Here is a 288,358-nt window from a genome sequence, read left to right on the forward strand (position 1 = left end):
AAAAGGGAGAATTTGATATTTTCTGTAGAACAAGTGAGTTTAGGTTGTATCAATATCCTTCCTTGTTCAATAGAACTTCAGTTTATTTATCTTGGTTATGTCAAAATTGCTGGATTGAGAATTCATCTGCTGAAGTATCATTCAATTCACTGTCCTCTGTGGAGTATTTTCCTTTTCACATGTCTAAATTGATTATCAGTAGAATAAAGTCCTGTTTTGTCAGGAGGAAGGGAGGGCTTACTTGGTTGTTCTTTATGGCATCTCCCTCATGTGGAGCTGCAGGAGAAGGCATTCACCAATGCACCAATGCATTCACCAATGCACCAAGGCGTTCACCAATGTTTTCGTGAGCTTGACGTTTGTTGGCAGACGCGCCCCTTGAAGTAGGCAACAGTGTCTCTGTCTTTGATAATGAGTCACCTATTCCTTGGTGACAATCTGCTTCCCAAGTAGTCAAGAACCCTCTAATGCACTCCTTCCTAAAATCTCTATTACTTCAGCAAAGCTTCCTTTGTCAAGTGGCTTTATTTTAATTTTAAAACATTTACCTGACACTTTCAAGAGTAACCTCAGTTCCAAAGCCCTATTGTGTGAGAGGACAGAAGAATTCACAACAAGACGGCTTCCCTGATGGCAAGGCAGACACACCGGGAACAGGCCGCTCAGCCCTTTGGCTTCCAGAGGTGATGTCTCACCACACAGCGTCCTCAGGGTGGCAGGGATTTGGGATGGGTCTCCAGCCACATCTTGGGCGCAGGCCTCCATGCCACGGTCTGTGCCTCCTGCAGGCCTTCCATGTGGCCACAGGTACCGTCTGTCCTGGGCCCTTACCTATGCCCTCTCTCAGCTCTGTTAACATCCTTGCCTCCCGAGTCTGGCGTCTGGCCTGGGCTGTCTCTGCTTTCTCCAGCTGGGGCACCAGACCCAGGTGTGGAAGAGAGTGTGGCTGGGCCCCTGCCACCATCGGGAACACGGTGCCGCTCACTTTCACGTGCTACAAACCACCTGGAGAAGTCTGCATTCTAACCTATCTTCCTCCTCTCCTCTCCCTTTCTCCCTCCCTCCCTCCCTCCCTCCTTCCCCTCCTGCTCTCTCTCTTTCTTTTTCCCGTTCTCCCTTCCTCCCTCCCTCTCTCATTCCCCCTCTCTTTTTGTCTCTTCCTTTCTTTCTACTTTCTTTTCCCCTTCCTTCCTTTCGTTCCTCTTGTTACTAAGACTCCTGTGCCTAATTAAGGTTATGTGATTTCTGTCTCGTCTATAAACTTGAGTTATACTTCGGAACCTCTCCTTCTACACCCAGACCAGGATTCAGGGGAAAAGATGTGTGGTGGTGGTAGTGCTGTGCTGAAACTCATTTTGTCATTCAAATGGCAGCCTTTTTAAAATGTCCTTCAATTCAAAAATGGCTGCCTAGATTCACTATGGATACTTGTTTATAGCGTGTCAAATAAGACTCTGAAGATAATTTTCTTTATATCACTTGTCTTTACTTCCTTTTGAAAAACAAGGCTCAGTTTTTTGTTTTTGTTTTTTTAAATTCACTCTTGAGAAAAAAATAACGTTCCTACTAAATTCTGGTGACATGACTGCTGTTGGTTCTCAGAATCCCCATCAGTAGTTGTCACTGATGATAAAACTTATGTACAAAATAGCTTGCCCATTATGCAGGGATGGGGAAAAATTGTTTTCCATAATTAATTTTAAAAAATCCCGAATAAAGAGGATATAAGTTTTGTTAAAAAACAGAATTGAACCGAGAAAGTCTGAAGATCTAATTGGCCTTATTCAATGATTCATGAATCAGGCAGCACCCCATATAGCAAATACAGGCGTACCTCAGAAAGTATTTCGTGTTTGGTTCCAGACCACCACAACAAAGCGAATATCGCAATAAAGCAAATCATGAATTTTTGTTTCCCAGGGCATATAAAAGTTTTTTATACTTTACTGTAGTCTATTAAGTATACAATAGCATTATATCTAAAAAACAATGTCCATACCTTAATTAAAAAATACTTTATTGCTAAAAAATGCTAACCATCATCTGAGCATTCAGTGAATTGCAATCCTTTTGCAAAAGTAACATTAAAGATCACTGATCACCATAACAAATACAGTAAAAATGAAAAAGTTGGAAATAATTTGAGAATTACCAAAATGTGGCACAGAGACAAGAAGTGAGCAAATGTGTTGAAAAAATGGCACTGACAGACTTGCTCAATGCAAGGTTGCCACAAACCTTCAATATGTAAAAAAATGCAGTATCTGCGAAGTGGAAGTGCACTAAATCGAGGCAAGCCTGTCGAGAGACGCTCAGAGAGGCTGTACAAAATGGAAGGTTTTTATGGGCAGAAGGAGGGTGGGGCAAGAAGGTATTAGCAAAAGAAAAGAAAGGGTTGTTTCAGGCCTGGCCTCCTTCTTTGGGAGGAAAGGAACAGCAGGGGTCTTTATCCTGCAGATTACCCCAGCAGTGTTGACCAGGAAATTTCAGATTGACTGTCATTGCTGGGAGGGATTCAAACTGCAATTAAGTCTCAGTCTGGTAGCCTTGGGGGCAAATGACTCCATTTTGGGCCTTCTGCTGCTCTTTCTTTTTTCCTTTTTTAAAAAAACAGTTTCTAGTCCTTAATTTTGGAACTGAGGACACTGCAGTCATTATTTTGTATGGCATGTGCTCTTTAAATTATACTGGCTTCTGTATTCTTTCCTACTATCTTTTTTTTTTTTTAACTCTTGTAGCAGCAGCTGGTCTCACACACTTACCAAAGACACTGGGTTTCCTCCCTGTGTTGTCATGTCAGATGTGGTCAATGAGATCCTGTTTCTGCAGGAACAAGTACAGCTTCCTGCATGCTGCAGAAGCAGAAGCTGCCTCTGAGAATTAATAAATTCCATACAGAAGAGTATTCTAAAAATTATCATTATAAATTAACTTTACGAGAGAGGAAGCTCTCAGGACAGCTAAACACTGTTGATACCACTCCATGTGCACTTCCAGTTTCCCAACCTTTGCCAAAAGACCTTCAGCAGATCAAGAAGATGCTGGTAATGTTGCTGAGCCTGGCACCCCATTATACCCTTCAGGTACTGTTTAGCTGAAAGGAACACCTTAAATCTGTGAGGCTGACTCCTGTTAATTTCAAAGATGGGCAGATGCTTGCTTGGGTTTGGGTGGTCAGTAGAGGCAGTGGGATGGGCCTGGACCCTTAGAGGAACTCATATTCAGCAAAGAGAAACAGTAGGTCAAAACTGCACACTGCACTTTGTTACCCTCTCTCCTTAAAAAGGACCCATTTATCATGCTGTCAGTTTCTAGTTCTGCCAACATTATTTCTATCACTTCCCTGGCATCTAAAAATCATTTAAATACGAATATAGCACTAGCACTACTAAGCATTTACTATGAGCCGAGGGCAGTTATTTAATTCTTTCAACAACTCCTTGAAGAAATTATTATCTCCACCTTGCAGACAAGGAAACTAAGACTCGAAGAAGTTAAGAAACTTGCTAAAAGTCCAGGAGAACATCAAGAAGTGGATGTGGACGTGGTCTGCCCTGAGTTCAGGCAATGAGGAGGTGCACTGGCTGCTGAGATTTAAATATAATAATAAAACTGACTAAAAGTCAGACTCCCTTTTTTTTTAGCATTTAAAAAATCTGTGGTAAAATGTACGTAACATAAATTTACCATCTTAACTATTTTTAAGTGTACAGCTCAGCGGCACTAAGTACATTTATATTTTTGTGCCACCATCACCAGCATCCAATCCCAGAACTCTTTCCATCTTGCAAAACTGAAAATCTGAACGAACTAAACAATAACTCCTCATTCCCCCCTCCTTTCAGTCCCTGGTAACCACCGGTCTACTTTTTCTCTCAATAGCTTTGACAACTCTAAGTACCACATACAAGTGGAATCACACGGTCCTTTTGTGACTGGCTTATTTCACGTAGCAGAATGTGTTCAAGGTTTATCCATGTTGTAGTATATGTCAGAATTTCCTCCTTTTTTAAAAGGCTGAATGATATCCCATTGTATGTATATAGCGCATTTTGTTTATCTATTCATCCATCAATGTACTCTTGGGTTGCTTCCACTTTTTGGCTATTATGAATACTTTCCTATGAACGTGTGTGTGTGTGTGTGTGTCTGCATGCATGTGTACACGTGCATGCATGTGTTTAAATCATTATATACCAGCAATTCTAGATAATGTCAGGGATAAAATATTCCTTCCAGAAAAAAATCTTTTGCTGGCCACATTTTAAGCAATTGTTGTGGGTATTATGGAATTTTAATAATAGAGTATATGCCTCAAAACTAGCACTTTTTTTTTTTAAACTAGCACACTTTAAAACTTACTTTTCCTTTAATAAACACTGGATTCTACATGGAAGTGATCTGAGAACAAGAGTTATAGAGTCTTCCTCTATCTATTTAGAGAAATTAGTGATGGGTTGAAATTGTTTGAGCTTGCTTTGAGTGCAGTTCATATCTTGAACCCCTGTGGAACTACCTATTCCTGTGTTTAAATACTAAATTTAAAATAAACAATGATAGCACATGATTGTAAATACAAAGAACAGAACTTGAGTCACTTTAATGCTGTCTGTCATTCTATGCGAACAGTTTGGAGTTTTTGTTTTTCTTTAAAATTTAAAGTAATAAAACAACTGCCAACTCTGAGGTATAATCTGTTCACTTATTAAATATTTGGCTTAATTTGGATATTGTTAGCTTCGAAATGTACTTTTAAAAAACTATTAATTGTTTAAAAACTAAAGAATTAATCAAGAAAATAATGACCATTTACCAATTATCACATAAATATTACTGAAAAAGCTTTGTTGTACAGCAGAGAGGATGTTAAAAATAACGGTTTACTCAGGTTGTCAAATATTCTAGGTACATCAAAGTCACAAGCTTATTATAAGTAGCAGGGCACGTGTTCAAATCCAGATTTGTCTAATTCTAAGCTTTTTACCCCTACTCTAGGCTATTATTAGTAAGCATGTCCATTTTCTAAAGATAGTCTACTATCTAGCAGTACCACGTAATGGTTAAAACACCTACTACAGAGCAAGTACAATGTCATGGTGAACATGGCACTCTCCCTCTCCTCTCAGTGGAAAGGAAAAACTGTGTAATAGGTGGAGTGTTTTTTAAAAATTAACTGGTATTTTGGTTTTTATACTGTTTTTGTTTTGAGTGTGGAGCAATGCGAATCAAGATCTTTTTCTATTTCTACCTAGATGGAGAGCCCTGCATTGTGCTTGTAAAGCCCAGTTACCTTTTACCCATCCTATCCTATGTGGTTGTAAGGGTGGCCCTGAGTTTGCCAGCGAACCAGTACCCAACTGGTTGGCACACGCCTTATCTGCTTCTAGTGGACTGAGGAGGAATATTCTGGTTTGACTCAGGGCAGAGGAAAGAGACTTAAGTGGGAACGACAGGAATGCTTAGCTCTGTGTGTGTGTGTCTGTGTGTGTGCGCGTGTGCGCACACGCGCACGCACATGGGGGAGACGGGGAGTAGAGGTCTCCCTAGATGTAAATAAATGTAAGGAGTTTGAGGGCTGCTCTCTATGGTGGGGTGTATAAGGTGGGGTGAACTCTGCCTTAGTGGGGAGTCAATCCAGACTGGCCAATCCATGCTGAGGCTTTGAGTGGCTAGGAGGGCTCTGTGTCCTCCTGCCACCAGTGGAGAGGGCTGCTGGGGTGAGGGGTGGTCCCTGAGTTCACCAGACAACCAGCACCCAACCGGTCAACTGCAGCATCATACGGCTAGAGAACCAGTTTTCTGGTATTGCACGAATTCAGACATCTTGGCTGACTTCACGGGAGGGTGGGACACGGAGGAAGCTCAGAAACTGAAGTTTTCTGATTCAAGAGGATGCGAATGAGGAGCACATTTAGTTTTGATTTTAGTAATAATGGAATGTGACATTTCTTGCACCTGAGTAGTGAAGAGTAAAATTCCTTGCTACACAAATAAGCAAGCAAGGGCACAGAGGGAAGAGCAATGCTGGGTGAGGCAGAGTGCACAGGGAGCACCTGGGAGGGGCAGGGAAAGCCTCCTGGGAAGAGAGGTCCAAGCCGAGAATGAGGAGCATTAGCTGGGAGAAGGGGTATTGGGACGCACCAGAGGAAAGGGACGAGGAAGAGTGCTCCAGGCAGAGGGAATAAAGGCACAAAGGCCAGATGGGAGAAAGAGCAGGAGTCCCTGAACAGGTAGGGTGGCTGGAGAAGAAGTTATAGGGGGAGGGTTGGCACCAGGTGAGATAAGCTGGGGACAGATCAGGAAGAGCCCACTCTGGGAAACTGGGGATTTATCCTGAAGGCAATGGGGAAAACAACTGTTGTGTTTTATGCAGAGGCATGAAGGGATGAGATGTAGGCTTTGGGAAGATCACCCTGGTGGCCAAGGGGAAAACAGACTGTAGTAGGGCAAGACCAGTCAAAGGGAGGTAAGTCAGGAGGCCATATCTGATGTTCTGTGAAGCCTCATCAGAAATCTATGAAACCCTTGAGGCACCCCAAATCTGCATTTTTCACGAATCCCATGATAAATTCATTCTCCATAGGCACCTCAGATTTTATGTTTCCTAGGGCTGCTGTAACAAAGTATCACAAAGGGTGATTTAAGACAAAAGAAATTTATTCTCTCACAGTTCTGGAAGCTGGAAGTCTAAGATTAAGATGTTGGCAGAAGGCTTCCCTGGTGGTACAGTGGTTAAGAATCCGCCTGCCAATGCAGGGGACATGGTTTCGAGCCCTGGTCCGGGAAGATCCCACATGCCACGGAGCAACTAAGCCCGCGCGCCACAACTACTGAGCCTGCATTCTAGAGCCCACAAGCCACAATTACTGAGTCTGCCTGCTACAACTACTGAAGCCCGCGCACCTAGAGCCCGTGCTCCACAACAAGAGAAGCCACCGCAATGAGAAGCCCGTGCACCGCAACGAAGAGGAGCCCCCGCTCGCCGCAACTAGAGAAAACCCGCGCGCAGCAACGAAGACCCAATGCAGCCAAAAATAAATAAATAAATTAAAAAAAAAAAAAAAAAAAGATGTTGGCAGAGCCATGTTCTCTCCAGGGCTCTGGGGGAGAATGTGGTCCATGCCCAGCTGCCAGTATTGCCCACAATCCTCAGCATTCCTTGGCTTGTAGATGCATCACTCCAGTCTCCACCTCTGTCATCACATGACTCTCTCCTGTGTGTCTCTGTGTCTTCATACTGTCTTCCCTCTGTATGCCTGTCTGTTCTCCTCTTCTTATTAGGACATCAGTTAGATTGGATTCAGAGCACACCCTACTCCAATATGATCTCATCTTAACTAATTCTATCTGTAAAGATGCTTTTTCCAGATAAGGTCATACTCTGAGATTCTGGGAAAGACATGAATTTCGAAGGGACACTCTTCCAATACAGGTTTCGTGTGAGCACATCAAAGCTGATCACTGCTGGCTCTGAACCCAGAGGCTCCGGGCTGCTGTCCCGATAGTTACTTTCCTTTACAGAGTTAACCTCAATGCAAAGAGGGACTAGCGTATTCCAGAAATACGTTTCCTTTGATAGTTATGCATAGATTATTGTACAGATTCACTTGGCTTTTTCATATCTGGAAAGGCTGTTATTCAAGTTCCAGGGAGTAGAAAGACTGAAACAAGCATCAGCCCTGCTTAAGTATATTTTCCATTGAGACAACATATATTTTCAACTCAACATAACATTTACTCCATGAAAACAGAAGCCAAATAAATTGTTCTTTAAGGCATAATGCTATGCAAACATCCATGTTGATTTTATTAAACACTAAAGGGAAAGTTTGAGTAATTGTTTTAGGGGCAATAATTTTATTTTAATTTTGAGGCTAACGTCTGTGTATAATTTGGAAACTTATCAGAAAATTGAGAGTGAAATCTTGTATTTTGTCACCAAAAGTTAGTTTTAGCTGTTTACCAAAATGATAAAACCAGGACATTAAGAAACAGAGTTAAATTCTTATTATATCATATTGCATATGTATTTAGTATAAAATAGTGACACAGTATGATTGTCAGAACTATGTCTCTCTTTCTGCAGAAGGAATACATCTCTAATATATTGTAAGATGAGTACTTTAACATTTTCCTTGCTTTCAGTCTGGAGTAGAGCACTTAAGCTTTATTGTTTCTCTGTAAATTCAGACCATGTAGTCTACAATGATCAAAACTACTTTAAAGGGCTTCCCTGGTGGCGCAGTGGTTGAGAATCTGCCTGCCAGTGCAGGGGACACGGGTTCGAGCCCTGGTCTGGGAAGATCCCACATGCCACGGAGCAACTAGGCCCGTGAGCCACAACTACTGAGCATACGTGTGTGGAGCCTGTGCTCCGCAACAAGAGAGGCCGCGATAGTGAGAGCCCCGTGCACCGCGATGAAGAGTGGCCCCCGCTTGCCGCAACTAGAGAAAGCCCTCGCACGGAAACAAAGACCCAACACAGCCAAAATAAATAAATAAATAAATAAATTAATTAAAAAAAAAAAAAAAACTACTTTAAAGACTACACATAGAGAATAGAATTCAAGGAGCCTAGGTCTGTTTTTCTGGTCTGTGGAGAGAGCTCCTTTTGGGTCCTGAATCCATCATGAAACATATTGCTTATTTCGTCTAATGAGAAGTTATATTTTGTCAGACTGCCATTAAAGCTCTTTTCTAATTTGTTCATAAAAGTTTTGAACTGGAAGGGCAGAACAACGGCCCTATACACTTCTCTTCAGGTTTACATCACCCTTTGGTAAGCACCATCAGCCACATGCAAATCCACCTCACTGTACCATCACCAAGCCTAACCTAGTTTTCCCAAATGCCTAATGGTGTGGTATGGGAGACTGCCAGGTGCCTTGCTAAACCCACTAACGTTATGCCTACTTACCTCTTTCTTTATCTGACTTGTTAGTAACTAGGTGTCGGAGTAACTATGCCAAAAAAGCAATGAGGTTAATCGTAGCTGATTTGTTAGTGAACCCGTTGTATAGCTCTCAGTGGTCACATCTTTATTAGGAAAAAAAATATTTTACAGTTTTTGAATCTTGCCCAGGATTAACATTACCAATACATAGTTTCCAGATATAATAATAACCCCAATCATTGCCATTTTATTGAGTGGCTACTCTGTGCCAGGCATTGTATTAAGTGCTTTATTTACGTTATTTCATTAAATTTCTATTACAAGCCTAGGAGGTAGATTTTACTCCCAGATGGAGAATGAGGGCCAGGGCTATTTAATTGCTTTTCCAGATCCACATGGCTTGTATGAGACAGCCAGTATCAACTGCACATCTGTCTCTTTTATAAGCCCATGCTCATAACTACAGCTCTGATCACCTGATGATATCCTGCACAAATCAATAATGCACTTCCCAAATGTTTGTGTTATCTGCTAAGCGTCTCCCTTCTCTAGGAACCATGTCTTATTTCTCTTTTTACCCCCAGTGTTTAGCACAGTACTTGTTACCTAAGAAGGTTCTCAATAAAGTTTTGTTAAGTAAACGCATGAAAAAAGGTCTTCCTATGTCTGAAAATTAGGAGGCCTCTTGCCTTATCCAACACCTATCTTCTTGCCTAGGAATTACAGATAGTGGCACAATTATCTCTGTGTTTCTGGCAGTCAGGGGTTCTCATAATATCCTCTCTATCCAAGGCTTAAAGAGAGCCTTTGTCTTAGTTTTTTTAATATGATGATCATCACCTGTGCAGAGAACACACCGCAAAATGGAAAATGGCCCTTTTCTTTCAGGGCCATTAACTTTTCACCAACTGCCAGATATGAACTTACGCCTACTATATTCTTTGTCTCTAAACACAATTTACTTCTCTTATTGCCTTTAATCTTATTCTTTATGAAATGGATGGCCATCTTTAAATCCATAATATATTCAGGTAATGCACTTAAAACTTTGAACACTGAACACTTCAAGGCCTAAAGGCTCATTCTTTTACTTATTCATGAAATCCCATTTCAAATATAATTTTAATAATGTCATAATACTGGGAGAAGAATAAGTTAATAAATGTTCCCTAATACTTTAAGAATTTTGAATTATGTGTATATACATAGCAATCTCAAAAATGGAGAAAAAAGCAAAAATGATGGTTTTATTCTTTAAAATAGACATATACTCTATTTTGGCTTTGACTAACATCTACCAATTTCTTCCTCCTTGCCTATTCTCTCTCTCTCTCTCTCTCCCTCACACACACACACACATACACACACACACACACACAGAAGAATACATGCTCAGCCAGTATGCTTTGATAGCTATCTCTTGCCAGCCAGGAATACTGTGTTTTGGGTCAGTACTTTGGAATGGGCTTGACATTCAACTTAATGTGGTCCCTAACTTATTAGTCCCCAGGGAGGGAACTGGTTGGCAGAAACCAAGACCTTCCCTACTCAAGGGTTGAATACATCAAACAGATGAACTTAGCAAATGCCAGAAACAACAATGAACTCAGGAGAGCCATTTGCTGAGATACCCAGATAGGAAGGAATAAAGCTGGAGCTTCTCCAAGTCATAGCGGAACCAGTTAAAGGTCAGATGTGGGGTGGAAGTGGAGGGAGAAATGGATAAAGGAGATCAACTGTATGGTGATGATAGGAAACTAAATTTTTCGTGGTGAGCACACTGTAGTGTAGACAGAAGGAGAAACATAATGTTGTACACATGAAACGTAAAAAAAAAAGCCAGATGTGAATCTGGGTTAAAGAGAATACCATGGCAAACAAATGGAAAGAGAGGTCTGTCCACTGATCTCATCAGGAAGGTTTGTCCATTTTTTATCTCCCTTTGTCTATGCTGTATATCTCATAAAGTGGTAGAAATTCATTGCCTCCTTTAAGTGCTGTTTATACAGCTATTCAATTCATTTAGTTAATTCACTCATTAACCACCATTATCAGGAACATTACTAGATGTTAAGGATGCAAAAATGAGTTAAGTCAATATATTTTCAGAGTAGCAAGCGAACCAATCATGCCCATCAGTACACCTGTTCTCCATCATAACATAAAACAAAGCAATTAGAAAGCTTTAGCTCTAAATCAATGTTACAGGTAACAGGAAAAGGGATACATTATTATGTGGTATGCACGCTTATCAAAGTGCTTATAAATGTAGCATTAAGTATTTTAAACATATGATGTGTATATCTCAAGCCTTACCAAGATATGATTACAAAATAAAGGCACCTGTATGTCCCAGACCTTACCATGATGTACTATTTGATACATCTAAAGTCACACTTTCAATAATAAATTATTATGCATTGAGTGCTCAATTGTGAAATTACTGCTTTTCAGTGTCTCATCTACTTTTCCTCTTTCTCCCCTTCTATATTCACACATACACACACATGCACATATTCACTTTATTACTACTATTAATTTTTTGATTAAACCATTTGAGAAAAAGTTGCAGACATCATGACCTTTCACTTCTAAATACCTGATCTTATCTCCTAAATACCTAAATACGTCCTAAGGACAAGAACATTCTCTTACATAACCACACTCACTAATCGAATTCAGGAAATTTAACAGAGATATATTACTATTATCCAATACGCATCCCATATTCAAATTTTACCAATTATCCCAATAATTAAATGTCCTCTATGGCATTTATTTCTTGGATCCAGGAGTCAATTCAGGATCACACATTTTATCTGGTTGTCATGTCTCTTGTCTCCTTTACTCTAGAATAGTTTCTCAGCCTCTCTGTGCCTTTCATGAAATTCACATTCTTGAGTAAGGCTAGCTGTTTGTGGAACATCCTTCAGTTTGGTTTCTCTCATTCTTTTCCCACATTATCTTTCAGAGTTTCCCAGGGCACTGCCTCATGTGTGATCTGGAGCCGGTCCTTCTGGGTCTTCTGTCTGTCTGGCTGACTTCACTGCCCTCCACGTGGCTGCCACCGCTGCTCTTGAACTTCAGGAGAAGGCCTGGTTGTCTACTGCTGGCACCACCACTCAGATCCTCTCAGATCTCCGAGAAAGTGTGCTGCGGGCCTATGGCCTCTCACTCCAAACCCTGGATGGATGCTCCTTAATTCCTCACAGCACACCTAAGGCCAGGCTAGAGCTTTTTAACAAAACTTCATTCAATGCTTGAGGGTAACACAAGCATAACACAGAGAATAATGTCAAACTGCTACTGAAAATTTACTACTCTTAGAGCCCACAAAACATGACCTCAGAGTGGTTAAATAAAGTAGCTCCTGCCTCCAAATGGAAGGCTCGACTCACTCTACCACAAATGCTCCCATAATGTCCCTTCTAGGGAGTCCAGACCCAGCAAGGCACCTGGGCCTAGAGAGAGAAAAATGCTGTCCCCAATGCCCTCACTTCCTGATTTAGGAGGATTGTCTTCCCAGGATGAGTAATACTGAGGAGAATCATCCCCTTACAGGGAACCACACTTTTAAGTATTAGGCTCACCTACCTCAGCAGGTCCCATCCTCCCAGACCACATTTACTAATATTAGGCTGTCTAGTTTATGTAACGCCACATGTGGGCCACCAAGAATCCAGCCTGGAAGCATTACCACAAGCCAAATACAATTCCTTTACAGCCTTTCCTCCAGCGGGTGAAGAGTAGAATGGTCCTTCACACACCCCTACTACAGCCGGGTTTTCATTCCTGATCTCCCGTAAACAAATGCTTGGGCAAGAATCCACATCACCCAAGAACAACCAGCAATTTTCAGACATAAGAAATTCTAAATGTAGATTGAGAAAAAAATTATAACTCTGCGGGAGCAAAACTGAGCTTAAGATACACCCAATTTACGTTACTAAACAGACTGTTCAAAGCATTTGCATTTGGGTTACTTCATCGCGTTTTGTCCTTCTTTAAGAAAAACAGTGAGGACTTACTTGCCCTCATATCTACAAAATTGAAAGGCCCAATGAAGTTACGTTTACAAAAACTGATTTAGCAGTTTGGCCCCAAAGGTAAATTCCAGTCTCTACCCAAGAGATTGAAACTGCTTATAATTTCAAGACTGGAAGGTTTTCTAGCCTCAACTATTTTTACTATTTTAAGGCAGATTTCCAGCTTCTTGAAATACGCCCTACCTTTCCAGCTTTGTTACCTAAAGTCCCCTCTCAGCATCTTGTGCTCCTGCCAAAAAAAGGTACTTTGCTGATCTCTGATTCTACCCCCTACACTTCCAGACTCTTGCCTTTGTGGGCCTCCTATCTTTAATGCTTTCCCCATCATCCCAATCTCTCAAAATTTTACTTAGCCTTCAAAGACCTACTCTAATGCCATCTCCTGATCTTCCCAACTGGATGTGATTGATCTGTCCTCTTAAAATCCCACAGCACAATACTTGCACCTTCTTCTTTCTTACAGCAGTTATGTTCTACCTTATGTTGCAGTTACTAGGTTCATGTCTTATCTGTTCCACTAGGCTTTCTCGAGGCCGGTGACAGAGCCCTGCTCACCTTGGAATCTCTCCCATCATCTCTCATGGTACTTTGTAAATACTAGGCATTCAAAATATTTATAGAGTTGAATTGAACTAAAACCTAGTGAATACAATATCTCACGGGAAATTGATAGCTCTGACCTAAATTACATCACATGGCAAATCTGAAAATATTAGTTCAAGAATGAAAGATGAAATGTTTCAATCTGTTGTTAATTTGCCAACCACAACTTTGGCTAAACATTAACAAAGACAGGCATTGCAAAAAAAGCCCCCTTTCAGTCAAAACTAATGGGCATATGATGATACAGAGTAGAACAACTGGATATTAATGATTCCTGGGTTGTACAGCTTGAGATTTATGAGAAAATCTCATACAATCTCTGCTAAATGAGAAATAAATTGCTTCTGCTCTCTCTACTATTTTGTTGGCTATACTAAAAGGAAAATAAAAAGTAGAACACAAGAATGTAATATTCAAAAAGACACATGCACCCCAATGTTCACTGCAGCACTATTTACAATAGGAAGGACATGGAAGCAACCTAAATGTCCATCAACAGAGGAATGGATAAAGAAGATGTGGTACATATATACAATGGAATATTACTCAGCCATAAAAAGGAATGAAATTGGGTCATTTGTAGAGACACGGATGGACCTAGAGACTGTCATACAGAGTGCAGTAAGTCAGAAAGAGAAAAACAAATATTGTATATTAACGTATATATGTGGAATCTGAAAAAACTGGTATAGACGATCTTATTTACAAAACAGAAATAGAGACACAGACATAGAGAACAAACGTATGGATACCAAGGGGGAAAGGGGAGGGGGTGGGATGAATTGGGAGATTGGGACTGACATATATACACTATTAATACTATGTATAAAATAGATAACTAATGAGAACCTACTGTATAGCACAGGGAACTCTACTCAATGCTCTGTGGTGACCTAAATGAGAAGGAAATCCAAAAAAGAGGGGATATATGTATATGTATAGCTGATTCACTTTGCTGTACAGTATAAACTAACGCAACATTGTAAAGCAACTATACTCCAATTAAAAAAAAAAAAAAGAATGATGCTATCAGTGCAGACACATTTGGGAAAAAAAAGAATGTAATAGACTAAACAAAGATCTTTAGTGACACATTTCTGGTGATATTTTGGTCATTGTAACACTGTTATCAAATATAGTCACTGAAGGCTGATTATAATGGACTGCTGATCAGCTATCTCGATCACAATGTAATGAGACGGAAAAAATATTATATAACAAGTGTACATGGGTTCTTCTTGGGGAAGGCTCACCTTTCTTATGAATACAGCCTCTGGAAGCCTGTATTCATAAGAAATAGTACTTCCCTGCAGGGTATAGGCGCTCTGAAGTCTTCTGAGGAAAGAAGAGAGTAAAAAAGATTTATTTGCAATTGGGGTGAGGCACAGGGAGAAGGGAGAGAAAGGAAAAGAAGGGAAATGAACATGAGCAAAAGCCATGTTGGCTGGAATACTATGAACTAAGCAAGGTGACTCTTCTCAGTGACCTCATGCACATGCAGGAAATTTTACAAAATCACAAAAGCTTGAGGCAACTGTACTTCTTATGAAAACCAGTAAAGTGGTCAAATTCTGCATCATGGCTTTTGTGGGAAATAAAATAGAGACAGTAAGTTCTGGTGCCGGGGCCTGAGTCAGAGGAGGTCCGGAGGCCTTAAGTGGTGAGAGTCCCCAGAAATCCTGGGGACTTCCCCACCCCCTGAAAATTAGAGGTTTCAAAAAAATTTCCCCCAGAGCACAGAAATAGAGAGGCTCTTAGATAAAATCAGCATTACAGCAACTTTAGTGGTCACAGGCTTATAATCTAATATTCTAGGGATATTAACCCATGACTTATTTACATAAACACTACCTCCATTTATAAGAAAGGCAAATAATGCTTGAGGCAGTATAATATAGCATTTACGAGCACAGACTCTGGAGCCAAATGCCCGAGTCTGATTCTTGGTTCCACTTTTTACTAGCTATGTGATCCTGGGTATCCTCTGTGCTTCAGCTTCTTCATTTGAAAAATGCTCACATCTGTGAGCAAAGGGTTTAACAAAACCTATTATCCCTCTGTGAGACTTAAACATTGGTTGACTATCCAGCTCTGTTCTTGTGGTAATCTGGGAAAAGTAGAAATGTCAACCATGTTACTAGACATCGTTGTTTATGGTAAAAATGAACCCTGAGTGGCAAATTGCATCTGGACTGGGAGGAATTAGAAAAAAATCTATAAATGCCCAATGGGCATTATGGGGATGCCATGCTTTGGGCTTCCCTGAGTACGGTGACCCTTAAAACTAGGCTTGTATCTTTCAGGATCCTTGTAGTTATGCCTATAAAAATCCTACAGGAAATATTAACATATGATCCAGGAATCATGTTCCTTGGTATTTACCCAAATAAGTCGAAAACTTAGGTCCACACAAAAACCTATACACAAATGTTTACAGGAGCTTTTATTCGTAATTGCCAAAACTTGGAAGCAACCAAGATGTCCTTCAATAGATGAATGGGTAGACAAACTGCGGTACATCCATACAATGAAATATTATTCAGCAATAAAAAGAAATGAGCTATCAGGGACTTCCTTGGTGGCACAGTGGTTAAGAATCCGCCTGCTAATACAGGGGACACGGGTTCGAGCCCTGGTCTGGGAAGATCCCACATGCCACGGAGCAACTAAGCCCATGCGCCACAACTACTGAGCCCATGTGCCACAACTACTGAAGCCCACATGTCTAGAGCCTGTGCTCCGCAACAAGTGAGGGCACTGCAATGAGAAGCCCGTGCACTGCAACGAAGAGTAGCCCCCGCTCGCTGCAACTAGAGAAAGCCCGCGTGCAGCAACAAAGACCCAATGCAGCCAAAAATAAACAAACAAACAAACAAATTAATTAATTATTTTTTAAAAAGAAATGAGCTATCAAACCAGGAAAAGACATAGAGGGATGTTAAAAACATATTGCTAAATGAAAGACCAAAAAGGCTACATATTGTATGATTGCAACTACATTACACTATGGAAAAGGCAAAAACTATGGAGAGAGTAAAAAGATCAGTGGTTGCCAGGGGTCTGAGGACAGAAGAGGATGAAGAGGTAGAATACACGGGGGTTTTAAGACAGTAAAACTATTCTGTATGATGCTATCATGGTGGATATGTGACATTACACATTTGTCAAAACCCACAGAATGTACACCAAGAGTGAACCCTAATAATATACTAGGATGTTAATTAATAACAATATATCTTCATTCATTCATCAAGTGTAACAAATGTATCACACTAATAAAAGATGTTAATAATAAGGGAAACTGTGTATCGAGGGCTGAGGGAGTATATGGGAACTCTCTGTACTTTCCTCTCAATTTTTCTGAAACCTAAAACTGCTCTAAAATATAATGTCTATTAATTAAAAGGGGGGAAAAACCCTACAGGAGGTATTGGCTCTGGTGAAGAATGAGGCTTCTAAGCCAGGCAGATCCTACACTTATCCCATGTGGGTCCTATTTCCTGCCCCCAGGCTGTTGCACTGTTTCAAGAATTGCCACTGAAGAGAAACGTCTGAAGTGCCCTGCTGATGAGCTTTGGTTCCTCTCCTATATCCTGAATAGGCTGGTGGTCCGTTGTCACTTGGTGAGTCTGAGAGTTTGGTTGAGCCTAAGAAGATCTCTTGGCGGGCTATGCACTATCTCATAGAATTGTTGTGAGAATTAAATGAGCTAACATCAGCAAAATACTCAGAACAGGGCTTGAGACATGTAAATGCTATAGAATTTTTAGTTATAATTGTTATAGGGATGAGTGGCTATAGTTTACCATTTTAATAATTATATCCCCCGAAATTATGAGTGACATGCCATCTGCAATGTCAGATCAACACATAGTGTATATATGGATGTATCCATAGACATAGATATATCCACAGATACAGATATAACATATGTTCTCATTATATAATGCCTTGTGTGTAACTTGGTGTTTGCTTTGTATTCTTTTATGAAATGGTCAGTCAGGTGCAGCCAGAAGAGAAGACACAGGAAAGACTCAGGAAAACCAAAACAAACAAACAAACAAACAAAAAAAACAAAGCTTATTAAACTCACAGGTTCTAGAGACAGGAGGCACAGACCACTTGGGCCACATGAGAAAATATGGGAATGTTTCAGAGATTACAGCATGGAACCCATGTCAAGACTACATCTTTAAAAAGTCCTGTCCTCAGCACAGCTAGGTTCCCCTAAAAATGAAATTAACTGATCCCTGACCTGTTCTGGAGAATTTATCTGCCTGAAATCTATGCTTTCATTGCTATTGTATCCCAAGGACCTAACATAATGCCTAGCACATATTAACTTATTCATTTATATCCACACTTATGGAGGGCCTACAATGTGCCAAGCTAGGCTAGTAGCAGTTAAAAAAATCCTAATTGAAAGTATGAACCCTGTACTGAATACATCCTATGTGCCACCTCAGATTTCCCTGGCCTCACCCAGCTCTTGGGTCCTCTGCCCCTTGCTTCTCCTCAGCTGGTTTTGCAGCAATTAGCTCCCTGCCTGAGTTCTGCTCAGTTCCAGACTGTTCTACTGCCTGAGGCCAATGCCCAGAGTCTTTGGTGCCTCCCACTACTTCCTCACATGCACTCGGATGAAACACCATGTCACAGGTTACATAAAGCTGGCTTCACGTACTGAACAGGACAGGCAACATCACAGGGGTTTGGGGGAGTTAACTCCATGGGCACATACTTTGATCGGTGGTGATGGCAGATAAATTTCTTCTCTGCCCCTCCCTACAACGGACTGTTCCACGGTATGGTGTTCCAGTACAGTGTAAAGGAAATGGCCCCTTTATAGTAAAGGTCCTCTGTGTCTCTTCATGAAGGAGTGACACCATCCTGTTTGCTTCTAGCCTCACTTCCTTTCTCCCTCATTTTTGCAGCCTTGACATTGCGCCTCCCAATGAAGCATTAGCAATTAAGTGTTGCTCTAGGCTCTGTTTTCTAGTGAACCTGGGCTGAACCTCGCCCTTAACAATCCCAGTTACCAACCCTCCTGCTCACCGTACGTGGGTCCTCTCCTGGTCCTTTTCATTCAGTTCACATTCCAATTTCACTCAGCTCAGCACCACGACTCTCCTGATTCAATCCTGACTTTGGCTCTGTGTACTCACACCCATCTTAGTCCCCTTGGTGTCTTTTTTTTTTACAAATTTATAAAAATCTTTATTTGAATTCTGAATGTCTTCCCATCTCAAGTAATAGAGATCTTTTTTTTTTTAATTTTTTTAATTTTTTTAATTTTTTAAAATTTTTTTAAATTTTTTTATTTTTTTAATTTTTTTTAATTTTTTAAATTTTTTCCCTTGGTGTCTTGTGTTTGCTCTTCTGGCCTCCATGCCTCCTTCTTACTATATTATTTTAACAATATTTTAGTTTTTATTTTATTTTATTTTTTTGGCTGTACCGCACGGCTTGTGGGATCTTAGTTCCTCAACCAGGGATTGAACCCAGGCCCTCAGCAGTGAAAACATGGAGTCCTAACCACTGGACCGCCAGGGAATTCCTAATATTTTTATTTTTATTTGGGCAATTTCTCTTACCCTTTGTGCAGGTGGTCCAGGTGGAGCTAAACTTCTTTCCTACACCGCCCAGGTCTTGGCCAACCAGTGTATTCCCCTAGTCACAGGGATTAGTTTGGAGATAGGCATATGACTAAATCAGTACAAACAGAGCCAGTCCTGAGATCTCTGTTGGAATTACTGAGAAAAGAAGCTCTTTCTCCTCTTAGAAAGAGACAGGAAGCGAGCCTGGACACGAGTCAGTCTGAGAATGAAGCCAGACCTGAGGGAGAAAGAAAGAGGCTGGCTTTTGGTGGGGAGGTTTGAACTACTGAATTCATTCACGCCTGAAGTTTTTTGTCCTGAAACCTTTCAGTTTTTTAAGTGAATAAATTGTATTTTTGCCTTCCTGTTCCTGCAACTGAAGGTAGACAAACTAATAGAGTTCTCTTTCTCTATAAATCCTAGCCTCTTGGGCATTTATATAAAAACCTGGGGTACCCAAAGTGATACAATAGCAGGGCGCCCTAGAACCTTGTGGTCTCTATAACTTTCCACTACAGCATTGTGGGATGAGCTTAGATGAGTCACCGCGTAGAGGCACGGATTGAGTTACTGGTCCTGAGGGCAGACACTCCACACCTCTACACCCGGTACTCAAGTAGCTATTCTACAGCACACTCTGTCCTGGCACATCTTGCCTCTTCCCTTTCCCGCCTGACCCGTGTTTCTGTCTGAGTGCTTTGCCAGCAATCTGATGCAACTTCTTAAATTCTTAAAACTGCAGGGGAATTTTATGGCCATTCAGGCACATAGTTCTTAAGTAGAGCAGAGCAGGTGGAATTTCTGGCACCCTACCAAACTGGAAGGACAAAAGCGGGTCTCTTGCCGCAGGATGCAGAGGCAACTCTAGGAGGAACTTCCCAGCCTGACCATCCTGTGTCTTCCAAGGTCGGCTCCTGTTTATCAGTTCTACTTGACTCACGTTCCTGTCTCTCCTAACTCTTGGTTAATCCCACCTCTCCTCTTAATATGGTTTTACTTCTACACTTTGGCACACACTCTTACATTGCCCTGGGTAGTGTTTCTTCAGCATCCCTTGATGCTTTGGACTCTCTTCCTTCAAGTTGTCCCTGTAAGAAGGCCAGTCTTATAAATTCTGTTCCAATCTGATGCATGGGACCCAGACACTGGTGAAGTCTAATTACTGTGAAACAGAGCTACTTAGTTTACTCTGACTCAAGCTCACGGTGTACCAGTGTGTCCTCGACCAGCACCAAAGGACAACTTAGGAATTCTTCCCCTCCCTTGCCAGGGTTCCAGTCGACCTCTAGAGTTTATGCATCCTGCTCTGTTCTCAGCAGGCTGTCCTCATGCCGTGATCAGATGTGTATTGGGCAAGGTCTAATGCACATGCAGGGGATTTCTTGTTTACATGATGAGTGAATGGCTGACGGATGAGATCGTGAAGCACAGACTGAAAAATATTCCCACTCATGTAATGGGGCAATTTTCTCTGATATATTAACCCATTTAGTGCAGCACACTTTCTGGATATTTTCTTGGTGTCCCTTGCAGAAGCCATACCTCCAGTCTACTGGACAGAAACACCCTGGCCAACCAAGTGAATTTTCACATAACTATGATGGTAGAATTCAGGTGTAAGACACATGGAACAAACAATAGCAGTGAAACATATTGAGTATCTTCTATATGCAAGGCCCAAGCGAGGTGCCAGTGGTTCAGACAGTAAAACACTGAATTAAAACATTATTACAAATTGTGAAATGTGCTTTGAACGAAAAGAGCAGGAGGCAGAGACAGAATAATAGGGGAGGGTGACCATTCAGGGAAGGCCTTTCTGAGGAGGTAATGTGAGGTAGGACAAGAAAAATGAGGAGACAGTAATCATGCAAACAGTTGAAGGAAGGGAGAGTGTCACAGCCAGAAGGAACAGCATATGCAAACTCCCTGAGGTAGGTATGTTAAAGAGACAGAAAGAAAACCAGGGTTGCTGATGAACAGTGAGCAAGGGGCAGAACAGTACAAGATGGGAAGTGAGGTATGGTCAGTGGCAGGACGGAAGGCCGTAGAGAGCTTGCATATAATTCTGTGTGAAAAAAAAAGCCACTGAAATGGGAGAATAACATGAAATAATTGAAATTCCAGGTCATCCTTGCTTCAAAGTGCATGAAGAATTGGTTGTAGGATGCAGAAAAGAAAGCAAGCGGGGGAAGCAGTGAGGAGGCTGCTGCTGAGTGCAGTGGCCTTCGGGAGGAACCGAGGCCTTCTCCACCTACCTGGTGGTTGAATCAACACGACTTCCTGTTGGATTCTATCTGAGAAGTGAGACAAAGAGGAAGCGAGTATGACTTAGATTTCTTGCTTGAAAGACTGGCCCATGATGGTGTCATTAACTAAGATGGGGAAATCTGAGGGGAAAATGCACTCGTGAGAGTGAGCGGAAATCCATTCAGGTTTTGGAATTAAGCTTCAGCTGTGTGTGAGACAGACAGAAGGAGAAGTCCAGTGGGAAGCCAGAATACACACCTGGAACCTGGAAGGGGAGGTCTGATCTGGAGGCAGGGATTTGGGGGTCATCAGCATACAGATGGCATTTAAAGCCATGGGATACACAGAGATCTGTTGCATTTCTATATACTAACAATGGAAGATCAGAAAGAGAAATTAAAGAAACAATCTCATTTACCATTGCATCAAAAAGAATAAAACACCTAGGAATAAACCTACCTAAGGAGGCAAAAAAATCTGTACTCCAAAAACTATAAGACACTGATGAAAGAAATCAAAGATGACACAAACAGATGGAAAGATACACCATGTTCTTGGATTGGAAGAATCAATATTGTCAAAATGACTATACTACCCAAGGCAATCTACAGATTCAGTGCAATCCCTACCAAATTACCAATGGCATTTTTCACAGAATTAGAACAAAAAAAATCTTAAAATTTGTATGGAGACACAAAAAACCCTGAATAGCCAAAGCCATCTTCAGGAAAAAACAAAACAAAACAAAAACAAAAAAAAACGGAGCTGGAGGAATCAGGCTCCCTGACTTCAGACAATACTACAAAGCCACAGTCATCAAAACAGTATGGTACTGGCACAAAAACAGAAATATAGATCAATGGAACAGGACAGGAAGCCCAGAGATAAACCCACACACTTATGGTCAATTAATCTACAACAAAGGAGGCAGGAAAATACAATGGAGAAAAGACAGTCTCTTTAATAAATGGTGCTGGGAAAACTGGACAGCTACAGGTTAAAAAATGAAATCAGAACTTTCTTTAACACCATAGACGAAAATAAACTCAAAATGGATTAAAGACCTAAATGTAGACTGGATACTATAAAACTCTTAAAGGAAAACGTAGGGAGAACACTCTTTGACATAAATTGCAGCAATATCTTTTTCAATCTTTCTCCCAGAGTAATGGAAATAAAAACAAAAATAAACAAATGGGACCTAATTAAACTCAAAAGCTTTTGCACAGCAAAGGAAACCATAAACAAAACGAAAAGACAACACACAAAATGGGAGAAAATATTTGCAAATGATGTGACCGACAAGGGATTAATCACCAAAATTTACAAACAGCTCATGTGGCTCAATATCAAAAAAACAAACAACCAAGTCAAAAACTGAGCAGAAGACCTAAACAGACATTTCTCCAAAGAAGACATACAGATGGCCAAGAAGCACATGAAAAGATGCTCAACATCACTAAATATTAGAGAAATGCAAATCAAATCTATGAGATATCACCTCACACCAGTTAGAATGGGCATCATCAGAAAATCTACAAACAACAAATGCTGGAGAGCATGTGGAGAAAAGGGAACCCTCCTACACTGTTGGTGGGAATGTAAATTGGTGCAGCTACTATGGAGAACAGTATGGAGGTTCTTTAAGAAACTAAAAATAGAGCTACCATATGATCCAGCAATCCCACTCCTGGGCATATATCCAGAGAAAAACATACATGCACCCCAATGTTCACTGCAGCACTGTTTACAATAGCCAAGGCATGGAAGCAACCTAAATGTCCATTGAAAGATGAATGGATAAAGAAGATGTGGTACATATATACAATGGAACATTACTCAGCCATTAAAAAGAATGAAATAATGCCATTTGCAGCAATATGGATAGACCTGGAGATTATCTAAGTGAAGTAAGTCAGAGAGAAAGACAAATATCATATGATATTGCTTATATGTGGAATCAAAGAAAATGATACAAATGAACTTATTTACAAAACAGAAACAGACTCACTGACTTAGAGAATGAACTTATGGTTACCAGAGGGGAAGGGTCGGGGGGAGGGGTAGATTGGGAGTTTGGGATTGACATGTACACACTGCTATATTTAAAAGAGATAACCAACAAGAACCTACTGTATAGCACAGGGAACTCTGCTCAGTATTCTGTAATAACCTAAATGGGAAAAGAATTTGAAAAAGAATAGAAACATGTATATGTATAACCACTTTGCTATACACCTGAAACTAATACAACATTGTTAATCAACTGTACTCCAATACAAAATAAAAATTAAAAAAAAAAGAAAGCCATGGGAACAGATGAGGTCCCCAGGAGAGTGTGTGTGGTAGGAAAATAGGAGGGAGAGGTTCCTTGGCCCCAGTCCCTCCCCTCAAGTCTTCTCCACAATTCCGAGTCCTTCCTTCTTTAGACTCCATAAGCAAAAGATACGGTGCCCTTCTTCCCTCTCACTAAGGAGCCTAATGGCCTCTGAACAAGTGAGCCAGTTCTGGTCATCCTCTCAGACAGCCCAGGCCTTAAGCCTGTCCCCATACTTCTGTCTTCTACCCTTTCAGATAAGTCTCCTCTCCCAACTCCTAAGGTGGACAAATGGTCTTCATGCTCAGAAAAGAAACAAAGGAAGGAAGAAACCTCAAACAACACTACCATCACCACCCAGCCAAGCAACTAAACCAACTAATAAACTACAGCATGAGCTCTCAGAAAGGAGATTACCCCACTGGCCAAGTCTTGAGGGACTGTTTGCTGTACCTCTGTTAGCCTTGGGGTGAATCATGCTACCAGATTGCTCTGCTTTGCCCTGGCAGTCAGTTTTTCAGTGTGTAGCATGGGTCACACGCAAGGCTGAAACAAGATAACTTGACTGGCTCTGGCCCAACCATGACCACTCAGGATGAGCATATGTTCCGTTGAAAGTGGGTCATGAAGCCAACATGCACCTGTAAAGACATCACGTATCTTTCTGTGTGGTGTGTGAGCTCCAAACACTTCACTGTATAATTATCTGTTCTTTATATGTGAAATGGTCAGGATCTTCTCTTACCTCTCTGTGAATACTCCCTACTCCTGGCAGATTCACCCTCTTACCCTTTCCCACCAATAGCTCCCAGACTGAGCCAGGAACGAATTCCTGTACCAGAAAGAAGCAAACAGGAAGTGTCCTGGTTGTAGCTGTAGATTACCCGCAACACTGAGGTTTCCTTTCGGTGTTTTGCACCTCTACTTTGTTCATTCTGCCCTGCCCCTTTCCTTCCGGTGCAGTGTCAGGCCGCTTTCCTGGCCTTTCTCTGCAGTGCATAAAGCCACTTGTTTCTTACCTTCCTAACTGGTTCTTATCTCACTACTTTCCCTGACCAGTCATCACTGTGCTGCTCAGACTGGTGGTCTGATTCACAGCTTTGCCCTGATGCTTCATTTGTGCATGCATCCAGGCCCCTGGCGCCTTATCAAGTTGCGAAGCTGCCGTGCAGCCCAGATCCACGGCCTCTGCATGTTCTTTGCTCTGCCAGCCCCAGCTTCCTGCCTGTCTTTCTGTTAAGCCAGCACCCCTAGAGTGCCTCTGCTGACATGTAATGCACGCATGCACACTGCTTTTTGTTTCATGACTGCTCTAAATACGTGCATGCTGGTGCTGTGCATCATTATTTATATATTTCAGGACATTTTGGCTCAGCAGTATCTACTCCATCTCTGATTGCTTCCCACCAAGAGGGTCTGCCTCCTGCAGCTTTGCCCAGGTGGTCTGCATTGATGTGTATCACTACACCTAAGCAGGGTTGACACTGATTCTTAGAAGTGTTTCTTATTCCTGTCCTAGGAACACTGCTTCATGTTAGCTCATCATCCAGAGCTTCTTGGGAAATCTGCATTCAGCCAGCACGTGCAAAGAGTGAGGCAATGGTGGGAATAATAAACTGATGGGTTCCAGCCTTCATTGATGTTTAATATTAAGTCTGTCTCGTAAGTGGCGTTAATGAAATTGCCTAAGGGAAGGAGGTGTGATTGTCCTTAGTGCTGGAGACTGATTGTGTGTCCCCTGAGTGCATTTGGTTTGATAATATTTCCATTCCCCTAAAAAAGTTAGCATGCACATGTGATCTGTTTTGGACAAAGAAATATGAGAAGTTATATGTGTTATTCTAGGTGGAAACTTTAAGAACTAGTTTGCACGTTGGTACATTTCCTTTTGTTCTATTGACTTACCATCTAATTATCAGCACCGTCTAATAGAAATATAATGCAAGCCATATAGGTAAATTTAAATTTTTTAGTAGTCACGTTAAAAAAGTAAAAAGTGGGATTTCCCTGGTGGTCCAGTGGTAAAGAATCAGCCTTACAATGCAGGGGACTTGGGTTCGATCCCTGGTCAGGGAACTAAGATCCCACATGCCATGGGGCAACTAAGCCCGTGCGCCACAACTACTGAGCTCGCATGCCTCAACTAGAGAGCCCGCGTGCCGCAAACTACAGAGCCCATGTGCCCTGGAGCCCACGTGCCACAACTAGAGAAGAGAAAACCTGCAAGCCACAACTAGAGAGAAGCCTGTGCACCACAACGAAGAGCTCACGTGCTGCGATGAAAGATCCCGTGTGCCGCAACTAAGACCCCATGCAGCCAAAAATAAATAAAATAAATAAGTAATAAATAAATCTTTAAAAAAATGGTAAGAAGAAAAAACTAAAATTAATTTTAATGACATAGTTCATTTAACCCAATATATGAGAAATATCATTTCTATAGGTAATCAATATCAACAATTATTCATGAGAATTTTGCATTTCTTTTCCATATTAAGTCTTTGAAATCTGGTGTGTACTTTACACTTACATCTCATTTCAGACTAGCCACATTTCAAGACTCAGCCAGAGATGGCTAGTGACTACCATGTTGGATAGACTAGGCCGTGGCCTGTTAGGATGTATCTATATATCCCACCAACTTTTAAATTTAACCACCAAAAAACCATGAGCCAGAACTTTAAAAGTCTGTGACTTTCAAGACTTAAAAAGATCCTTGGGTTCCCATCTTTGGATGGGTAGGAGGCTAGACCCCAAGGAAGGCATATTCTCCAATGTTCACTTCAGATGTGGTCAAGGAGGATATTAGAACAGAGGGTCAAAGTACATTCTCTGCTCCTGAGTTGCTCCTTACAACACTTATGCAGTGGGATTTCAGAGTTCAAAATGACTGCTGAATGTATATCATACTGTCCCAAATTTTAGTGGAGAGAGACTATTAGAGCATGAAGAGAAAATACTAGAGCAACTGAGGGATGGTAGAAATACTGAAAACAAAGGGAATGAGAAATTATGGATAAGCAATTAGATTCTCTTTGGGATTATTTAAGGAATAAATTTGGAATTACATTTAAGTACACTGGCTACTGGGCTGATTCCCAGAATATAACCCCTTACAGGTGTTGCTCTCAATGTGGCCATGACGCTACGTGAATTACCGTGAAACAAATCAAACCTGGTGTCAGTCATCATTAGGAACTGCCATATCCATCCTCCAGACACCAAACAGGTTGATCACTATAAATGTAAATGAGACTGTTCTATTCCCCCACTGAAATGCTCCAAAGGCTTCCCACTCCCTCTAAGATGAAATTTAAGCTCGTTTAACGTGGTATCCAAGGCTCTTCATTATGTGGCTCCAATTTTCTTCTGCAGCCTCATTTCTTGCCACTCACTTCCTTTTGTTTTACACTTCAGGAACACCAAAATATTTTGAGTTCCTTGCTCATACCATGATGCTTCCCTTTATTCATATTTTGCTAGAATCCCCTCCCTTCCTTTTTGCCTGGTTAACACCTACTAGTTGCTTAATTCAAGTGCCATCTCAACGAAGTCAGTGCTGTCTTCCAGGATGATTAAATGTTCTCATTTGATCCACCCCAAGACCTTGCATATCTGTCATTAAACTTATCACTTTGCATTAAAATTATTTATTTATGCATAGCTTGTTCTTCAGGGCTTGGCGGATGCTCACTAAGTGTTTCTGGAATAAATATTTCTGAAAGACAGAGCCAGGGACCACAGAGAATGGATGCGGGGATCCTTCCCAGAGAGCAGGGTTATCAGGGGTTTAAAAATGTTTCTCAAGTAAGTGGCAGTTGAACAGTTTGTTGCTGAAATAGCAGAATCTGACTGCAGTTTATAGTTCTTCCTTGCATGGCAGTGGCATTTCTATGCCCACAATGGGTCATAATCTCCAGAACTTTATATTTTTTACTTGATAGGCCACTGAAATTCTGATGGTATAAGCTAGTCACCTTTTCCTTGCCAGCGTATCAGAGAAGAATCCCAAATGCCTCATCTTTTACCATGGCTTGCTGACTTCCTAGCATGGAGACAGAGCTAAGACAGAGATTAGAATCCAATGTAGCAGTTTCTGTGGCAGAGGGAGCTACTTATGTGGTCATTGTGATCATGTCTTGTCTCATTGTGCAACCACAGCTAAGGCCGTAATGGCCCTCGACACAGCTACGACATTTAGAGTATATTTTTGGACTATAACATGAAATAACAGACACTTGGTAAGCAACTTTTTATCAAATGCCAAGATTATTAGAAATTTGTGGGACTGTCTGCCAAGGAAACTACCTCTACTGCTTCTTTTCATCTTAAAACTTGTATTGCCTCTTCCTTGTGACTACCTTGGAATCTTACTACGCGTTTACATGACCCCCTGACCACAGTGAATTGATTTAAGAGGGGACCAATTATAAAACTCCTCAACTGGAGTTTAAAAATCAACATATTTGATTGCTACAGAGACTGTCACCTGACCTAAGATTGACAAATAAAATCCGAGACCGTTGGGCTTGGTAAAAGAAAGGTCGAAAGTTGTACGATGCAAGACTTGTAAGATGAATGTAACCAATTTGCAAAGAGAAAAGAAATGAAAGATATAGCTCCTGGTAGATCTGAGGAATACTTCCAGCTATTCCTTTGAACCAACTACTCTTCCCACAGTTTTATCACACTTTCTTTGATATAGTGAGGCAACGAATTCCCATTTTTGCTTGCACTTATGTGAATTGGATTTCTGTCAATTGTAGTCAGAAAAATGTGTCAGGCATTGTGCTATGTACTAGCGACTTAAAAATATACTAGGGTCCTTATCCCCAGGAGCCCACGTTCTAGAGAAACAATAGTTTTAAGTCAACTGATTACTTTTTTTTTTTTAAAGATTTAATTTTATTTATTTTTGGCTGTGTTAGGTCTTTGTTGCTGCGAGCGGGCTTCCTCTAGTTGTGGCGAGCGGGGGCTACTCTTCATTGTGGTGCGCGGGGTTCTCATTGCGGTGGCTTCTCTTGTTGCGGCGCACGGGCTCTAGGTGCGCAGGCCTCAGTACTTGTGGTGTGCGGACTCAGTAGTTGTGGCTTGCGGGCTCTAGAGCACAGGCTCAGTAGTTGTGGCTCACGGGCTCTAGAGCACAGGCTCAGTAGTTGTGGCGCACAGGCTTAGTTGCTCCGTGGCATGTGGGATCTTCCCGGACCAGGGCTCAAACCCATGTCCCCTGCATTGGCAGGTGGACTCTCAACCACTGTGCCACCAGGGAAGTCTCCAACTGATTTCTTTTATACAGAGTATCTCATCTATTATTTTAGCAACTCTGTGAAATAGATATTATCATTGTAGTAGACTCTCTTGTTTTTCACGATACATGTAGAGATCTTGGGAATCCCAAAGTTGAAGATATAGAAGTAGACTCTGCATTATGTATTTTAAATTAACAAATGGAATATTGAATTTGATGGTATATGCATTCCTATTATAGTATTAGAGACACAATCAATTAAGCATTCTTCTATTTTTTTATCCAAAACTTTTGTTAAGAGCTACATCTTTTTTTATTGAATGTTTTTCCCTACAAAAATAAATTTTAAATAAACCATGAAAATAATCGCTTATGTGACATCAAGAAGAAAACAAAGCTCTATTGAGTTGTCTGCAGATGTTGGTAAGCTGACTAAGTGCAGCAGCCTCACAGTAAGCGTAACTTAAATGGATACCTCAGCCAAATGACAAATTATTTCATGTTACGAACCTTCAGGATGATTCTAATATAAATGTAGCCATGAATCTTAAATTATGGAATATTCATATCCTACTGTATTTATAAATGAAGAAACAGAGAATCAGGGAAGGAAAGTGACACCAAGATAATAATACACCAGTTAAGGAGGCTAGACTTGGGATTCAATCATATTGGCTTATCTTCTGGTTCGGAATTCCCTGCCCTGTTGAAGTAAGGAGAACAAAAGATTCACCTCTTTGGTGGATTAAAGATGGTCACAAAATCTTTGGCACTTCTCCCACTGAAAGTGGAGTCTATGTTTCCTCCACTTGAACCTAGGTGGGTGCTGTGACTGCTCTAAAGGACAGAATATGGTGCAGATGACACTCTGACAGTTTTTGGGCCCAGGCCTTAGGAGATTGATGGCTTCCACTTCCTGTCATTTGGAACACTCACTCTTGGAAGCCATCCTCCAGGTAGAAGTGTGGCTACCCTGACAGCACCATGTTGTGAGAAGTCAAAGCCCTGTGAAGAGGACCTGGAGAATGAGACACCATGTGGCACAAGACAGAGACCAAGGAGCACTGAGATGCTAGACATGAGTGAGACATATGAGCCATCTTGGAAGTGGATACCCAGCCCCAGTGACCCCAGCTGACAACAAACAGATCAGACACACGAGTTGCCCAGCTGAGGTCATCCACATTCTGAACCTCCAAATTTTGAGCAAATAAAATATTTGTTTGGGATACTTAATTTTGTGGTAGTTTGTAATGCAGCAATAGAAAACAGGAACAGATATAGGTGCTCTCATTACAAAAACCGAAAACATGTGGCATTGATTTGGGGACTGGACAGTGGGCAGAGATTGAAAAAGAGTGTTAATGGAGAAGGACAGGAGGTTATTATTGAGTTCTAGCAAGAGGGCAACCTCTATTTTTTGGTTGTAGAAGGTTTAATGAAACTGTCACCTGACATATTTTGGAAAATATAAAATGTACCTAATAAACTAGCGGATCTCAATAAGTAGATTTCCAGGCAGAATGTTGAGTGCCAAATACTTCTTGTACCTGCACACAGTAAAGTATAGACAGGGAGAAATTAGCTAAAGATGTTATTCAGTTTTTTAGCAGAATTTAGAGGAAATATATAGAACCCAGGACTTGTTGGCTTCAAAACAGCACTATTTCTGATCTGCTTTCCAGCTAAGAAAATACTTTTAAAGCAAGAAATAGCCTCCAGGTAAAAGTAAAAACCAGGGCAGTAAAACAAAGTAAAAGAAAGACTCAGGGTAAAGATGAAGTCAAAGCTGCAAGCATAAATCCCTTTGATAAGATCTCAGAAACATTTAAGTTGATGCCCTATCAGCTAGACAAAAGATTTTAAGAGTGTGCCTTATCATCCTTCTCTATTAAACAATAGATTCTAGTAATCTTAAGGCTACTGTACCACCCTTAAGCAGATTTCCAAAAGGCCAAAGGCAGAGAAGAGCCTATCTCAAAAGGATTTGTGGGTAAGACTTTGATCTAACAGAATGGATTATAGTTTGATATACAGGAATCCCACAATGTTTTTAAAGGAATTAAACCACCTTGGAGTGAAAGGGTCAGAGACAATATCAAATTAAAAAGAGGGCTTTGGACCCCTAAACTAATACAGGAAGGACTCAGGCTGAGAAACTTACTCAGCAGAAAACATAGGCTATTTTTTATGGAAAATGAAGACTGTCTTAGAGGGCAGAACCAAGAGCCCAAAGGTCAAAAGCCAAGAACCACAGAGAATCATACCAAGGCTGCAGGTCTAGAGCTTCATCAAGAAACTGGCAACATGTGCCTACCTGGATGTCATATTGTTATGGAACAGTGACTGCTTTGTGTCCCATCTTCCCCATTTTTGAAAGGGCATGTCTACACATGACTGCCCCAGCATTGTGTGTGTGTGTGTGTGTGTGTGTGTATGCGCATGCGTGTCTGTGCGCACACGTGTGTGTGTGTGTATGCAGGTAACTTACTTTCTTATTCAGAGGAGGACTTCAGATTGAGAGGATATATACCTGAGGAACCAAATATAAGGAGGCTTATCTGCACCTCTCCCTGAGATCTGCAATTTAAACCTAACGACATAATGGGGTGAGACTTCTGGGGACTGTGGAAGGGGGATAGTGCATTTTGCATGTGGGAAGAATATAATACTTTGTGACCACAGAGCAGACTGTGGCCACAAATTCTTTGACGCTCCTCCCACTGATGAGTGGGGAGTCTGGGTCCCTCCCCTTGAATCTGGTTAGATTCTGTGACTGTTCTGGTCAGTTGAATATGGCTAAAGTGAAGTTGCACCAGTTTCTGAATCCAGGTTTTAGAAAATAGGCAACATTTTTTTTTTTTTAATTTTTATTGGAGTATAGTTGACTTACAATGTTGTGTTGGTTTCAGGTCTATGAAATTGGCAACTTTTACTTTCTGTTTCTTTGAAGTCAGCCACTACTTGAGAGGTATGACTATCCTGATACCACCATGCTGTGAGAAGCCCAACCATGTTGGAGAGGCCTTGGAGGATAAAACATCATGTGTGGGGAGAGAGAGGCCATAGAGAACTGATGTGCCACATATGAGTGAAAGAGTCATCTTAGAAGTAGATCATCCAGTCTCAGCCACCACAGATACCTCATGGATCAGAAATAAACCCTTCTAGAATTCATAATATATAAACATCATGAGCAAAATAAACTGGTTGTTTTAAGTCACTAAGTTTAGGGTAGTTTATTACACAGCCATAGGTAACCAGAACAACTTCTATTTTGAATTCACTATTTAATCAAAAGCACTTGCTCTCCCCATTCATAGAATTTGTTAGTTATATTTATAAAATTTGAATCTGACATTATGATTTCTGTTGATAGATGTGGCAGAAGTGATAATGTCTTAGCTCTGAGCCTGGGCCTCAAGAGGCTTATGTGCTTCTGCTCTTTCTCTTGGAAAGTTTAGAAGTTGAAGAAATGAGTCATCCCAACTGACCCCCTCCCCCCCCAGTTGACTGTATACTTATGAGCAGCCCAGCTGAGATCATCTGAGCCCAGCCTGGACCAGAAGAACCCACCCAGCTGGACCCAGCCTAAATTGCCAATGTGAAGAATCATGAACTAAAAAATGGTTGTTGTTTTAAATTGTAAGTTTTGAAGTGGTTTGTTACATAGCAATAGCTAACTGGTATATTAACCTTCTATTTGATTTATTGTCAACCAAGAACAAGGTGGAGAGAAGTATTGGTAGTCCCGTCCAGTTTTACGTAATTTATTTATTTTTGTTTCTTTATAAACGTGAAGATGAAACCAATAAACTAACTTTTAGTATTTCTCAGTGGCAGAAACAATGAAAATATAGCAACACTGTAACATTCCTGCCCAAAATTCAAAAGCTGAAACCAATTATAAGAAAAATCAGGCAAACTCCAATTGAGGGACATTCTTCAAAAGTGTCAAGGTCATGAAAGACAAGGAAACATCAAGAGACTATTACAGTTTGAAGGAGACTAAAGAGACATGACAAAAAAAATATAACACATGATTCTGGACTGGATGCTTTTACTATAAATAGCAATTTGGGGACAACGGACAAAATTTGGGTGGAGTCTTATGGCTTAGATGGTAGCAGCGCATCAGTGTTAATTTACCAATTTTGATCTTTCTTTGCAGGGGGGTGTTAAGTGGGAAATGTCTTTGTTTATAGGAATTCTGTACTAAAGTATTTGGAGGTTTTGGGGCATCATGTAGACAACTTACTCTCAATGGTTCAGTTTTTAAAAAAATTAAACAAGAAAAGAAAAAAATATTATAGAAAAGAGAAATAATGGTAGGGCAGTTCTGGTCCTGCAAGATAATAAAGAACAGGGATCTCCCAGTTAAGTCAATAATTTGTTCTTGATGATCAGACTTACTGCCCAAAAAGTGCTGACTGAGAGCCTATTTCCCACTATTTTAATGGGAAAAATTAAATGGTTGGTACATTAACATAAAACACCCAACTAATTTTCCTAACATAAAACCAGAACAAAGTAAAATACGTGTATATCAGAGACATTAGGTTAGTATATACTATGTTTAAAACATCACTTTCTCACCAAACTGTATGGTTATTAACACACTTTTGCTTTGTACGTAATATCCCAGATGTAATCCCCATTGCTGTCACTTAGTGTGCTTTTCAGAACAGTCTACACATTATTATATCGATATGACTCTATTCTACTAATTTTATTTCACTCAAGACTTATTATGTATTTTTATTATTATTTATTAACTCAAGTCTTAATCTATCCATAGTTTTGCTTAAAATGCGGTACTGAGTTTTATGGAAAAATATCAAAGTTTCCTATGTAACCAGTGGTGAAAAAAATATTGTACCAAAAATAAGTATGTTCAATGATGTCTGTGTAGTACAGTCCAAGAGGCATTCTAATGAAAGAAAATGTTACCTCTGGAGACATATGGGTTGTGCCTGTATATTATAAAGCTACAATAATTTCAGCTGTAAGTCTTAAACTGATAGCTCAATAAAACAGAACAGACTGACCCTCAAATGTAAGAATTACTTCTGTGCCATACAACATTATAAATATTCAGCAAATAAATAAGAGTATTAGCTAACTATTGAGAAAACAGCTTAGAGCAATACATCATTATGGACACTAATTCCATATAAAGAGTTAAACAGAAAATCTGAAAGAAAATGGAATTGAATTTGTCCATTTTATGCATGGAGAAGGGTTTCCTAAGTTTAAAAGCAACTCCTTCTTTAAAAGAAGTCAATGAAGGGAAAATACACATATTTGGTTAGAGTAAAAAATTTAAAATATGGGTGTATGAGTTTAAAAGAAAAACAAATATTTATAGCAAATAGCAGACCAAAATATTAAATAGTATGAGCTCTCACAAATACATAAGAAAAACATTAAGACACAGAGAGATGTGGGAAAGATCACAAAAAGACAGTTTGTTTATCAGAGAAGAAATACAAGTAGTGAACCAAATTATGAAGAAAAGAACTCTGCTGGGGACTATCATAGCCATCAATTAAATCAGAGAAGTCATTAAAAATATCACAAAATCCAAAGGCAAGAAGGGTGTGTGATAAACTAACTGGGTACTCTGCACATAACTAGTGTCTGTATAAAAGAACAGAACCCTTTGGGAAAGTAATTTGACACGCTGACCCAAGAGTTATAAATATTAATACTTTTTGATTCACTGTATTTTTGGAATTCGCTATTCTTTTCGCACAGAGATGATCATTACAAAGTTGTTTATAAAATCAGAAGAAAATGTGTGTGTTGGAGCTGGCGGTGGGGGGCAAAAGGAACAGCTACTGGCTAAGTAAGCTATGGTGCCAACCCTTTATATAATAGTTTGAAGTTGTTAAAAATGACTCTAAAAATGAACAAAAGTGAAGACACAACCTTTCAAAAAAAGTAGAACACAAAGTTGTATACCTGGTATAATCACCCAACTTCGTCACGTAAGAACCAATGCATACAAATAAGTGGTGAGGTTATAACCAGGATATTAACAGTGGATGTAAGAAGTGATGAGATGATAAAAGATTAAAAAAAAAAACAACTTTTCTCTGTTTTTCCAAATTAAAAAAGAACATACATTGCTTTTATACTTAAAAAATAGAGTATAGAGAAGAGATGATGTTTTGCTGCTTGCAGTCGAGTAGAAAAGTTTTCTTATGCAACTATTTAACAAGCATCACCAAAAGTCCAAGAAACAACCATACAGATGCCGGTGACTGCACCCTGGAAAGCATAATTGGATCATAGACCACTGTAAAAAGCCACTATCCTATAAGGAGCTGATGACAACTCTAAATAAGGCTGAGGTCATGTACCAACCTGCCCAAGGAGACTTTCCATATAGTCACAGCTGCTGTAATACTTTACGAGGCTTCATAAACACATCAAATGCACTGGCCAGGAAATAAGCCTGGTAGTTAGGTATTTTTGTTGATGTTCAACATAAAGTGTGTCTGTGTTTTTCAGCTTTTCATAAGGTTAAGGTCACTGTGTGTTTCCATTATAAAATTGCTTTTGGAAGAAAAAACCCAGCAGTCCCACCGTACAGCGCGTTTTTCACGTAGGAGCAATCAGTAGAAGGATTCAGTTTTCATTTTTCAAATATCATATAAAAAGTTCAAACTGGACTCGTGCTGGTAGTATTTTAAATCAAGGAAGGGCATTGGTGATATCATTTTACTTGTAGTTTTGCTGCTTCTTAGACTGGAGGATGTTTAAAGTGAACGTAATACAGTAGGGGGTAATCTTCCATTTAGCTTGACAATTCTATCAGCAAAACGCCAGGGGAGAAGGACTATCGTGTTCTCTTTGAATTGCGTTTTTGCAACCTGAGATTCAAGTTCGGGTTTCTTGACACACCCCTGGGCAATGAATCTGAATTAATTATTGTCTCCAATTTCCTCCACCTAGCCCCTAAGACAAGCGCAAACAAGCCAGCAATGGTTACCCTCATGGCCACTAGAGATTCTATCAAAGGAAAGTGCAGATCAGTACAGTGTTCTGCTGATAAGAATTTGTCCGTTGAGAAAGATCGAAGGCAGAATCAGGATGGCACAAATTGAAAGCTATTGGATACACTTAATATCTTCTAGTTTAATTCACACCTTCCAGGTATGGATTAAAACACATCACAAAGAGCTTTGCTGTAATGATTGAAGGAGGTGATTTCTTTCTTTCTTTCTTTTTGTACTCTACGAGAAATTCGCCGGGCACTGTCTACAATGCAGAAGGCAGGCCTCATGCCAGGTTGTATGTGTGCTAGTTGGTTTGCCTCCCATTCTTATGAAGAAAACAGTTTTTTTTAATGACAAGTCTGAGATTTGTCCTCCTTAACTAATGACTCATGAAAACAAAAAAGCAGATTCAGGCTTTTTTGAAGTTTCTGCTTCTCTGAAGATTTCAAAGGATTGGTACCCACCCTCAAAATGTCTTGTATCCTGTGATATAGTTCCCAATAAATAGTGAGTGGATTACCAAAGGAATTTCATCACTTTGTCCTCTGAAAACTGTGCACTTGCTCTCAGATTGTCTTTTTTGCCTTGGCTGTAATTCTCCATAAAATCTATTAATGAAGCACTCCAAAGGCCGGAGTTCTATTGCCACAAACCAATGAATACCTAGGCCACCAGAAGCTGGGAAGAGGAAAGGAAAGATCCTCTACTTAGAGGCTTTGGAGGGAACACAGCCTTGCTGACACTTTGATTTTAACTTCTAGCCTCCAGAACTGAGAGAATAAATTTCTGCTGTTTTAACCCACCCAATCTATGGTACTTTGTTACAGCATCCCTGGGAAACTAATAAAGCAACGGAGGTATGCCATGCTTGGGTGAGTATCATTCAGTATCATGTATGAGATACCTCTTCTGCAGAAAGAAAATGGAGATAAGGAAAAAAAACTATTTTTTCAAAGCTGTATAGGAGTTTGGGGTTGTTGACCATGAAATTTTGTGACTGGCTAGACATCTGCAAAGTTCATCAGCAAGTTCCCTAATGTTCACTGAAGGTCCTGATGTCTCACCCATGTAATCCATGTCTTGATAAGGTTGATTAAGATGGCATAAATGACCAGGGTGACCAAGTCACTCAGGCAGTGATTAGAGGCCTGAGCCAGGAGTCTGCCTCCAAGAATTGATCCCAGAAAATCAAGATTGGGCCCTTGTAGGGTAAATGATCCCTATCTTAGCTCTGGTCTAAGGATTCTCAGTTGGAAGTGGGATCCAGGTGTGGCCTTGGGATTCCTGGCTGTCCCTGTGTTGTGAGGCTGTGTCCTGGGCATGGCAGGTGTCAGGACAAAGTGCAGGATCGACAGACTGGTTCTGCTTTGAGGTTGAGGCCGGAAAGGCCTGAGTGGACTGATACCGACCGCTGAGAGCAGGCTTGTGCCGAGAAGGATTCTCACGCTACACCTGGGCCCAGTGGACAGAGCCGTGACTGATGGACTCTCATTCGTGAACTTATACGAGGACATGGGAATGGGGAATGTCTGAGCCTCGGCCATGGATTTGGCGACCTGGGGCTAAGGCATGCCTCCTACAGGCTGAAGTAGTTGAAAACGGAAGACTGAGAATTACTGTTCCAAAACTGAATAATCCAAGATGGTTAGCAGTTTGTTTACGATTTAGATCTTAAGAGTCCTGGTCTAGGAAAGATTCACGCCCCCCTCAGTCCCCTGGGACCTCGGAGTAGTCAGAGTGCTGAGGGAAAGGACTCTCTCTAGCACAGTAACTGAGGTAGTTTTACTAAAAGGACTCTGCAAAGATGCGGGCAGGGTTTAGAGAGAGCAGCAAAGGACACGGCTTACTTTAGGTCGGTCAGAGCAGGAAGCCATTTCTTTTTTTTTTTTTTAATGAAAGCTTATTTATTTATTTATTTATTTTTATTTTTGGCTGTGTTGGGTCTTCGTTTCTGTGCGAGGGCTTTCTCTAGTTGCAGCGAGCGGGGGCCACTCTTCATCGCGGTGCGCGGGCCTCTCACTGTCGCGGCCTCTCTTGTTGCGGAGCACAAGCTCCAGACGCGCAGGCTCAGTAGTTGTGGCTCACGGGCCTAGTTGCTCCGCGGCATGTGGGATCTTCCCAGACCAGGGCTCGAACCCGCGTCCCCTGCATTGGCAGGCGGATTCTCAACCACTGAGCCACCAGGGAAGCCCAGGAAGCCATTTCTACACTGCGGTGGGAAGGGGCGAGGGAAGGGAGACTGCTGTGCGGACAGGCTCCTGATGGGGGCTGTGCGTTCTGGAAAAGCTTGCGGACAAACTGCGGGGGCCTGGATAGAGCAGAAGCAGGCGAATAAGAACCCAGTCTCCCCCTCCTCCTTCCCTCTCCCTCCTGCTAGTGACCCCACTGGAAGCGGGAGGGGGATGCAGTCCCCACAGCCAGCCTCTGGGGGCGCAGAGCAGGGTGTGGACATGCGTAGAAAGGCTGCTGAGAAAGTGGAGGTTAGCCACCCAGACATATTTAGTCAGAATCCTTCTGACTGCAGGTGACAGGACCCTATCCTGATCTAACTGAGACCAAACAGGAGTCTCAGAGGAAAACGTACAAGCTTGTTTGAACCTCAGGAAAGCTGAACCACGATTTAAGCACCGCCATCTTGAGTTCTCATCCCCGCCTTTTTCTCTGTTTCAGCTTTTTATTCTCTTACGTCTGTTTCGTCCATCAGCAGCTTCTACCCTTGTACCTTCAACACCGAAGACAGACTAAATCCCTATGTTCAGTGTGAGAAACGTCAGGACTGGTTTGAGGTTCACACCCACTGACGGGTCCTAACAAAGAAGTTGTTTCCAGGGCTTCAGGGTGCTGTGACTGGCTGACCCCATTAGATCCTCTACTTAGAGGCTTGGGTTGGAGACAGAAAGAAGTCCCCAGAAAAGGGTGCCAGTCCCAGAAAGAGGAAAGGGTCCTGTGCCGAAAAGAAGAACAGGTGCCACTGCAGGGAGGACATGGAAGCAGGGCTGAGGATGGGGAAATCGAGGAGGGGGACGGACATTCCAAGCTACTTGCCATGACAGGGGCTCAGGCTGAGACCTGTGGAGAAAGGGCAGGAGTGGGCTTTACCCAGAAACTGGGGCCTTCACTCAAATCATTCTCCCTCCTGCTCATGGGGCAGACACCTCACTGACTACATTTCAGGCGGCCAAAAAGTGTGACATTCTCAGCCTGGTGTATGACCTGAGTCTGGCTTTCCTATTCAGTCTTTGTGGCTCCCACGCACACTGTGGCTTGGGTGCATCTCCATCTGTCACAATCCTACTCATCATTCAAGACCCTGCTCGAATCTCACCACCTCCATCAGAACATCCCCCTTCCCACCTGCAGAAAGGAAGCTTTCCATCCACTGGTCTTCTGTCACTATCAGAAAGCTATTTAAATATTTATCAAGGGCAGCTTTCCATCAGACTTCTTTATCTACTTCAGCCTCCCGAACCAGATACCCGGGGCCTGTGCATTTGAAAGAACCCTGGGAGCGGTGGAAGGAGTGGGGATTTGGCGCCTGTTTTGTGCCCTCCCTCCTACTTTACATTCTCCCAGTTGCTTTCTCCTTCCTCTCATTCTTCCTTTCTGCTCTTGGTTCTTCATTTGTTGGTTATAAATATAGTCACTCTTCTTAGACACATTGGGATATACTGAGGATTAGAGTTTGGCTTTTAAAAGCATGTGCCTACAGGGAGATCAACTCGATGCTTTGTGACGACCTAGAGGGGTGGGATAGGGAGGGTGGGAGGGAGGCTCAAGAGAGAGGAGATATGGGGATATATGTATATGTTTAGCTGATTTACTTTGTTGTACAGCAGAAACTAACACACCATTGTAAAGCAATTATACTCCAATAAAGATGTGGGGAAAAAAAGCATGTGCCTGCAACACTAGCTCCTGACTCTGCCATGGCTAAGCATGCGATGAGGGTTGTAAAGCAAATGTGACTGTATTTCCTTTTAGAAACTGACGTGCCTCATAAATGCCAGAGTTGAAATTCTTTAGGGGATGCTATTTTTATGAGAACTCTGACAAAAGTATTGATTATGAAGTCAAATTGGTCAGATGTGCAAAGGCATCAAACATCACTTGCCTGTAGGAAGGGAGCGCTTGATCTGACCTCTGCAGCTGTTGCTACATTATAACTCTTTTGTTCAGATATTTTACCTCAAAATCGGTTTACACTTTACTGTTAAGAGACAGAAGTGAAACTGTTCATTGAGTGGATTGAGTGTTGATGGGCTTCCCTTCTTTCTTTTTTGGTGTTAACCACAGGTGTCTTCAACTGTACACAGGCTTTCTAAATGACCCTTTTGGTTTCTATAGTTACTACTTTGTGGACTAAAGTTCAACAGTTTATGGGTTGGACAATTTGACTTGGTAACCCCCTAAGCACATTAAAAAAACAAAAAACAAAAAAATTTAATATCCCTGTGAAAGGGATCTGCTGCAATTCAGGTAAACAAGAAGTTGAGTTTTATGACTACTAGGTAACAGCACATCTGTGCCAGGCCATAGTAATCAATCAAATAAAATGTAGCTTCTAAAAGTTATCAAATAAAGCCACCATTTTTTTTTATCAGAAGAGGTAAAGGAGAGGACTTAAACCTTTCTGTTACTTCCAGATGTCAAACAAGCAATCCTACCTCCTTCATCTTTTTTCTATCAAACTAAAGAAGGAGGAAGAGACAGAGAGGGAGACAGAAAGAGAAAGAGAGAGAAGGAAAAAATTTAACTTCTCAAGAATAGGTGCTATGTTTCTTAGATGAAAATCTTTAATTTAGCCGAATAAACTAAGAAACTGTAGCACTATTCCTCTTTTGGCACTAAGCCCCCATCATGACATTTCATTGAATCCACATTTCTACACTAATTACTATAAATTTTCTAGCAGTAAAACAGAACAGTAGTACAACAAATGTGATGACATTCAAAGTGTTCCACTGTGACACATGACTGACCCAAGTTGCAAGGGAGGTTGGGAAAGAGGATATTTAGTGTTTCCAGCTTCTATAGTGGAAGATGACCAGAGGAAAAAGGAAGTTAGGAATGACAACCGAGTTAGTCAACCAAGTGAAAGAAATGGCTTGGGCACTGGCGAGGGGGTGGGATGTACAGGGTATGTTGAAGAAAGGTCAAGTAGATGGCATTTCACTGGAGCTGAGGGTAGGTGAGAATTAAGAGATGAGATTAGGGAGATAGCTTGGCATCAGGACCTTACCCACCAAATCAAGGAGTTTGGGATTTATCCCTTTAGCAATAGAGACTCACTGGAAATTTGTGAGTAGAAAAGTGACATGATTAAAGCAGTGATTGATCACCAATAATCTGGCCAGAGCACAGAATGTACTGAAAGAGGGTGAGCCTGAAGGAGGGGGCAAGGAGACCACTGCAGTGGTCCCTCCATGAAGTAATAGGACATAAGTCGGAATGGTGGCAGTGGTATTGATTAAAAAATACAACTATGGAAGAGATTATAATGTATGAATGATCAGGGCTTGTTGACTAATAGAGGACCAAGAAGAGGGAGTATCAAAGATGATTTCACAGCTTTAAGCCTGGGTAACTGGCAAAATACATAATAGAAGCAGGAAATCAAGAAGGGAGCTGGTTTTAGGAAGAAGTTGATTAGTTCAAGGTTGTTGTTTTTCTTTTTTTAATTTTTATTTTTTGGCTGTGCCGCGCAGCATGTGGGAATCTTACTTCCCGACCAGGGATCAAACCCGCGCCCCCTGCAGTGGAAGCACGGAGTCTTAACCCCTGGACCACCAGGGAAGTCCCTGATTAGTTCAAGTTTAGATGTTGAGTGTGAGGTAGAGGCAGCAGGACGTGCAATGGAAACATATAACAGGCAGATAACACGTAGCCCACAAGATGTTGGACATTAAGAATAATGCTGCCTCTGGTGCTGCTTCCCAGGATCTATATATTTGGCACAGGAAGTGTGATGGTGTTTCTTAGAGGACAGTTTATAGAGTAGAGGGAGGCAAATAATTCTATATATAGTCTGTACTTGGTACAAGTAAAGCCTGAAAACTCTGAGGTTAGTAATAATAGCCCCCAGCACAAGAAATGGACATTCCATGGCCAGTAGGATGAAATATCCAGAAGTATATCCCAAAACCTGGGAAAAGAGCATCTGGGCTGTATAAAAGCTGAGACAATCCCCAAAACCACACTGACTAAGTGTTGTCACCAATTTCTGAGTAAGAAAGAACTAGAGAGTATTCAGAATCATCTGTATGTTTATATCCAACTTACTTGTTTAGTAAACTTTAGGTGTAGTTCTCTTTCTAAAGGGTGCTGTCATTCCAACAGATTCCTTTGTCAGGTCCCTGACTTTTTTATTTTTTTAAATAAATTTATTTATTTATTTATTTATTTATTTTTGGCTGTGTTGGGTCTTCGTTTCTGTGCAAGGGCTTTCTCCAGTTGCGGCGAGCGGGGGCCACTCTTCATCGCGGTGCGCGGGCCTCTCACTGTCGCGGCCTCTCCCGTTGCGGAGCACAGGCTCCAGACGCGCAGCCTCAGTAGTTGTGGCTCACGGGCCTAGCCGCTCCGCGGCATGTGGGATCTTCCCGGACTGGGGTACGAACCCGTGTCCCCTGCATTGGCAGGCGGATTCCTAACCACTGCGCCACCAGGGAAGCCCAGGTCCCTGACTTAAAGATCCTCTCTATCAATTGTTACAGAAAGATAACTAATCTGGGTAGACAGGAACTAACCAACACAGTTGAGATGCTGTGCCGGAATTGACAAAATCAGGACAGCCATTTCAGAATGCTTTCTTTGCAAGGCCTGTTTTGGTCTGATCACGCCTGTTGCTACAGAGTTGATGCTGTCTGAAGCATAAGTTGAGCAAATGGTGATCTCCGTGCATCCAGTCATTCACCTTGAGATTAAGAGGACTTGATTTTCAGAGGTAGAGGGAATAAATGTGTTTATCAAATTCTCTGCATGGAGTAGGAATACCTTTTTTTTAGAAAAAAAAGTTAACAAGAAAAACTCAACCCAGAAAATTAAAATATTGTTCAAAAAAGTTTTTGAAGGAGCTGTAACAAGGTGATTGCAATCGTCCTTATAATAGTATAGCTTTGAGTATTTGACCTTCTTTCCATGGTTTTCATCATGTCAGAGTTTATCTGTACACTGGAATGCTAAGGCAACCAAGAAACACACAGTAGGACTTGAACACCTAAACTAATTTTATGAATGCCAGCTACCAGATTTCCTTTACCTTGTGTTATATAAAGCCCAGAGACAGCATTTACATTCTACTTTGGTTTATATTTTGAACACTGTTTTCACTTTATAGAGAATGATGGTTATGAATGTATACTAGATATAACTGTATATGCAGTTACATGATGTACTGTTTATGTAAAAGATGTAAGATGTGTGCATCCATGTATGGGGAAGAAAGTGTGTGTCTGTTTTAAAAATGTAAATAGGGCAACAGCTACCAAAGAAAAAACATCTCAAAGAACAAACAATAACAAGAAACAATCTTGATTATATGTGAATTAAAATTAAAGGCTAAGTTTTCTGGATTTTTTTCCAGAAAAAAACAGACATGTAAAAAAGTCTAATTGACATCAGAGATTTATTGAAAATGCCATTGTTTTTGCTCTGGCACTTTCTACAATGAGCGTCCTTGTCAGTCAGGGGCCTGGGGAAGCAGGGACGTCTGGGAAAGAGGGCGCAGATGTGAGAGTAATAACGGTGACAGGGGCTGGTCAGGAGACTCATGGGGGTTTGGAGGACACCAGTGCTGGGAAGCAGATGGGTCCACTTAAGGTAATCAGTCAGAAACCGGGCAATTCAACTCCATAAACATGCATGAACTCAAACTCTGGTGAACAATGCAGTCAAACCCCTGCCTTCACCATTTCAACTTGTAGCCTGGGCACAACAGAAAAATTGAGGTCTTGTTCCTCGGCCTTGACAAAAATGCTTGGAAACCCTCCATGTCAAACCTTGAGTCCTGATAGGCCATTTCGGCTCGTTTCTTGCTTTGGGCGCTTGGCTGTAACTGACTGAGATGCTTGGCCAGGACTCCTGCCCCCTGGTGCTCAAACCCTTTGCCTGGTGGGTCACTGACTCCATGGCCCCCAAGGCTCCTCACCTGATTTCTCCTTTCTCCTCTCAGGGACTGGAACCTGTTTGCCTACAAGACCTTCCTGAGCCTCTACCGTCTGGTCTTTGCCTCCCCGCTCAGCCCTCCCCATCCCTCTTCCTAGTTGATCCCGATCCTGGCTCCTAAGCCTTTCCATACTGAATCATGAAAAGGAAGATCTCCAGGAGTGCAAGCTCTTCAACACTGTAAGCTTGGTCAAAGCTGGAATGTGCCTGTGAAGTTCAGTGCTGCTTGCCCAGCGGCCAACAGTGCCCACACGTGCTTGGCACACAAGAGACATGAACAGAAGAATAAAAAATGAAAGTAAGCTGAAAATGTATTATTTATCCTGAGTAGGAAACTGAGAAAGATTTTTAATATGGATTGAAACAAAACGTGTTTCTGCTTAATCATCAGCTTATTAGAACATTTTAAAAATGAAAAAGTTTATCTATTTATAATTAAGTGAGATTTAAATCCTAAGTATAATATTTCACGCCGGCCTCTTCAATGTCTCTCAAACACATCAAGCAGCCTCCCACTCTAAGGCCTTTGTATGTGCTATTCCCTCTGCCTGGAATTTTCTTCCCTCAGTCACGGCAAGGCTCATGAGTTTTCTTCTTCCACGTCTCTGCTCAAATGTCACCACAGCAGAGAGGCCTTTTCCTGACTCCCCATACGAAATAACACCACCCCATCAACTCTAGATCCTTTGCCTTGCTTCATTTTCTCCTCACCTGACATCTTGCATTCATGGGTCCATTTCTGTCTCCTCCCGCTGGAACTGTATAAGCTTCACGAGGGAACACCTTTCTTTTCTTCACTACTGTATCCTCACTCCCTGGAATGGTGCCTGGTATAAGGCAGGTGCTCAGTAACTGTTTCAATGAATGAATGACTGAAGGCAGACACTGAAATATGCACTTTTAAATCGGATGCTTGAAACTACGATCTTGATCAGTACTTCATTTCAATGGAGTAACCGTTATTGTTGGAACATATAAGAAATTATGAAAGCAAACAGCCTATTGCATTTAATTTTACTGCATTTAACTACCGACTAAACTTATGTTTATAAACTTCTGATACTGGAGTACATTTTCCTCTTATTTACCCTTTTGATCCCCATTAACCTATTCTAAAATATGTTACTGCTTACTCAGTAATATTTTATCTGCCGGGTAAATAAGACAGACAGGGCTTCCCTGGCGGCGCAGCAGTTAAGAATCCGCCTGCCAATGCAGGAGACATGGGTTCCAGCCCTCTTCCCAGAAGATCCCACATGCTGCGGCGCAACTAAGCCTGTGCGCCACAACTACTGAGCCTGAGCTCTAGAGCCCGCGAGCCACAACTACTGAAGCCCGAGCGCCTAGAGCCCATGCTCCGCAACAAGAGAAGCCACTGCAATGAGAAGCCCGCGCATCACAACGAAGAGTAGCCCCCGCTCGCCACAACTAGAGAAAGCCCGCGCGCAGCAACGAAGACCCAACACAGCCAAAAATAAACACACAAACAAATAAATAAGACAGAACGTCTGTCTCCTAGACCCACATAATGAATCATAAAAGTACAGAGCCACGTTACGTATAGCAAAAGCAGACCTCTTCAAGCACACTCATGTTTAATCTTTATTATTATTATTAATTAATTAATTTTTTTATACAGCAGGTTCTTATTAGTTATCTATTTTATACATATTAGTGTATACATGTCAATCCCAATCTCCCAATTCATCACACCACCACCCCCACCCACCGCTTTCCCCGCTTGGTGTCCATACGTTCGTTCTCTACATCTGTGTCTCTATTTCTGCCTTGCAGACCGGTTCATCTGCACCATTTTTCTAGGTTCCACATATGTGCGTTAATATACGATATTTGTTTTTCTCTTTCTGACTTACTTCACTCTGTATGACAGTCTCTAGATTCATCCACGTCTCTACAAATGACCCAATTTCATTCCTTTTTATGGCTGAGTAATATTCCATTGTATATATGTACCATGTCTTCTTTATCCATTTGTCTGTTGATGGGCATTTAGGTTGCTTCCATGACCTGGCTATTGTAAATAGTGCTGCAATGAACACTGGGGTGCATGTGTCTTTTTGAATTATGGTTTTCTCAGGGTATATGCCCAGTAGTGGGATTGCTGGGTCATATGGTAGTTCTATTTTGAGTTTTTCAAGGACCCTCCATACTGTTCTCCATAGTGGCTGTATCAATTTACATTCCCACCAGCAGAGCAACAGGGGTCCCTTTTCTCCACACCCTCTCCAGCATTTGTTGTTTGTAGAGTTTCTGATGATGCCCATTCTAACTGGTGTAAGGTGATACCTCATTGTAGTTTTGATTTGCATTTCTCTAATAATTAGTGATGTTGAGCAGCTTTTCATGTGCTTCTTGGCCATCTGTATGTCCTCTTTGGAGAAATGTCTATTTAGGTCTTCTGCCCATTTTTTGATTGGGCTGTTTGTTTTTTTAATATTGAGCTGCATGAGCTGTTTATATATTTTGGAGATTAATCCTTTGTCTGTTGACTCATTTGCAAATATTTTTTCCCACTCTGAGGGTTGTCTTTTCATCTTGTTTGTCGTTTCCTTTGATTTGCAAAAGATTTTAAGTTTCATTAGGTCCCATTTGTTTATTTTTGTTTTTATTTCCATTACTCGAGGAGGTGGACCAAAAAAGATCTTGCTGTGATTGATGTCAAAGAGTGTTCTTCCTATGTTTTCCTCTATGAGTTTTATAGTGTCCGGTCTTACATTTAGGTCTCTAATCCATTTTGAGTTTATTTTTGTGTATGGTGTTAGGGAGTGTTCTAATTTCATTCTTTTACATGTAGCTGTCCAGTTTTCCCAGCACCACTTATGGAAGAGACGGTCTTTTCTCCATTGTATATCCTTGCCTCTTTTGTCATAGATTAGTTGACCATAGGTGCATGGGTTTATCTCTGGGCTTTCTATCCTGGGCCATTGATCTATATTTCTGTTTTTGTGCCAGTACCATATTGTCTTGATTACTGCAGCTTTGTAGTATAGTCTGAAGTCAGGGAGTCTGATTCCTCCAGCTCCGTTTTTCTTCCTCAAGATTGCTTTTGCTATTCGGGGTCTTTTGTGTCTCCATATAAATTTTAAGATTTTTTGTTTTAGTTCTGTAAAAAATGCCACTGGTAATTTGACAGGGATTGCATTGAATCTGTAGATTGCTTTGGGCAGTATAGTCATTTTCACAATACTGATTCCTCCAATCCAAGAACATGGTATATCTCTCCATCTGTTTGTGTCATCTTTGATTTCGTTCATCAGTGTCATATAGTTTTCTGAGTACAGGTCTTTTACCTCTTTAGGTAGCTTTATTCCTAGGTATTTTATTCCTTTTGTTGCAATGGTAATGGGATTGTTTCCTTAATTTCTCTTTCCGATCTTTTGTCATTAGGGTATAGGAATGCAAGAGATTACTGTGCATTAATTTTGTATCCGGTAACTTTACCAGATTCATTGATTAGCTCTAGTAGTTTTCTGGTGGTATCTTTAGGATTCTCTATGTATAGTATCATGTCATCTGCAAACAGTGACAGTTTTACTTCTTTTCCAATTTGTATTCCTTTTATTTCTTTTTCTTCTCTGATTGCCATGGCTAGGACTTCCAAAACTATGTTGAATAATAGTGGCGAGAGTGGACATCCTTGTCTTTTTCCTCATCTTAGAGGAAATGCTTTCAGCTTTTCACCATTGAAAATGATGCTTGCTGTGGGTTTGTCATATGTGGCCTTTATTATGTTGAGGTAGGTTCCCTCTGCCCACTGTCTGGAGAGTTTTGATCATAAATGGGTGTTGAATTTTGTCAAAAGCTTTTTCTGCATCTATTGAGATGATCATATGGCTTTTATTCTTTTATTTGTTAATATGGTGTATCACATTGATTGATTTGTGTATATTGAAAAATCCTTGCATCCCTGGGATAAATCCAACTTGATCCTGGTGTATGATCCTTTTAATGTGTTGTTAGATTCTGTTTGCTAGTATTTTGTTGAGGATTTTTGCATCTATATTCACCAGTGACATTGGTCTGTAATTTTCTTTTTTTGTAGTACCTTTGTCTGGTTTTGGTATCAGGGTGATGGTGGCCTCATAGAATAAGTTTGGGAGTGTTCCTTCCTCTGCAATTTTTTGGAAGAGTTTGAGAAGAATGGGTGTTAGCTCTCTCTAAATATTTGAGAGAATTCACCTGTGAAGCCATCTGGTCCTGGACTTTTGTGTGTTGGAAGATTTTTAATCACAGTTTCAATTACATTACTTGTGATTGGTCTGTTCATATTTTCTATTTCTTTCTGGTTCAGTCTTCGAAGGTTATACCTTTCTAAGAATTTGTCCATTTCTTCCAGGTTGTCCATTTTATTGGCATAGAGTTGCCTGTAGTAGTCTCTTAGGATGCTTTGTATTTCTGCAGTGTCTGTTGTAACTTCTCCTCTTTCATTTCTAATTTTATTGATTAGACTCCTCTCCCTCTTTTTCTTGATGAGTCTGGCTAATGGTTTATCAATTTTGTTTATCTTCTCAAAGAACCAGCTTTTAGTTTTATTGATCTTTGCTATGGTTTTCTTTGTTTCTATTTCATTTATTTCTGCTCTGATCTTGATGATTTCTTTCCTTCTGCTAACTTTGGGTTTTGTTTGTTCTTCTTTCTCTAGTTCCTTTAGGTGTAAGGTTAGATTGTTTATTTGAGATGTTTGTTGTTTCTTGAGGTAGGCTTGTATTGCTATAAACTTCCCTCTTAGAACTACTTTTGCTGCATCCCATAGGTTTTGGATCGTCGTGTTTTCATTGTCATTTGTCTCTAGGTATTTTTTGATTTCCTCTTTGATTTCTTCAGTGATCTCTTGGTTATTTAGTAACGTATTGTTTAGCCTCCATGTATTTGTGTTTTTTACGTTGTTTTCCCTGTAATTGATTTCTAATCTCATAGCGTTATGGTCAGAAAAGATGCTTGATATGATTTCAATTTTCTTAAATTTACTGAGGCTTGATTTGTGACCCAAGATGTGATCTCTCCTGGAGAATGTTCCATGTGCACTTGAGGAGAAAGTGTAATCTGCTGTTTTTGGATGGAATGTCCTATAAATATCAATTAAATCTATCTGGTCTATTTTGTCATTTAAAGCTTGTGTTTCCTTATTAATTTTCTGTTTGGATGATCTGTGCATTGGTGTAAGTGAGGTGTTAAAGTCCCCCACTATTATTGTGTTACTGTTATTGTGTTATTGTATTAAACTGCTGTTAGCACTTGCCTTATGTAATGAGGTGTTCCTATGTTGGGTGCATATATATTTATGATTGTTATATCTTCTTCTTGGATTGATCCCGTGATCATTATGTAGTGTCCTTCCTTGTCTCTTGTAACATTCTTTATTTTAAGGTCTATTTTATCTGATATGAGCATTGCTACTCCAGCTTTCTTTTGATTTCCATTTGCATGGAATATCTTTTTCCATCCCCTCACTTTCAGTCTGTATGTGTTACTAGGTCTGAAGTGGGTCTCTTGTAGACAGCATATATATGGGTCTTGTTTTTGTATCCATTCAGTGAGCCTGTGTCTTTTGGTTGCAGCATTTAATCCATTCACGTTTAAGGTAATTATCGATATGTCTGTTCCTATTACCATTTTCTTAATTGTTTGGGGTTTGTTTTTGTAGGTCCTTTTCTTCTCTTATGTTTCCCACTTAGAGAAGGTCCTTTAGCATTTGTCGTAGAGCTGGTTTGGTGGTGCTGAATTCTCTTCGCTTTTGCTTGTCTATAAAGCTTTTGATTTCTCCCTTGAATCTGAATGGATCCTTGCCGGGTAGAGTACTCTTGGTTGTAGGTTCTTCCCTTTCATCACTTTAAATATGTCATGCCACTCCCTTCTGGCTTGTAGCGTTTCTGCTGAGAAATCAGCTGTTAACCTTATGGGAGTTCCCTTGTATGTTATTTGCCTTTTTTCCCTTGTTGCTTTCAATAATTTTTCTTTGTCTTTAATTTTTGCCAATGTGATTGCTATGTGTCTTGGCATGTTTCTCCTTGGGTTTATCCTACCTGGGACTCTCTGTGCTTCCTGGACTTGGGTGGCTATTTCCTTTCCCATGTTAGGGAAGTTTTCGACTATAATTTCTTCAAATATTTTCTCGGGTCCTTTCTCTCTCTCTTCTCCTTCTGGGACCCCTATAATGAGAATGTTGTTGTGTTTAATATTGTCCCAGAGGTCTCTTAGGCTGTCTTCATTTCTTTTCATTCTTTTTTCTTTATTCTGTTCTGCAGCAGTGAATTCCACCATTCTGTCTTCCAGGTCACTTATCCGTTCTTCTGCCTCAGTTATTCTGCTACTGATTCCTTCTAGTGTATTTTTCATTTCAGTTATTGTATTGTTCTTCTCTGTTTGTTTGTTCTTTAATTCTTCTAGGTCTTTGTTAAACATTTCTTGCATCTTCTCGATCTTTGCCTCCATTCTTTTTCCGAGGTCCTGGATCATCTTCACTATCATTATTCTGAATTCTTTTTCTGGAAGGTTGCCTGTCTCCAGTTCATTTAGTTGTTTTTCTGGGGTTTTATCTTATTCCTTCATCTGGTACATAGCCCTCTGCCTTTTCATCTTGTCTATCATTCTGTGAATGTGGTTTTTGTTGCACAGGCTGCAGGATTGTAGTTCTTCTTGCTTCTGCTGTCTGCCCTCTGGTGGATGAGGCTATCTAAGAGGCTTGAGCAAGTTTCCTGATGGGAGGGACTGGTGGTGGGTAGAGCTGGCTGTTGCTCTGGTGGGCAGAGCTCAGTAAAACTTTAATCCGCTTGTCTGCTGATGGGTGGGGCTGGGTTCCCTCCCTGTTGGTTGTTTGGCCTGAGGCGACTGAACACTGGAGCCTACCCGGGCTCTTTGGTGGGGCTAATGGCGGACTCCAGGACAGCTCATGCCAAGGAGTACCTCCCAGAACTTCCGCTGCCAGTGTCCTTGTCCTCACGGTGAAACAAAGCCACCCCCCCGCCTCTGCAGGAGACCCTCCAACACTAGCAGGTAGGTCTGGTTCAGTCTCCTATGGGGTCACTGCTCCTTCCCCTGGGTCCCGATGCGCACACTACTTTGTTTGTGCCCTCCAAGAGTGGAGTCTCCGTTTCTCCCAGTCCTGTCGAAGTCCTGCAATCAAATTGCACTAGCCTTCAAAGTCTGATTCTCTAGGAATTCCTCCTCCCGTTGCCAGACCCGCAGGTTGGGAAGCCTGACGTGGGGCTCAGAACCTTCACTCCAGTGGGGGGACTTCTGTGGTATAAGTGTTCTCTAGTTTGTGAGTTACCCACCCAGTGGTTATGGGATTTGATTTTATTGTGATTGTGCCCCTCCTACCATCTCATTGTGGCTTCTCCTTTGTCTTTGGATGTGGGGTATCTTTTTTGGTGAGTTCCAGTGTCTTTCTGTCGATGATTTTTCAGCAGTTAGTCGTGATTCCGGCGCTCTCCCAAGGGGGAGTGAGAGCACGTCCTTCTACTCTGCCATCTTGATCCAATCTCCCCTTAATCTTTAAGTGGATCCTCTAAGCAGGGCTTTTGACAACCTGGTAGCCAAAGCGCATTTATGAATTAATGCTTTTAAAGCCACCTACTACTCAATCATGGATAACTCTATTGAAAAGTTTTTTTCTCCTGTCTAATGGGAAGTTCCAAGATGATACCATGGAAAAATATACATCAAATGTGGGCATGTGTCATGATACATTTTAGATATCAGATCCTAAAGTTTGGCTTCCCTGTTAAGTCAGAGCACCCAGAAAAGTATACATACACTTGTCATCAAAATGGATATAAAAGGATTATAAACAAGGATCAGAATAATTGAGGCTGTGGAGGGTCAGTGGTGATCCAGAATGTCCAAAGAAAATTGTGTGGGGCACTGAACAGTAGTTGGATTCTTAGTTTTTTTTTTTTAAGCCTCCCAAGCAAGATTTAAACTTTATTCTTTAGTTACTGAAACATAAGGCAGAATCTCCTGCTGTTCTTACTCACGTCTGAACTGTTACTAAAGCTTTACAGTGAAGCCCCAAGGCCTCTCCCTCTCTCACCAGAAGCTGGATTTAGCAAATAAGATCCCTGGTCTGGAATCAGAAAACCACTCCCCTGGTCTTAGGAAAGTTACTCAACTTCTCTGAGTCTCAGTCTTCTCGCCTTTTAAATAGAGATAATAATAATATGTATATCATAGGTCATTGTAAATATTATTATTTTTTTTAATAAATTTATTTATTTATTTTTGGCTGCATTGGGTCTTCATTGTTGTGCATGGGCTTTCTCTTGTTGCAGAGCACAGGCTCTAGGTGCATGGGCTTCAGTAGCTGTGGCTAGTGGGCTCTAGAGCACAGGCTCAGTAGTTGTGGCACATGGGCTTAGTTGCTCCGCGGCATGTGGGATCTTCCCAGACCAGGGCTCGAACCCGTGTTCCCTGCATTAGCAGGCGGATTCTTAACCACTGCGCCACCAGGGAAGTCCCCATTGTAAATATTAAATGACATAATACATAAAAGTGCTACGATGAAGACCTGTGATTTAGTATGCACTCAATGAATTAATATTAATGATTACTTCTTCCACATTCTTTTTGTACATTAACTTTTTCTCTCTTTTCCTTTTCCTTTGTTTTTCCCTTACCACAGAGCCCAACTGTAATTATTATTTGCAAGTATTTATTGAGCATCCATCAATTACCATTAAACAAAAGAAGAGTCAATACGTTTGTCAGGATTTACTAAGCAATTATCAGAAGCAACGGGCTGGGAGAGACTGTGTACTTGGTCCCTGCCCTGTGGGTACACAATCACACAGCAATGCAGGCGGCTTGTTCTTCCATAGCTTGGGGCAACATTGCTGTAGAATTGCTGATGATGGCTAACCTTGACAGAGCAAAGACCTGCAGTGTTTGGATTCTTAGGAAGCCCATTCCCATCTGGGAGCCAGAGGCTCCTCGGTAAGTGTTTCCTGGGATGGGGGGTGGGAGGGGGCTCCTTTCTCTGCCTCCTAGAGTCCCTGAGCTCCGGAGAACAGGCTCTGTGAACTCTGGGGCAATGACTCTCTCAGGGCTGCTTCTGAGAAGTGGGCCTATCTAGAAAAAGACTGTGTGAACCAGAGACATTGGGCTCAACTCTAGCTGGACAGCAAGCCGTGGAAGCAGTTTCATGGAACCCCCTCTGCTCTTTTCCTGCTCACACCTTTGTTCTACCTGATCTGCTCCCCACCCCTTACCACACCCTTCACAGGACTAGCACTCCCAGCCTTCACATTTCTACTTCATCCACTCTGACATGTTGACAATTGCCTGAAAGAGCCTTGTCTTCTCTCCTTCATTTATTACAGGCAGGGCTGCTTCCTCTGCCTTTAATATTCTTCTTGGCCCAGCTCCTATTTGTCTTCAAGACTCAGACCAGGTGCCACCTCTGGGCAGTCTTCCTTCATCCCCATCCTACACCAAGGTGCTCCTCTGTGCGCCCCTGGGGTTTCAGTGCTTGTAGCCATCGTGGTCCTCAGCAGTGAGTGGGTAGCTGCCACGACTGCCTACTCTTCTGAAGGTGCTTTGAGAGGAGAGACCAGGTTTGCTTGTTTAATCTCTGCATCCCTAACACAGCACAGTGTCTGATGCTTAGCAAGTCCTCAGACAATGTCAGTGGAACAAATTAATTAGAATCTCCGTTACGTTTCTCCCTACACACTCCACCTGCAAGTGAGCTGCTGTCTGCTCTCCCTAAATAGTTCAATAAATTCATGCTGATAAAGTGTGCACTTTCACCCAACTCCTTGAGTACTGGAAAGACTAATGCCTATTTGGCAATGAAAGTTTTGTAAGAAGCCTTGGAGGAAAGGGATGATGCATGTCTGAAAATTCAGTAATGACTCTGATCTGTGGTTACTGCCGCATCTCTCCTGGATTCCACTTATAAAGAACTCAGGGCCTCTGAACTACTTAGGAAAGTGGTACAATTTTTTTAATGACTAGAAGTGACCCTGTATCACCCTACATTCTTGTCAGATGAAATAAAAGAGATATTGTGAATGAGCAAACTAAACAAAACAACCACCGATTTGATTCACATACTCTCCAGCCTCCAGCTGGGGAGAAACAACTTGTTTGTTAGTTTTTAAAAATACTGTGGACTTCCAAATGTTTCTTTTTTCTTTCCTGAGATATGTCCAGACATCACATGCTACATTGCCATAGGCAGCAATTACAGAAATGAATCCCAAAGAAGAATATTCGCAGGGTATCAGTGGCTGTTCGACTTGACTTCTGAGAAATCCATAGGGAGGTCCTCAGCTGAGTAATAGTGAGGATTTATTGAACACAAAACACTTCCCCGCAAACAACTAGCCCTATTGTATCCTTTAATTTTCTTCAAAATAAACTCTTCCACCTACCTTTGCTTCAGGGTGCCCTTGGTATTGATGGCTGTCGTTCCATGAGTGACAACGGGTAGAACTGGGGGACTCCAACTCCAACCTACTTTCCAACAATATCACCAGCTAGAATTTGTGAAATAAATGTAGAAAAAATGGCTTTAAAAGCTTGAATTTTTGTGGAAACCTTCAAAGATGAGCATAAAAATATGCAGTGAAAACAGAATGGTTGAAATAATTCTTGTATCCCTGGGATACCTCCAAGAAAATGCCCTAGGACTTCCCTGGCGGCACAGTGGTTAAGAATCCTCCTGTCAGTGCAGGGGACACGGGTTCGAGCCCTGGTCTGGGAAGATCCCACATGCCACGGAGCAACTAAGCCCATGCGCCACAACTGCTGAGCCTGTGCTCTAGAGCCTGCGAGCCACAACTACTGAAGCCCGAGCGCCTACAGCCTGTGCTCCGCAACAAGAGAAGACACTGCAATGAGAAGTCCGCGCACCGCAACAAGGAGTAGCCCCCGCTCGTCACAACTAGAGAAAGCCCACGTGCAGCAACAAAGACCCAACGCAGCCAAAAATAAATAAATGAATAAATAAATTTATTTAAAAAAAAAAAAAGAAAATGCCCTAAAAATGTCACCATAAAGAGATAAACATTATCACTATCAGCAAAGAAAATTTACATAAAATTTTCTAAAATATAAGAAGGGCTTTGACCAGCTAAGAGGTGGTGTAATTATTGTAAACAACAGGTATGGGCTGTAGTAACAGACCAAGATCAAATACTGTTCCCTCACTTAGCAGCTGCATAACTTTGGGCAAATTACTTAACTCCATGAAGCCTATCTTTTCTATCTTTAATTTGGATTCCTGACTGCCTCATAAACTTATTGTTAATTCACTTGCGCAATTATTAAGTGATTATTTATTGAGCTATTACTAGAAACCAGACACCATGCTGGGTGCTAGAGATTCAGTAATAAGATACAATGTTTTCCCTCAAGGATTTCATTGTCTAGGAGCAGAGACAGTTGAATAAATAAAATAATTGCAATACATTGTGATACCTGCCTTAATACCGGTAAGTTCAAGGTAGTACAAAGGAGAAAATGATGAGTCCATGTAGGGCCATCAAGGAAGGCTTCGAAAAAGAGATGAAGTTTAAGTATCCTCTAAGGTTTAACAGAAGAGCTGAGGTAGGGAATAGAAAGACATTGAATGCAAACACAACGGAATGCTCAATGGCATGATGTGAGAAACTTTGAAACTTCAAGAGTTTAGGAAGCATCAAGTGGCTCAGCATGTCGATACATTTAAGTATCAGGAGAGGACTGGTGACCATCCGGATGAGAGGGCTTAGCGAAGGAAGGATGACACCCAGGTTTCTGTAGTGGGTGACTAAGTTGAGGTTGATGTCTTACTGAGGGACCTAAGAGGAGGGACATTAAGAAGAAGGGATGATGAAGAGAAAGAGGCAACTTTGGGACAAGGTGACTGTGAGGGTTCTGTGAAATGTCTGGATGAAATGTCTTGTAAGCAGTTTAATGTACTGGTCTGGAGCTCAGAAGAGAGAACTGACCTGGAAATTCAGGTCTGGAGCCCAGAGCCTCATATGTAAGAGCAGATGGGCACTTGGATCTTTTCTCCCACACAGGCTGGCCTCAAGGAAAATGAGGAAGTCTGAGCTGTGGGGCTGGTGTCCAAGGGGGACTCCGTGCTTCAGTTCGCAGTCTTGGGGGGAGGAGTTGTAAGCTTGAGAAACCCTGTGGTCCATCTTTAGAGCAAAACTGCCGTCATAATCTGCCAAAACCCACAAGTAGCGTCAAAATTATTCGTTATTCGCTTTCACTTCTTTAACATTTTGAACACAGACCATAGCAATACCTCTTAAAAGCCTCGTCTCTTTCCCATTTATGTCCCTCTCATCACAAACTGCTCCTCCAACCCTCATACATGTCCTGAAAAGCCTTCCCCGACCCCAGTCTCCACATCTCCTGTTCCTATCTCCCTCCCACTTCCCCAAAGATGAGTCTGGTAAGGCAAGAGAGGCTTCTCTGGGGGGTGAGGGAGGAGAAGAAATAAAACCTGCAAAGTCAGGATCCTTTTAGAGGCCAGGAAGAGGGGAAAGGTTGGAAGGACTCATGCATTAATAATTTTGTTCTTGTTACAGTAGACTCAAAAACCAGGCTGATCATCTAAATAAGTCATGCATGCAAAGAGGCTTAGCAGAGAGCAAGGATCCTGTTCCAGGAAGTGGGATGGAAACCAAACAGGAGAAGAAGGTTCTAAGCAGTGGATGAATGGTGTTGTCTAGAGAAATTCCCTAGGCTGCAGGGAATTGCTGCAGCAACTTGTATAGGTTCTAGTGATCTCTGACACCAGGAGAAAGGAGCCATTAAAGGTCCTGGTGAGGCCTGGACATCACTGGAAGAAGTATAGAATGAGAAGAAAATAAGAGTCAGGACAGAAGCTTAGGGAGCAGATTGTAGGAGAAAGTCAATGAAGTGTTCTGGTGAGAATCTGTCAGGAGGTGGAAGAGAACCAGGAGTGTGTGGTGTCCTGGAAATTAGGAAGCAGTTTTTAAGGAGACAGTGTCAAGTGTGTGTCCCATAATCATCAAGTTTGATGAGGAATGGAAAGTATCCACTGGAATTGGCAATTGGGAGGTCACTGGTAACCTTAGCAAAAGCATCTTTAGTGAAATGGTGGAAGCAAAAGGCAAACTGCAGTGTGTTCATAGAGAGGGAAAGATGAGAAACTCGAGACACGAGGACAACTGTCCTGGGAAGCCTGTCTGAGGACAGGAGGCAAGACAGCAGCTAGAGGAGTTTGTCCCCTCCTCTCTTCTTCCCCCCTCCCTCCCTCCCTTCCTTCCTGACGGGCAAGACTTGGACCTCTTTAAAGGCTCTTGGGTAGGATCTTATGAAAAAGAGTCTAAAGTCCAGAAAGGAAATGACAGAGAAGGAGGGTGGGTGAGGGGAGAACAGATGGAGGGATTCACCTTGAATGAGAAGAAGGAATGCCCCTTCTTCTGAGAGTGGAGGAAGGAAGGAAAGTGGCAGATACAGGAAGGTTTTAGTGGGAAAGCAGGAGGTGATCAGCCAGGAAGCTGAGGGAGTTTCTGTCTGCTAGCCTTCAAGTTCTCTGCAAGGCAGTTGGCAAGGTCATCTGCTGAGAGTAAGGTATGGAGGCAGGAGCTGGGTAGAGGGACATAGTGAGAGGTTTGGAACAGTGACAGCAGGGAATGGGATAGGGGAGAGAAGATACATGGCAAAAGGCTCGAGTGTGTGGGACCACACGTTAGAGACATCTAGTATATTTGAGACTTATAGTATATTTTTCCCCAGCTGCACCTGGATGAGGTGCAGAGATGCTATCATGAGATGTGTTCAGGGACAGCAGGTTGAGACAGGTGAGGCCTTCGATAAATATCTGCTCCCCCACGACGAAGTACAGGTTGGTAGTATAGAAAAACATGCAGTTGTGACTTTCCAATGGGAAAAAAATGTTTTCATTTGGTCATGTTAATGGCAAGGCCATGAAGGTCTTCTAAGATGGTTGGTTTCAAGTTTGGAGAGATAAACTGTAATATCAGGTGGTGCCACTTGGTTACTGGACCTGGGGTTGTGACTGCTCTTATCCTGAGAACACAAAAGGGGTAATCAACTCCCTTTTTGCCCTGCTCAAGTCATGGGAGACAAAAGAATCCCAACAAGTCCAACTCTATTGCCCTTGCAGACAACCTTCAACATTCTAGAAAGCAGTAGGACAGTGACTTCTGGGGAATATGCTCACGAAGTGTCTACATACAAGGCCATTTCTTACGATTATTTCATGAAGGCAGAAATATTTCTTTTTTAGAAAAGAGATTTGAATTCAGATGAGGCAGGCTAAACGTAACAGAGCAAGAGCCAGAATCAACCAATTTGTCCTCTTTTCCCTGGCTAAGAAAGTGAACCAAACTTCCAGCAGATACAAGTCAAAGCAGGAGAGGGACATGGGGGTGAATCAGACACACCCCCCAGAAGGTACTGAAAGGACTTAAAAGTAGGGCTGAGGCTTCCTTGAAGAAGAAGAAATTCTACCTGTGGATAGCAGCTTCACTCTGTGCCCCAAACCCCAGGCTACCCTTCCTTATGGATTTCAGATTCTCCTAGTCAGCTCCCATAATCCTGTAAACCGATCGCAACAAATCTCTCTTTTTTAAATTGAAGTACAGTTTCAGGTGTATAGCATAGTGGTTCAGTATTTTTACAGACTATACTCCATTAAAATTTATTACAAGATAATGGCTATAATTCCCTGTGCTATACAACATATCCTTGTTGCTTATCTATTTTATACATAGTAGTTTATATCTCTTAATCCCATACCCCTAATTTGCCCCTCCCCCCTTCCCTCTCCCCTTTGGTAAGTAGTTTGTTCTCTGTATCTGTGAGTCTGTTTCTGTTTTGTGTATACATTCATTTGTATTATTTTTTAGATTCCACATATAAGTGATATCACAGAGTATTTGTCTTTCTCTGTCTGACTTATTTCACTAAGCATAATCTTCTCTAGGTCAATCCGCATTGCTGCAAATGGCAGAAATTCATTCTTTTTTATGGCTGAGTTCCATATATTAGATATATATATATATATATATATATGCATGCCACATCTTCTTTATCCATTCATCTGTTGATGGGCATTTGATTTGCTTCCATATCTTGGCTACTGTAAATAATGCTGCTCTGAACACTGGGGTGCATGTATCTTTTCGAACTAGTGTTTTCATTTTCTTTGGATATATACCCAGGAGTGGAATTGCTGGATCATATGGTAGTTCTAGTTTTAGTCTATTGAGGAACCTCCATACTGTTCTCCATAGTGGTTGCACTAATTTACGTTCCCACCAACAGTGTACGACGGTTCCCTTTTCTCCACATCCTCACCAACACTTGTGATTTGTAGACTTTTTGATGATGGCCATTCTGACAGGTGTGAGGTGATAGCTCATTGTAGTTTTGATTTGCATTTCTCTAATAAACATATTTCTTGATATCTCTCTCCTACTGGTTTTGTTTCTCAAGAGCAACCCTGGCTGATGCAGTACGTCCTTCAGATGGGTTGTGAAGATTACATGAAGTAGTGTGTTACTGTATAAGAAGCACCTGACACAGTGCCAGGAACAACAAAACGGAGTTGCAAAATGCCAGTTACTATCGTGACGGCTTGGAAAACACAAAGCTGAGTCTAGCTGACTCCCAACTTGACTCTTCACCCACTAACTTGGTAGTTACTGGTCTGGCCTCTATCACTAATTCAAGGTAACCTTGAGCAAGCCACAGCCTCTAAGGGTCCTGGTTTCCTTTCTGTAAAATGAGGGACTGTGAACCAAATGATTTTTGTACAAACTCTTTCAGCTTTGATGTTCTCTGGGTTAGTTTTGACCCAATTTATTAGATTTTTATTAGGTCGCTCTACTTCTTCCAGCCACCAGACAAGATCTTTTTCATTACTGTTACATTCAAGGCTGCTTCTATACAAATGACCCTCTAATTACTGGGTGGTTTATGGCCTGAGAATGCAAACTAAGTTTAATATTAACCTGAGCAAAGCATTTCTGTTATTTTAGTCAGTGATTATACAGTTCCTGTTCTATCCCAGAATACAGGCCACATGGGATGTAAAAAAGCATTCAATCTGGTCCCTGCCCTCAAGGAGCATAGGGGGACATCTAAAAATCCAATACTACTATGAGGGAGTATATAATCAAGTCTAAGAACCACAGGCTTTGAGAGAAAGGGGACAATAAGATCACTCTGAGCTGGAATGATCACAAAGGCTTAGTAAAAGAGGCAGGGATTTAGATAGATGAAATGTCTATGCAAGAGATGAGAAAGAAGTTAAATCTTCTGCTCTTGCTGTTTGTCATGTATTCCAAAATTGAATGTGTGAGATTTGGGGAGCTCTTTATATTGTTGCTTGCCTTTGTTGCCGCAGATGATAGAAAGGTGGCTGCTTCATAACTTCAGGCTTTCTCTGCTGTTCTCCCTGGCATGTCCTGTGCAAGGATGAATGGGCAGCAGGTGTACCACCCTGCATGGATTTACCTGCAGACACCATGGCAACCCCCATCATCCATGTATTTGGGGACCCCCCTACGGGAGATTAAGTCCCATTAAGGTGGAGTCCATGCTTCTCTTGTCTACTGCATGAATATTTATGGACTAAATCACTACAATCACTGCTCTCCAGAATGTAGGAGACATAAAGGGAAAGGTTTCCTATCTGAAACTTTCAATGGCGTTAAAACTCTAAAAATAGTGATTCTTATACTTTGGAAATTCTTTGATTTTCAATGTCAGCCCAATCTGAATCCCTGCTCCCACTCCCTGCAAAATGTTGCTTAAACCCTACTGGCAGGGCTTCTTATCCAAAGAGCCATTGACAGAACTACTGCCAAAAACTTGCTGGAGCGGAACAAAAAAACCAGTGGGTGTGGATAGAATTAACGTTATGCTTGAATGACAAGCAAACACCAGAAGAATTAATTTTACAAGCTCACCTTTGAGATCAGATAACAGCAGCTTGACTTTTTAAAGACAATACTCATTTTTATCAGTTTAATAAATAGCTCTTAGCAACACTGACAGTTATCTTTAATGGACAGAAACAGAGAAGCCTTATTAACAGTTACATTTAAATTGTTCACTAATCTTACTTCAGTTTATTGCCTCTTTCATGATGATCTTTTGCTAAATGAGTCTAAAAAAATACTTGGTGATGTGTGTAAACAAGCCAGAAATTCACAAGACTGTGGTCTAATGAAAGCAAATAAACAGGGTTTACAAAATAATTCAGAACACTGAAAGAGGCAGTGTTTGGGGCGTAAATACAGATTTTTACAAACAAGATGTTAATAATCATAGGTCAATATTCATATAAGGATTGCTATAAAGATTGGAAGTGGAAAAAAATGTCCTCTGGATTCAGAAATGTCTCCTAGTCAATTGCAAAATAATTCTGTACATAGGTTATTAACATTTATAATCCAACAGATTTTTGCAAATGTTTACTGACCTCCAACTACGTGCAATGAATAGTTCTCAAAACATACTGCATCCCATCAAGGCAATCAGTCATTGCATTTTTACCCAGGGCTGGACTAGGGGTAGTCCGGGTCATGTAGTGTACATACGATGTTCTTGCCTGTCCCGCCTCTACGTATTCCCCCCTCTTCTGTTAACAACACCTGAATTTTCCTTTGGGGAACCACTCTCCCCCATTCCACACTATGTGTTTCTATGGGATTGATCCCATCCTCCCAGCTCCAACGGTATTCAGGTGATCATGACCTGCTCAGTTGTCCTTTGGCCACAGTAATTGATTTAGAGGTGGGCATAAATATAGACTGAAATAGACATGAGTTGGTGATATAAGCCAGGCTAACAAGACTAAATTCTGGGCTTCTGTTGGAAACACTTGTGCAAGAGAAGCTTTCTTCCCACAGATTGCAAGCTGTAAGGGTGATGAGCTAAGACCCTGCCTAGAAAGACACCAACACAGAAGATGAAGAGGGAGACCAAGTGCTGTTGGGTATTTTCCACTTGCCCCCAGATCTCTCTCCTGCTCTCTACCAGCTGACTAAATGGACTCGATCTACCTCTCTTCCCCTTTGGCTTCGAGGTGGGAATGCTGTCAGGAGATCAGAGACATTAGATCATTTATTTCCCAGTCCCTTTCTATGGGGTCCCCTCAGATTAACTGTCTCTCTGCTGAAGGCTATGGCTTCTGTCAGAGGACCTGTTCATATAGCTCACTGTCTTCAGGTTCCAGGATCCATACTTGCTTTACTCCTTTAGGCCTAGAGATGGTAACGATGTCCCACTATTAACTGTTACTTGCTCTGGTACTTCAATACCCCTTGTAATTTCCCTAAACCCTGCTCTCATCTTTGTAAGTAGTCCTCTTTTTAAAACCTGCACACAACACCACCAAGGGGTGGGCAAAACCCCTAAGCCACTCTCTGGCCCGACCCCTGGACACACCCCTACCCTCACCCCATATAAGGAACAAGCTTGCTCCCCGCTCAGGGAGTGAGCAAGCAAGAGAACCTGTTGTTTGTTCTCGCTCCCTGCTGCTGCAGCTGGGGCCCCAGTAAAGCCTTGCCTGAAAAAAAAAAAACCACCTAATTGGATGGAGCCATCTATTCCTGCCAGGACCCCGACAAATCAAATGACATTATTTGAGTTCTGGATTCAGACATACTTAAAGATAATGACACTCCTGACTTCTCAGTTACTTGAGCCAATAAATTCCCTTTTTCCTTAAGGCTGTTTGAACTGAGTTTTCTGATGCTTGCAACAGAGGGTCCTAAGACAGTTTGTTAGGTTCTTTTGATTGCACAGACTTACACAAGACTCTTAAAAAAGGGGAGGTGGCATTATTATGGACGGAATTGGGCCCCCTCAAAATTATATGCTGAAGTCCTAACCCCCAGTACCTCAGAATGTGATTGTATTTGGAGATAGGGTCTTTAAAGAGGTAATTAGGTTAAAATGAAGTCATTACATGGGCCCTAACCCAATCTGACTGGTATCCTTATAAAAAGAGGAGATTAGAACACAGACATGCACAGAAGGAGAACACTGTGAAGACACAGGGAGAAGACAGCTATCTATGAGCCAAGGAGAAACTAACCCTGCCAACACCTTGGTATCAGACTTCTAGCCTCCAGAATTGTGACAAAATAAATACCTGTTGTTTAAGCCACTTAGCCTGTGGTCCTTTGTTATAGCAGCCCTAGCAAACTAACACTGACACCTATAAACTACAACTGGGAAAGACATTTCTAGAGGCCAATGACTCTCTCCAGCTCTCTGAGCCAACATGGTCTCTTAGCTAAGTTATCTGTGTCCCTCTGTAAATTGGTTCCATTTACCTTTATTACTCACTGGCCAACCTTTCCATATTCCCCACAATCCAAAGGAACCTAAACTAATTGGCTTGGCTAACTACCATTGATACTACTGGAGCGAGACCTCTGCACTGATCTACCTCATGGTATTTCTGGCCAGCAGTGGGTAAACTGCTTTTGGATCATATGCCTTCATCTGGTTCCACCGGCGGCTGCCATGTGTAGGGGACAAGTACATGCTGGTTCCCTGCATAGAAAGTGGTGGGAGGGTCAGTTTCAGGGAGAAAGAGAAGCTGGATACAGCTGGTATTTGACAAGTCCAGCATTTGGTCTCCTGGGCTACTGGCATTAATAATTACAGGAAAACATGAATACCAACACATACTGCTCATATTTGGCTTCAATTTTTACTGTAGTAGCCAGTTTCTCATTTGAGTTACTCACAAGACCCACTTTCTTGACCTTGAGTTTTATAAGATACCCTAGAATCCTTACAATAACCACACTGCTTTGCTTGACCTCGTTTGATGTGTTTATTACTTGAAAACAAAAAAAGCCTTGATTAAAATAATTGCCAAAGAGAACAGTAATTCTGTCCAGGGAAGAGGGATCTGTTAATGAGTAAACACGACTTTTATGGATTATTCCTGACATGCTATCAACTTCGTGACTATGCTTTGATCTCTTCACTTCCTCGTGCACAGAAATGGAAGGAATACTAAAGGACGTCTTCCACCTCCCAGTAATGCTGCCAGAGAATCTTAAGAAGGTGCCTACCTCAAACAGGAATTGTTTTCTTCTAGTTTCTGGAACCCTAAAGAAGAGAATTTTTTCAAATTTCCTGAAATGTTAACTTTTTCCCCGTCTCCACTGACTTCCCAGCAGCTCTTTCTTTACTTACTTCCCAATACCACAGACACAGAATCAAATGGGCACAGGCGTAAGTGTCACAATTTGTGGCGCTGACACCATGTACCCGGCAGTGTGATCCCATCCCTGTCAGTAGTCATTTCCCCCTTGGGGGAGGTCAGGAGTGGTGCGTGGCAGCTGGGCTGGGGTGTGGGGGAGCTTGTGGGGCCCTGAGGCTCTCAGGCCTCCTCCTGCCCAGGAGGTCCATCCAGCAGGGTGACCAGGGCCATTTCCCTGGCATCCAGGGGCCTGCAGGTGTGGGAGTCTGAGTGCATGGGAGAAACTTGATCCTTTACCAAAGCTGAATATTTGGGGACAGGTTGGGGGGCGTGGCACACGTGGAAAGCCATCTTTTATTTACTAGAAACAAAATGTAAAAACATTGGAAGATTTAAGCTGAGAGAGCCGCAAGATCAAATTTTCACCCTGGAGAGATTACTCTGGATCACTTTGAATGGAGAGCGTTTGGAGATGGGCAGGCTGGAGGTAAAGCCGGGCTCAAAGGCTGTTGTAGGAAGCCAGGCTAGAGGTGACGATAGCCTAGAAGAACTGGAGCCAGTGGGGGTGAAGAGAGGAGGGCACTGAGAAAAATGTAGGGATTACAAGTGTGGCTAGGCCTGCTGTCCAATACCCCAGGAGGGACATGTGCAAAGGTACATCTGCGGGGCCAGGATCCTTGGCTTTGGTGTTGAGGAACTGGATGCCATGGCCAGGACCAAAGCAGAGCCCCTCTGCCCTCAGTCCTCCTCTCTGCCCAAGGCCAGGAAAGGACTTAGAGACCTGGCAGCACATTGTAAATTCCTTAAAAACGCAAAAGGATCATCCCATTCAGAAAAGAGTGGTAAAAGAGGATTCTCATATGCAGCAGAGGTAGCAGGGTTGGGAAGAGAAATCTCTGGGTCATGTGGAGATGGACACAACTGGTGAAGGGCAAGACAGCAGCCCTTGGGGAGTGCCGAGGAGCATGTAGGTATAGAGCTGAAAAGTCTCTGTACTCCCCTCAGAAATTAGATACTGACGCAGCCCAGCTCTGGCTGGTCTTTTAGGGAAAGGAGCTATTTAAGAGGGAGGAAAACGGGGATTAAAGCTTTGAGTGGCAGTAGATGTAAAAAAATCTTTTCCTAACCATATTTTTACCCCTCGCCTTCCAACTCCCCTCCATTTTAGGGACCACCTGAACGATGAATACTGGAGGCCAGACTTTTGTCCGGTGAGGTAGAGTATATTATTGTCATGTAACTATTTGCTCTCTCCTCTCCTCCCTCCATTGACATTAGGGCTGACGGTGTGACTTGCTTTGGTCAATAAAATGTGAGCAGAGACTTAAACTGTGCTTGTGTGGTTTAGCTTAGCCTTTTGCCTTCCTGCCCTTTGCCATAAAAAGAGCCTTTTCCTTCTGCTTAGGCCCTAGAGCAGGGGCAGAGAAGCAGACCTGGACCACCTACAGGTCGGAGCAGAACCACTGCAGGCAACCTAAGATCCATAAGCCAGATGCCTTTGTTTTATAAGTCATGGAGATCTGGGGGTTGTTTATTACACAGCATTATTGCAGTAAAAGCCGACTAACATAGAAATTAGTCCTTGAAAATGTGATGCTGCTGAGATAAAAGCGTAAAATATGTGTCTTTGGTCTTGGGACTAAACAGCAGACAGCAAGAAAGTGTTGGAAACTGGAAAAATGATGATCCATCTTATGAAGCAGTAAATATTTGGTAAAACTGTCACCTGAGATAACCTGAAGGCAGAAAATATAACTCATGAATGCGTGGTTTGGGGTGAAGAGATTTCAAGATACACTGTTACTAGCATGAGTTGGTTGTTGCTTTTCATAAGGTCTTTCAAGAAGGCACTGACCTGCTTGCAAGCAGGAATGAAAGAGTGAAGAGTGACTCCATAAATTCCAAGACTTGTAAATTTTAAAATAGAACTGTTTCCCACCTTCAAATAGAACAAGGAAAATTGAGAAATGTTTAAAGCCACAAAGGCTGATTAAGATACTAATAAGACCCAGTCTCAGGACAAAGAGCAAATAAAAGTCACCATCGTACTCTCTGTAAAACCTTTGAATGGATTAAGGTGGCACCCAATAAATTCTTCCATCTGGACAAAATAACTTGTAGAAAAGAAATAAGGACTAGGTTTCACAAAACTTGATAAACTCAAACTATCTGTAATTAAGTCTAGAGAGAGGGAGGCATGACTTGAAAATGATGTGGATATGGCTGTTGCCTCACGGAGCTAACTTGAATCCACACACAAAAAATTTTAATAGTTTCTGAGAGACATTTAAGTCCCAAAGCAGCCTTGCCGGGATTAAAAAAGACTGTGATTTTTTGTTTTTTTTTCCTAAATGAGATTGTGACTCTTTGAGCCATAATGAAAGATCTTAGGATAATAATAATGTACCAATATTGGTTCATTAATTGTGACAAATGTACCATATTACTGTAAGATGTTACTAATAAGAGAAACATGGTGTTGGGTATATGGGAACTCTCTGTACTCTCTCAGCAACTTTTGTGTAAATCTAAAACTATTCTCAATTAAGATTTTATTTTTTAAAAAAAAAAGACCTTAGGGTCCCCAACATTCTACAGGCACATAGTAGGATGAGGAAGCTGCTCAGCTGCCGGGGAGGACACATACCTCTTCAGATGTGACCAAAAGGGGTAATGGAAAACTACCTCCGCCAAGGTGGAGCCAAGAGCCATGAGAACAATGGCGAGAAGAGCTATTCCCGGGAAGAGAATTGGAGCCCGAGCAAGGAGCATTCCCCACCTCCAGGTTGGGAACTCGGCAATGTTTGCCCAGTGAGATTTTAGAATTGCTACAGATCTGTGACTGCTTCCCCTTCTGCAATGGGCTATTTATTTTCGGAAGCCTGTCTCTGTTCCACTATGGTATGTGGTGTCCCAAATAATCTAGGATTATGGTATCCCAGAATGAAAGACCCATAGAACCTACCTGAACCTGACTCACAGCTCAGAGCACGGCTGCCACAGCTGCCCAGCCAACCTGTAGGCAAGATGTAAAAGTTTTGTTATCGTAAACCACTGAGAATTTTTTGGTACACGGCAAAACTTGATTAATACATCTGGCAAAGGTTCCCAAAGAACTGAGGAATGGCTCTAGATGGGATGTGAGCCTACTAAAGGTGAGAGAGTAGGTGGAGGAGAAAGTTGTAGTGCTTCTCTAGACAAGGATCAGCTCTATTTCCAAAATCAGGTTAGAGTATTCCAAACATCACATCCACAAGATATATCAGAAATGTCCTCAAATGACTAGAGTACAGAATCTTATATCAAACTTTAATAATTAGTGATACTATTAAAACCCAGACAATAACTATAGTTCCAAACAAGGTCCTATTACAAAGAAATTCCTTGGGAATGAGACTGAGATAAACAATGCTAATGAATCTTAGAACCTCTTAGATAATTTTTTTGTTTTTGTTTTCATTTATTTATTTATCTATCTATTTATTTATATTTTTAGAACCTGTTAGATAATTTTTATGAAGAACACACAAATCTTTATAACAAAATCTCAACTGCATTTTTCTAATAAGTATCTTGAAGGCAATTATTAAAATAGACATCTGAGATAAAAATTAACTTCTCTATTTATATAAAAACATTAAAAATTCACTTGTTCATTTTTTGAGCCATAAACTTGTACCCATTAAGATGAATATAGGAAGAATTAAAACTCTTTTATTGCAAAATTATTTGAGTCTGCCAACAATGGATAAATTAATAATAATTTTGACATTTATTTTGCTCCAGTGCAAACTTTATATATTTAATTTCATGCTAAGCAATATTTGATACAACAAAATACCAACATAAAATAATTCAGATTTATCCATGGAGTTTGTTTTAATGGGAACTGACCTATGTTTAATGACTGCAAACCACTTTAACAGGTTTTACTTGTTTATATAAGAGACATTTTTAAAAAGACATTTATTTTTCACTTTTCCTGGCATTAACTAGGGACAATCTTGCCACAATTATACTTTACAAAACTACAAGGAAGGAACACTCAACTTGATGTTCATGTGAAATATAATTACCCACTTTTCTTCCTTTACAACATGTACTCCATAGACAGGATGACAAGCCAAGAGGTACATAATACACTGCCTGTCATTAATAACAAGTATGCGCTTCTGAAATTATTTTACAATAGCACTTATTCAGAATACCCTTTACTTGCTTTTTGGACTACTATGGATATTATAGCACTTTAACAAGTATCACCTGTTTCAAATCAAAGATGTAAATAGGAATTTATTAAATAAATGAATAGACCAGGTACAATCATAAACAAGTATTGTAAATTTTAACATATACAAAGTTTCATCTCTGCCCATGACTCTTAACGTGGTTACACGGGCAGGCTCTGGGTCCCTATGCCAGGATTGCAGAGAGATGCAGCTCCTCCACATTGCCCTAAAGAAATATCACACGTTTTCCAAGGCTCTTCAAAGCCCACCTACTGAATGAAGTCTTTCTTGAGTCTCCCGAGCATATGTGAGCTCTCCTTCCTTTAAATCCATACCATATCTGGTTTACCCCTCCATAATAATGATAAAGCTAATAACAGCCCAAATCCCACTGACTTATCCTTGAGAACTTCCAATATGCTTCATCCATGCTAAACTCTACATTCGCCATCCATCTCATTTCTTCTTTGCAGCACTCCTACAAAGCAGGTATCATTATTCCCACTTTATAGATGAGGAAACTGGGCAAAGATTTGAACTCAGGATTTAACTGAGTTTTTGTTGTTGTTAACAATCTCTGATTTTAATGATAGTCAATCTCAAGGGAACGTCATAACCTTCGCCATGTGATCCTTGACTTAAACAGAATCTCATGTGTTTGGCCCAGCTACCTTAGATCCCTCTTACCCCAGAATTCCAGTGTATTTTCTCCCCTTAGTTTCTTGGCTCTTTTCAGCCCCACCACCCAGCATACTGCACCAGCCTCAAACCCAAACAGGGTGCTCTTGGCTGAGTACTAGCTTGAGTTACTTCTCTCTCTCATTTCTAGCTGATGCTACTCATGATCACAGTATCATCTGAGGAGGAAGGTGTAAGCTGGAGGTAGAATATGCTACCACAGCATTTTGTTTGTTTAAAAAAATGTTAGGCCCCGGTCCCCTCCATTTTTCCCCTCTTATATCCAAATTCTGACACCACTGGCCTGTAGCAGTCTGTAAGAGGCATGAGTTCAAGGTGCCATATGCTTATCTGGTGCCTGTCTGTGGACCAAATAGAGGAAGAGTATGCTGGAGAGAGCACTGACCAGGAAGATGACATCAAACCAACAGTGACAGAAGTTGAACTGCAGCTCTCCAAGAACTTAGGTGCCTATGGTGCGGTACTCCAGAGGCATGCTCATTCGGATCAGCAGCACAGAGGAGACGAAGTACATGCCCATTATCTGTGCTAATAGCAGGACAATGACATTGGAGGACTTACTGCTGGATATGGCATAGAAGAACTTGGTAAGAGTGATCAGCACTCCTCTAATAGACGTGACAATGATTATTCCAATCAGAATGAAGGAAATGTGTTGGGACCGGAAGTTCACATCAAATTGGATCCCCAGATAATTCACAGTGATCTCAATGCCTCTTGTGACTGGATCAGTTTTCCCAACTCGGTCAAAAACGATATTAATGGTTGCCATGAAAATTTTCCAAACACAGTAAATAGAGAAAAAGTAACCCAGAAAATTAAAATATTTCCCCTTGAAAGTTTTGGAGTATTCTATTCTCTCCTTGGTAGCATAGAGATCAGCTGTTTCCAGAAAAAGCTGCCTGCTTAGTTCTTCCAAAGCATCCACTTCCTGTTGAATAAGAGTAAGATTTTCACTTCCTGGTACTGAAGTGGTAACACTCTTTATCATTCCCCAGAATCCTGATGGTTTGTTATGCACCTCCCCCTTCTGGAACATAGTAGCTTCAAGGACAGGATTCAACTCCAAAAATGGTGATCTTAACAACTCAGCTGGAATACTTGGTTTGCATTTGAATTGTATGTGATTTCTGTCTCCCTATTCAGTTGGGGAGTTCTTTGGGCAGGTACCATATGTGACCGGCTCTGTATCACTTTATATCCCTTCATAGTGTCTTGCATAGTAAGAAGTAAAAACAAATACTGGATTTTCTATATTCCAAAAAGCAGCTACTCTTTCCACATTTAAATGTCTCTTAAATTGAAACACACGTTCAACTGGTGTCTTGATTTACATGGTAGTCTTTTCCTTCTTTTTTCTCCTAAAAAGCTGTTATTAGCCCTTAGGTGATTCCTATCGATATAATCTTAGGATCAAGTAGTAGTTAAACTTGGATAGAAGTTTAACTACCAGAGAAAAGATTAGGTCACTGTGGAGGTAAGTTCCTTTAGATTTCTGAATGCCACCTGAGTATTAAGCAGAGCAGAAATTCAGAGGGGAATCCATTTGAAAGTGAAAGGGAAGGTAATCAGAGGTAGCTCATTAGAAATAAAACGTTGTGAGTTCAGTGGGTTTCAAGGGAACATGCAGATTATACTAAGATCTCATGAGGAGGGGGAAACTGCTGAACGTTTATATCTCTGTGATGCCCAAACTGAGGTAAGACAGAAACACAGACGGGGGGTAACCAGGAGTCCGTGTCCATCTGACTCTGACTGCACACACTCTCCTACCAGATGTCCTGGCAATGGCATTAGAATGAGAAAAATCATGTGAAAATACTGTAAACAGTCTTTCAGGCAGGGACATGAGTAGCTTGTCTACTAGCTTGAAGGAAGTCCTAGGAGAGTTTGGGAGTGACGTCATGAAGGCAGTCATTATGTATAACACAATATCAAGCCTGGGTACTTTTGTATCCTCCCTGTCTTGCTTTGGACATTGGTACTGTGGCTTGAAAGGTAACATAGTAGATTATTCTTTCCATTAGCTTGGTTTGGAAAAGGAGGAAAGTGAACTGAAAGTAGCTGTGTTGGGGAAAGGGGTCTGGGTTTAAGGGAGGGTTTGTGTTTTTATAAATAGAAGAGACTTGAGAATGTTTTTATGCTGAGAAGAGAGAGTCAGCAGAGAGAGAGAGAGAGAAAGAGAGAGGTAAAAATTAGCTAAAGGGGATAATTAAAGGAGCAAGTTCCTTAAAGTAGCCCCTGAGAGCCTGAATAGGGCTCAGGGAACAAAGAGAGGTATTAGCGTTGGTCTGGAGGAGGGATGCGTTTTCAACTGAGCTGAAGGAAGGGTTAAGAGAGGGTACAGATGTGGACGCGTTCAGAGTGGTGTGGGGCTCGAGCTGGGAGAAATAACACGATGACTTCTCAGTTCTTTGCAGAGGAGATAAGTCTCACTGCTAAGAGTGAGAGGGAAATAGGTCAGACAGAGGGCTTCAGGAGATCGAAGAAGGCTGACAATGACTGTTCAGTGGACAGTGGAAGAGCTGCCTTGTGTTGAGGGCATGACTGAGGTTGCAGACCATTTGTAGTGGGAGCACTCTGCATGGTGTTATGAGTTTCTTCAGCTGGGATAACTATTTGGGGTAAAGAAAGGGGAGAAGGGACTTCCCTGGTGGCACAGTGGTTAAGAATCCGCCTGCCAATGCAAGGGACACGGGTTTGAGCCCTGGTCCGGGAAGATCCCACATGCCGAGGAGCAACTAAGCCCATGCGCCACAACTACTGAGCCTGCGCTCTAGAGCCCGTGCTCTGCAACAAGGGCAGCCACTGCAATGAGAAGCCCGCGCACCGCAATGAAGAGCAGCCCCCGCTCGCTGCAGCTAGAGAAAGCCCACGTGCAGCAGCGAAGACCCAATGCAGCCATAAATAAATAAATAAATTTATTAAAAAAAAAAAAAAGAAAGGGGAGAAGAGGCAGATTTACCAAGGGTTGAGCTGTTGCTGGAAGAGTTCAACAGGACACTGGAGCAAAGCATCTGAGGTGTGCACAAGAGGGTGGTTGATGGGATGATGGCATCCTAAGCTCAACAGGGTAAATTGGGAAAATTGATATGGTCAGTGGAATGTAGGCTTCTGTGAGTTTCAAAGAGCAGTTTAATAGGAAGTGGTTGGTTTGGAACGACAGGAGGAGATGATCAGAGAGAGACTGGAATTAAAAAATTTAGAACTGGGTGATAACAAGATCTGGGGGACTCCACGGATGTGAGTGGAGCCAGCAAAGTTGAGCTGAAGAACCCTGAAGTTGAGGAGGATGGAGTGTTGGATTGGATCATCCATAAGATAATGGAAGCCACCTGTGACAATGTCAGGCATGCAAGTGTTGAGGATTTTTCCTTAAAACAAAACAAAAATTTAACTGTAGTATAACAGAATCTACCTTTATTTTAAAAATAATAGACTTCAGTTTTTTTGATCAGTGTTAGGTTTATAGAAAAATTAAGCAGAAAGTATAGGCATTCCCATATAATCTTTAACTATCCTGTTATATGTGTGGTTTAATCATATGTTCTCATAAAGCCTTTGGAGTGGATTACAAATAAATGCATATCCTGATTGCATTTTATAGCACTAAGAATTTGACTTGATTAGAATTCTGAGCTGTACTCAGAAATTCCTTCTCACCTCTCTCATCTTACTTATCAAAAAAGTACCCATCCTTTCAGTCATTTCATATGCCTTCCACTTCACGAAGCTTTCCCTGACTGCCGGACCTAGATGTTGGTTCTCTCTCCTTTAATATCTCATGGCGCTTTGATAGTAATTCTCTTATGATACTTATACATTGCTTTCTGGTAGAATAATTTTTTGCTATTTAACTTATGCACCATTAGGCTCTAAGCTCTGAGGACAATGTCTTTGTTCGACTCATCCCCTGTAGCACCTGGCACGGTGCCTTGTGTACCATAGGTTTGAAATTAACATTTGTGGAAGTGGATGAATTATGAAGTAGAAATCCCAACTTTACGAAGGAGGTAAACTAGGATGTAAATATTCTTTCTTTCAACAAAGGGATTGACTTCATGTTTTTGCTAAATAATTCGTTCCCTTAATGCATTTAATATATAATTTACAAAATTTCAAGTGAACTAGAAACAGTTCAGTTCCAAAATTTTAACTGACCTAGGAACAATTTCTTGGCACAAAGTACATGTGTGTAACCACTAACTTTGGATTATTTGAAGCAAATCTTGCTCTCATGTTTTTGTTAACAGAAAGAGTTGATACCAAAGGTCTTTGTTCAGACCTTTTACAGCCTCTTGTTTATTTGTGCTTCTCCTGGGAACTCTAGCTCAGCTTTTAAGCCCAAACATACTACCTTTTCCAATGTAGGAGAAGGTGTAAGTAATATAACTCATGTTAGGATGATCCAGTATGGGGGAGAGAGCACACAACCTCTGGGGTCAGATGTTCCTCAGGTTCAATCTTGTCTCCACTCACTACTATGAAGCTCAAGGAAAATTTTACTTCTCTGAACTATGTCCTTACAGATTAAATGGCGATGATAATACACCTACCTCACAAGAGAGTGGTGAGGACAAAATATAATGTACGTCAAGTACCTAATCACAAAGCTCAATAAATGATATGTTCCCTTACTCCTGAGACATGATTGTGTCTGCTTCTGTCATGGGTGTAAGAAGTAGAAAAATTTTCTGAAAAGGTGGCTTGCTGGGAAAATTAGACCAATATCAGCTCCAGTCTTTGGGAATGTAGATCTTCACAGTGTATCTTATGTTTGGTTTAAAGCATTTCCAAAAGACCGAGTCATGGGACTTCCCTGGTGGTGCAGTGGATAAGACTCCATGCTCCCAATGCAGGGGGCCCGGGTTCGATCCCTGGTCAGGGAACTAGATCCCACATGCATGCTGCAACTAAGAGTTCGCATGCCACAACTAAGGAGCCCAGAGCCACAACTAAGACCCAGTGCAACCAAATAAATAAGTATTTAAGAAAAAAAAAAAAAGACCAGGTCGTTATGTCCAAATGGAATAATTTGGACATACATGTGTACATGTAATGTAACAAATACATTACAAAGCAAAATATAAAATTTTAAAAATTTCCTAAGATGGTTGCATTATTGGTCCTGTATATAACTTTCTGTTCTTCAGAGAGGAGCCACCTAGCAAAGGCAGTCCTATAAGGATCACCTTACAGGATCTAAACTGAGGAGTCCCTGAGACTTTAATTATGATACGGTAGAAAATGTCTCTGCTAATGTCTTGAGCATTGTATTTCTTGGATCTGTGATCACTTATTATTTTAACCTTTCAAAGCCAGTAATTTTAAAGCATTTGACTCAACTACAGTACTTTTATTAGTCTGGAAATGTTTTATTGCAGCTTGGTTGACATTTTCTTTTACTAATGTCATTAGCACTACGTAAAAATGAATTATGTTGGGGTGTACAGTACTATCTTTGTTTAGAGAAAATATGATGATGTTTATGAGCACATGAGGTGGGTCTCCTGGGGGTAAACATTAACAACATATATCTTTCTCATCCTCCAGGCACGCTTACATTGCTAATAAGTATAAGTAGTTTGGCTTGGAAAAAGGCCTGGATTTAGATTTACTTTTTCAAGATTATGTTGAATTCTCATAACATCCTTTAAAGAAAAGTCCAGCTTCAGAGTCACTAAGGCTTAATTAAAATCTCTAGCACACAGTCTGGTCACATCCCTTACCTATTTTGTAGCTTTAGCTCCTGGTAACTGTTGTATGCTAACACTGGTGTTCAACAGGTCATCGAAATCAAATTAATGCAGGCATCTTTGAAGTCACAGATCAGTTGTGTTCATCTACAACATTTTTATGTATAACAGGTACAAAATAAAGGAAAAGTGATTTTGTTTAACTTTGGAGAATCCTGAATGGATGGATGAAAACTGCAAGCATTTTAGTGGGAAAATAAAAATTATTTGTGGAAAAAAATTCTAATTAAACAAAATAAAAAAAACAAAGAACAAAATTCCTTGGTATACAAATCCTTTTCTGAGTCTTTAAGATGTAAAGACTCAAGGTCCCAAACCGCAATTCCTAGGTCTTTGAAAGTGCCGTTAGAACTTCCTACTTTCTTGGGCAGAGCACAGGGGTTCTCAAAGTGCAGTCCTGACCGTCAGCCCCTTCATCATCTGGGAACTTAAAAATATAAAGCCTTGGGCCTCCCTCAGGCCCCAGAACCAGAATCTTTAGGGTAGGGCCAGTGATCCGTGTTTTTGTAAGCCCTCAAGACCCTCTGATGTTCTGCTCTAAAATGTGGGAGCCTCTGACCTACAGCAATTCTTCCTAAACATTTCTGTGCAGCAGAAGCCCTGGGAGGGTTTGCCTAAACACAGGTCCCTAACCCAGCCCCTGAGATACAGTGGCACTAAATTCTGGGAGTTGTACAGGAACCTGCATTAATTTTTTTTAAGATTCTGGTGTAGGTGATCTATAAAGCACAATTTGAGAAATTCTGGCTTGAAGTGGATTTAAGTGTTGACAAAATTAATATTTTTTTTTCCCACAAAATTCCCCTCCACGACTGAGCAAAAACCTTTGAACTCTGATTTCCAAGCGTCTATAACATTCACTTAGCCTGAAAATGCCTGCTCATGAAGGTATCCCCTCACTGCAGGCTTCCCTCATCCCACTGTTAGAGGGACGGAAACCTCTGTGGGCCCCGGCTGTGAGGCTTTGCCCACCTCTTCCACAGGTGTGATGTTTCATCACAGAAGCCTATGCTACAGGAGAAGGGATGTAACCCATACATCTGCAGAACGTAAAGTATTAAGTATATGCTCAGCCAAGATAAAACACAAGTGAGGACCTAATTTTTTAAATTATTATTATTAATTTTTCTTCTGGGATGATAGCTGGAGAAAGATCACCTTGGGAAAAGGGAGCTCCACCTTTGCATAGCCTGCCACGAGAACAGTCTGTTCTAAGCAAGGTGACCTTTAAAAGAAGTTTGGGGAATTTTTATTTAATCCACAGACACTACTAAAAATATTAATGAAATTAGGAAAATTGTTGGTTCATTTTATGTTTCTTCTAATGTATCCCTGCTTGCTCTATAGGTCTTTCCACTTTGTGTGGTAGGAAGAATATGGTAATGAATATTTTTGCTACCAAAAAAAAAAAGAAAAAGAAAAAGAAAGATGCATGTTGTATACTGGCCTCACTAGCTTATTTAGCTAGTTGTGATATAAAAATCTATTATAACATTTCTGTTTCAACTGAGAAAAAACTGATACTCATTCATTATATTTACAAGTGTATTCCTTTCAACATTTTTATGTTTTATTTTCTACTGTATTAGATTTTTTTAATAGCAAAAGTAATAATGCTTGTTAAAGAAGTCAAACACTACAGAGATGTATATATGAATATAAATGTCCCATATCTCCCTCCAAATTTATCTCCTAAGTATTTGTATTTCAAATAGCTTTTTTTTTTTAAATTTAAGAACAATACATTTCCATTCTAAAACATTTAGAAAAGGTAGCCAAGCAAAAGAAGTGAATCATACACAGTCTCCCATTCTCATATAACCACTGTGAATATTTTGGTTTAGCTCTTTCAATTTTCCCAATACGTGTATTTATTAAAAATGGTCCCTACTTTTTTGCAACTGATCTTTTTTGCTCCCTACTATCTGTGGGCATTCTTCTATATCATTAATATGGAGAATCTTGTATTTCCTAAAGCATGATATGTAACATGTGCCACAGTTGATGCATGAAATGATTTTTTGGTGCTACATGAACACATTTTAAACATTTTTAATGGTTACATTTTTTTGTTTGTAACTGAAAAATATTAACTAGTACATTGAGCCTGTAATTTTGCAGATACTGTTGCTTATAACAAGGCTAAAGAAGGTAGAACTTGATAATCGACTTTATGAGGAATGTGTGGATTACCTTAGTAATGTGTGACCCTTAGTCATGCCCATGAATGTTTCAGATAACTTCTTGGACTTGATGAGTGTGGGAGTGATGTGCTCACCCCATCAGTTCCAGTGGTCCCTTTCAATGACAAAGTTTTAACTCACCTTGTCCAATCCCAAAATGACAGTCAGTGATAGCCTAACTATCTACGTAATTTAATAAAAATCAATATAATGTCCTACCCTAGATAAAAAGAAAAAACAAGAGAGAATAATTTGTATAAAAGAATATACATTTCAGTGAATTAAGTGGTTGGTCTTAATGATGGATGTACTACCATGATGGACATAATGAGAGATTCACTGAGCATGTGAAGCTGGGAGTGCAGATAGATACAGGTGAGTTTCATGGTGACTCAAACCCTGTGAGCAGCATGGCCATTGGTGATACTGATTTTCCAAAATTGTGAACAACTTTTGGTAAAATTCTGCACACAATAAACAACGGTCTTCCCTGATGTACAAAGTAGCTGCATTTCTGGAAAAATCAGCATATATTAAAGCTGGGCAAAAATTTTGCATTTACATGTGAAATGGATTTAGGTCTGGATTAGGTAATTATGAATATAGTACTCTTTAGGTCTGGCTCAGTAGACTTTTCACCAGCTTGGAGTTTCTGAAAGACATCTGAAGTCACTTGGAACTACCGGTCAATTCCTGGTCACGTGAGAACACGCCTGGCATCACAGCTGTCTAACACCCCCGGCTCCTCCCCAACAAAGGCAGCAGTGCTTCCAACCCCCAATTAACAGCAACAACCAAAAAATTTTAGACTTCTAAAATGCTCCCCAGGCACAGTTTCTGAGAACTGTGAGTGAAAACTGCACAGAGAGCTCGTGCAATTACTAGCACCGGCCCTCTGACTACTGTGACAGCTGACTGTCAATGTGACAGCTGTGCTCTTTTCTGAGGTACAGCAAAGGCCACTTTTGGAAGTTAACGGTTATTTAGTATGCAAGGTATGTATAAATATGCATAACTGCGATTTGGAATCAGACCTGTACTTCGTTTTTCTTACTGGGCCTGCTGTACATCAGTGAGAAAAGAGATTTTTAGTGCAGAAAGATTAGGTGTGTGACAGAAATAAAGGGTATTAATTGTGATTTGGTTAAATCAGTTGGTGGTTTTTTTTTGTTTTTTTTTTTTTGCTAGGTTTTAGGACCAAATCAATGCATTAATAGCCTTACTATGTTTTCTTTATATTTGTTTTTATGACTATCTGATACTGAAGGTAATTATACTGTACTTCCACTTATGTAGCGATAAAAAGTTACCTTTAAATATTCTTATCTCAGTAAAATATGTGAGTTAATTTAAAGGAAGATGTTAAGTAGATATTAGCGCAGATGGCAATATTCCAAAGATAGCACATGAATGATTAAAGATTGGGAAAACCTCACCTACAACACTGTTTTCATGAGTTAAACATAATCCTTTTTACCACTTTTCTAGTGTTGAGCTTTTAATTTTTCTGTTATAAACAATGCTTCAAAGAACCTCCTTTTTTTTGGCCAGGCTGTGCGGCTTGTGGGATTCTTAGTTCCCTGACCAGGGACTGAACCTGCACCCTCGGCAGTGAAAGCACAGAGTCCTAACAACTGGACCGCCAGGGAACTCCCTCAAAGAACCTCTTGTAGCTAAATATTGTTCATATCCGTGATGATTCCCTTACGAGAATTCACAGATGTGAAACTGTCTGGTGGAAGGGCAATGATTATATTATTTTAAAGTTTGAAATTAACAATTTCTCTAAGTTTTTATGAAGACATTTAGGAGGTTAGCAAAGTGGTATTTATGACCCATGGGAATACTTTCTTCCTTGTTACTCAAAGGACTGCTTAATGCAATTGCCTTCAGGTGTGTTCAGGGACCAACGCACGATTCTTCCCACCCTTTGGGGAAGCGGGTGGTGGGCAAAATGCTTGGTTGGAAGATCTGGTTTGTAGTTAATGTTACCCTTTCCATTTAATTAGCTTTGTGATCTTGTGCAAGTCATAACCTCTCTAAGCTATAATTTTCTTACCCATAAAATTGTCCTAAAAATAATACACTATTTACCTCACTGAGCTGTGAAGATTAAGTGAAATGATATATGTGAAAGTGGCTTGTAAATGCTAAAGCACGATATAAAATGTTAGTTGTTGGTATTATATAAGTGCAATATATATTCCCCTCTTGAGAGATTCCAAAAGCACAATTCTCTGGCTTCACAGATACAAGTTGTCTCATGCAATGCAGATAATTTTAAAATACCACATGGGGACAGTATCTAGAAAAAGTGAAGGGTATGAAAGAGGAAAGAACTAAATTCCAGTGAGAAACTATTTCTTTACTGCTTGTCCCTTCCCGTGCCCTCCTCAGCAAACACTAGAACCTGATTTGGCACTGCAGCAACACTAATCTTGGGCTTTCGAGCTTTGTTCCTTACCATCAAATCTCATTGAAAACATCGGTTACCCAGAAGTCACATTACTTGTTAATCTAGGATTGGTCTGGTAGCTCAGGATTTCTGAGTTCAGGCTAGGACGAGAATTTGCTATTTCTGGCACCTATAGATTGTTGGAAAAACTAATGATTTTCATGAGACTCTGTTCTCTTTCCATAATGCAAGTTATTCGAATGGTCTCTTTTTGTGGATGGATTCAGGTAAGAACCATCCCATGAGCTGCTTATCAGATGCTGACAAAATCCAGAGAGTGGAGCCCGGGGTGAATACAGTGTGTGCAGAAGGGTGAGGGACGACACCGAAGGCACCTGGGCTTGAGATTTAACTCTGCCACTCAACCCCCCCGTCTCAGTTTCCCAGCTGCAAAATAAGGGAGTCAGACCGGAATTTAGACACGAGGTCTCCCATGTCTCTGCCCGCAGTAAGATTCTATAATTCTGTGGGCCAGTTTAGAAATTGGGGGTGGACCTTCCCAACCTCCTGCCATGGGCAGGAGAGGAAGCGTTGCAGCTGGAGGGTCTCAGCTGGGCCTTTGGGAGGAGCAAGGATTCTACTCTGTGACATCACAATATCCAGCCCAGGCTCAACCCTGGCTGAGAAGGAGAAGGTAACAGGAGGTTTGGCTACTGATGTATGAGAGGTGGGACGCTACCTGATGGAGCTAGAAGGAATCAGCCAGCCATGACTCCGGTTCAGGTACGTGACATCTGCTGAGCTCAGAACAGAAATTACTGTGTCTAAAGGAACAAGAGGAGAGGACCACAAGATGGGCGTGTCTCCAGGCTTAGGGATAACAGCATAAGCACAGAGACTATGCACCAGTTACTTTAGGGTAATGTAAAGAATCCAAATGAGCAGACGAAAGGCCACAGGTGGTCCCACCAGAAACAGAGCTGGGGCACATGCTCCCAACAGCCAGACTTACTGCCATGAAGCCAGACCACAGGACATTTCCAAGACTGTCAGCTCCTCACTGGCCTCTCCCCAACCACCGGGGAGTGCAAAAGAGGCACAGGAGGGTGCCTCAAGAGGTCAGTGTAAAATTACTTTCTACAATCGTCTACAATTGTTGCCTAATGATGTTTATCTAGGTGTTTTTCTTTTAATAGCTTCTCCCCAGAACGATAGGGAAGAGTAAGCTAAATAAAAACTAAGTTAACTGAAAGAGGTATTGTAATAGAAGATAGTATAAAAATGCAAACAAAAGTAATAAAATAAAAGAAGAGAAAAAAACTTATTAATGGGTTAGCAACCGATACTGATTCTAAAGTCTGGTTTTGAAATTTCAAGGCTTAAAAGGCAAAAGGCCACCCCCTATACACAGTGAAAGAGAAGGGCCTTCTGGTTGAGAAGTAAGTAAAACAGTTCAGTGGAAACCATCTCCAGCCCTCCCCCTAAAGAACTCACACCAGTGAAATCATCGCTGCGGATGCGGACAGTTCTGTTTTCTTTACCTTGCCTTAGGGTTTTGGCTTCTAAAATATTTGTTTCTTCCTGGAGTCTCAAGGCCCTGAGAGGCTCTGAATGACGGCAACTAGCCGTTCTGTTTACCAGTAGGGCGGAGCGCGGGGGTGGGTGCCAGGCCCTGACTCATCGGCACCGGCCTCCCTGAGCACACTGCGACCCCAGAGCCAAGTACAGGACTGCTCAGGCAGGCACGCTGAGATTCGCCTGCAAGATCCAAGTTTACTGCCATGCTCCCCCGTGGAAGCAGCAGTCCAGTGTTCTCACAGGTAGATCAGCTGCCCACAGAGGACCCCAAGGGCAATAGACAAGGTGGGGAAGACCCAGTGTCTATCCACAAGACACAATTTTAACACTCTTTGGCCTCCAACCCATTGGGAATAAATATATCTCAGCCGCAAGGCCAAAACTCACTCTATAAAAGTAGTAATAATCCAAGGCATGTAAATAAATTCAGAGGTTCAGATAAAAACAAAATGTACCTGCACATTGACTCTAGCACATATTCAGCTTCCGTCTAGAGAAGCTACTATGATTTTCACAATTAGATTATGACCCAACCTCTGAAGTCCTTGGAAATTAAAAGCTCATTGGTCCAGTTTTTAGACTTTATTCATTTTATAGTCATCGAAAACTATGTTTAGGTTTAACCTAAAATAATACCCACAAAACACAGACTGTCCTAACTTGTCTACATATATATTTATTGACTATAATGTTCTCTGACCATTGTGTTAGTCACATACCACAGGCGTTTAGACTTGGAGGAGAACTAAGAGACCATTGCAACGTCCTCATTTCCAGAGGAGGAAACCAGCACAGACAGGTTAAGTGTCTTGACTTAGGCCATTGTGCTAGTTAGTGCTAGCTTGAGACTAAAGCTTAAGTCCTCTCTCTCTTAGCCTGGTGACCTCTTCAGTCCTCCCTGCCTCTAATTCACCCTGAAGGAATTTATTGGTTCATACTTGAACTATTTTAATTTCCAAGTCAGAATATTCTAAGATAAGGAAATCTCATTTTATCACCTTGGTGTGGTTATTGGTAAATTCAGGTACTCTAGGTAGGTGACACTATTCACCAAAGCTCTCCCAGCCATCACAGCTCCAAACAAAACAAGCTTTGATCAAGGTCAAGAGAAAGCACCCAAGACCCCATCCAAAAGGCTGAGAATACAATGAAAATGAATCCAGGGAAACTGACAGGCTACTCTGCCTTGACGCCTGATTAGCAGTAGTCCATTAAAAAAAAAATTTAAAAAGGCACTTATACAACTAATGAACTTTTTGCTTTATAATAAATATACAGACTTCCTATGGCCTTTTCTAGTTTAGGTAGATCCCTTTGTTTATGTGTTTGCGTGTGTATACTCTGTAAATGCACATATGAGTAAACACTTCATCTGGCAGGTGTGAGGCTTTACACCATCTGTGGTAAGTGACCTATCTTTATTACATAATTTGTCTCCTATATGAGCCTTTCCTGACTTAAACCACGAATTAACATTTTATTTAGAGTTATCAATAATTTAGGAGCAGTCTTAAGTTTGTCAGGTTTTGTTTTATGTAGAGCTGTCTAGGTCTTGCATCTCTAATTCATCTGTAAGTTTGAGCCCAGGCACCCCCTGGATACAGATACTCAGAGCTTTTTCCAACTGAATTCATTGCAAATGTATTAACATTAGCCTGAAGTCCCCAAATCTGAAAGAAAATGAAGAATTGTTGGATATAAGCATAGACCTCATTTGCATAGTCATCAGCTCCAAAGGTCTGATTAATATTTTCTAGGACATTAGATTGTTTTTTAATCCACTGAAATGTGTATATCCTATAAGGATCTTCCATACGTTTCTGGTTTTCCAAACAGATTGTCTTTAATAAAAGAGAATTATGAAATGATTACCAACAGGAAAGAACATTCCATCATGGCATAGGGCTTAAACAAAGCTGTGGTAATATCTTTCAGCTTCCATATTAATTTCGAAAGTTGTGTAATATATTGAGTAATCTTGCACATACTACCGCATAAAACCGCAGGAGAAGGCTGACTACGAAAAACGGAGGGATAAAAGGAGCTTTAGTTTCAGATTCTTCATTGTGGGTTTTGAATTCTCAACTCTCTCCAGTAAGCTGAAACACAGGTAGGCCAAGTGTACTTCTGAAATGTTTTCCACCTGAGAAGATGCATCCTGACAAGCCTTACTAACAGCCATGGGAGGAAAAAGAAAAGTAAAAGCCACCTCGCCAGAGATCCTGAGACATTTGATCCTCTCTCTTGCAGCCACCACCTGGGGTGCCTTGGCAAACAGCTACACCTGGATCTCTGACACATGCCGGACACGCCCCTTCATCTCGGCCCAGCCCCCATGCCCACTTTCCTAAGAATTGTGCAATGAGCCCTTTGTGACCGGAGGTCTGTGAAGTCTGGAAAGGAATGTGGCCCAGAGCCAACAGGCGTTGCTGCCACCAGGGCCAAGAAGGATCTCTCCTGCTGTTTACCTCACACTTGGGGGAACCTCAGAAGGGGAAGGGTATGCTCTAAAAGGAGAGGGAATCTAGCCCTTGGCAGGAGTGTGAAGAAGCACCCCAGGGCCTTTCGCCCTTGTCTCTGCAGACCTCCAGAGGCATGCTCTGTGCTGCTCCCAAGACTCGGATCCACTTTTGAGCCATTTCCTTTCCTACTTATAACTGTGCCCCCTACTGAAAGCTGTGAGTGTTAGGTCCCATTGTTCCAGTGCCCCTGTGTAGAGTGAAGGGTGATCGTAATGGGAGGTTCCACTAAATAGTGGTGTTGATAGTAGAGTGCCAGGCGCTGGTGGCAGGACAGCTGGAGAGGGCGCTGTGATCAGAGGCCTATTGGTACTCGTCAAGCGATAACACAAAACCAGCTTCCTATGTCTTCTCTCCACCTCCCCGACAAACAACATCCTGCATCATGACAAGTGCACAAGCTGGCCACTGGCAATACTGGAGGTTGCCTCACCTCTTCTGCCCAGGGAATTATGTCAGGGCTGAGCCATGAATACCCTTCTTTTAATTTGCCCAACATGATGATGGCCACACAAGTGGACCTCTAACTAAAAAGAACTAAAAGGAAGTGAAAGACTTAACTCTCAGTCTTGCCATTTGACCACTGTCTAGTACAACTTAGTATAACTAACTGTAAAAGACAAGTTCTATACTTATTTTACCAATACCGCTTATAAACAAAAGGTGGTCCAAGAAAAACAGACTTTTTAGACAGTTGAGAAGACCCCTTGGCAGTTAGAACACCAGTATTCTTCTCCTTTCAAGCATATTTAGAAGGCAAAGTCATTTTTATTAGTAGAGGGGAAAGCACTCCTTTCATGTTAGAATGTTCTTTGTATGTTAGGAACTGACTCATATAACCAACATATTACCTCTTGTATCCTGTCCTTTCAAGACAGTGATTATCTTTCTCCTTTCGACCCCAAATGAATTCAGTGTCAGTTTCAATCGAATTTGTAGTTTTTGAAAACTTAAGATGTACCAGGCACTGTGGCAATAACAAAATAAAATGTTTGGCATAAACTGGGCTCTTTAAGAATTAAGGATTTAGGTGAGGAGACAAGATATACACGTGTGAAGAGTTCAGATGCAAAGGAGGAACTGCATAACTATGTGAAAAACGTTCCCGTGGACTTCAAAGGGCCCCAGGGGCTCAGTGCTGGGCAGAAGCAAAGTTGTCTCCAGTGTTCTGGTTGCTCATCACGGCAGAATTAGGACTTGAGAGGAATCTTGAAGAGAAACAGAATAGTGACTGACGCAAGCTTGAGGAGGAAAACAATTTTCTGGTGCAAATTTTGGCCCCAGCACAATGGGTCTTGTCCCACTCACAGACCTTATCTCCTTTCTCCTTGTTCTTTTACAACTCCTTCTTTGCATGCAATGCAAACAATTCACATGGCTTCTTTGGGACCGGGAAAACTGGAGTCATAGTAACATGCTGCCAGGAAGGATGAAGCCCATCCTAACAGGTGGTTTCTGTGAAAGGCCCTACATGCTATAACCAGGGTTGTGTCTGATTTTAATTATGGATGTGTGGGCTTCCTGACCTTACACCCTAAGTCAACATGTTCTAAATCTAATTCATTATCTTCCTCCAAATCTGATCTCCTTTTGTGAGTCCTGTCTCCGCCAATGACCTCACCATATTCCCAGCTATTCTGGCTAGAATCTCGAGTTCTCCGTGATTCCCAGTTCTCTCCTCCCTGGCACTTGGTCATCAGGCCCAGGAGGTTATAGCTCCACATCTCTTTTGAATCCATCACTTCCTGCCAGTTCTGCCCGCTGCTGCCCTGGGCCAGGCTCTCATCATGTTTCCCTAGGATCACTCATCTCCCCAACTTCATTCCTCTGCACTCTGTTGGTCACATCTTTCTAAAATAAATACTAGAGTTTGTCACTTGCCAGTTTTAAAACAGTTCAAGTTTCCCCATTGTTTAAAAAAATGAGGACTGAACTCCTTATCTTGGCTTTCAAGGTCCCTCACCTTCTCTAGCCTCGTTTGGCCGCTCCTCTCCTCTGCCACCCGTTCACCCAGCACTCCCCACCAGATGCACCAGACGCATCCCTCTCCTTCCCATTCTCCAGCCTGCCCAGCACTTTCCTGCTGCTATGGTCTTTCTCACGCAGGTCTCTTCTGACAGTTGAACTCCTGCAGGATTCCTCCTCAAAGGGGTGACCACTTTCTTCCTCCATCCTTTATGATCTTCTCATGACACTCTTATTATTTATGACCCTTTATGCTGAAGGAGTGAAGCAGGTGTGGTTGAAAGAGCAGTGAGAAGGGAGTAGAAGAGTGTTTTAAGACAGGGCCTAGCATGTCAAAGACTCGGAGGAAACAGAACACGGTGTTCAAGGAACTGACCAGCGCACAGCAGTTGGTGGAAACAGAGTCTGAGTTGAGAGGAAGGAGTTGGGAGGACATGGCACTGGAGAAAGATGCAGAGGCTGGCCCTGATAAGGAGTTGGGATTTTAGCTTACGATCAGTGGGCCACTTTAAAGGGTTATAAGCAGGGGAGTGATAGGACACTACTTGCATTTTAAAGTTGTTTTTTTTTTCCCTGCAGTTGCATTTTTAATTAATTAATTTATTAATTTATTTATTTTTGGCTGTGTTGGGTCTTCGTTTCTGTGCGAGGGCTTTCCCCAGTTGCGGCAAGAGGGGGCCACTCTTCATCACGGTGCACGGGCCTCTCACTATCGTGGCCTCTCTTGTTGCGGAGCACAGGCTCCAGACGCGCAGGCTCAGTAGTTGTGGCTCACGGGCCCAGATGCTCCGCGGCATGTGGGATCTTCCCAGACCAGGGCTCGAACCCGCATTCCCTGCATTGGCAGGCAGATTCTCAACCACTGCGCCACCAGGGAAGCCCTACTTGCATTTTAAAAGAATGTAGTGTCCAGAGAACAGATGGGAGTGGAGAGAGACTGGAGAAGGGACTATCAGTTAGGAGTCTGGCCAGGTAAACCAAGGAGGTGATGAACTTGGTCTAGATTAGTGACAGTGGGAAGAGAGGAAGGCAGTAGACTTCAGGGAGCTTTAGAAAGGAGAACTGATGAGGCCTGGCTGATTGACCAGACATGGATCAAATGGAGAAGAAGTGAAGGAAGACGGCCAGAAAGGCCCAGAAATGATACTGTACTAGTTGCAGTATCACTTAACGACAATGCCTCACATGAAGGAGACTGGACTTTATCCTGTAGGAAACAGGAGGCAACAAGGATTTCTTGGCTTAGGTAAACCTACATTTCTGAAAGAGAAAACTGGAAGTGGTGTGGAGGATGGCCAGAAAGGGGAACGCTGACCGCAGACGGACCAGAAGGCAACGCCACTGACGTGGGGTGTTAAATGCTGGCAGTACACAGCTGCTCGAAGCAGTGACCCCTCTCAGCACTGGTGATTCTGCCCCAAACATAGTTTAATAATAAAAAAAAAAAGAGCGTTTTAATCAAAAAGTTATATTAAACAGTGTAAAATGTTATGCTATGAAAAACAATTCTCCCTCCCACCTCAGTCCCCAGTACTTTTCCTCCATGGAGCTTCTGCAAGTTTTACATCTCTCCAGAAATGTTCTCTGCATACACAAATGTGTCTGAGTATGTATTATGCACATGCTCTCTGTGTATGTATGTATATATCCACACACATAGATCCACTTTTAAAAATGAGATTACTATACATATGCCTTACTTTTTTTAAACTGAGAAACTGTATTTTGTTAAACCATTTTTATATCAGCTTGTGGAGCTCTGCTTCATTCTCTTCAATGTCTACAATGGCTATGCTCCTACAGTGATCTCACAAACCCCCCTATTGATTAATACTGAAGTCAAACTTGGATTTAAAGTCCTCTTGCCTGTCTTTTTCCTTGTCCACCACCCTCAGCTCGTGATGTGCTGGCTGCTTTAAACCACTCATGGTCACTGGGGCACTCTCCCCTTCCACCTTTTCACACAGCTCTTTTCAAATCTGAAGTAAGAGAACTCCCTCTGCAGCCACACGAATTTAGCACACCCTTAATTTTCTTTCATCATGGAGTCATCTGTGATGGTAGCATCAACTTGGCTTATCAGATTCATATTCCTTGAGCAAAAGATCGAACAATCCTCTCTAAATTTGTGAAATGTACTTTGAAAATCCTGTGTTTATACAGCCGCACCAAGGGCATCATAAACTCTAAAATGTCAGAGCCCCATTGCCAATCAGAGTTAAGCTCAGAGTAACAGGGATTTTTCTTCTCAGAGATGACATTTTCAACAAGGCTGGTCAAGAGCTCTTCAGACACTTTGCTTTTAGAGGACACTGCAGTTGATACAGGCCTTGGATCTCATTCATTTGCAAGAGTCCCCAGGGCACATAGGTATTCAATAAATCTTGATGAATAGACATCTGTGCCTAGAAGTATTGTTCCTGATAGTCTTCCTTCCCATTTTTCTCAAAGAATTGTTGGGCATTTTATCCTCTATTTCCCTTCATAATGTAAACTGTAATCAGACCCTTTCTTCCTCCCCAACTTGGATTTCAGTGGAAAGCCTTAATTAGGAGACAGGTCTCCTGCCTGCCAGGTCATTGATGGCCCTCAAAGGCTTCCTGGCATTCCTTACAGGGTGTCTATTGTCTGGTCATCACCGGAAAACCGAAAAATGTCCTTTGACACCATCCCGAACTAGCTGTCTGCTTCCTACATTTTCCTTTCTCAGCCATAGCCTGTACAAGAGGAGATTAAAATACTCCCTGGAGCCCTGTGACCTTTATTCCCACCTGGAACAAAGTCACTGAACACTGAGTTTCCTCTGACTGCATCTTTCCTCTCCTTATGAATCTTTTTTTTTTTTTAATTATTATTTATTTATTTATTTATTTTTGGCTGTGTTGGGTCTTCGTTTCTGTGCGAGGGCTTTCCCCAGTTGCGGCAAGAGGGGGCCACTCTTCATCACGGTGCACGGGCCTCTCACTATCGTGGCCTCTCTTGTTGCGGAGCACAGGCTCCAGACGTGCAGGCTCAGTAGTTGTGGCTCATGGGCCCAGTTGCTCCACGGCATGTGGGATCTTCCCAGACCAGGGCACGAACCCGTGTCCCCTGCATCGGCAGGGAGATTCTCAACCACTGCGCCACCAGGGAAGCCCCCCTTATGAATCATTTTAAGGCCCCTCATGTCATCAGGAAGCAGCACATCTCCAGCCTGACCAGCCAAAGTGGACTTGGTCCATCTTCCTTGGCCACCACTGTCCTCTCCCCCGTGCCTCGAATCTTGCTGTGACAGTTTTCTCTGAGTCCCTGCTTGTCTTTGTGCTGGGGTCCTTAACTACCTCTGCAAGCTGCAGAGAGAGGAAGCCATTGAGGGCTTTCTTTACCCTCTTTAGATGAAAGTCAAGTTTGCATTTCAATGATTTCATCTTAGTTAAGATTCCTCAGTACCAATATTATATTAGTATAAATTATATAATTTTTTAATTTTAGAAAGCCATACAGAAAATAATTATCAATACAAATCTAAAATGTCTTTCCCAGAGTTTAAGGTAATAATATTGTCAAAATTACATATATAATTTAATAAATAATGAACATAAAATATATATACATATATAATATATACTATAATACATAATGTGTGTGTAGTATCTTGATATACACATACACACATGTTGTTATAAGTGCTTGTTTTAGATGATCAAATTACATCTTCTGAATAGCACATGAATAACAAGTGCTATTTAAACCCTACTGGCATTTCCCCTGTCTCTTAAACAACATAAATTTACTCAGCTTTATGTACAGGCAACATTTCTTGCCAAATTCTGAAATAACAGAAATAGAAATCATAAAAACAACCTTTTTTTTGGGGGGGGGGCACCTGCTGTATTAGGGTTATCCAGTTAAACAGAACCAATAGGAAAGATATCTATCTATATATCTGTATATTATTTATTATAAGGACTTGGCTCATGCAATTACAGAGGCTGACAAGTCCCAAGACCCACATTCAGCATTTTGGAGACCCAGGAGTCCAGATACCAGCAGGCTAGAGACCCAGGAAATGCCAAAGTTTCAGTTAAAGTCTGAAGGCAGGAAAAAAGCTGATGTCCCAGTCCAAGGCATTCTGGCAGGAGGAAATTTCCTCTCACTTGCAGGAGGGTCAGCCCTTTTGTTTTATTCATGTCTTCAACTGATTGGATCGGCCCACCCACATAAGGAGGGCAATCTGTTTTCCTCAGTCTATTTTTTTTTTTTTAACATCTTTATTGGAGTATAATTGCTTTACAATGGTGTGTTAGTTTCTGCTTTATAACAAAGTGAATCAGTTATACATATACATATGTTCCCATATCTCTTCCCTCTTGCATCTCCCTCCCTCCCACCCTCCCTATCCCACCCCTCTAGGTGGTCAAAAAGCACAGAGCTGATCTCCCTGTGCTATGTGGTTGCTTCCCACTAGCTAGCTATTTTACGTTTGGTAGTGTGTATATGTCCATGCCACTCTCTCACTTTGTCACAGCTTACCCTTCCCCCTCCCCATATCCTCAAGTCCACTCTCTAGTATGTCTGTGTCTTTATTCCCGTCTTACCACTAGGTTCTTCATGACCTTTTTTTTTTTTTCCTTAGATTCCATATATATGTGTTAGCATATGGTATTTGTTTTTCTCTTTCTGACTTACTTCATTCTGTATGACAGACTCTAGGTCCATCCACCTCACACTACAAATAACTCAATTTCGTTTCTTTTTATGGCTGAGTAATATTCCATTGTATACATGTGCCACATCTTTATTCATTCATCCGACGATGGACACTTAGGTTGCTTCCATGTCCTGGCTATTGTAAATAGAGCTGCAATGAACATTTTGGTACATGACTCTTTTTGAATTATGGTTTTCTCAGGGTACATGCCCAGTAGTGGGATTGCTGGGTCGTATGGTAGTTCTATTTTTAGTTTTTTAAGGAACCTCCATACTGTTCTCCATAGTGGCTGTATGAATTTACATCCCCACCAACAGTGCAAGAGTGTTCTCTTTTCTCCACACCCTCTCCAGCATTTATTGTTTGCAGATTTTCTGATGATGGCCATTCTGACCAGGGTGAGGTGATACCTCAATATAGTTTTCATTTGCATTTCTCTAATGATTAGTGATGTTGAGCATTGTTTCATGTGTTTGTTGGCAATCTGTATATCTTCTTTGGAGAAATGTCTATTTAGGTCTTCTGCCCATTTTTGGATTGGGTTGTTTGTTTTTTTGTTATTGAGCTGCATGAGCTGCTTGTAAATCTTGGAGATTAATCCTTTGTCAGTTGCTTCGTTTGCAAATATTTTCTCCCATTCTGAGGGTTGTCTTTTGGTCTTGTTTATGGTTTCCTTTGCTGTGCACAAGCTTTTAAGTTTCATTAGGTCCCATTTGTTTATTTTTGTTTTTACTTCCATTTCTCTAGGAGCTGGGTCAAAAAGGATCTTGCTGTGATTTATGTCATAGAGTGTTCTGCCTATGTTTTCCTCTAATTCCTCAGTCTACTGATTCAAATGTTAATCTCATCCAAAAACACCCTCACAGACACATTCAGAATAATGTTTGACCAAATATCTAGACAATCCATGGCCCAGTCAAGTTGACACATAAAATTAACCATCATACCTATCATGTCACCAATAGGCTCAGGAATTTTCTCATTTATTTGCCACAAAGACCCATATGGAAAGTAGTCTTATTCCCATTTGCTCAACAGATGTTTATTCAATAAATGTTTGTACATTTTAGAGATGAGGAACCTGAGGCTCAGAGAGCTGAAGTAACTTGTCTAAGGTGGCACAGCTAGTAAATGGCAGAACCAGCATTCTAACCTAGGTCTAAATGACTCCATCTGAATTCTTAACCTGTGTGGCCACTGCCTCTCAGTGCTGGGGCTGCATTCCCCATGGTCCTGAGGCTTGGGGTGGGACAGGTCTGAAGGTATTCGCTATTGGTTGAAGCTCTGGGCAGCAGTGGGGAGGGGGCCATTTTTGTCTTCATAGGTCTGAACATGTCAGACTTGAGTGCGACGTGGAGCTGCTAGGAGGGCTCCGCTTTCCTTTACCTCTGAGGTCCTCCACAGAACATTAACAGATGCTATTCTTCACTGAAACGTTCATGCTTGTGCTTTGCACGGATAATATTATTTAATGTTCACCATGACCCTGTGCTCTCCCCACCACCCCCCTCTGCTGTGGTAGGGAGAGGGTTGACAGGTCACCATGGGCTGCCAAGGGCTGGGACTGAGACATCTCTCTTCAACTACTGTCCTCAGAACCACCAAGAGTACCCTCCATTGCCTTAAATGTCCCCGTGGGCCAATCCAATCCTGTTCTACCCCTCCCCCAAATCTGCCCATAAAGCCAGCATGAATCAATAATTCTACAGGTGTGTGCCATCTGCTGACTCACCTACGGAACAGGCCTGGGCTTTCCCTTCATTTGCTTTGCTCCTCGTGGCCTGACATGTTGCTGCCCCTCACTTTCTACCTTCACCAGCACTTCCAGGAAATGTTGTCCAGTGGTAAACTTACCGGGAGCCCCCAAATCAACCGCGTTTAAAGGAGACTCCTCTGGCCCCTCTCCCTGTAGCACTGGGCTGCCTCCTGGGAATCCCTTTGTCGTGACAACATAAGCAGTCCGTTCAGTGCTGCCGAGCTAGCTAGGCCACGGCAAACCTCTTGGCCCAGAGAGGAGGGATTTGAGACTCAGGGGGCGTCTGTCTGACCCAAGTTCACAGTTAAGAGCCAAGTCATCCGTCTCCCAGTCCAGTGCTCTGGTGTTGCCCGCAGATACCAGTTCTGATGGGCTGGGGGCAGGGCAGTCCCAACCGGCGGCGGCAGGCTGAGGAACAGCGTATCTCCAAGGCGGTGTCTGAGGGGCAGATACGCAGGCTGCACCAGATGACAAGCGACACGACATCAGCACCCCTTTTGCATGTCTGCCTCCATATACAATAATGTACAATGATGTAGGTGCAGCACAAACAAAGCAAGGTATTGCTAGAGAAACTGCGATAGGGTGGACCCTTCTCATTAACAGAAGCAGATTCCCTTTGGTCTCACGCTTCACCAGAAGGCCCTGGAAAGAGCTGAGACTCCTATCTGCCTGGAATTGCAGTGAATGACTCACTCTGGCCCCCATTCCCAATAGAAGTGGCTTTGGATTATATCATGTGTTCACAGAAACTCAGCTCGACTGTAAGTTTGTGTCGATCCACCCAGAGGATTCTCCATGGCAGGTCAACAGGCATGCATTCGGGCTCTATGGGATGATGTCTCTAGATTAGATCCCTGGTCTGGCTCCCTACATCTCATTGCTGGTGTTGTTTCCAGAGCCTGTGAACCTGATGACAGGAGCCGAGGGCAACTGGGCTTGTGTCAGCCAAGGCTCGGAGAACACCATCAGATAAATACTTACACAGAGAAACAATCATTGCTGGGAACAACTCTCAAAGTAAAATAAAACTGCTTATTGTTTTCAAGATGACTTAAAAAAAATGTAAACATAAAGGGTAAATGAACTTCAAGCGCTTTGAGAGCAACAGAGCCATTGTTGAGAAGGCAGCACACTCTAGAGGTGGAGACAGAATGTGGAAGGTACTCAGAGACATGGGTGCTCGTCCTGGCTGCCAAGGATTCCTTGGTGCCCTTGGACAAATATCCACTTCAGTGCTTGACTTGGGATTCTTGGAACTGGGAGACCTGTGCTCCTACCCAGGCTCTGTTAATAACTGTCTGACGTTAACATGAAACTCCTCTGAGGCTCAGAGGAGTTTCTTGGTTTATAAAATGGGAGTAAGAACACTTTCCCTGCCTACCTGTCCCAGCTGCTGTGTAGGTCAAATGAACCTACGTGAACATACTTTGTTAACAACAGAGTACTCTATCTTTTTTCCTGTGTAGGACATAATGTCTTTTGATGGAAGTGAGGTAGGAGTTTAGGAGGAGAGTGGTGGAGAATGGTGCAAGGATTAGGGTTCCCCTGGGACATGCAGAGGGTATGGGGCAGGGTTGCAGCTGGGACTGGAGACCATGGGTCTGTGGTGGCAACACCTGCCTTACCAGTGGCTGTACAATTGAATGTTGGCTGCGGTGGTGGAAGGAATTAGGAGTATGGGCATGGGAATACTATAATTACAGTGGTGATGTCGGAGTCTAAGCTGAACAGGGAAAGGGTTGAAGAAAGGAATGAGGCTGATAGATTTGGGGAGCTGGGAAATATTAGTGAGATGTAAGTACCATGAACACAGGGGCGTTAGCTGGTGAGGTAGGCAGTGGTGGGTGAGGCTGGAGTTAAAGGTTTGCGAGCTGGAGGACATCCAGGTATCTGAATAGGGCAAGGAGCCATAAGGGAGAGGGTGCTGTCTGGGAGGACCCCATGGGAGCTGAAGGGCCCCAAGTCAGTGACAGGACTTGGGGTGGAGAGAGTGAGAGCTGAGTGCCAGGGTCCTGAGAGAATCTGGGTGAGTTGAGAGACGCGGGGATGGCCATGGGGAGAACAGGACCTGTGGATGGTAGGGACACCAAAGGTCGGGGGCAGAGTGTCTGGAAGGGCTGGGAGGAGAATGCTGATGCTGCTTTGGGGTAAGGGAGGCCCGGAAAACAGAATGGCTAAAGGCGTGCTCAGATTTAAAATTTGATATGCAGTATACACAAGTCAGTCATTTTATGTACAGATAATAAAAAGTTGTAGGGGCACCTTGGCCTCAATATGTAAACATATAAAACAAATTATAATGGACAACTCCTTTCAGCCATTGACATTTTAAAATATAATAGGCTCAACAGCATGCAGGAGCCGGTTAGTACCAGTGGATGAGGGCCATGCGTTGCTAAATTTTCCGGAATTTTTGCAAGCCAGGTATTATGTTGGTAGATTGAAGTAGGCCCAGGAGGGAATAGTTACACCATGGAAATCTGCAAACACTACATACTAGGGCTTTTTCTCCCCTGGAAATCTGGTTGTTAAACATTTTCCAGCATACCACTGAATAGGCCTAAATATAACCTCCAAATCTGCCCAACTTTACGGTCCTGTTGTGAGTTTAACTGTGACACTAAAAGAGATATGTCCTAATCCCCAGTACCTGTGAATGTGACCTTATTGAAAATAGGGTTTCTGCATATGTAATTAAGATGTAAGTTAAGATGAGGGCATCCTGGAGTAGGGTGGGTCCTCAATCCAATATGACTGTAGTCTATCAGAGGAGCTGCAGAGACAGACACACACACAGGAAAACACCATGTGAAGGCAGACACAGGGGGACCGCCATGGTGACAGAGGCAGGGACTGAGGTATGCCAAGGATTGCCAGCAACACCGGAAGCTAAGAGGATGTCGTGAAATATGTTCCCTCAGAGCTACCAGAAGGAGCCCACCTAGCCAACAACACCTTGATTTCAGACTTCCGACCTCCAGAACTGTGAGATAATAGGCTTACATTGTTGTAAGTCACCCAGTTTGTGCTACCTTGTTCAGCATTGCTAGAAAACTATACACCTGCCACGCCGTCAAGTTTGGGCACAAGGCAAGTGGAAGTTCCCCAGTGTGAGTTGTGAAGGGAAGGTCCCTATTCCCTGTGCTCTGGCTCCCAGGGAACCTTCTCTCCTACGTCCTCCAGACGTATGTTCTGTGCAGTCATCTGCTACTCCTTGTTAGCTGCCTTGTATTGTGGATTATGCTTTTAAGTGTAGACGTGTTGCCTCCTCTTCTAGGTGGTAACCAGAAATTGTAAACTCAGACGCCTCGTGCGTGGGTCAAGGTTGCTGAGTGTGACGCTGGGGGAGCCACTGCGGGCTGGAATGTGCATCTGCCTTTAAATAAAACACTTACCCCACCCTGCTGGCCAAGGAAAACCTGACTAAGACCTGCCATCTGGGGACCTATGCAATGTGCCAGAGACAGAGGGAACGTCTCTTGGCCTTTGCCTTCCCCGGCAGCAGCCAGCAGGCATTGATTCACTGTTTGTGAATTTGCCGCCTGTATCTCGTGGGTCTTCTGTCCTGGCCCAGCAAGTGGGTCTGAGACCTCAGAATTTCAACAATTGCCCTAAAGTGTCCCCCTTCAGACAGAAACTTCAAAACAGATTTTTATAGGGTTATGATTTAAATCCCCTAGCTGACTAGCTACTCCACACTACTGCAAAACTTCAGCTTCAGAAGAATGTGGCAGAAGGGTGGCGTCCCCTCTAGACACGGCTTGCCCCACCCTGATGTTTCCATGAGTTTTTCTTGGTGACTCTCACAATCTCAGGTGGCTGAGGGAGAGGCGTCAGGGATACTGAAAAGAAAGGGTGATTTGGGGTGAGGAACCTTTTGAAGTTGAAACGCCTATTTATAGTTCATTACTTTTTGAACACCAGAGGGCGATACAGGCATACAGATATAGCTGCTCTGCCTTGCTTTTTTAATGTGAGACCAAATGCTGAATATTGCTCATTTGACTCTTTTGCTCAGGTCTCTAAGAAAGTTACAGAGAAGGCTTTTGAGACCATTTTCCGGATGTCCAAGCCCTGGGGCTGGTACACCCACCGAAGGGTGCTGGGTAGAGTTACAGCTTCCTTCACTCACCCTCCCACCCCGTCCTGAGACTGTCTAGTTCTGGTCAGCTCTTTGGGAGGGTTTGGACTGTGTCCCAGGTAAGAGCTAACTTGTGCAGGGACCCAGCTTGTTACTTCCAGGGCCATTCATTTAAAACTGGTTTCGTGAGTTCTACTTAGTACCTGGCCCTGAGAGAACTGAAAAGCCTGAGAGAGGAGCCCCCGTGAGGAGGGATGAGGGATTGCAGAGGTCCTAATGGTTATCACCTGGGCGGTTCGTGGGGCTTTGGTGACGGTGGCCAGCTGACCAGGCTGCGTGTCTGTGGTCTTGGACCAGCTCCCCCCAGTGACCTCCGATTGTGAGGACAGTTTGGCAGAATGTTCATGGTTTCTGGAGCATTATGGAAAGCTGTGCATGCCTCACGGGAGAGTCTGGCAGGAGCAGCAGTAGAGCAGTTGGGGTGCCCATGGCCGGCCTGACTGGTAGTGAGGGCCCTGGGAAGGGGCAACTGGGCTCAGCTCTGGAGTCTGAGGCCTGTGAGGAGAGCTTAAGCTGCACAAGTGCCCATCTAGGTGGGCAGCAGGGAGACCAGCATCGGGGCCCATCTAATTCTGCAGGCCTAGAAACCATGGGGGTGTGTGTGTGCAGCTGTGGAAAAATCTGCACCTGACTACATAACTCATTCAGAAAGGAGCCTGTCTACCTTCACCCACTGGGAGAGGCGGCTCAGCTTTAGCTGTTCAGTTCTGGGCACCTTCCAAAGGCATTCAGCAGAGACAGAGACTGTTCTTAGCAATGACATGTTGTCAATAATAAAGCACCACTTACTACACAAGATAGAAGAAGGCTTTGCAGACCAAAAAGCTGTGCTAATGGGTTGATTACAATTTAGTGGGCTCTAGTTGTTCATCTGAAAGAGAAAACTTCAGCAAAATGAGGGGAAAATGTGTATCTACAATAGAGGGCACAAAGTCATTGCCATTATCCCAATGAGTAAGTTGAAATGTACCACTGGAAAATCCAGCGTGGACACTAGAAATCTGTGCAAGGCCATGATCTGTTTGGCGCACAACAGGGGACTGCGCTGCCTCCCAGTCCTGTGATTGTTGCAGGGGCCTGGCCACGTGCACTCAAAAGAGACGATTCTCCGCCATTTGTGATTCTATTTCTCAATTCAGCCTTTTAAATGAACAAGGATTTAAAGGAACAGATTTGGAAGCAGAGCACTTAGATTGGACCCCAGTTCCAGCTTTCTGCCCCTCATTATTGATGTTCATGCTTGGGTGAAGTGATTGGACCCCAGTTCCAGCTTTCTGCCCCTCATTATTGATGTTCATGCTTGGGGGAAGTGATATGACCACAGGTAGTCAATTATCTCTTTCTTAAAATGGACACTGAGTATCAGACAATGTATTTCACTTGTGAAAAAACTTATTAGGAAAATACCAAGGGTGGTTTAAGTGCAGTTATTAATCTCTAGAGGGAATCCTTTAGTATTTCCTTCCCTTTCAAACACATGTCTATTACCTGGGCTGGGTGAGGCTTCATTTGAAAGTGGGCTTTATTAGAGTTAAAGATATGTCTTCGGCTTCCCTGGTGGTGCAATGGTTAAGAATCTGCCTGCCGGGCTTCCCTGGTGGCGCAGTGGTTGAGAATCTGCCTGCCAATGCAGGGGACACGGGTTCGAGCCCTGGTCTGGGAAGATCCCACATGCCGCGGAGCAACTAAGCCCGTGAGCCACAACTACTGAGCCTGTGCGTCTGGAGCCCGTGCAACGGGAGAGGCCACAACAGTGAGAGGCCCGCACACTGCGATGAGGAGTGGCCCCTGCTCGCCGCAACTGGAGAAAGCCCTCACGCAGAAACAAAGACCCAACACAGCCAAAAATAAATAAATAAATAAATAATAAATAAATTAAAAAAAAAAAAAATCTTTCCATTTAAAAAAAAAAAAATGTCTTTAGGTCAGTCCTATTAAACTACCACTTAAATGCCCCCAAAAATAGGAATGACAACTATTTTGGTTTCTAGGTACTCTGCTGGTTTTGTAGTCTGTTTAGCCACATTTAGATGACAATTTGTAGAACAATCACTGTATTGGAAACCTTACTGAAAAGAAATTTTGCCTTGAGCAAAAGTTTATGTCTTTGTTTTTATCTTCTATCTTTTTTAGCTAATTAACATAAGAGACATCTTGAGCTAAGGTGAATGGGGAACAACCATCGGCAAAATCAAGGATCAACGTTGTGCTTACAGACACTTTGTCAAATAAACACTCCTGTTGGACTTGAAGTCTCCTTGGTTTATCACAGCAATTGCTTACTGTAAGTAAGCAACAAGGTGTTTAAATTTCACATCTGTGAAGTACATGTTATGTTTCCTAGCAGCGGACAAGACACAGTCAATATATTTTCAGTAATACAGGTCTCAGATTCAGAGCTTTACTTAACCAAATAAATACTGTCCTTGACACTGAACTACATACTGGACCTCATTAATGGACGTGCTTATTGGTAGTTCCTTGTTTAAAGCCATTACTACAATTTTTTTCTTGAGCTTTAAAATATACTCCATCTGGCTCATTCACAGATTGATAAGCAAGGGAATATAGCAGGCAACAACCCCCTGGAATTAGACTGTGAACTCCTGAAGCAAAGCTCTCTGGTGAGTTACAGCTTGGGCTGTGAAATCAGTCAGCCTGGTTTCAAAGCCTGGGTCCACGGCTTACTAGCTGGTGACCTTGGGCAATTCATTCAGCCTCTCCAATCTTATATTCCTCCTCTGTAAAATAAGGATATGAAAGTACCCACCTTATAATTCTGTAGGGTTCCAATGAGAAAATCTAGTTAACATGCTAGTTACTATCATCACCAGCACCATCATCACCACCTCTGAAACCCTCACAACCCCCAGTATAATGCCTTGCACTATATTCATCGCATAGCTCATTCTACCTACTGATGAATTACAGATTTGGGATGAAATCTACCAGGATTGCCCATTCAAATTATTAAAATACTTCCAGCATACTCTGTTTCAATTTTAGGGGGCAGAGAGAGAGAGCACCATCTTAACAATTGCTCAAACCCCAACCCTAGAAAATAATCATTAGATTTGTGTTTATAAAAGTACCTAGTATCGTTCTTGGCACACCTATACTAGATATTTGATAAAATGTCTGAGAGGTAAAAAGGGTTCATATTTTATTACTCTTTTACAGAGAAGACACAGGTTTAAAGTGACTTGCCCAGAGTCTACAGGAATGTTGTTTTTGGATACTCCTTCTTGATTTAAACTATGCAAAGCCAAATTTTATTTTCTGTTGAATCACACAGATGCCATTATCTTTGCTAAGTGTTTTCTTAGGAAATCCAGGCAATGGAAAATTCCTCTAGAGAGCTGCTTGGTCGACAAGTGCAAAATGTTACTTAACTAAAGCTGTCAGGTCCAGTGAATAAGGAAACTAGTCAGCACTGGCTCTTAATGCGGGCAGCTCTATAGAACCACCTGGAGCCCTAAAAGTGCCTGAGCCAGGCCCACTCTGCAAGATTTTGCTTTGGGATAAATCTGAGAGATGTTGCTTTTGGACAACATGGGTGGGGTCTAGACATCAGAATACTTAAAATCTTTCCAAGTGATTCTAGAAAGAGCTCCTATCTAGTTCTTCCCCCGTAGTCTTCTATGATTCTTTTTAAAACTGAAGTATAGTTGATTTACAATATTATATTAATTTCAGGTATATAGCATAGTGATACAGTGTTTTTATAGATTACACTCCATTTAAAGTTATTACAAATAATGGCCATATTTCCTTGTACTGTACAATGTCCTTGTTGTTATTTATTTTATACATAGTAGTTTGTATCTCTTAATTCCTTCCCCCTATCTTGCCCCATCCTCCCTTTCCTCTCCCTACTGGTAACCACTAGTTTGTTCTCTATATCTGTGAGTCTGTTGCTGTTTTGTTATATACATTTGTTTTATTTTGTTAGATTCCACATACAAGTGATAACACTTGTCTTTCTCTGTCTGACTTATTTCACTAAGCATAACACCCTCTAGGTCCATCCATGTTGCTGCAAGTGGTAGAATTTCATTCTTTTTTTACAGCTGAGTAATATTCCATTGTGTGTGTGTGTGCGTGTGTCTGTGTGTGTGTGTGTGTGTGTATCTTGGCTATTATGAATAATGCTGCTCTGACAGTGGGGTGCATGTATTTTTTTAGAATTAGTGTTTTTGTTTTCTTTGGATATATACCTAGCAGTGGAATTGCTGGATCATATGGTAGTTCTGTTCTTAGTTTTTTGAGGAACTTCTGTACTGTTTTCCATAGTGGCTGCACCAATTTACATTCCCACCAACAATGTAGGAGGGCTCCCTTTTCTCCACATCCTTACCAAAATTTCTTATTTGTAGGCTTTTTGATGATAGCCAGTTGCACAAGTGTGAGGTGATATCTCACTGTGGTTTTAATCTGCATTTCTCTGATGATTAGCGATGTTGAGCATTTTTTCAAGTGTCTGTTGCCCATCTGTATATCTTCTTTGGAAAAATGTCTATTCAGTTCTTCTACCCATATTTTTCATTGGGTTGTTTGTTTTTTGATGTTCAGTTCTATGAGCTGTTTATATATTTTGGATATTAACCCCTTGTTAGTCACACCATTTGCAAATATTCTCTCCCATTCTGTAGGTTGTCTTTTTGTTTTGTCAATGATTTCCTTTGCTGTGCAAAAGATTTTAAGTTTAATTAGGTCCCATTTGTTTATTTTTCCTTCTGTCTCTTTTGCCTTAAGAGACAGATCCAAAAAGATATTGCTGCGATTTATGTCAAGGAGTGTTCTGCCTATATTTTCCTCTAGGAGTTTTATAGTATTTGGTCTTACATTTAGGTCTTTAATCCATTTTGAGTTTATTTTTGTGTATGATGTCAGAGAATGTTCTAATTTCATTCTTTTATATGTAGCTGTCCAGTTTTCCCAACACCACTTATTGAAGAGACTGTCTTTTCTCCATTGTATATTCTTGCCTCCTTTGTCATAGACCATAAGTTCGTGAGTTTATTTCTTGGCTCTCTATTCTGTCCCATTGATCAATATATTTGTTTTTGTGCCAGTACCATGCTGTTTTGCTTACTGTAGCTTTATCGTACAGTCTGAAGTCAGGGAGCTTGATACCTCCAGCTTTGTTCTTTTTTCTCAAGATTGCTTTGGCAATTCAGGGTCATCTGTAGTTTCATATAACTCAGGATTATTTGTTCTACTTCCGTGAAAAATGTTATTGGTATTTTGATAGAGAGTGCATTGTATCTGTAGATTGCTTTAGGTAGTATGGCCATTTTAACAATATTAATTCTTCCAACCCAAGAACATGCGAGGATAGCTTTCCATTTTCTTTGTATCATCTTCAATTTCCTTCATCAGTGTTTTACAGTTTTCAGAGTATAGCTCTTTCATCTATTTGGCTAAGTTTATCCCTAGGTATTTTATTCTTTTTGATGTGATTTTAAACAGGATTGTTTTCTCTTTCTGATAGTTCATTATTAATATTTAGAAAAGCAACAGATTTATGTATATCTTGTATTCTGCAACTTTACTAATTCATTTATTAGTTTTAAGAGATTTTTGGTGGAGACTTTAGGGTTTTATAGAAATAGTATCATGTCATCTGCAAATAGTCACAATATTAGTTCTTCCCTTCCAATGTGGATGCCTTTTATTTCTTTTTCTTGTCTGATGGCTGTGGCTAGCATTTCCAATAATATGATAAACAGAAGTGGCAAGAGTGGACATCCTTGTCTTGTTCCTGACTTTAGAGGAAAGGCTTTCAGCTTTTCACTGTTGAATATGATGTCAGCCATGGGTTTGTCATAAATGGTCTTTATTATGTTGAGATATGTTTCCTCTATACCCATTTTGATGAGAGTTTTTATCATGAATTGATGTTGAATTTTGTCAAATGCTTTTTCTGCATCTATTGAGATGATCGCATGATTTTTTTACCCTTCCTTTTCTTAATGTGGTGTATCACACTGACTGGTTTGCGAATATTGGACCATCCTTGCATCCCTGGAATAAATCCCACTTGATCATGGTGTATGATCCTTTTTATTTATTGTTGAATTCAGCTTACCAATATTTTGTTAAGGATTCTTGCATCTACATTCATCAGAGATATTGGTTTGTAATTTTCTTTTTTTGTAGTGTCTTTGTCTGGTTTTGGTATCAGGGTAATGGTGGCCTAGTAGAATGAATTTGGGAGTGCTCTTCATCCTCTTCATTTTTTTGGAATAGTTTGAGCAGGACAGGTATTAGCTCTTCTTTATATATTTTGTAAAATTCCCCTGTGAAGCTCTCTGGTCCTGGACTTTTGTTTCCCGGGAGTTTTCAAATTACAAATTCAATTTCGCTACTAGTGATCAGTCTGTTCAGATTGTCCATTTCTTTCTGATTCAGTCTTAGAGAGTTGTATGTTTCTAGAATTTGTCTATTTCTTCTAGGTTTTCCAATTTGTTGAAATATAACTGTTCACAGTATTCTCCTATGATATTTTGTATCCCTATGATATCTGTTGCTATATTTTTCCTCTTTCATTTCTTATTTTGTTTATTTGGGTCCTCTCTCTTTTCTTGATGAGCCTGGCTAAAGGTTTATCAATTTTGTTTATCTTTTCAAAACAAAACAAAACAAAACAACTTGGTTTCACTGATCTTTTCTATTGTTTTTTTTATCTCTATTTTATTTCCTCTCTGATCTTTAGTATTTCCTTCCTTCTGCTAACTTTGGGCTTTGTTTTTCTTTTTCGAATTCCTTTAGATGGTAAGTTAGGTTGTTTGAGATGTTTCTAGTTTCTTGAGGTAGGCCTGTATCACTATAAACTTCCTGCTTATAAATGCTTTTGTTGCATTCCATAGATTTTGGAAAGTTGTGTTTCCATTTTCATTTGTCTCGAGGTATTTTCTGATTTATTTCCTCTTTGCTGTCTTCATTGACTCACTTGTTTTTTTTAGTAGCATGTTGTTTAGTCTCCATGCTTTTCCCATTTTTTGTCTTGCAATTGATTGCTAGTTTCATACTGCTGTGGTCAGAAAAACTGCTCGATATAATTTCTTTTTTTTTTTTTTTTTTTATAGGGAGCATTTTCTTTTTTCTAATTTTATTTATTTATTTTATTTATGGCTGTGTTGGGTCTTCGTTTCTGTGCGAGGGCTTTCTCTAGTTGTGGCAAGCGGGGGCCACTCTTCATCACGGTGCGCGGGCCTCTCACTATCGCGGCCTCTCTTGTTGCGGAGCACAGGCTCCAGACTCGCAGGCTCAGTAATTGTGGCTCACGGGCCCAGTTGCTCCGTGGCATGTGGGATCTTCCCAGACCAGGGCTCGAACTCGTGTCCCCTGCATTGGCAGGCAGATTCTCAACCACTGCGCCACCAGGGAAGCCCCTCGATATAATTTCTATCCTCTAAAATCTGTTGAGACTTATTTGGTGGCCTAGCATGTGATCCATCATGGAGAGTGTTCCACATGCAGTTGAAAAGAATGTGTATTCTCCTGTTTTTAGATGGAATGTTTTATAGATATCTATTAAATCCAACTGGTCTAATGTCATTTAAGACCACTGTTTCCTTACTGATTTTCTGCCTGGATGATCTGTGCATTGATGCAAGTGGGGTGTTAAAGTCCCCTACTATTATTGTATTTTTGTCAGTTTCTCCTTTTATGTCTGTTAATATTTTCTTTATATATTTAGCTGCTTCTGTATTAGGTACATATATGTTGATGAATGTTATATTCTCTTCTTGTATTGATCCCTTTATCATTATATAATGCTCCTCTTTATCTTTTGTTATAGACTTTCTTTTAAAGTCTGTTTTTTTTCTGATATGAGTATTGCTACCTCTGCTTTCTTATCATTTCCATTTGTATGAAATATCTTTTTCCACCCTCTCACTTTCAGTCTGTGTGTGTCTTTATTTCTGAAGTGAGTCTCTTGTAAGATGGATCTTGTTTTTTTGTTTATTTTTCAATCAGCCACCCTATGTCTTTTGATTGAAACATTTAGTCCATTGACATTCAAAATGATTATGGATAGGTATGTACTTATTGCCATTCTGCTGCTTCTTTCTGGTTGTTTTGATAGTTCTTCTCTGTTCTTTTCTTCTTTTAGCTTCTTCTTTTGTTGTTTAATAATTTTCTTTAGTGGTATGCTTGTTTTCCTTTCTCTCTAGTTTTTGTATATCTATGTAGGTTTTCAATTTGTGGTTACCATGTCCCTTAGCCTTCTATGATTCTATGTTTTCTTCATATTTACAGATTTAGGCACATTAAAATTCCATCCCCTTTGTAACCTCTTTTTAAAAGGGACATTTTTTAACTTTGGAAAATTAGGCGACATAATAGGAATTAACCAATTTGCATTCTGAAACATAAACACTTGATTTTATAGAAGAATAGCCAGAATTGTTCTGTAATTTTGTTTGAGGTGTTGCTGGAGTGGTCACCAACAGCCTCTTAATTTTATACAGTCAAGGCAATAACTTATCTTTTTCCTTTCTAAATTCATTTAACAGAATGAAGCTTACCCAGATGACTCGTGCCATGAAACTTATAAAGTGGGTGGCCTGAATTCCATATATAACAATAATAATAATAATAATAATGTAGAAGGGTAATAATAGTAACAGTGATAGCAATAATAATGCCTTTGTTCACTGCATTGGGTTGTTTAGATTAGGATTTATTTGTTGGAACTATGTGCCCTTGGACATCACATGTTCAAAATGAGTGGTGCTTGCACCTGCTGATATATGAAGTTTACATTAAACACTATGTACCCTAATGTTTATGATTCTTAGATTATTTTGGTCAAATATTCAAATTCATCTAGTACCTGCTGCAGATTCTATGCTGATGTATTGGTACTAGTCATTTATTATAATAACCCTAACCCCATGTGATAATTCAGAGAGGTATATAAAAGGTCTCTAGGAGCACCTAAGGGAATAGTGAAGACCCCATAAATAGAATACACAGGGAAAATTTGCATGCAATGCCCCCACCCCCAAACACACACACACACACACAGACTTCTCTCTCCAATTTTCTAGAAAGGCCACATTGGTTCAATCTTGGAATATTTTCTAGGTTCCCCTCTTCAAACTTCAATGAGTACACTGGCAATGCTTTTACAGTACATTTGGTGCATTTTGCATCAAGGAGTTATTTATGTGCTTACCATGAGTTATGTCCTTTTACAAATATCATTTGAAGCTCACCATTTCCAGAAAGCCTCACCTGTTTAAGTGGAATATGATTCCATTAATCTCTGGCTGTATCTTTAGATTATATATCAGAAGCCATATGTGTATAGGCATGTGCTGACATCCTATGTATTAGAGCACACATCAGCATGAATCTTTTATTTCTTCAATTTAAGTGCCCAGGGCCATTGAATATACTCTTCCACCTGCCTAGAATATATTTGCTTCTACAAACAATCCCTTCATCTAGGTCTTTTCAGATATCTGCTTGGTTATTTTTGTTCAGGGAAACTTTTTCTGATCTTCCCCTGCTCCACTGATTTACATAGTCTTACATCTCTCCAAAGTCTTACTTTTATACTTATTTGAGTGATCATTTGATTAATATCTGTCTCTATTGGTAGGTTGTAACTCTGTAAACCACAAACCCAGAGTCTGTGTTTGGTTTTGTTTACCAGGATATTTCTAGCATTTAGCCCAATGCCTAGACCTAGTAGGTAACCAACTGTTGAATGACTAGATGAATAAGAAACTATGTTTTCTCTCTGAGAAACAGCTGTAGTTTTACTTCACCTAAGAGTTTTGCAATACTTAAAAAAATTATAAACTCATGGTTTAGTCAATATTAAAAAATTAAAAAGTAATGATTTAAGAAGAGAGTGGTTAATTGTGTAAAAATAATGGATTTTACTAAAACTATTTATTAAACTGAATTTGAGGCTTTAAACCTCAATTTTAAAAAACATCACCCATAATCTCACCATATTAATATAGCAACTATTTTCATTTCATCAAAGGACACTGCCCTTCTAATTAAACTTAAGAGCTTTTGCACAGCAAAGGAAACCTAAGCAAAACGAAAAGACAACCTACGGGTTGGGAGAAAACATTTGTAAACAATGCTACCGACAAGGGCTTAATTTCCAAAATATACAAAAAGCTCATACAACTTAATATCAAAAAACAAACAACCCAATCACAAAATGGGCAGAAGACCTAAATATACGTTTCTCCAAAGAAGACATTCAGATGGCCAACAGGCAAATGAAAAGATGTTCAATATTGCCAATTACTAGAGAAATGCAAATCAAAACTATAATGAGGTATCACCTCACACCAGTCAGAATGGCCATCATTAAAAATCTACAAACAATAAATGCTGGAGAGGGTGTGGAGAAAAGGGAACCCTCCTACACTGTAGGTGGGAATGTAAATTGGTGCAGCCACTATGGAGAACAGTACAGAGGTTCCTTAAAAAACTAAAAATAAAGTTACCATACGAGCCTGCAATCCCACTCCTGGGCATATATCCAAAGAAAACTCTAATTTGAAAAGATACATGCACCCCAATGTTCATAGCAGCGCTATTTACAATAGCCAAGACATGGAAACAACCTAAATGTCCATTGACAGATGAATGGATAAAGAAGATATAGCATATATCTATATATATACATATATAGATATATATATAATGGAATATTACTCAGCCATAAAAATGAATGAAATAATGTCATTTGCAGCAACATGGATGGACCTAGAGATGATCATATTAAGTGAAGTAAGTCAAACAGCGAGAGACAAATATTATATGATATCACTTATATGTGGAATCTAAAAAACTGATACAAACAAACTTATTTACGAAATGGAAATAGACTCACACAGAAAACAAACTTATGGTTACCAAAGGGGATAGCAGGGTGGGTGGGGGAGAGATAAATTAGGAGTTTGGGATTAACATATACACACTACTATATATAAAACAGATAGACAACAAGGACCTACTGTATAGCATAGGAAACTATACTCAGTATCTTGTAATAACCTATAATGGAAAAGAATCTGAAAGAGAATACATACATGCATATATGTATGTATATATATATATACACACATAAATATATAACTGAATCACTATGCTGTACACTTGAAACTAACACAACACTGTAAATTAACTATACTTCAATTTTTAAAAAAAAGGACATTGTCCTTAAGCTGAAGTGATGATGGAACTTGGGTATTTAGCTTTAAATGTCTTTAGTTCCCCCCACCCCTGCCCCATTTATCTGCATGATGGTGGGCTGCTTTCTAAACTCTGGCTGGAAATCAGGATCTACGAGAAATAGCCTTTGTATCTGAAAAAAAACATTGATATCTAGAGGTGAGAGTGCTCTGAAATGTTTATACAAAACAGCACTAGGATTTGCTACCTGTCATACTAAGCAGCAAACTTAAACACTACCTTCAACTTCAGGAGCCAGACCACATTTTGCAAAATTCAGGAGTAATACCTGTTTCATTTGACTTAAGACTTTTTCAGTCTGTAGGATCTTACTCAAAATCATAGGGAACTATTCTCTCTTGTGACCTTCTATTTTATATGAGACTTTGAGCATTGTTTTAACAAGAAATCCCTAATTTTTTTTTTGTCTGTGCCATTTGGCATGCGGGATCTTAGTTCCCTGACCAGGGATTGAACCCATGCCCCCTGCAACGGAAGCGTGGAGTCTTAACCACTGGACTGCCAGGGAAGTCCCAAGAAATCCCTAATTCTTAAAACCACCTCAGTCACCACTGTGACTCAGTGCCTCTTAACTAAGATTAGGGTAAAATGTTCAGATATGAAAACAGTTGAATTAATGTAGTGAGAAATTACAGTTTCACCCTTATTAATATTATATGGTCCTTCCAGTAATTTTAAAGCAATTGATTAGTACTAGCCTTAGACCAAAGGAAAATAAAATTAAAAAGAACCCACTTTGACTCTGAATAGCTAAAGCAACCTTGAGAAAGAACAACAAAGCTGGAGGCATCACACTCCCTGATTTCAAACTATATTATTAATATAAATGCTATAGTAATCAAAACAGTATGGTATTGGCATAAAAACAGACACACAGATCAATGGAACAGAACACAGAGCCCAGAAATAAAGCCATGCTCATATGGTCAATTAATCTATGACAAAGAAGCCAAGAATATACACTGGGGAAAGGACAGTCTCTTCAATAAATGTGTTGGGAAAACTGGACAACCACATGCAAAAGAATGAAACTGGACCGTTATCTTACACTGTACACAAAAATCAACTCAAAATGGATTAAAAACTTGAAGGTAAGACCTGAAACCATAAAAGTCCTAGAAGAAAATGTAGGTGGTAAGCACCTTGACATCGGTGTTGGCGATGATATTTTGGATTTGACGTCAAAAGCAAAGGCAACTAAAGCACAAATAAACAAGTGGGAATATGTCAAACTAAAAACCTTCTGCACAGCAAAGGACACCATCAACAAAGTGAAAAGGCAACCTACCAAATGGGGGAAAGTATTTGCAAATCATATATCCGATAACGGATTAATAACTAAAATATATCAAGAATTCATACAAATCAACAGCAAAAAAGCAAGCAACCCAAATAAAAAATGGATAGAGGATCTGAATAGGTATTTTTCCAAAGAAGACATGCAGATGGCCAACAGGTACATGAAAAGGCGCTCAGCAACACTAATCATTAGGGAAATGCAAGTCACAACCACAGTAAGATATCACTTCACCCCTTTCCAAATGGCTATCATCAAAAAGTCTACAAATAACAAGTGCTGACGAAGATGTGGAGAAAATGGAGCCTCTTGCGCACTGTTTGTAAGAATGTAAATTGGTGCATCGACTATGGAAAACAGTATCGAGGTTCCTCAAAAAATTGAAAACAGAACTACCATATATTTTAGCAATTTCTCTTCTGGGTATTTATCCAAAGAAAACGTTAACTCGAATAGATACCCGCACCCCCATGTTCATTGCAGCATTATTTGCAATAGCCAAGATATGGAAACAATCTAAGTGTATATCAATGGATGAATGGTTTAAGAAAATGCGGTATATATCACTTAGCCATAAAAAAGAAGGAAATCTTGCCATTTATGACAACATGGATGGACCTTGAGGGTATCATGCTAAGTGAAATAATTCAGACAAACACTATATAATCTCACTTACATGTGGAATTAAAAAAAAACTAACAAACCTGAGCTCACAGATACAGAGAACAGATTGGTGGGTGCCATAAGCAGAGGGGGGTGAGGGGGGGTGTGTGGTCGTGGTAATGGGTGGGTGAAATGGGTGAAGGGGGTCAAAAGGTACAAACTTCTAGCTATAAAATAAGTCATGGAGATGTCATGTACAGCATGATGACTATAGTTAATAATACCGTATGGCATATTTGAAAGTTGCTAAGAGAGTAGATCTTAAAAGTTTTCATCACAAGAAAAAAAATTTGTAACTATGTATGGTGATGGATGTTACCTAGACTTACCATGGTGATCTTTTAGCAATATATACAAATATTGAATCATTACATTGTACATCTGAAATGAATTAAATATGTCAACTATATCTCAATAAAAAATAAAATAAAAGAACCCACTTTGCATGTCAGGAGATAGCACATTTTCTTGATTTAAAGTTCTGGTGGAAACCTGGAAGCAATTCCATAGCAGCATCTGGCTGAGCCAAGCACCAGTTGACTAATGATCAAATTAGAGGTAGCATGTATTTTGGTATCACTGGATGCCTTGTAATGGCAACCTTTGTGGTCATGCATGTTTTATTTTCTCTTTGTTATGTTTTCCAGAGGGATAACCAATTGGCTGATAGAGTAACAAATCAAAAGTAACTCGACGCCATTGACCCGCTTAAGCTCGCATGGGAATGACGGAAAGGAGCAGCCGTTTACTCTGAAAGAGCGGAACAGGTATGAAACAATTCCTTGTTGCTGCCTTTATTTCTTTGCACATCTATTTCCAGACCAGTTGAAAACAGCAAGTTATTCCTGTTTGAAAACACAGAATCGGAGTTATAGGAACAGGTACTGTGGGTTATTTGTAACATTCCCAAGTTGTCTCATCTTCAGGTTGCTGTTTATAGAAGTACCAGTGCAGTCAAGAGGTAATTATTTTTCAATAGCAAACTGTAATCACACTAGGGAGAATTATTACTTTAAAACATAGGTTAGCACTTTGGATGTGTGTTTAGCTTTAAGATACAACGCCCTTTGAATAAGGAGATCTTGCTCCAATAAACAGATTTCTATAGAGGAATTATAGAAGTAATTAAAAAATGGTAAAACATGTTGGTTCCTCCAATCACAGCCATCAGAAGTGTTTTTGCTGTTTAATGATCTAATCTCCCCTGCTCACATTCATTTTCTCAGCCGTGAAGGGACCCTGCCAAGAAAGGCATAGTTTGATTTTTTTTCCATTTTCAGAATTCACGTAATAGACAGAGGTGAAGCTTCTTTTACTCTGAAGGAAACATTTCATGTCAACATGAAAAATTTAGAACAGCATTTGTAGGGCTCCTGGAATTAGAACCTTTAAAATATGTGTTTATTTTGAATTGGATGTCTGTCACCATTGGAGTGCTGAACGTTCTTTCAATTATATCTTTATCAAGAGACAGGTAAGCTGTATGTGGTTTGGTAGTGACTTTAGTGGTCAGTGGTTTAAGAAATTATGATGTTAATGGATTGTAATGCAGCTAGAAAGTAATTTAAGTTCAGATGATTGTCATGTACTTATGATCAAAATTAAATTACTTAATAACTTTGCATAAGTTTTTTCTCAATAGGATAGTATAGATGAGAGACTATGAATAAATAATAAAGACTTGAGTTTTGCATAGGAATATTAGCATTCAAAAGGCTACAGGGAAAGAACTCATAAAGATTATATTTTATATAAGGAATTAAACAAGGGTATGACTTCATTATTTAAGTTTAAGGAGAGTTTTTAGGAGATGTTTTGACTATTGCTCTGTAGTCAGTATGTTCTTGGAATAATGTCTTTATTTTCACACAATAAACAACTAAGGGTTTCAATGTATTACTCTATTGAATTTGACACTAAATGTCATCTGCATTAATAATATATGAAGAGTCTGGTTTCCAGCTCAGCAAGGGCACAGAAAAATAGCAGGTTGTTGCTTGACACACAGAAAGCAACCCTGCAGTCTCTGGGTTCCATTATGTTTCAGTTTATAGAGTCAGCCAACTACTAACAACACTGACCAGCTATTGACCAACTATCTTTTTCTTGTGTTCCAATATTGATGTAATTTTTTTTAAGTACCTCAATTAAGAGACGTTGATGTTGCCGTCTAAAAAGAAATATTTTGATCTTTTGGGAATAGCGCAAAGAAGATGAAACAGAAAATAAACAAATTCCAAACTCTGTAACAACCCATTCTGAATATTATTCAATCCACAACATAAAGAAAGTCAGCTACTGGATTTCACTTAGCAGGAATAGATTACAGTGTGATTAGATTTCTAAATAAAGGATGATATGAAAAAATACATAAACTAAAGGAATAGCCAGTTACCATGTCTTCTTGGGCGTGAGTTTCTATGTACAGAACTATTGAGAGATGGAATCTGCCTTCTTTTTCCACTGGGGAGAGGAGTATGTAAAGGGACGGCTGTGGGGTGGGGAAGGGTGAATCCCAGATTGTTTCCAGGACTACTCCAGCCCCCAAGTGACCCCCCTCTCTTGTTCCTCACCTGGAATAACTTTAGGGGGCAGTCAAGGCATGTTTGTGCCTTGTTGAAATTGATTTTAGGACAATCTGTTGATTTATGCAAGCCATGGCCTCTCTCTTATTTCATGAGATAGATGATGAAGAGTGAATACATTTTACTCCCTCAAACTGAAACTGTTTCTTCTGAATATAGAGAAAAATAAAGGTAACTATTTTTCACACTTTTATTTCTTCTTAGTTCTCTTGACTAGCTCTCTACAAACTTTCTTTCTGAAAATGTCTTGACCCAGATTTATCACTGCTTCTTTTATCCATACTAGTAATGTCTATACACTATATCTGAATCTGTTTGGTTTGAATACCTTAGTGTATGTATATATATACATATATATATATGTGTGCGTGTGTATATATATATGTGTGTGTGTGTGTGTGTATATATATATACACACACACACATATATATATACCATTGTTATGTCCCTGAAGTATTCATCCTCAAGTACCTGCAAGCCACTTTCAATTTAAAGGTAGAGTAGGTTGCAGTGATTTAAGAAAAATCCACAGTGGACAAGCCTGGCTTAAAGGTGTTCAGGGAACCGCTACTGATGTTTAATTGAGGTACATGACACTAAGGAGTACTGGTTGACAGTGACCAGAATCTATTTATAGCTAAGACATGCTCAAAAGAAAACAATGTATATACATTTGTGTACAGGGAGGAATTTTACTGGCTCAACCCAAAGAAGGGATGATGGACAAACTGTGGGAGGGGATGAGTTGCAAGTGTACCTGAAAACAACTGGAACCAGGGGACTGAACCCCACTGAGGCTCTCTCTCCATCTCCTGCCACTGCTCCTCTTCTGCAGGTCTGTTTCAGTCTCTCTCATTTCAGGCCAGCCAACAATACCCAAACTTTACATTTTACAAGTTTTACCATCTGAGAGATTGTTCTACATCCAAAACAAAAAAAAATCTTAGGGAAGGACTCTGGTTGACCTGGTTGACTTGGCTTGGGTAAGGTACCCACTCCTGGTCTATTCAACTGAGATCAGGTAAGACTGAGGCAGGTCTCACGAGACGCCTATGTTGCAGTGCAGAAGGAGGAGAAAGGAGAGCTAATAGGCTAATAGTAAAGTTGTCTGCTACAATGATCTCTGGTCAGAATGCCCCAAAAGGCATTTGTTAAGTTGGCTTAGATGACCTCTAACTCCATATTCTATGGTCCTAGGATTTGAATCATTATGTTGATATATTCTTAGTTAGTGACTTTGGGGATCTTGCTACCCAGCGAGATCTTAAAATCTCCGAGACAAGTATGATGACTGTGGTCCTATTCCTTGTCTACCAAGCCACACAGAAATCCCTACTTTCCAAATCCCATTCATTCATGGCATTTAGTGTGACTAGTGAGAAACCTACCTACCAGTCGCCTCCATTCCTGGGAACAGCTAGGTGGAAGTGTAGGGCAGAGCATCGGTATCCTGAGCACACGTGTGTGGTGGCAGCAGGAGAGGGGACAGAAAAGAAGTAGGGAGGGTGTCAGTTACTTGGGCAATTTTTCCTTCAATTGTGAATATTCAGTTGGGCTGTGGTTCCAAGATAGGGCTGAGCTGCAGCACTGGAACCCAGGGATGAATGACCCAGCCCCAGGTCTTGAATTACTTACTTGCTAGGGAAATTGTGATGGGTACGTGAGAGAAGTAAGGCAGAGCAGTAGTGAAAATAAGTGCTACGATTTACTGAGTGGCTGCCACTCAGTATGGACATCTGCTAGATTTTGTTTTGTGGCAAGCAAAATTAGGATTCCTCTTCCTCTTGTCCTTGTGTGAACCAGACATTTGGGACTAGGGCCCCTCTGGCCTCCAGAAGCTCCACTTTCATGGAAGGCTAACTGAGGAGGGGACAACACAGTCATGCCAAAAGAGGAGCCTTTGTCCTTGTGTTGTCCTCTGTTAAGTCAGGTTTTTTCCCCAGTGTCTTCAGGGCTGCAGGAGTTTTGCTTGGGGTCTGACTTTCTCCAGCACTGGCTTCCTTTTCTCCCCTCAAGAAGCTAAATGCTCACAAAAACATTTTGAAGTTCTTCACATTGTCCTTCTTAATCGAATTACTTAGGACCACAAGCACTCACTGTGCCATGTTGCGGTCTCAGGGGCCTCTAAGACCACCCTGACCCACCAAATGACATCCAGAAGGCTCTGCTCTTGCCTGTGTTGGTTCAGTCATTAGTCTGGTGGAAGCAGAGCTCAAAGGTTGGCTTCAACCAAGCCCATCTACCACTGGCATGTGCCCATTTGAGTCTGCTGCTGCCACTGTTGTCACCAGGGATTCCTTGTGTTGAACATGAGTAACGCCACAGCCCTGATGCCATCTCCTGAGCCCTGGTATATACATTCATTCACATTCATTCACTCTTACAGCACTTGCTGCACAAAGCCCAAAGCCCCGAGATAGACAGTAATTTTCAAGGAACTTCTGGTCAGAGGACCTTGCAATCTAAGTAATTTTATTTATTTTTTCTTGTTTTGTTTTTGTGATAAAACACAACATAAAGTTTACTTTTTTAACTGTACAATTCAATGACATGAAGTAAAATCACAGTGATATTTAACCATCACCATTATCTACTTCCAGAACTTTTTCATCATCCCAAACAGAAATTTGTACCCATTAAGCAATAACTCCCCAGTCCCCACTTCCCCCTCACCCCCCCACCTCTGGTAGTCTGTATTCTACTTTCTGTCTCTATGAATATGCCTATTCAAGGTACTCATGTAACAGGGATCACATACAATATTTGTCCTTTTGTGACTGGCTTATTTCACTTAGATAATGTTTTCTAGGTTCATCTTATTGTAGCATATATCAGAATTCCATTTCTTTTTATAGCTGAGTAATATTTCATTGTATGTACATACCACATTTTCATTTATCTGGCTTTTATGAATAATGCTGCTATGAACATTGGTATTTGTTTCTGTTTTTTAATATATTAACTTATTTAATTCTTCAACAGCTCTATGAGTTTAGGCACTTTTTTGTCTCCAATTTATAGATAGGGATGGTCATGCAGCTGGTCATGGCAAGGCCAATATTCCAACCCAGAGGGTCTGACTACAGGGCACTCCCTGACTTACACACTGTGCCTCCTTTAATTAAAATAGTTCTTTGAAGTTACTATGTCCTGGGTACATCATACGCATTAGTTCTAAATCCTTAAGGTATCCTTATGATGTGGGCTTTATCATCCTCATATTACAAGTGAAGACATTAAGGCTTGGCGAGGCTGAGTGTGGACGCAGGAATGCCCCCAGTGCGCTTGCTTCTCCGTGCTTCCCCCCTAGAGCCAGAACACAGCAGGAAGATGGCTCCTTGGGACTTGGGACAGCACAGCCCTTTCTGTGCTGTGCTATCTCGTGTGCAAAACCCATGAGCATTGCTGGGGGACCTGGTATCCCACAGCTGCAGAGAAGTTCTAACCAGGCTCCTAGATGAGACCAGGATTTTTTTTTTTTTTTTTTTTTTTGATACTCACAGAAAGTTGTTTTTTTGCATTTTGTTTGCTTTGTTTTTTTAAAAAAAAACTCATACTCTAACAATGGCTAGGCCAATAGAGTCAAAGTAAAATAAATGATTATTTCCATTGCTGGCGAAATTTGGAAAAGATACAAAAAAGGAGTTATGCAAATTCTGTCCAAGAAAATCTATATATGCCTGACTTGGGAGGACTGATTTTTAACAATTATGAGTTAGCTGGGTATTTAGATAACATGTTGCTTCTATTTACCCATGTGGACAAAGCCATATTCCATTTGCATGGCTGCCTGTAGCCTTTAAAACCCTGACTGACTTGAAGCTCTAGTGTTGGCTTTCCTAACCTTTTTCTCCCCTCCTTTTGCAGCTAACACAAAGATGTACTTCAGATTGTCATTTTACAAAAGGTCAGAAATGAACTATCTTCCCTTGAGAGAGTAGGATCCAGTATGCATAACCCTCACGGCTATTTCCCTTCTGGTTTTGCAGCTTGAGAAAATGGCATGTAACACACCTAACCAAAGACAGCGGACTATGTCAACATCTGGAGAAGCTCTATATGAAATTCTTGGTCTGCATAAGGGAGCATCAAATGAAGAAATTAAGAAAACCTACAGGTACAGAGGAAGTTCAATGATGATATTTCCTGTACTGCTAGTGATAGTTATTTTGTGATTGGCGAGTGCCTCCAATTAAAGACATAAGCTTCCTGCTGAGACCTGGTAATCAAGAGTTTTGGAACTCATGTTCCATTCCCTATTCTACAGCATAAGCAGTTGGGAATGGATGGCATCACACTGATTTTATGAAAGAACTCTCTTGCGATGCTGGGCCTTAGGAAAGGGTAGCCTGTGTTCTAGACCTGCATTGTTAGAGAGAGAGAGACATACAGACAAACACTGCAAATGACCAGGAGTTGTGATTTAACCCACATGAGATAGCATCACCAAATGTGGTAGAGGGATTTAAAAAAATAAATAAAGGGGAGCTTCTTTGTAATTGCTGTATTGTGCTATGCTTTTCAAGTCTTCAGTTTTGATCTTTCAGATCTGACCTAATTCCAAGTTAGCTACTTTTGGGAAAAACTGAAATATCTTTTTCTTCAAAGCACCAAGGAATTTTAAAAAGGATTAAGTACAAAAATAATTTACTTATTGTGCAAAATTTGGAAATCACTAAAAATGAAGATAATAACATTTATCCATAATTCTACCTCTAGTGATAATTATCATTGATATTTTTTCTTCCAGTCTTTTAAAAAAAATCTAGAGAAGACATTTTACACTCGAATTGGATTTATCTATATTCTCTAACTAGCTGTCTCTTTTTTTGTCTTGTCCCAATTTTATTTATACAATTTTTAAAGGTTACTTTCCATGTACAGTTACTACAAAATACTGGCTCTGTTCCCTGTGTTGTACAGTATGCCCTTGAGCCTGTCTTACACCCAGTAGTTTGTCCCTCCCCCTCCCCCTCCCCCACCACTGGTAACCACTGGTTTGCTCTCTATACCTGTGAGTCTGCTTCTTTTATGTTACATTCACTAGTTTGTTGTATTTTTTCATTAAAACTTTTTTTCCAGCCTCTTGCATTTCATATTTTAGGAAAATATAATTTTTTCTCTCTTTTTTATTTAATTTTTAAAATTTTTATACAATTTTTAAAGGTTAATTTCCATTTACAGTTATTACTAAATATTGGCTGCATTCCCCTTGTTGTACAATAATACATCCTTGAGCCTATCTTACACCCAGTAGTTTGTACCTCCCACTCCCCCATCCCTATATTGGGCGCATGTATGTTTTCAAATTAGTGGTTTTGCTTTTTTGGATATATACCCAGGAGTGGAACTGCTGGGTCATATGGCAGTTCTATTTTTAGTTTTTTGAGAAACCTCCACACTGTTTTCCATAGTGGCTGCACCAATTTACATTCCCACCAACTAACTAGCTTTCTTTTTAACAAGATCCTATCATGAAAATATTTTGGTGCTATTTAATATTGTGATTTTTAATGCCTGCAGCCTATGGCTATTCTGTAACTTAATTACTTTATGAGCTACTTTTTAACATGTAAATTCTTTTAATTTTCACTATACTTAATATCCTTGTACATAAATGATGATGCATATTTCCAATTACTTCCTAACTTATTGAGGAATAAAGCTGTGCCTTTAGAAGAAAAATGAATCAAAATACAAATGAAAGTTTCAGATTTTAATCAGTTACTTCTTGATTTGGCCTTGAATTCGGTTTTTAAACTTATTTTTGTTTGTCTTTTGTTGTATGGAAGTTTAATATTTTTAAGTAGGCAAATATGTTAGTCATTTCCTTTATGGCTTTTGTTTTATCTGTTGTGGTTAGAAAGCCTCTCCCGATTATAATATTATAAAAATATTAACCATTATCTTCTTCTAGTACATTTATGATTTTGCTTTTATATTAAATCTTTGATCCATTTGGAGTTTATTTTGACATGAGGAATGAAGGTAGGATTCCAGATTAATTTTTTTCCCAAATCACTAGCCCACCAAAATGTATTGAATTCTCCATTTTTATCTACTGATGGAAAATTCTTTGGCTTTGAATTGGAACCTTCACCGTGTGGTAAACTATGGGACCTGAAACGTCTTCAAGAAGCATGTGCTGAAGAATAAATGACAGTGGTGAAAATTTCCATTTGAATCCAAATAGTTCTGTGAAAATGGGAGATTTTGATCAAAGTCAATATCAATCTTCTAGTTTATATTTCACTTAAGGTGCTGGAGAAGAAAAAGTCTTTGCTGTTTCGTTGTGCCCTAGAGCTACCCAGGAGTGTGGCTGGGAGCTGTTCAGCGCCCTGTGGGTAGATGTCCTTGGTGAAGCATCACTAAACTTGACCTTTAAGGCTCTGGGCTGAGACACTGTGCTGGGGTGGGACTGGGAATCAAAGTATATGCAGTGTAAGCATAATACCCTACCAAGATGACCCCCAAAATGAGAAAAAAAGTGATGTCTCACTATAAGTTCTAAAGCCCGCTTTACTTTACAAATGTGACTTTTCATTGCCTTTATTTATTTTGTAAGCTAAAATTTCAAGTCATATCCTAATTAAGACACTAATTATGCTGAGTAGTTTGCAAGTTTAATAATTACAACCTAAAGTCTTTTCATGTAATCAGTGTCTTCCTATTAATTTTGTTTTAATGTCATACAAATATTATTTTTTCAGCTGATTAGGGTACTAGTATGCTGCCAAAAGCATCTACTTCTAACTAAATTACACATTTGTATTCTGCAAGTTATTCAAAATGTATGAGCAGGCTGAAAATCCACTGAGAATATTATTCTTATATTCAGGGATCTGGATCAAAGCAGTGACAATATAGTGAAATTAAAAGTCAGTGAAGTTTAATAAAATTACCAACTGTTGAGACCATACGGTGCTTGACCTCTGTTGTAATCCTTGGTTGTGCTCTTGAAAACAAGGCTGAGCTAGAAGACCTCTTTCTTTTTTATATATTATTTTATTTTTGAATAGATAATATATTCACCTGATTAAAATGAGAACACATAAACAGGTATACAAAAAAATTCTCCCTCCTACCTCATATCCCCCAGGTTCCCTCCCCAGGGAAAGAAATTCCTGTGTACCCTTCTAGAGAGATCTTATGCTCTATAAACATATAAAGAGACCTTCTGGTCTAGGCAAGATGGTATAGGCTTTTCTCTCACAGATCCTCCCTGCTAATAAGCATGACGAAAACCCTTGGAAATAACACAAGAGACAAAAAAAGAGAACCTTCGAAAGGTAGATGGAAGAAGAAGAGATGAATTGGTTAGGGATCACAGGACCAAAGGAGCAACACAGTGACAAGGCATCTTACAACTCCACACCCAAGAAAAGGTAATCCAGGCCTGGGCTTTCCCAACACCCGCTCTAGCAATGGAAGGCAGCCAGGCAGTCCTATTCTTCCTCTAAATTGAACGGAAGTCCTGCCAACAACTCTAGGTAATCCCAGCAGAAACAGCAAAGAGGACCAACTGAATGTCCCCCTAACAAGAGCCAGCCAGAGGACTTTCCCACCAGCCTGAGACTCCCCTCTCCCACCCAGAGATCCCATTTTACAGGGGAAATTAACAAGGGGGATTCTGCCACAACAAACACCCAGCCCAGGAAATGTTTTTGTCCCTGCAGCCTGGAGATTCCCTTCCCCCACCTGAAGGCACCAGACATCCAGCCTAGGAAGGCTCCTTTCACTTCCTCAACTAGTACCAACAAGCACCAGTAGCGGCCCCAGAGGCAGGAGGCAAAGCAAGCAGACCAAAATAGCACCATGGAGGTTCTGAAAACTAGATTGTCACTGGAACCACTGACCACAAAAGTAGGCTAGAACCTGCATGCTAAACCCAAACAAACTGACTGTCTATTAAAATGAAAAATTTAAATAGGACCCAGAGTCTCTTAACATAATAGCCAAAATGTCCAGATTAAAATCACGCATTTTATACAAAGAACGAAGGAAATCCCAACTTGCATGAGAAGAGATAATCATCTGACTCCCACATAGAGATGAACCAGTTATTGGAATTATCTAAGTATTGTAAAGTAACCATCATAAAAAAGATTCAACAAGCAATTACAAATTCTCTTGAACCAAGTGAAAAAAATGGAAATTTCAGCAAAGAAATAGAAGTTGTAAAGAAGAACCAAATGGAAATTAAAGAACTGAAAAATAACAGAAATAATATAACTAACTGGATGAGCTCACTAGTACAGCAGAGATGACAGAGGAAAGAATCAGTGAAGTTGAGGACAGATCAATACAATGTATGCAATCTGAACAAGAGAACATAAACTGAAAACAAACAGTCACAGGAAACTGCGAGGCCATAACAAAAGATCTAACATTTACAGCATTCATGTCCTAGAAGAGAAGAAAGAGAGTGAGACTGAAGAGTATTCAAAGAAATAACCATCGAAAATTCCCCAAATTTGGCAAAACATATAAACCTACAAATCAAGAAGCTGAGTGAGGGCTTCCCTGGTGGTGCAGTGGTTAAGAATCCACCCGCCAATGCAGGCGACAGGGGTTTGAGCCCTGGTCCAGGAAGATCCCACATGCTGCGGAGCAACTAAGCCCGTGCGCCACAACTACTGAGCCTGCGCTCTAGAGCCCACGAGCCACAACTACTGAAGCCCGCATGCCTACAGCCCGTGCTCCACAACAAAAGAAGCCACCACAATGAGAAGCCCGCGCACTGCAATGAAGAGTAGCCCTCTCTTGCCACAACTAGAGAAAGCCCTCACGCAGCAACGAAGACCCAGTGCAGCCAAAAATAAATAAATTAATTAATTAATTTTAAAAAAAAAAGGAAGCCGAGTGAATCTCAAATAGTATAAATCTAAACAAGTCCATGCTAAGACACATCATAATTAAACCTCTGAAAACTAAAGACAAAGAAAATAAAAGCAGACGGAGAAACAACACAATGCTTATATGGGGACAGAAATTCAAATGACAGCAGATTTCTCATCTGAAATAATAGTGGCCAGAAAGAAGTGATACAACATTTTTCAAGTGCTAAAAGAACTGTGAATTCTATATCTGGTGAAACTATACTTCAGGAATTATGGGGAAAGAAAGACATTCTCAGATTAAGGAAAACTAAAAGAATTAATCACTAGCAGATCTACTCAAAGAATGGCTAAAGGATGTTCTTCAAAAGAAAGAAAATGATGGAAGGAAGCAATCTTGGATCATCAGAAAGGAAGAAAGAACAATGAAGAACACAGAAATATGGGTAAATACAATTGACTATCCTTCTCCTCATGAGTTTTCTAAATAATATATGATGATTGGTATAAAAATTATAATACCATCTGATACTCAAGACAATGATATTTAAAAGTGAAGAGAATAATGGGACCTAAATGGGAGTGAGCTTTCTGCACTTGACTCAAATTGGTAAAACACTGTTATCAGTAGACTGTGATAACCACTAAAAAGAATACACAAAGTAATACACTCTGAAAAACTAGAAGTAAATCAAGATGGAATCCTTGAAAATGCTCAAATAACCCCCAGGAAGACAAGAAAAGGGAAATGGAGAAATGAGAAACAGAGGAAACAAGCAGAAAACAAATAAATGACAGACTTAAGCCCTAACATATTAATAATTATATTAAATGTAAATGGTCTAAGTATGTGTTATATTTTTCCTTTCTTGTTATACAAATGGTGGTGTACTATCACTCCTACATTGTGAGTTGCATTCTTCTCTTAATATACCTTGGAGATCATTCTAGGAAATGATCAGTTCATAAAAAGTTTCAGTTTTTTCACATTGCTGTATAGCTTTCCATGGCAGAGCCGTCTCATGATTTAATCATTTCTCTATTGATAGATAGTTAGGTTGTTTTCCATCAAGGCTTCCTTTTTAAACCAACTTAGAGCTTCTCAGAGAGGCAAACAGAAAGTTTCCCATGGTCCCAGAAAGGTAGATAGAGGTGGGAAGAGGGAAACTATCTTGGTGTTCCTGTCCACTTTCCAGTTTTGCTATGTACCAATTCTAAATTCCTGAGCAAGTATCTAATAGACCCAGCTGGGTCAGATGCTCACCCACGTCTACCTGGCTCTAACTGGAGATCTGGAATCGCAAATCCCCACTACCACTTAGCAAGGACTGTAGGATCCAACCCTATGGGAAGGAAAAGTGGCTATGTTCTCTAAGAGGGGTACAGAGTTGGGAAGGAAATTGTCAATATCTCTAGTTCTTTATTTTTTAAGAGAATACCATAAACAGCCTCACAGACCTATCTCGGTGCCTTCCTATGTCTATTTATAAACCTTTATCATAGAACCTTTCTGTCAATAAACCATCTTGTCTTCCTATATCATTGTTTTCCCTACATTACAAGTACAACCATACTTCACTAGTCAGCTGATAAATTGGAGTCCCCAGCTATCTCAAAGGACAGCAGGGAGGATGACTAGAGGAAGGTTTCTACCGTGTCAATCCATAATGTACTGAAGCACTTGCCTCATTGAAATTTTGTAAAGAGAAATGAGATCACTTTTTCAAAGCGCTTGGAGCCCTTTGTGGAAAATCACAATGAAAATACCAGGTACTATTATGAATGGACAGATACTCTCATCCTTAAAAGTCTAAAATTATCCTGCCATTTGGTGCTACTGTTCAAAAACCATTTATCTAGCATAAAGTGAGTTTTTGCTCCAGGTCAAAAGTGCCATAGCACAGAGTGAGACTCGTGGTGTGAGTCTTATCCAGGGCCTTCATTATGGAATAAATCTGCCTTCCATATTACAGAGCATAATAATTCCAAGGAGTTTGAAGTCTAAGCCTTATTTAATTCAATTCTCTCATAGCTGGGTCATGTCACTTAATCCTATCAATGTTTCTTCACAAGATGAACAAATATTTTCCCCCTATTCTCCCACTGCCTAAGAGTCTTTACTCCCCCTTTTCATGCTGTCTGAAGGAGACTCACTTGAGTTAAGCTTTTAAAGTTCAGATACACCTGGAATGGCTAAGAGGTTACCCATCTTTCACATATTTGCTGTAGCTTTAAACAGGCATGCTTTCCCCTCTCACCTAATTAAAACAGTCTCTCTGAGCCAACAGAAATTTTGAGTTAGGCAGCTGGCGGAGGAGGAGAGGAAGAGAGAAATACTAGTGAATGGTGGGACATTGGCTGGGGACATGGTAGGTTGCTGAAATAAGAGACTCAAAGATTATTTTCTATATAGCCCCCAATACCAGTTTTTGGCCCCTTTCAAGTGACTCAAGAGCTTAGGTTCCCTGTAAAGTCTCCACCACCCAAGTCCTTCTAGGAGGCTCCCCTGGGAGAGTCTCCCAGGACCCAGGAATCAGTTCATTCCCATGTAGCAGGACTGCTCCATCAAACCAAGTTTCCACCCTGTTGATGATATCTGCTTTGCCATTCACTCAGTGAGCATGCCCACGGCCACTGCTAGGTACAACTTGGGGCATGCTAGGCTCTGCTGCTGCAGGTCCCTGGTTCTCAGCTGGGTACAGCTGCTCTGCTGCTGTTCTGTGCCACTCTCCCAGGCCTGGCAGGCATAGCAGGTGCTCCTTGCTAACTACTCAGTGCTCAAGTCTTCTGACTACTCCTCCAGGCCAAGAAGCTGCCTCTGCTATTTCTCTTGAGACTCAAAGGAGTCATAAATGCCTGCTGGGCTGTGCCCTTGGGAGGTGGGGGGGTGGATGTAGGGAATGGCTCCCTCGTTTTTGTGATACTTTCTTAGAGCCCCCAGTGAATGTCAAAGTTTGGTAGAAAAGCTTCCAGCTTTTCTTGTAGATCTCTTTTTCTATAGGACCCAGATACGTGCTCAAGGGTGAGTCAGAGACTAGCAGTAATGATGCTATACCTAGAATCTCCACCCCCTCTGACAGATAAACATTTGTTCCCTTGATAAAGGGTCAAGTTTATCATGTCTGGCTCTTTCTTCCCTAAGACAGCATCCTTTCCCAGAACACTCTGCAGTTCCCAGCCCACCGCCAGAGAGGCTTCTGTCAGGCTGCCCTACCAGTTTGTCAGACTCACCCAACTGTGACTGCCCCAGCAGGGTATATGGCTTAGATTCCTTCTGGAAGGCTCTCTAGCCCTGGGGGATTTCTGGGAGGCTGCCATCACCATGCTCTCAAGCATGCCCTGATTTGTTCAAACTCCCGGCCGTGCAGAGCAGGCTGTGATGGCTACAAGATGCATCCCTACCACAGCCCTACAACAAGGCTACCTGACTGTGTTCTCCTTAAAAACCCGAATTACGTAAATGCAGTTTGTCATTAACCTGATGCTCAGCAAGCACTTTAGGTGTGTGATTAGAGCCTTCTTTTCTTGATATTGACTGGCACATAAAAATCCTTCACTCCAAAATCAGTAGATTGTTGATCTATACCTCATACTGCTATCTAATTATTGCAGAAGCCAGGAAGGCTGATCAGATCACTTAGCAACCACTGGTATGTTTAGAGTCTCCTACAATCTTAATGGCTTTATAGCAGCAACTCTTGTTTATTACCCAACAAATATTTATTGAGCACCTACTATATGCTGGGCATGGTTTTAGGCACTGAGAAAATAGCAGTGAACAAAACAGACAAAATCCCAGCACTCCTGTAGCCTATATTCTAGGCTGGGGAAATGAGGGAGGCTTAATAATAAACAGAGAAGTAAAATATACAGTCTACCAGATGCTGGTAAATGCTGTGGAGAAAAGCAAAGCAGTGCTAGGAGTGGTGCTGGAAGTTACATATTCTCTTTGAGGTGTTCCACACAGATTTTAACACTAAAATCCCTTTACTGCAGTGAACTCTAAGTATAAAGTAACAGTCAAGAGTGCAGGATATGGAGTCAGAAAGACCTGGATTCAAACCCCTTCTCTTAGCCTCATTTTTCTCACAGTAAAATGCAGATAATGGTACTGACCTCAGAGGGTGGCTGAGGATTAAATGAGATGATACATGTGAAGTGTTTAGCCAAGGTCTGGCACATGGGTACTGGCTGCCACAAAGGATACATAAGGAGTGAGGAAAACAGCCTTAAAGAATGGCATTCCTCAAACCTGGCTGGGGCATGGGTGCAAAGAGACTCTCTACGGAATGTCTGTGTGTGTGTGCATGTATGTGAGAGGGCGTGTCCGTGTGTATGTGTGTGTGTAAGAGAGGTGTGTGTATGGGGGGTATTTAGATTCTGTGACATTTAAATTCCACTGAACACGTTTAAAAGAGTGTTACAACTGTTATATTTTAACATGCCAATGTTTGTAATATGCTGAAAATTGCACCCTTTGCATCTATTCACCTTTTTTTTTTTGGCTGCTCCCCGCAGCATGCAGGAACTTAGTTCCCCGACCAGGGATCGATGCCCCTGCAGTGGAAGTAAAAAATCCTAACCAGTGGGCTGCCAGGGAATTCCCACATCTATTCACTTTTATCATAAAAATTTTAGATACCAAGTTAAGATTGTGGAAGGAACAATTTCTCAAAATTATTTTAAGGAGCATATAAGCAGAAAGTTAGACTCTAATTGAGAGAGAGAGAGAGAAGGGGAGGGAAGGAGAGAGGCAAGAGAGAAGAGAACAAAAAAAGAAGAAACCCAAACATCATACCCAAAGTGATTACAAGGAACCAAGGAACCACTGAGGTGGGTTTGAGGAGAGGGGCCTGTGGGGACCTTCCTTGAAGCCCTCTACACATCCATGGCCCACTGTGCTGTCCCATCAGAGCATGAAATCCTCACAGGTTGTAATTCCCTCTTTCTTGCCTTTCCCACTCCATCAACTCCTTGAGGGCAGGCAGTACGCTTTGTCTTCCATTGCACTTCCAGTCGTAGCACCAAGCCAATATTTACCAAATGCAAGAACGAACTGGTCAGCAAATAGATTTTTGCCTGTGGGTTTTCTCCTCGATTATATTCTCAGCTTCTTTAGGACCATTTCTCAAATATTTGGTCACCTAGCTGAAGAGGGAGTCATATGCTGACCCAGTACATAAAGAGGGGCAGATCAGCAAGGAAAGACCATAGTTTCAGTAGGGACACAGTACATTTTACATGGCTGTGGAGCCTTCAAGTGAGAAGTAGTTAGGGGATAAGGAAGGGAAAACTCTGTAGAAAATAGAGCCGGTTATGCAATTTAGAGAATCTAAGTCTTGAGTATTCAAAATCTCATATGCAACTTAAATGTTAGTTTTTATTTACACTGATGTGTACATTTTTGAAGTTAGATAAAAACAAATTTAAGATGGCTGAAAGGAAGGCTGAGTGGCTTCCCTGCTGTACGTGGTGCAAGAGCCTAACATAACACTGGCCAGCTGGATAAGAAATCAGATATAGATCGAGCTCTTCCTTAGGTCCTCAGAGAGCCACAAAATCAAAGTGAACTGTTTTGTATATTAGCACCTGGGTCTCTGTGCCCATGGATGAGCTTAATTTCTCCTTGTTGACAAGGTATCAAATACCTTGGTTCACAGGGTAGCAGGGACTCAACTGATTTTTCTATTTCATTCAATTTCACATGGAACTTTCTGGAAATTATCTTCCACCTCTGAAGAGTTGAGTTGCCTGAGAGTAGACCAAAGTGTGGCAATGCTGTTTTCACAAGGAGCAGGAAAGAGTGTCATTTCCATAGTGATCTGTGGCAACCCCAATCTGTGGTGCTTTTACCCATCTTTATTAGCAATTACAGGTCATAACAGAGGCTGCTTATGAATAAAGTTTAAATGTCAGGGGAATGCATAGCTAATAAGAATTGTAAATATTTACAAGGCAAAGTGATGATTCAAGCTCACAAAATAAATTGAAATTAATCTCTATCAAGCACTAATTTGTTTCCCGAGTTCTAAAACCTTCCACTAAAAAGAAGAGTATATGAGGCTATGTCAGAGTTATCTTCCAGGTCAGGGCATAACCTCCCTTCTCCTATGGCAAGTCTTCCACTTGATCTTCTTAGTTCTTCATGCAGCTTCTCCTTCAGTTATTCCTGGGCACTAGAATCATTATGATCAATGACTTTTTTTTCCACTCACTCATTCACTCAATACCTATTTACTACCAGATACTTATTATCAATACATTATTACTATGAAAGATGAATATACATATCTATCTATATATCTACATCTATCTATACCCATCTGTAACCACAAACTTTGTACCATTTAAAGAGCTTACCTTATAAAAAGTTAGATTTAGTAAGGTTTAAAAGACACATACTAGAAGACAAGCAAAACAAGGGAAATTGTGGTGAGGGGAATAGATTAACTTGAGCATAGAATTCATATTAATCATTTAAATGAAAGTGAATGCTTCCTGCCATTATTCATTCCTATCCCAGGCATTATGCTAGGTTCTGGGGATACAATTCTAAGCAAACCATTGTCACTGATCTCATGTAACTTGATGTCCAATGGAGGAGACAAAAAACAATCAAATGATGAAAAAAATGAGTGTATAATTACTGATGAGATAAAGTGTTCTAAAGGAAAAAGGATGGCTTCATCAGAGTATATAACAAAGCTGATCTGGACTAGGGGTTAGAGAAGTCTTCCCCAAGAAAGTTAATGCAGTCTTAATTTTAGGACAATTTACACCAATTTATATAGTACAAATTATACCAATCAAAGAAAAGCCAGAAGGACAATCACAAGAGCCACAATGAGTCATTAATAACAAGAATAATGAAAATAACCAATATATATGGAATGCTTACTATGTGCCAGGCACTAAGCTCAGTGATTTGTATTCATTATTCAATTTAATTCTCACATCTCTGTATTGTAGATACTATTATCATCTTCATTTTACACTTGAGAAAACTGAGGCTTAGGAAGGTAGGATAAGTAGCTGTCCGAAGTCACACAGCAGTAAGCAGTGGAGTTAATACCGGCATTTGGGTCGCCTTACTCCAGAGCCTACTGCTCTTAACCATTACATCTCTGATTTTAGAATAGCTACCATAAATCCAAAGGATTTAAAGGCCTGAATCTGAGTGATAGGCCACACTGAAGGATGGAGCAAAGATCAGTGTCTGAGAAGGAAGGTTGGGGATGAAATTTAGGGTTCTTAGGCCCAGGTTGAGATTTAAAGACAGCAGTAGTGAGAGGAATCCAGAATTAGCACAGGGCTGTAAGTTCCAGACAGTGTGGGGAAGTGGGTCCACTGTCAGCACACCCAGGAGATGACTGCACATCCCAGCTAATGTGATGTTTACTCTTATACTGGGTAGGAGTAGCTTTTGGTATTTACTAACAAAGTTCTAGATGGTTAAATGAGTCAGAGTTGCAAGGGAGTCCATATAGGTCCTAAGGTAATGTAAGGCACCTCTCTCTGGCAATACTAACTCTTAAGTCCAACTGCTTCTTAAGTCATCTATTGATAAAATAAAATCATGGCATCATTCAGCGCATTTTATGTGCCAGATACCCTGAACCTATAGCTATACCTGATGGACTAGGTACTTAATAAATAACTGGTAAATAAATGCATGCATGAAAAGTATAAATGAATAAATCAGTAAGAAAAAGCAATCTTTTTTTTTCTGGGTGCTTTAGCAATGGCCATCAAGCCAAATAACCTAATACAGTAGTTGAAAGAAATTATGTGGACATAAATTTAAACAACACTAACACTGTTTATCTCATTGAATATTGTTACATCTATTAGGTATCAAAACGTTCCTTAAATCTGCTTTATGTCCATCAGTATTCTTGAAAGAAAAGCACAAATAATAAAAGAATACTTTCAAAGAAATGGTTTTTATAAACTTAATACATTTTACTGGAATTGATATAGATATTAAACTATTGATAGGTGATGATATCAATGAAAATGGTAGAATAAGGAACTCTAAAAGTCTCCTCCACCATAAAAGCAACTAAAAATCTAAAAGATTTTTAGAACTATCAGAATCAACCTTTTCAGAACTTGGAAACTATACAGAAGCTTGTGGCAACTGGGGTGCACTTTTTTTTTTTAAGTTGAATCATGGTAAGAACATCGAACTTCATGGCATTTTAAATTGTCTTAGTCCCATACCCTGCTCCTCAGCTCAGTTGTAACCTTGAAAATAGCTGTCTGCATTCCTGGTACCAGTGGTACCAGAAGAAGCAGAAAAGACTTCATTTGCAAATAATTGTCATTGGATGATCTGTCTGGTAGCTCCCTGGAAGACCTGCTTAAAAGGCTTGTTTTATCTCACCTACATCAAAAGTTATCCAGTGCTGTAAAGTTGCTATGAAAGGAGGCGGGGGCATTTGTTTAAAACATTTATAGGCAAATTTTTAGTCATTGCTGCCTGAGGTAATGAATAACAGTTGGGGGAACAGTAGACTCACTAAAGAAACTTGGGAGAAAAGGCTGGGGAATGAGATGCTTTGGGGAGGAAGGGCTTTGAAAAGCTCTGACCTATTCCTGGGAATCTAGAAGCTACTACCATGCCCAGGGGTCTGCACATGCTCAGGAAAGACATGAGAAAGCCCTAAGCTCTCACTTCTGGCTGACCTTGAAGAGCTGTGCAGGCAGGAAGTAAAGGCTAAGGCAGAGTTGTAAACTGCCTAGCTGAGTGCTGAAGGTGTGCCCTACCATACACACAGAGCCCATCTGCAAAGACTGGGTGATTTTTGGTTCCAAATGTGTAAGAAAATCTGTCTAATCTTTAGCTGACCATTAAGCTAATGGAACAGAGACTTCAGTGGCCACGCATGACTAAGAATACAGACTTTAATTGCGGCATGCAGGCTCTTAGCACACAGCAACGACGATCCCATGTACCGCAACTAAGACCTGGTGCAGCCAAATAAATAAATATTTAAAAAAAAAAAGAATACAGACTTTATAAAATTAGGTCAGAAAAGTCACTAAACAAACAACAACTACAACAAGCAACAACTGAAAACCATAGGGAAAGAGGAGATTCTGAAATGTAGAGTTGCCAGATTATACTATTCAAATGTCCAATTTTCAAAAAAAATATTATGAGCCATGCAAAGAAACAAGAAAGGCCCACATGCAGTGAGGAAAAAAAAAATCAACAGAAACTGTCCCCGAGAAAGCTCCAAATATAGACATATTAGACAAAGACTTTAAATAAGCTAAATATGTCAAAGGCTAAAGAAAATCATGCCTGAAGAACTAAAGGATAAAAATGGTATCTCATCACATACAGAATATTAACAAAATAATAAAAATTATATAAAGGAACCAAAATAGAAATTCTGGAGTTGAAAAGCACAATAACTAAAATGAAAATTTCATTAGAGGGCTCAAGAGTAGATTTGAGTGGGCAGAAGAAAGAATCAGTGAAATTGAAAATAGGTCAATTTCATTGCATACACCATCATGCATACCAACACATACATAATAAGAGTCCCAGAGGAGAGAAGAAAGAGAGAGAAAGGGGAGAAAAGAATATTTGAAGAAATAATGGCTGAAAACTTTCCAAGTCTGATGAAAAATATTAATCTACACATCCAAGAAGCTCCATGATCTCTAAGTAAGATAAACTCAAGAAAATCTTCACTGAGACACATCATAAACAACTGTTCAAAGCCAAAAAGTATGTTGAAAGCCGCAAGGGAAAAGTGACTCATCATGTATAAAGGGTCCTCAGTAAGATCAACAAATGATTTCTCATTAGAAACTATGAGGCTAGAAGGCAGTAGGATGATATATTCAAAGTGCTGAAAGAAAATATATGTCAACCAATAATTTTATATTTACCAAAATTATCCCTCAAAAATGAAAGAGAAATCAACACATTTCTAGATAAATAAATAAATGAGTCATTAGCAAACTTTCCCTATAAGAAATTCTAAAAGGAGTCCTCAGGCTGAAATGCAAATACATTAGGCACTAACTTGAACCCACATGAAGAATTAGTGGACACCAGTAAAAGTAACTTCATAGGTAAACATAAAAGACAGAATTAATCTGTTTGTTTGTAATTCCTCTTTTTTCCTATCTTATTTAAAAAACAAATGCATACATATACAACTCAACATCAAAAAAACAAACAACCCGATTGAAAAATGGGTGGAAGAACTGAATAGACATTTTTCCAAAGAGGAAATGCAGATGGCCAACAGGCACATGAAAAGATGCTCAACATCACTAATCATCAGGGAAATGCAAATCAAAACCACCATGAGATATCACCTCACACCTGTCAGAAGGACTATTATCAAAAAGACAAGAAATAACAACTGTTGGTGAGGACGTGGAGAAAACGAAACCTGTGCGCACTGTTGGTAGGAATATAAATTGGTACACCCACCATGGAAAACAGTACGGAAGTTCTTAAAATTAAAAGTAGAACTACCATGCAATTCCACTCCTTGGTATTTATCTAAAGAAAACAAAAACACTAACTTGAAAAGATATCTGTACCCATGTTAACTGCAGGGCTATTTACAATAGTCAAGACATGGAAACAACCTAAGTGTCCATCAGTGGATAAATGGATAAAGAAAATGTGATATATATTCAATGGAATACTATTCAGCCATAAAAAGAAGGAAATCCTGCCATTTTTGACAACATGAATAGACCTTGAGGGCATTATGCTAAGTGAAAAACTCAGAAAAAGACAAATAATGTGTGATCTCACTTATACGTAGAATCTAAAAAAACCCCAAACTCATAGATACAGAGAACAGGCTGGTGGTTGCCAGAGGTGGAGGCTGGGGCTGAGTGAAATGGGTGAAGCTGGTCAAAAGGTACAAACTTCCAGTTATAAAATAAATAAGTCCAGGAGGAAAATACAAAATAAAAAAAGCAAAAAGAATAGGCTATGTTTTTAATAGAGATCAAATTGTCATAACTTGATGTTGTATGTGTATAATGCTTTGCCATTAATATTGTACAATGTGCTTAGCTATTTACCATAGGGAAAAAAAGCATCAAATAATTAATAGTATAATAGCATTCCAACAAAGCTGTTAAGAAAGTGTTAAACAGCTTTGAAGCTAGCAATTCATGTATACATTAAACAAAACAAAACAAATTTCTATCTAAAGTAGTCACGCTTAAAGAAACAACATAAAATTGTGGTTTCCAGGGACTGAGGGAAGGAGGAAATGGGAAGTTGTTTAACAGATACAAAGCTTCAGTTTGCAATGTAGAAAAGTTCTAGAGAAAGAAAAAGAAAGAAAGGAAAGACATATATATGACATGACATGTGAGTTTTTAAAAAGAACACCCCTTCACAGACGATTCTTAATACCAGATGTTGAAAACCACTGACTTAACTGGTGGGCAGAGGAGAAATGATAAGCATAGATGACTGTAGTAACACAGTCAGATTATCCACTCTGTTCTTGGTCCTTTTATGAGAAGTGGCCATCCTCTGGCTTGTAGGGAGTGAATCAAATCCTGTCTCTGACGTGTTCACTCTACACTCCAGTTCCTGCTCTTGCTTTCCCAGTTCTTTGCTCTGTCCTTATTTGATGTTTGAATAACCGCTTGCTTTTGGTGCACTGGTCACTTTGGATAAGACACACTCCTTCTGCCAACCTTGGCCCTAAAGAACCCACATGTTTGTACTACCTTGCCTAGCCTCCCAGCCAGGGCAGGGGAAGACTCAGGAAGACATCCTAGAAGCCAAGAGAAAAGAAGGAGTGGCCAATAAACCTTGCAGAAAGGCCAAGTAGAATGAAGGTGCAAATGAGCCACTGGATTTTTCAGTTAGGATGTTGTGGAATGGAGAGCAAGTTGGGTAGAGACCTAGAAGTAGAAGTCAGATTACAGTGGGCTGAAGAGTGAATGGACATTGAGAATGCAACCTTCCTGTGTAAACTACACTTTGAAGAAGTGTATGGGGAAGGGAAGGAGGAGATAATAAACATTTCAATAATTTGAAGGGGAGGGGAGGACAAAAAAAAAATAGTTTCCCTTTTTAAAAAACAATTAGCATGGGCTTCCCTGGTGGTGCAGTGGTTAAGAATCTGCCTGCCAATGCAGGGGACACGGGTTCGAGCCCTGGCTGGGAAGATCTCACATGCCGCGGAGCAGCTAAGCCCGTGCGCCACAACTACTGAGCCTGTGTTCTAGAGCCCGCAAGCCACAACTACTAAAGCCTATGTGCCTAGAGCCCGTGCTCCTCAGCAAGAGAAGCCACCGCAATGAGAAGCCCGCGCACCGCAACGAAGAGTAGCCCCCACTCGCAGCAACTAGAGAAAGCCCGTGCGCAGCAACGAAGACCCAACACAGCCAAAAATAAATAAATAAAATAAATTTATTAAAAAACCCAAACAAACCAACAATGAGCACGTTTGCTTGCTGAGGAGAAGGAGCTAATGAAGACATTATTGAAGATACTGGAGTTGGGGGTAGAGATTGATGACTGATGGACCAGGATTTAGGAAAGTGCACAGATAAATAGAGTCTAGAACACACTGGCAAATTTAATTTTAAAAAGGAGAGGTTCTTCTTCCCTTAAATAACAGGAGGAGGGAAAGATGGGTGCAATTATGCAGAAGTATAGAAGTAAAAGGGTGTGAAGGAGTTTCTTTCTAATGAACTTTTAACCCCATTTGAAGTAGGAAATGAGGTTTCTTGTGGAGAGGGGGGAAGCTGTTTGTCTTTATTGCCCCTGATTTGCATAGTTCTGCAATCTTCTCCAGCAATACTGCTCTCCCAGAAATGGGAGTGGAAGTAGTAGATAGCTAGAGTCATCTCCTTGGAGGTATGACAGGAAATCAGAACTTTTAAGGAAGTGAATACATTGGTTTGAGTAGCACTCCTACAGTATGACCATGAGGTTTAGTCCATATAGCCAAGGAAATTGAGTCAGTGAAATTGACAGTCTAGAAGAATAGATCCTGGTAGTTTTAATATATTGGTTTAGGGAGGACAAGAACGTGAGCACTGAGAGCCCTACAAGAGCCAGGGCTGGGCCTGCTGCAGGTAAGTACCAGGACCTGCTTGTAGCTTTGACATGACACACTGCTACTGAGCTTGAGCTAGGAGCCAGCAGGAGGAAGGCTTACAGAGAGCGAGCGGCTGCTGAGGGCTTTGACAGGCACCAGTGGCTGCAGCTGCTGTTGGAAGAAGGAGACAAGGTTCGTGCAGCCATTTCTCCCACATCCTGGTCTTGTGATCCCTTGATGTTCAGAGTTCAACAGAGATCGCCGGCTTTGAAAAAACAAGAACGCAAAAATTTCTCCAGGAAATGTAATAAGGTTAGGGGCACAGAAACTTTTGTTGGGAACCTGGGCCAGACACAGCGATCTTGTATTATATGCAGCTCTCAGATTCTGGGTGAGCCGTAGGCTGTGGGGAAAAGGATTAAATATAGCACACAATCTTAGTGGCCTGCTGAAGGCTGTCAGAGGCCTACTGGTGTCCGAACTTCAGGTCCCCATCCCCTGAAGTGGTACTCTTATGACTGGTATAGACAAATACTTCTAATATTGGCCACATTTTATCTACTGTGTTTGCACAAATATTATAGTCTCCTATTTTATTAGGGAGGGTAAATAGCTGCTCTTAAAATTAGCCATAGAAAAGAATTGTAGTGATCAGAAAATGACCTAAAACAAAGCTCTATCAATTGGCATTTGAACTTTTCAAAAGTTTAAGTATTTTTAAGTCATATTAAAAAAAAAAAAAAAAAACAAGCATAACGCCTCATGAAGTAAAAATTCTAGTAAAAATCTGGCAAGGGATCATTGAAGCACGATGGGATCACTGTCTCAACTGCCACTAGAGGTCAGCACTGGACTCTCGATGTCATTCTATATGAGAGAAAGGACTGTTTTCTGAAATAGATCATCAATTATGGTTACCATCGTTATCTCATGCAATCTGTCTTGAATCTTGAATGTGACTGTGGATCCCAGAAAACTAGATAAAATGTTAACAATTTCTGGGGTGAGCTGCTCAGATATTCCATCTGTAAGTGTGAGGAAATCATAGGACTGTGTAATGTGGCCTTCAAAGGGCCCTGGGTGAAGCCTTGGTAGTCAAAGTGCTTGAATCATACATTATGGCAGCAGGTGTTTCAGAAAGAATTACACAGTAGGGGTAGTATTGGCATCATTACTTGCAATGTGAAGTCAAATGGTGCCCTGACCTTGCTATTCTGTCCCTTGACTCTACACTAATCCTGGCCCAGTGGCTCCTGCTTCCTTGAGTCCCACTTACATTCTCATTCCAGCTTTTTCTCAGCACCTTACTGTATTAAAGTGTCTTATGAGGAGGGAAACTGTACTCAGTACAAATGTACGAAATGGCTGTGGGGGGTTGAGAGATTTGGCGGCTGGTCAACGGAAAAGACATGACCATAAGAGCCAGCAACACAACAGTCTTTACTGGATGGTGCTTGAATAGGGTTGCGTGAGAGGGGCAGTTCCTCACAGCATGAGACCATCCAGAGGCTTACGGCATGGGGGTTACCATCAAAAAGGCAGGAGGTCAAGGGAACACCCAGGTGAGAGGAAGGTTGGAAAGGGGGCTTATGTACCTAGGTGATGTCACTCAGGAGCATAGTGCAGAGTCTCTGAGTCAGAGAGTTCCAACGGGCCATAGCAGCTTGGAGTCTTATAACCATAAGGCTCTGTCTTACCAATGGCCAGCAGATGTGGGGTGAGTCTTGCAGATATGTAAAGTAGACAGGCTCTGAACGGCTAACAATCTGCTTGTTTGGGTTATCTGAAAAATAACTGAGGGAATTCCCTGGCAGGCCAGTGGTTAGGACTCTGCTCTTTCACTGCCGATGGCTTGGTTTCAATTCCTGGTCAGGGAACTAAGACCCCACAAGCCGCATGGTGTGGTCAAAAAAATTTAAAAAATAAAAATAACTGAATGTGTGAAAATTTGAGTTTGGCACTGGCGGGCTTTTGAGCTAATGGGTCTCAGTCTGCAGTAAGGAAATAAACAATGTAGGGGTCAATACACAGAGGCACTCTTTGGCTCATTCATATAACAGTGGTAAAAAGCTCTTTGTGAAATTAACATATAGTTGAAAGAAGAGAATATAAACATGAAAGATAACCAGGAGTTTCTGAATCAGGAGTTTCTGGTTATCACTGGCTAGGTAAAGTACCAGTTCTCCCTTCTGCTAAAAACTAGAAAAACTGAAAGGAAAATTATATTTATATATGTACATCTTAAAAGCATTTGAGAGTAAAGAATTGCTGCTTACTAGGTCATGATATGGGAGAAGAGAAGCTGAGAGGCTGAGCAGGACTCAGTCTTCAGAGAAGGGGGAAAAAACCAGGACCCTGGCCCTATAAGAATGGAAATCCTGCAATTCTATTTAGACTCCAAAGTGCTGCACCCCAGGAGAAAGGGCGAAAATGGAAGTAAACCATCTGTGGTTAACAATTACTTTGGTAGTCCTCCATAAACCATATCTCCTGGTATTCATATCCTTGTGTAGTCTCCTAGAATTTGGGCTGGCTTTCCGACCAACTAACAGATTTTCTGATTTAACTAACAGAATATGACAGAAGTGATGATTTACCTAAATCTTAAAAAGGCCCAGCAGCTTCTACTTTTGCAATCTACTTTTGACAACATTTAAGAAATATGACTACCCTGAGACCATCACGTTGTGAGGCATCCCACCCAGCCACGTGGAGAAGCCACATGGAGGAGAACAGAGTGCCCAGCCAACAGCCCTCGCTGAGCTTCCAGCCACAGCCAGCACCAACTTACCAGCAGGTCAGTGAAGCCATCTTGGAAGCAGATCCTTCAGCTCAAGCTGAGCAGTTCCAGTCAAAGGTAAACAGAGCAAAGAAAAACCGTCCCCACAAAGTCCTACCCAATTACAACATTGTAGGCAAATAAATAAAATGCTTGTTGGTTTAAGCTACTGAATTTTACTGTAGCTTGTTACACAGAAACAGATAATGGAAACACCACCCTTGTATGGGCTGTAACTGAACTCTGAGCCATCTGGGTGACTGAGAAAATCTCAATTCCTAATATTGGATTAACATGATCCCAGTTTTGTAAGTGCCTCCAGACATCTGAAAGTAGGACATAAAAATTCTCTCTGGTATAACATCTTCTTAGTACTCTGATTATTCTTTATAAGTTTTAAATATCTGGCATACCAGATATAATCAAGGACACAAGTCAAGACAATAAGAATAAGAATCAGCTGAAAGGAGACAACAGAAACAGAACTTTGGAAAACTCCGGTATTAGAATTATCAGATAAAGACATTAAAACATCTATGGGGGCTTCCCTGGTGGCGCAGTGGTTGAGAATCTGCCTGCCAATGCAGGGGACGCGGGTTCGAGCCCTGGTCTGGGAAGATCCCACATGCCGCGGAGCAACTAGGCCCATGAGCCACAATTACTGAGCCTGCGCATCTGGAGCCTGCGCTCCGCAACGAGAGGCCACGATAATGAGGCCCGCGCACCGCGATCAAGAGTGGCCCCCACTTGCTGCAACTAGAGAAAGCCCTTGCACAGAAACGAAGACCCAACACAGCCATAAATAAATAAATAAATAAATAAATAATTTTAAAAAAAAGAATAATAGATATTTTAAAAATATTTCTAAAAAAAAAATCTATGATCAAGAAGATAAAATACAAGACTGAGAATTTTCACAGAGAACTCAAAATTATGAAAAGGGACATTCCAGATGTTTTAAATAAACATAAATTTTACAACTAAAAAAATACAACAATGAAATTCAAGAATTCAAAGGCAAGGTTTAACAGGTCAGAGAGCTGACTGGACAACAGACCAGAAGAAAATAACCAGAAAGAATTACAGAGGACAAAAAACAAAACAATAAGATAAAATACATAGAGGATCTATTAAGAAGGTCTTAGATAAGTGCAAAACTGGAGTCTGAAAAGAAGAGTAGACATAGGATAAGGGGAAAGCTATTTGAAAACATAATGTATGTGAATTTTCCAGGTTCATGAATGATATCAATCCATATATACCAGAAGCCCAATAAAAGCCAACCAGAAGAAATAAAAGTCTATATCTAAGCACATCACAGAAAAGCTGCTGAAAACCAAAGATGGAAAGCCCCTATGGAAAAGAACAAAAATTAGACTTACAGCAGATTTTTTCAAGAGATAATGAAATCCAGAAGACAATGAACTGAAATCTGGATGAAAGAAAATGGATGAAAGAAAATAACTGATAGCCTACAATTCTATATCCAGGGAAAATACTCTTCAAAAATGAAGGTGAAATAAAGACATTTTTAAGCTAAACAAAAACTGTAAGAATTAATCATCAGCAGATCTACACTAACAGAGATACTAAAGAGTGTTCACAGACAGAAGGAAAATGATCCCAGATGTATGGTCAGTGATGCAGGAAATAACTAATGGCAACAAAATTGGAAAATATGTGAGGAAATGTACACAAATACTAATTGTATGAAATATCATCATACAGTTGACCCTTGAACAACAGGAGTTTGAACTGCATGGGTCCACTTATATGTGGATTTTCCCCCCCCAATACCACAGTACTACACAATCCATGACTGGTTGAATCTTCAGATGTGGAACCACAGATATGGAGGGCCAGCTATCAGACTTGAGCATCCACGTATCTGGGTATCCACAGAGGATCCTAGAACCAATTTCCCATGGATACTGAGGGACAGTTATATACTAATTGTATTAAATAACATTTTTTGAGGGCTTAAAAGATTTACAGAATTAAAGTACGTGCTACCAACAACACAAGTTGGGAAGACAGTAATAGTGTTAGTGTTCTAAGATTTTTATATTGTCTTGGAGAAAGACAAAAGTACATTGACTTTAGACTTTGATAAGTCAGGGATTTTCTAATTTCTAGGAGAACCCCAAAAGGAATAATAAAAGAATGTGCATTTTCCAAAGCAACAGAGGGGAAAAAAGCATAATAATGAAAAATAATCAATCTAACAGAAGGCAAGAAAGGAGAGGAAAAGAAAAATATTTTAGATGGGACAGAAGAATATAATGAAGTGGTAGATTTATCCTGTAATAAATCAACAATTAGATTAAGAGTAAACATAGACTAAATGCTTCAATTAAAAGAAAAAGATTGTCACTGTGAATAAAATAACCCAAAACTATATGTTTACAAAAGACACATCTAATATATAAGGATACAGAAAATTTGAAAATAAAAGGAGAGAAAAATATATTCTATGTATAAGCCTACCCAAAGAAAGCTGGTGTAGCTTTATTAATATCAAAGTAAAGACAAAAAGTATTACTAGCAAAAAGAGGTGTATTTCATAATGATAAAAGTTCAATTCACCAGGAATATATAACAGTTGTGAATTTGTATGCTTCTAAAGAACATGGCCTAAACTATAGAAAGCAAAAAGTGACAGAACTATAAGGAGAAACATGCAAACCTACAGTAGTAGTGGGAGATTTCAACATACCTTGCTTGTAGAACAATAAAATGGCAAAGAATACAGACGATTTGAACAAAAAAAATTAGCAAAGAAAATTTATTGTTCTTATATATGAACAAAGCACCCAATAGGTACAGAATACATATTCTTTAAAGTACACATGGAACATGTATAAAAACTGAACATATAATGAGACATAAAGCAAATCTCAAATTTTGAAGGATTTAAATCATATAGAATATGTTCTCTCACTGCAGTGCAATCAAGCTGCACTGTAGTGAGAGCAAAAATTAAAAGATAGCTAGAAAATTCCCATATGTTTGAAAATTCGGAGGCACAATTTAAAATAACTCCTGGGTAAAATAAACCACAATTAAAATTAGAAAATACCTAGAACTGAATGTTTCATATTAAAACTTGTGGAATGTAGTTAAAGTAGTACTTAGAGGGAAATTTACAGAATTAAATGCACGTATTAGAAAACTGAGTCCAGCAATAAGTAAAATAATACATAATTAAGTTGAGTTTATCCCAGGAACACAAGTTTCATTTAACACTAAGAAATCAATCACATTAACAGATTAAAAAATAAAAAATGTATCTTCTCAACAGATGCAGAAAAAACATTTGATTAAAATTCAATATTCATTCATTCTTAGCGAATTAGTAAAAGAAGAAGGAAAGAAGAATGTCTGTTTTAGTCACTCTTATTTGACATCATACTGGAGGTCTTAGCCAGGACAATAAGGAAAAACGTAAAATGATATAAGAATTGAAATGAAAAAAAATTCATTATTTGCAGATTATATGATTGTGTATGTAGAAAATGCAAAAGAACCTATAATTTATTAAAATTAATAAATAAGCTTAAGTTTGTAGGATAAAAATCAATATATAAAAATCTTTTACATCTGCAATAAATTAAGAAAAATATTTTAATATCAAAGCCACACAAAAAATAAGTTCCTAGAAATAAAGCTAATAAAATATATGCAGAACCTAAATAGTAAAATGATAAACTTCGAGTTTTAAATAAGTAGACATACCATACAAATTTCAATCTCCAAATTAATCTATAGAGTCAAATGCAATTGTAATAAAAATCCCAGTAGAGAGAGAGAGAGAGAGAGAGAGAGTGTGTGTGTGTGTGTGTGTGTGTGTAAACTAACAAGCTAATTCTATAATGTATGTGGAAATATAGAGGGCCCAGAACAGCCACAGAACTCTTGAAGAACAACAATGTGGAAGAACTTGCTCGTTAAGATACTAAGACATATTTTAAGGGTATAATATTTAAGACTTTATTAGCCCAGAAGTAGCCAAATAGACCAATGGAGCAGAATAGAGATCCTATTTAAAATATAGGGAAAGGATTTTATCTTTTTAATAAATGATGCTAGGATAATTGGATATCCATATTTTAAAAACGAAATTGTATGCTTACTTTCTACCGCATTAAAAAATCAACTACAAATGGGTCATTGACTTCTATGTGAAAGGCAAATCTATAAAGATTTTAAAGAGTTTATAGGACAATATCTTCCCTAATTGAGGAAAAGATTGATTAATTAAACTAATTAAAATTAAGAATTTCTGGACATACAGATGGCCAAAAAGCACATAAAAAGATGCTCGACATCACTAATTATCAGAGAAATGCAAATCAAAACTACAATGAAGTATCACCTCACACCGGTCAGAATGGCCATCATCAAAAAGTCTACAAATAATAAATGCTGGAAAAGGTGTGGAGAAAAGGGAACCCTCCTACACTGTTGGTGGGAACATAAATTGGTACAACCATTATGGAGAACAGTATGGAGGTTCCTTAAAAAACTAAAAATAGGGCCACCTATGATCCAGCAATCCCACTCCTGGGCATATATCCGGAGAAAACCATAATTTGAAAAGATACATGCACCCCAATGTTCATTGCAGCACTATTTGCAATAGCCAGGACATTGAAGCAACCTAAATGTCCATCGACAGAGGAATGGATAAAGAAGATGTGGTACATATATATACAGTGGAATATTACTCAGCCATAAAAAAGAAAGAAAGAATGCCATTTGCAGCAACATGGATGGACCTTGAGATTATCATGCTAAGTGAAGTCAGGCAGAAAAAGACAAATATAAGGTATCACTCATATGTGGAATCTAATTTAAAAAATGATACAAATGAACTTATTTACAAAACAGAAACAGACCTACCAATATTGAAAACAAACTTATGGTTACCAAAGGGGAAACATAGGCGGGAGGGATAAATCAGGAGCTTGGGATTAACATACACACACTACTGCATATAAGGTAGATAACCAGCAAGGACCTACTGTATAGCACAAGGAACTCTACTCAATATTCTGTGATAATCTATATGAGAAAATAATCTGAAAAAGAATGAATATATGTATATGTATAACTGAATCACTTTGCTGTACACCTGAAACTAACACAACTTTGTAAGTCAACTATATTCCAATAAATTTTTTTTAAAAAAACAGTTAAAAAAAGAATTTCTGTTCTCCAAAAGATTCCATAAGGAAACTAACAACAAAAAAGCCTTAGAAACAGAGAATACATATTCAATACATAAACTGACAAAGAATTCATATATAGAATACTATAGATATATTTTAACTCCTACAAATTCATTTTAAACATGAAACTAAAAACTGGTGAAAGACCAACATACACTTAAATAGAGGATATCCAAATGACATATATATCAGCCTCCTTAGTAATTAGGAGAATGCAAATTAAACCACAAAGGGATACACACACACACACACACACAAACTACCAGACCGTCAAACATTAAAATGTCTGTCAATACCAAATGTCAGGGAGATGTGCATTGGAACTCATATACTGGTTTCTTATACTTTCACTTGGGTGTTGCCTGAGTCCAAGAGGGCACAAGAGTTCCACTGAACTTCTACTATGAAGACATACTATTAAGTTCCATAGTTGCAATACTTGCCAAACACGTAGGGTTACTAGTCTAGGGTTTGTTTTCACCTGAAAACTCTGGTTTATAGCAGTTCGTTTTCCTATCTATCACCAGTCTTCTTCCCATTATAGTCAGGTTTTTTCCCTAGAAATAATAGTCTATATCTAATATGAGCTCAGATTTTTTCTTTTTTCTTTTTTTTTTTTTTGCTACCTTTGTTGTTGATGCTGCTGCCTCTGCCATGAGGGCACTTTTAACGGTTCTAGGATATAGGAAGAAACCAGTGCCTCACCCTCCCTCTTCTACTCTTTCATTTTAGGTAGCAGGTAGCTTTCTTCTGGGACATGGGAGGGGCAATAAACTTTGTGGCTGAGGGAGTTTAGCAGAAAGTCACACAGCAATGGGGAAATTTTTGAAATAGGAAGCAACAAAAGGTTATTGGAGAAGGCAGCTAAAAATGTGTTGAGTGGGGAAAGGCAGCTACAGGTACAACTATGTCATGGTGGAACTTAGTTCCCTGAGGCTCAGGGCCAGCCTTTCCAAACAAGAAGGTCTCCTCTGACATTCCAACCCCATGGAGATAGATTTGGTCTTGAGCTGGGGCAACATGGTCAGAATTGGGTCTTAGGTGATTCACAGACTGGTAGAGAGTAGTAGGTAGATCTCACCTGAGTGTTAGATGGTGTGAGGAAGAGAGTTGGGCATTACAATTCTTAGAATTATTCCACTGCCTCAGAATAGGTAGATCTTAGGAGCCTTTGGTAATTACAACTATAAATCCACGTTGATCCTATCTGCCACTCAGTTGAAAGCTGTTATTGGATTTTGAAGTGGAAATTACAGGTATTGATGCTATTTCTAATATTAGTTATAGCCATACCAGATTAACAGTGACTAAGAGTATACAGAGATTTGAAATTAAAGGCTCATGTTCTGGTTGAACATCACATCACTCTTAAGTATAAAATAAGAAATTATAAGAAAGATCTTTAAAGTGAATAGGCAATGTTATATTTAAATATACTCTAAGCAACTCTCCTTTCACCCTAAATTCCATACGTGTTTTCCTGCTGTACAGACAACACCAAGGGGGTGAGTCATCGATCAAATACCTCCTTGAGCCATTGTGTAACTTTGGCAGCTACCTCTGCTAGCCATATTTCCTGAGGATTCCTCAGAGCCAAGAGCATCTGCCAAGAGGAGTCAGAATGCTGCTGACTACCAGGAATTGGATTTGTTACAAATGGAGGTGCTCCAGCCCTCTGAATTTGCCAGCTCCATTGTTAGAGGAATGTGATAAATAGTTGAGTGCATCTGCCCTTGAAAGCTGACAAAGATCCAAGCAGCTTAAAATGACACGTTTCTCTGGATAAGTCTTGGGTAGTGTGCATCAGTCTACAACTGAACCCTAGAAATAAAGAAATATATGTAAAGAGGCATTTTCCAGGGATTTTTTTCTTTCAGGGCAGAAGTAAGAGCCTTTGCATTTGGTTGGCCTGGACATGATCTCTGGAACTGGTAGGGGAAAATGCTGCAATTGTATTCCAGGGCACAGAGTGAGAATTCCAGGAATATTGAGCCATTAAAATTAATGTGCTTAAAGAATCCACTTGAGGCTTTCTGATAATGATTGTTGTATTATTAAAGTTTGAGGACTTCTTTCTTCCTTCCTCCCCCCCTCTAATTTGGTAGTGGGTCATTTAAGGGAACAAACTCTAAACTTTCAGTTATTAAAGGAGCCTAAAATTTTTAACTGGAGCTTAAAATTACTTAGGGAAGGAAAGTGCACAAGTAGTATGTATATTTTTCTATAACGAGAATAAATAAAGAATCACCTATAATCCCAGCTATAATCACAGTTAAGCATGGTTATAACCTTTCATTTTTCTCTTTATTTCTACTTATTTTTCTGTTTTATTTTCCCTATATAAAGACATATACACAATTTTCTGTGTGTGTATGTGCATATATGCATATGTATATGTGTTATGTGTGTATGTGTGTGCACATGTCAAGGTCATCAAAGATTTCTAAAACACTAAACCCAGTGATCACTTCTTAGTCGTCATTGTACATGACCTGTCAATAGTACTTGACACAGGTGACCACCCTCTTCCTTGAAATACTTTGTTCACTTGGATCCCATCACCCCATATTCTCCGGATTTTTCCTTCTGCATCACTGGTCTTTCTTTCTTCATCTCCTCTGTAGTTCTTCCTTCCCAAAGCTCAGCCCTTGGACTTATGTTGGATCCAACTCACTTGGGAATCTTTTCAAGTTCCATGGCTCTAAATACCACCTACCTGCTGAGAACTCCCAAATGTACATCTCCCAGAATAACTCTCATTTGAACTCAGGCTCATATAACTCTCTACCTCCGTCACACTTGTAAGTCTAATATGCATCTCGCAGGTGTTCAAAATAGAACTTTGAATCCTAGCAAATCATTTCCTACTACCAAAAAAAATCTCTTGCCAACTCTTTAAATAGTAACTCCAAAATTCCAGTTGCTCAAGCCAAAACTTCGGTGCCATCCCTCATTCCTCTTTTTCTTTCACATCCCACACCCAATCCATCAGCTAGCCCTCAAAGTGTACCAGAATCCAACCACTTCCAACTAATCATCCACTACCACACTGGTCCAAACCACCATGAACTTCCCCTAAAAGAGTCTCCTGCTTTTGCCTTTGTCCTCTCCAAGACAGAGTGATCCTTCTAAACTAAATTCAGATCATACCACTTTTCTTCTCAAAACACTCCAGGGGCTTCCCACATCATCTAGACCAAAAGCCAAAGTCCTTGCAATGTCTTACTTTTTTAATTTAAAAATATGTAGGAGGCAGCATAATGCTCAGGGTCAGATTGCCTGTGTTCAAAGCCTGTTTCTAATTATTAGCTGTATGATGTTGGACAAGTTACTTAACCTCTCAGTGGCTAAATTTCCTAACTGTAAAACGGGATTATTATAATACCAGTCTCATAGAGCTGCAGTGAAGATTAATGATTAATATTTATAACAGGCTTACAATAGTGCTGGCATGTAGTAAACATTATAAAAGTTTTTTAAAATGACAAAATTGGCATTTTGTGCTATTAGAAGATTTTATCATAAATTCTGCACGTAAAAAAATGTCTCCAATAAGAATTTATAGATACCCCAAACATCTCTCAAAAAATAAGGATGAAAAATGTTTGATTAAACAAATTTAAAATGAACTATTATTGTTTTATTCTTTTTGTTTATTCTGAGTTCAGAGTTAGAATGTATTATACACCATGATTTATGCTTTTAAATATTTTGGTACTTTTTAAGCATCCTGATGTTAAACTGCTTAATTATTCACCTACTTCCTAACCAGCAATGCTTTAATTCCTAAAATAGGTGTGATTTTTTTTGTTTATTGTATAGATTGGCTTATAAGATACACTTTATTTTTTTGCTCTACTTATGGCCTTTTATTATTGCTTTAAAATGAAGCAATTTAATCTAAACCAATAAAATAAACAAAAGCTTAAGGTGCATTCCTACATGTATCTATAATAGGCACAGTAGGGAGAATAAGTCATGTGGAATTTCCAGTAGAGAGTTTTAAAATTAATTGACTTTGTAGAGGAAAAATTACTAGACTCAATATTGAACATGGCTTTCATCAATTTAAATCTGTCTGTGGAGGGAAGTGAGGGAAAGAGCCCCTAGCCAGAGCCTGATTATCATAGCTCAGTTCTTACATCCATTTTACATTTTTAATACTTGATTATAACTGAAGAATAAAGAATACTCACAAATCACCCCCCTGCCCCCAATACGCACACACTGCAACACAACACACACTCATACCCTTCTGGAATTGCTTTATGATCCACAGAGGAGAGAGGGCCTTGTACTCACAAGTAAATTTCTACAGATTATTTGAAGTGGGAAGACCTATTTGAAAAGAGGTCAGATACACATTTGAATACAAGGTAAGTCACGGTATTTGTCCAAAAAACAAAAGGGAGTTAGGATTTGTGAAAAAATTGTGAAAGGGTCATAATATTTATTCAAGGGTGTATAAATCAGAGATTTTTTTTTTTTTGACAGTTGAGTTTAACTTTTAGAATATGTGGTGTGAAGTTTTGTTAATTCTGGAAAAGTCTTCCAGTTCTAAATGAAATTGTGGTATAAACTGGTCCTGTTGCTGGAACTCTTAAAGGCCTCTGCATGTTGAGGTGGGCTACTGATGAGCTTCCAGGTAAAAATAAACTTCACATATTTGCCAATAGCAAAATGTCTCAGACTCAACAGCTATGCAGCTATTGAGAATTCCTTTGAGGATGTGAGGGGAAAAACAATACTACTGTGCCTGCACATTAGAAACACGAGGCAACATTTAATGGAAACTTGCTTAGTTAAATCAACATTATTATGAAATGTAACATTTCATGGTATTTACATGTATAAAAGATGTACAAATGAATAATGCCCTTCCAAAATGTCGTTGTAATACCTGTCAAGTAACACTTTTCCTCACTTTTTTTTTAAATTTTAAAAGAAAATTGGCCTTGAAACACCATCCAGACAAGAATCCAGATGATCCAGGTGCTGCTGAGAAGTTTAAAGAAATCAACAACGCCCACACAATACTTACTGACATGTCAAAAAGAAACATATACGATAAGTACGGATCACTGGGACTCTATGTGGCCGAGCAATTTGGAGATGAAAATGTTAACACCTACTTCATGCTGTCAAGCTGGTGGGCAAAGGTGACCGGATTTTTTGTTTCTCTTGAAAACAATTTCTTAGAAGATCATGATATTATTCACTCTTTTAGACTCCATCTCAAAGAAAGTCTAACCTTACTATGTTACTAAACTCTTACAGATAAAAGGAGCTGTTATTTAAGGATCGTTTTTGCTTTAGCTCACCAAATAATTATAAAATGCAGCAGGACTTAAAATACTTCTAGACATTAATTATATTTGAATTTGAAGCTTCAGGTTAATTCTGACTGCCCTCCCTACCCCCATAATGACAAATTAAGAACTGACTCATTGCTGGAAACCTAAAATAATTTATTAGTGTGACAACTGTTTAAAAATTATTATGGGACAAATTTAGCCATGTACTTTCCTATCTATAGCATAGGCTACATCAGCAAACGCAATACTGCGGAGAATACATGGTAATTAGGTCCTAGGTTCACATGGAGCCTGCTGTGAAGTAGTGGAGAAGGAAATGAGGGGAAAAAGGTAAGAATTAAATAGTGGAGCACACTGAGTTGGAGAGAGAGAGGAAGAGAGAGAGAGAAAAAGGATATCTCGTCAAGAAAAAGGCAACATTTTTAAGGACTTAGTGCAACCGGAATTGACTTTTGACAGTAAATTTTGAGTGATTTCCTAAGAATCCCTAGTATATGCATGCTTGGTGATAGTTTTATATTTGTTTATGAGTATTAATATCCTTATCTTCTGATAAAAGTATATTTACATATGAATCATACATATAGTCCATCTGCATCTTTTCTGGACAGTTCACATACATGTAGTAAGTTCACAGTTCACACATTTTGTGAAATCATATGAACTCACATTCATATGAGTTGTAATTAATAAAGAAACAGCAGATCTCCAGAGGCAGGTGTCGTGTTCAGTAGTACTCTGATTGCTACTTTCTTCCACTAAAATAAATCTTGCTAAATTGAATAGTTTTATATATGCAGGATGAGAGAGAATATGTTTTTGTTCATAGGCATGGGGAGAGAGAGTCTGCAGCCTAAAGCCTCATTTGCCTTCTGCAGTCCTCAGAATTCCTTTTCTTGGGGATAACTGGGATTCCCACTGAAATCTCCTTTCTTTATCATTGAAGACTTGGGAGGGAGAAAAGTTTCTGCCTAGAGGATTTGGAACTTAGAATGAGAGTGTACATATTGTCAATGTCATTTATGATGATAGTTTGAATGTTTATGTAAAATACAGGTTTCTGTGGGAACCTAACCCCCAGGTATGACACCGTTTCCATGGGAAGGTACATCTGGAGTTCTAGATAATTTACACACTAGCACCTGACTGCCTATTGGGGCCTACTTGCATAAAAAGGAGACTAGATTTCCTTGCCCAGGAAGTTGACAAAATTGATCAAAATTCATAGAGACAAGCAGAAGCTGTTCAGTAGTGTAAGAGATATACATAAAATAATTCCTGATGTGGCTCTTTAAAAATAAGGCTACAAAGAAATCTACCTTCCCCTTCTGCTCGTGCCAAAGCCTAATTGCCCAGTGCCCTTTAGAGTGGCCTGGCACATAGTGATCATGTATTAAGTATGCATTACATGTATGAATCAGTGTACCAATCTGAAAATATTTTAAAAACAATGGACACTTACTTATGCCTTGTACTGCACTGAGCACTTCAAGCATAAGGCAAGGTTATTTCTGCAATAGGCAAGTAATCTAGTTGGAATAATTAAAGAACAAAACAATACATGTATTAAAGGAAATTTTCAGAGAGGAGAAAAAATATGGGAATGGAATAGTGAAAGCAAGAAAGGTCAAAAGTAGGTTAAAAAAAAGGGGGTGCTTGTTGGGGCACTGGCTCAGGAACACTGCACAGGAGGGTCTTAGAGGCAGTTGGTGAGGAGGAAGTTTTTTTATACTTTTCAGAATAATTTAAGAAATTTATGACTCTGAAAATGTAGAGAATCCATAGCAAAAAGATTATAGGTGTGAGGGTGTATAAAATCACTTTCTATTTCAAATAACATATTTTAAATAAAATCATAAACTTATTTTGCTCAATTAACAAAAATGGGCTTTTTTCACTTCAAATTGGGTTGGGAGAGTTTAATCTTTTAATCTTTAGCTATGGCGAACTTAGTGAGGAAACCTTTTATATGCTCGTGGGGAAATCCTGGTGCTGTTCACTAGGAGGAACAAATCATTTGTTTATCTACTAATCAATTAACACATTCATTAATTCAGTAGGCATTTACTGTCTACCACACTCCAGGTACTAAATCCTTAGGTAGAGGAGGGATTGAAAGACAACTAACATATAGTTTAGCCTTGAAGAAGCTCACAGTCTGAGACAGAATTATAAACTGATCACTGTCTTAAAGTGTCAACAAAACAAGACTATGGTGGACATTTGTACGGCGTACAGTTGGGGCACAAAGGAGGGAGTAATTGTTCTGGAGGAGGTGGGGATCAGGAAAGATGTCAGACAGAGGATCTTTGAGATAATCTTAAACACGGAGTGGGTATTTGCTAGATGACTAGGGAATGGAACAGTGGGTGTCTAGGCAGATGAATCCATAGGGAGAGCAAAGCTCTGCAAGGATGGCAGGAACAGGGCCATGCTGGTGCAGGGAAGGCACTGGAAGAGGCCAGATGACCATTAATAAGGAGCTCCAGCCTTTTCTAAGAGGCAGGAGAGTCGCTGCATGGGTTCAAGAGAACATGTCAGAAAGCTCCAGCAGCAATGTGCAGAGTGGGCTAGAGGCAAGAGTGGAAGCAGGTAGGTCAGTTAGGAGGCTACTGAAGTGTCCAGAGCAGAGGTAAGGGGATCCATTCTAAAGCCCTACCAATCAGGAGAGAGACAATGGGGAGGGGGCAGAGATGGTGAGGAGAGAGACTGCAGGACGTGGTGACTGAGAGGAACGTGGTGGTGTCAGGACTAGCTATCCCTAGCTCTTCTTGGTGAGAATGATTCAGTGCCCTGGGTTAGCTCATGTGACCTGTAGAGGTTATGTTTGTTGGTTTGTTTGCTCTGCTCTTAATAATGATCACCATGGCTTAGAGAATAAAGAAGAAAATGTCATGCTTCATTACTTTGGCTGCAAGTCACTTGTTCCTGGCTTAACTTGTTAGGTAAAACTTTATGAGGAATTTGTTTCCAAGGAAACTAAAAAGATAGTCCTCCATGGAATAAGGATGAGGGTGAACTGTGATGCCTTCAGGTCTCTGGAGGTACATGGGTACACACTTGATTTCTGGGGTCTCCTACACCCCACTACCCCTCACCCCTGTTTTGCTTTGCCTCTGTTTCCCCTAGACCTTGTTTGTCATCATTGGCCTCTTGACCGGCTGCTATTTTTGCTGCTGTCTGTGCTGCTGTTGCAACTGCTGCTGTGGACGCTGCCGGCCTAAATCATCGATGCCGGAAGAGGACTTCTATGTGTCCCCAGAGGATCTTGAGGAGCAGATCAAGACTGACATAGAAAAAGGTACAGTAAGATGAGAACAGAGTAGGGTGTGTCTCTTCATAGGCCTGGCCAAGCACCAGGCCCCATGGTGATGGCTATCACTAAAGTGAGAGAGATACAACAACCAAATGGGGGGAATGCCATAGACTTTCACCTTTGGTACCTCTTTTGGAGAGGATGAAAGGACAGTTACCTTTACCAGCCACAGAGAAAAGCAGAACCTGACACTGTCAGAAAGAAGTCATGAAATATGCTGATCACAAAGCAAAGCTAGTACAATTCACAGTCGCATTACAAAAGAGTGAACTGTGGGTTCAGGGAGGTTTGGGTGGGAGTGCCCAGGGGTAGGAGAACCAAGGTAGAAATTTCTCCCAGGAGAAGCATTTCAGCCTGTTACTTTAGGATCTCTATTTAGATAGAAGGGAATGGACATCAAGAGAAGTCAACAACCCTTGACTTTTCTTCTTTTTGATTACTTGATAATGAGTTTTGGGTAAAACTGGGGGAGGGTAGTCTTTCTTCCCCAGAAATGCAGCTTCCTTCCCAAACCACACATTCAGAGCTAGCCTCAAACCAGCATCAAGAATGCTGTCCGATATAAACGGGACTGTCTGCTCTGCTAAACCATCTGCACATGGCTATCAATGTGTGTGCATGGCCACGATAGATTACTTGATTCTTCAAGTTCACTAGACCCAGCAACGATAAAGAAAAAATATAAAGAAAGACAACAATCTCACAGAATTCACATCATCAGGAATACGTCATATTCTCTGGGAAATGCCTTTGTTTAAACAAACTGGAGTCAAACCTGCCATCATCCTTTCTGTCTTGCAGCCATAATCCTACTGTCACTTTCTCCTGCAGAATGCATCATTATTCTGGATAATAGACTTCATCGCTAAGTCACAAAGAAGCCTGGACAGCCAAATAAACAATTCAGACAGTGACCCACTGCTGTCAGAACTGCGGAAATTAGGCATGGTGCACTTCTGTGTACTGTGTGATTCTTTTGATCACAATGAAGCAGAAATTCCATGACATCAGACAGAGGAGAGACTGTTTAAAGGCTTCCAGATACTTTCAATTCCCTATCAAATGTGATGCTAAGTAATATCCAGTTATTACCCACCCTGAGTCCAGCTTAAAGAAAGGAGTCTTCAATCATGTGAATTGTACTTAGTCTCAGACCATTTTAGGATTGGGAGATCAGAGAGGACAGAAGGGATTTTCCTGCAAGCTGTGATTCCTTCCCATGGGGACCACTGGGTGGCCAGTCTGGCAAACAGGGGGTTTGCTCTCACCATTTTTTATTACTGCTCCTGGAGCCAAATTGTAGGCCCATGGTGAAATATAATTACAACTTTCTTTTGCTTTATTTGGGATATAAAATGACAAATCTTCTAACAGGGCATACACCCCCAAAAGAGCAAGCAAGCTGCATTACTCATAAATGGGTTAAACAGAGATACACACGTATAAACTCTTCTTCAGGGAAGAGCCAGTGACTTCGGCATAAGTTGCTTAAGAATGATGAGCCCAGTGCATTCATCTCATCTGCTCTTTTGAGGGAGATAAACTGTTATTAGATCATGTCAGGGGTCGCTGGGCCCATTGTTCATAGGATCTCCCATAATATCCATCAACCCAGTCCAGTCACTGACAGAGGATAGGAAGGGGCAGTTAGATAGGAGAGTACTGCCATCGTCATCCACTGTGTCAAGCTTATCTTAACTTTTCCTTTATAGTGCGGGAACCAAAACTAGGTGAACTGAACCTAGATACCTCAAATCCAGTCTTCCACACTTTTCTGAAAAGCCTCAAAGTCTTTCCTTTTTTAAATTAGATAAAAGCTCCACCAGGGCATTTCAGCAGACCTTCTTTGCAGAAGATTTCTTTTCTGGAACAGAAATTCATACTCAGTGCCAAATTCCACCCAGACTTCCTTCCTGCAGAGTCGCTGGTGATAAATCTACGTGCCGCTCACTGTTCTCAGTTCTGACACCCCAGAGCTACCAATTCCATTGCAGAGGTCAGATTCCAGACTTAGTAAGTCACGAACCCATTTGACTGTGTTACTATTAGTCTTAACCAAAAGGAAAAGCTCTATTCTATTCCTAAATATTTAAAAGCTCCTATGCAGAGTTAATCAAGGTTTTCAAGGGCCAGAAACTTACACAATTTGGACAGTCCCTTTAGAGAAAAAGAATATAAAATTACAAATACAAAATTAGATCTGAAAGTGAATACTTACTTATAATGAAAAAAAGAAATTACAAAAAATTGCAAAGCTTAAAAACTGATAAATATCTTAAATATCATAATATTTGAAAAATAGCAATAGTTTAATTAACTGCCTGACACACCTTTATAATACTTTCCCCCTATGCTTTCTGGGTGCATATTCTTTGATTGCCTCTTCATTTAATAATAATTTCATTAATATCATTTCCTGTAGGGAGAATAGAAAAATAATTGTCCTTCCTCTAGCATGTTTCTTCAAAATTTGTTTTTTATTATTGGTAGATTAGAAAAGTTTCAGTTTTACAACTCATTATAGATAATGTTGTCTAACTTTTTAGGGATTGTTGTCAGATTTAAGAAAACTACTATCTAGTTTATTTCATATATAAGATGTAAATCTGGAAGAATTTTTCCACAGACCAATTCTGACTACACATTTCAAACCTTGTTGCCCCTCCATCACCCAATACTTCCAGGATCAGAGCCCACTGGACACATTCATAATGTGTGACACCATGTCTGGCATGGATCTTTATGTCCCCTAAGCAATTAAATTGGGATAGTGTGCTATAGGAGTTATCTCTAAAGCCATTCTTATGCCAGTATGACTAGCAATAATTATACACAGAGTTGCTGCAAGCCACAAAAAATAGTTTCTGTTCAAGAGTAGTTGTACAGGGTGGGATTTGCTAGTAGAGAGGAGAGATTTGCTTGGGTTACTGTGTCTCCTTCAAGTATGTGAAAGAGTGTAATCTAACTTCTACCCTTAAGAAATAAAGGAGGGAAGTTCAAAACAGTGGCATCTTCAATATTCCCTGGAAATTTCAGAACTTGTAAACTGATTCCCATCTCTTTCTCAGAATAAAAATATAATCCCAGTGGCATTCTAGGAACACAGGGGAATTCTATTATTCTTATGAATCAATTAGGAGCAACTAGAAGAGAGACTGTCTTGGGCGGTTGTCCATCCCCCCTTTTTTGTCTTGGAAAATTTGAAGCTTGAAAGATAAAGGTGACGGATACCAGGTTATTTCCCTTCCTTTCAAATGTTCACAAATTAGAAGTTCCACTTTGTGAAATTTTGAGTGTTATATTTAAAACAAGCTCATTTAGCCCTTATACTCCTCTGTTAGATAAATGCCACAATGAAGTCAGAATTCTACCAGTCAAGAGGGCTTTAGAGACCATCTTGAGATAGAACACCATTCCCTGGGACTCTGTGTGTGTGTGTGTGTGTGTGTGTGTGTGTGTGTGTGAGAGAGAGAGAGAGAGAGAGAGAGAGAGAGAGAGAGAAAGAAAGAGAGGAAGGAAGGAAGGAAGGAAGGAGGGAAGGGAGGGAGGGGTGGGAAGGAAGGAAGGAAGGAATGAGGGAAGGAAGGAAGGAATGAGGGAAGGAAGGGAGGGAGGGAAAGGAAGGAAGGAAGGAAGGAAGGAAAAGAAAGGGAAAACTGAAGAAAAAAGAAAAGAGAGGAAGGAAGAAGGTATAGAAATGAGCATAAATGGAAACCTGTTATCTCTAAATACGCTGGCAAAGCAAACCAAAAATACAAGAGATAAGTTCAATTTTTTTCCAAGCTGCAAGCAGTGGACTGAAAACTTCCAGTTAAACTCTAAAATTTTCTTGCAGAGTCATGATTTCCCCACTTTTTTGAAGGAGAGGAAATAAAGTATTTAAGGGAGAAGATTTTATAGTGGGTTGACCTTGGATCTAAAAATGTGGGATTCAGAGCACAGAAAAATCTGTTGACTGCTTAACTGTTCTTGCTACTCACCTGGATGAAACCCAAATAAATTCACAGCCACTGAGCTGAAGAGGCCATATGGCTTGTAATTAGACTCGCTCTCAGCCAAGATATTGAGACATTTATTACATTTGCTGTTCAGCATTCATCACACTTTACTGCCCAGGAAAAGGGCACCAAGGAAGAGATTAAATTCATCCTTCCTCTTTTCACCAATCCCACTCAGTCTCCTTCCTATCCCCTTCCCCCCAGTCAAAAGGAACTGATTTCTAAAAATAATTCATGGAAAATAATTCTTGCAACTAGTCCAAAGCCCTTTGCTGCTTCTTTATAGGAAAATAACAAGTAAGCACCATCAAGGCCCTGGGCCGGGAGAGCAGGACAAGTGAGTCAGCTCACAACGCTAGCCCAGAAGCTGCTCAAAGTGGACCCAAGGTTTCTTCAGATTTTGCCTGCTAAAGTTCAGTGAGCACATTTACTAGACAGGTTTATCAAGACAGTCTTTTCACAGAAAACATTCATTGAGCACTTAATATTTGCCCGACACTACACTAGGGGCTAGAGAAAAGAAAGACGCGGTCCCTGCTGTCTTGGACCTTACAGTATCGCAGAGGAGATGGGAAGACAAGTACTCAACAAATAGTCACACAATGAGCTAGCTAACTTACAGGTATGATAAGTCTGCCAAAGGAGAAGCAACGGGGCTGTGACAGTGAACACTAGGCGGGCCTGACCCGGATGCAGGTGAGGACAGCTTCCCAGAGGAGGTGACATTTAAAGCCGAAAACGTAAAGAATGAGGAGGAGTTAGGGGTGGGAGATTATGGGGAAGGAGAACCCTAGAAGGGAGGAATCTTGACACCAGCACAGCATCTGGCGCAGCACCTCCCAGCATCCTGTGGATAATGGTGAATGGAGCTCTAGATGCCAAGCAAGGCAGGGATAGTCACATTAGGCTGTTCTAGTGAACAGTTTGATCAAGGAACTGAATGAAGAGGAAGTTACACAGAGAGCATATTTGCAAATAACCCCAAACTGGGGTATACCCAGACAAGGGCTCAGACCACCGAAGTGAAATGTGATGGATGGAAAGCAGCTGGAATCCTGGACAGTTTGCTAGATAAGAGCAAGAACAGCAGGATTTTAACTAGGAAGAGGGGAAAGGGAGTTGCGAGAAACCCAGGAGGTTCTGAGGAAGAAAACGCAAAAAGGTACACGTGAAATATTATTCAGCCATAAAAAGGAATGAAGTACTGATACACACTACAGGGTGGATGAACCTGGAAACATTATGCTAAGTGAAAGAAGCCAGACACAAAAGGACAAACACTGTATGATTCCATTTACATGAAATATCCAGATTAGGGACATTCATAGAGGCAGAAAGCATACTGGTGGTTGCCAGGGCCTGGGGGGAAAAGAGGAACAGGGAACAACTGTCTAATGGGTCTCCTTTTGGAGAAATGTTCTGCAACTAGATAGAGGCAGTGAATTATATATTTGGTACACTGTGAATGTACTAAATTGTTCACTTTATTTATTTATTTAAATTTAATTTTATTTATTTTTGGCTGCGTTGGGTCTTCATTCCTGCGTGCGGGCTTTCTCTAGTATGGCGAGCGGGGGCTACTCTTTGTTGTGGTGCGTGGGCTTCTCATTGCGGTGGCTTCTCTTGTTGCAGAGCACAGGCTCTAGGTGCGCGGGCTTCAGTAGCTGTGGCACGTAGGCTCAGTAGTTGTGGCGCGCGGGCTTAGTTGCTCCGTGGCATGTGGGATCTTCCCAGACCAGGGCTCGAACCCGTGTCACCTGCATTGGCAGGGGGATTCTTAACCACTGCACCACCAGGGAAGTCCCAAATCGTTCACTTTAAATGGTTACTTTTATGTTATGTGAATCTCACTTCAATTAAAAAATATCTGTAGTAGAGGAGAGAGGGGATTTGACTACAGAAAGAAACTAAACACCCTTTCTTCAGAGAAGGAGAAGGTTGTTTGTTTCCTGCAAATTCACCCATGGCAGGGAGTAGAAGATACCACAAAGCATCAGTATTCACAAAGTGTGGGGAAATGGGCAAGTTGATTATCAGTCTTTTATGCAGCTACCTTGAGAGCAGTACACTATTAGTAGCTAAGACAGAAAAGGGCTTTGAAGTCAGTCCCATTTCAAGCCCCGACTCTATTAGTTACCGGTAGAGATTTTGGGGGTAATTCACTTAACTATTTTATCCCTTATTGTTTTTGCTTATCAGGAACATACAAACGAACATTATGTGCCATTACCTTTAAGTTCTTTGCTTGTTGTTCCCTATTTAGAGGTAACTGTTATCCTAAATCATCTGTAATCATTTTCCTTTTTAAAATTTCTATTTAATTGACATACAGCACTGTATAAGTCTAAAGTGTACAGCATAATGACTTGGCTTACATATATTGTGAAATGATCACCACAATAAGTTTAGTTAATATCTACCATCTCATATAGACACACAAAAAAAGAAAAAAATGTTCTTTTCCTTGTGATGAGAACTTTTAGGATCTACTCTGTTAGCAACTTTCAAATATGCCACAGAGCAGTGTTAACTGTAGTCATCATATTGTATATTACATCCCCAGTATTTATTTGTCTTAGAACTGGAAGTTTGTACCTTTTAACCACATTCATCCAATTCCTTGTCCCCTCACCCTCTGCCTCTGGTAACCACAAATCTGATCTCTTTTTCTATGACTTTGGGTTGTTTTTGTTTTTTTAGATTCATATATAAGTGAGATCATACAGTATTTGTCTTTCTCTATTTGACTTACTTCATTTAGCATAATGCACTCAAAATCCATCCATGTTGTCACAAATAGCAGGATTTCCCTCTTTTTGATGGCTGAACACTAGTCCACTGTATACATACACCACATTTTCTTTATCCACTCATCCATCAATGAACACTTAGGTTGTTTCCACCCCATTTTCTTACTATTCTTTTTAGTATTACAACTATATATATTTATGTTCCTAATCAGTTTATTGTTTGGTTTTACATTTCTGAACTTTAAATCAATGAACTTATACTCAACAATTATCCTTCAACTTTTTTTTCACTCAACATCGTATTTCTGAACTTCATTTGTACTGTGATTGTCTTTCATTCATTTTTCACTGTTGTATAATATTCTTCTATGAGAATATCCCATAAAATTTATTTATCCATTCTACTGCTAGTGGATATTTGGGTATCCAAATCCACTTTTTTGCCATTACAAACAGGGCTATTACAAATACTCTTGTTATGAATGTCTCCTGGTGCACGAGTGCTAGAGTTTTCTAGGTATTGGGTTGGCCAAAAAGTTTGTTCGGTTTTAAGTAAAAATAAAAGACACCTTTTTCATTTTCACCAAGAACTTTATTGAACAACGTATTCATTAACTGAATGAACTTTTTGGCCAACCCAATATATACACAGGAGTGGAATACCTTAGTCAAAAGGTATGCATATCTACAAGTTATTAGATAACACCAAGTTGTTCTACAAAGTTGCTGCACTAATTTCCACTAGCTAATGAGAGTTCCTACTGCTTCACATCCTTGCCATCACTAGACTATAAATGTGTGTCAGTCTGGTGGATGGGAAATGGTATACCATTGTGGTTTTAATTTTTTTCTCCTTGAATCCTTTCATAATCTTACTGGTTGTTTGGGTTTCTCTTTCTTTGAAATGCCTATTCAAGTCTTTTGCAGGTTTTTATTATATCATTTGCTTTTTTCTTACTGACTCTTTTTGGGGCACGGGTATTGACTCTGTTGATCATGTTTGTTTAAAATGAATTTTCCCAGTTTGTGACCTGGTGTTTCACTCTTTATGGTATCTTTTGATAAGCCAAAGTTCTTGATTTTAATGTAGTCAAAATGTCAATCTTTGCCTTTATGCTTAGTGATTTCTGTGTTTTGATTAAGAAATCTTTCCCTATCCCAAGGATAAAAAGGTGTTCTCCTATATGCTCTTCTCAAAGTTTCATAGTTTTGCTATTCATGTTTACGCGTTCAATAACCTGGAATTGATTTCTGCAAGTGGTATGATGTAGGGTTCCAATTTCATTTTTTTCCATATAGAAAACAAATTGTCCAGCACACTGATTTCTAGTCTTGGTTTTGACATACATTAAGTTTTAATAGATATATGGAACAGTTTCTGGGCTTTCTGTTCTGGTCCATTGGTCATTTTGTCTATCTATATGCAACACCAGGCCCATTTATAATAATTCATAACACTGTTCAGGCAACTCTTCCTAGTTTGTTCTTCAGGACACTCTCACATATCCTTGGCCTTTTGCTTTTCTATATAAATTTTAGAATAAGCTTTGTTAAGTCCTGTACCAAAATTTCTTTAAACAAAATATTTGGGATCTTGATTAGAATTGCAGTGACTGTAGATAAATTAGGAAGAATTGACATCTTTAAAGAATGTGAGTCCTCTAATATGTGACATGGTATACCTCTCCATTTATTTAGGTTTTCTTCATTGGCTTTCAATAAAGATATCTCTTTTATATCTTTGGTTGCATTGATGCCTAATACTTTATCCATTTTCATACAATTATAAATAAATTATTATATATTAGTTGTTGACTTGTTTTTTAGTATATAGAAATGTACTTTTTTTTTAACATTGATTTCGAATCCAAGAAACTAGCTAAACTCTCTATTTCTAATTATTTATCTGTAAATTCTTTAGGGTTTCTACATACCTATCTATATCATTTGTGAATAGTGATAGTTTTGATTCTTCCTTCCCTTCCCTTATCATTTTTTTAGCCTTTTCCTTGCCTTTCTGTGTTTGTTGAGACTGCCAGTAAAATGTTGAAGAGAAGATGCTTTCAAGATTGCATAATGACTGTGAAGTTTGCTGTAGGCTTTTGATCAGGTTAAGAAAGTTGTCTTCTATTACTATTTTGTTAGAATACTTTTTTCTTCACCAATTGAGATGGTAGTGATTTTTCTCCTTTAAATTGTTCACGTGAAGAACTATATGAATTGTTTCCCAACGTTAAAACAATCCTGAATTCCTGAGATAAACCCAAAGCAGTCATAATGCATTAAATATTTTATTTTTTTATGAAATGTGTTTGCTAATATTTTGTTTTAGATGTTTGCATCTATGTTAATGAGTGAGACTGGCCTATCATTTTCCCATCTCAAACTTTCCTTATGGGTTCTATATCAAGATTATGCCTCATAAAATAAATTAGGAGTGTTCCCTTTTAACTCTTGAAAAGTCTGTGTATTACTGGATTTATTTCTTTCTACAGGACTGTGTAGACCTTTCTGGGCTAATGTGTTTTTATACAAATTTTAAATTATTGATTCAATACATTTAATGTTTATAGGCCATTTAGGTTTCCTTTCTTCTTTATTAAAACAATTAGTTCTTCAAAATTTCCTCTTGTTACCTTTTACACATCTATAGTATCTGCATTTTTGTCCCATTTTTCATTCCTTATATTGGTTATTTCTGCTTTCCTTTTTTAGCCATTCTCACCAGATATTTGAAAATTTTATTCTTCTCAAATATTGTCAGTTTTATTGATTCTCCTGTATATTCTCTCTACTTAATTTCTATTTTTTATTATTTCTCTTAATTTATTGTTGTTAATTTTCTAACTTAATTTTTATACTTCTTAATTTTCAGTCCTTCTTCTTTTCTGATATTAAGCCATTAAGGCTATAAATTTTTCTGTAAGTACCAGTTTGGCTTTACATACACACACGTACATATATGTTCTTATAATCTAAGTTTAAAATATTTTCTTATTTCCATTATGATTTTTTCTTTAATCTATAAGTTAGGTCTATATGTGTCTTAATTTGTAAACCTGTGGGGTCTTTTCTCATTCTTTATTATTGTTTGTGTCTAACTGAACTGATTATCAGAAAATGTGGACAGCATGAAACAATATTTTGAAATGTCTTGAGGCTTGCTTAGAGCCTAGAACTTAATTGATTTTACATATGTTCCACACTGCTTCAAAACAGTACATTTTGCATTTGTTAGGTTCACTGTTCCATGTATGACTATTAAATAAAGCTAATTTGTTGTATGTATTAGTTTGCTAGGGCTGCTGTAACAAAGTACCACAGACTGGGTGATTTGAAAAACAGAAATTTATTCTCTGGCAATTCTGGAGGTTAGAAACCCAAGATCAAGGTGTCACAGGATTGGTTTCCTTAAGGCCGCTCTTCTTGGCATGTAGATGGTCATTTTCATCTTGTGTCTTCACAAGGCCTTCCCTCTATGTATGACTGTGTCCTAAGTACACAAGTCATACTGGACTAAGGCCCACTCTGAGGACCTCATTTTAACATAATTACCTCTTTAAAGACCTCCTCTCCAAATATGGTCACATTCTGAGGGACTGGGGATTAGAACTTCAACATATGAAGGGGGTGGGGGGGCAGGGACACGATTCAGTTCACAACATTACACTTCTCAAATCCTTTATATCCTTAAAGATTTTTTTGCTTGCTTTATCCGTCAGTTACTGAGAGAAGCATTCAAGTCTTCCACTGTGCTGATGGATTTTTCTATTTCTCTATAAAGTTCTGTCAATTTTTGCTTCCTATATTTTGAGGCTATGTTATTAGCATATATAAGTTTAGAATTTTATGGCTACTTGGTTAATTGAATATTTTATTATTATGTAGTTAGCCTCTAGCTCTAGCAATGCTTTTTGTCTCATACTTTGTTTTTAAAATACAGTTATATTAGCTTTCTTTTCATTAGTGTTTGTGTAGTAAATATGTTTCCATCCTTTTATTCTCAACGTTTTTTTGTCCTTATGTTTTTTGATGTGTCCTTTGTAAACAGCATATTGCTGGGGGGATTTATTCAGTCTGGCCATGTTTTTTCTTTTAAATAGAGTCCATTTGTATTTTTTATAACTAATGATATATGTTTTTTTCTATGAACTTACTCTTTGAGAGAGACAGTATAGCACAGTCTTTAAGAAAACAGATTCTGAGAAATACTACCCAGTTTTTAATACTAGCTCTATTCCTTACTACCTGTGTAATGCAGGCTAGTTACTTAAAACATTCTGTCCCTCAGTTTATCTGTAAAATAGCTATCATAATTACCCTACCTTGTAGTACTATTATTGAGTTAATACACATAAAGCACTGAGAACAGTGCTAGACACATAATAAGTACTATATACATGCTTTCTGTTAATATTTTATTATTATAATTATCACTTTAAGTTGGCATATTTTTTCTGTTTCTATTTTCTTTCCTTTTTTTCTTTCTTCTGTACTGATAGAATTTTTTTTTCACATTCCATTTCTTTCTCTCCTCCAGTTTGGAAATTATATTCTCTGTTCTATTTTTTTAGGGCTGCCTTAAAAATGTATCAAGCATACTTAAGTTACCAAAGTTGAAAGTTAATTCTTATCTTTACCCTCTCCTGAACAATACAAGAACTTTATAACTCTTTAATTCTGATCATCTCCTTTCTGATTTACATACTATTGTCATAATTTTATCTCAATTTTAAGTCTCATAAATTATTATTGCTTCATATAATACATAATTGTTTAGTTTTACTTACAAATCTACTAATCATTTCTATATACAGCACAAATTTTTCCATATGATAACACTTCTTTCTGTCTGAATTATAACTTTTAAATTAGGTCTGCTGGTGGCACAACTTCTGTTTTTACTGTCTGAAAATACCTGTAAATCATGCTTAAAAAAATAAATGTAGCAATAAGAGGGTTTATCAACAAATTTAGGTTGATATCTTCTTATAGTATATTGTAAATATAATTTCATAGTTTTCTGGCTTCCATATCTGCTACTGGAAAGTGAGATTGCTTTAAAAACCGTTATCCTTGGTGTTCTTCAATATCACTAAGATGTTTAAATATGAATTTCTCTTTAATTTATCCTAGTTGGTTCTTGAATCTGTGGATTGGCATCTTTTATCAATTCCAGGAAATTCTCAGCCATTAAATCGTCAAATATTACCTCGACTCTTCTTTTCTTTTCATTTCTTTACGAAAGTCTTATTAAATATAAGTCAGAATATCACTCTATTCTTCATGTCCTTTAGCCTCTTTCCTATTTTATATCTTTGTTTCCCTGTGTCACATTCTGATTAATCTCCTCAAATTTGTCTTCTATTCCATTAATTCTCTCTTTAGCTGTTAAACCCATTCATCAAGTTTTAAAAATTTCAGATGTTTTAATGTCTAAAAGAGATTTTTTATTATTAATTTCAAAATCCATTTGATCAATTGAAAAACAAATCTAATTCTTTCTTATTCTGTGTCTGGTAAGTGCAGGATTTGAAGTCTTTCTGGGTCTGACTGGCTTTCTGTTGTTTCTACTGGCTCTCACTCAGTGTGCATTGTTTCTATGTGTAATGTTCCCCCTCCCCCCATCTCTCTCCCTCTCTCTCTATTTCTCCCTATCTCTCCCATCTCTATGTTTTTTACTATGAGTTTATGTTTCTTGCAATTTGGGGGGGATTCTTTGAGGCCTGGGTTGAAGGTTGGGGCCATTCACTTCTGCTCTGTGCTTTTGCACTGGACCATTTTAAACTAAATTATCAGCCTGAGGTTTCTTAGAACACACAGGTATTGTAAATTTGACCTGTCAAATTGTGTGCTCATTAGCTTGCTAACAGACATTTTTAAGGGAGCTCTTCACTTCCTCATCAAAACTCAAGACTAGCAAATTTCCTTGCAGATTTAAGGGTATGGTGATTTACATAGCACATAACCATTTGGGGTACTAGCTTTATGTGGAGAGCTTCCTATTAGACTCTTTACCTAAGCAAACTCTGCGTTTTGACCTCTCTCCCAACCAGAGCCATATATGCAATTGTCCACTGCACGATTCTAGAGGTATTTTTCATATAGATACACACTGTAGTCTATATGACATGGGTGGCAGCCCTGTCCTCATCCCCACAAAATGGTGAAAACTAAAGCTCAAGTTTATCAGCTTTAGAAATTGCCTCAAAGTGAAATCTGGGCTTAGTGCTTTGGTTTTATAATTCTATAACTAACAGAACTTAAATGAAGAATAAAGACAGTGTATCCTCCCTTTTGAAGTCCCTTAAAAGGTAGGATCCTTAGTATCTTAGGAATTGAATTGATTTGCTAATCATCATTTCAACAAAAATATCTACCACTTGCCCCATTAAATGAAATGTAACATAAGAGGGTGTTTACTGGTTTTCTTTGTTTATTTTTAGATATGGACTTTCCAGTTGTCCTCCAGCCTACAAATGCAAATGAGAAAACACAGCTAATCAGAGAAGGACCTCGAAGTTATTGCACAGACTCTTAATATTGAGCCCAATGAGGGTCCGCAGTACCTCCTCTTGGTTCAGTCATGTCTCCAGGTGGTCTTGATGGGGGAGGGTAGGGGACATGAAATGCTGTGAACTTTTCCACATTTGTATTTTATTTTTAGGTTAAGGAAAGATGATTGCTACATAATTTTCTCAGTATGCAGATTCACTCTTTGAGTAGAACTCCTAATGGAAACACACATTCCATTTTAATGAATAAAGACCTGAAGAGTTGTTTTATGCTCCTTGCATGAGGTAAGACAGTGGCATTGGACAGGCTTATGAGCCTGCCCTTTATGTGAGCCAGACCTCATTCCTTATAGACTAAAGTAGTATTTCAAAACCGAAACCACTTTTCATCTATTTAACTAAATGTAGTATTCATATCTGCCTTTAAATATCATCAGCAAAACATACATGAGAATTTAGGAGGAATTTTTTGTGTGTGTGGAGATTTTTCCTGTCATATTCAATATGGCTACAGAAATATTTCAAAGGCAGGAAGAAATTATTAGGTAAAGACAAATCGCATTATTTTAAAGTATATTTTTGAAAAATTACAAATTGTCACTTACTGAAAACTGACAAATAAAACCAGGAAGGAAGAAGTTTTGTGTGTACTTGTAGATTGGCATAAAAACAAAAACAAAACTTCAGCCTGGTTAAATGTTATAAATGATCCAGAAAATCATTCTGGGCCCAAACCAGCCCCAAACAATGTGTTTGACAATTTTAAGTTAAAATAATTTTTGTCCAACAGGCTTAGATTAGCCAGACTAAGAAAAAGATCCACATGAGGTAAAGGACAGAATTCTAAATTCTACAGCCTAAATTTAAATTTAAAGGCATATCACTCACCCCATTTTCACTGGGATTAATAACACTGACCAGAAAATGTTCTGCTCTGTGCACGTTGAACATTTATGCTCAGAGGTCATCTCTGCATTTACTTGTTTGATCCAAAAATTCATCATGTGGTAGAAACCATATGCTATTTCTAAAAATAGTAAGCAGCAAGTGTTTGTTTTTTTCCAGGTCTTCCTTAGTTCTTTATGTAATATTGCATTTTTCAAGATCTTGTTATGTTTTTATGTAACACTGCATGAAATGCCGTTTCCTTTTTTCTTTGTTTCTTATTCTGCCTCACCACCAAATTACCGTTAATTAAAGTTAAATATACATTGTAAGTGGGAATTGGTGTTACAGCTGATAGTTCTGACATAACTAAAACGCTGCTCTAACTCTTGAGTTACTGGAATTTTTTTTTCAGTCGACATAATTAAGTAGAAAGAGCCCTGGTTTGAAAATTAAGAACCTGGTTCTAATCTAAGTGCTCACAAACTAGCCCTGTGACCAAGTGAGATGAGAATAATATGGCTAATCTCTCTGACTCTGTTTTCATATCTTCTCTGTTCATATTCCTAATTGCTGCAAGACCAGGTGAAATAGTTGAAGTGAAAGGACTCTGAAAAGTCAAGTATTTAACAAGTATAAGATGGTTTTACATGAGTTTGTATATGTTGATACACACAGACAAATGTACTGTGACTTCTTATGTATATAAACTCTCTCATCCAACAAGACCCATGAAAATACCCAATACTAACAGTGCCAGTGACCAGTAAGTGCTCAGAGCTCTACTCAACAATTGAGTGCTACTTTCCATTTGAAGGGAGCAATGAGATAAACAGCCCCATCTGGGGATAATTTGAGCCACTACATTTCCTTCCTGAGGACTCTAAGCAAAACATCAGTCCTGTTTTTGAATAGGAACTTACAAGTCACAAAGCTCATCTTCTCCTTCTCTCCCAGACCTCTTTTTTCTTTCTCACATGGAATTTTTTACTTCCACTCCCAGCTTTCCCAGAGAGCTGGTACAAGAGTGGTTGCGATGAGAATAGGGCAGGAATTAGAATCAGAATCAGATGGTGGAATTCCTGGAGGCATTCTGGCCAATGTTTCCCACATAGGGCTAGTTTCTAGTTACCACGGTTGTGGCAAATGCATGCACATGGATGTCTCTGAGTGAGGGAATGAATTCTACAGAATGCCCCTTAGCTACATAGAAACAAGGATCAACTCTCCAGCTGAGGAGGGGCCACGTAAGCATCTTGTGGAGTTGCCATCTGGAATCACCTGCTATTATTCTGAATCCACAAGCATCTTAGCATAGAAGCATCAAGGAAAAGGACATGCTGACCATGATCCTCAGTAATGGTTGCATGGCTCCGGTTCATGCAGGGTTAAATAAACTGCCACTTCAGTGGCTCACTACCTAATCCTGGTCTCCAGGCTATCAGAGAAGGGGATTTCATATAAGGTTTCATAGGTCAACCATTTATTTTTTTGCTGTCTTACATCAGAACATAAAAATATATATGCATTTTTATTTACCAAAATACACACATTTTATTTCCTTGAGCATAAATGACATTCTATTTCTACATTTCAAATGGTATGTAGACTAAAACACATTTGACATGGCCTGGTCTGGAAATACACTTACCTGGCAATGCACTGGCTGATCTTCTGACCTATAGAAAGGGTTCCAATTAAGGCTACCTGATCTCTGTGACAGGCACAATAATGGTCCCCCCAGATGTGCACATCCTAATTCTCAGGCCTTTCATGGCAAAACAGATTTTATGGATGTGATTATTAACGACCTTAAGATAGGGAGATTATACTGGATTATCCAAGTGGGCCCAATCTAATCACTCTGGTCCTTACAAATGGAGAGCCTTTCCTGACTATGGAGAGAGAGATGTGACTACAGAAGAATGGTAAGAGAGAGATACAATTGAAGATCAGAGAATGACTAGAGGTATGCTTTACAGATGGAAGAGGAAAAGGGCCATGAGCCAAGGTGTGCAGGCAGCCTCCGAGAGCTGGAAAACTCAAGGAAATGGTTTCTCCTCTAGAGCCTCCAGAAGGAAACACAGCCTAGCAACACCTTGATTTCAGCCCACTGACACCCGTGTTAAACTTCTGACCTCCAGAACCGTATGAGTTTAACACTGAATCAGTGCTCCTCACTTGCTTCTTCCTTGTCCTTCTGACTCCTTATTCTATATTTCTCTTTTGTTTCACTCCCTCATCCTGTCTCTTTAATTTTATTTTCTGCTTTGTCCCTTCTCTTCCATTTCTCAACACTCCGTCTCCTTCCCTGTCCCCCTCCTCCCACTTCCACCTTTCTTACACTTGACCTTCATTTCTCTGTTTTAGTCTCCTAATCTCTGCTCACCATTGTCAACTCTCTACTTTCACATTTACTGGAATTTTTAGATAAACTGAACTTTTGGCAATCTACCCCAACTGGTGTGGGGTGGAGAAGGGAGAGACAGGAAATAGTCTGGGTAACAGGATATTAGTAAAGGAATGTCTTCCCCCCTCCAACGTCAAGCACAAATAATCATAACGCTAATAGGCAAAGGGGGAACAAAAGTATTTTTCATTCAGTTCTCTGAGTATACTGACAAATAGAACTAATTTGTAGAGACCACATTATTTGAATGAATGGCAAGGTAATTTATTAGACATTAATTTTGGTTTGTCCTTAGTACTTTAGGAATCTCACTCGAAGGAATGAGTGCTCTCCTGATTTATCTTTAAAAGGTCACTCCCTTGCTGCCCTAGCCTCAGAGGTTAAAAACAAAGGTAGTCAGACACATGGAAAACAACCACCTATGTACGCTTTTGTTTGGGCTGTTGGAAAGGTGAGTGCTGGGAACTCACTGGTGGTCCAGTGGTTAGGACTCCACGCTCTTACGCCCAGGTTCAATCCCTGGTCGAGGAACTAAGACCCCACAAGCCATGCGGCGCGGCCAGAAAAAAAAGAAAGAAAAAAAGATGTGTGCTGAAATTTTAGGAAGAGAAGTACCCCCATCATGAGGGGCCTCTAGACTAAAGACAGGTTGGAGAGTTTTGTGGGGAGTTCCCAGAATAGCCCAGACTTGTGTCCCCACAGGGGAGAGGCTCTGGTGAGATAGCACTTGGATACCTGGGTGACAAAATTAAGTCAGGACTTCGTAGACATTAAGATTCCTGGGCCCACATCTGGCCCCTCCAAGTAACCACACAGGGTTGAACACTGAGACCTCAGGGGCAACCAGGCTGGAGCAAGATGAGGGGCTCAAAACTTACTTAGGGGACAAAGACATAAACCCTTGCAGACCCCTTATCATCTGAAGAAGGGGAATGACTCTCAAAACCCAGCTGAAGTGAAATTTCTTGCTATCCTGTTAAACTGCAGCTCTAAGCCAAAGTTTAATTTAGAACACACCATCAAGAGACTTCCCCCAGATCTTCTCCCAAACGTCATTCTTTGCAGGCTTTCTAGACCCCCTGCCTGGGGCTGTTAGCACGCTCCACCTCACGCTTCCTATTTTCCTTCTCTGCTTTCTCTCCTTATACCTTTTTATCTTTCTCCCACACCACAAGGCCTAAGATTTTTGTCTGTTTTGTGCCCTGAATTCCCATTGCTTAAAAGAGTGCCTGACACATGGTAGACAGTTGGGGAATATTTGTTAAATGAGTAAATTTTTAACCTGTGTCATAGAATAAAGAAATTCCTACCTGCTAGAAATGCAGAAGCTGCTAGGATCCTTAGTTTTTAGGGAGGCTTAGCATATTAATAGCAAAATTAATTAAGTTAATTAATAGAAAAATTAATACATTAGCTTGGCACCCAATCAAACCTCTGACTCAATTTCAGAGTTATCTTTTTTTTTAATTTCAGCAGCCAGCCAGCCCTTACTCCTCACTGATAAGAAGGCAAATGTCCATTTCCAGGCAACAGTCCTTCTCCAAGCAGAGAAAGACCTTTATTCAAGAAACACAAGTCCTCCTCTCCAAAACCCCTCTTCTTCCAGCCTGCAGCCCTCCTAAGCACCTAAGTAACAGTCATCTTCATATTATTCCTGAGCAGTTCTAGACCACAAAGGGCCAGAAATTTAGATTCAGTCACATATAACCAGTTTCTGTAAAACAAAGTCATTTCCAAATTGTAGGTGGCTCAAATTAGCAGTGATTTCCGGAACTACATCTTAGAGTCAGCATTTACATCTGTGTTTTGCACAGTGCTAAAAATGAAGAGACTAATAAATACCTGTTGATTAATTTTCACAACATATACCATTTCTGAGAAAAGTCTTGCTCCAAAAGGGGACTTAAACATGCTCAGTGCCAAAATGTGATACAATTTTCTGGAATTTTCATGCTATTCCAGGGCTGTCCCCAAGAAGCAAAACTAAATTCCCAGAAGCATATCAGTAGTTACAGGACAGCGGTTAATTCTGCTCACAGCTGGGCTGCCAACTGAGATTTCTCATAGCTGAAAATCTGATTATCAGCTTCTCCAATGCCTGAGAACCCCCAGGCACATCCCTGTTCCCAGGGCCAGGAAGAAGGATCTTACCTGGGAGGGTTTTTTCTTCTTACTTCTGAGTAATCTGCTCTGGTACCCAAATATCTCTACTCCTGAGATGTCCAGATTCATCTCCTCTCAAAGTTTCATCCACGACACACTTTTCTGGTGAAGAATAATTGGGGGAAATTTTTTAGTACAGATATTCACTTTGGGAATGAAATTCCAAAATTTTCTTTAATTTTTTTAGAATGATCTATTTGGGCATGTATATACATTAACTATTTACTAAACTGATATTTTCAGAACTATTATAATTGCAAAAAGCAATATTTTAAAGCTAACCTAGATTAGCTTTATAAAAGTAAAAAAATGAAAGCCACCAAGCAATGAAAAGTATTGCCTATATACTGATTAACTTATTAGCATAAAAATTTTCTATAAAATGCCTTCATTTCAAAAGTTTATTGTATTTAGCATGGAACATATTTTTTTAACTCAATATATAGCATACCAGGAAATTTAATTTTCAGCTATCAAAACCTGAAAGATACATGTTATTCTGAATAAGAGGGTAAAGTTTTAATAGATTTTAAAATGATTCACTTCCCTGCTTATCTCCTGGCTTTTCTTAGTTCTCTCTCTTACCTCTTCTCAGCACATCCCATCCCCCAAACTAAAGGATTTGAAAGGAGGTGGAAAGTGTTGGTTTTTAGTATCACAGGTGCATTTGTATTTGAAAAAACATGATTCATTTTTCATAAATTAAAAATCTGTTGAACGAACAATAATAACCAATAGTCACCGTGCTCAGGACCTGACACTGTCCTAAGAGCTTTATATTAGCTCTATATATTTAATATTTACGTATTCACTTAATGCTCACAACAACCTGTGGGACAAGTACTACCAGCATTATTATTCCCCATTTTTCAGACAAACGAAAACAGAAAGGTGAAGTAACGTGGCCATGATCACCCAGTTAGTGAGGGGCAGAGCAGGGTGGTCCTCAAGTCCATGACATTAACAGCTGCACTATATTGCCTCTCCACAATGATCTTATATTTCCAACTACATTTGTCCTTCTTGAAAACAAACCTTCTACACCTCCCTGCCCAGATCCTTCCCAGGGTTCTTTTATTTTCAAAAGAACTGTCACTCCTGTCACTCTTTTTATTATCTACCTTTCTCTTCAACTGCCCTTTGCCGCTCAAGAAGATTCCTCTAGGGAATGGCCCTTACTTAATTCCCAGTGACTTCCTCAAGTAAATCCTCAAAGACTCGAAATCCTCAAATTCCTCAAGAGCAAATTCCTAAAGACTTCCCCTGTGTCCTCCTCCTTCTACCTGCAGCACCTGCTTTCTCGGGAAGCCCGTGTGCCTTTCGTAGGGCTACCTGCCACTTCTCTTGCCTGACCGATAACCGCAATGTTAATCAAGCGAGTGAGAAGTTGGATTATTTTTTTCTTCAGGGTTTCTTTAGTCTGTGTTAATCATACAAATATTCATGTATACAGTCAGGAGAAACCGCCTCATCTTCGTCGCCTCCCAGGCACCAGGAGGCCCCACCACAAACACCCAGCCAGCTTCTTGCTGCACACCACTGCCCAGACGGAGGGGGCAGCTACTGCCGCTCCAGCAGTCACCCCAGGAGACGGAGAAAAGGCGGGGCAGCGTGGGGCGGGCAGTCAGCTTGCAGTTCTGGGCCCCGCCAACGCCACCACCCTCTCCCGCTGGGGCTCCCATTGAATCTGGGGAGGGGTTTATCCTTATGCCCACTTCCCACCTGGGCCACCCTTGGGCCACACCAGCTGTCTTGGTGAGGTTCTCTCCTGGCTGGAAATGCCTTTGATGGACGTTACGTAACAGCCAGTCCCTGCTGGGGGAAGAGAAGGCTGTTTCTTGTAGAAAAATGCCCCCAGTTCAACTGTCCCCATGGCAAAAAGAAGAAAAGCAGGCACGCGTGCACACACGTCCACGCACGCCTCACTCTGTGCACACACACAGGTTCCTCCCAAGCCTGAGCCCCTCTGCCTCCCCCGCTGGCCTCAGGTCCTTAAGGATGCTGCCTGCCTCACCTCGCGGGTGCCAGACACTGGTGGTCCTGCCCAGAGGCAGCCTGCCACTTGGTAGAGTCCAAGAGGAACAGACTACTGGGGCTGAGAGGGTAGCCCCTGCTGGCCCACTAGGCAGTGGAAAAGAGGGGCTCTAAGGACTTGCTCAGAGCCAAACCAGCGAGAAGAGGCAGGATGAATAGCACTAAGAGCCGCCAGGTCCTGGGGGAACCGTGGACTCCTTCCACCCCTATTCCGCAGCTTGCGCTCGCTCTGGCCTCTGCAAGGAGCTCACCCCTCCAAAGATGTGTACAGAAAGGGTTTGTTCTTGGGAGGGAAGCCAACGTGCTTGGGACAATTACCTTGCCAGGTGAGACTGCCTAAAAGCAAGAGGGGGAGCAGGATCCTTCTGGCAGGGCCAGACCCACTGACGGTGACCTATGAAGCCACTGCTGAATAACGGCAGGCAGCCCCTCCTGGGAAAAGGGGAAGGGGCACCTAGTGTGGGGGAGATGAGGAAGCCCGGAGACCAGCGGGTGTAAAGCCTCCCATGATCCTGCAGGGGCAGCTGGAGATGTGATGCTCTGAGGGCTATCCAGTGAGCAGAGCGGCTGGGCACGTGTGGGCTCCAGGGTGGCGGTGTCCCCGGAGGTTGGCAGCAACAGTGGCACCAGTCTGGGCCCAACAGGGCCCTCAGACAAAAAGCCATCGTGAGCCCCTGGCTTGGCGCTGTGGTGGCCTGGGCACCTCTGCTCTGCTGGGAATGGGGTGTTCTGTGAGTGCATAGAAAGCAGGTGCTCCGGTGTGAGCTCTAGTGCGGCCCCGGCCCCAGCGGCACTGCCCTTTCAGCAGGCAGGCTCCACCCCCCCACACCCCCCGGGGCTTCTCCAGTGGACCAATGTTTACGCCCCCTTTTATTTGGGGGGAGGTGGGGAGGCAAAGGCAGGATTTCATACAAGCTTTTCTCTCACCGTCAAGCTTGAAAACAACAACCGTCTCGGAAGAGGATGAAGAGGAACAAACAACACGCGTTTTGGTAACTCAGACACCCAGACAGAGCCAGACAGGCAGGCAGACTCTCAGCCACACCCAGGCTACATGACCCCTTGCGGCCAATCATCGAGCTGGACTCCCTGCTGTCTCACACCCTCGGGGTGGGTGGGGGTGTGGCAACAGGCAGGTGACCCAGCAACGGCACCCTAGATCCATATCCCCGGCTACCAAACGAACCAAGACTCACCAAGACTCGAGGGAAGGTGGGGGTGAGGAGAGAAGGGGGACTTTGCATACTCCTGTATCTTTGGCAGACAGCTGTTCCGGCCTGGTTTGAGCTTCCCGTGGAGATACCCACATCTCAACCTGCTCGGAACCCACAGGATGCCAGTGGGGCCACCTGTCCCAGAGAGCAGCCAGCCAATCAACCTGTGCTCCGGCTGGGCTGTGCCTTGCCCGCCACCTCCCAATAACTAAGCATCCTGCTCAGGGCGGGGGTCCTTTCATTCCCAGCAAAATGTGGTCTCCAAGATCATGCAGTCAGTCAGTGTGGCCCTTCCCCACGGCAAACTCCCCATCTGGGGCTCCATTTTCAGACCTTAGCAGCTCAGCCTCCACTAACAGGCTGCAAAAACACCCCAAAGGACAACTTGAGGGAAACACAGGGAAGCGAGTTGTGTGACTACAGAGAAGCAGGGGACACCTTCACATTTGCCTGCTGCACACTCGCTGGTGAGCTGCACCAACACCCGTGTGTGTGCATGCAGCACACACATATACACAGCACAGAGGCACCATTCCCAGAGTGAATGGGGAGCCGCTGTATACCAAGAATCCAAAAGAGCAGTAAGCGTGATGGCGTTTCTCTCCGCCAAGAGAAACATGGAAGGAAAGCAATTTGAATTGTTACAAGTGTGTGCAGGAGGACACCTCTCGGCCTCACAAACTCCCACGTCACCTGAGATCTGTCCTCCAGGCTTCCTCTGCTGGCCACACAGGCAAGTTTGGTCTTCAGAGAGGTTCTGATGCTAACAAGCCACAGGGTTGACGAATACAAATGTCAAAGGTGTAAATCAACAGAAGATTAAAGAGAAAAGAAGAGGAAAAAAAACCCATGGGCTGATGCCATTAAAAACAAATGGGGTCAGAGTCTTGTGGAATCAGGTGGCACGGCAGGTGTCCTCCTATAGCACCTACCCGCACAGTCCCCAAGCAGGCCGTGCCAGCTTTGAACCTGAACTGCTTCCAGAGCAAGCAGCTATTCTATAAACAGCATGTTATTCCTTATCTAAAAAAAATAAAAGTGGGGAAAGAGGGAAGAAAACTAACATGTGCTCAAAACTACAACCTCTCTGTAGGCAAAATAATTTTTGTTTAAAAAGATGGCTTTTTTCCCCCCATTTTAAACATTTTTTTCCTTCCCGAGCGCCCTAATGACTTGTTAGACTGACGCCTAATAAACAAAACCCAAAGTGGCTGCATGGATTTCTTCTTGGTAGCCTTAACACCACTCCCACCACTCTTCACACACACACACACACACACACACACACACACACACACACGCTGAGTTTACTCAAAACTAGTCTTTCTGATTATTCCTCTTCTTCCAGGATGGGGGTCAGAGCCACGGGTCCCTGCGATGTGGTCTGCAATCCAGAGGAACCCCTTGCCCTCCCCTCCCAGAGTCAAGCCTTGTGTCTTTCGTTAATTTTTCTTCTTGGTGACACCCGTTTAAGACTGGCTGAAGGGGTAAGGTCCGTGGAGCCCCTTACTGTAAGTCACCATGGATAAGTTGCTTGCGTGACTGCTGGGGGACAGATTTACAGAGTTCTGTGAGAGTCTACTCTCATCTTGCTCGGTTTGGTCAGGAGCAGGAGCCCATGTGTTTTTGCTGATTGAGTCGAACCCGGAACCCCCAGGGTCTTTTGTTTTCATCTGACTGTCGGTTCTTTTGGGGAGAGGCAAACGGGGTGAAGTTTCCTTCTACCTTGCGACGTGGCTGTGTGTGGAACTCCGTTTCAAAAGATGACAGCTGCTGCGTTACTCCTAAAAGTCCGCCCACCTCCACACTACGAATGACCCAGATGACATCTCCATAGTAGAGTCCTGTAGCAGTGCACATCCGCCACTGTCCCTGACACATTCCTGCTCTGCTGGGGCTTCACATCTGGACGCTGACATCTGCAATCTCCTGGGGCTTTAGCAATCTCACCAACACCATGTTCACATGTCCAAGTTGGTCTCCCCTGACATACTTAAGACAAACCCCTGGAGGCTAGGCCTCTGCCCCAGAATTTTGGATCCGCCATGTTTTTATATATTGAGCATAAGGAGATATCGACTCCCTTTCTCCTACGGTGACATCTTCAACAAAGGACACAGACAGCACACTGATGTTTGGGCTCTCAAAGTCATAACAGGCGCCAACTGCTCCTTGTAGGTTCCAGTTGGCCATGTCCAGGAAGAAGGCACAGCCGGCCGGGTTGAGCTGGAAGCCGAGCAACCGTTGGAACTCGGAGATGAGCTCGTCCTTGGCGGCGGTGCCCAGGCAGCTGAACTTCTGCATCTGCCCAGGGTCCGGGCCCACGTCCATGCCCTCCGTGGCTGGGGCCGGACACTCGCTTTCCCGCCTCCTCACAACTGGGCCGCCGCTGCGCCGCCGGGCCCGGGGACCGGGAGGAGGCCCGCTGCCAGCTGGCGCCGCGACCCCACTCCTCCGAGGTAGGCCCCGGGCCTCTCACCGCCCATAGGGATAAACTCACTCAGCCGCCGGCTCACTCTCGCGCTTCGCCCCCTCCGCCGCCAGCGCCGACACCCCGCCGGGCCGCCTCTCACTTCTCCCCTGCCTCCGCCTCAAGTTGGATTTTTTTTTTAATTTAAAAAGTGATTCTAGAGTAGTTGGTATTGGTAAACAGCTGTGACTTCTAAATTCTGATAAAGTTCCTGCCACAATTTTCTGGGATGTGTAGATAGTGTTAAGAAAACTTAATGTTTTTTAATAACAAACAAACATATGTATGGTGCTTACTATGTGCCAGGCCCTATTCTTAGTGGAGTGCTTCATATAGATTGACTCATTTAATCCTCACAGCAACCCTATGAGGCAGGTACTATCATTTCCCATTTCACAGATGGGAAGATTGGAGACATTAACTCGTGCTGTCAATAACAGAAGAACCAGCATTTGGACTCAGGTAGTCTAGCTCTCCCATCTATCTGCTTAATCACTACACGACCCTGGTGCCCTAAGACATATGTGAATTCTGTAAAGTCAGAAACAATACTTATTTAATGTCAAAACAGAGTTTACCCTCAGTATATTCTAACTTGTCCCCTCCCCACTAAAAGTGAATACATAGGTCTATAAATCTAAGTTAATATATCCTGTTCCATTATTCTGATTCCATAAGATTGGAATGAGAACCTTTGCTATTATATATAAAAATAAGGCATTTCAATACCACTCATACAATGAGATGTACAATCTTTTCATGACTTTAAATGTTATCTATTCATAATAAAAGTGAAATTATACTCAATTTCTCCATTGTACAAAATAAGGTACAAATTGTGAAATTTCTATTAGTAAAAATATACCATTACTTATGTCAGACTATTAAATTAGCAATCCTTTATTATTTCTTCATAGTACAAAGGAAATACAACTTAGCAAACTTTAACTTTTTCTAAAGGAATTTTATCTGCAACCATTTAAAATAAATGTGTGTGTGTGTATGTATATGTATATATACTGTAGCAATTTATTTTGCTTTTTTCCTACGTCAATTTTCCACTGTGAGAAGCACAGTACCCTCCACACTCTGGATCTACCTGTGCTTTACTTCTCCCTCTGGTACTCACCACTGTTGAGCCTACTCTATATGTTATTTACGGTCAATTTATTGTCTGCCCCTTCAGAATGTGTGCTCCATCAGAGTAGGGATTTGTCTGTTTTGTTTAGTGCTACGTCTCCAGCACTAGAACAATGCCTAACACATAGTAGAGAGTAAATAAAAGGCTGTTAAAGGACTATGAATCTCTGAAGAAAATCTCCCTGCAACATCCTCCCCCACCCCCCAAATCATACCTTTGGGGAAGACACTGTGTGAACAAGATGAGAGCTCTACTTTCCCTGAGTGTGAAAGACTGCAAGTGAGTTTGCAGAGGCTTATGGAGCCCTGGGAAGTGGATGGGTCAGTCTTGCCATCTCCCTGTAGTACGAATGGCTCCTGTTAACCTGTTTAAAAACGGAGGTGGGGAGCTGGGGGTTAGTCTCATTAAGATCTTTCGAGGCAGTGATTTGGCATACAATTCAGGATTTAGTGTGACTTAATAATATAGTCAATTCTCATTATCACAGATTCCACATTTGCAAATTTGCCTACCTGCTAATATTTATTTGTAACCCCAAAATCAATACTCAGGGTGCTTTCGTGGTCATTCACAGAGATATACAGAACAGCAAAAAATTCCAGTTGCCCAGAGTACCTGCTCCCAGCTGAGACTGACAAGACAACATTCTTTTTGTTTCAGCTTTCTTACTGTAAACAAGTGCCACGTTTTTTTGTATTTTTGTGCTTTTTGTTGGTAATTTCACTATTTAAAGTGTTTAAAAGCATAGTGCTGCCTATTGTTCCTAAGTGCAAGAAATTATGATGTGCCTCATGGAAAAAATACGTATGTTAGATAAGCTTCTTTCAGATATGAGTAATAGTGCTGCTGGGCGTGAGTTCCATGTTACTGAATCAGTAGTTTGTATTAAATAAGGTGTCTTTACAGAAACATGCATAAAACAAGGTTGTGTACTGATCACTTAATAATGAAAACATTGTGAACAGAGGCTCAAGGGAACTTAACCCTGTATTTCCCCCAGAAGCAATGGTTCCGTATTCACTAAATCACTGTTTGCGGTGACTTCTATAGAACCTAACTACCACGCATAACAAGAATCAACTGTAGCTCCCCTGGAGTTCTCCAGAATGGTTCCCTTTCTGACTTTGGAAACATCATCTCTGTGCTTTCTCACAAATAACCTTCCTGGACACAGTAAATATTTACAGAAAGCCATGGATGAGGAATCAGTAAACCTGAATTCATCCCTCCTCCCCCAATTTGGAGGGTCATTCTGAGGAAATTATTTAACCTTTCTTGGTAGAGCCTTGTGATCTGCAAATGGTTTCCTTAATTGAAAGGAAGAACGTGAAAGTCCTTTCACTTTGATATGTGTAAGGTCCAAGTTGAACAACGGTTTTTTCCTTCAGATCTCAGGGCATCTTGGCAGAATTTTCATGGAGCTCCATTGTTAACAAATTTCAGGAACTTGATCTTTAGGTTCAAGAGATGAAAAGACAGTTCCCTTGAATAAACCAACACTTTCCTACTTCCAGAATGTCCTGATCATCACTGAACCTTGCCTGACATCAGAAACTACCTTTCAACCTCCCTCCTCCCAGGGAGCAGTCCAGCATCCAGTCCCTCTAACTCAAGTGTCCAATTGGCGACAACTAGTGCCAAGCAAGGAGTCCTGGCTGGTGACTCAGGAGATCTGAACTCTCATCTGCCGTTGTTCAACTTTGTTACTGAAGGTAAGTGATTTCACGTCTTTGGGCATCAGCTCCTTCATTTAAAAGCAACTGTTACAAGCCTCTTAGATAGCCTCATCCACCAGAGGGCAGACAGCAGAAGCAAGAAGAACTACAATTCTGCAGCCTGTGGAAAGAAAACCACATTCACAGAAAGATAGACAAAATGAAAAGGTAGAGAACTTTGTACCAGATGAAGGAACAAGATAAAACCCCAGAAAAACAACTAAATGAAGTGGAGATAGGCAACCTTCCAGAAAAAGAATTCAGAATAATAATAGTGAAGATGATCCAGGACCTCGGAAAAAGAATGGAGGCAAAGATCAAGAAGATGCAAGAGAGAAATGTTTAACAAAGACCTAGAAGAATTAAAGAACAAACACCTAGAAGAATCAAAGAACAAACAAACAGAGATGAACAATACAATAACTGAAATGAAAAATATACTGGAAGGAATCAATAGCAGAATAACTGAGGTAGAAGAACAGATAACTGACCTGGAAGACAGAATGGTGGAATTCACTGCCGCAGAACTGAATACAGAATGAAAAGAAATGAAGACAGCCTAAGAGACCTCTGGGAGAACATTAAACAAAACAACATTCACATTATAGGGGTCCCAGAAGGAGAGGAGACAGAGAAATGACGCAAGAAAATATTTGAAGAGATTATAGTCGAAAACTTCCCTAACATGGGAAAGGAAATAGCCACCTAAGTCCAGGAAGTTCAGAGAGTCCCAGGCAGGATAAACAAAAGGAGAAACACGCCAAGACACATAGTAATCAAACTGACAAATATTGAAGACAAAGGAAAATTACTGAAAGCAACAAGGGAAAAACGACAAATAACATACAAGGGAACTCCCATAAGGTTAACAGCTGATTTCTCAGCAGAAACTCTACAAGCCAGAAGGGAGGGGCACGATATATTTAAAGTGATGAAAGGGAAGACCCTACAACCAAGATTACTCTACCTGGCAAAGATCTCATTCACATTCAACGGAGAAATCAAAAGCTTTACAGACAAGCAAGAGCTAACAGAATTCAGCACCACCAAACAAGCTCTACAACAAATGCTAAAGGAACTTCTCTAAGTGGGAAACACAAGAGAAAAAAAGGACCTACAAAAACAAACCCATAACAATTAAGAAAATGGTAATAGGAACAGACATATCGATAATTACCTTAAACGTGAATGGATTAAATGCTCCAACCAAAAGACACAGGCTGGCTGAATGGATACAAAAACAAGACCCATATATATGCTGTCTACAAGAGACCCACTTCAGATCTAGGGACACATACAGACTGAAAGTGAGGGGATGGAAAAAGATATTCCATGCAAAAGGAAATCAAAAGAAAGCTGGAGTAGCAATACTCATATCAGATAAAATAGACATTAAAATAAAGAATGTTACAAGAGACAAGGAAGGACACTACATAATGATCAAGGGATCAATCCAAGAAGAAGATATAACAATTATAAATATATATGCACCCAACATAGGAGCACTTCAATACATAAGGCAACTGCTAACAGCTATAAAAGAGGAAATCGACAGTAACACAATAACAGTGGGGGAGTTTAACACCTCACTTACACCAATGGACAGATCATCCAGAGAGAAAATTAGTAAGGAAACACAAGCTTTAAATGACACAATAGACCAGACAGATTTAATTGATATTTATAGGACATTCCATCCAAAAACAGGAGATTACACTTTCTTCTCAAGTGCACAAGGAACATTCTCCAGGATAGATCACATCTTGGGTCACAAATCAAGCGTCAGTAAATTTAAGAAAACTGAAATCAAATCAAGCATCTTTTCTGACCACATCTTTTCTATGAGACTAGAAATCAATTACAGGGAAAAAAATGTAAAACACACAAACACATGGAGGCTAAACAATACGTTACTAAATAACCAAGAGATCACTGCAGAAATCAAAGAGGAAGTAAAAAAACACCTACAGACAAATTACAATGAAAACACGATGATCCAAAACCTATGGGATGCAGCAAAAGCAGTCCTAAGAGGGAAGTTTATAGCAATACGAGCCTACCTCAAGAAACAAGAAAAATCTGAAAGAAACCATCTAACCTTACACCTAAAGAAACTAGAGAAAGAAGAACAAACAAAACCCAAAGTTAGCAGAAGGAAAGAAATCATAAAGATCACGGTAGAAATAAATGAAATAGAAACAAAGAAAACAATAGCAAAGATCAATAAAACTAAAAGCTGGTTCTTTAAGAAGATTAACAAAATTGATAAACCTTTAACCAGACTCATCAAGAAAAAAGAGGGAGAGGACTCAAATCCATAAAATTAGAAATGAAAAAGGAGAAGTTACAATGGACACCACAGAAATACAAAGCATCATAGGAGACTACTACAAGCAACTCTATGCCAATAAAATGGACAACCTGGAAGAAATGGACAAATTCTTAGAAAGGTATAACTTTCCAAGACTGAACCAGGAAGAAATGGAAAATATGAACAGACCAGTCACAAGCACTGAAATTGAAACTGTGATTAAAAATCTTCCAACAAACAAAAGACCAGGACCAGATGGCTTCACAGGTGAATTATATCAAACATTTAGAGAAGAGCTAACACTCATCCTTTTCAAACTCTTCCAAAAATTGCAAAGGAAGGAACACTCACAAACTCATTCTATGAGGCCACCATCACCCTGACACCAAAACCAAAGATACTACAAAAACAGAAAATTACAGACCAATATCACTGATGAATATAGATGCAAAAATCCTCAACAAAATACTAGCAAACAGAATCCAACAACACATTAAAAGGATTATATACCATGATCAAGTGGGATTTATCCCAGGGATGCAAGGATTCTTCAATATATGCAAATCAATCAATGTGATACACCATATTAACAAATTGAAGAATAAAAACCATATGATCATCTCAATAGATGCAGAAAAAGCTTTTGACAAAATTCAACACACATTTATGATAAAAATTCTCCAGAACGTAGGCTTAGAGGGAACCTACCTCAACATAATAAAGGCCATATACGACAAACCCTCAGCAAACATCATTCTCAATGGTGCAAAACTGAAAGCATTTCCTCTAAGATCAGGAACAAGACAAGGATGTCCACTCTCGCCACTATTATTCAACATAGTTTTGGAAGTCCTAGCCATAGCAATCAGAGAAGAAAAAGAAATATAAGGAATACAAATTGGAAAAGAAGTAAAACCGTCACTGTTTGCAGATGACATGATACTATACATACAGAATCCTAAAGATGCCACCAGAAAACTACTAGAGCTAATCAATGAATCTGGTAAAGTTGCAGGATACAAAATTAATGCACAGAAATCTCTTGCATTCCTATACACTAACAACGAAAGATCAGAAAGAGAAATTAAGGAAACAAACCCATTACCATTGCAACAAAAAGAATAAAATACCTAAGAATAAACCTACCTAAGGAGGTAAAAGACCTGTACTCAGAAAACTATAAGACAGGCTTCCCTGGTGGCACAGTGGTTAAGAGTCCACCTGCCAATGCAGGGGACACGGGTTCAAGCCCTGGTCCGGGAGGATGCCGAGGAGCAACTAGGCCCGTGCACCGCAGCTACTGAAGCCCGCATGCATAGAGCCGTGCTCCACAACAAGAGAGGCCACCACGATGAGAAGCCCGCACACCACAGCGAAGAGTGGCCACCGCTCACCGCAACTGGAGAGGGCCCACGCGCAGCAACGAAGACCCAACACTGCCAAAATAAATAAATAAAAATAAAATTAAAAAAAAAACTATAAGACACTGATGAAAGAAATCAAAGATGACACAAACAGATGGAGAGATATACCATGTTCTTGGATTGGAAGAATCAATATTGTGAAAATGACTATACTACCCAAAGCAAACTACAGATTCAATGCAATCCCTATCAAATTACCAGTGGCATTTTTTACAGAACTAAAACAAAAAATCTTAAAATTTGTATGGAGACACAAAAGATCCCGAATAGCAAAAGCAATCTTGAGAAAGAAAAACAGAGCTGGAGGAATCAGACTCCCTGACTTCAGACTATACTACAAAGCTACAGTAATCAAGACAATATGATACTGGCACAAAAACAGAAATATAGATCAATGGAACAGGATAGAAAGCCCAGAGATAAACCCACACACCTATGGTCAACTAATCTATGACAAAAGAGGCAAGGATATACAATGGAGAAAAGACAGTCTCTTCCATAAGTGGTGCTGGGAAAACTGGACAGCTACATGTAAAAGAATGAAATCAGAACACTCCCTAACACCATACACAAAAATAAACTCAAAATGGATTAAGGATCTAAATGTAAGGCCAGACACTATCAAACTCTTAGAGGAAAACATAAGAAGAACACTCTTGGACATAAATCACAGCAAGATCTTTCTTGACCCACCTCCTAGAGTAATGGGGAAAAAAAATAAACAAATGGGACCTAATGAAACTTAAAAGCTTTTGTACAGCAAAGGAAACTATAAACAAGACAAAAAGACAACCCTCAGAGTGGGAGAAAATATTTGCAAATGAGTCAACAGACACAGGATTAATCTCTAAAATATATAAACAGCTCATGCAGCTCAATATTAAAAAAACAAACAACCCAATCAAAAAATGGGCAGAAGACCTAAATAGACATTTCTCCAAAGAAGACATACAGACGGCCAAGAAGCACATGAAAAGCTGCTCAACATCACTAATTATTAGAGAAATGCAAATCAAAACTACAATGAGGTATCACCTTGCACCAGTTAGAATGGGTATCATCAGAAAATCTACAAACAACAAATGCTGGAGAGGGTGTGGAGAAAAGGGAACCCTCTTGCACTGTTGGTGGGAATGTAAATTGATACAGCCACTACGGAGAACAGTATGGAGGTTCCTTAAAAATCTAAAAATAGAATTACCATATGACCCAGCAATCCCACTACTGGGCATATACCCAGAGAAAACCATAATTCAAAAAGACACATGTACCCCAGTGTTCACTGCAGCACTATTTACAATAGCCAGGTCATGCAAGCAACCTAAATGCCCATCAACAGACAAATGGATAAAGAAGACATGGTACATATATACAATGGAATATTACTCAGCCATAAAAAGGAACGAAATTGGGTCATTTGTAGAGACGTGGATGGATCTAGAGACTGTCATACAGAGTGAAGTTAAGTCAGAAAGAGAAAAACAAATATCGTATATTAACGCATGTATGTGGAACCTAGAAAAATGGTACAGATGAACCGGTTTGCACAGCAGAAATAGAGACACAGATGTAGAGAACAAACATATGGACACCAAAGGGGGAAAGCGGGGGCAAGTGTTGGGGGTGGTGGTGGTGGGATGAATTGGGAGAGTGGGATTTACATGTGTTCACTAATATGTATAAAATAGATAACCAATAACAACCTGCTGTATAAAAAATAATAACATTCAAAAATTCAAAAAAAAGAATGCAAAAACACTGTATTGCTAATAACGAGAATGCCAAGCATTTACAAACATTACCAAATAAATAAATAAATAAATGCAACTGTTATTAAATGCTGTATTAGATGACAACTATGGAACTGTCTGCCCCACACGTGTTTGCATGTGGTCAAACATGGAAACCATACCAATGGATGCAGAAAAGAAAGCAAACTTCTCTTTCCTCACCATGCCTGTATTAGTTTGCTAGGGTTACCATAACAAAATACCACAGACTGGGTGGCTTAAACAACAGTTTGTTTTCTCACCACTGTGGAGGCAAGAGGTCCAAGATCAAGATGTCAGCAGGCTTGGTTTCTTCTGAGGCCTCTCTCCCGGGCTTGCAGGTGCGTGCCTTCTTGCCGTGTGTTCACATGGTCGTCTGTGTGTCTGGTGTCTCTCCCTCTCCCTATATCCTCATTTGTAAGGACACTAGTCAAAGCGGATGAGGACCCACGCTAACAACCCCATTTTAATTGTCTCTTTAAAGGCCCTATCTCCAAATATAGTCACATTCTGAAAGTTCGAGGTTCAATATAAGTGGGGGGGGCATAAGTTAGCCCGCAACACAGGTCATCAATTTCTCAAAATCATGCCAGATTTCAGTTTGCCTTATATTTGGACCATGAGTTCTTTATAAAGCTCTATGTACTTTTTTAGAAATTCGTAATTCGTTTTGGTTTGCTTTTTGAGAAAAGCAACATGCCTTTATCATACCTCTAAGCTCTTCCTGGTCCTTAATCACGTTTACTGTGAAAGAATCCATTTTCTTCTTCAAAGATCATATTCCTAGAGCCCTCTGACCTCTTCTGTTTTTTCCTAATTTGTCCTGATTGCTTTCTTGGCTTGCTGCATCACTGTTAACCTGGGATTTACATTGAGTTCCTGAGTTGGTTCCTTTCTTCTTTTTAAATCCTGGGTACTCCTCTTTCTTGGATTCTTGTTTTGATGAAGTACATCTGTGGCAGACACAGAGTATTTGCTCCTAGACTGCCTTTCCAGAAAGGACTCACTGCCCAGCTGCAAGGAGGATGGTTAACTGAGAGCTTCCTGGTGTTAACTTCTTCAGGATTCACCTCAGTTTCCTGGCCAAGGTTGTCAGTTTCTGACAAGGAGGTTGTATAAGGGCCTAGCCATTTCTGCCCCACTCAGGACTCCACTAAAGGGAAATCTGCTCTGCAGCTACCAAGGGGGCTGGCAGAGACTTTGTCAGGTCTGCGTCACTGTCTGATGGCTACCCCCACCCAATACTGTGTCTTCCCCTTTTCTGTTCACGGATGTTACCGTCCAGTAAAATTTTGTACTCTTATTCTGTGTCAGCTTCTGCTTCCTGGAGAAACCAATCATTACAAGAACCTCAAGTAATATTTTTTCTAAAACTTTGTTTCAGAAAGGAATCACGGGATTTAAACTTTGAGACTTTGTGTGAATTATCTATTTGTCCTCATATGTGATCGCTACTTTGATTGGTTATACAATTCCAGGTTCAAAATTATTTCCCCACAGAACTTTGAAGGCCTTGCTCTACTGTCTTCTAGCATCCAGTATTTCTGATAAGAAATCTGATCATAATCTGATTCTTATTCCTTTGTAGCTAGCCTGTTTTTTTCCCCATCTATGAAAGCTTTGGGGGTTTCATCTTTATCCTCAATGCTTTAAAATTCCAGTAGGCTGGGCTTCCCTGGTGGCGCAGTGGTTGAGAATCTGCCTGCTAATGCAGGGGACACGGGTTCGCGTCCTGGTCTGGGAAGATCCCACATGCCGCGGAGCAACTTAAGCCCGTGAGCCACAACTACTGAGCCTGCGCGTCTGGAGCCTGTGCTCTGCAAAAAGAGAGGCCACAATAGTGAGAGGCCTGCGCATCGCGATGAAGAGTGGCCCCCGCTTGCCGCAAATACAGAAAGCCCTAGCACAGAAACGAAGACCCAACATAGCAATCAATCAATCAATCAATAAATCTTTAAAAAATTAAAAAAAATAAAATAAAAATAAAAAGTCCTAGTGATGAGTAAGAAATCGGACTATTCCTATTAAAATTCCACTAGGCTGTGTCCAGACACAGCTGTTTTTCATTCATCCTACTTGGATGGCCCTTTCAATAACTAGTGTCTTTCTTCCATTCCTTTCCTTACATTGTCTCTGTTTTCCCTTTCTGGAACTCTGACTAGATAGCCATTGTGTCTTCTGGGTCTATCCGCCATGCTTTTGGGTGTATATTTTCTGCTCTCTCTATTCTGGTGTCCTGGGAGATATTTTCCATTCTACCTTCTATAACTCGAAATTTGATCTTTTGCCATAATCAGTGTTATTTTCCACCTTAGCAATCACTCTTAGTTTTCAAGAAGTCAATTTTTCTCTCCTTGCTCCTTTTAATACCACCTTGTTCTGGTTTTTATTGCTGGAATATCCTCTTGGATGTTCCTGAGAATATCAATTAGCATTTTAAAAAGTGGTTTTGTGTTATTCCTTGCATCATCTGTTTCCTCCTGGATCAGTTTTGTTTGTTCATCTTGGACTTTCTTAAGTTGTTTTTGTTTCCTCTCAAATGTCTGGTAGACATATGCTCATATTCATGAATCAAGGACTACGTTGATTGGTGTTTGTAAAATGCCTGGGTCCTGGGGATAAGCAGGGTTTTTCATTTCTATGGTGCTGGCCCAAGATGCTCCAAACTGCCAACGTAATTGCAAGTGGGGTGGGGCAGCCTTTCCTTCTCTCCAGGTCTCTTATTATTAGGCTCTACTCTGCCCCTCTCCCCAGCCCTATACTCACCCCATAGGCTCTCCCCAGGCAAATCTACCCTGCTTAAGCAGTTCTCCAGGTAGCTCCAGCCGGGGCAAAGGCTGCAGCAGCTGCACATCGTTGTGGGCCTCCGACCTTTGAGCTGCTGCCTCTGTGCCTGAAGCCTCTTCGGAGCTCCATGGGGAAAATGGTTGTTTCTGCAAGCTTCTAGAACGTGTATTCTGAGCTGTGATTTTCTCCATTTTGGGCCATGTATCTATTCAATCTCACTTGCTTTCCACAATCCCAGAAATTATTTTAAAGCTCAGGTTTGCTGATTGTACCTACTTTGTTTTCCATGTGGCAGGAGACTTTTTCTTCTTGTATATCTTTATCTTTCACTGGCATCCTAGGAAAGAGGGATGCAATCATATGTGTCCAACCCTTCTCACTGTATGCTCACATGACTGGAAGAGAGGAGGCATCTCTCTGTGGCCTCTTTGATAAGGGCACTAATCCCATACATAAGGGCTGTGACCTCACGACTTAATCACTTCCCATAGGCTCCACCTCCTAATACCATCAATTGGGCATTAGGTTTTCAACATATCAATTTTGGGCCAGGCGGAGGGACTAAATATTCAATCTTCGGCAACAGACTAAGGGATAAAGGTCAGGAACTTTTAGGGTAGCGGGGATGGAGGGGTGCAGCACCATGTTTCCAACCGTGTGCACTAGAGAAGCAGAGAGAGAAGCTGAGAGGCACTGAGGAAAACCACAAGGAGGCTTAGTTACCACTCCTCCATGGTTTCCCTGGGACACTCCTGTATCACCGTAATATATGCCACTTGCTTACATTAGCTCTGTGTGGATTTCTATCACAAGTAAGAGGGCCAGAAATCAAGAAACATCTTGGCCCTCCTGGAACGCGTCACTCTGATCTGGCTGGCTGTTTTGGAAGAGGGTGCATCAGGAAGGGGTTACACCAAGAGGCCAGGATTCCGCCACAGTGCAGTGATGGCCACGACAGTGACCTCTGCAGATAATAAACGCCTGACTTGCCACCCTATAAAATGAGACAGTACGAATAAAATGAAGGCCCTTTCCTCTTAGCCTAATTTACAAGGTTCTTTCCATAAACTTGGGGGGAGGGGTGCGACACATCTCCCCCGCCTCTCACAGAGATAGTATTTTTTTTAACTCTCAGAGACACTATATAACTTTAAAGAGCCACCGGCTTGTTACGTGCGAAAAATGGCAAAATGTTCACTAGGAAACAAAAATAAAGCCCACCATTTCGTTCAAATAGTCTGTGCTTGCCCCACCCTCTAAATTTTTAACTCCTTTTAACCATGTTTGTGTAGCCTTAAGGAAGCCGCTTTCCCACTTAATGACTAGCCCTTTTCCCTAACCTCGCATTTTCTCCTTAACTCATCCTCACATTTTATTAAAACTTTTACTTTGGGGAGCTGTTACCTTACTTGGGGAGACTTAAGAACTAATTCTAAACCCCTTTCCACAAATAAGATCAATAACTTCAAAATAAAAACTTAATTTGCTCAAACCAACATTATGCCCTCTTGGTTGAAAGGCCCTTGAGGGCAGAACCCAAATCATTAGATGGTTTTTCTGCTCTGCTGACAACCGAGAAGGGGTTTGTTAAATGACATGTAAAATGGGAGCGGGCTCCAAAGAACCTTGTAAATAACTTTGTTCCCTCTGCGTTGTCGGGCATGGCTGGCGTGGTTTAGTAACTGGGTGACCGCAAAGTCTTCAAATAGCTTCCAAGACCCGACGAGCTGAGCCGCGGTAGACGCGGCCCCGCGACATTAACCAGCTTTGTCCCGGGAACTGCGGGCTTGACCTTGGGGCTCCCTCCCCGCTTCCTACCTGGAGCCCGCGGGAACCACCCCTCCTTTCCTCGGCTTTGCCCCGCGCCGTCCTCCTCGCCCGGCCACCGGCGTCCCGTTATTAGTGTTCGCGAACCTCTGAACATCTCGAAAGTTCGACAGGCGGCATCGGAAACCAAGCCCGGTGGCTCTCCGCCCTCAAGGTGTGGTAAACTCTCGGCATTTGTGCTTGGGAGAACCCCGAAGTAGTAAAAATCTCTGATTTTGAAAACTAAGGGGACAAAAACGCCAAGACTGGAAGGAATCGTACCTACAGTCCTCTGATTCGTAGTCGGACGCATCACCCTGCACCACGGACCCCTCACACGAGGGGTGAGGAGACATAAAGGTTACAGAACAGGGAAGCCACACCCGACAGTAACTCCCCTAACACCGGGAGTAAAGAAAAAGTGCGACAGACACGCGGAGGAGTCTTGAGTCTTGACACGAGAGTTCGGCACTAGGTCCTGCCGCAGTCAGGCTCCGCGAGCCACAGCCGGGTAGTCTTTCTGCGCACGCGTAAAACAACATTCGGGCACGTACTCCCTTCGCGCCCCACTCCCTCCATTACGCATGCTCAATTTCATCTTTGGCTAAGGGTTGAGCGCGCGCTGGTTCCTAGGTATTGAATCTCCGGGGGCGGGGCAACTGGGCCTGCCCGTCCCTTCGATAGCTCAGCTGGTAGAGCGGAGGACTGTAGTAAATACCCTGAAGAGACATCCTTAGGTCGCTGGTTCGACTCCGGCTCGAAGGAGACAAAGACGCTTTTGTCGAGCTTCCTATGATATATGGTCCTTTCCGCATAAGGATTTCTCTGATAATTCATTACTTTCCAAATAACAGGTCGAAACCCTTAGTTTCCTCGGTGTGAATCTTTTGCGAATCCCGGAAACGGGGACATGCGGTCCGAGTTCTGCGCGAGCGGGGCACTGAGTCTGCGCTCAGCGGGGAGGCTGCCCGGTCACGGCCTTCGCTTGTTTCTAAAGCGTCTTTGGCGTTTCCCGAGCCCCTGAGTGCCAACGCGGCGAAGCCGCGTCCCGGGCCAACGGCCGGCTCCCCGGGGCCAGGCCCCTGACCTAGTCCTCAGAGCCCGTGCAAGGTCGGCGATGCGAGCGCTCGGGGCGGCTGCGGTGAGGAGCTGGGAGGTCCGCAAGGAGGATCTCGTGCCCAAGGAACCTGGGAATCATGAAGGCAACACGGTAGAAAGCACATGAAGCCTAGAAAAATGACTAAAAGTTATGAAGATGACTTGAGAACCCATTTCCCCACTCCCTTCGATAGCTCAGCTGGTAGAGCGGAGGACTGTAGACTGGTATCCATAGCCATCCTTAGGTCGCTGGTTCGATTCCGGCTCGAAGGAGAGGGACTATTTTTTGTTACTTTGGCCTTAACCATGAAACAGGGACAAGAATGTGGTCAGGAATATTTATCTTCGCTTCTAAACGCTCTGTTCTCTCTCTAGAGGAAGAGATAAGGAGCCGTGCCCAGCGGTGGGGGATTAGCTCAAATGGTAGAGCGCTCGCTTAGCATGCGAGAGGTAGCGGGATCGATGCCCGCATCCTCCAATTTTTCTCCTGATCTCCAGTGGTCGTTTTTCTTTTGATTCTCATTCAACTCGAACAAGAGTTGAAAGTAGTTGGGCGAGCTTGAGGTTACCGCTATTAAAACTTCCCAGACGAGGGTACTTGAGGGGATAATTTTTCTAATTTTAAAATTTTAGACCCATTTACTTTGTGAAGTTCACGAAATTGGTTCTTTTTCTCTCCAAAAATGGAGACAGATTGCAACCACGTCTGTCAGCACTCTGCGTCTTTTGTGATTTGTGATTGATGGCTGCACTTACAGGGACCCATCTGAGTCTAAACTGCGCATAATTAAGGGGACCTGACAGAAAAACAAAATAAAAAACAGAACTTGGAAAAGGACGCTGCTACTTTACACTTACGTTGAGCTGAGGAGGCGGGGACTATTCTGGTCCATCTCATCTGCGTACAGTGGGGTGCCTGGCTCGTGGCAGATCCAAGATGGATATGATAAAGCAAGGCGGGTACCTGAGGACAGGTGAGGAAGTGGAAAAGACCCTGGACCCAGAGGCTTCTTGTTGGAGGAGGATTCTAACGCCATTTTCCTCCTGGGAAGTAACTTTGGAGAGCTAATTAGAGACCACCACAGAGAGGGAATCAACTGGAGAAAAGTTCTAGCTCGGGCTGCCCTTGAGTGTGGTCTGTTTAGTTAAACAAAGACATGACAAAAACAAACACAAATACACACACTCATTGAAAAATTCAATTTAGCAGAACACACACAAAGTCTTTTCTGGTAATGAAGTCTCTCTATCCTAATTTTCTAGAATAGAGCCATGAAAAAAAGCTGTTGAAATGATATTGCAATTCTCAACACAAAATATAAACCTAGACAAAGGCAGAGATAATACCTTTTATGAGGATGACAATTGAGAAGTGAAAATACTTTTATCTTATTTCCATTTTAGGATTCTAGACAACCTGTATATTTTTGTTACCAATGTGTACAACCTGCTGTTTTTTATTGGCGTGTCTTTCATTTTCTAGGGCAGCTTCCATTTTAAATTCTTTTCAATAAAGTCTCTTTATTGAATGTATAATGATTCACTTAAAATACATCATTTTTTTTCGTGAAAACAAATTTACAAAGTAGGAAAAAGAATCCTTTTATCAGATGATATGTCCCAATTTCTGGTTGGGATGACAGGTGTTCTAGCTGGTGGGCTGGAGGAGCTGGCAGTGAAACTATAAGAACTACAAGAGCAAGAAACGGATAATAAGTAAGGGAATTGTTAGCAACTGCACCCCAAATTTGGGTGGAGAACACATGTTTGGGACAAGTGAGCTGGGCAAGAACTCAATAGCTCAGGATCAGCAACTCAGGTGTGGAATGGAATTCATATAAAAAGTCTATAGATATAAGCTGAGAGGCACTATTGCCTAATGGTTAGTCATGTGGGCTGCGAAACCTGATAGACTTTCTTGTCTTTGCCATTCCCTATCTCGGTGACCTTGGGCAAGTTGCTTGACATCTTGGTACTTCAGTTTCCTCATCTGTAAAATAGGGATGATAATAATGGTACCTACTTTTAATGTAAAGCCCTTCTTACAGTGCCTGGCACATAGTAAACACACAATGAACATTAGCTGTTATCAGTGTATGTTATTAGCACACCATAGAGGGAAGGCCTGGAGGGAATATTCTAGAGTTTATATGAGTGTTTATATAAATATATATGAAAGTGCAGGAAAGAGGTGCTTGGATCTCCTCTGCAGGGAAAGTAGAACAATTCTAAAAATACAAACTGATGGTTAAGTGAATTATGGTATGACCATATAATAGTATAGCCTTTGAAATTTTATTTATTAAGGACTTCTACTGACTTGGGAAATGTTAATTATTGAATATTAAGTGAATAAAGTAGGCACAGAGCAATATAAACAATAACAATATAAACAAGCATGAATTACCTGTAGGAAACACTGAAGAATGCATTAAAATGTTAATACTAGTGATCTTTGGCTAGTAGGATTACTGTGATTTCTTCTTCCTTAAAATTTAAAAATATTTTCTAGGTTCTGTAATAACCATTTATTACTTTAATTGAAACTATAGACGAATTCTAAAAAATTAACAGCTAACATTTATTCAGCACCTCTGACAAGCCAAGCACAGTTCTAGTTACTTCACATGTGTTAGCTCATTTATTTCTCTCATAAAGAAAACACCAGGCCCAGATGCCTTCAGTGGTGATTCTACCAAACATTTAAGGAAGAAATCACACCAATTGTACACAAACTTCCAGAAAATTGAAGAGGAGGGAGTATTGTCTAACTTATTCCATGAAGCCCTCATTATCTTGATCCCAAAACCAAGCAAAGACATTACAAGAAAAGAAAACTACAGACCAATATCCTTCATGAACATAGATGCAAAATTTTTCAGCAAAACTTTAGCCAGTTAAATCCAACAATATATAAAAAGGAAAATACATCATGACCAAATGGGTCTTTTCCAAGAATACAAGACTAGTTCAACATTCAAAAATCAAGGTAATTCATCACAGTACTAAAGAAGAAAAACTACACGATCATTTCAGTAGATGCAGACAAAGCATTTGACAAAATTCAACATCCAGTCCTGATTTTTCAAACTGTCAGCAAACTTGGAAGGTAGGGAGAAGGGAACTTTCCCAACCTGATAAAGGGCATCAATGAAAAACACACAGCTAACATTATACTTAGTAATATGAATGCTTTCCTCTTAAGATCAGGAAAGAAGCAAGGAAAACCATTCTGGGGTCTCTAGCCAGTGCAATATGGCAAGAAAAATGAAGTAAAAGACTTCCAGATTGGAAGGGAAGAAATAAAACTATCTCATTATTTAAAATACTGATTATATGTTGAAATGATAATAGTTTATATGGTTTGGGGTTAAATAAAATATATTAATAAAATTAATTTCATTGGTTTCTGTTTTTTAATGTGGCTACTAGAAATTTAAAATCTTATATATGGCTCATATTTGTCACTCACATCTTATTTCTATTGTACAGTTAGGTCAGAGAGGTAGGTAGGGGCCAAATCATGTCAGGCCTTAGGGATCACAGTGAGGATTAATGTCTTTATCCCTAGGGGTAATATGGCCATTAATGGGATTTAAATAGAGTGTGACACATGAGAAGCAGATTGCAGAAGGCAAGAGTAAATTCAGAGACATCAGTTAGCAGGCTGGGGTGGAGGGGAGGTAAGACTAGATTGTGTGCATTGAGGGTGGAGCCCAGTGTCCTTGATCTTGGAGCCAAGGTAAGGAGTTCAGACATGGCTATTGGGAAGGCCTTATGCTAAAGTATTTGCTACTTTTAGGGACTGTCACTGTTTATTTCTGGCATGTGAACTATGCCAAGAAATGTTCAGAGGAAAGTACAATATGTTAGTTTTCTAACATTTACTTAGAGATATGTATGATGAAGTAAAATTTATAAACAACAGATTTGGAGAAGGATTAATTATCAAGAAGAAAAAAAGCTTTCAGCCAGAAGTTTGCAAACTATCTAATGAAAGAAATGCCACTTACCTTCTGTTAAGTACTTTTCAAGTTAGTTAATTTCATTTTTAGTTTAGCTTTTGTAAAATGTTTCTTTTCACTAAAAAATTTAAAATCACATATTCAAGCTGCCTATTGCCAGAAAAACAGCTAAACTGAAAAGATTGACAATGTAAACAGAAGGAAAATGTTAAGCATTTTGTAGATGTCAAGAGTCCTTGGTGTAAGAAGACGGACGGATGGATGGACGGATGAATGGATCAATATTGCAGGGAAAAATTAACAACCTCATTGTCTTAGTTTAAGAGGACCTGGTCTGTAAACTATTAAGCATTGGCCTTTGTTTTGGCATGGGATTAAAGTGATTTTCAGGAGACTTAACTGGTGCTGGAGTTGACCTGAAAGTCTCAGTCCACTCATGACCTAGTGTTCCGGTCTAACTAAACCTTCTTCTCCAGCAACCCCTACTGTCTGCCTCCATATCCACACAGTCTGGTGTTTCTCTCCTTGTTTTAATGATTTTGTCGACCACCAACTTTCTCACTTCTGGTGGGTAAAAGAAGGAAGAATTCTCCTTCCTCCACCTTAGAGAATGAGCTGAAATCAAGATCAGCTTTCCAGTTGCTCTTGTTTTCTCTTCCTCCAGGGCTGCACTCTGCCTCACTGCTTTGCTTCAAACTATATCTATTTTTTACTTCCCTTTAGTTCCACTTTCCATCTGTTTTGTTTGATGAATGGCTAGCTAGTTCCTGGAGCTAAGCCTAGATTATTTTCAAGTACCTGGATTTGCAATTATGTATGTTAAAGAGACAAAAAGAACATGGGTAAATGAAATGCTGAGGACATTCTGGAATCCTTGGGAAGTATACTGATTCTGACACTGATTCTCTGGGAACTTTCTAATGCCTCCTATTCCCCAGAGTGCTCTGTCTTGTTTTGCAAGTTGGAATCTAGAGTTGATGTTGCTTTTCTAACTATTCTGGGGTTAGAGGAGTTTCATATCACCCTAACCAGAAAGTACAAAATCCACCAAAAGAGAGGAACCCAGTTCCTGCCAGAGAATCCTTCATATACATTTCAATTTTCCCCAAAGGTTTTTTAATATCTTATGTTCTAGGACTGGTGTCCAATATGGTGACCTCCAGCCCCATATGGTTATTTAAACATGTTTAAATGGAATAAAATTAAAAATTCATGGACTTCCCTGGTGGTACAGTGGTTGGGAATCTGCCTGCCAATGCAGTGGACACAGCACAGATTCGAGCCCTGGTCCAGGAAGATCCCACTTGCCGCGGAGCGGCTGAGCCCGTGTGCCATAACTGCTGAGCCTGCGCTCTGGAGCCCACGAGCCGCAACTGCTGAGCCCACGTGCCACAACTACTGAAGCCCGTGCACCTGGAGCCCATGCTCTGCAACAGGAGGGGCCACCGCAATGAGAAACCCGTGTACCGCAACAAAGAGTAGCCCCCACTCGCTGCAACCGGAGAGAGCCCACGTGCAGCAATGAAGACCCAATGCTGCCATAAATAAATAAATAAATAATGAGGAAAAAATTTCAGTTCCTGAGTTGCACTACACACATTTCAAGTACTCAATAGCTACCTGTGGCTAGAGGTTGGCCAGCACACATGTAGAACATTTACATCATTGCAGAAAATTCTAATGGACAATGTGCTGTAGAGTATGGGGTGGGGTAGCTTAGTGGATGAGTCAAAAGGTGTCATTCTGCGCAACTGCTTAACTTCATTGAGCCCCAGTTGGCTCAATGGAGATAATAATATCTACTCTAGAGAGCTATCCTAAGAAATGATTGGTACTCTGCAAATATTTATTATGTTTGTTGTAGTGGTGTAGTACTAAAGTAAGGGATTTTAGAACCTCATTTTCTCCCTCCCTGAGATTAAGAACACACTGAGATCTACATTTCGCTGGACCCTGAAGTCTGGGTTCATTTGGCCTGGTAGCTAGAGGTTGAAAGAGGTCAAGAGTCTTCTCTTTCTGTTGTCACCCCTCAGTGCCAAGTCCACTGTGGGCGTAAACTCAGGTTCTTAGGGACCCATCTTGCTTCCTTTGACTTATCTGGGGGATTTGGGAAACTTCTGGAGGACGTGAGAGCCATGGTGGTTTTGCTTCAGCTTCTCAATGTGTCTAAACCCACCCGTACTGCAGTGTGGTAGGACTCAAGAATGGGGGGAAATTGGTGCTTCAAACTATGGCAACTTCCTGTGTAATTACCCCTGATTGGTTTCAACCCCCTGTGCTAGGGTGAGGGTAGGAGAGGGGAGGAAGTCATGCACCACCCCTATAGAGTCCAGGGTACCTTCAGGAGACTAAGCTGGTTTTCGCATCTCTGTGGAGGCCCAGGTCCACTGCAAATTCCAGAGCCTTGAAGCTGACTTCAATTCTGATTCATTTCCAGAATTTTTGCCATCTCTCAGACTCTGAATGATTTGGGAGCTGACTAAAATTTTCTGGTTCCTCCCTAGGAACCAGAGTGCTACCCCCGTGTCCCACTCCCAACTCACATGCCCACCCCGTAGATGGCTGGTCTCTGAGAGGGGGAGGAGCAGGAATGGAGGAAAGAGGATGAGGAGGGGAAGGTGGTTCTTATCCATCAACCTGGCTCTTCTTCCTGCGGGCTTCTTGCTAGTTTCCTCTGTAGCTTCCAGGGGCAGTTCTAAGACAAAATGAAAGGCAGAGGGCAAGAAGGAGCAGAGAGTAAAAGGAGAGGGCAGGGTTCAACTCTCCATCAAATAATTCACCTGGGGATTCTCAATGTTCATGAAGTTTCAGAGTGTTTTTTTCTACAAATACTGCTAAGTTAGGTTATGAACCCCACTCACAGATAAAAGAACTGAAATCCAACTAGGTGAGGTCACATTCCTAGGATCACCAGGTGAGGTGGACATGGGAGCTGGACCTCCTGACTCCCTGTGCAACCTCTCACTGCATCATCTTGGTTGCTCTGGCTCAGGCATCTGAGTCACCCCTGAGATTTCTACTCTCATAGCCACCAGAGTCCATTTCCTCCTTTCCTTCCCCACTGCCATTCGTCACCCGGCCAGGGCGTCATGACCTCTCACCTAGGCTATTGGCAACAACCTCCCATCTGGTCTTTAGCCAGGTCACCTTCACACTGACCTATCCCAACCACCACTGAGATTAATTTCACCAATGCACAGCTCTCAGGGAAACGTCCCTGTGAGACACTCTCAACGACTTCCTGTTGCCTAATTTATTAAGTGGTAAAAACTCTTCAGCCCAGTATTCATGGGCTGCCAATGTGCCAGAAGCATGCTCTGCACTCCAGCCCAAAGCACCACACGCTCTGAGCGTTCCCGGCACTCCTCTCTGCTTCTGTGCCTTCTCTTGGAGGCCCCACCTACGCCCCACTGCCCACAGAACGACATGCCCATTGCTGTCTAGGTTCCTCAGTGGATCAGTGCAAATGCCACCCCACCCATGAAGCCCTCCTGATTCCTCCAACTCTGGAATTCTCTGTATTTTTTTTTTTTTTTTTTTTTTTGGTTTTTTTTGGCCATGCTGCACGGAATGGGGATCTTAGTTTCCCGACCAGGGATCAAACCCGCGGCCCCTGGAAGCGCAGAGTCTTAACCACTGGACCACAAGGGAAGTCCCTGAAGTTCTTTATCACATTTTGTTTTGTATTGGGGTTCTGTATATGCGTGTCTTATCTCTACTATTTATTAGACTGAGCTCCTTGAGGACAATGACCTGTATCTTGTTCGTCTTTCAAGACACATGATAAACACTCAACAAATATTTTTTGAAAGAATGAATTCCTCTTAAAAGGATAGGCTTGGCTATAGTGTATAGTATTAGTTTAAGTGCTTTTCCTTAGGTTGCAAGGTCTTTTACAGTAGAAACTTCATCTTTCTTAGAAAATAGCTCTCATATTTTGCTCAGACCTCCATAGCCCATGTAACAATAAACACAGTTAACTGTCTAGGCTAGGTGAACTGAATTAACTCAGTAAAACAATGTCACCAATTCCCTTCTTCACTGTAGTTGCTAAACAGACATTGAAAGGAATAACAAAATTCTCCAAAGATCCCTGAAATGTTTATGAATACGTATAACTTATTATTAGTTAATAGAGCTTATTAGAGTCTCAATAAACTCTCAGTGCACACAGCACTAAGGGCACACATAACCAGTCACAACGATCTACTCCTTACTGGTAATTAAGTGCACCCTGGGGCTGTGCTAACAAAATGTGTTCATTGTATGGGGTTTTTTAAATCAAGGAGAAATAAAGCTGCAAATTCATCACATAAAAGTATAGACATGTGTTTCTTATTTCATTTTTGATCTGATTTTAAATCTTTAAATAAAACATATAGATGAAACAGTTGTTTCACAAAATCCTGGCAAATATCAGAATTGAAATTGATGACTCAAGAGCAGACCAAGAATTCTCAGAAATGACCAGGGAAACTATCATTTAAAAAAATCAACTTGGTAAATGAGACAAATGCAGAGGGGTATAGATATTTCAGATCAGATAAAACCCAGGTGTGGAAGCAGGATTCCATTTTCACTTCCACTGAAAATGGCACTGATATTTGTCCCCCACTATATGGCAAAATAAAATAATGGGTCTGCCACCCCATGTGCCAGTTACTACCTCATTACTGATTGTTGGTGCAAACTAAAATTTTTAAAGATTGCCAAATTTTCTTTGTGTTTCTAGGTGTGTGTAGGGGTGGTGGTGTATAGGATGAAGGAGGATTAGGAAAAAGAGAGAGAAAAGAGCATACTAGAGCTTTATTACACAACTTTTTTTAAAAAAAATTGGATCAACTGGTGTTTGGATTTTTTAAAAATTTTGCGGGGCTTCCCTGGTGGCGCAGTGGTTGAGAATCCGCCTGCCAATGCAGGGGACACGGGTTTGAGCCCTGGTCTGGGAAGATGCCACATGCCACGGAGCAACTAGGCCCGTGAGCCACAACTACTGAGCCTGCGCGTCTGGAGCCTGTGCTCCGCAACAAGAGAGGCCACGATAGTGAGAGGCCCGTGCACCGCGATGAAGAGTGGCCCCCGCTTGCCACAACTAGAGAAAGCCTTCACACAGAAGCGAAGACCCAACACAGCCAAAAATAAATAAATAAATTAATTAATTAAAAAAAATATATGTACTTAAAAAAAAATTTTGCGGATACTTTTATGGTGAAAAGATTTGAAATCAGTTTTTAAGTTGAAATATTTCCCATTTCACAACCCTCACAAAGATGAAATATTTAACACTAAGCAAGTCTTTTTAGTTGATTACCCTTGTGAAGCCAGGATAATGATATTCAAGACGTGCTTTGTTTGTTTTCACCTAAGATAGTATGATCATGCTACTTTTGGTGACTCACTTCCTAAATTCTCAAGGCAGAAATGGCATTCGTTATACAGTGAGACTCTTGGACTACATTCTCCCTGGTCCTGGAGAAGCCCATCACCCAGCCCTTACTGATTGCTCACAGGGGGCATAGCTCAGTGACTCGGCACCAACATTTGCATTTGTTGTTGACAACTGTCGGCTTCACCTCCCTCTCCTCACAACCCCGTCTAAATGGGGTTTGTAATCCTCCTTCCCACCCACTCTCTTCACTCCCTGGGGTGGGAATGTTGGCCCCTGTTCTCTGTCACCTGTCAGAATCCATCCTCCTGTCACTGGCTTATATGGACAAGTCTGTCTGCTGTCATGTGACCCTCGGCTGCTAAAAACAGCTCCAGCCCCACTCTGAACCTGGGCCTGAAACAATGTCCTCCACGGAAAGAAACGTAAAGGACACTTGATCACACAATCCTTGGAATTATTTCCAGGAATCACTTGCAGAAACCATTCGAAGCACCCTTTCCCTGGCAGAGCGCACAGGGACGGCCAGGAGATGAGCGCGTCTTTGAATTACAAGTCTTTTTCCAAAGAGCAGGAGACCATGGATAACTTGGAGAAGCAACTCATCTGTCCCATCTGCTTAGAGATGTTCACGAAACCCGTGGTCATTCTCCCCTGCCAGCATAACCTGTGTAGGAAATGTGCCAGTGACATTTTCCAGGTAGGTTTGTTTGGAATGTAGGGGGTGGAAAAGATTCCCTCTTCTCCGAATCAAGCGCTTAACTTTGAGGTAATTTCTTTAGAAAGCTGTGTAAGTGTGCATTTGTTAAAAAAAAAAAAAGTTTTAAAAGTGATTTGCTTCGTACTTTGCTGTCAGCCTCCTTCTTACTCTCAAATCTAATTTTATTTCAATACCAAGAATCATACTTGTTTAAAAAAAATTGAATCTGTCTCAAAATTGTAAATAAATTACTGCCCAAGACATTAATGTTGGAGTTTCTGGCTGGAACTTTTGGTTATGAAAATGCTGGGTGGAAAAGCACCTCATGCTGAAGATGGTACATGGCACTTGACTGTGGATAAGTGTTGGGCCTGCAGTTCAGGACCACTTGCTGATAATGCCCTAAGGGATGATCTCACAGCAAGCTGAAAGCAGGAGTTGATGTTGTTCATAGTGTAACAGAGAGTGAAGAGAAGCCTCTGAAAAGCTACCTGTGGCATTACTCAATTCCTCTTTCCTTGCTTGGCGAGAACAGGCCTCTAACCCGTACTTGCCCACAAGAGGAGGTAGCACTGTGGCCTCGGGGGGCCGATTCCGTTGCCCATCCTGCAGACACGAAGTGGTTTTGGACAGACATGGGATCTACGGGCTTCAGAGGAACCTGCTGGTGGAAAATATCATTGACATCTACAAGCAGGAGTCCACCAGGTAGGGTTCTCCTGTGTGTCAGACACATCTGAAGCTTGTCTTTATTATTTGTTTGTTTGTTTTAGTGGGTCACTATACTGAATGCTTGTTTACCAATCAGGGGCTAATTGTTTTATAGGAAAATGTTTTTCCAAGTCAGTCCTTCCCAGTGGGAGTGAGAGTTGCTCTTGGGAGGAGAGAAGGAAGCTGGGGCCCATGCTTTTGTATCAATTTCAGAATGAAGTAACTCATTAACACTAATCCAGTCCAGATGGTGATACTGAAAGAGGCATAATGCTGCCCTACCCCCAGCCTTGTATTACATCCCCTGTAGACGTTTCTGCGCTACACAGCTCCTTTATAGCTCCAGATTCTAGACAGCAGAAAAATTAGAGTGCAAAACTCTACAGAAAATGAACAGAAATGGCACCTCCCAAAATCGGCCTGTTCTTAGTTCAGACAGTCTCATTTTAAAATTATCTAGAGGATAATAATAAAAACAAAATCCTCTGACATAGTTAGTCATGGTAGTGACTCTGGGAAGTAGCAAAGCAAGGTAGACTCCTGGGATTTAGCAACTTAGAGTTTAGAGACATGGGAGGAAAAAAAATGATGGAGCTCAGGTTATGCTTCCCTATTCTTTAGGTTATTCTTCCTGATTACTCTTGGCATTCACCTGCTGATTGACACGCAGCATATACATCAGTCATTTTTTAATTTTTTTGAAAAGGGCTTCTTATTCATCGAATCACACTGGCTATAGAATTCCTTTCCTAGAGACAACACAGGGGGAGTCATTCCTAGAAGTGCTGGTGTGAGGAGCCCTTTTTCAACTGTACACAAGGCAGTCAAGTCCATAGCACTTGACAGCAATACTGAGACCATCTAGAAATGATCTCACTGTGCTTCCTAGTAGGAGACACGGATTCACGGAACATCTGCAGGGCTCGAAGAGCTTTGTGCTCTTAGAAGGAAAGCTGTTCTATAAATCGAACATATAATTATTATAATTGCTATGGCTATTCATTTCTGCTTAAGATTCAAAACTAAATTAGGTAGTGCCAGGATATAGATGGCACTGGGAAGAAGAATTGCTGATGAAATATTGCAGAGATACAGAGTGGGCTATTTCCCTCGCTTCCAAAATCTCTTGAGAAGAAGGAAAGTACCACTGTTGTAATTAAGATCTGATCTCATCTTATTTCATTACTTTAAGATGCAAATAGATACACTGTCTCTTCAAAAAGTTAACCAGCCAATTAATAACCAACTAATTATTAAGGCTGTTTATATAACAACTGATTCAGTGCCTGCAACAGTGCCTTGCACAGAATAGTTGCTCCATAAGTACCAGATGTTTAAGCAACACCATAAATCTTCTTACACGTTCTATTTATTGCAATAATTTTCTGTTTTGCTACTTGCCACAGTGAGAGCTTGAATGATGTGAAATAATAACAATAATTGTTATGTAATCCCGAGAAAAGGAGATGTTAAAATATGTAGCGTAACACTACATGACACATCCTGGCTTTAAAGTCTATGCAATGCATCTGCCAAAACTAGTGCCTAGGTGAACAAATTAAAAGCAATGAACCAATTTCTAACAATGAAGCTCACAGCTGAGTAGCCTAGTGGTGTTTTTGTGATTATCAAATTCTTCTTATGCTGCTGTTTCTTGAACCTGAGACTTGCCTTTGGGACATTTTTAATTGGTAGCAAAACCACAAATTGTACAGAGAGCTCGGGCACATGTTTGGACATAAACCCAGTTGTTCCCTGAGGGCTGGCAGCTGTACCAGCCCAGAATCCTAAGCCTCAGGGTATGTGAGGTGACTCTGGAATAACTTTGATATACAGAGTGAGATGAACCCTGGCCCACATTAAGGTGGCAGCAGAAAGGGCAGGGGCTGGTCAACTCTGGCCTCCCACAGAATGGCTAGAGATTGTAGGTCTCAATAAAACCTGGCCTTCTTATCTAGAATTCTGCCTGGTGCTGAACTAGCCACAGCTTGGGGGTGGGGCGCGATGCGAGAAGGAACTAATTTCACTAATATTAATAATGAACATAATGGGACTTCCCTGGTGGTCCAGTGGCTAGGGCTTCGCGCTTCCACTGCAGGGGACACGGGTTCAATCCCTGGTCGGGGAGCTAAGATTCCACATGTCCCACGGCCAAAAAAAAAAAAGAACATAATAATTAACTTTAAAATACAGCAAGTCAAACCAATATGTGTTGAATATGCGTCAGCCACTGTTCAGGGTGCTATACACATGAATCATGTGTAATTCTTTAATTCTCACAAGTATTTTAAATATTTTATTGAAAGTAATTCCTACGCATATGCATAATTTTAAACATTCCAATCACACTACAAGGCCTCTAAAGAGAGCTGCATTCCCTGCCCTACTCTCTCTTTGCCCCCAAGTCTCACTCCCCAGAGTCAGCCACGTTTAATTCTTTCAGCTGTTCTTCTGCCATTTATCACCCAGTGATGTGTGTATGCTACTAGCAGGCTCCTATTCTTCGGTTTTTCAGTTTCAGACGTTATCAATTGACTTCACTGTAGACAATTAGGGCTGAGCCCCCGTGTGGTTGGCTTTATCTTCTACTTTTCTTTTACTCTCCCCTGGGTTGAAACCCTTGTTTCCTGGATCCTTTGTCGTCTTCTTTGTTGGTTTACTCTACTGTTTTTGTGGAGCACATCCTCAAGTAATCCCCTAAAGTGTGCAAAAAGTCCTCCTCTTTCCAGTACCCCCCCCATCTGCCCTGCACTCCTGCCTTCTGGGTGCCTGGCCTCTGCAGTCCCAGGGCCTTTGCAGGGGGAGCCTGTAAAGCTTGAGCAGCTTGTCCTGTGAGCCTTTACCCTGCAGGCTCTCAGCAGAACCAAGATGCATTTCAAGCAGGTCACTTCCCTTCGTCCAGCTGTTCCCAGTTTCCAACATTTGGTTGCATCTCTCCTCTGCTGTCATTTTGCTCATTTTTTGTCCTTATTGATTTATACCTTTTTATTCCCTTACTCTCATTTTAGTGGGATTTCAGCAGGAAACATAAATAAATCAATGCATGTGTTCATTCTGTCATATTTAATTAGAAGACTCCTAGTCCAATTTTCAGATATGAGTAAAAGCTGAGCCTGAAAGAGTTGAAGGAACTCGCCTAAGGCCATACGGCCACCACTTGGAGAAACTGAGTTGGGATTAAACTTTGAGATCAGTTTGACTGTAAAAGTACTGCCTGAACATGGAAGCAACCTAAGTGTCCATCGACAGATGAATGGATAAAGAAGATGTGGCACATATATACAATGGAATATTACTCAGCCATAAAAAGAAATGAAATTGAGTTATTTGGAGTGAGGTGGATGGACCTAGAGTCTGTCATACAGAGTGAAGTAAGTCAGAAAGAGAAAAACAAATACTGTATGCTAACACATATATATGGAATCTAAAAAAAAAAAATTGCTCTGAAGAACCTAGGGGCAGGACAGGAATAAAGATGCGGACATAGAGAATGGACTTGAGGACACGCGGAGGGGGAAGGGTAAGCTGGGACGAAGTGAGAGAGTGACATGGACATATATTCACTACCAAATATAAAATAGATAGCTAGTGGGATGCAGCCGCATAGCACAGGGAGATCAGCTCGGTGCTTTGTGACCACCTAGAGGGGTGGGATAGGGAGGGTGGGAGGGAGACGCAAGAGGGAGGGGATATGGGGATATATGTATACATATAGCTGATTCACTTTGTTACACAGCAGCAACTAACACAACAATGTAAAGCAATGATACTCCAATAAAGATGTTAAAAAAACCCAAAAGTACTGCCTGAAATGCCTCATCAGCACCAGATGCCCATCCTTCAGGAAACTTGAGGATGGTCCCCGAAACCCCGGAGAGCAGAGGGAAGAGGCTGCAGACTCCCTGAGACTAGCCTGCACGGAACGGCTGGGGGCCAGAGCCAGCATTTGGCACTGAGACCCGAACCACAACTGAGAGCTCGGACACCCTCACCTCATGAAGCTGCCTTTGCATCTTTATTCTACATGCCACATTTGTCCCAAGTCTGTTATGTGGCGTAAGGTGTCTGAAGGTTTTCATTCTACACCCATTTGTAAGTGGGGGATGCCTCTCGACCTGTGTTGCCACCTGAACAAGAACAACCTAATAAGGAATATTGCAGGCAGTCCTTGGTCTGTATTGCATAATGAAAAAGTAACCACAATCGACACTAAATGAAGAGCCCATGGCTGTTTCCACATTTTCAGTATTGCATACCCTGCAAATATCTGAGCTCTACAATATCGTCTCTGGTCAGAGCTGCTAACATCAGAGCAGCACGTGGGACGCAGGCTACCCTCGGGAAATGCCTCGGGTAGAGGGGCCGCAGTAGCATCAGCTGTGCCATCTCCCAGTTAATGTGCTCTGGACATTTGCTTGACATTTATTACGAGGTGTAGGCACAGGGGAGGGAAGGTTTTAGAGGTAGAGAAGCCTTTGGCCAAGCAGAGACTGAATCACCACTCCTAGTCTCTAGATAACTCCCAGAGGCCTTTGTCATTTATAAGTGGAGTCTTCAGGATGTTGTCTGGTCTTTTCCTTTGCCACTCAGGAGAGCCAAGTGACTAAGCTTTCCCCATAGTTCACACGCCTTCTCCAGATGAGCGGTTTTATGTTAGAGCACAGGGAACACTGTCCACGAATCTGGCAAATTCCCTTTTACTTCTCATTCATTCAACAAATATGTACTGAGCACCTACTCTATGCAAGGCACTGTTCTTGGCACTGGGAACCCAGCAAAAAAGGAGACAGACCATGGCCCCTGCCCTCATACAGCTGACATTCCAGTGGAGGAAATAGACCATCATATATATAATGGAATATTATTCAGCCATACAAAAGAATGAAATATTGCCATTTGCAGCAACATGGATGGACCTAGAGAATATTATACTTAGTGAAGTAAGTCAGACAAAGACAAATATTATATGATATCACTTATATGTGGAATCTAAAAAATAATACAAATGAATCTATATACAAAACGTAAAAAGACTCACACCAGACATAGAAAACAAATTTATGGTTACTAAAGGGGAAAGGGAAGGGGGAGAGGGATAAATTAGGAGTATGGGATTAAACAAACTACTATATTAAAAAAATAGATAAGCTACAAGGATTTCCTGCATAGAGCAGGGAATTATATTCAATATCTTGTAAAAACCTATAATGGAAAATAATCTGGAAATATATATATGTATAACTGAATCACCTTGCTGTACACCTGAAACTAACACAATATTGTAAATCAACTACACTTCAATAAAATAAAAATTCAGTTCCAAATCTGAGATGCTTCTAAATAATCATATGTTTGGGAAAATGAGGAAAGATTTTGGATTTGTATTTAAATTTTCCAAACAATTCTGAAAACTATTAACAGCCCCAGTCTTTGGATAGGACATATCAAAATTCCAGATTTCGTATAAGTAAGCTAAAACCACCCTTCCCCCCATGATCTCCAGAGGGAGCCTATAGCATCACAAGGTGACATAATTTTGATCTTGATGTATTCTAACACCTAAACCACGAGGATGGTTAGGGGAATATACCAGGTCCTACCACGTGATGTGAACCTGGGCTCTCCAGGTGATTTTGCAGCTAACAGGTTATCCTTAAGCAGCAATAACTTGTCACTACCTCTCTCATGCTTCTTTATTGCTTGGACATGGTGGTACCCCGGAAGTGCAAATCTCACTAGCACATACAAACCCAATGCTCCATTATGACCTGGGCAGCTTTGAAAAGTTTTGGTTGGTTTGGTTTGGGAAAACTGAAACTTGCGGATTATCTGTGAGATTTGGACTTCCGGGGTACCACTATGTCCCAGAACAACATTTTGCACTTTTCTTATTGCCTAAAGTATTCCGTGTAATTTGTTCACATTCACTGAGCACATACTACCCACTCTTAACCACTGCTGAGTCCTCAGGAAGTTACGTACATTTAATTTTCTGTGCTAATGGCAGGAGAAGACCCAAACAAATTAATAAAGCACTCGCTGATATTTTTCCTCTTTACACACAACTACCTCCAACCAGCGCCGAGATGAATAATCAGAGATTTGGGCTCCCCCAGCCCACCTCCACACTCACTCCTTTTGCTGGGGCCAGAGGCTGCAGTGGTGGGGTAAACGGGCCTCCCCAACGCTGGTGCAAACCTGAGATTTAGTTTATCGGCAACCTTCTCCTCTTTACCAGTAATTGTAAAGTCTCTGTTGAGAGACTTGTGAGCATGTGGAGATGGTGCTGAAGCAGCTCCTAAGGAAAGAATCCGGTGTTCAGCTTTCAGGAATTGCACTCGCCCGTTTTTAAACCTTGAAATCGGCCAATGGGGGGAATCCTCACACCACAGAAATTGGCAAATGCTACAGGTCACAGTCTCCATGTCTTCACCCCCAGGCTGGTTGGAAATTTGTCAGGACACTGCTGATAAACCCGTAGAGAAGGTGGAGGGCTCTGAGCGCATGAGAGGGGCTCTGGAAGTCGGCTGGGGTAGGGTTGCTGGGGGTACAGGGCCTTGCGGGGTAGGATGCGATGCTGATCACCCCGTTGAGCCCCCCGGCTCAGCTCTGCCGCAACCGGAGCTGACACTTATCCACGTTATCTCCTCCCAGACCAGAAAAGAAGTCCGACCAGCCCCTGTGTGAGGAGCACGAAGACGAGCGCATCAACATCTACTGTCTGAACTGCGAAGTGCCCACCTGCTCTCTGTGCAAGGTCTTTGGGGCGCACAAGGACTGCCAGGTGGCTCCCCTCACGCACGTGTTCCAGAGGCAGAAGGTAACAGAGGCCTTTCCGCCCCTCCTCCGAAGCCCCTTCCGAGTGCCTGCGTCACTGACCCGCTGCCCCCGAAGGAGAGATGCCCAATGCGCAGGGCCACAGGGCCCTGAGGCTGGGCGGGCGCGGAGGGTAGAACCGGAAGGGATGCTGTGCCCCTGCCACGCGCTTAATGCCCTGGAGGCTGGTGGGGAAGGTGGGGGAGGGAAGAGATGCAGAGGGTCAGGAAGGGGTCCGGAGGGGAAGGGTCGCTGTGTTTGCGCCCGTTGGAGGTTGCTGAAGATGGGCATTGTTATGGGACTCGGTCCGAGCTCAAGCTGCTCAAACATTATTTGAGGTTCAGACTACAGGTAATAAAAGGATAACTTTTTACTCCACTCAGAATATTTTTCTTCGTTAACCAACCAAAGATTCCTTTGGCCTTCCTCAAGGCCTTTTCTCCCGCACTCCTAGTTGGTAGAATTACAATGAATGACATTGCGTTAAACGTTCCCTTGGGCTGGCCCTCAAGCCTGGGTTAAACTGGCCTCCCAGCCTTTCAACCCAGGCCAGCACTGAGGGCACCGTCCATGCCCTCACCCCAGGGCCTCAGCCCCCTCATTCTGACCAAATACAGGGTGTCCCAGCTTATCACTCACCTGCCAACCTGGTTTCACCCACCGGCAACTAGAAGCTTATCCATTTGATGCAAATAAACTGTGGGGTTGTGTGCTCAGAGAGCTGCAACCAAGTCTTGGCATCTAGAATTTGAGAAGCTCCACATCTCAGCTTCTTTCTGTAAGAATCAGAGGTTCCACATTTGGTCAGTGTTTTACACCAAATACAGTATAGAGTTGGAATTAAATTTGGAAACCAAAATTTGGGCAACACCAGTTGCAACCAGTGAGTACTAATTGCTAAAGAAGCAGGATTTAGCAAGATATCCATAACATTTATTTATTTTTCAATCCACTTAAGACTTATCCCTTTTACCTGCCCCCCCAAGTCATACCTGTTAGAACTGAATGGTACCTGTGTCACACCATTCCCCTCAGAGCCCTGAGGCTCATGTGGGATGGACAGAGGCAGGCTGGCAGAGCTTCCATCCCGCTCTGGTTTGGTCAAAGCAGCCTCACTTTTTACCTATTGGGATTATTTATTGGCTTCCATTTGAAGAAAGGGTTCTGCAGCTTTAAAATGTTTTACAACCACTCTTCTGGTCCAGTCTTCTCACTTTATATGTGAGACAATGAAGGTCCAAATTGATTACATGTTTTGCCCAACATCATAGAGAAGTTGAAGGCAGAGTTGGACCAAGCATGTAGGTTTCCTGCATCCCACGCATTCAGCGTTTCTTGTGCTCCAGAGGCCAGCCTTGCGAGGGGGTAAGTAAGAACAACGGAATCGCTTCGGGGTCCAAAGAGTCCTGAGAGGAATTTCAAGTTGAAATTTTTTTCCTGGAAACAGTTGAATGTTACAGTTTCAAGTTTGTAATGACTTGGTCTAGAATATGAGTATTTGTTTGCATCTAGCATGTAGAGGCTGCATAATAGGTATACGTTGAATAAATGAATATTTCTCTAGGGAAACTGATCCTGAGCTGCACTAGACAAATAATTCATTTTGGGCCCCTGATGTCACATTTTGGTCTTCATTCAATAAACAATTCTTAGAATTCTTTACCCTGAATGTGCTATTCTCTATGGCCTATAATTCGGTGTTCTTAATGTTTTTAGCAGGGTCAGTCTCTATTAAGAATTTGATGAAAACTATGAAACTTCTTCCCAGACAAATGCATTTATACACACATCCATTCAGAATTTTATTTACAAGAGCAGGAGGTTCTCAGGCCTCCCAGCCTCACTGTTCCTCCTTTGGGGGTTCCATGGACCCTAAATTAAGAACCCATGAGGACACTACTAAGATGAACTCACAGTCAGTGCTGACTAGAAAGCCCCTAAAATCTTGCATCCCTCTTTTCTCTCCGTTAGTCTGAGCTCAGCGACGGCATTGCTGTCCTTGTGGGAAGCAATGATCGGGTCCAGGGAGTGATCAGCCAGCTGCAGGACACCTGCAAAACGATCGAGGTGAGTCAGGTGGCCTCAAGGGAGTGTAAACCGTGCCTGAACCCCTGGGGTTTTGTGGCTTCCTCAACGCCACCCTAGAAATCCCCGTTCCAACATTTCAGTCTTTCCGTATAGGATGACCTCCTTCCTGATGTGTCTCTAAAATATTTACCTCCTGGCACAGAAAAGAGAAGTTACCACATGAGGCAACAAGGCAGATCTTACCACATTTATCAAGGTGGTTGTTACAGGTGTTGTTCTTTCTTGGGCAACCCGTTTTGAAAGATTAGCTACAAGAAAAATCAGTTTCCAGTAGTGACAATGAGTGTTTTCCACCATCATAGCACAGTTTCTTTGTGGAAATCTAAACGGTCTTAAGAAATGCTAGTTGGTGCTTTAGAAAGTCATGTGCAGATTTGAGCTGCATATCTAAGCTCTAACAGTGGAGTTGCTGCCTGCCTGCAGGGAGAGATGGGGTCAGTAGCTGGGAGCTCACTGAGGCCAGAGTCCTGGCTCCTTCATCTCCGCTGGCCCTCTGTCTGGCCCGGTGCCTGGCACATAATAAACACTCAATTAAAAACTTGATGAACAAATGGCTCACACTTAGGTTTGGCATGTGAGAAATATTGGGAATCCACTTTTTCTCAAGATCAAATATAAACTATAAATGCTGAAGCCAAAGGGGTTTTGCCATGTGGCAGATATCTTTTCAAGAATTGAAGGTCCACGGGTTAGGTCAGCCCTGCTGCATGGGGGCAGGTGCAAGCCACCTGGGTTTGAGTCCAGGTTTTGGCTCTCTAACCTGGAGCAGTTTATTACTACTCCCTGCTCTAAGCTTTGGGGTTGTGTTTTAGTTGGACCTCAGAAGCCTGTACTGCTCAGTTAATGGCATGTTGTCCTTATTGCTGTGGACACGGCCCCTCTTGTTATCTATTTATGTCCTTTTATCCCCATTTCCCACTCCTGTTCTTTCCTCTGTAAATAACTACTCTAACATGTTTAATGTTCCATTTACCTGTATTCCTACAAAACGTGTATTGTTTTATATGCATGTCTTTTAATTTTATAAATGGTATTTTGTTGTCCTTCTCATTCTGCTTCTTACTTTTTTTAAACTAAACGTTATGTTTTAAGATCCATTCACATGTACATTCATTCCTTCAGTTTTCTCCTGGAAAAATAGGGCAAAGTACCCATTTTATCGAGTTAACCGTGAGGAGTTAAATAAGCATAAACATAATGCTTAGCCCAGTGCCTGGCATATGGTGAGTGCCTGATAAATGCTCTAATCTTACCATTTTATCGCTTGAAAGGCAAATTCTATCAAAAGCCAAAGGCCAGTTCCTAGATGATGACTTCAAGATGTTGGCCAAAATCATCTCATTTTAGATTTACACATCATTAAAGTCAGTCTCCTCTCTTCCCCATACTCACATTCCTGAAAAGATTCATGATGGATCTGGAATCCATTTATAGAAGGACAGTTTTCTCTTGAAGAGCTCAAAGAGATTCTGAAATGGACAATATAAACTTTTTTTCTTTTTACTTATTCACAGTAAAGGCCAAATACAACTTAATCATTAGGCCATGAATCAGCACTCAGTGTGGTACCACACTGAGTCTTGAGTGTATAAATAGGAATGTGTTGCTTGTGGGCAAGTGAGGTCATCTCTATGCTGGTCTCTGCTTGGGCCTTCATCAGAGTCCTCTGTCAGGGGAACGGGCTTTCTGTCGGGGACGTTGAGGCTGGAGAACACAAACGAGAAAAGTCCTGTGCGGCACGCTGGGCCTTGAGCAAATGCAAAGGGCTCTGCTCCATTTAGGCAGCATCGGAGGACACTGAGAGGGCGAGGAGAGACTTGACAACAGGTTTGCTTCCTGGAGGCCTGTCAGGGGCACAGTGGGAAGCAGCTGTTTGTTCTTTCATTGAGAACAAGACAAGAAGGAACAGGTTTGAAGTTAAGCCGCAGAAGGGATTAAGTGTAGATATCAGAAAGAACTTCCTGAGAGTGAAGGTCAGGATTATAACCCCTACTGTTACTGATAAAAACATTGGTCGAAATGTACACACTTTTACGAGTATTTTCACAGTTCCCCAGAGGAAGCTGTGTAATTTTCCCCCAGGAGGCTTCAAGATGAGTCAGCAAATTGTCAGGAGGAGTCCATCCCCTTTACGCATTTCATGCACCCCTGGGATTTTAACTTAAGGAAATAAGATGAAGATGTGGTATATAAACAGGACAGAATGTCTGTATTCATAGGGGGAAAACGTGCCAGAAACCAAAAGTGTAAGAGCAGGGAATAGTGGGATGACAGGTGATTTTCAAGGCCTTCCTTATATATGCCTGTATTTCACATTTTTCTAAAGCGAGCCTGAGATTTTTAAAATAACCAATAAAAGAAAGAAAGAAAGGATACATGAATGAATAGGGCTCAGATAAGCACAGTTCTTTCAGATCAGTTTAAGTGGCTCACCTGGAAATGTAGGGATTGGCTCAGAGCCCCACAGAGGTCTCTGATTTTGATTCCTACTTGATGCAAATACCCTCCATTTGAAGAGGCCCTGAGGACAGAGACACAGCTATAAATGGCCCCATCGTGCGCCTGGAATCACTTAGGTGGCCTCCCGCAGAGCCAGGGCCCTATCAGCAGGCCAAGCAGCAGGGCAGCGCACAGTGACGCGCACTGGGGTCTACCTTGCCAAGCAGGTGAATTCTGTACCAGGGGTCAGGGTCACAGAGCTCCTGTGTCTCCTGTCCTGCCTGGGGTGGTTGTTTCCCTCTGTGGCTCTGCTCATCACCTGCCTGGAAACATTTTCCGAGAAGCCATTGGTGGCTCCCAGCCAGGGGGTGGGGAGCTGTTTTGAAGAATTCTCTTTTCTGATTGGTGAAGAGCTCCATAGGGACAGGAAATGGAGCAGCCCCTGGGGTGGGCATTATCCTTCCCTAATTACATGGCCTCCCACTCGGGGCCCTGACACCTGCCCTTTGGTAGTAGTGCCCGTTCCTGGCAAATGTCTAATTTTGTCCCTAATCATGTAATGTCTTGCAGGGCTGGCCTGGGCAGGCAGCCGGCCCAGGATCAGCCCTGGAGAGCTGCTGAGCTTAGGATAAATCACACTGGGGACTCCTTGTAATCCTTTAAACACAATGTATGCAGTTGATGTGAGTTTGCAGTGATGATGAGAGTGGCTTTGAGACAGACCACAGTCACAAAAGGGAGTCTGAACTGAGTTGTGGAGGAGTGGCATTCCCTCTTTGCTGTGGGCCGATGGTGGATGGAGGAACCTGCAGTCTTCTTAGCCCTCCTGGCCGAGGTGGCTCAGCCTGAAACGTTCTCAGAGCTTGTGATTGCAGGTTGTTGGAGGGCCTTCTGGGCTGTTCTAGACGAGCCCAGCATGATCTAAAGCTACACTTGCCTCTCCAGGCCTGGAGCTGTTCTGGGATGGGTTGGGACAGAGTAGGGGGGCTGCTGGTGGGGGATGGAGAATTGCACTGCCTCGGGAGCTCTCTGCTTCCAGAAAAACGCGCTTGACTTTCACTCCTTATCCCTAGAAAACGTAACCTCCCTCTTGTGGTCTTTCCAAACGACCCTTATCCTAGGTCACTGGAAACCCAAGAGAGAAAGCTACTCACACTAGCCGTCCCGAGGCAGATCGGCCTAGAAATAATGTTGTTCTGCGTGGATGTCCGTCTAGGGGAAACAGCTACAAGCCGAATCATAAATATTTGATCTTGAGCATTTCCAGTATCTGAAAAACGGCACCTTTAATAAAACCCTCCAATGATTCTGCAATGACAACAAATCCATTATATTTCCAAATCAGTGATTTTAACCAAATAGCTTTGAGACATTGTCCGTGCAGTTACAAATATGAAGTATGAATATAGTAAGAACCATTCTAATAAGCATGCCAGAATTATGACATATGCTTAAAGAACAGATTTCAGAGTTTGAATTTTGGCTCTGCCACTTAATGATATGACCTTGGTCAAGTTACTTCCTCTCCCTGTCCCTCAACTCCCTCAGTGGTACAGGGGGTTAATAAACCTTCACAGTGTTGCTGTGATGACTAAGAGGCACATGCTGGGGGCTCCGTAAGTGTCACCTTGTATTGCTGTCACACTCAGCTTGGAAAGAGTACACTTAATCTAATGATGCTAATAATTGTTTGAACCACTGGAGCATCTGGAGCATCTTTTAAATGGTGTCGGAATAAGACCTCAAGGTCTTGATCAATTATGATGGCAGGGTGAAGCAACTCCCTGCAGTGGGAAAAATTGAAAATGAATGGAAGTAGATATTAGCTCTATTCTTTGAGGCTTTGTGATAACTCGAAATACTGGCAACAAAGGGAGGCTGAGCCCCTTCCAGGAAACGTGCTGATTATCCAACAGCAGACGGGAGTGAATGAAACAGCGGCTCAGCTTGCCTTGGTCTGGTCTCATGCTTTCACTGAACCATGGGGCTCAAGTCAGGGCAGGCTCACCTGACCCTCAGCCTTCAGAGGATTTCTCAAGGATCTTCTAAATGATCTGGACTAGTCCAGAAAACCCCTAATACCAAGAAACCCAGGAATAAGAATTGAAATGCCATAAGTTATAACATAATTATTCTTCTAACACGAAGTGGGTGGTAATGCAACATGGTGGAAAAGAGCATAAGTTTGGGAGTCCTGAGACCCATGGCCATTGAATAGATTTCTTCCACTAAGCCCTGCACAGAGCCACTGAGCGGATGGGGCAGGGGCTGAACTCCAGTCTGTGTGCCTTGAGGGATGATATTTTTCTAATTTGTCTGCCCCTTTTCTAGGGCAGCCTGTCAGAGACCTGGGTTCTCATCCTAGTCTGCGCTCATGGGGCTTCTGTCATGTGCTCGTAACTGGAACTGGGCTTTACCAATGAAGGGTTGGACTTGAATTCCTCAGGAGAATCTTCCTACCTTAATATAGTTCTTTCTTTAATATTATTAATCTACTGTCTGATTTTTTTGGTGGGGAGAGGGGTGTTGAAGGGAAAGGGAAGGAAACCCTGTTTGGTTTAATGAAGGGAATTTTGAAGTACCATATGTCAAATGAAGCTGAGTGGGCCCTTCCAGACCCAGAGCTGCTGTTTTGAACAAGCGTGTCTCGAAAGTTGAGGAATGTGGTGTAGATATGAATGGGCCGAGTAGAGCCACAGTTGCTCAGTGACAAGTGATGGGGCTCAGAGCTTATCTTCAGCTCTATTTTGGTCACAGAGCTATGCTCCTTACATGGTAAGAGCAGTGGTCACAATTGTCTTAGGTTTCCTGTCGTGGCCTTGGCACATTCCAAAGCTGGGACTGACGTTGCTGGGCTAGGATGTGTAATTCACATCTCAGTGCTGTGATGACCACTCTGAAACTTGCCATGAGTGGAAAAAGGCATTTTACATATAAAGAGACACTTTATAGTCTAAAGACTCCAAATAACTCCACATTTACCTGAAGTTGTAGAGCCTTGAAACTGTAGAGTGGGAAGGGACCTTAGCAATCATCCAATCCCATCCCTTCTTGTACACATTAAAAAAACTGTCCTGAGTTAAATGTCTTCCCTAAAGTTGCCTAGCTGTTTTTTGCTGTTTTCTTTTGAGTGTTGAAAGAAGAGGTTTGGAGTATCCACTTAAATACCTATGTCTTGGGAACAGAACAAAGTAGGAACTTGTGAGTGAGGGCTGACTATTCCTAAATACAGGTCATATATCATTCATTCATCCAGTCGTTCAAACATTATATGCCATATTCTGCACATGTAATGCTGGGAAATAGATAAAGATGAGATAAACAGAAAATGTTCCTGCCCTTAAGAAGGTTTTATTCCAGTAGAGGAGTTAGACAATAAGACAAACAAATAACAAGATTGTTTTCAAAGAGTAATAAGTGCCTGGGGAAAGGGTGAGCCACTGAAAATCTAATGATAAAACCTCATAATGGTGCTTTGCTTGGCAGGCTATCTATTCTTTAGTATATGATCATCTATTGCTGACTTTTTTCCATGAAAACTTCTCTTTGCAGTCATGTATCTTATTTTTTCTAATTGCCACTAAAATATGAGGATGGCTAAAAATTAGAATCTGTCAATTTTAACATTTCTATAAAGGCAACATCGAAACAATGTTTTTAAGATAAATATTGAAGGTTATCTACTCACTTCTAAGGAAACAACCAAATGACTACTCAATTTTTTTCTTTTCATCCAGATATTATGGCATTGGTTAGAAACAAATATTCTACCTGTCATTATTTTACCATTTCAATGTGGGCAAACTAGTCTTCCTTTTATAAAATCACCCCTTTTTTGGTATATTGCCCCCATACTGGGTTCTCCCTAGAGATGGGATGGATTTTATTTCCATTAAAGTATTACAGACAAGTTTAATTTGTTCTTCTACATAAATAAATATAAACATAACTATCTTGGCAGCCCCAGGAGGAAGGTCATGTTGCAGTCAGAGGCTTTGCATCACAATATACTTGGAGGACAACACCAGTGCATTTATGATGGAAGTTACTTCAATTGCTAAGCACACTCATGCAGAAACACATGTGTGCATACACACACACACACATCCAACACCACACCCCACATAGAGGGGACACAGGAACTACAGGCATCAAAAGGAATAAAATGGACAATATTTGAAAAAATAAACTTGAAAGTTCAGAATGTATAGATGTTGATTCAATTAGTATACAGAGAAATGGGGGGAGGTACACAGCCTGGAACTGGGCTTAAAGATACATGCCTTTTTACTCAAATAAATGAAAAGGTATGATAAAAGCAAGGAGAAATCTTTGAGGTGAGGAAGGTTTTGTGCAGAAGAGATAAACATGGTTGCTATCATGCTTTTGCAGGTAACAATCATCCTTTAAAGTGTACTCTCGGAAGACGTTTTGATGATGCAGAGGTCCACGTTTTTCCCATTCCATTTTTATGTTGCTAGAAAGACTCTGTTAAAAGCATTTCAGGTCCACACTTACAAAAGCACAGTAGGTACTGATATCAGAGTAATCAATCACCGTCAGTAGCAAGGTGGCCTCTGAGAGTGTGGTTTTTTGTTTTTGTTTTTTCTTATAGCATATACACCTGTTCCCTAATTACCTCAGAGGACAAGTTGATAAACTGAGCTGTTTGATGTTCACTGACTTTCACCGCACTTTGAAGGTCTCGTAGCCAAGAAAGATTGAAGGGTGACCACGTTAGTATCTCATGTATTGCTTCTACCTCAAAGAGTATGCGTGAAAAAGAAGAATTTCAATTTCATGGAGTATTTCTATTTTTCATTTTAATCTGACATTAGGTTAACCTGAACATCTTAAGTGAATTTCTAAAAGTTTGTAAGTACCAAAGTACCAATTTCATAATTCCAAAAAAGAAACATGAATTTTTCCTCTTTTAGAAACAGTTGTCCAACTCTTACATATTTTGCATAGAATTATATTAAAGGCAAGTTCAGCAAGAGAAAAAAAGAAGTGAGGATTTTTCTGTTAGAAATTAGAAAATACGATAATTTTTCTACCATCCCCCTGAACACTGGGAAAGTATGGCCGGTTTTTAGATCTTATAATGCCTGATACATAGTAAGCACTTAGTGAATTTTGTTGAACGAATTATAATGAATATATTTCTGAAATAATTTGAGGATTCTTGCCTTTAAAAGCCTACTTTCAGCATGGTAGATTTGTTAAAAGGTATATATTCAGTACATAAGCAGGTCACACATTGTTTTTCCAAGTTACTTTAGAGTATATCACAGCTGTGTGGTGGGAGTGGCAATGACCCAGGAGTTCAGAGACCTTGGCTCTATACCAGGCACCAACAGTAAATGGCTTGAGAAAGTGACTTAACTCTGCCAAGTTTCAGTTTCCACATAGGTGAAATGGTTAGTTTGGAGCAGGTTACTTCTGGTAGTCTGTGCAGCTTCAAAATTCTACAATTGAATGGCTCAAATTAAGGAAAATTGAATCTAAATATAACAAACACTGACATAGTGCCTACTATGTGCCAGGTAATATTATAAGTGCTTTATACACTATGTAGTCATATAATAATAATAATTAAGCATATACTATGCATGGGGTAGTATTTCCTACACTGTAAAGTATAAGCAAATGATAGTTGCTATTAAAATGACAGTAATTTTATTAAAGTTCAATATAGTACAAATCATTAAAAAAGCAGAGTAGAAATAAAATAATACTTGGAATTCAAAATAATATAAGAATAAAGTAGTTATCCCGTTTAAACCACTAAGTAAACTTTAGATGGCTGAAATAAGTGATCTAATTTTTATTTGACTTAAGAGAATACACTAGCTGTGACACTTGACTTCACATCGCTCTCACTGCAAATCATTTGGCTTTCATAGGCTTGAATGTTCACACATATTAAATCATATAGAAGAAAACTTTTATGAAACAAAGATATTCTACCAATAATACATCTTAATATAGTATTCATTATAAATGTTTCAAGTGCACAATTTGTTTTAGAAAAATAAGCTAGAAACCAATGTATGATCACAGAAAACAGCAGAGCTTCTGGATATCAAAGGCATATTTGAGAAATGCAGTGGGCACATGGCTGCCTGTAAGCTTAGAACAGTAAGTAATACAATGGAAGAAATTTTGATTGGGAAGATACTAACAGGCTATAGTTCCTAGGCCTCATAATGGTCCAAATCTCAAGCTAAGTGGCTAAAAATGGATGGAAATTTGGCAAGTCCAGCAATTTCCACGGCTGGACATGCTGTGTGGGCCCTTATCCTATTACTTTGACAACTGCCGAGACCCCAAGCATTTTCATCACCTCCCTGTACTTCCTCTGCTCTTACTCATCCTTTATGGCCAAACTCGGGCACCACTTCCTCTAAGAAGCTTTTCCTGAGGCAACCCCTCCCTGCTCCCCTCAAATGGCCCCCACCCACACAGAGGGTTGATTAAGGCCCCACCTCTATGCTTCTATAAAACCTGGTATGAATCTCTAACATAGTTTGATTATTCAGGCTACTAGGTCGTATTACACTATTGGCCCATAGTCTTTCTCATTAAGTAAACTGTGAGCTCCTTGAGAACAAGAAATATGTTTAATTCATTGTTGGATCACCAGAGCCTTGGATAGTGGTTGACACAAATGTCCCACTTAAGAATTGTTTGTTAAATGAATGAATGGATGGGTGGATGACAGCAATAGCTATTATTCACTAATAAAATAATTTGAACCATTGGCTCTCCTTTGTGCGTTATAATTATAATTGGTTGGAAACTGTGATGAGAATTGACTGTGTCCAAAGGAGGCAGTAGGGTGAGGGATGTATTTCTTGCACATTTGAGGAGTATCTTCATAATCAACAATTTGGTTTGGTTCATCCTCCCCCGCTTACTCTGAGAATAGTAGATAAATTGTGGGAAAATAAAACATCATTTTAAAAAGTCTATTCAACGGAGATTTACTGAGCATCTACTACCCAAAGTGGTATGTGTCCTAGGCAGACCCAGATTCTATCCTCAAGGAGACCATAGTTTAGATATTTAAGAAAGGAAGAAAGTGACACATGACATCAAAGAGACCAATGTTTACTAAAATGAAAAAAACATGTAATAAGGGTCATACAAAGGTCAGAGATGTCAGAGATAAATGGCTGGATTCACAAGAAGCCCCTACCAGGCAGGAGACCTAGGTTGGATCATCATGGCTCAAAACCTGCTCTAAGTTATAAAGGTCTTGGGCCCAGAGATGGTCGGGTCCAAGGAAATTGGCCTACACACACACACACCAAGCTTACTGGAACTTGGAAAACCAAAAGGCCAATGACAAGGCCAACTGGAAAGTTAATTAGGGCTTAAACATGGATTCAGAGTAAAGGGAGCTGGATGTAATGGGAGCTGCTTCAGCCACACAATGCAAGTGCACAAGCCTGACCTCACATGCAAACCTTCTCTCCAGGAATCAAAGACTAGATCCAGTATTTCCCTCTCTTGGACAGTACTGGATAAATAGAGGACCTGCTGGATACAGGTATATGCCATACATAGTAACCATTATAGGATTTCAGAGGATTAACAGATGACATTCAGTCATAGAGATTCTTTATGGAAGAAGCGGTATGTCAACAGTGTCTTTTAAGATTGCTTAGAGTTTGCAACTGTGAATTGGGGGAAAACATTCTAAACACAGGGGAGAGCACGAGCAAAGAAAGCGAGTGGTTCTTTTTTTGCTGGACACAGGGTATGTGATGGAGGATAGTAGAATGTTATGAAGGAAAGCTGGAAACGGGTCATGGACAGGCTTGAAAGCTAGTTATGAAGTTAAATGTTATTCTTTGAGTAGTGGGGAGTCATAGTAGAGAAGAAGCACTGAACGCCAGGAAAACGAATTTGGCTACAGTGTGTGAGCTGACTTGAAGGAGGGAATCCCAGATACAGAGGCCATTGGGAAGCTTCGGAATCTACATGGGAGGACTGAAGCTAGGACAATAGCAATGTAGATGGAGCAGAGAGAGTCTGAAGGGTACTAATCAGGAAGTGCCATGGTTTTTTCCAAATACACACATATACTCATTCCAAAGAAAATATAAAATATATAATTTAAAACCAAATCTGTCCTAATTTCTGTGAAATCCTCCACTTATAAAGAACAGAAGACTGAAAAATCATCCAGGGAATTCCCTGGTGGTTCAGTGGTTAGGACTCGGCGCTTTCACTGCCGTGGCCCGGGTTCAATCCCTGGTCTGGGAGCTAAGATCCCACAAACCATGTGATGCGGCCAAAAAAACCAAAAATCATCCATCCATTTAGCCAATTTGATTGATTTGGGATGGTCTAAGTATCAAATATGATAAAAATGGGATTTTCAACACATCAACACAGTGGGTATGTATACCTAAGGGACAGGCTAAGGGAAAAGAAAAAAATATCCTACGTAAGTAAATTTTCTTTTCTCCTGAAATGTCCAGGTGATTTCTCCAGATAGACACTCTTTTGAACACTTTCTAACATTAGCTAACCCAACTAACAGGAATGCTGCAGAAAACAGAAACAGGAACTTTGTGAGAAGTTTGATTACCTGTATGGCATCTTGGAGGAGAGGAAGAACGAAATGACCCAAGTCATCACCCGAACCCAAGAGGAGAAGCTGGAACATGTCCGTGCTCTCATCAAAAAGTATTCTGACCATTTGGAGAACGTGTCAAAGTTGGTTGAGTCAGGAATACAGTTCATGGATGAGCCGGAAATGGCAGTGTTTCTGCAGGTAAGTATGCCTTTGGCCCCTGAGGAAACAAACCAAGACGGTGGGGAGATGATCTTGAATAGTTATCACATTTTCGTTATTTTCTGTACATCTCATTTTGATCTATCTTCTCAACCAAAATATATGTGCTTATATCTCCATCTGTTTAAACTATTTCATAAGCATATATTTAAGGGACCATGGCATTGCTCAAATATGAAAGGGTTCTGGTATAAAACAGCAGTTCTTTACAGCATTTAGAAACCAAGCTATGAGATGGTCAGAGTCAGCAAAGGAAAGAATTAAATCTCAACACCGTCTTTGATGAAAAGAATTTAAGTAGGCTTGTCTTTTGTTTGCTTCCACAGAATGCCAAAACCCTGTTACAAAAGTAAGTAGTTTTCATTTCATGAAAAAAAGTATACTTTTCATTTTTACCCAAGGCTATCAAACTTTACACAGTGACAAAAGGTGGCAACTTGTCTTTGTTGCAGAATTTCTGAAGCATCGAAGGCATTTCAGATGGAGAAAATAGAACATGGTTATGAGAACATGAACCACTTTGCAGTCAACCTCAGTAGAGAAGAAAAAATAATACGCGAAATTGATTTTTACAGAGGTTTGTTATTCTTCTGACCATTTGGCCAAAATTGCAGGTGTGTGAAAGCGTTAGATGGGTTCAGTGGGAGGAAAGGGGGATTCAGGATCATCTCCTCAATGGATGTCGACAACTTTACATGGATCATAATCCAACGTGAAGCTCTATTTCATGACAGAATCATATAGTTTGTTGACGGTGTTTATTTAGCTTTGCATATCACAGTGCTTATTATAATTCTGGTATTAGGCATTTAACTCTGGGTTGTCAAATATTTAATAATCGATGGTGATGATAATATCTCAACTTCAACCCTACACAAGGTGTGAGCCATAATGATAATAATGTGAAGTGTCATCAGGTGCAAGGTTAAGGATGAGATAAAAATAAAACATAGTAGACACTTGGATTAGACATTGTAGCACTTTCACTTAAACTTTAGAGGGCAAGAAAAGCAATGGGTCATAGAGTAAGTCACACCTGGAAGTAAAACTGAGGCTATGTGATCAGATGCGCTCAATGAGTTGTAAACACATCCCTATCATTTGGCCTAGAAATTCCAGGCTTGCAAATTGATCCTGATGAAAGAGTTGAAAAGAGGAGCCCATTTAGATGATGAGATTCCTTGGCTAGACCACTATAATGCCATAAACTTGTATCAGTGCCCACAGATAGAACTTTAGAAGCAAATCTTCAGGATGAATCTTTTAAAACAATCCTTAATATCGTCTCTCATTAATATTGCCTGAGGAAATATTAAGATCAGTGGTTTAAGAGAGTCGTGGCGTTAACTGTGGCAAAAGTCAGCATTCACTGAACAAAGAATGTGATAAATTAAACAGGGCCGGTGTTTTCTGACATAGGGAAGAGAGTTGTGTTTCCATTTAATTTGACAGAGATAAATAAGTGACAGTCCCAGCCCTCCGGGAGCTTGCAAATGTGACAGAGCATGATAAAAATGGGGACAGCCTCTGGGGGTCAGGTGGATGGTGCCCAGGGGTGAGGACAGCGCTCTGTACTGGCGAGGGGAACAAGGAGGATGGTGATGATTGGAACCACTCTCACAGTTGTCCACATTTAATTAGAAGCGCAAGCCCCCCCGTGGCATACTTGGGCCACGGTTAAGTGTCTGATGGACAGGATTTCCCCAGCCCTGACCTTAATCTGAGCTATAAATACTGGCCAGTAGTGTTTTTCGTGGCCGCAGTGGTAATCATAACGATATGAAAATGCATTGCCTTACCAGAAGATGAAGATGAAGAAGAAGGAGAAGAAGGAGACGGAGAGGGAGAGGGAGAAGGAGGAGAGGGAGAGGGAGAAGGAGGAGAGGTAGTAGAAGTGGAAGAGGCGGAAAATGTTCAAACAGAGTCATCAGGAGGAGATGAAAGTCCAGAGAAAGGCCTGGAGCCCTCTCCGCCCGCCTCGGAGCTCCAGGCTGCCCCAGAGCCTCCTCCAGCCCTGCCACCCGCTGCCGATGCCCCGGTGACACAGGTAACCGTTCCTGAGCTCCTTCTTACAGGCCACGCACGCGTGCTTCCTTGCTGAACAGCCTGAACAATTTATTCTACCTCAAGGAAAGGAAACTCTATGCCAGACACTTGTATGTGGAAGATAAAAGATTTCAGGGCAGTCGCAGTGTCAGGGAGAAAGTCCTCTAGGTGATTCAGCAGGTTCTTTGTGGTTATAACTGGTTGGCAAGACTTAGTGTCACATGATTTTCTCACCGATGACACCCTCAAATCTGAGGCACTCTTTGGAAATTGTGTGTGTGTGTGTGTAACATGTTAGTTCACAGAGAGCTGATATCATGAGGATTGAGTACTGATGTAGGATAGAGGTTGAGAAATAAAAATGGTTATACTTTCGGAACTTTGAATTTTCTGTAGGTAATAAAGGAACTAAACAGAGAACCCATGCTAGTTTATGTCCCTGTTGCTTACCCCGAAACAGAACTATAGCTTTTGTTCCATGGGCAAATAGATGAAGCTTAGTTTTCTGTGTATCTGTCATTTGATGAGATTATGTGTTGACAGAATTGTTTTTAAAAATTTCTTAGGAAATTAGCTCATCCCAGATACTGTACTTGATTGACTGACTTTATGTTTCTAAGATGTCACTGTTTGGTGTTCAAGCCTCTGTACTGACTGCATGACACCTTTAGCAGACAGATCCCAACCTGTTGAGTTTGTGGACAATGAAGACACATAAAAAAAAAAAAAAGTCCTGGTTTCAAAGTGGATTGGAATTATCTATAGCAATAAAACCTCAGAGAGGGAACTCAGAGATGGAATTATATCCTATGCTCTGTCTCCATAGGAAACTGGGCTAAAATACTATTTATAGTTCCTAGAATCTTGAAATTCTGGGTATACCAATTGCACTGAAATCGAAAGGGGTATGGTAACTAAGTGAGAGTTGGGTTTGATCAATCAGATCAATTTTTGGTTTTAGAAAAGAGGTTTTGGGGGCCCACATATAACATTAAAAAAATTAATGCTGGTCAATAATTTGCCCTTTCTCCCATATCTGATATTTTATAAGCAACCTTTGTTTTAGGCTTCTGCTGTCTGCCTGCCCAGGCCACCATCTAGTGAAAGACAAGCCCAGAAAAGAAGAGGGGGCACGTGCAGATGCCGAGACAGAGGGCCGCTGGCTGCATTCTTGCCCTTAGTGCTTGCGGAGGGTGGGGTGAGCTGAAACCTGCACTAGATCTGGCACTGCACAGAGACCTATCAGTTTTCAAACCGCAAGGGAACTAAAATCGACTGCCTTTTTTTTTTCTTCTTCTCCTTCCTTTTTTTTTTTTTTTACTTTTGAATGTATCTGTCCTGTGAAGGGGGAGGTTGTACCCACTGGCTCTCAGCAGACCACAGAGTCTGAAACTCCAGTCCCTGCAGCAACGGACACTGCGGATCCCTTGCTTTACCCTAGTTGGTATAAAGGCCAAATGCGGAAAACCACCACCAACCCACCTTCCACCCCAGGGAGCGAAGGTCTGGGGCACGTAGGGCCTTCAGGTTCTGAGGATCCGAATGTGCGGAAGGCAGAAGGGGCAGAAGCCGCAGCCAGTGAGAGGGCAGCAGTGAGTGGTAAGGAAACTAGCTCACCTGCGGCTACTTCTCAGGTCAGTGTCGATGCTCTGGTGTCTGAATGCTACCCCCCGTGCCGCCCGGGGTCCAGCCGGGATGACGGCAAGAAGGAAGGGCTTCCAAAGGGGCAGAGAGAACCCAGGGCCTTGGGCAAAACAGAAGCAACTCACGCCCCCGTGTTGGCTTGTTTCTCTAAGCCTTACATGAAACACAAGAAACACAAATTTGACTTCACTCTGCCCATGCGTGGCGACCTCATACCTGGCTTGCCAGGGGAGGGGTGCAAGCGAGCCTGGCCCTTAGGCCCGCAGGTGAAAGCTGCTCCGTCTGCAGTGGCTGGCTGGTGTCCCTAGCTCCCCTCTGCAAAGGCCACTTGACCTTGCTTGGCCTTTTCTGCATCCTCCTTGAGCTTCCGAAGACTAATCACCTGCTTTTGTGTCGTTCCCAACAACCCCTGAGGAACACGTTTGAATTGAGTTCTGTGTCCACTCTGGAAAAATAACCTGATTCATGGGTGCTGGGAGTGTGCCGGTGACAGCTGGGCAAAGATAGTCTTGGCTTAATTAAACTGGTGCTGCCTAAGCATGTGCCCCTGGGAGCAGAAAAGCACAGGTTTTCTTCCTTTAGAATTTTTTAAAGGGTCATTAAATACCTCTTTTTTTCTTTTTATAATGCAAGTGTGAAGTCCACGTCTTCTTCCTAACACTGGGTTAGATGTTTGCATGGCTCAAAGATTCCATAGAAGAAATCTTGCACAATTTCTTCACACGGAAGAATGTTCATGGTTACTCCATACCCATGAGTATTCTTACATGACGTGTGCGTGTGAGTGTTGCCCAGACACGGAGCTGGCAGAGAAATATGCTCGAGTTCTGTGCTCCTGGGTCATCAGGTGATTAGGAACAACAAATAGCATATTTTTCAGAAATCATAAAATTACTCTCTTGACTGTATCTGCTCAAGTGAACCTCGATTTCCATGAGGTAATAAATGGAAATGATTTTTGGAAAATTCAAAGATGAACATGCTTTTGTGCCATGTATTTATTTTCACAGATGAAAAATGACAAAAATAAATGTTTGGTGTAAGGAAACCTTTTGTGGTTGTTTTTAGGTTAAAAAAAATGGAGTAGAAAGTTTTCTAGAAAATTGATGGGAACTTTACTTCTAGGAAGTCTGTGGGATTCCTTACGTATTTAGTGGAAGTTGAGTCAGGAGGAACTGCTTTCTGAAAACAGTGATACAATGATAACCCGAAATAGGAGAGCGCTCCAAACGAAACGGAAAACTCTATCTAAGTGATGCTGAAAAATCTTATTTGTGATAATATCAGTGAAGCTTTCTTCTTGTTCTCTCACAGGAGTTAGCAATCTGCCTAGCACTTTCGGCTTTTCTTGTACTTCACTACATCTGGCGTCAGATTCAGTGCTTGATTTTTACTTTAATGGGTAGGAAATATTTTCTTTTCCCTTGACTAACATCTCGTGTAGCTATTCCATAATGTTCCTCTTCCGTAGGCCCAGGGATGGATTTCTCCCCAACTCTGAGGCTCAGCCACCTAAAAAGAGCCAAGTTCTTAGACAGTACTCGTGGCCTTAAGGCACCTTCCTGAGGAGAATCACTCCATCATCTAATCCTGCATGGAGGGGGATCCTGACTCAGAACAGAGACTCCGTGGGCAATTATTCAGTAATCCAGTGGGAGTGGACCCTCCAGAATAGCCATTAGGGGAGGCCAGTTTCAAAAGATGTCCATAATGCTGTGAGGACGCACTGCTCTTAAAGTAGATCGAGGACCAGCAAAGGCCTGATTTAGGAATATGCAGGGTTTCCATCGATTATGTAGCAGCATTTCATCTGCCTCACCAGAGAGGTGCCTAGGAGGTGACCAGGTAACTGCATTGATGGGCAGGTGGACCAGGTGACTTCTAGTTCTTTCTGAACCCTCAGACTCTACAGTGTCTCTCCTGGGAGAGGGGAGCCCTGAGAGAAGGGTGCCATGGGGACAGCAACATCAGGGACATTTCAGCCAGGTGAAACCTGAATGCACAAGGAGCCAGAAGGCCAATGTTCATCTACTGGCCATAAAGAATCAGAACCAAAGAAAAGTCATAAAGCCGGCAAACAGCATATTATTTTTGATATACTTTGATATACTCATGGTCAAGCCTTTTCTTGTTTACTGTTAGGAGGTTTGCTTAGGGACTGACATCTTACTCCTTTTGCAGCCTTTTGAAAATTATCAGCTTAATGAATCATATTTAAAGATTCAAACCCCATGTGCTTTTGAGTAAATGACCTTGCTGGACCCGAGACCCAGCTCCCTGTGCCTGTAGCTCAGAAGTGATCCGGGGCGACTGGTGCTGAAAGGACTCAGCTATTTCTGGCTTGCTGACTTTTCCCTGGTTGACATTGACTCCTCTGGAAGCTCCAATCATAGCTCCTTTCTGCCTCATTAGCTGTCTGCTCAGCAATGGCAGTAGGCTCTCCATGGGTCCCTGTCATGTCTATAACTGTGTGTGAGTAGGACCTGCCCCAGTGTCTAATAGTCAGCCAGAAACCTGTGTACCCTAGAATGTTCTGAGTGTCCTTAGCGTTCGCTCAGGTGCATAACTCCTCCTCCTGTCATTATTTGTGGTGAAAAGCAGGGGAGGAAGTATTGGCCATGGACTCAGTGGGGCAAATGGGGAGAGAGAAAATTCCATGCATAATTGGAATATCCTGAATAACTGGATCTGAATAATTGTCTGAAGAGTTCAGTTTATATTCTGAGAATTCAGGTTTGGGGCTTTGTTGCCATATATCCGTGTAATGCTTCCCTGAGGCTGCAGGGGGAGAGTCATGCTTCTTGTCTGCCATCCACTGAGCCCATGTCATGGATGCTGTCATTCACATGCCTGTCATGAGGCTGAGGCAGGTGGGGCGGGGTGGGTAGGGTGAACTGACCTTCTTATTTCAAAGAACCTTGCTTGTGTCATTCCTGGGGTTTGAGAAAGGACCTTTCACGTAGCGAAGGAAACCTATTCATGATGCAGGACCACTCTTTGATCCCTGCCTGAAAGAGGGTATGGACAGATGGACAGAGATGTCACCACAGCATCAGATCCCCACCTCTGTGAAGGTTTCGCAGGCCTGATTCACCTTCACTACCTCAGAACCCAACTCACGAGATTAATATTTGTCCAATGCAATGTTAGCTTGTTAGAATTTCACACTTCATCATTAGTCTTTCCCTGAACATTTAGGATGTGACACAAAAGTTCTTGATTCACTGGTAGTCTTACCTCTCTTAACCAGACGGTCCCGTGTCAGGAAGCGAGGTTGCCTTAGAATTTCAGAAGCATCTAAGGATCTTGCTGATCTGTAAACTCACTTCAGCCCCATCAGTGGAACTGCAAACCTTTTGAGAAGGCAAATGTTTCCAGGTGCTTTCCTCATGGCCATTCACACAGTGAAGCCTGCCCTTGCTTTTGCTGCCTGTGATTTCTAATGCCGTATTAACTCTACTTTATTGCATACCTTCTCTCTTCACCTAATTATGTAGGCAGATTATGCGTCAGAAATTGGCCATGGCAAAAAAACAGACGTTGACTCTGCACCGGTGGTGAACCGGGATTCTGCTTTTTGTTAGATCAGAGGTACATGTTGCCTTCCCCACCTTCATTCTCGAAGAAAACCTAATTTCTCAACAAGGTTTGGATTTAGCCCTATATCACACTGTGCAAAGCGCATATACATGAACTGTTTTTGGTTTGTTTTTTTTTTTTGGCCGCACTGCAAGGCGTGTGAGATCTTAGTTCCCCCAATCAGGAGACTAAGAATGAAACCCGTGCCCCCTGCAGTAGAAGTGTGGAGTCTTAACCACTGGACCATCAGGGAAATCCCATGAACTGGTCTTTAGCTGCAAAATGGCTCTCTAAGTTCCCACCCTTCTAGACCAGGCCTGCTCAGGTATGCTCAATCAATGCAAAGAGAGTTTGGAGGAAATAGCATTTGATCTACATCATGTGTTAATTTTAAAATTTATTTTTTAAAAAATTGCACCACGCCCTAGTCAACCTCAGAAGACAGGGCAATAATAAGATGGGGAGCACACTGTGATGAGGTCGGCTGCCCTTGGAAAGCAGTCTCTGTGAGCCCCATCTCCTGGGTGATTTCCTTGTCCAACCTGCTTCCTCTGCTGCCCTTCTCTTCCTACCTACTTACATGCAAATCACACCCAAGTGTTAACACAGGGACCACGTCCACCCCCATGGATAACTGGGTATTTTATTGGGCATATGTGTGGCAATTAGATTTTTCCAGAAGTGGGAGCAGCAACAATTGGAAGCCCCTCCGTGTTCCCCTTCCTCCCTTTCCAGTGAGGCTTAGTGGCTTTGGTTGGAAGAATTTATTCAAACCATTTGATGAGAGCTGTACAGGGAACAGGGATTTCCAGAGAAATGTCTCCCTATTTGGTAGATTAACTTGGCAGCTGCTCTGGCTGACATTTGCTCTGGACCATGGCAGCTGCCTCAAGGTCGGAGGACCCCAGCCCCACTTCCACCACACACACACACACACACACACACACACACACACACACACACACACCTGTAGAAAGCCAGTTGCTTTAGAGATGGGGTTGTTGACATTAAAATCTCTGCCATGTCTACCTCTGTAAAGAACCACAGCTTATCTAGTTCACCAGAGCATGAAGCTGTAGTTGTCAGAGACCCTAAAAGCTTTCACCATATCGTAGCTATTTGTAGTTGCAAGGATAGAATATCCACTTTCCACATTCCATTCTTCAAGTCTGAAAGTAGACGAACAAGTGGGATAGAAACTCTGCTAAGGCTTGGGGCTCAGGAAAGATCAACGAAATCAAGAGCCAGGACTTCGGTTCCTGCCCTGCTTCTTCTGCATCGGACTCTGGACATTTAATTTCTTTGAGCCTTAGTTTTCTCATGAGGAAAAGGAAGCAACTACTCGATGAAAGGATTCATCTATTTACACAACATTAGAGAGTGAACAATCTAGTACTAAGAATTTTATAAATTGTTTCAGGATGTTTTCATTGGGAGGGTTATGGACTTAGGCCTGACACAAATCATTCTGGGCGACAATAATAATAATAGATTTTCAATGAAATAGATAGCCCATTGCATTTCTCAAAATGTATTTCTTGCCTTGAGGCTCTTACATAAATCCCTAATTCCCAAACTGTTTCCAAATCTCCTCCTAGGCACCCATTTAGCTGAATAAGTTTACACAGCTGTGATTACCCTTTTAGATGCCATAAACTCCACAAAGTCCATGTCTGAAGTCCACCTAAAGGTACTTAGGCCTCATTGCCCAGTGGAGCAAAGACTTAGAATGTACACAGTAAAGGTAGTCACGGAATATTAGATGAATGAAGAGATGACAGATGATGTGAATTTTTAAATTTACCTATTCTAAGTGTACGGGTCAATAAGTTTTGACAAGTATGTAGCATTGTGTAGCCACTATCACAGTAAAGCTATAGAGTATTTCTATCACTCCAAAAAGTTCCCTCATGTGCCTTTGCAGTTAATCTCCTTCCTGCATCCCAGCTGCTGTTTTGCTTGTCATTATAGTTTTGCCAGTTCTAGAAGACTGTATAAGTGAAACATCCAATATATAGACTTCTGTGACTGGCTTTTTTCACTTTGCATAACGCTCTTGAGTCGTCCATTCGGTTGCATGTATCAGTAGCTCATTTCTTTTTATTCCTGAGTAGTATTTCATTGTATGGAGATCTTCCAGATTGCTTTCTGTTTGATTTCTGGTTTGATTCCATTGTGGAGAGAGAATATTTGTTACATGATTTCAATCCTTTTAAATGTATTAAGATCTGTTTTATGGCCCCAAATATGAGCTAACTTGGTGAATGTTCCATGTGCAGTTGAAAACCTTGTATTTTCTGTTGTTGTTGGGTGGAGTGTTCTATAAATGTCCACCAGGTCAGAGAGTGTTGTTCAGGTTCACTCTATCCTCACTGATTTCCTGCTTACTTGTTTTATCAACTGCTGAGAGGGGAATTTTGAGATCTATGACTCTCATTGTGGATTTGTCTATTTATCCTTGCAGTTCTATCAGCTTTGCCTCATATATTTTGAAACTCTGTTTAGGTGCCTATATTAGCATTGTTATATTTTCTTGAAGAATCTATCCCAAGATAAGTGTTAAAAAAAAATAACTCTTTTTGTGTCTGCCTGCTTGAATGGATACAGAGAGGTCCTCGCTCTCATAGATCAATATTATTTTTTAGGGTTGGCTAGAAAAGTTAGAGGGCCGATGGGGAGAGCCTGGAGGAGGAAGATGCTGACAATCCTTAAGACGTTCCAAACGGCTGGCCACGGAAGACCTCACGGCCTAAATCCAACACACCAGTCTCCCCTTCCTTTCACAGCCACGCACAGGGCCAAGCATAGCAAGGGCCGCGATGGCTGAGGTGCCTGATGCTTTTAAGTGACAAGGCTGAACTTTACAGTCTGATGATTAGTGTTCACCGGTCTGTGGGGCCCTATTTTTAGTTTAGATGTAAATTGCTTTATGAGCTAATATGTCTGTACATTTTAATGACATGCCTCTGCCCCAATTCACTCCTTGTCCTGGCTACACCACTTTCCATGGAACTGCAGAGGCCACCCTGTCGTGGGCCAGGGACTTCCAACCCTGGGCTTGTCCTCTTGGCTGAGAAGGTCCAAGGTTCCCAACCCAAGTGTTGACAAGAAGGTGCAGATGGTCCTTCCTCCTGTCCTGAGTGTTCCCAGATGCTTCCTATCAAATATATCATGAGCTCAGAGACAGAACATCAGGGACAATGTGGGTTACCCACACCTTTGGGCTCTTCACTCTAAAATAGCAAAAGGGATGTGTGGAGTCCAGTGCGGGAAGTATCTCCAAGGAAAACCAGCCCATGGCCATCTTAGTCCCCAACCCAGGTTCTATAAATGTTGTCCTGTGAGGTTATAAACGTGCTCCCAGGGGAAAATAAAAAACATTTCTTAGAAGAAAGAAGGAAAGAAGGAAGGCAGGAAGGAGGAAAGAAAGACACATGGCACTAGCCAAGATTCTTAAAGCCCAGGGTTTATTTCCTAGAGTCTCAGAAACCAATACATGTGTCCCCAGACCTGAGATCTTATCAAATTTCTCATTAATCCAAGATTCAGTCCCCTTGAAAATATTAATATCTTCTTAAACTGGGATGAACAATAGCCAACGTTCCAAGGAAAAGCAGGTGTGTGGAGCCCTGGGTCCCCACGAGCTGTCACACACAAAAAGATAAAATAATTTTCATGTAAATAACCTTTGAGACCAAATCATTCATTCTGATCTTAAGGGCAAATATCAACTCCGGCTGCCACTAGGGACTGAGAGGTGAGAGATGCCTGAGGCTATAGGTCCAGAAAGCTTCCTTTCTGAGCAAGATTAATTTCACAAGGTATCACAGAACGTTTTAAAGAATAAAGCAGGAGACCAAGAATATGATTTCCCATGAGTGTGACTATAGGTCCTGTGTTCTTTGAAATGATCTATTTAATTTTCCAAAACAAACTGAAATGAATGAAAATTTAACTATGTTCTCTAAATTTAATTGAGGGATTCAGGGTGTCAAATTATTTTCAAATAGAAACCCCTACTGAGAGCAATTGCTTGTGTTTTACAAATTAGGAGATTCAAGCTTATGAATCGAATCGCTGATAAGCCAGGCACCCTGACTATGCTGGAATTTCACTTGGTAAAAATAGAGAGACAACCAATCAGCACTCAGGGCTAGCCTACATTTACTGCATAACATTGTCCAGTACTTAATAGTCCCGGAAATTATAAGAAGTTCTGATAATGAAATGCAGGCATTTTTACATAGAAAAAATTTTGGAGTAAGGTTTTTATTTAAAGAAGTCAGTTTTAATGAGACTATTATATGAATATTATTAATGCTTTTTCATTTGTATCCTGCAACTGCAATTTTCTCTTTCTGGGTTTTTTTTTTTTTTTCCTACTGGGAAAGTGACATCCTAATAACTGTCAATTTGGGGACTTTTCTAGAAGGGCCAAAAAAAAAAAATTCTATACTGCAACTGTAGGCTATATTTCTCAGGATCAAATAGCTTCCTTAGTAAAAGTCACTTTAATAGGAAGCTAAAATGGATGTATTTGTTTTAAAGAGGGAAATGTAATGTAAATTGTGTGTGAGCAGCGTAATGAATTCATTTCCCCTGGCAACCTGCGCCTACAGCTCTACGATTCCTGAAAACAGTAACGCAGGCACTGGGGAGAGCTCTCTGGGGGAGTTGTTATGACATAGCTAGTTGGGTTTTGCTTCCCGTATTTTTTAAATGTTTATTATTCTGATTCTAAGACTCTTGCTAGTGTTGTACATCCTGTGGATTTTTTTCTGTCTTTATTTATGTATCTCAGTGATTTCCAGGCCTTTTCCCCACTACAACCAACAAAGCAAAGAAGGAATCCACCATCGTGAGAAACCAGTGCCCCGTGTTAATGACTGTAACTAATGCGCAAGGTCTTTCACAGAGATTCTCTCATTTCAACCCCACAACAACCCTGCACAGTAAGAATTGTTAAACTCCCTCATTTTTTAGTGGAGGATTATAGGGGATGAGTGACCTGCTCCAAATCATGGAGCAGCTGGGAGCTTGGTGCCCGGTGACCCCTTGTCCACCACCACGGAGTGTGTGCGTGCAGTAGAATGGAGGCCATGCCCACATCTAGGAAAAGTGGGTGAATCCCCACTTTACCTGGGTTGATGTGATTGAGGCAAAAATAGTGTGACCAAGGGTTCTCTGCATTGACTCACCACTCATGACACACGGGCATAGAGAGGTCGGTTCTCGGCCTCCACCGCCTGCAGTGATGTGCGCATACATTGCAAATGAGTGCACCAGTCCTTCGGCTGCACCCCACGTTGCTGACCCACCTGCCTCCCTGTCTCTGACTTCCTGGGGTGGAGTCAGCCTGTCCCCTGAGTCTCACATGCTCAGCAGCACTCGCTGCCTCTTTTCTCCTTGGGTTTATGGTCTCAGCATAACCCATAGGGTTACTTTGAGCCAATTCCTCAACCATCCCATGTTTTCTTGTCCATGAATTGGGCATAGCAATACCAGCAGCCTCCCACAGCTCTTGAAAACCTGTTTGCCTGTTTCCCTCACACAAGGCAAAGAAGTCCCGTTTGTGAGGAATTAATGATCTAATTAGCATCCTTTGTAATTCAGTTCTCCTTTCAGAAAGGCTGAGAACACACACACTCTGTGCTGGACACACAATGTCAGGTCCATGCCTGAGAAGAAGGCTGCCTGTAAGTTTTTGCAGAACTGTGATATCAACATTTTCACTTCTCCTTCCTGCTCCCCACCGACCCCATCAATTCCTAGACACCATGTTTGAAACAGACCAAAGAGAGTACACCACACATCTTCCTCCAGGTTAAGAAAAAGTGAGTGAGTTTAATTTCTTCTCGTTTCATAGTCCTGGTTTCTGATCTTCCCTAACTTAGCAAGAGGGAGACAGCTAATGGCAACGAAGCCCCGAGATCAACTCTCTTCATCCATCCCTTCCATCCCTCAGTGTGCAGAACTGTAAATTCTCCCAAGGGAAAAAATGCTCTTTAGTGAATGTTCTCCTTCCAGGGCTCATTTGGTGGGGAGAGGGGTACCTCTATTCTCCTTCCTCTAGCATCTGTGGAGAGCGTGCTGTATTGTCACAGCTCTGTGCTGCATTCCTAACATACCTTTGATTGCTCTGCCACTGAGCAGAGATGACTACATTCCTGTGAAAGAATTGCCCATGATGGACCTGCCCAACCGAGTTTCCAGGGCTTAGACCCTTGGCTGTGAGTCACAGACCATGCCCCAGTCACTTCTCAGGCATTGATGACTGGCCCAGGGTCTTGGCTGTACTCTCTTTTCCAGTCTGGAATCCATAATGCTTAAGCTCTCCAAGGGCCTGAGGTTCAGGAATGCTAAGCAGGGAGCAGGCCAATGCTTGGGTTGAATCTTTCTGAATAAACGTTCTACCCTTGACCTCGGCATTCCTCCTCACACCTGTTTCCAGCATCTGGCTCTGATTCTCTGACCCAGCCCAGCAGGTGCAGGACAGACACTGGTGGTCGCCCACTCAGTGGCCTCAAGTCTAGCCTTACCCTTCTCACCCACATTCCTTTAAGGCAAATGGCTTTCACTGTAGATGCTCAAGGCTTCTTTTGGATTGACCTAGAAAGACTGGCATTTAACATGCATGGTAACCAGATCCTTCCGTCAGGTTGAATTTGTGACTGGCATTCACGGCGGCAGAGAAGAGGGGGAGGCCCAGGTGTGGGGCTGGACACAGTTTCCTCACTGCCCCCAGCACCTCCTTCCGTGCTGGGCATGTGGCGGACATGTCCACAACAGCCCGGCCCTCAGGGTGAGGCAGGGCCATTTCTAGGTAAAATGGTATCTGGCAGGGGTGGACCTGGAGCCATCAGTGTCCATTAATGTCTCAGTTGCAATTCAGTTTATCCAATCAGTTACTATCACTTGGATAAGCCTGAGGGAATGGAACGCAGGACAGTTACGTTGTAATGGATCAGAATCGCGGGTGGTGTACACGATGCTCATTTGGGGAAGGGCTGAGGCTGGCACCTTACCGAGGCCCTGGGAAGCTTAGAGGCAGCCTGAGGGCACTGGTTACTCATCAAAATGACCTGGCACAGCTCACTCTTTTATTTCGGGCTAGCAAAAAAAAATTCCTCTCATAAATGTGGCTACCCTGTCTTATGCCAGAGTGAATATCAGGAAAGCGTCTGTTTCGTTTTGTTCAGTCAGTGAATCAAGTGGGCCAAGCCGCATTTAGGTAAAGGGGGCTACTGGTGTCGCCCCCAAGCCCAAACAAGAGCATTTCCTCCAAAACGGCACCCAGTTATATCCCCTGCGCTAAGTGTCCAGGGACACATTTGGCCTCAGTGAAACGCCGAAGGCAGTTTCACGCTTTGATTGTCAAGAATATTGCCACAAGAAGCATGTTGGCTTTTTTACAAAATTCATCCCATTTAGCATAAAAATGAAGGCAAATACTCCATTGAGTATCATCCTCTCTTTTCTTTGACACTTTCCTACTAAAAACTAACCTTCTGTTAAGAGCAACAAGCTTGTGTGCCTTTAGAGACCAAGAAGGTAAGATTAATGAAAAAGCAGGTGAGGTGAAAGAAAAAATGTTGATAGAAGCACAAATATAATACATGATATTGTTTGCTTTCCTCTTAACTTACTTTGAGCATAGCAACTGTACTAGCACAGTGACAAATGGCCGCTGAAAACAGCCTTGCAGCGGGGGAGGCAAAAGGGAGTGGTGAGCACTGTGGAAAACTCTGTGGGGGAGTGCATCCCAGCCCAAAGGGACCGTGCTGCTCAGCCCTTCCTGCAGGTTCTGGGTTGCTAAATTTCTGCTTTGCCAAGAGGACCTGCTAATCCAGATTTTAATGGGAAATCTCCTAATTAAAAATATTGTTTTAATTGTGGTTAAAAACACATAACATAAAAATGACCGTCTTAACCACCATTTTTAAGTGTTCTGTTCAGTAGCATTGAGTAAATTCCCACTATTATGCAACCAATCTCCAGAACTTTTTCATCTTGCAAAACTGAAACTCTATACCCATTAAGCAATATCTTCCCATTGCCCCCTCCCCCTAACCCCTGGCAACCACCATTCTACTTTCTGTTTCTATGAATTTGACGACTTTAGATACCTCATGTAAGTGGGATTGTACTGAATTTGTCTTTTAGTGACTGGCTTATTTCACTTAGCATAATGTCCTCAAGGTTCATCCATGTTGTAGCATGTGTCAGAATTTCCTTCCTTTTTTCAGATGGAGTAATATCCCATTATATGCATATGCCACATTTTGTTTATCTATTTACCCATTGACGGATACTTGGGTTGCTTTCACCTATTGTGAATAGCGCCACTGTAAACATGGGTGTACAAATACCTGTGTGAGTTCGTATTTTCAATTCTTACTGAATTTCAGAATCATACGGTAGTTCTATGTTTAGTTTTTTGAGGAATCACTATGCTATTTTACACTGGTTTACATTCCCACCAACAGTGCACAAGAGTTTCTATTTCTCCACACCCTTGCTCCTAATTTTTTAATGTTTGCAGCTAATTCAAGCCTTTTTCAAAATGCCATGCACAGTTCAGGCCAAGCAAACACTGGCCATAACCTGGAACTGTCCTATACACAGAGAAAGATATCCACAAGCCTCTGGCAGAATTCATGCTACTTTATCCCCATCAGCAAGAAATGGTACTTGATGACATAACAAGGATGATGCTTACACATCACTCAGCCCTGAGCAGAAGCCCCTCTCACCACCCTGCTCTTCAGTGCAGGGAAAAGATAGCCTAGTATCATAATCTGACATTAATTTTTTCCCCTTTCAAACGGCATTTGATAGTAACAGGAAATAAATCAAGGAAAATAAAAGATTTTGTGTTTCTGAGTGAGTCTGGTTCATGAATACCCAGAATTTCTGGTCAAGTTCACGTGAGAAAAATGGTCTTTCCTTTAAGCAAAGGTATATCATTCCCTTCGGCTAGTCTTCTGTGGATCTTGACTGAACTGGGTCTCCCAGTTGAGATGGAAAATTCTGCCTCCCTGTTCCATTTCCAGGTTTTATTTTATGACTAAAACTCACATTTCTCAACTTATCTGAAGCCCCATGCTGATAGAGCAGTGTTCAATGATGGTTGTTAAGTTTGTTCATTTGTTACCTGAGGAAAATGTGTAAAATTTAGAAATAATATTGGACTAACAATCCTTTCTTCCCCTTGTCATACATCTCAGAATAAACTGGAATGCAGGGCAAACTCAAAAGCAGGTAGAGGAGATCAGTGCTTATCATCCTCTGTCCTTTGTTCAGCTTCAATGAGACAGCATTATTCCCAAGAAATAGCACTTCCTGTGATGGAGAGCCAGCATTTGGAAAACTATTTAAAGGAATACATATATACAGTTCTCTTGGGGAAGGCTGTAGGGAAAATATCTGCTTATGATTGAATGGGCTGTGCTTATAGAGAGATTTCTAAAATTTTAACTCCTTCTTCCTTTATGAGAGAGCCATATATAAAGTCGGGCCACACAGAGGTACACTGCACTGGGTGATGAGTAACCGTGATTACAGCATCCCAAAGGAACTAAACTTATACATGACGCCCAGTTCTGGAAAGACGAGCATCACAAGTACAACTGTCTTTCTTTACTGGGGCATCTTGGCTGCTGTATATCGTTCCTCACAAACAGTCCCCAGGTGTTTCTGTGTGGCAGAGGAGCCTCTTTGCTAATATGAGAAGAAAACGAAGGAAGGGAGGGAAGGAAGGGAGGGAGGGAGGAAGGAAGGAAGGAAAAGGTAGGAAGGAAGGAAGGGAGGGAAGGAGGGAGGAAGGAAGGAAAGAAGGGAGGGAGGGAGGAAGGAAGGAAGGGTGGAAGGAAGGGAGGAAAAGGAAAGGAGGGAAGGGAGGAAAAGGAAAGGAGGGAGGAAGGAAGGAAGGAAGGGTGGAAGGAAGGGAGGAAAAGGAAAGGAGGGAAGGAAGGAAAAGGAAAGGAGGGAGGGAGGAAACGGACATTTATGAAGCAGTTAATATAAGTGAGTTGTGTGCAAAGTGCTTTAGGTGCATTACTTTATTTATTCAGCCCTTACAACAACCTTGTGAGATAGGGTGTCATCTCTATTTCACAGAAGAGAAAACTAAGGCTCAGAGAGGTTAAGTGACTTGCCCGAGTCATACAGCTAATAAGTTGTTAGTCTGGGATTCAAAACCAGGCTAAGCCTCTTTGCATAAAACTTCCTTGCTGAGATGGTTTGGGGCGGGGTGGTCCTCAAGTTCACATAAATAAGACCAAGGAGACGGTATAATCACCTATAGATACTCAGGATAATCTCCGCTCTTAGCCCCCTGCTCTGGCACCGGCCTTTCTTCTCTGAAAGATAGCATTGGTCCATATTGTTTGGAATCTAATAACTGACTAAAAACATGAGAGTGTAAAAGTAGCAAACCCAAACTATTTAATACCAAGTTTTGAAGGCTGTAGGGTATTAACAGCTAAAACATTGAAAATGGAAGATAGATTTTAATCTCGAGTATAAAAAAAACGCACTAAAATATATACAGATTCCAAAAGCAGCCCCAAATGGCTTGCAAGCCACCAGCAGTGTCACAAAGATTCTACTCCTCTGCAGAAAATACCTTATCCAACTCTAGTTTCACCCTTCAGATATTTCAGAACAACTGTCATGGAAGTTTCCTCTAGATTAGAAATTGCCTTCAAGGAAAAGAGGCTACAAAATGAAGCCTGATGGTCTGTTCATCTAGGCAGAATTCACTCTTCACTCATACAGAATGGCTAGAGAAAAGTACTTTACACATTAATGATATGCCTAGATCACCTGGGTTTTTTTTAGGATTCGTGAGAGTAAGGTGACTATGATGGAAAAGAGAAGAGTTCAGCATGCATACATAGGCACAGGGTTCTGTCAGGATGATGTTTATTCCATATCAACTTCAAGGACATTGAGGTGGCTAACCCATTACCAACAGAATCTAATAACAGCCTTTTTAAAAAAGCCCGGTCACACTCGATGTCTCAACTATTCCTTTATAGAAATCTACCTGCTTTAGTTTTATTCTACTGTGGCTAATATGATTCCATGGCCCTTCTTAACTTTCTATCAGGGAACAACATGGCAGGGGGAAGGATAATCCTAAAGCCATAAGGACTTGGGAAAATTTTAGTGAGCTTGAAACTTCAGCACCCAGTATATACTTAGGGTAAAATCTGGTAAAGTGCAGGACAAGCACTCATTTTTCTCTTGAAACTAGTTTGAGTGGCAACAAAACAACATACTTACCAAAGTTCTGCTTTGCCTGTGCCAGGTATTGTCCATTCATACAGCAGCTTCATAACATCACCCAGGGATTCTGGGTTGAATGCATGTGCCTACCTCATTGCTTTGGCATCAGTGGCATTCTAATCCCATGTGATAACTTTACCAGTGAAGTCATCAGAATGTTAGTCTGTGTTTGGTAGTTCTCTGAGGAAGAACTGTTTGTCATGGTACCTTCAATGTAAGCAGTCTGAATTTTTACTTCAAGTCGCATTTCAGCAAGACTTCTATATGATTGTCCCTCATTCCACTGAGTGATTATTTTTTAAACTCAAGGCATCATAAGTAAATTTCACTTATGAGATTAGATAGATCAATGACTTCAAAATCATAACATGTATCTGTCTGGTATCTATAAAAGATATCTCTTTAGAAATGTCTATGTAATTAGATTTTATTGCCTGGAGAAAAAAGTCCTTTTATTCATGATTTGCTCAAAACTAAGCTTGCAGTTTTGCAAAAATTACATATATACATATATATATATATTTTCTTCATATGCTGGTAGAAATTCTTACTTTAGCAGTGGAGAGATTATAGTATGTCATGTGATGTAGTGAAGTCATTTAAATCAGGATTTTATTTATTTTGCAGACTTTTCTAAACCCAAATTCCTACTAGTTTTAATGTTATTTTCATCTCAGTAAATCATGTACAAGTGGACTTTAAAAAAAAGTAGAATAGCCTGTACTGTTTCCCAAGGGGCATGCATTACTGTTGCCCCTTTTTAGATCATGAGTGTGAATTCCTTTCATGGCTCTTGGCCATAGCCAAGATAACCTGAGCTTGCTTTCCATTCCTAATAATAATTATGTCCTATATAATTATTATTATCCTTTCCCCTCAATAGAAAAGTGACTGGACCAACTCAAAAAGGACTGGCCTCTTTTTCCTCTGATGCAGATTTTCTTCTGTTGCAGACTGGATTTGAGAACCCTCCCCTCCAGGGACAGGCTGCAGCTTCAGGGAGTGGGAATGGAGCTGATTCTGAGCCAGCTCGCCATGTCTTCTCCTTTTCCTGGTTGAACTCCCTGAATGAATGATGTTCATTCCAACTGCTGCACCTCTGTCTGCCTGGCTGAGATTCACAAACGCAGCAGGGAACCTAGATGAAACTAATATTATGCAGATGATGAAAGGGACCTCTGAACAGGATTTCTACCAAAAATACCCTTTAATTCCAGATGACTTAGCTAACACATTGAGGGAAAACAATGCTTTGAGAAAACAGTTGCACAAAGCATTGGGAAAAAAGGAACTTGATCTTACGCAAATCTTTTATTGTGTGGGAAACATTATGAAGGGTTTGTAGGTGTGGTATGTGTGTGTGTGTTTCAGTAACAACTGGCAGGTGTTGAAAAATGTGGGCACTACACTCTCATCTCTAATAGGCACTGTCTTTTGTTATGATATCATAGTAGCTCTTATTCTCTTTCCTCTTTAACAATGCAGGTGGTCATTGAAATTCAGTGTTAATTCAGAAGTGACTGATTTATCAATGTATGGACAAAAGGTAAATCATTGACCAAAGATATGAGATGCTTCACAAAGCTTTCCTCTTTTCCACAATAGATGTCGCTGAATGGATATCCAGAAATGTTCTTTGACTCTGGTGACACTTTCATAGTCCAGAAGGCTAAAGGCCAAGGACATTTCTTGTGACATTTTTCTAATCTTAGTTTTAGATATGCAGATATCAGGCACTTTAACTAAAAAAGACTTTTCAACAGGAACTATTTTCTTATGTATCCACTGAGGCACCAATCTGCTGAACTGTAGAATAACTGCATGTATTTAAATATATATATATACACACACACAATACACATTATACATGTACAAATATATATATATGTATTTAAATCATGCTTTATTTGTTCCACCATAATTTTGCCTCCTTCGAAACATAAGTTTAACTTTACTCTGTATAAACTCTTAAATAAATGCTGTTTTTAACAACTTAGTCTTACAATGATTTATTATGTTTCATATCATCTTATTAATCCACTAATCAAGTGAATTTAAAGGGTCTCAAGGGAAGAAGCATCCTCATCCATCCAAATTAATTTTGAAGTATTAAACATTCGATTGAATTTTTAAAGTTATAACTAAACTACCAAAGGCGAGTGCATTGTAAAACTAATTAGGTGTGCTGTTTGATTTTAGAAGTGCATAGAGATAGTTTGTATTCCTAAGAATTAAAGTGATTAGGGTTGGCATAGACATACATGAGGTATTTGTGAAGTTATTAAAGTCAAAATGTGCTTTATAAAAAAAATGTTCCCAAGGGCCATTTTTCAGCAACTACATTTAGTTCTTTTACGTGGAGAGGCTATTAAGTTTCTCCTACTAGAAGACAGCAGTGGAAAATAGCTTAGAAAAAAGATAATTAATGGTACCAAAGTAATCGTTTGATAAAGTAAGCCTTTCTCATGCAAAAACAATGCAGCATTTTGGCCCCTAATTGGAGGAAAGCCCCGCCACAGCCCTTGTCCTCTTTTCCTTTCCTCCTTCCCCACTGTCCCCAATTATTTCACATCTCATAGGTAATCAGGGTTAGATGTTATTTCCATTATGAATCAATCTTCCATTTATAGAATTACCAAGCCTTAGAACTGGAAACAACTTTCCAAATTATTTAACTCAACCTCAGAGGAGTAATCTGAGGTGCAGAGATGAGTCCAAGGTGGTTGCAGTGTAAGCCACTGACATAGGTTTGTGTTTTTAGTAGAAAATTAAATGCAAGGAGTTTTGTTTTCTCTTGTGCTGAAGTCAATTTGGAGGAAGTAAGGAGCTCAGAGTATATTCCCCTGTGAGCACTGAAGTGGAAAAATAAAGTCATGATTACCTTTGCAGCTTTTATTAGAAATATAAATGTTCAACATTCTCTTACACAACCAAATTGACCAAGGATTGGAAAGCTGTTTTATTACTGAAACGTTTACAAGGAAAAGTTGGTTCAAAGAGCTTACAGATTTTGACTCACCCACCCAAGAGAATGACATTCTTTTTGGCTCAAACCACAACCAAATCAATTGGGTGACTTCTGTCTGCTTCTTCAAAACATTTCCTCCTGCGTCTATACTCTCTTTAAAACACTGTTAAAGACACCTGGAAATAGAAACTATAAGTACACGGTACAAATTACAGGATGTTGCTGTTACCGCACGTGAATACATTTGTGCATGCTCACTAAGGAGTATGGGCGCTCTTGCTGTACATCCTCTACGTCTCAAGCTATATAAAAATAAACAAATGGTATCAGAGCAATGCTGTGGTACAGAATACTGCATTATTTTTTATTTTTACTTTTTGTGTTAAGTGCAGAATCTTTCTGGCCAAACGCACCGTTTCATTTCCCAATAATCTCCATCAGTTTCCTGTTGCTGTGAGCTTGCTGCGCTAACTGCTCAGCCCTGGCCATTTCCAAGACTTCTCGGAGGAGGTGGAAGGTGAGATCCAGGGAGATGGGAGGTTCCTCGGCTCGCCTCTCCCTCTCCGGTGCCTCCTGGCGGCCGCCGAGGGCGTTCTCGGCGCCGCGTTCCACCGGACTCGCAGGGCTGTCGAGCGGGCGCCGGGGCAGCGGCAGCTGCTGCAGCAACGCGCGGAAAAAGTTGGCGGCCACCTCGTCCGGCGAAAGGCGGCTGCCGCTGCTGCCGGCAGGAGGCGAGGAGGCGGGCGAGAGCGGAGCAGCGGGGCTCTTATTGAGGCTACCCAGGCGGAGGAAGTACTCCTCCCCCATGCGGAGCAGGACGGGCCGAGCCTGCGGCTGCTGAGGCTGCGGCGAAGGCTGGAAGAAATCCAGGGGCTGGGGGTGCTGCGAGGCCTGCCGGGCCCCCGGGACGGGCCCCCGTCTAAGGAGGGCCCTGCACGGCGGGCAGGGCAGGAGAGCCACCAGCAGGACGCCCGCGGACACGAGCAGCGGCAGCCGCATGTTAGGGGCGCTAGGTGCGGCACCGAGGTGGGCAGAGGGCGGAACGAGAGAGAGAAAGAGAGAAAGGGAGAGTTGATCAGAGTTGAGCTCAACTGGGAGGTGCACTCGGGGTGGGGGGGCTTCCTACAGGACGACACCCACAGACCTGGCTCGGGGGCTCGGGCGGGCGCTGTCCGCGGTGCTGAAGCGCGCAAACTCGGACTTCCAGAGTTGGAGGGAGACCGAGACGGGGAGCAAGAAAAGGGACGCCTGCAGGGCTCGGCGCCAAAGCTCAGCCCCTCGTCAGGCCGGACTGACTCTTCTTACGAGACTCACGAAGGGACGGTCCCTGAGTCCCCTTTGTAACGGTCCCCCAAACCAATCCCCCGAGCTCTAGAGAAGACCTACAAATTTAAGATCTCACCTGTTCTACACATCTCCCCTCACCCCCCCACCCCACCCTTTCCGGATGTTTCAGCGTTTTCCTCCGAATTGAGAACTGCTGCCTCCTCCTCCTCGTTCTGCATCCCTGCCCTTGCATCCTTCTCTCGGCGGCTGGGATGGATGTGGGGGCTCATTTACGCAGCCAGCGAGGGATAACTGCCAGTTCGGGTAACGATGAGCAGCCGTCTAAGTTCGCTTTAGCCACATCCCAGCTACTATCGGAATCTTGAGGCACAGCCGGTAAACACACACACACACGCACGCACACACACACACGCCTAGGGACAGCTGGCTGCGCGGCGCACACCGTGGCAGCTCGGGCAGCGCAAAGTTGGAGGCGCGTTTCCGTCTAGGCGCTCCCTACCTTCCGAGGCGCTTCTGCAGGTGAGCGGAGCGCTGCGCCTCTCTGCAGAGGAACGTGTCCGGGGCTTTCTCAGGGGTTTTCTTCCCTTCTCCCTTCTTTCCCCACTCTCTTCTTCTTTCCCTCTTCTCTTTCTCTTCAGTCTCTCCACGGACTTGGGCTCCGAGTTTCTCCACTCCAGAGCCCGGAGTGGGATTTTATAGCGTCGACCCTCTTCAGAAACCACGCGGCATCTGCCTAATAAGCTGACGCTCTCTTGACAGCTCGATTGCGTGCTGCCTCTGCTCCTGCATAAATCACAGGGCCCTGCCGGGGAACGAGGGGCAGAATTTTTGCTCTCTCAACACTGAATCTCACATCCAATTATATCAACAGATATTTATCGCCTCCTTGGTGACGTCAACGAGCCCTAAAATGGAAGGGCTTCTTATGACTTGTCCATTGACAAAAATTCTTGAATGAGATTTCCCAAGTGTGAAAACATACTGACCTCTTACTAGGAAAGGCCAAACTGAAGGTCAGGAAAGAGACAGTGACTGAGAGGGGAGAGGAAGGGAAAGAGTGAAGGAAGGGAGGTCTATCAACACACGGTCTTGTGGGAAAAGCAGTAACCAGTTATAGGGGGTGACTCTGGATCCTCCCCTCCCCTCTCCCACCTAACTTCTCTGACCAGCTGTGTCAGGCAACACCTCAGTATTGGAAAATATCCCTTTGCTAGAGACAAAGTGTCCCATTACCTTTCTGCCTGGATAAGAATGAAGAACAAGGAGATGGGAGTGCAGAGACGTCCAGCTTTTAAGCCTCTAACTGCTTTTTCCTCCCAAGAACAGATGAAGGAATTATGAGTCTGCAGAGGCAAGACCAATAAGTCTCTTGAAACACTGCCCAAGTTTTTAAAATGATGCAAGAGCTACTCCCGTGATGAAGAGGCACAAACCAGGTTGTCAGGAAAGATTTTAAGTTCTCCCAGAAACTCACTGTTCCTCCTCTCAGAATCTGAAATTAATTTTGGACTTTTCTGTTTCTAAATTAGAGAAAGTACCAGTGAGAGGTGAGTGAGTTAAACTATCTTTATCTAGTTTACTCAATGCAAGCCCAATGACAGAAGCATTCATTCTAACTCCCTATTCTATATTGGGAAAGGCTTAAACTGCTTGATTACAGGGCTGAATTTGTCAGTTACATGTTTTCACTGATGAATATTGAGCCTGTAAAAGATAACCTCATTCATTTTAGTTCCAAATACTATTAATATCCATGATAGTATCCACATCAGGAGCACCCAGGTTGTTGTTGTTTTAATTATTTCTTTTTCCAAATTCAAATGTGCTGCATGGGAGACTGGTAAATAAATAAATGCTCTCTGGCAGTACCACAGAATGGAATGCCTATAAAACCACACTCAAATTTCAAAATAAATCGATACTATCATATAGGTGGGAGGCAGTTACCTCTAATTCTGCAATTCAAAATTCAATTCCAAACTCTGGTGTCTATGATTCAATTCAGCTTCTATATAACCATCAGAGCTGTTTATCAGAAATTTCCTTTTCCTCATTCCTGGTTACCTCTGCTACTTCCTTTGTAGCTAGCATGACAAATGATGCAATGCTTATTTCAACTCCTATTTTTGCATCTATAATAATCCACAACTGCTCTTAGAAACAAAAGGAGGGTAGAAAGAGAAATTCTGGCAGTTTCCAGAGAAGTCAGCCCATAGTTGGATCATTGCACTATGGAATGTACTTTTGACATAAGAGAACAGAGAAAGAAATGTGTCTTCTGGGGAAGATGTGAGTTGTTAATAGAAGATCATAATTATGAAATTGGTTGAGATTTTAGAGGAAAACTGTGTTTTATGTTAGTAAGAAAAGAACCCTCTTCTGTCCCCATTGGCATATCTCAGCTTGGATGTCAACCTGGAGGTGAAAGTAGATTTGAAAGGGGAAGTTGAGGTTAACGGATACAGAAGAAGAACTAGGAAAGGGATAAGACCATGGGTTTAGCTGGGGAGACCTGGGAGGTTCCTCCAGAGAAGATACAACTTATTCTAGGCTTTGACTAACCCCAAACCTTTTCATATCTCTCTCCTCTTGGGCCACATGGAGGATGTTGATTTAGTATAGCTCCCTCATCACTGCTGAATCCTTGCTGTGAGATTTTCCTAGAGTAGGCAGTTGGTTGGGCAAAGTGACTCTGACTAGGGGTGAGGAACAAAAGGCCTAGATCTCAGCGGAGGAGGAACTGTGCAGAGTAGCCCCTACTCGCCACAATTTAGTCAAAAGTTAGATCTCATCAAATCACTGAGTATTCACATTAGAAATGACTGGAAGAGATCATTTAGTTTTAATGAGAACCAGAGAGGTTAAGTGACTTACCTGAAGTCTCTCAGCTAGTTAGTGATAAAAGTCAGAATTAGAATCCAGTTCTTTTGACTACCAGCTGTAGTATTTCCATAATATAACAATACCCTTTGAACTGCCTTTTCCAGTAGAGACACAGAAACAAATTGAAGTGAGAAGATGAATTTAGGTAAAGCAACATGTTCACACACCCATCCTGAGTTACCTTTTCTCTGACTTTCGTATATTGATAAATCTCCTAAGGCATGAGAGCACAGAGATTCTCTGTGCATGCTGATGCCCTAGCACCTGATCTCTGTGCACACACTGCAATTTACCTGTCAGCTGAATCTCGTCATTATAACATGAGGTTTTTAAATGCATTGCCAACTTAAGTTGCATTAATTTGATTTTCCACCTTAGTTTACTTTGGAAAAAAGATCTTTTGATAAAGTATAGAGTTATGTGGTTCTCAAAATAATGATACAAATGTGTGATTGAAGAAATAACATATTGCAAGAGGACTTATATGTACAGCAAACTGAATACTCAAGTCTGTAAAAATTACCACTGACAGATTCAATCTTACATGTAGGAATAACTTCTTGAAAGGAGTCACTGGAGAACCAATTTAAATGCTTTTAGAACCTAAAAACACAATCCAAGAAATACGGGCACAAAACAGGGATTACTTCATGCTTTCAACCGTATTTTTCAATAAGAACATAATACAGGGTATAGTTAAATTTAAAAAGATGGCACAGCAGTCCAATGAATAAAGAAATATTAGAAATAATAGGTACCTGCTGGGCATATTCCTGCCATCTGCATCTCCCTGACTTTTGAGGAGATCCCAGCATATGCTTCTACTAGCAAAGTTCATGGCAAATGAAGGCATAATCCAGCTTTGCTAACTGAAACATTTGTTGAAATGAATCTACCATCTCCAATGACAGCCTTTAACAGTGCCGAGGGTGGATAGGTGGTTTGACAATTGTTTGTAACTTCCATAGGTAGGGCTAGGGAGAGGACCTCAAACAGCACAAGTATCTAACTGCTTCACTAGTAACAGTAACTTTTATTAATCTCTTCTGATTATCAAAGCCATTCAGCCTCCTTACAGAAAACTTAGAAAAATTGGAAAAGTATAAAGAAGAATACAAAATTCCTCACATTCCAGAATATAACCTCCATTAATATTTTGTTGTTTCCCTTGAGAATTTTTCCTGAGCTCATATATTTTATGTAATTGGGATAAGACTGTGTTCCTAACTGTGAATTTCTGCCTAGCAACAACTCCTCCTCCTCCTCCTCCTCCTCCTCCTCCTCCTAACTTAAAAGTAATTGGTCGGAGGAATCTTTCCCAGATTCCTAGATTAGGTTTGGGACCTGTGCTCCATGTTCTCCTAACATCATGAATGTCCTCCATCGTAAAGCTCACGTTTTGGCTTCCCTGGTGGCGCAGTGGTTGAGAATCTGCCTGCCAATGCAGGGAACACGGGTTCGAGCCCTGGTCTGGGAAGATCCCACATACTGCAGAGCAACTAGGCCCGTGTGCCACAACTACTGAGCCTGCGCGTCTGGAGCCTGTGCTCCGCAACAAGAGAGGCCGCGATAGTGAGAGGCCCGCGCACCGCGATGAAGAGTGGCCCCCGCTTGCCGCAACTAGAGAAAGCCCTCGCACAGAAACTAAGACCCAACACAGCCAAGAATAAAAATAAATTAAAAAAAAAAAAAGTTGTAGAACCATTAAAATCCCTTATTAAAAAAAAAAAAAAAAAGCTCACATTTTTACATCCTTACTGGTACAATATGTATCTTCCTTGCTGGACTGTCAACTGTGTGGCAGAGACTTGATTTTCTTTATAAACTGCCATTTTTGTTACCCCAGCCCCTAGCACAGTGCTAAAACATGGTAGATACCCAATAAACCTTTTGAATGGATGAACTGTAGACAATGAATGGAGTATTTTTTAAAATCTACAAACCTATCATATAGAAATTACTAGATAACATTTTATAACTAAAAATTTATAATCTACTTTTTTCCACTTAAAATAATATCTCAAACATTTTCCTATATCTAAATGACATCTGTTTTATTGACTGCATGGCATTCCGTCAAAATGTACCACTTTCTATTCATTCTTCATTATTGATCACTATCCTAATGACCTGCTTTTAAATTTTTCTTCTACATCTTACCCTTGCACCTTTAAGTAATACATTCATAGAATCATTTCCTGTTCCTTCCTATATAAACAATATCTCTTAACTCTCTGGATTGTAAAATGAGAATGTTAGTATCCTTTCAGCTTTTCACACACCCTCCTGCACCTTGCTATCCCAGGATCTCTCAACTGTACTTTTAGATTGTCAGTGTTAATACTTACATAGCTATAGTTAAAGCACTCTGTGTGTTGACTATAGATTGATCTAAAAGTTAAAAATCAATATAGTTTGTAATTATTGACTATGTAAAAAGTGTTCACTGCAGAACAGTCATAGACTCTGATATATTTCCTTTCTTGTTTTTGTTTTTCTACAATTACCAATTACCTTTTTTATATTCCCAGTTTGGTTTTTCCCAGAATTACTGTCTTACTTTTCTTCCCAATTTCTTTCAGATTTCAATTATGACAAGCAATCTATCAAGCCCTTCCCCTATTTTTAAGACCTCTCTACTTGAGTACTCTAACCTGCTGCTTTCAGACTGGTCTGGTGCACAGCTGTCTTCCTGGGACTTCTCTTTTCTGTTTATTGATTGAATTCACTATCCAGAGTCATATGATTTATTCCTTCTTGATTTCTGCATTTATTTTGCTAGAGCACAACCACAGATAACTTTCTAAGAAAAGATGTATGGCAGGTAAATTTTCTGAGTTCTTGAATTGCTTTTTTTTTTTTTTGTACAAAAATGTTTATAGCTGCTTTATTCATCATGGCCTCAAATTGGAAACACTTCCAATTGGTGGTATCATACAATGGAATATTCCTCAGCAATAAAAAATAGTGCGAGTTCTTGAATTTCTGAAAAGGGTTTTATTTAACCAAGATAATTGAGTGATACTTCAGCAAGGTATGCAATTCCAGGTTGAACATAATCTTCCTCCAGAACTTTGAAAGTATTGTTCCCTTGTGTTTTATAATTGAGGGTTGCTGATAAAAAAATTCAATGTCATTCTGATTCTCATTTCTTTTCTTTTTTTAAAACAAGAACAGAATTTATTGGCTTATATAGCTGGGACGTTCAGGAATGTATCTAGCTACGGACAAGGCTGGATCAAGCTACTAATGTTATTTAGTTAGGATTGTCTTTTCCCATCTCTCCACTTCTCTCCTCATCCTTCTTTTATTATTATTACCATTATTATTATCATTATTATTGTTTCAGGTGTACAACATAACTCAATATCTATATACGCTATAAGCGACCACCCCCAAAAGTCTAGTTACCACCCCTCACCGTACAGTTGACTTCCTTTACTCCTTTTGCCCACCCGCAAGCCCCCTTCCACTCTGATAGCCACCAATCTGTTCTCTATATCTGTGAGTTCTGTTTTATTTTGTTTGTTCATTTGTTTATTCACATTCCACATGAGTGAAATTATATGGTATTTGTCTTTTTCCTTCTCACTTATTTCACTTAGCATAATACCCTCAAAGACCATCCACATTGTCACAAATGGCAAGATTTCATTCTTCTTTATGGCTGAGTAGTATTCGGGGGTGTGTGTGTGTGTGTGTGTATGTGTGTGTGTGTGTGTGTGTGTGTGTACACCACATCTTCTTTATCCATTTATCCATCAGTAGGTACTTAGATTGTTTCCATAGCTTGGCTATTGTAAATAATGTTACAATAAACATAAAAGTGCATATATCTTTTTAAATTAGCATTTTTGTTTTCTTTGGGTAAATACCTAGAAGTATAGTAGCTGAATCATATGGTAGTCCTATTCTTAATTTTTTGAGAAATCTCCATATTGCTTTCCATAGTGGCTGCACCAATTTACAATCTCACCAACCATGTATGAGGGTTCCCTTTTCTCCACATCCTTTCCACCACTTGTTATTTCTTGACTTTTTGATAATAGCCATTTTAACAGGTATGACGTGATATCTCATTATGGTCTTGATTTGTATTTCTCTACTAATTAGTGATGTTGAGTATCTTTTCATGTATCTGTTGGCCATCTGTAATGGGTTCTTTGGAAAAATGTCTATTCAGATTTTCTGTCCATTTTAAAATTGGGTTGTTATTTTGTTGTTGAGTTGTATGAGTTCTTTATATATTTTGGATATTAACCCATTATCAGATATATGACTTGCAAATATCTTCTCCCATTCAATAGGTGGCCTCTTTGTTTGGATGATGGTTTCCATTGCTGTACAGAAGCTTTTTAGTTTGATGTAGTCCCATTTGTTTATTTTTGCTCTTGTTTCCCTTGCCTTTGGAGTTAGATCCACAAAAACACTGCTAAGACCAGCATCTCAATAAGATTACTGCCTAAGTTTTCTGCTAGGAATTCTATGGTTTCAGGTCTTACATTCCAGTCTTTAATCCATTTTGAGTTAATTTTTGTGTATGGTTTAAGATAGTGGTCTAGTTTCATTCCTTTGCTTGTGGCTGTCCAGTTTTCCCAACACCATTTATTGAAGAGATTCTCCTTTCTCCATTGTAAGTTTTTGGCCCCTTTGTAATAAATTAATTGTCCATATATGTGTGGGTTTGTTTCTGGGCTCTCTATTATGTTCCATTGATGTATGAGTCTGTTTTTGTGCCAGTACCATACTGTTTGGATTACTGTAGCTTTGCAACTATAGTTTGAAATCAGGGAGAATGATACCTCAGCTTTGTTCTTCTCTCTCAAGATTGTTTCAGCTAGTCAGAATCTTCCATGATTCCATATAAATTTTAGAATCATTTGTAAAATATGTCATTGGAATTTTGAAAGGGGTTGTATTAAATATGTAGATTGCTTTGGGTAGTATGGGCATTTTAATAATTCTTCCAATCCACAAGCACGGAATATCTTTCCATCTATTTGTGTCTTCCTCAATTTCTTTCATCAGTGTCGTATAGTTTTCAAGGTACAGGTATTTCACCTCCTTGCTTAAATTTATTCTAATGTATTTTATTCTTTTTGATGCAATTGTCATGGGATTGTTTTCTTAATTTCTTTTTCTGCTAGTTTGTTAGTAGTGTATAGAGACACCACAGAATTCTACATATTGATTTTGAATCCTGCAACTTCATTTATTAGTTTTAACAGTTTTTTGTTTTTTTTTTTGGTGGGGTCTTTAGAGTTTTCTATATATAGTTACATGTCATCTGCAAAAAGTGACAGTGTTACGTCTTCCTTTCCAATTTGGATGCCTTTTATTTCTTTTTCTTGCCTAGTTGCTGTGGCTAGGACTTTCAATACTATGTTGAATAAATGTGGCAAGTGTGGGCATCCTTGTCTTTTTCCTGATCTTAGAGGAAAAGCTTTCAGCTTTCACCCTTGAGTGTAATGTTAGCTCTGGGTTTGTCATACACAGCCTTTATTGTGTTCAGGTACATTCCCTCTTTACCCACTTCGTCGAAAGTTTTTATCATATATGAATTTTGAACTTTATCAATGGTTTTTCTGCATCTTTTGAGAGGATTATATGACTTTTATTTTTCAATTCACTGATGTGCTGTATCACATTGATTGATTTGTGAATGTTCAACCATCCTTTCATCCCAGGAATAAATCCCACTTGATCCTGGTGTATGATTCTTTTAATGCATTGTTGAATTTGTTTTGCTAATATTTTGTTGAGGATGTTTGTATCTATGCTCATCAGGGATACTGGCCTGTACTTTTATTTTCTTTTTTTTAGTGTCCTTGTCTGGTTTTGGTATCAGGGTGATGCTGCCCTCATAAAATGAGTTTGGAATGCTGGTCTCATAAAATGTGTTTGGAAGCGTTCCTTCCTCTTCAATTTTTTCAGAAGTTTGAGATGGAGAGGTATTTCATCTTCTTTGAATGTTTTGTAGAATTCACCAGTGAAGTGTCTGGTTCTGGACTTTTGCTTGTTAGGAGTTTTTTTGATTACTGATCTAGTCTTCTTACTAGTAATTGATCTATTCAGGTTTTCCATTTCTTCATGATTCAGTCTAGGTAGACTGTACGTTTTTAGGAATTTGTCCACTTCTTCTAGTTTGTCCAATTTGTTCATGTATAATTGTAGTATTCTCTTATGATCCTTTGTTTTTCTGTGGTGTCAGTCATAATTACTCCTCCTTCACTTATGATTTTATTTATTTGAGCCCTCTTTTTTTCTTGGTTAGTCTAGCTAAAGGATTATTGATTTTGTTTATCATCTCAAAGAACCAGCTCTTAGTTTCATTGATCTTTTCTGTTGTCTTTTTAGTCTCTATTTGATTTACTTCCACTCTGATCTTTATCATTTCCTTCTTTCCTTCTACTAACTTTAGGCTTTGTTGCTCTCCTTTTTCTAGTTCCTTTAGGTGTAAAGTTAGATTGCTTTTTCTTGTTTCTTGAGGTAAGCCTGTATTGCTATGAATTTCCCTTAGAACCACTTGTGTTGCATCCCATAGATTTGGTATGTCGTATTTCTGTGGGATTTTAAAAAAAATTCTCCTTTGATTTCTTTGATGACCCATTGGTTATTCAGTAGTATGTTGTTCAATCTCCACTTTTGTGGGTGGCTTTTCCATTTCTCTTCTTGTGTTTTCTAGTTTCATACCATTGTGGTTAGAAAAGATGCTTGATATGATTTCAGTCTTCTTGAATTTATTGAAACTTGTTTTGTGGCCTAACATGTGATCTATCCTGGGGAATATTCCATGTGCACTTGAAAAAAATGTGTATTCTGCTGCTTTCGGATTGAGTGTTCTGTATATATCTATTAAGTCCATCTGATCTAATGTGTCATTTAAGGCTGATGTTTATTTTCTGTCTGGATGATCTATCCATTGCCATAAGTGGGGTGTTAAAAGTCCCATACTATTATTGTATTTCTTTCAATTTTTTTCCTTTAGGTTTATTAATATTTGCTTTATATATTTTGAGGTACCTATGTTGGGTACATATATATTTATAAATGTTATATCTTCTTCCTGGATTCACCACTTTATCACAATGTAGTACCTTTTTCTTTTATTTCAGTCTTCTTTTTTTAAAGTCTGTTTTGTCTGATATGATTATAGCTACACCAGCTTTCTTTTCATTTCCAATTGCATGGAATATCTGTTTTCAATTCCTTCACATTCAGTCTGTGTGTGTCCTTACTTCTGAAGTGATCATCATGTAGGCAGCATATAGATGGGTTTTGTTTTTTTAATCCATGCAGTCACTCTGTGTATTTTGATTGGTGAATTTAGTGCATTTACATTTAAAATAATCATTTTAAAGTACGTATGTACTTACTGCCATTTTGTTCATTGTTTTCTGGCTTTTTAAAAAAAAATTCCTCTCTGTTCCTTTCTTTTCCTCTTTCTTTCTGTCCTTGTGGTTTTCTGGATTTCTTTAGTGTTATGTTTAGGTTCGTTTCTCATTTTCTTTTGTGTGTTTACTATAAGTTTTTTCTTTGTGGTTACTGTGAGGTTCACATACAACATCTTATGTATATAGTAGTCTCTTTTAACTTGATAGCAAACTAACTTTGAACACATTTCAAAGCTTTACATTTTTACACCCTCCCATGTTTTATATTTTTAATGACACATTTTACATCATTTTATTTTATGCTTCCCTTAACTAATTATTGTAATTTTAGTTAATTTGACTACACTTGTCTTTTAACATTCACACTTGTTTTTTAAGCAAATGATCCACTACTTTTACTATTTACCTTTAAATAAATTTACCTTTAAATATATTTACCTTTAAATAAATTTACCTTTATTACCAGTAAAATTTTTACTTTCATATTTTTAAAATAATTAATTAGTGCCTTTTTTTAGATTAGAGAAGTCCCTTTAACATTTCTTATAGAGCCAATTTAGTGGTAATGACATCCTTTTGCTTATCTGTAAAAATCTTAATCTCTCCTTCAATTCTGAATGAATTCTCTACCTTGCCAGGTAGAGAATTCTTCGTTGGAATTTTTTTTCCTTTCAGCACTTTATATATGTCATGCCACTCCCTTCTGGCCTGTAAACTTTCTGCTGAAAAATTTGCTGATAGCCTTATGGGGTTTTGTATGTAATGAGTTGTTTTTCTCTTGCTGCTTTTAAGATTCTCTCTTTATCTTTAACTTTTACCACCTTAATTATAATGTGTCTTGGTGTGGATCTCATTGAGTTCATTTTATTTGGAATTCTCTGGGCTTTCTGGACCTGGATGTCTGATTCCTTCCTCAGATGAGGAAAGTTTTCAGCCATTATTTATTCAAATAATTTTTCTGGCCTTTTCTCTCTCTCTCTTGTCCTTCAGGGATCCCTATAATGTGACTGTTATTTCATTTGATGTTGTCCTAGAGGCCCTTAAGGTATATTCACTAAAAAAATTTTTTTTAAATTTTGCTGCTCTGAGTGATTTCCATTGCTTGGTTTTCCAGCTCGCTGCTTCATACTTCTACTTCATCCAGTCTTCTTTGAACCCTCTCAAGTGTATTTTTCAGTTCACTTATAACTTCTGTTTGGTACTTTCTTATATTTTCTATCTCTCTATTGAAGTTCTCACTGTGTTCATCCATTCTTCTCCTGAGGTGAGCAGTTTTATGACCATGACTTTGAACTCTTTATGTGGTAGGTTGCTTATATCCACCTCATTAAGGTCTTTTTCTAGGGATTTATCTTGTTGTTTGGCTTGGAATATATACCCCTGTCTCATTTTGCCTGACTCTTTCTGTTTGTCTATATGTATTAGGTGAAACAGCTACCTCTCCCAGCCTTGAAGGCATGGTCTTGTCTAGGAGATGATCAGTGGGGCCCAGAATCACAAAATCTCCTGGAGCCAGGTGCTTCAAGGAGTGTCCCTTGTGTGGGTTGCACTTGCCCACCAGCTGTGGTGGGGCTGCAGCTGCTGTACAGGGAAGGCAGGGCACAGTGTGCTCACCCAGCTTGGTTGTGGTACAGCTGCTGCCCTCACAATCCCGACTCTTGCATCATCTCTATGATAATTTCCTACATTTTCTCTGTTTTTTTCTTTCTGGGACTTCTATTATAAGATGTTCCTCCTCCATTGGCCTTCTATGTTTATTATTCTCTCTCCTTTTTAGGACACTTTGTTTTGTCTTCTATGTTCTGGAAGGGCTCTTAAATATCCTCTAGCTCTTCAATTAGTTTTATTTTACAACCATATATTCAACTTACAGGCTTTTAATTTTTTTTCTCCATCCTTTATTCATAGTTCCTATATTTGCTTTGTGGTGTAATATTTTCTTTAATTTCTTTAAGAATATTAACTATAGACAACTAACTGCTGAACAATCGTCGACAGGAAGACACTGGAACTCACCAAAAAAGATACCCCACATCCAAAGACAAAGGAGAAGCCACAATGAGACAGTAGGAGGGGCACAATCACAATAAAATCAAATCCCATAAATGCTGGGTGGGTGACTCACAAACTGGAGAAGACTTATACCACAGAAGTCCACCCACTACAGTAAAGGTTCTGAGCCCCACGTCAGGCTTCCCAACCTGGGGGTCCGGCAACAGGAGGAGGAACCCTTAGAGAATCAGACTTTGAAGGCTGGTGGGATTTGACTGTAGGACTTCGACAGGACTGGGGGAAACAGAGACTCCACTCTTGGAGGGCACACACAAAGTAGTGTGCGCATCGGAGCCAGGGGAAGAAGCAGTGACCCCAGAAGAGACTGAACCAGACCTACCTGCTAGTGTTGGAGGGTCTCCTGCAGAGGCGGGGGGTGGCTGTGGCTCACTGTGGGGACAAGGACACTGGCAGCAGAAGTTCTGGGAAGTACTTCTTGGCAAGAGCCATCCCAGAGTCCGCCATTAGCCCCACCAAAGAGCCTAGGTAGGCTCCAGTGTTCAGTCGCCTCAGGCCAAACAACCAACAGGGAGGGAACTCAGCCCCACCCATCAGCAGACAAGTGGATTAAAGTTTTACTGAGCTTTGCCCACCAAGCAACACCCAGCTCTACCCACCACCAGTCCCTCCCATCAGGAAACTTGCACAAGCCTCTTAGCCTCATCCACCAGAGGGCAGACAGCAGAAGCAAAAAGAACTACAATCCTGCAGCCTGTGGAACAAAAACCACATTCACAGAAAGATAGACAAGATGAAAAGGCAGAGGGCTATGTACCAGATGAAGGAACAAGATAAAACCCCAGAAAACAACTAAATGAAGTGGAGATAGGCAACCTTCCAGAAAAAGAATTCAGAATAATGATAGTGAAGATGATCCAGGACCTCAGAAAAAGAATGGAGGCAAAGATCGAGAAGATGCAAGAAATGTTTAACAAAGACCTAGAAGAATTAAATAACAAACACCTAGAAGAATTAAAGAACAAGCAAACAGAGATGAACAATACAATAACTGAAATGAAAAATACACTAGAAGGAATCAATAGCAGAATAACTGAGGCAGAAGAATGGATAAGTGACCTGGAAGACAGAACGGTGGAATTCACTGCTGCAGAGCGGAATAAAGAAAAAAGAATGAAAAGAAATGAAGACAGCCTAACAGACCTCTGGGACAATATTAAACACAACAACATTTGCATTATAGGGGTCCCAGAAGGAGAAGAGAGAGAGAAAGGACCCGAGAAAATATTTGAAGAGATTATAGTCGAAAACTTCCCTAACATGGGAAAGGAAATAGCCACCCAAGTCCAGGAAGCACAGAGAGTCCCAGGTAGGATAAACCCAAGGAGAAACATGCCAAGACACATAGTAATCAAATTGACAAAAATTAAAGACAAAGAAAAATTATTGAAAGCAGCAAGGGAAAAATGATAAATAACATATAAGGGAACTCCCATAAGGTTAACAGCTGATTTCTCAGCAGAAACTCTACAAGCCAGAAGGGAGTGGCACGACATATTTAAAGTCAAGAAAGGGAAGACCTTACAACCAAGATTACTCTACCCAGCAAGGATCTCATTCAGATTTGACGGAGAAATCAAAAGCTTTACAAACGAACAAAAGCTAAGAGAATTCTGCACCACCAAATCAGCTCTACAACAAATGCTAAAGGAACTTCTCTAAGTGGGAAACACAGAGAAGAAAAGGACCTACAAAAACAAACCCAAAACAATTAAGAAAATGGTAATAGGAACAGACATATCGATAATTACCTTAAACGTGAATGGATTAAATGCTCCAACCAAAAGACACAGGCTTGCTGAATGGATGTAAAAACAAGACCCATATATATGCTGTCTACAAGAGACCCACTTCAGACCTAGGGACACATTCAAACTGAAAGTGGGGGGATGGAAAAAGATATTCCATGCAAATGGAAATCAAAAGAAAGCTGGAGTAGCAAAACTCATATCAGATAAAATAGACTTTAAAATAAAGAATGTTAAGAGACAAGGAAGAACAGTACATAATGATCAAGGGATCAATCCAAGAAGAAGATATAACAATTATAAATATATATGCACCCAACATAGGAGCACCTCAATACATAAGGCAACTGCTAACAGCTATAAAAGAGGAAATCGACACTAACACAGTAACAGTAGGGGACTTTAACAACTCACTTACACCAATGGACAGATCATCCAAACAGAAAATTAATAAGGAAACACAAGGTTTAAATGACACAATAGACAAGATAGATTTAATTGATATTTATAGGACATCCAAAAATAGCAGATTACACTTTCTTCTGAAGTGCGCACGGAACATTCTCCATGATAGATCACATCTTGGGTCACAAATCAAGCCTCAGTAAATTTAAGAAAATTGAAATCATATCAAGCATCTTTTCTGACCATAACGCTATGAGATTAGAAATCAATTACAGGGAGAAAAATGTAAAAAACACAAACACATGGAGGCTAAATAATACGTTACTAAATAACCAAGAGATCACTGCAGAAATCAAAGAGGAAATCAAAAAATACCTAGAGACAAATGACAATGAAAACACGACAATCCAAAACCTATGGGATGCAGCAAAAGCAGTTCTAAGAGGGAAGCTTATAGCTATACAAGCCTACCTCAAGAAACAAGAAAAATCTCAAATAAACAATCTAACTTTACACCTAAAGGAACTAGAGAAAGAAGAACAAACAAAACCCAAAGTTAGCAGAAGGAAAGAAATCATCAAGATCAGAGCAGAAATAAATGAAATAGAAACAAAGAAAACAATAGCAAAGATCAATAAAACTAAAAGCTGGTTCTTTGAGAAGATAAACAAAATTGATAAACCATTAGTCAGACTCATCAAGAAAAAGAGGGAGAGGACTCAAATCAATAAAATTAGAAATGAAAAAGGAGAAGTTACAACAGACACTGCAGAAATACAAAGCATCCTAAGAGACTACTACAAGCAACTCTATGCCAATAAAATGGACAACCTGGAAGAAATGGACAAATTCTTAGAAAGGTATAAACTTCCAAGACTGAACCAGGAAGAAATAGAAAATATGAACAGACCAATCACAAGCACTGAAATTGAAACTGTGATTAAAAATCTTCCAACAAACAAAAGTCCAGGACCAGACGGCTTCACAGGTGAATTCTATCAAACATTTAGAGAAGAGCTAACACCCATCCTCCTCAAACTCTTCCAAAAAATTGCAGAGGAAGGAACACTCACAAACTCATTCTACGAGGCCACCATCACCCTGATACCAAAACCAGACAAAGATACTAAAAAAGAAAATTACAGACCAATATCACTGATGAATATAGATGCAAAAATCCTCAACAAAATACTAGCAAACAGAATCCAACACCACATTAAAAGGATCATACACCATGATCAACTGGAATTTATCCCAGCGATGCAAGGATTCCTCAATATACGAAAATCAATCAATGTGATACACCATATCAACAAATTGAAGAATAAAAACCACATGATCATCTCAATAGATGCAGAAAAAGCTTTTGACAAAATTCAACACCCATTTATGATAAAAACTCTCCAGAAAGTGGGCATAGAGGGAACCTACCTCAACATAATAAAGGCCATATACGAGAAACCCACAGTAAACATCATTCTCAATGGTGAAAAACTGAAAGCATTTCCTCTAAGATCAGGAACAAGACACGGATATCCACTCTGGCCACTATTATTCAACATAGTTTTGGAAGTCTTAGCCACAGCAATCAGAGAAGAAAACAGAAATAAAAGGAATACAAATTGGAAAAGAAGTAAAACTGTCACTATTTGCAGATGACATGATACTCTACATGGAGCATCCTAAAGATACCACCAGAAAACTACTAGAGCTAATCAATGAATTTGGTAAAGTTGCAGGATACAAAATTAATGCACAGAAATCTCTTGCATTCCTATACACTAATGATGAAAAATCTGAAAGAGAATTTAAGGAAACACTCCCATTTACCATTGCAACAAAAAGAATAAAATAGTGAGGAATAAACCTACCTAGGGAGACAAAAGACCTGTATGCAGAAAACTATAAGACACTGATGAAAGAAATTAAAGATGATACCAACAGATGGAGAGATATACCATGTTCTTGGATTGGAAGAATCAATATTGTGAAAATGACTATACTACCCAAAGCTTCTACAGATTCAATGCAATCCCTATCAAATTACCAATGGCATTTTTTATAGAAATAGAGCAAAAACATCTTAAAATTTGTATGGAGACACAAAAGACCCCGAATAGCAAAAGCAGTCCTGAGGGAAAAAAACGGAGCTGGAGGAATCAGACTCTCTGACTTCAGACTATACTACAAAGCTACAGTAATCAAGACAATATGGTACTGGCACAAAAACAGAAACATAGATCAATGGAACAAGATAGAAAGCCCAGAGATAAACCCATGCACCTATGGTCAACTAACCTATGACAAAAGAGGCAAAGATATACAATGGAGAAAAGACAGTCTCTTCCATAAGTGGTGCTGGGAAAACTGGACAGCTACATGTAAAAGAATGAAATTAGAATACTCCCTAACACCATACACAAAAATAAACTCAAAATGGATTAGAGACCTAAATGTAAGACTGGACACTATAAAACTCTTAGAGGAAAACATAGGAAGAACACTCTTTGACATAAATCACAGCAAGATCTTCTTTGATCCACCTCCTCGAGTAATGGAAATAAAAACAAAAATAAACAAATGGGACCTAATGAAACTCAAAAGCTTTTGCAAAGCAAAGGAAACTACAAACAAGACGAAAAGACAACCCTCAGAATGGGAGAAAATATTTGCAAATGAATCAACGGACAAAGGATTAATCTCCAAAATATATAAACAGTTCATTCAGCTCAATATTAAAGAAACAAACAACCCAATCCAAAAATGGGCAGAAGACCTAAATAGACATTTCTCCAAAGAAGACATACAGATGGCCAAGAAGCACATGAAAAGCTGCTCAACATCACTAATTATTACAGAAATGCAAATCAAAACTACAATGAGGTATCATCTCACACCAGTTAGAATGGGCATCATCAGAAAATCTACAAACAGCAAATGCTGGAGAGGGTGTGGAGAAAAGGGAACCCTCTTGCACTGTTGGTGGGAATGTAAATTGATGCAGCCACTATGGAGAACAGTAAGGAGGTTCCTTAAAAAACTAAAACTAGAATTACGGTATGACCCAGCAATCCCACTACTGGGCATATACCCAGAGAAAACCATAATTCAAAAAGACACATGCACCCCAATGTTCATTGCGGCTCTATTTACAATAGCCAGGTCATGGAAGCAACCTAAATGCCCATCGACAGATGAATGGATAAAGAAGATGTGGTACATATATACAATGGAATATTACTCAGCCATAAGAAGGAACGAAACTGGGTCATTTGTAGAGACGTGGATGGATCTAGAGACTGTCATACAGAGTGAAGTAAGTCAGAAAGAGAAAAACAGATATCATATATTAACCCATATATGTGGAACCTAGAAAAATGGTACAGATGAACCAGTTTGCAGGGCAGAAATAGAGACACAGATGTAGAGAACAAACATATGGACTCAAGAGGGGAAAGCGGCAGGGGGCTGGCAGTGGGGGGGTGGTGGTGGTGGTGGTATGAATTGGGAGATTGGGATTGACATGTATACACTAATATGTATAAAATGTATAACTAATAAGAACCTGATGTATAAAAAAAATTAAATAAAATTCAAAAATTCAAAAATAAATAAATAAAGACGATCATTTTCCTCTAAAAAACAGAATATTAACTAGAAATTTTCTAAGCTTTCTTTCCACAAATTATCTTTTACATCCACAGTCATTTAAAAACATTTATCTTGGTTTCTCTATTTTATGTTGGAGACTCTCCTTAAATCTCTTAAGGTAACCTTATGTATAAAGAGCTGCACTTTCATATTTAAGAATTAGGCAATACAAAGCTGATTGGGAACTCTTTGTAAAGGACAAGGACCTTGTCACCAAGCAGTCTTCCTTTTAGGGTGATCAGATAGTGAAACAGTCATTACTTTGGAGATACCCATAACATGTCACATTACAGAGATCTTTTCTCTGGTGCTGTTCAGTTTCAGATAAGGAAAATATATGTATTAGTGTGTTAGAGCTACCATAACAAAATGCCACAGACTGGGTGGTTTAAACAACAAAAATTTATATTGTCACACCACTGGAGGTTAGAAGTCCAAGATTAAGGTTGATTTCTTCTGAGGCCTCTCTCCTTGGTTTGCAAAGGACTGTCTTCTCACTGTGCCTTCACATGGTCTTTCCTCTGTGCATGTCTGTGTCCTCTTCTGTCTAAAGACACCAGTCACATTAGATTAGGGCCACCCATTTGACCTCATTTTACCTTAATTACCTCCTTAAGGGCCCTGTCTCTAAATACAATCACATTCTGAGGTAGTGGAGGTTAAAACTCTAACATATGAATGTTGGGATGACACAATTCAGCCAATAACAATATATTTTGCAAATGTTTGTTTCTTATTTGCTTTTTGCCTACCAGGTAGACATGTGAATGTTCAACATTCTCCCATGGGATGAGAAAGGCTGGTAGAGGGGTTGACTCTTCCATATGCAGACTTCCAAGCATCCTCCCTGTTTCTGACCCTTTTTTCTCATCCTGCCTTTGGTGATACTTGGAGTTTCCAGTCTCTGAGCCTCTCCTGGGTTCTGCAGGTGGCTCCTTCCTCAGCTGCCTGCCTCTTTGTGTGTCTTTTGCAACGGCCTCCGCACCTTTCTCCTCCGTAACCACTCCATGTCCTCTGCTCTCCCTCCTCAGCTGACCCTTTACAGCTGCTTCCTCTGCCTTGCTTCCTCAGACACCACTTCATCTTTTCTGCTCTCCTTATTTCAGAAGTTTATTAATCCCTTTCACCTGCTTAAAGTCCTTACCCTGTTCTCGTCATCATTTTGGGTTTATGCTACCATTTAAATGGGGTCTCAGAGGGAGGGGAGGTAAACATAAATTCATTTTGGAAAGACCTCTCTGAATGCAGTGGGGAGAGTAAACTGGAAGGATGAGATGGTGGACAAATAAGTCATGGTCTTTGGGTCATTACCACTGGTCCTCTATAGAATGAGCATCACATGCCAGTGATGGCGGGAGCTGTACAAGGCAATGGCAGGGTCTCCTGTGGATTGCTCCAGGAGCCCAGGGCACTAACTGTGGGCAACCATACTCCTGTTCAGGGGTTGGTGATGACAAGGCTTCCTTTCAGTTCCCCATCAGTCAATAGTTTGTTCAGCAGCCAGAAATCATCATTGGGTGCCCTACCTCCTTTCCTCAGAAAATGGCAAGGACTTTGTTACCTGTCCCTTTATTTGTCCAGAAGTTAGGCAGTAATTCACCCTGGGGAGATGACTCAGAGCATTGGAAAGGGGTCAGGTTTCTGCTTCTCTAACAAGCCCTTGTCTTGATAGACATGACTGACCTTTCTATTTACATCATAATACATCAAATTTTCTGTTTTAGGCTCCAGATAATGGATGGAGGGCAGTGAGAGGATGTGTGTGAACTTTCTGTCATGAAGGGCAATTTGCAGGAACTAATCATCTTACAATAGTTTGTCATAAGAAAGAAATCCATCAACCAAGCATCTTAATTAGGTATTTATATTCATGAACATTTCTTGACTCTAAGGAAAGTTTTCCCAAAGAGCCCTCCTAGGAATGTTATCAGTGTTACAAAGGCAGAAAAATGAGGGGATGTTTAAAGAAAAGTTAAACACATTTTTTTACTGCAGAATTTTCTAGTGTTTTAAAATTTTTATTCTGCAGTGTAAATCCCCAAGATTTTAGCATCTCCCAGACTTATTTGACCACAGAGCATGTTTGTTGTGGGACAAGTTGGGAGATGCAATAAGCCAAGGCATTTTATGAGGAGTTCAGCTACACTTTCTTTGCCATCCATATTTAAGTCCATGATTAAAGCTACTGAGTAATTTTTTGCTACTTGTGGGAGAAAAATTTCGAATGACACGTTTCACCCTTGAAGAGAGGGTTTCAGGGTATGGATATATGTCTATTTCCAGTGTTTTTGAGGATCACCTGCCTGGAGAAGGGTCACCTTACAGCAAGGAGCTGCTGAGCCCTCCCTTGCTACCCATGAAACTGTTTGCACACTTCCTGGGGAAGGAGTTGGTCTTTACAATAATTTAGCCCAGGGAAATCTGTGGGCCTGCCTTGGAAAGGAGGACCTTCTTTGGGTGTGAAAAGGCAGAAGTTTCCTAGACAAAGCTGATTGCAGTTGGTGATGTCGAGTTTTTCAAAAAGAAAATTTGATTACTCAAGAGGCCGTAGGTAATGAGAGCTGCAGGGGTGGACAGAGGCAGATAGCCAATATTCAGGAGCTGTGGATTTCAAAGATGTTGTTATTGGCTGTGGTTTCAGACCTTTTGTGAACCTTGCTGCAGGCTCTTTTCATCTCCCGAGGCTTCTGTCATCCATCTGTGGAAAATGTGATGTTAGCTTCCATTATGAGATCCTCAGTTAATTTTTCACGTGTGTGTGTGCTTGTTTATCTGTCTCCCAGCTTGTTGTGAGCTTATTTCTCACTTCTTTGTAGTTTGTAACTCCTAGTACACTGCTTACACATGGTGTTTGCTGGTTGTTGGAGATTGACTATGTATGTCCTACTTAAGAGAAAGGCTACATCAGTTCAAGGTGGTCTCATAACTCTAAGTCAATGAACCCTTGAAAGGATGGTTATATGAAACCTGTGTGTGGGAAAGAAGGGATCTGTCTGATTGGCCACATTCACTGTTCTCTTTTGGATAAAATTTGGAAGTGATCTGAACAACAGTGTTCTCAGGATAATGGAAAAGATTTAACAGCCTCAAGCTGCAGTGAAGTTTAATGTTCCTATTCATATAAAGTTAAATATAGATACATATTTGAGCTTCACTTCATTTTCCAACTTCTTTTCTTTGTACTTTAATTCTTAATAGCTGTAAAGTTCTGCATTGTGCTCATGTACTTTTATCTTCCCAGCAACAACAATAATTGCAATGAAGGAACTTTTTTTAATTTTCAAAGAGAAATAAAATTATATAATCTGATAGATTTCTTTTTTAAAAAATACATTTATTTATTTTATTTATTTTTGGCTGCATTGGCTCTTCGTTGCTGCGCGTGGGCTCTTTCTAGTTGCGGCGAGCAGGGGCTACTCTTCGTTGCGGTGCGCGGGCTTCTCATTGCGGTGGCTTCTCTTGTTGCAGAGCACGGGCTCTAGGTGCGTGGGCTTCAGTAGTTGTGGCACGTGGGCTCAGTAGTTGTGGCTCGTGGGCTGTAGAGCGCAGGCTCAGTAGTTGTGGCGCACGGGCTTAGTTGCTCCGTGGCATGTGCGATCTTCCCAGACCAGGGCTTGAAACCGTGTCCCCTGCACTGGCAGGCGGATTCTTAACCACTGCGCCACCAGGGAAGCCCCTAGATTTCTTATATAAAAAGTTATGCAGATTTTTGAGGCAGAATACCATATCTGATTCCTTTTTATAATAGAATTTGTTCTAATATCTTTACATGAAGATTTCACTAAGAAAGCAGCACTGCAAACAGAATAAAGAATGTTACCTGGCTCTCCCTTCCGGGGGGATAAACTAGGTTTCTGAGTATGGCAGTTGTCAAATTACCTCAATACAGTTTTTACTCTATTACTTCCTAGCTGGGTGACCTTGGACCTTTATTTAAATTTCCTAAACTTATTTCCTTATTTGTCAGCTCATTCTAAAATGCCAGTTTCTTTATTTGGTCCTTTTAGGGTTGTGGGATGAAATGAGATAGAATATAAAAAGCATTCAAGGGCTTCCCTGGTGGCACAGTGGTTGAGAGTCTGCCTGCCAATGCAGGGCACATGGGTTCGAGCCCTGGTCTGGGAGGATCCCACATGCCGTGGAGCAACTAGGCCCGTGAGCCACAACTACTGAGCCTGCGCGTCTGGAGCCTATGCTCCGCAACAAGAGAGGCCACGACAGTGAGAGGCCTGCGCACCGCGATGAAGAGTGGCCCCCGCTTGCCGCAATTAGAGAAAGCCCACGCACAGAAACGGAGACCCAACACAGCCAATAAATAAATAAATAAATAAATAAATAAAGTGTAAAAAAATTAAAAAAAAAAAAAAGCATTCAAAAAACATTGGTCATTGTTGTTGTTGGGCTAATGATTCGACTGCTCTTTCAGCTGAAGACAGTATTTCCATCCAATCTCAGCTCCTCAGAGCCTAGGATTGTGTCCAGTACTTATTAGGCTTGATACACGTTTATTAACGACATAAAATAAAAATAACCACTAAGTTTTTCTTCTTCTAATACCAGAGGCTTTTCGCCATCCAGCTGATCTAAAAAAAATTTTTTTTAATCATTAGACTTCATCTCCTAAGAGCAGTTTTAGGTTTATAGCAAAATTGAGCAGAAAGTACAAGAAATTCTCTTATACCCTTTCTCCCCCAACCCTCCTCGCCTTAGATTTCCTCTGTTATTATTTTTACTATTAACATCTTGTACTGGTGTGGTACATTTGTTAACAACTGATGAAACAATATTGATACACTGCTATTAACTAAAGTCCATAGTTTACATTAGGGTTCACTCTGTGTTGTACATTCTGTGAGTTTTGACAAATGCACAATGTCATGTATCCACTGTGACTGTATCACAAGGAATCGTTTCACTGTCCTAAAAATCCCCTGTGCTCCAGCTATTCATCTTTTCTTCCCTCCCTTCTCCCAACCCCTGGCAACCACTGATCTTTTTACTGTTCCTATAGTTTTGCCTTTTCCGGAATGACATAAGGCTGGAATTATACAATTCGTAGCCTTTTCAGACAGGCTTCTTTCACTTAGTAATACGCATTTCAGGTTCCCCCTTGTCTTTTCAAACAAAGGTACATTTTTACTTAGGAATAGCATCATTTGACTTGAGAAATATCTGTTACTTCTATTTACTACTTAATAAATGTCTGTTCACTTAAGGATTATTTCTGTGTTGAAACTACTAATTTCAACCTAATCATTTATTGATTTAACTGAAAATAGGTGCACTCAAAGGGGAATTTTGCATCTTGAGGGGTTAAAAACAACAATTAACATTGATGATTAAGATAAAAACACAAGAATATGTACTTCTCTTTTCCATTCCGAGATCACTAAGTCCCTCACTTCCCGGTGGAAGCCTCCATCGCCCCAGGTTACCATGGACCTGTCAGAGTCTCCAAACGAGACCTGGATAACAACTCACATCCAGCTGACTGAGCATTCATTTTTCTCTCCACACCCTAATTGCTCCCGGGGAACCTTACTATTGTTCCATTCTGAGTCTCTGCTATAAGATCAGGCAATAGAAAATAATCATTCATAATACATTTTTAAATCCCTTTTATTCATCTTATCTCTCTCCCTGACCAATCCCTGGAGGATTGCCCCCTTTTCCCATCCAGAGGGAGGAGATGGGATCAGCACAGGTACAGCTGCCTCCATGCCTTCCCAGAGGCCAGCCGTAGACTAGCCTCTTCCAGACTTCATCTTGATAATTCCATCCTGTTCTACCAGATACTATAAGATATAGCTTCTTTTGAAGCCCTTCAGCTTCCTTTTACCTTTTCTTAATGTTTACACCTTTCAAGCACAAATGGTATGTCTTTCCACTGGTCTAAATTTAGAAAATGCATAAATATATTTATTTGGATCCTTCAGTGCTTTCTGAAAAGCCATCTCCCTGGGCACTTGAACTTGTCATAGGGCTTTTTTTTTTGTGGAGGAGATGCGGAAAGAGTAGGCTCCTCACCAAACCCCCTGAAGCTGGGTCATCTGGATTTCTCCCAAAGAGCGACTGTTTCCCTCCTGTCCCATTTCTGTGTCTAATCATGGGGGTGGATCCTGATCGTATAACATGGTGCCACAGGGACCTCCATCCCTAATAACGGTCTCCCTTGTTTACACTTCTCCTAGAAGCATTACCTTCCTTATCTCTAATCCTCACTGGAACCCTAAGAGGAAGTAGATATTATTATCCACATTCCATAGATGAAGAAGCGGAGGCTCAGAATGGGCAGGAAGCTTGGCTGATGTCTTCCAGCTGATATGTGGAGGGGCCCTGGGATCCCCAAAGACATCCTCCTCTCTCTCCCATTCCTCTATCTCCCTCAGGCCTCCCAGGAGCTCTGGGGAGGGGTGGGGTGTTGACAAGCGGTTTTGAAGGAATAGGCACCCTATTTATGCCATGTCCCGCGATGTCTCCTTCCCCAGCACTAAGCACCAGGTGTGATTGTGAGGAATAGCACACTGTTAAGGCACATGTCACCCAGGAGAGCACTAACTAAAATGCCTGGGTTCAGTGGGAACAGCCCTGGAAACTTACCCGGGCATTATCCACAGTCATCCTGCTGTTTGCTCTTGGTTTTTCCTCCTTAATTTTAATCTTCACACCTTTTCTGTATAAACCATGCTGAACATCCCATTCTGTCCATCCTTTGCTGCCATTCCCAGAGCAATTTGGACAATCTACAAACAAGTGCGCTTAGCCAGTTCCTCAAAATAGTTTCCAACCTCCCCGTATCTCTGGTCCTCGAAAACATCTGTGTGGTTTCTCATTCTATAATGGATGTTATAAGTTGATGTTTATGCTTCACACCAATTTCTAAATTAATATTTGCTATATGGAGTCCTGCTAATTAATATGTACCTTTCCTGAAATTTCAAATCAGCTTTTTGAAATGGGAGAAAGGCAGAAAGCAACTTGCAAATTCTATGCATAATGAAGTGAGGAACAAGCTCACATAATGAAGACAAACAATTATACAACATTTGCATGATTCTTTTTTCTTACACCATGAGACAAGATACAGGGAGCTGATTAGCACGCTGCCTTTGCTGTGAGTCTTGCTTCTTACTTCCCCACCATTTGGTAGAATTCTCAGAGCCAAGAGCAGGTCACAGCGTTTTGTCCAAGTTTTCTTATATTATCCTAGGGACCGTCAGGCAGTTAAGACCACCCTGCCAACTTCAGCCTGACACAGGTGACTTCTGTTTCTGTGACTACCCTGGGGTTGCGTCCCTCAGCTGATAACACTTGTGTCCCGAGTGAGGCCCCCATTCAGGTTCTAACCACTGAACTCAACTGGCCAGAGACTACCGAAAACATTTCTTTACTAGTCCCCAAAGTATTTCCTAAGCATCTACTATGTCCCACCCCCGGGGTTGGTGCTGGAGATAAAAATGAACAATTTTTATACTGCTGCCCTTGCAGTATCCACTGCCAGCCGAGGAGGACATGTTAGCAACAACGACATGTATGGTGAATGCTCTGTGCATACAGAGAAGGGAGTCCTCTCTGATGTGGGGAGGGGGGAGAGGGTTTGTGAAGAGCTCCCCAGAGGGGGCAATACCTGAGATGAGACTGGAAGGGAGAACAGGAATGGTCAACAAGCAGAGGAAAGGTGGTCATTCCAGACAGGGTGGCCTCAGATGGAAAGAAGCAAAGCTGGAAGGATGTTTCTGGTATTCCAGGAACGACAGGTGGTAGGTGGTTTCCTATACTGAGTGAAGATCCGTAGAGAGGAAAGTGCTCGAGGGTAAAGCTAGGGAGGTTGATAAGGGCCAGCTCCTGAAGTACTCTGAACATGAAATGTGATCCTGGGCTGATGGAGAGTCAGTGAGGCTTTAACAGGGAGATGACAAGGGAAGATTTGTATTTTAGAAAAAACACTCAGGCTAGTTGGACTTGATGGATAACATGTAAAATGATGATGGTAATAAACACTTTGGGTGCCTGCCGTGGGCAAGGCCCAATGCTGGAGAGAAGACACCAGTGAGAGACCTTTAAACCAATTCAGGCAAGCGGGGGTCAGTCCAAGGTGCTTGAGAGGCTGTCAAACAGCATGGTTAAGAGCCTGCCTTCTCGAATTCAAATCCCAGCGCTGTGACTTACTAGTTGTGTCACTGGGGAGGTCATATAACCTTTTGTGCCTCAGTTTCTTCATTTGTGAAATGAGGCTACTAATAGGACTCGCCTCATAGAGTTATTGTTGTGAGGATTAAATAAGTTGTATGCAAAGTCCTCAGTATGGCTCTGGAACAGTAAGTGCTAAGTGTTCGCTCTCATTGTCTGAACTATGGCAGGGGCTGGAGATGGAAGCCATGGCCTCAAGAAATGTTAAATGTGAGAAAAGGCAGGATGCGGGGCAGAGGGGGAAGTCCAAACCAATCTCATCATTCTGTCTTGGGCGATGGGGCAGATGGTGAACATAGCAGGAGCGTCTGGGATGAGAAGATGACAAGATTGATTTGGGAAATATTGAGATTGAAGAGCCAGGGAATATTCAGGTAGGAATATGTACGTGGGAGTATGAGCTTGCAGGGAAGGCTGGGCAGAGTTGGAGAACTGGAATCCTCAGCAAGAGGTGAAGCTATGGCTCGGAATGGCCCAGGTGGGGCAGGAGGAGACCAGCAGAGGGAGCTGAGGAAGGCCAGGATAAGGGGTGGCTGGAGATCTCGGGGGAGACTGAGAAGGGCTAGTTCAGAGCAAGAAGAGAGTCAAGAAAAAATGGTATCAGGAGGCCAGGGGTTGGGAGGGGGGAAGGAGAACTCTTGAAGGAGAGGTAGTCAGAAAAGCAAAATGCTATACAAAAGTGCCACGATATAAAGGTTGAGAGAAAACCATTGGATTTGACAACCTGGAAGCTTTTGGTGACTGTATCCATCAGGGTCTAGTTAGCAGAAGAGAAACCACACTAGTTATTTCAACAGAGAAAATTTAATATAAAGAACTGGGTAAACAGGGGTTAGAGAGCTGAAAAAGCAAAAGGGAACACTGAGAAAGCACAGACTTTAACTACGGAAGCAATGGCCTCCCCTAGAGGCAGGGAACCAAGGGCAGAGGTGGGAGTCACTGGGATCCATCCCCTGGGAGGAGAGACCCCGCCCCTGGAGCTGGGTGCTGCCACCTCTGCAGCTCGGAGAAGGGCCTCAGGCGGCTGGGACTCAGGAGAGGGGGTCCCACTCAGCTGGAGCTGATGCCTTAGAAGCCTGGAGGATAGACCAAGCAGAGCAAGAGCTGGGACCTCTGAGGAGGGGGTCGCGAGGTGGCACTGGGGGTACTGGTAGAAGCAGGAAACTGGAACCAACTACCGCATCTAGCATGTGGGGCTGTTGCTGGGGAGATGCTGGCAAACAGCAAGCAAACGGGAACGAGCAAGCCCTTCTGGTCCCCCCGCGTGCCAGTCTCACTCTGGTGTCCCCTCTCAGCAAGACCCAGTGGAAACCAGATGGAGAGAGAGAGTTTGCAGACTCCTGGCCCTAGGATTCCAAAGCAGCGTCTAGAAAGGTGGTTTGAGGCTAAGCAACCAGCTTTATAATCTGCCCAGTAACCCTCCCAAGTATAATTTAATGTTTTAAAGGAAAGCCATCTAGCAATGGGTTGAGAAGCCAAAGTCAAGACAGTGTATTGGGACCATTTTTCCAAAACGTTTTGCTGTAAAAGAGAAAAAAAAGAATGAAGTGGTAGGAAGAGGTACATGCAACGTTCAGGACGGGTGTTTAATTATTTATTAAGAAGGACTATGTATAAAATAGACAACTGAGGGGAACCTACTGTATAGCACAGGGAACTCTACCTAATGCACTGGGGTAACCTAAATGGGAGGGACGTCCAAAAGGGAGGGGATATCTGTATGTGTATGGCTGATTCATTTTGTTGTGCATGGAGGCTAATACAACATTGTAAAGCCACCGTACTCCAATAAAAATTAATTTAAAAAAATAAATAAAAATTAAAAAAAAAAAAGAAGAAGGACTTAGACCCTAAAGCAAGTTTCAACCTGAGCTTGCAGAGAGGTGAGAGCCCTGTGCCGGTGAGTGTAAGCACCTGAAGGAGGTGAGAAGGTGGAACTTGGCACAGAGCGAGGGGACTGGCTGAGACAGAAGAGAACGTCAATTTCTCTGAGAGGCGAAGAAAGATGTTTCACCAAAACCAACCAAACAAAAACACACCCTTTGTAAGTCATGTGCTGGGTCTACTATGAAGTGATTCCCAACAGAAAGCGCCCCTCATCTCTTCGTGGAGGGAATCTTCCGGGTCTCCACATGGATCTTCACACAGGCCTTCTCTGAACCCCCTATCTAAACTTTTCACCCGTTCTCCCCACCTACTTGAAATCGCCCTTTCTACTTGTCCTGAGCGCTCACATTCCATCTGTCTTACTTAATTATTGGATTTATTGTTGTCTCTCCACAAGAGCAGCAGTGTTTGTTTTGTTCACTGTTGTAACTCAGAGTTAAAACAATGCTTGGAACAAAACAGGCACTTGATAAATATGTGTTGAATACACGAATGAATGAAATCCCCATGCAAGCACTATTGAAACAGAGAATAGAACACTCAAATCAATCAACTAGGATTCGGCCACTGTCTGCTGGGCCTTAATGGGGGATATTGAAAAAGAATATGTTGGAATCCGTTCTATCATAGAATTTATATCATTTGAAGAATTGACAAATTAGCCCACGTGGTAGCAGAAGAATGACAGAACTCTGCCCGCCTTCTCCCCAGGCTGTACTTTCCCCTGCAGATTGGTCTTCAGTCATCTGTCCCTTTCTTGGATCCCTGGAGACACAGTCCACAGCATCCTTTCTGCTCTGCAGCCCAGGATTCACTGCCTTCAGCTGGTCAAGGTCGTGGTTCCACAGGGCTGAGTTCTCAGCCCCTCCTGAGAGTGGGATTAGAGGGTCTGGGCCCAGCGGTACAGCTCTCGCGCACCTGACACACGTATGTGTTTTGAAAGCCTCATAAGAGCTGACTTTGATGGGCAGCAGGAGCCCTCCAGGCAGCAGGCTGCCAGTACTGTCAGCCCCACCGGGGTGATGGGGGATTGGGGTCAAATCACCATCTGTCAAGGTGTTAGAAGAGACCTCAGACTGCTTTATGGATGCAAAGGATGAAAATCCGCAACACTGAATGAGCGTGTGTTGTCCTTAGACAAAGCACTGGCTGCACCTTGGACTATTCCCATAAAATTCAGTTTCTTCCTTTTTGAGCAAACCCAAATTTAGTGCACCCAATGCATCTGCACACATACACATGCCACATGGAAATGCACAGACATCACACACACCCACAACACACACACGGGTAAGGCACTTGAGTCACACACACACACACTATTGTAAAGCTTGTCCTCAGCTAGAGAGTTTTGGGAAATAACTAAAAGAATAAATGAATGGAAGAATGAAAGAATGAATGAATGAATGACACTAATGTTTTATCTGTAATCATTCAATAGAGGATGCAGCATAGCAGCCATCTACTCTCAACCCTCCCAGTTTTAAATGGAGTTATTTACTGATACCAGACTTTAATTTCTTTTTAAGAAAATTTTGGGGTAAAGTGTTCCTCCCAAAAGCTTTTGCTGTTACTAGAGTTTATTATTTTAAAAAATCCAATAATTTGTTGAGGACTTTCTCCTTTAAAGAGAGATCTCTCTGAAGAGAATGGCAGTGTGTTTACTAATAAATTATGCTGAAACAGCAGAGTTGGGTTAGTGGAAACTGCACTGGACAGGGAGCTAATTGAACTGGATTCCAATCCTGTCTTTTTACTATTACTAGATGCAGCTGTGTGAAAATTACTTCTTCCCTCAGAGTCTTGGTTTTCTCATTTATAATCTGGGAGAGGTGGAGAGTCTTTACTTAAATACAGTGCACTGACCATCCATACTCATCTACTTTCTGTCCTAAGGTCTCCTAAAATATTAAAGAAGGAAAAGGGTTAAACTCTTCAACCATGAGAACCCATTGTGGATGCAGGACATCAACAAATTTCCAGAAGATGGAAAATATAGGTTGGGGTGGTGACTAATCAAATGAGGTAGAGGAAGCCACAGGATATAGTAACAAAGAAAGAAATACAGCCATCTGCATATTAAACCTTGGAGAGACCTGGGATTCTGGAACATCAGTTGTAATAAAGGATTGGAGAAATTCACAGACTGCCTCTCAACTAGTGGGGGATTTTGCCCTACCCCCAGGGGACATTTGTCAATGTTTAAGACATTTTTGGTTGTCAGGACTGGCACCTAGTGGGTAGATGCTGATAAACATCCTTCGATGCACAGGACAGGCCTCACACAAAGAATGACGCAGCCCAAAATGTCAAAGTGCCAAAGTTAAGAAATTCTGCTCTAGACCCAAGAGTTAATCTCACACTTTCAAACACTATCCTTATCGGCAGACTGACAGATATCCATCTATGGATTGAATTGTGTCCTCCCAAAATTCATATGCTGAAGTGCTAATCCCCAGTACATCAGCATGTGATTATATTTGGAGATAGGACCCTAAAAGAGTTAATTAACTTAAAATGAGACCATTAGGGTGGGCCCTAATCCAATAGGACTGTTGCCCTTATAAGAAGAAAAAGAGACACCAAGGATACACATACACACACACACACACACACACACACACACAGAGAGAGAGAGAAAAGGCCATGAGAGAATACTATGAGAAGCTGACCATGTGCTAGCCAAGGAGAGAGGCACGGGAGAAACCAAACCTGCCGACACCTTGATCTTGGATTTCCAGCCACCAGAACTATAAGAAAATAAGCTTCTGTTGCTGTTTAAGCCACACAGTCTGTAGTATTTTGTTATGGCAGCCCTAGAAAACGAATAAACCCACTATACAAGTAATGAGAGGATTCTTTTCCAAAGAAATGGAATGCCCATACAGAAAAGACCTCCAACCTGCCAATTATGGGTCCCTAGGATTGTTGCCTACTTCCTCATATCACATTAAAAGGAACTGCCAGCCTGTAAGCACTGCCAACTTCCCCTTCAACCGCCCCTCCCCAACTGCCCACAGCTCAAGATCAGCTTATTATCTGGTTCTTACAAATGATGGAACAGCCAAAGAGCACTGGACTTTGAGGAAACTCTACGACACAAAAGACAGAGACAAAGATAAGCAAGCAGAATATGTAACTCTGAAAGGAACAGACATAATTTAGAAACACAATTTAACCTTTAAAAATTCTCTGATTAATATTACTAGAAAGTAAAAAAGTCATTGCATCAACAAAATACAAATAGCTAACAAAGAAGAACTATTATAAAACAAAAATGTGACTCTGAAGTTCAAATAGATTGTATGTAAAGTCTAATACATGACCAGGTAGTAGAACAGAGAGATGTAAAAAAATAAAAGGAAAGATATATAGAGTATCAATCCAAGAGGCCCCACGTCTAATCTATAGAGTGACACAAAGAGAAAACAAAGAAGAAATCAAAGAAATATGACAGAGGATTTTCCAAGGGTCAAAGGACATGAGTATACAAATTAAGATGTCAATCAAGTGCCCAAGGCAAGGAGTTTTACCTAAGTCACATACAAGCATGTACATGCGCACACATACACATTATTTATGTTACAACATTCCAAGTGGAAAATTCAACATAACCAGAAAACAAATTACTGTTCACATTTTCCTGCATACTCTGGATAAGACTTGCACTTGTGGTCATCATCAATGAAATACAGCAACAACCTTTGAGGGAGACATTGGAAGCCAATATTCATGAGTGGCATGATGGATGATACAGCATCATAAGTAGCGATATAACCAGCAGTCAATAAATGGTATTACATTAATGCATAAATATAGTTCTATATTGTTTCAATACAAATAGGTTCTCAAGATCTTGACATTGTGAATAATAACAGTCTTGAGAACAGTATGGAGGTTCCTTAAAAAGCTAAAAATAGAACTAACATATGACCCAGCAATCCCACTACTGGGCATATACCCTGAGAAAACCATAATTCAAAAAGAGTCATGTACCACAATGTTCATTGCAGCACTATTTACAATAGCCAGGACATGGCAGCAACCTAGGTGTCCATCAACAGATGAATGGATAAAGAAGATGTGGCACATATATACAATGAAATATTACTTGGCCATAAAAAGAAATGAAATTGAGTCATTTGTAGTGAGGTGGATGGACCTAGAGTCTGTCATACAGTGAAGTAAGTCAGAAAGAGAAAAACAAATACCGTATGCTAACACATATATATGGAATCTAAAAAAAACCAAAAAAAAAAAAATGGTTCCTGGTCAGGGAACTAAGATCCCGCGTGCCGCGTGGCGCAGAAAGATATTATCTTCTAGTGAGTGGCATCTGAGGTGCCGTGGGGGTAGGAAACTTGTTTTTCATCATAAATATTTCACTGTAAAACTATAGGCAGGCATTTCTTTGATAATAAATACAAAATAAAGTATAATGACTGAACAAGATGATTTCTAAGCTTCTTTTTTTTTTTTTTAATTTATTTATTTATTTATTTTTGGCTGTGTTGGGTCTTCGTTTCTGTGCGAGGGCTTTCTCTAGTTGTGGCAAGCGGGGGCCACTCTTCATCGCGGTGCGCGGACCTCTCACTATCGCGGCCTCTCTTGTTGCGGAGCACAGGCTCCAGACGCGCAGGCTCAGTAGTTGTGGCGCACGGGCTTAGTTGCTCCGCGGCATGTGGGATCTTCCCAGACCAGGGCTCGAACCCGTGTCCCCTGCATTGGCAGGCAGATTCTCAACCACTGCGCCACCAGGGAAGCCCTAAGCTTCTTTTTATATCTAAAATCCAAGGGAATAAGCTCCCAAAGCTTAGTCTACTGAGAAGGAGCCCTGGGGAGTTTTCCCTTCAGAAAGGCTGACCATCTGATCAGGAGCCAATCCACACCACTGGGAATCTCACAAACATTATTTTGATAAATGTCAAATTTTCACTCCTGACCTTATTTTATCTGCTCGACAGCTCTAGGAAGCAATTATTATAATCATCTGCATTTTGTACATGAGATTCAATGAGATGAAATTAATTGTCCTGAATGACATGAGCTTTAAATTGGTAGAATACTACTGGATGTATGGCCTCATCACTCCAAGTTCTTTTCTTTCCCACCATATTATGCCTCTCACTGTGCAGAAAGAGAAGAGTAAGAAAAATTCTCTGCCCAAGAGCCAATCCTCCAGTGAGCTGTTTATATATAAATGCACAGCCCTGTGATTACAGGTTAGCTCCTTTGGGAATCTGAAGGAGGAAGCTGCAAATTATAGCCTCCTTCTTTATTTGGGCTTGTGAACATAGGTGATCTGTGAGCACACTTCACCAAGGCTCATCAAAGGACCTGGAAACCCCTACCCTAAGTGATTGGCACCAACACAATATATAGCATCCAAAGGGCACCAGCTATGATCCTTTGGACTCCCAACTGCAGCATTTTTCCTGATGTTTGACCCATGTTCACTCTTGACATTTTTTGCAAGTCCCAAGTCATGGTGAGATACTCCTGCATTTCTTTCCGATGCTGCAGTGAAGAGACTGCTTCCAGGACACGTGACTGTCAGGAATGGGGAACTCCAGGAAGATTCTGGCTAGGATGCTACTCATGCTTGCCACAGAGAACCTCCCAATACCCGTCCCCCAGGGAGTGCTGGGCCACTCAATTTACCTGCATCGGACTCTTTCTTAATGCCACAAGGCTGCAGAACTTCTAAAGAGGGTACATTTCATGTTAATACAACAACAGAGTCCTTGACCCACAGAAACACCACGGGAAAGTGGAGAGAGCAGATGCAAGTTTCCACTGAGAATATGACTTAATCTAAGTGGCTCTGCCAAACTGGAAACTGCAGCTTCAGAGCATCTTTGTAAACTCATTATGGTCCCTGTGGTTCTCACTTGACCCCTCCTCCTTTCTTTTCTAGGTGCTCTCTTTTCCCCTCCCCCAACACTGGCTGCCCAGAGACAGGCTCCACAGGGCTCCCTCCATTTGGGCCAAAACAACGCTGCCTCTCCACAGCCCCTCCTCCTTCGACCCTTTCGCTCCGAGCCACACTTAGGAGATGGGCTAGTTAACCTGATAACAATGACACGGGATGCTATGTATTGATGCACTTTCCCTCCCAATAGCATGTTTGCATTCTCCAGGGGGCCTTCAGTGCCTAAGTCTAAGTGCTTGACAGATGGAGAACATGTGGCAAGTATACTAATGTGCTTGTCACTTTGAAGCAAATAACTCAGAACTCCTCAAATCACCCCAAAGCAGCGACACCTGATGTCGTCCATGCATGGGGCTGGAGCTGTCCTGGGGCTCACTATGAATGACATCAGCCACTTAAAAGTCCTATCGTCAATGGTGTTTTACTGTAGTAATATTAGAATGTTTTTCTCTTGGCCCCTACATATTTCTTGGTATTACCGTTTAATATTATTTCAGTTTTGTACTCAGGTCTCCTTGGTCATAGTAAGACCCGATTTACCAAAATTACATGATTCAGAAAAATAAACTCAGAGTGTTGATAGTGATCACCTCCTCAATCCAAAGAAATGAGTGTAAAAAGTTCCCTTGATGTGTGGACTTATGTTTTTAATTCATTTTTCAAAACATTCAAAAAAGACATAAAGGGAATACATTCAAAGGTTCAAATTCAAGACTTAAGAAAAACAAGAAACAAGAAGGTAGTGAGATAAGTATGAGGTAAAGAGCAACTTACACGATAAGTCTTAAAGAATTGTTTGTCACATTAGACTCGTATATTCCAAATGAAACAGGAACAACATGTTTTAAATAAACACATAGGCTCTCTCTTTTAGTGGCTGGGATATGTAAACTTAGCCTAAATTTCTTGAATGGATATGCAATAAACTATTTATAACATTTTCTCTGTCCTACTTATGACTAATCCTAAACAATTAGAGAATCAGATGGCTGAGTATTTAAAGAAGCAAACATCCTAGATAAACAGTGGGTAATTTCTACTGCAATCCAGAGGCCTGAGCCCTTGTAGATACATGGTTATGGGACAACTCAGGAATAGCTGCAAATGGAAACTGCAAAAGGAATCCTCCAGAATCCTGAGCCTCAACGTAAGGAAAAATGAAGGTGCCTTAAGATGTGGGTGGCATGGTCATCTGGTGGGGCCCAGGAGGACTCTCCAGGCACCTAATAACTTCAAAATCAACTTTCAGTTTTCTATGTATCTCATGAAATTCTACCATGTGGATCCTTCTCTTGAAAATTTGGAAAATAAAAACATGTAAAAGAATGAAATTAGAGGGGCGTGGTGGTGTGATGAATTGGGAGATTGGGATTGACATATATACACTAATATGTATAAAATGGATAACTAATAAGAACCTGCTATATAAAAAAATAAATTAAATAAAATTCAAAGATTCAAAAAAAAAGAATGAAATTAGAACACTCCCTAACACCATACACAAAAATAAACTCAAAATGTATTAAAGACCTAAATGTAAGACTGGACAGTATAAAACTCCTAGAGGAAAACATAGGAAGAACACTCTATGACATAAATCACAGCAAGATCTTTTTTGACCCACCTCCCAGAGTAATGAAAATAAAATCAAAAATAAACAAATGGGACCTAATGAAACTTAAAAGCTTTTGCACAGCAAAGAAAACCATAAATGAGATGAAAACACAACCCTCAGAATGGGAGAAAATATTTGCAAACGAAGCAACTGACAAGGGATTAATCTCCAAAATATATAAACAGCTCATACAGCTCAATATCAAAAAAACAAACAACCCAATCAAAAATTGTAAAGCAACTATACCCCAATCTAAAAAAAAACCTGCATCCACTGCTGGTTATTTTATGATGCCAACATCATGAAAATCTCTCAACCTCCCTCCAAAATAAATGTTTTATAAAGCAAGGCTGTGTCTGCCCCCAAAGCCTATCATTTCACTAACACTTAAAAATATTTTCTCAACATTCTCGAGCAGTGCTCAAAATCGGCCTGATATATATAGAGCCTCCTTTGTAGAATAACAAGATTATTTTTACCATTTTCCGATTCTCAAAAATCTGACCTGTCACCAGAGAACTTCTAAAAATATCAAGATGATAATGACATCCTTCGTCATTTCCCTCCTAGCTTATGGCTGCATTACTAGAGTTGGATTTTTATTTATTTTCTGAGCGTCCTCTCTGATCACAGCACTCATCACTTCACTGTTTTCAAGATGTGGGACACAATAGCTATCTTGGGAAGGTGGCTGATTTTTTTTTTCCACCTTTAAAGGCAAGGTTTTTTGCAAAACATTCAGTTCAATTCACTTTCTGCCTATCTCTTAAATCACATGTTTGAGTTGGAAGTATATTGGAAAGGATCCTAGAAAACAAATGCTGACTGAGGAGAAGCATTTTGTTCTTTCACCACAGCCAATTCAATTCAGCAGCAGCATTACCAAGTGCCTACTATGTGCCAGGAATATAAAGATGGATAAAATAGTGTTTGCCCTCAAATAGCTCACAGCTTACCAGGATAGACAGTACCACTAACAAATAACAATTGTAAGCCGTGGTAGAGTTATAAATCTCATTGCTATTTGTATAAACATACAAGAACAAGAACACCTATAAGGGAGCAGCAAATACTGTTGAGGGAAATCAGAAAGGAAACATAATGGGAAACCAAATGATACTTTAGAGAGAGATCAACCCTAGCAATCTCTTTTTGATTAGAGATGTGTCTCAATCTTGATATATCTGGGGTTGAAGGAAAAAAAAAACAAACCAGCTCTTGAGAGTTGTTAGCAGCATCTGCTTTTTGGGTAGAATTTAGAATATATTCTTGTGGGCAGGTCCTCTTCCATTTGTTCTTGGCAGTTCATTTTGGTGAGTATTTAGTCATGCTTAGAGAGAAGTACCTACTCGTTGGTCTTGCAGAAGCCCTGAACAGAAGGAGTGCTCCAACCACAGATGCTTCACATGGAGGATGTTCATTACTCTAACAATGACAAACTCTATACTCAGATTGGGCAAAGATGCATCAATTTTATTGTCAACTATGATATTGTTTATTATGTTGTCAACAGGTTTTCCTTCACTTTGACTGTAGGAAGACAGGATCAAGGAGACTTCCAAGCATGGAGAAGAGTAGGTCTTGTTTCAGTGGCAGGAAGCTAGGGCCAAAGGAGCGAGAGAACCAGTGGGGGACTGTCTACCATGTTCAAAGGGACATGATGACAGAATCAACAAGAGACATATATGGTATCTTGTTTTAGGTTCTTCTTTTCTCTGTAGTAATACTTGTTGAACATCATTACCTCATGTTGTTGTGTCAATAAGCATTGGGGAATGAAGAGAAGGTTCTGTATCCATGCTTTGGGGTAAAGTGAACTTAAGGCTGTAGCAAGATCAGAAAAATTCTTAGGAGATGGCCAGAGGTGATCATGGAGAAGCTGGGAGGGAGGTGAGACTCAGGTAGCCGCCTGGCTGAGCGGCAAGGGGGAGACCCAGGGTCCCAGTTCTCCTGCAAACTTTCAGTCAAGCCTCCTGCTTTCAGCTCTTCTCAATATCCCTGCCTTCAGTGGTTTCAGGAGTTTCCTGTTCTAAGCCTTTCCAAGGTTCCATTTCAAAATTGGTTTTTCTCTCATTCCTTCTTGTTGGCTTTTCCCCTCCGCAGACACAAAGCTTTCAGCTGTTCCTAATCCACTAAGCATGTTACTGCCCTTCTATTTGCTTTTTAGTTGCCAAAATTTTTTCTCTCTCATCACCTCTCCCCTTCTCTTGTTCTTATATATAGGTTCATGCATTTTAAATTCCTTTACTCTGAGGTTTTACACAGGAGTGGAGATGAGTGCAAGTGTTCAATCTGTGGGTTTCTTTCTGTTATATTTTATTTATCTATTCATTAATATTCCATCTAGTTGAAAATAACATGACACCAGATCTTGCTTAGAATTAGCATGCAACCCCCTTAAAAGGCCTTATAAAATCAAGACCCTCAGGCTTGGAATGAACTATAAAGGTCAACATATCTAAGCTTTTGTCAGATGTTTAATCCAGGAAACTCCTTTGCTTGCCTGATAGAAATTTAATTTATTGAGTGAAAAAGCAGAAAGCTATGTTGTTTTGCTTATCATCATGCATCATATTTAATAACGATGGCTGCCACTTACAGTATACTTTCCATGTGCCCCACTTGTGCTAAGGGGCATTTATGCCCCGCAATGATCCTATGAGGGAGAAATTATTATACTCCACTGTGCTCCACACACACACCACTTTGCAGAGAAGGAAACTGAGATTTAGTTCCGGTTTCACTCATTTCTCAATTGCTTGTAGCTTGTACATGACAGGCATAGCCTAGTTTTGAACCAGCTTTTTCAGATTCCAAAGCTTATCCTCTCAGCTGTGATGGTTCCCAGATTTAGGACTGTATGACTCTTAAGGAACTGACTTGATTTTGCACAGTGGCTTGTGTGTGCTTTCTGCTTTTTTTCCACTGGCAGTTTTTGTCATTGATGTTGTTGTGCTTGTTTACTGTTGCCTGCATTTGGGTCCTTAGGCTTATGACCCTCAGTGGTCCAGGCTGACTTCGATCTGCTATGTAGATGACTTCTCTTTTAAACTGATATGAGCCCAGTAAACAAAAAAATAATTTTAAAATGGACCAAACAATGAAGGTAAACCTGTTATCAGAAAGATGTGCGATACATTTCTAGGTAAACTATCACTGGCACTGCATTTATCATCCACTGTATCAAGTCACTATTGTTTACATGCTGAGTATAGTTAAATTAGAATGTTGACCGAACCAAAGACTTCGACTTTGATGAGTTCTTTTTGGTAAAATAACCACACATTTTTCCTGTCAACAATTTCAGTGGTTGAGGGCACACTATTAGAATGGGCAGATATAGTAGAAACTACCCAGAACCCAAATCAGAAGCCCCAGGGTTGGGTTGCAGCTCTGTGTCTCTGTGTATTTTGAACAGTTCACCTAACTTATGTGAACCACAATTTCAGGGTCTGTAAGCAAGAGAACCTAACACACAACAGTATTTTGAGTGCAGCTGAGACAATGTATGTGCAAGTGCTTGACACAGAGTAGGGGCTTAATAAACGCTCATTCATCAGCCTGTTTCAGCAAGTGTGGTAGAAATACTTATTGAACATGAATGGGAGATAGACACTGGGAATATGTATAAGCAAAGAGAAGAGCCTGGATGTCTGAAATCTCACATCTTTCTAAAGCATCCCCAGGACGCCCAGCGATGGCGCCTCTAGTTCTGACAGCCGCACCAGTCATGGAGATCGGCTCAGAAACTCGGAACTGTCAGCTCATTTAACTCTGCCATGAACTGCACTGTGTTGCCTATGACTTCCTTCTCCTCCACCACTATTGCTGCAAACCTTGCCTGGCAAAACTCTGAGCAGAAGATAGCAGAATTTCCTCTGGGACTTACTATGAATGTCTTCTGAGGATAAATACTGCCATGGGGAAGGCAATTTATCTGGGTGAACACGACAGTCTCCTAATGTCCAAAGTGTGCTAGACATAAATTTAAACCCCAGCAGAAAGCCTCTGAAAGCTTCGCCTCTGTAGTAGGTCTTCCAACATCAGAAGGACTTAAGGGAAACATTTTTACTCTCTTGGGTATTTGGGAGTCATGGTACAGATTTGGGGTAAAACTGGGGTTCCCACAAAGAATTGAATGCCTGGGCTTAGATCATCAACAGATCTCCCTAATACCCCACTAGGGACCCTTAAGCCAGGAAGGCTCAGCACACAACCCCAGAGCTATCACAGACTGGAGCAGGCTCCTTAGAGATGCTTGGTGTTCAGTCTCAGTCCCCCAAAGGAGGCTGAAAATGACTCAACATTCATACATTTGTGAAGAAAGGAAGGCACGGGGCAAAAGAGATTGATTCATCTTTTTTTCTTGATTGTCTCCCAGACGGCCCTTATCCTAGAGGCATGTACCCCTCAGGCAAGAAGCCATTTTGACTTTGAAAGATTTCTATAGGAAGTGAGTCTTCAGAGTGGTACAGTGAATAGGGTCCTTAGTAAGCTGGGAGCTGCAGGATTGAATTGCAGTCCCAGCTCTGTCACTGACAGAATACTTCAGACAAGTTGCTTAATTTCTCTGGGCCTAGGTTTCTTTGTTTGTTTTTAATTAAAAAATTTTTGTTTTGGAATTCCCTGGCGGTCCAGTGGTTAGGACTCCGCGCTTCCACTGCAGGGGCACAAGTTCGATCCCTGGTCAGGGAACTAAGATCTCGCATGCCACGCACTGAGGCCTTAAAAAAAAAAAATGTTTTACTTTTTAAAAATGAGAACATGGGACTGGGTTATCTCTCTGGACCCTTCTAATTCTAAATATCTGTTACATCTATTACCCTGACAGGAATGAGCTGAGCTAACAGAATCATATGACTCATAGGGAACAGCCCATAGCTAATATTACAGTCAAATACTTTTTGTTTCTCTGCTGAGTGTTTGACAGAACTATGAGTTATAGGCTGGGGTTTCTGGATCCTGCCTGGGCTTCTCATAAAAGAAAAAAAAAGGATGAGAGCTGTGGCCTTTAAACTGTTGAAAAGACATATTCCTCATAATCTAAGTAACTTTGACACTATGCACCACAGCCTGACAATTAAATTTCTCTCTTTCTCTCTGAATTTCAACCAGTGGATATGCTACATTGAGAGTTAAACTGTTCTGATGTGAAGACCTCTCTTTTCTCTCATCAGAGACTCACAAGCTGTCCGCATCAGTTTCCTTAGTAACCAATCTGCTTGCTCAGACGGTGTCTCACGGTTTATACCCAGTGAAAATGCTGCTCTCCGACAGCAGAAGAGCAAACACAGCTGAGGAATAGTAGAGCTGGGATGGCTTGCAGAAGGCCCCAGCAGCTGAAATTAAATGTGCTGCTCACCTCATCAAGACCAGGGAAGAGGAGTACCTCTTAAACCAAAGGGAAACTTTCCTGATTGGTGATATGCACATGGTGCCCTGGAGAGCATTCTCCAAGCCTGCATCATGGAATTGCCCAGCTCAAGCCTTGGTCCGTGACTGCTTTCCCCCTTCATTAGGCAATTTTCTTCTTAATGAGCACAAGTGACGAGTCTTCTCCAAGGGAGCAGCCACCAACTTGACAAAATAACCAAAGAACCCCATTCCTTCTCTGTCCCTGCATGGGAAACACACCATGTACCAAAAGCATCCTAAATGTATGACTAGTTTGCAGGGCAAGAGAGTCTGGAAGCCTGGTCTGCATCCCCAAAAGACTCTAAAGCCCTTGAGCAAATGAGCCTCAAGGAAACCAGCTGAGGGTGGTTTGTCACAGAAGACCAAGAACTCCAGACAGGTGGCCATTAGTCCCAGTAGAGGAAGTAAAGCAAGAAAGACACCCAAAGGAAAAAGTTTTCACAGAATTCCATGTGACTATCCTGGAGACATAGGACATGGGTAATCAAGTGAAGGATAGAAGGTGGAATGAAAACTGGAATCCTGGAAGATCCTGATCAGAGAGAGCCCTGGATCTGAAGGGCAAGGAAGTGAATGGGGACTCCAGCAAAGCCCGTATTTCATCTGGGCATTTTTGTCATCCTCCTTAGTCCCTCTCCTCCCCAGCTGATGCAGCCAATGGTTCTCCTGTTCTGTGGTCTTTGGTCCCTTCAAAGGAACGAGTAAGCAATTTTCTGCCTCCAATGGACGTTATATTTCTTGATTGTCCCTTTACACAAGGACCAGAGTTAAACAACCTTTCTGGAGATTTAAGCAACAGTACCTGTTTTACTGAAATGAAAATGAAAATATATTGCTGAATTAAAACATCATCAGAAAGGTCAAGAAAGTCAGCATTTGAAATATGACCACTGTAAGTCTCAATGTGAGTTCTTGTGTGTTCCCTAATAATACTCTGATAATACTCACTCTTCTCTAATAATACTCAAACCACATACAAAAATAGAACTCAAAATGGGTTAAAGACCTAAATGCAAGACCTGAGACCATAAAAGTCCTAGAAGAGAATACAGGCAGAACACTCTTTGACATAAATTGTAACAATATTTTTTTGGATCTGTCTCCCAAGGCAAAAGAAATTAAAGGAAAAATAAACAAGTGGGACCTAATTAAACTTAAAAGCTTTTGCACAGCAAAGGAAACCATCCACAAAAATGAAAAGGCAACCTAAGGAATGGGAGAAAATATTTGCAAATGATGCAACTGACAAGGGGTTAATATCTAAAATATTTAAACAGCTCATACAACTCAATTAAAAAAAACCTAATCAAAAAAATGGGCAGAAGACCTGAACAGACATTTTCTCAAAGAAGACACATATATGGCTAACAGGCATATGAAAAGATGCAAATCAAAACAACAGTGAGGTATCACCTCACACCTGTCAGAATGGCTATCATCAAAAAGTCTACAAATAACAAATATTGGCAGGGATGTGGAGAAAAGGGAACCCTTGCACACTGTTGATGGAAATGTAAATTGGTGCAGCCGCTATGGAAAACAGTATGAGAAGTTCCTTTAAAAACTAACAATAGAACTACCATATGATCTAGCAATTCCACTCCTGGGTATACATATCCAGAAAAAAAACAAAAATGCTAATTAGAAAAGATACAACCAACCCCAATGCTCATAGCAGCAGTATTTACCACAGCCCAGATAGGGAAGCAACCCAAGTGTCCATCAACAGACAAATGGATAAAGAAGATATATATATATATGTACACACACAATGGAATATTACTCAGCCATAAAAAGAATGAAATACTGCCATTTGCATCAATGTGGATGGGCCTAGAGAATATTATGCTGAGTAAAATAAGTCAGACAGAGAAAGACAAATACTGTGTGATATCACTTATATGTCGAATCTAAAAAATAAAATGAATGTATATAGCAAAAGAGAGATGCATGGATACAGAAAACAAACTAGTGGTTACCAGTGGGGAGAGGGAAGTGGGGAGGGGCGAGATAGGGGTATGGGATTAAGAGATATAAACTACTATGTATAAAATAAATAAGCAACAAGGATATATTGAATAGCACAGGGAAATATATCCATTATCTTGTAATAACTTTTAATGGAGAATAATCTGTAAAAATACTGAACCACTATGCTGTTCACCTGAAACAATATTGTAAATCAACTATACTTCAATAAAAAATACTGTGTTGTACACTTAAAAATTTATCGAGGATAGATCTTATGTTACACGTTCCTCCCACAATAAAATAAAAAATTTAAAAATACTACTCACTCTTCTGTCATAGCTTGGTAATTATTTAAGTGTAAGCACTTCATTTTTAATTTTTTACTGCAGTAAAATGTACATCCAAAAAAGTGCATTTATCGGAAGCATAGACTCTCACAAACCGAATGCACGAGGCAACCAGCCCCCAGATCAAGAAATAGAGATCATTGTCAGAAGCCCTTCGCCTCATCCTTCCCATCACTCTTCTCCCAAGAGTAACTATTATCTGGCCTTACGACAGCACAGGTTAGTTTTGCTGGGTTTGTACTCTATACAGCTGAGATCATACGGTATGTTCTTTTTTATATCCGTATTATTTCCCTCACCACTGTTTGGGAGATGCCTCCATACTGTTGGGTGTAGCTGTAGATTATTCTCATCACTAGAGAGTACCCACTGTGCATACACCACACTGGATCCATTCTGCAGCTGATGGGCATTTTGCTGGCTTCCAGTTGGCGGCTATTTCCAATAGCGCTTCTCTGAACATCTTGATACATGCTTGTGGGAAACACAGGTAGCAAGTCACAGTTTTTAGTAATATCTTGCCCCACAGCAGGTGGTCATGTATTTTTACATCTTTTTAGGCCCCATTCGAGAAAGCTCAATAAGAAAGTATATGCTGAGTGTACTTAGGAATCTACTAGAAAAAAACAGCATGATTTGACATTCACATCATCTCTCCACAACAGTTTGGCAGTTTGTTCTCTCTAAAATCAAGCAGCAAGAACTCAGCTTATACCACGGCCTTGATTCTTCCTGCTGTGGGATCCTGGCATTCTCACCTGACAGGCTCTTCCTGCCTCCTGACAACAGCTCGTAATCACCTCAGTCATGGCATCTATTTTCAGGTCATACAAATATTTTTTTTCAAAAAATCCTTTATCCCGGGATAGTTTTTTCTTCTTTAAAATTCTTTGGTGATTTTTACACATATATGTGGGATCTAGAAAAATGGTACAGATGAACCGATATGCAAAGCAGAAAGAGAGACAGACGTAAAAAACAGACGTATGGACACCAAGGGGGGAAAAGGGGGGTGGGATGAATTGCGAGATGGGGACTGACATATATACACTATTATATATAAAATAGATAACTCATGAGAACCTGCTGTAGAGCACAGGGAACTCTACTCAGTGCTCTGTGGTGACCTAAAAGGGAAGGAAATCCAAAAAAGAGGGGATATACGTGTACACAGAGCTGATTCACTTCACTGTACAGTAGAAACTAACACAACATTGTAAAGCAACTCTACCCCAATTAAAAAAAATTCTTTGGTGATTTTTAAATTAATACATATAGATCTACTAGTTCCGCCTAGTATCCCGTCTTCAAAACAACACTGAAAATGTTTTATGGGGGCATGGGGGAGAAGAGCCTTTCTTTTTCCTCAGAGGAGACCCCGTGCTCTGTATTTTAACATGGAAGTCAAAAAAGCAAATGCAGAAAAACTATCCCCAGGCTGTGTGTGTGGTAGGATGGGGGCAAAGCATGGCCCCAGATTCTTTGCATGCTACCATCAAGAGGTAGACTCTGGGTGGATTGAGAATGGTTTGACAATTGAGCACAGCAGAAGTGACGCTGTGTGACTTCAGGGCTGGGTTGTGAGTGGCCATGCGGTTCCCAGCTGGTGCTCTTGGAATGCCCACTTTCAGAATCTAGCCACCATGCTGTGAGATGCCCAGGCCAAGTGGAGAGGCCACGTAGTAGGTGCTTTAGTCAACAAATGCCAGTGAGCCCAGCCTTTGAGTCATCCCAGCTGCTATGGGGCTGAATCATGTCTCCCCTAAAGATATGTCGGAGTCTAACCCCTAGTACCCCAAAGTGTGACCTTATTTGGAAAAAGAGTCATTGCAGATGTAATTAGTTAACATGAAGTCATACTGGAGTAGGATGGGCCCTTAACATGTCCTTATCAGAGATGAGAACACCATGCAAAGACACAGACGCACAAGGAAGACAGCCATGGGCAGACAGAGGCAGGGATTGAGTTATGCTGCCACAAGCCAACGGCTACCAGAAGCTGGGAGATACAAAGAAGGATCCTACCCTGGAGGTTTTAGAGGGAGGATGGCCCTACCGACACCTTGATTTTAGACTTCTAGACTCCAGAACTGTGAGAGAAT

The 288,358-nt window shown here is 41.0% G+C and overlaps 4 protein-coding genes, 3 non-coding genes and 1 pseudogene across 9 annotated transcripts; 5 read left to right on the forward strand and 3 right to left on the reverse strand.

The window, feature by feature from the left end:
- Positions 1-69,535: 69,535 nt before the first annotated feature.
- Positions 69,536-70,264, reverse strand: LOC133077212 (Golgi pH regulator-like; annotated as a pseudogene).
- Positions 70,265-115,996: 45,732 nt separating this feature from the next.
- Positions 115,997-163,817, forward strand: DNAJC5B (DnaJ heat shock protein family (Hsp40) member C5 beta). Its single transcript, XM_061171986.1, has 4 exons — positions 115,997-116,115; positions 146,843-147,056; positions 150,342-150,513; positions 163,723-163,817. The coding sequence occupies exons 1-4, from the start codon at positions 115,997-115,999 to the stop codon at positions 163,815-163,817; spliced, it is 600 nt and encodes a 199-aa protein (XP_061027969.1).
- Positions 163,818-173,966: 10,149 nt separating this feature from the next.
- Positions 173,967-186,305, reverse strand: LOC133077006 (protein ILRUN-like). The gene is given in 5 exon segments (XM_061171717.1): positions 173,967-174,162; positions 174,164-174,328; positions 174,527-174,949; positions 174,998-175,087; positions 186,094-186,305. Coding segments are annotated over 5 exon segments (1,086 nt in total).
- Positions 186,306-188,594: 2,289 nt separating this feature from the next.
- TRNAY-GUA (transfer RNA tyrosine (anticodon GUA)) lies at positions 188,595-188,685 on the forward strand. Its single transcript is given in 2 exon segments — positions 188,595-188,631; positions 188,650-188,685. It is a non-coding gene; the product is annotated as a tRNA-Tyr (tRNA).
- Positions 188,686-189,202: 517 nt separating this feature from the next.
- TRNAY-GUA (transfer RNA tyrosine (anticodon GUA)) lies at positions 189,203-189,291 on the forward strand. The gene is given in 2 exon segments: positions 189,203-189,239; positions 189,256-189,291. It is a non-coding gene; the product is annotated as a tRNA-Tyr (tRNA).
- Positions 189,292-189,423: 132 nt separating this feature from the next.
- On the forward strand, positions 189,424-189,496 carry TRNAA-AGC (transfer RNA alanine (anticodon AGC)). Its single transcript has one exon. It is a non-coding gene; the product is annotated as a tRNA-Ala (tRNA).
- A 9,405-nt stretch (positions 189,497-198,901) lies between these two features.
- TRIM55 (tripartite motif containing 55) lies at positions 198,902-239,569 on the forward strand. Of its 3 annotated transcripts, XM_061171486.1 has the most exons (10): positions 198,902-199,069; positions 199,605-199,777; positions 206,435-206,600; positions 208,568-208,663; positions 219,678-219,911; positions 220,259-220,281; positions 220,385-220,509; positions 221,735-221,979; positions 223,325-223,612; positions 239,447-239,569. In XM_061171486.1, exons 1-10 carry the CDS (start codon positions 198,902-198,904, stop codon positions 239,567-239,569), a joined length of 1,641 nt encoding a protein of 546 aa, XP_061027469.1. The 3 variants fall into 3 exon arrangements, with proteins under 3 accessions (XP_061027469.1, XP_061027470.1, XP_061027471.1); XM_061171487.1 differs by lacking the exon at positions 223,325-223,612; XM_061171488.1 differs by lacking the exons at positions 219,678-219,911; positions 220,259-220,281; positions 220,385-220,509; positions 221,735-221,979; positions 223,325-223,612.
- Positions 239,570-241,870: 2,301 nt separating this feature from the next.
- Positions 241,871-243,260, reverse strand: CRH (corticotropin releasing hormone). The gene is made up of 2 exons (XM_061172020.1): positions 243,248-243,260; positions 241,871-242,470 (listed from the first exon to the last, which is right to left on the reverse strand). Exon 2 carries the CDS (start codon positions 242,458-242,460, stop codon positions 241,879-241,881), a length of 582 nt encoding a protein of 193 aa, XP_061028003.1. The 5' UTR covers positions 242,461-242,470; positions 243,248-243,260; the 3' UTR covers positions 241,871-241,878.
- Positions 243,261-288,358: the final 45,098 nt, after the last annotated feature.

The sequence above is a fragment of the Eubalaena glacialis genome, chromosome 17 (genome assembly GCF_028564815.1).
Source record: "Eubalaena glacialis isolate mEubGla1 chromosome 17, mEubGla1.1.hap2.+ XY, whole genome shotgun sequence".
Taxonomy (NCBI): Eukaryota; Metazoa; Chordata; class Mammalia; order Artiodactyla; family Balaenidae; genus Eubalaena; species Eubalaena glacialis.

Bases quoted from the DNA above. Each gene is read 5' to 3' on its own strand.
- DNAJC5B (XM_061171986.1), top strand. From the start codon at position 115,997: ATGGCATGTAACACACCTAACCAAAGACAGCGGACTATGTCAACATCT. The intron at 116,116-146,842 runs GTACAGAGGAAG...AAATTTTAAAAG, and splicing joins GAAATTAAGAAAACCTACAG to AAAATTGGCCTTGAAACACC. The intron at 150,514-163,722 runs GTACAGTAAGAT...GTTTATTTTTAG, and splicing joins CAAGACTGACATAGAAAAAG to ATATGGACTTTCCAGTTGTC.
- CRH (XM_061172020.1), bottom strand. From the start codon at position 242,460: ATGCGGCTGCCGCTGCTCGTGTCCGCGGGCGTCCTGCTGGTGGCTCTC.
- TRIM55 (XM_061171486.1), top strand. From the start codon at position 198,902: ATGAGCGCGTCTTTGAATTACAAGTCTTTTTCCAAAGAGCAGGAGACC. The intron at 199,070-199,604 runs GTAGGTTTGTTT...TGGCGAGAACAG, and splicing joins GTGCCAGTGACATTTTCCAG to GCCTCTAACCCGTACTTGCC. The intron at 199,778-206,434 runs GTAGGGTTCTCC...ATCTCCTCCCAG, and splicing joins TACAAGCAGGAGTCCACCAG to ACCAGAAAAGAAGTCCGACC.